This window comes from Nematostella vectensis, chromosome 3 (genome assembly GCF_932526225.1).
Source record: "Nematostella vectensis chromosome 3, jaNemVect1.1, whole genome shotgun sequence".
NCBI lineage: Eukaryota > Metazoa > Cnidaria > Anthozoa > Actiniaria > Edwardsiidae > Nematostella > Nematostella vectensis.
Genome location: NC_064036.1, coordinates 6,789,479 through 7,033,271, shown reverse-complemented (window position 1 = coordinate 7,033,271; position 243,793 = coordinate 6,789,479). Strand labels below are relative to the sequence as shown.

The window sequence follows — 243,793 nt, the reverse complement described above, 5'->3', positions numbered from 1 at the left end:
GAACAAGAACAAGAAGTTAGATGCCACTGTCGAGCCTTTGGATAACAAAGCAATTCGCCCTGATGGCCTCATCTCAGCAAGAGCCTGTCGCACTCCCAAACAGCGCAACTTCTATCTTTCCAGAGGCCACAAGGTAGCCCCTCTGCCATTATGCCCGTCGAAAACTCCATCAATGAACAGCAGTCTGGCGTGCTCAAGTCCTATCCAGACACAGAGGTTCATGGGATTCCAGTACGAAGATGAGGAAGTTCGGGATGGTCCCAATCTACCGAATGCCGTCCGAGCCCTTCCAAGTATCGCTCCTCGTTGCAGAAGTCCCAAGATCTTGGGTCCCTCAGCTGCGAAGAAGGCAAGCACCTGTGGACCAGAGTACGACATGGTCCTAGCGCCTGACGTCCAACAGGAACTTCTTCGGTGTATGGGCGACGGTGAGGATCAGCACCTCGAAGCGCGCACTCCACCCTACCCGCAACACTGGAGTATCCCGCAGGATCGACCCGTAGGACGCGCGGGACAGGGGTACAGCCTAGGGCTCTTTGATACGAGAAGTATTTCTGACATTGACCACTCGTCTTCGGAGGATGAGGCCGGTAAGTTGATTCATTTGGGGGTGTTATACGTAGGTAAAAACCCGATTTGCACTATAAACGTGAAAACAAAAGCTTCAAGGAAAATCCGAGTTTAGTTGTTCCGTTGTACCAGTTACGTAATAGAATAACTCGAGTTTCTACCGTTCTGTTGTGTGGCTCTTTTACGGGAGATTCGCATTTGAGCGGATACGCAACAGCATTCACTTGTTTCTCATCAGACGATATTAATTGCCATAAATGCATTTCTTCTCCAGTAACTTTCGTTCCTCGCCAACCAAAGGTAACGGTGATGGGTGGGCGCAGACGTTCTAAACACCACCGCACTCCTCACCCCACAGTAGAAGAGTTCACACGTCAAGTGCCTCACAAGGCGGCTCAGCAGTCCATGTTTGGAGCTCACTTTACCAAAGATAACACGACCGAGGGGGACTGGCGCAAGCGACAAAATGGACGCAATGCTTTCGACCTGAGGCGACCTAACGCTGACCGCAGAGACTGTTTTCTGGATGACGTTTACGATGGCGTGTGACTTTTTAGCGTTCAAGCTGGATGTATTTCATGAAACAAGTTGTCACTCGCGGTATTTCGCGTACAAGAACAAAACCGTCAAGCAAATTATATTAAATTTAGTATTCAATCTTGTCTGCAGTGCTGAACACTGAACAAGGAGATATAGCTCCTTACTATGGGTCCTGATTATGCATTAGTAATTAAAAGACATTCAAGACAAGACATTAGACAGACTAGATGAATTTTTTCATAAAATTTTCCCAAATTTCTCGTTACCGTTACTATGGTAACAAAAACCTCGACCGTCTGTACAAGATGCAAGGAAGATTCTCGAATCCCCTAATGCTTCACGGTTGGTAATAATTGTGAATGTTGGAAATGAACAGCTGTAATAATGACGTTTTGTCATCGCTTTTCGTATTAGCATCCATCTTGCGTCAACACGCGGCTACAGACGTGCTTGTGACGGGGCTGTCTCGCTAGCGCTTGACTCAATATTTGAGCCCCTTTGAAAAACTTGTGATTGCTTTAGAACTAAATGGATTTGACAACAGTTATAAGGTTGCACTCCCGAACATCTCAAGCTTCACGCGCTCATTCAACACAGAACAAGTGAGAAAAAGCAGTCGGATTTTCTTTAATTAAGATGGACACTACCAATAAAAAATGAAGTGGAAACGAAATAAAATTCATTTCTGTTAATTTCCGACTATTCGTACTGTACCCTGATAATCACATTGAAAACTTCAAGACAACGGATGCCACATTGGTTGTATATATATATTGTCCCGAGTGAGCTTAGCAGCAAAGCAATATCGATCTTAAGCAATATTGGGCGTGCTATTATGCATTTGCTTCGTTCCAAGCCAAATAAATTAAAAGCCTTTTAACAAACATTGGTAGGCGAGAAACCAACAACGACAACAATGTTCGACGTGAAAAATAGTTTGTTTGCTTTCAAGATTAAGAAAATGTTGATTGTTTAATAATGTATTTACTGTGGCTCAATCACACTGTGGAAACCTCGATTTGATTTAACAACAAAAACTACATTTCTTTGGAGCGACTATAAAACACCAAGGCCGCTTCACACCTCGATTTTTAAGGAACGCGTCAGTAATGCGTGCAAGCGTTAAGGTTTTACGACCTGATCCAGCTTTTAAACAAAGATAAAGCAGGCTATTCTTTAATTGCACTCGGGCTATTAATTCAATTACGTCTGTAGATGGTCGGATTGTTAACTGTACTACCTGGCATAAACCGCTGGCATCGAGAAACATCCACTTTGATAGCTCGACTCGAAATTCAAACAAAATTCTGACAAGGACAGCATTAAAAGCCATCATGGCTTAAGCGTTTTCTTTTTCATGCGCACGAAAATAGATTACCTGGGTGAACTCGTTATTAAACTAATGGGTTTAAATTCTGCCCAGGAGATGAATAGGGCGCACTGTTGCCAACTTCTTATCCGGGAATGGGAAATCTTTCACCATCCCGAGCAATTTGCATCAGAAGCAGTGCATTAATGAACAAGCACTTTTAGTTAGGCCTAAGAAAAGATAGCGGAAACCGCAAAGAAAAAGAATTTAATATAAAAGATCCCAGAGAGGGAAAAATGAAAGACAACGAAGAACCAGCGGACGCTAACACATATTTCGCTCGGCAAAGAAAGAAAATGGCTTTGCGCATCGCAAGGGCAAAGAAATCCTGGAAACTTCCCATATTGCTCGTCACTCTTCTGGTTTTCCTTGCAACATGCGCTGTGGTGTTTCAACAGCTTGAGAGCGATAACGATAAACAACTGTATGATAAATATCGCAAGAGAAAGGAGTTTTGGATGCTGAAATTTAACATGAGCGAGGATGACTTTTGCCGCTTCATGCTTGACGCGACAGTTATCAATAAGAAAGGATTTAGCGGATCTTACAGGAATTATTGGGGATTTTATCATTCCTTTTGGTTTACTATAACAGTTATAACAACTATGGGTAAGTAACCTTTATTGATTTGAAATAACATGAATAAATTTAATGCAGTATCATAAAAGCGACATGAAAAACAGATAACGGCAAAAGTAGCCGACCCCGAGTTGTTAATGAAATCAATCTTTACGTACATAACATTGGTTTAGCAAACTCGAAAAGACTTCTAAATATTCGCAAAAGATATTCATTGAAGGTAACAAGTTGCTGGATTGCGCGAATTTTTATAAACAATTTTACGAATTCTTTCGTCTGGCGATCGTTCACAAATCTGCAAATGGTCAACTTGGAAAGACGTGAATGATGTTAATATTTTATTTCTTCTCTTTAAACTTTCTCTTCCTTACAAAAGACACACCAGATATAACGCAGATCATATGATCTTTTTTCTAAACTGTGCCCACAAAATGTGATCTTTATCAATGAATAATTTTAAGTGTCGTAGGTTTTGGGTTTGTTATATATATCTCTCTTATCGCATAGCCTTTCATAATCCTTTTCAAATGTCCAACCTCATTTGGGAACGGCGGAAATTTTAATAACACCCCTCTTTTGAACTTTGCCGCCTCAAGTTTATTTCTAAATGACTTTCTCTTTATTGTAGATCTTTACTCTTAATACTCGAGAAACCGAAATCAAATGCTTCTGAGATATTAGTAACTCCAATCTTGGTATAAGCTGGACATTCTACTTTATAACCTGGACATTCTACTTTATAAGCTGGACATTCTACTTTATAAGCTGGACATTCTACTTTATAACCTGGACATTCTATTTTATAACCTGGACATTCTACTTTATAACCTGGACATTCTACTTTATAACCTGGACATTCTACTTTATAAGCTGTACATTTTTGAAAAAGATAAATACATTATTTCGAGCTAAATGCAAAAAGCTCAAAATTGCGCACTTAAGAAGAAAACTCTTAGATTGTTACAAAATATATCGTAGAATTACATACTAAGTAAATTGGTCAAGTGATTTTCATATTTTCTTTTCTTTATTTTCATTCCCTTCAGTTCTTATTAAAAAAATCCCAAACTTCCTTTTCGGGTCGCAAAATAATCTATATTTGAAGCTAGAAGTCCGACATCGTGAGAACACATCAAACCTTGAGAGGATGAGGGAAAATTATATATTTTTATTAAAAATCGAATTTATTAACACCTTGCGAAGATGTTAGTTTAATTTCTAGCGCGATCGTTTGCAAAGTGTGAAAAATATTACATGATCAACACCATTTTTACCAAAAAACTATGATATACCTCAAGTAAAAACTAGAAAGTATGGTATACATCATACCCTCTGTGATATACATCCTTATTCTCTTTGTTTTTACTCATAGTATTCATATTCTAGACTAAAATTAATATACCTCATTTTCGACCTGTTTCATTTGTTCCGGCTCTACACATTATGTCCTCTGGTTATATTTTCATGTATGCAGAACTGTGCTAAAAAAAAGATAACATTTTTATGAAAGTGTAAAGTAGACGTATTTTGGGGGAGGATTTTTTTAGCTATGAACACATAAATATAAGGCATTTTGAGGCCACAAAACTAAAACGTCGTCGTTTAAAAAAAATCCAATTGGCGATGAAAGAAATACAAATACAGGATCAATAAAAAATACTTCAAGAATATTTAAACCTTAACTGTAAAAAATAATAACGTTATGGCTAAACTTAGGATAATAACGTTATAAGCTAAATATTGGGGAAATGGACGGGAAAACAGCATAATTGTGGTAGCTTTGATGATTACAAATTGAACCCTTGCATAATATATGAGCTCCAGGCATCAATGTTAAAATTTTTTTTATAACACTAGCCTAATCATGAAAAAAGCTATTAAATACGTTTTCAGTGAAAGCCTGGTGAAGAACGTTTTTTTCTCTCCTTATCATTAACATCAAGAGACCATGGTCTGTTGTTAACATCTAATCATCAAGCGTTCATTGTCTAACAAAGTTTGTACCCTGAGAAGGCGGTACGTAACGTTTTACGACCTTCTCAGTTTAGCCCTCTTTCTCTTGGTTTATAGTGTAAATAACTTACCAAAATATAAATTAATGTGAATAATATTTTACAAAAAGCGTTATTAGTAAATACGTGTTTGACGACTATCATCTTTTGTTTTTTTTTAATGTGTTTTCAAATGTGACTATCATAAGCAAATTTTAAAACAAAATACTGGCACTAAAGCTAGTTCGATCTGCAGAATAAGATATAAAATCTTGACCAGTACGTGATGCCGACCAGGGGTGACGATGATTGTAAAATACACGTAGCTGCCTTGAGTAATTACCGAACATTGTCACATATATTAGTAATTATCAGATACTTGTCAAGCTAACGGCCGTATTTTATGACAGCTAGAAATAAAACCTTCAGGCATAACTGGCATAGCAAGGCATAACTGTTCTAGATTAAAAGTCGCTGTCCCTTCAAATGTGTCTAAAAACGGCAGTTTAAATGACAAAGTATCTTCCTTTGTCAGGGCTATGTAGGGGTGGTACAAAGTACATTATGGTTCCTTGCTACCCTCTTCTCCCAGCGATACAAAGAAAAGAGGCCTTCGTTAGCAGGAAACCTGATGTATTTTATTCTTCTTTTCTTCTTCCACTCCTACTTGTTCCTGGGAATACTTTGTGATAACATCATCAGACGTTATCGTGCCAGACTCGTGACCAGTCGCTAATCAATAAAAGAAAGAGCTTTTGAGAGGAAAATGAAGACGCGCAAGGGAAACTGAGAGGGAAGATGGGCGCGCCTTCATTTTACTCTCAAAAGCTCTTTGTTTTATTGATAAGCGACTGGGAACGAATCTGTTATTATGCCGTGAAGTTCTTCATCAAAGATTCACCAGCCTGGAATCACGCTTAAACCGTGATACCCTTAAATCGCTAAAAATGAGTTTTTATCTGGCATCAAGAGAGCATAAAATATGGGATCCATCAAGAACTTTCCTTATTTTTGTCTTAAGTCATAATTCAAAGTATGTTTTTGTTAAGGTTTTCGTCAGATGGGTTAAGGGAGTAACTAAGTCACCATTTAAATTTTTATCTTTTAAAAAAATAAACTGCAAATTTCAACTTTCCTCGCGTATTTTATTTGAATCATACATTTTTTAGGTTTTGGAACACGTAAACCACAACTTCCTTCAAATCATGTCTTTCTTCAGGTTTTTGTCAGATTGGTTAATACATCATCAGTAACAACAACAATTTCACTTGTGTTCATTAATTATTAATTGTGTCTTTCTTCAGGTTTCGGTCAAATTGTACCGGTGACATTCTGTGGGCGTTTATTCTGCATCATCTGTGCGTTATTTGGGATCCCGCTTAACGCCCTTGTCCTCAAGCTGGTCGGCGAGCGTATCTCAAACATCATCAGCACTCTTATAGTCAAGGTAGAAGCACGCTTCCTTCGCCGAACTCAGCATAGGAATACGGGAGTCAAGTGTGCTGTAATATCCTTCACTCTCATGGTAATAGTCATATGTATAGGGGGAGCGCTGGATCTCATGTTCGACGGATGGACTTTCTTCGATGGCGTCTACTTCAATTTCATCGCGCTAAGCACCATAGGATTCGGAGACTTGTTTCCGAGGACTGATAGTGCGAAGAAACTGGATCGATTAGGACTCGGAAACAACGGCAAGCGGATCTTCGCGTCTTCGCTCATGGTCGTGTACATGATCATCGGACTATCCGTGACCTCATCAGTCATTTGTTCAATACTCAAAGCCATCGAAGAGGCCTCGCAGATAAAAGTGCAGTGGACCAGACGAGGGAGACTGGTGGATGCTTTATCGCAGCGCTTAACAAGCAAAAAGCAGCTTCGCGCCAGACCGCAAGTTCCCGCTTTACCCGCGGTCGATGATAATGTACTGGCCGAGAACCCTGGGACTGCAGGCATCAACCACACTGTCACATGCTTCGAGAACTTTCTTGCGGAGGAGTCCGCTGAACAGAGTATGCGCTCTATAGACAGCTTTAATATTAGCCCACATCAAGAAGAGTCTGAAGGTGTCTCTGACACTAAGAGACGTACGCCCCACAACACTAAGCTTTAGCAAAGGCTTATGGGTAGAAAACCCTGACACTAAGAGACGTATGCCCCACAACACTAAGCTTTAGCAAAGGCTTATGGGTAGAAAACCCTGACACTAAGAGACGTACGCCCCACAACACTAAGCTTTGGCAAAGGCTTATGGGTAGAAAACCCTGACACTAAGAGACGTACGCCCCACAACACTAAGGTTTGGCAAAGGCTTATGGGTAGAAAACCCTGACACTAAAAGACGTACGCCCCACAACACTAAGCTTTTACAAAGGCTTATGGGTAGAAAACCCTGACACTAAGAGACGTACGCCCCACAACACTAAGCTTTGGCAAAGGCTTATGGGTAGAAAACCCTGACACTAAGAGACGTACGCCCCACAACACTAAGCTTTAGCAAAGGCTTATGGGTAGAAAACCCTGACACTAAGAGACGACGCCCCACAACACCAAGCTTTAGCAAAGGCTTATGGGTAGAAAACCCTGACACTAAAAGACGTACGCCTCACAACACTAAGCTTTAGCAAAGGCTTATGGGTAGAAAACCCTGACACTAAAAGACGTACGCCTCACAACACTAAGCTTTAGCAAAGGCTTATGGGTAGAAAACCCTGACACTAAGAGACGTATGCCCCACAACACTAAGCTTTAGCAAAGGCTTTTAGGTAGGACTCCCTGACACTAAGGGCACGCTTTTTACTCGTAATTCCGGAATGTGAATGATTAGAATAGAAAAAGCGTGTGTTAGTTGATCCCGCGTTCCCTTTCCGGAATGTAATGAATGCCATTCCACCCATTCTGCTACCTGTAGCAGAATGACTAGAATGCTATTCTGAACATTCTCTACCAACTATTCTCATTTCAGAATGATATGAAAAATACGTGCCCTAAGCTTTAACAAAGGCTTCAGGTGAACCTTAACTGTGCAATGCAGGCTTGGGCCTAGAAATAAATACTGGTTGGGGCAGCACGATGCAAAGACATTAAGTAAACTGCGGGTGCTGCCATGCCCCTACTTGTATTTTTCAAACAAATCAGCATAACAAAGAAAGGTCTTGGTGCTATGCAGAAAATGACAAGAACCCTCTGGATTTGAGAATTTTGCAAATTAAAACTGTTATTGTTGTATTCTAATTGTTAAGCTTTGTAAAGCTTTATCTTCCTGGCCATGGTAGGACGTGTCACACTATGAATAGATATCAACACTGAGGTTTGGTCTTCTTGTTTTGTCTCTAGAGTAAACTAATGTAACAAAGGAAACAAGGGATTTTTTGGCAACACTTATTTCCATGGTTTTGCAATTATTTTGGTGGTGCCAGTATAAGTACAGTATAAGTCAAGTTATTTGCACATGATCTTTGTTGATATATGCAAGGATTTGTAATATTGTTCTTTATTATGTCCATGGGTAAAAGTTGCAGTGTAAAACAACTCCAAGAACACTATACAGAACAAAGTACCCTATGACAGTAGAACCCAAGGGAGGAAGCAAATATGGCCCTTGCTGAGGAGTGTTAAACTGGTTGATAACACACTCAGCCGCAAACCAGTAGATAACAGGAGACGAAGATGCAATCATCCTTGTTACCACCTGCAACAGATCACAGCCACTCATCTCTATTCCACCATAATCAATGGCATGATGTAAAGCCTTGCTCATTATTCCAAAATGGCTTGTAGTCTCCATAGGTGGATTGAGAGGGCAATTAAGGGAAGACTTTAAAACTGAGGCTAGCACTGTGTTTTCTCTCCTGTTACATCTTTGTTTATTTGGTATTGTGTATTTTAATTTTGTTTATGTCAGACTGGTATTTAAGTTAGGACAGTAAACCATATTGCTTGTGTGATGAATCCAATAACTAAACTAAATTAGGTCAGAAGCTTGACCTTCTAATATTGGATAGTTTTTGTTTTTTCAAAAAAAATATTTCCTTGATCAGCCTTTTGTCTCTACTTTTAATTGTTTTGATAAAATAAATGAAATAACAAAAACTGTCTTCCATTTGTGTCTCACCTGAACATGCATAGACGTCACTCCAAAAGCTGTAAGAAATGTCAGATGTGCTATGTACACAAAAACTGCAGGGCAATAAACACCAGACTTGCCACTGCAAAACAAAAGAAAAACAAGCTCTCTTTATAGTTTGAAGTATAAAGTGCTGATGTAAAACCTAAAACTTGTTTTAAACTTTCAGTTGTATTTCCTAAACATTCATATATTTGTACGCAAATTCTTGGTCAAAGAAAATTTATTATCCTCAAATATTTTGACACATAAAGAGAGAAATCTTTATTTTAAAATGACTAGTACAGGTGTAAGTTTCAGCCCTGGGAAAGAAGTTTCTATTGCACAGGGTTTTTTCCATTAGATGGAAGTTTTCAATAATGTTCGACTTTTTTTTAGTAAAAAAAAATAGGTAGTTTAAAAAATGACATCTAAAAAACTCACCTACTGTTTGTTATGCTTCGCAACAAACCAAGAGTTTTAGCAGCTTTTGCTCCATTCTGATTTAGAATGTACATCGTTATTGATAGAACACTAAGTAGTATCATGGGGCTTGCCAGAATGAAGTTGGGAATTTGCTTCAGCTCAAAATAATTTAGAAACCCAACATTCCAGTAATGATTCTGTATATAGGAGTACGGCATCGGTAGGGACTTGTTACACCAGGGCGGTAGGTCCATAGTGGTAAAGTAGCCACTGACAGGTAAGCGGCAGTACAAACGGTAACCGTACCACTGGAATAGCATAAATGGCAAAAGGACAACAAAATTACAGATCACCAGATTAGCCATGGTTTGCATAAAAGCTCTCAGTATCTGATATACTGACTTTTTGGATTCTTTTTTAGTTAACATTTCTCCAGCTGTTGAGGTGAGAATAGAATGTGTTACAAATCCACATGAAAGGATCCCATTTGACCTTGTTGCAGTTCCTAAAGACAGCACAATTGATGATAATAGCCACTGGGATAGCCTCTTTGCCTTAACAAGGTGGTACAGCCCACAAAATAAACAACAAGCAAATAAGCTCTCTGTGTAGACGCTTGAAAAGAACACACTTGCAGGGTTGATACAGAAGAGCACTGCAGCAATATAAGCTACAACATTGTCTTTAACTACAAACAAACCGAGTTTGTAGAGATGAACTGAAGCAATGATAAATGCAGCCCAGCTTACTGTACACGACAAAAGTAACAAAACATTTGAGAATTGAACTAGGCCACCTGTGCATGGATGTACAAGGGATGTGACTGCTCTGCTTAGCATGGGATAAAGAGGGAAGAAAGCCATGTATTGCTCATACTTGTAACCTTCATCTGCAATTTTCAGGAAGTAAACGGAGTCCCATTTGTGGAATCCATTGAGAAGGATTGCTATTCCTCTATCGGCTGTGCTTTCTTCAGTAGAAAGTGGTAAAGAAGACGAAGAGTCGTAATCATCAAGAAAATGGTTAAAACAAAGCTAAAATGAAAAAGAAGCTATGAGAATCAAAATAAAACAGACACGATCATAGCTGTCAACCCAACTTGGGTAGAAATCTTGTGAACTCGAGTGAAATACAATGAATATATGAAAGAAACCCAAAAGAGCAAATGCCGTGTAATATAGAGAATGTATGAACATTCTCACAAAAAAAGGCTTGTGATGAGGTCTAAACTCCTGTGACATCCGCCTAAAAAAGCGCGTGAGTAGACAGCTTTGCACGACGTGCGATCTACTTTGTTCCACATGGAAAGGCCACAAAGAAAACACTTCCATAAAATATATTTTACAGCAAGATTTAAGTAAATGAAAAACTTCAATACCCCTTACCTGTAAAATGAAAACTGTTATTCGGGAAATTAGAGCGATTCTAGCAATTCCCCTCACGCACGAAGCGTCCGCCATATTGTTTAAATGGTTAAAACTGCTGTGTGAAATAATGCTGGCTCAATTGCCACCATCCCCACCTCTATGGGAAGCCTGTGGTTTCATCTGTCACGCGGTATTCGTTCCTTTGTCTTTTATTGTTCTCTCAATTTTTTTTTTCATAAAGCTTTTTTCGCCCTATCCCCATACAGGTGTGTACAGGGGGCCAGTGGGTAGGGGGCACCCCCACACACACACCTAACGAAAAATTAGGTAATTTCTTATTGAAGAATCGGTCACATATCAGAATTAATCGCATATGCTGACCTATGACTGTGCTACACCGCTTTCTAAATTTATTTGTTCGGTTATTAGGTACGCCGCGGCATAGGGTACGCGCATTCATGCTCTCCTGCTAGGTGTTATAGCTACATCTTTGAACATTTTTTTAATACGTCGAGGAGTCAGTCATTTTTATTGCTTCGACCTATCTCCTGCTTTTGAAACATTTTATGAGAGCATTGATTTGCGAGGCTTTCCGTTCTGGGTAATATTGCCTCGGTCGTAAGGGGTCATGGCTCATTTATAAGAAATAACTGTTTTTGTTTGTTGGTTTGTTCGTTTAGTTATCTCCATGTTTGGTTTTGGTTTTCTTTTTAGTCTTAACAATTTTAATTTTTTTTCCTCTACCCGACGATTACTCATTTTGTGAAAAATATCTACATACCATAGAAATCAGTGAAAAGAAATCAACCTGAAACTGTGAAATGCTCCCCAAAGAAAAAGAAACTGGAAATAGAAACGTATCTAAAAAGTGTAGCCTCAAACTCCACCCTATAATTTCGTGGCGTATAATACGCCATGCGAGTATAAAAACCTTGCTTTGTGTTCTCGTGGCCGTCGGGACGCCCTATATGCTATTTGTACCTTGAATTATTGGGATTACACACAATGGACTAACCACATAATTTACTATCGTGAAAGAGAGTATATAAATATTTTTCTTTGGCTTTCCCAATTATTTGTGGCTTTTTTTACCTTTTGTGAGTCTTAGATCACTACCCCTGATATATATTTCTAATTTTGCGTGGCTTTGATTGAGTTTTTCAAGTATGGTTGTGTGCTATTATTGTATCATTGAAAGCCGGCCGCAATGATAAAACGCTGATCATCAAACACCAATCATAACCAATCAATCTGATTAAGAAACTTAAACAGCCGTCAATACCCGTCGATGAACACATTGCTAGGATCCTCGGCTAAGGTTGTTCATATACGAGGTTATGACAAGTGATTACCTTACAAGAAACATTAAGGTAAATTGTGTTTAAAGGATATAGGAAAACATAGAAATTGAAAAAAAGAACCTCTAATCTAATGTGAGTTTGTAAAAGGGCAAATTTTGCCTTTAACTTTTCTGCTCGCGTCAGCTTCTTGTGCGATTCAAACTCTTCCTAATTTCGAAGCCGTGCGTATCATGTTCATTTGGGAAAACTTAGAGGATCAATCTACTATCGTAAACTACTTACCGAAGTTCTCGTTAAACTTACCTGATTTTTATTCATAATTTTTGCGCGATTCTATTTATATGAAACAGGGGACAAAAATGCTAATTCTTTACATTATTTGTTTAATCCCAAGGGGCTAAATGATGGTATGAATGATGGATTCTATCGTCGGTAACGTAAAGCGAAAGGTGACAAGCAAGCTTGACTCGGAGATTCGGTCGCGACTAAATGTCCCAGAAGGACTAAAGTCGGCGCTTCATATACCGGGAATTGGAGAGAGAAAAGGACAAACAGACCCTGATGAGATACCTGTGGTAGACGACGAGTTCCTGTCGGAGGGAAAGAGGGTGGACTTTGTACTTGTGACAGTGTTCGATTCGGATGGAGATAAGGCTAAAGAGAATGAACGAAAAAGACGTTATTTTGAACGAAGCTTACAGGAACAGGGACTTCTCATTCAACGCGTTGAGCCTACAATAAAAAAAGTAAGTATACTTTGGAGTTTATTTATGTGCGTGAAGGGGACCCATCATGGCCTCTTTCTTTGGGTGGGTTAAGGCACGAGAATCATAATTATGGCAGTCGTAGGCAGGGATGATTTTTTCTAGGGGGAATGGAGGGTGAGGGAGGGAGCTAATAAAACATTTGTTATTGTTCTCAACCAATATTGGAAAAAAATATGATATGAGATCTAAAAAAAAAATCTTACGGTTTATTTACCAAGTTCGATCGAAAATATTGCAAACAGCTTCCCCAAATCGGCCGATGTAAATATGTATTTTCCCACCCTTCGCTACTTTTGTTAGGTGATAATATGACGGCTGACAGTGACTCTTTAACAAGTCCTCCTTGTTTTCTTGTTACTATAGCAAGCATGGGCTGGATACGCGACGAAAGTCTCGTCGACCTTGTACAAAGCCTACAAGGATAGGAGTCTAAAGACAGCAGCCGTAGGCTTGACAGATGTGCTAGTCACTGCTTCCAAACCAATTGCTGGAAAGATCCTAGAAGACGCCGGAGTAAATGATATCGGTGAGGAAACATCCCAACAAGAGAAAAGCGCATCTGGTGCTGAGAGCAGCGATAGCAAACAAAAGGTAGGGGATAATCCACGGTAGAGCACAAATACGGCATAGCGTACCTGAATAAATTACTGGCTATAAGTCCGTTTGCTGCAAGCAGTAATACAATTTTTCGTTGTTTCAAGGTCTCCCTTTATCACCAAAATTAAAAATGTAGACATTTGCACAAGGTTTAACACACAAAATGCTCAATTTATGGATTTTTGTTTCTTCCGCCACCAAGACGTTTCTACCGCTTGCGATCCCTGCGGTCTTATTCATTCACTTCTGTATGCACAGGGTTCTTTTTAGCAGCCTGGGAGTTATAGTAATGTGATAGATCATTTATCATGGAGCCTTTCTATTTCTTTTCCCACTTCCTATTTTAATTCTTTATTGCATTTTACTGACAGCAGGGTTTTGCTGCCAAGATGACGTCTTCTCTCCTCAAAGCAGCGAAAGATGAAGATTTCAAGGCGTTTCAGTCAGATCTCACGGATGCTGTAGTAAATACCGCTAAGCCGGTGGCGCGTAAAGTGGCTGAACAAAGCGGACTTCCTGATAGCTTTGGTGCAGGGTTACAGCACGAGCGCCCTGCCCAAAAAGAAAAGGAAGGCTGTGAAGATGTTAAAAGTAGCGTGAAAGATGAGGTATTTAATCGATCCAGGCTGTCCTTGCAATCATATCTGCTACAAGAAGGTTAATGTTAAGCGGCAGGTCTTAGTCAGAACAATAAAAGACGCGCGTCAGTGTACCTTTGTTTCTAACTAGAACACAAACAAAAGCGTAGTATGCGCTAAGGGAGAAGAAAGAGTGAAAGCGGGCAGGTTAAGAAGCGCGCTTGACACGGTCTCCTCTCCCTCTTGACACGGTCTCCTCTCCCTCTTTCGGCTTGCTACGCAGACTGAAGGCAAACCTACTAATAAAAAAGAGTGTTCTCTTGTACCTTCATTACTGTGTGATAGTTTATAATTAATTATGTTACACTTATCTTAGCAAATACCAACCCAATAAAATTTAACTTTTTCCAGGGTATAAGTTTTGCAAGCAAGATGACGTCCTCGCTATTCAAGGCTGTAAAGGAACGCGACCTAGATGCTCTGCAAGGGGTGACAGATGCGGTAGTGACAGCGATACAGCCGATGGCAGGCAAGGTTACCGAGCAAGTTGAAGGTGCTGTAGGTGTTGATCTAAGTGCTGCCCTAGGCGTACAACCAGGACAGGATATTGGCAAGGATGGTAACTCCGGGGAAGATACGAGTGACACAGATGCAAAGGTTATAACTCATTCCGCTAGCATTTAAAGTTTATGATATTTTTTCCAATATGTGTTTTAAAAACAACAATACTATGTACTTATATTATACGTTTCAGAAAGAAGGTATTGGTTTAGGAAAGTTGTCTCTACTCAAGGCAGCAACAAAAGGTAACTTCGAAGCATTTCAGTCCGAGATTGCGGGGGCTCTCGGCAAAGCAACGGAATCTATAAAAGACCAGATGGTGAAACAGGCTGGAGACTCATTTGGAGTTAGGCCTGATCTGCTTGATCTGTCAGTCGGCAAAGGCGATGACGGAGAAGACGGCGGTTTGGATAGCACGGGTGACGAAGGCGCTGTTAAGGTAATGTACTACTGAAAAGCTTGCTCTGATAGGAAGCCATCTTACATGTCGAAGGTACTACTTTTTTTCTATTTTCTTAATTTATGCCTCTACAGAAAAAGAGATTTGCTTCAAAGATGGCGTCTACTTTATTCAAAGCTGCAAAGGAAGGCGATCTTAAAGCCATACAAACCCACCTAAGTGATGCAGTAGAAACAGTCGCCGAGCCATTAGTGGAGAAGAACGCCGACCGACTTGAAGATGCTGTTGGTGTTTTGGGATCAGAAACTGACGATGGAAAACATGATGTGATTGATGATATAACAGAAGATGGTTGTGCGAAGGTAACTATGTCAGAAGCTAATAAATGCTTCCTCTAACGTTCTTGATAGGGCTTGCCAGCATAAATACTGTTGGTAAATACAATAACAGCGCGACCATAGTAAAACTGTGAACCGTGAATATGTATGGATGTTTACGTATGCTTGTTCCAACCAATCACTCGAGAGAGATTCAAACAGTCAACTTTAAATATGTCTCAATAAGTTTCGGTTTTGAATTCTCTCGTCTGATTCGTCAGAAGACACTATTAACATCCCACACATTTTTTGGTGTTCACGGTTTTACTGGTTGCGCTGTAAAAGGGGGCTTCAATCCTTCACAGAAAAAGGGTGTTGCTTCCAAGATTGCGGGTTCATTGTTCAGGGCTGCAAAAGAGGGCGATTTCAAAGCCATACAGACCGCTCTGACGGATACAGTAGAAACAGTTGCCAAGCCATTGAAAGAAGCTATCACGGATAGCGCGTTGGACGAAAAGGAACATGCTTACCAAGACAGTCAAGATATTGAAAAGGTAGACCACCCAACACAACTCTTTAAACTACATTTCCCTTTCCCTTCGTTTCTAATACGCAACTTTCATAGGGTAAAAGTTTTGCAAGCAAGATGACGTCCTCGCTATTCAAGGCTGTTAAGGAACGCGACCTTGATGCTCTGCAGAAAGGGGTGACAGATGCGGTAGTGACTGCGGTTAAGCCGATGGCAGGCAAGGTGATCGAGCAAACTGAAGGTGCCGTTGATCTAGGTGCTACGCTGGGCCTAAAGAGTGAACTGATGGGTGCTATTGGGAGAGAAGCATCAAGGATATCGCCTTTGGAATTAAAGGGAAAAGGTGATGAAGAAGAGCCTGAAGAGATAAATAAGCAAGGTGATAGCAAGCAAGCAGTATTGGTGGATATGGGGGTCGTAGAACGTCGTCTGGAGTCTAATGGGTCAGGGGAAGATTCTCTGCAGGCAGGCGTAGGAGTGAGTGATACGAGAAATGGTGAGAGATGGGATATTGGTGGTCCTGGGACATCTAAAAGTGGTGGCTTAAGGAAAGAGAAGCTAAAGGAAGACGCGAGCGAGAGTCGTGTAAGTGAGGGTGAGGAATGGGATATTGGTGGTCCTGGGACATCTAAAAGTGGTGGCTTAAGGAAAGAGAAGCTAAAGGAAGACGCGAGCGAGAGTCGTGTAAGTGACGGTGAGGAATGGGGTAATGGCGTCGTTCCTGGGACATCTGGAAGGGGAGGGTTACGAGAGAAGACTCTGGAGGAAGACGGGAGCGAGGGTGTTGTGAGAGAGGTTGAAGGCGACGTTGGAGTTCCTGGGACATCGTCGGAGGACGCCGAGTCTGGAAGAAGTGATAATAACGTGGACTTCATTGGTGGTGACAAGAAAACCAAAAAAAGAAGAAATGGGAAAAACAAGGTTTGTGATACCTTATTTGAAAAGATATGTTCACCACTCTTAATAAAAAAATACTGAGGTCTTCGTTTTCAATCACCGAAAGTACAAACCTATGCAAAACATTTTGGCTTAAGATTCCTTATTTCGTTAAACAAATAGTGTACTATTATTAGCCTCCTCGGCAGGCAACTCATGATGAAAAGGACGGAAAGAATGGGTTACCTCTGGCGAAATTGCAGCGCTTCCGGTTTGTCACTTCCGTTTTTTTGCCACAGGAAACCCAATCCTTTTTCCCTGCTCTTTGAGATGCCTGTGGAGAAGGCTATATTTGTATAATCTTATTAATCTTACCATGATCCGTTATAACCAACTATATCTATTTGTCCACGGTTACATACGCTGATTCGAGTATTTCGCTGATTCGAGGTTATTGTTTACAGAAATTGTCGCTACTGTATACTCTTATTCACGCCCCGTGGGAGCCCCTGGCCACATGTGCCGAGAATATTATGCTCCGAGTACCTATCCATGAAGCCGAGGACCAATCGAACACTTCCGAAAACAGCTGGATACCCAATCGATTCAACTTCGCTGTCATCGATAATCCAACGGTTAGAAAAGAAAAAAGGTGCATTAACGACTTTTTCACTATCGATAAGTTTAACAAGAAGAAGTTTCTGATCAAAGACAAGGATAATTTTTTCAGCGGTGTTGACAGAAGTCGGATGGTTTTTCACATCATGCTGTCAGCGCATTTTTCCGAGCACGAGGAAGACTTCGGAATCCAACGACTTCTCCGCGAGGAAGTTTACGATGACGCTTACAATCTCCACGACGGAGATGTCAATATCTTAGCTCTTGGCGACAAACTGCCGAACAATGACCGACAGCGACTTGTCAAAGACTGGGCGTCATTTCATCGGTGGTACAAGTACCAGCCATTGGATGCAATCAAGAATTACTTCGGTTCGCGGATAGCGATGTATTTTGCGTGGTTGGGTACCTATACTATGATGCTGATAAGCGCGTCAATCGTAGGCCTGATCTGCGTTCTGATTGGTTTATTCACAACCACAGACTACCCGCCCGTCCAGGACGTGTGTAATCTTGACAATAGTGAGCTTTTCTATATGTGTCCCTTGTGTGATCGTAACTGCAGCTTCTGGACGCTTACACGGAGCTGCAAGTATGCCAAGTATTCACACGCTGTGGATTACCGAGGAACTGTGTTCTTTGCTGTTTTTATGTCTTTCTGGGCTGTGGTATTTCTGGAGGTCTGGAAGAGACATCAGGTAAGATTAACTAGCTTTTTGAAACATCATGATCTCTGCTCGATGGAATACAGGAGCACACAACTGATGTTGATTAAAGAGTTCATCTACTCGGCCACACTTCTGTTGTTGAACGACCATCTTAAAAGGTTTAAACTTCATTTCCTAGATTAAATCGAAAACATCACGAAATTCAAATTAGCCAATATGGAAATGGATGCTTTCTCTCATTTTCCATGACAACATAGCGGCTGGCAAAGCCCTTTTAAGGGGAGTCTTGCAAACGGCCAATTACTGGTCTTTTACTCACAGACATTATTTCATTAACAAACTTCTATATACTATCCTTTTCAATGGAAACGTAAATTGAAAAAAACTATAAAATTTAGTTAACCTAGCACGTTGGAACATTAGGATCTGATCCTTGTAATGTCGCGAACAACAAGACCCTGTCCTTATGATTATAGATTCCCTTGTCAAACTAAGGGATCCGCTTGCTATACAAACTCTTGTCTGGTGAGGTTATGGCGCATGCGCGTGTGCTTGAAGCGGTACATATGCAACCGACAACAAATTTGTTATACAGTTTCAAATTCTGTGCATAAAACCTAGGTTATCCTCCGCGTTCTTTTAAATAGCACTTAAGAATTTGAAACCAACACCTACCCCTCCCCCTGAAACCACCACTCACCCCTCCCCCTGAAACTACTACCCACCCCTCCCCCTATTGCCCAACCCCCCCCCCCAACTTATGGAACCACTCCGCCGCCCCTGCGAATGCTTAGCGTGTGATGATGATGAGCGTGTGGTTAGCGTGTGATGATGAGCGTGTGGTTAGCGTGTGATGATGATGAGCGTCTGGTTAGCGTGTGATAATGAGCATGAGGTTAGTGTGTGATGATATGAGCGTGTGGTTAGCGTGGGATAATGAGCGTGTGGTTAGCGTGTGATGATGAGCGTGTGGTTAGCGTGTGATGATGCGTGTGGTTAGTGTGTGATGATGAGCGTGTGGTTAGCGTGTGATGATAAGCGTGTGGTTAGCGTGTGATGATGAACGTGTGGTTAGAGTGTGTTGATATGAGCGTGTGGTTAGCGTGTGAATATAAGCGTGTGGTAAGCGTGTAATGATGAGCGTGGTTAGCGTGTGATGATGATGAGCATGTGGTTAGCGTGTGAATATAAGCGTGTGGTAAGCGTGTAATGATGAGCGTGTGGTTAGCGTGTGATGATGAGCGTGTGGTTAGCGTGTGATGATGAGCGTGTGGTTAGCGTGTGATGATGAGCGTGTGGTTAGCGTGTGATGATGAGCGTGTGGTTAGCGTGTGATGATGAGCGTGTGGTTAGCGTGTGATGATGAGCGTGTGGTTAGCGTGTGATGATGAGCGTGTGGTTAGCGTGTGATGATGAGCGTGTGGTTAGCGTGTGATGATGAGCGTGTGGTTAGCGTGTGATGATGAACGTGTGATTAGCGTGTGATGATGATGAGCGTGTGGTTAGCGTGTGATGATGAGCGTGAGGTTAGCGTGTGATGATGAGCGTGTGGTTAGCGTGTGATGATGGGCGTGTGGTTAGCGTGTGATGATGGGCGTGTGGTTAGCGTGTGATGATGAGCGTGTGGTTAGCGTGTGATGATGAGCGTGTGGTTAGCGTGTGATGATGAGCGTGTGGTTAGCGTGTGATGATGATGAGCATGTGATTAGCGTGTGAATATAAGCGTGTGGTAAGCGTGTAATGATGAGCGTGTGGTTAGCGTGTGATGATGAGCGTGTGGTTAGCGTGTGATGATGAGCGTGTGGTTAGCGTGTGATGATGAGCGTGTGGTTAGCGTGTAGATGATGATGAGCATGTGGTTAGCGTGTGAAAATAAGCGTGTGATGATGAGCGTGTGGTTAGCGTGTGATGATGAGCGTGTGGTTAGCGTGTGATGATGAGCGTGTGGTTAGCGTGTGATGATGGGCGTGTGGTTAGCGTGTGAATATAAGCGTGTGATGATAAGCGTGTGGTTAGCGTGTGATGATGAGCGTGTGGTTAGTGTGTGATGATATGAGCGTGTGGTTAGCGTGTGATGATGAGCGTGTGGTTAGCGTGTGATGATGAGCGTGTGGTTAGCGTGTGATGATGAGCGTGTGGTTAGTGTGTGATGATGAGCGTGTGGTTAGCGTGTGATGATAAGCGTGTGGTTAGCGTGTGATGATGAACGTGTGGTTAGAGTGTGATGATATGAGCGTGTGGTTAGCGTGTGAATATAAGCGTGTGGTAAGCGTGTAATGATGAGCGTGTGGTTAGCGTGTGATGATGAGCGTGTGGTTAGCGTGTGATGATGAGCGTGTGGTTAGTGTGTGATGATGAGCGTGTGGTTAGCGTGTGATGATGCGTGTGGTTAGTGTGTGATGATGAGCGTGTGGTTAGCGTGTGATGATAAGCGTGTGGTTAGCGTGTGATGATGAACGTGTGGTTAGAGTGTGATGATGAGCGTGTGGTTAGTGTGTGATGATGAGCGTGTGGTTAGCGTGTGATGATAAGCGTGTGGTTAGCGTGTGATGATGAGCGTGTGGTTAGCGTGTGATGATGCGTGTGGTTAGTGTGTGATGATGAGCGTGTGGTTAGCGTGTGATGATAAGCGTGTGGTTAGCGTGCCGTTACCGTGTATTAGACTAAAGTCTACTTAGAGATATATTCACCTCTCCAGGTGACCCTTGCATACCAGTGGGACCTGACGCACTTTGAAGACTTCGAGCCACCGCGCCCCGCGTTCATAGCTACCGCCAAAAAGCGCCGCGTCAACCCTGTGACGGGAAAGCTAGAGCCTTACGTGTCGCGGGTGGTACGCGCGGGTCGGTACACGGTCGCCGGCGTCGCCATTACTATGATGATCCTGTTGGTGTTCGTCTCAGTGTTTGGCGTCGTCGTGTATAAGACGATCGTGCTGACTGTCATGTGGGCCACCACGAGCATGTTTCTAAAGGAAAACAGTCGCATTTACACGTCGTTGACGTCTGCCGTGCTTAATTTGTTGTCGATCGAAGCACTTGGAAAGGTATATTATTAGCATGTTATTTAATATCTATTTTCGTTTGTACAAGTCAGTTGTTATTCTTCGCATTCCTCTATTTATTTACACCGTCATCATTTTCCATTATCGTATTCCTCTATTTATTCACATCATAACCATGACCATTATCATTACCCCTTCACCATCATCACCATCCTTTACTATCATCATTATCATCACTACTATTATTATCATCATCATCATCACCAGCACCACCGCCACCATCATCATCATCATCATCATCATCATCATCACCACCAGCACCGTCATTTAGTCATCTCCTCTTTTTCTCTTTTAATAAGTACTGCTTGTTTTTTGTTTTCTTTTCTTCCTTCTTCGGTTTTAATCTCTTTTCTGACCCTCTCATCGTTACTTTCCTTCCCAGCTTTATTCCAAGCTAGCGTTCGCGCTGACCGACTGGGAGAACCCGCGCACGCGCACTGAGTACCAGAATATCCTGACGGTGAAGATGTTCCTGTTCCAAGCGGTCAACATGTACTCCTCATTCTTCTACATCGCCTTCTTCAAGACCAGCCTAATCTCAGGGATACCGGGCAATTATCGCCGGATAGCGGACACTCGGATTCAGGGCTGTGACCCATCGGGTTGCCTAATGGAACTGTGCATACAACTGGCTATTTTACTAGGCGGAAAACAGTTCCATAACCAACTCAAAGAGATCCTTATACCGTAAGTTTTATAATTCGACAGTCGAAACGAAATGTGTACGAGTGGCAGAGCCATTTCAAAGTCGTCACGTGATCATCATGTATTTACTTTCCACGCGTTTAATTTTTTTTCGCAGAAAGTAAATATATGATGAGTCACGTGACATTTCAAACAATTGAAATGTAATTCCAAGAACAGCTCTATGAGGTCCTGCTAATAAAAAATGAGAATGGTGGCAATGATGATGATGATGATGGTGTTGATGATGACGACGACGACGACGATGACGATGGCGATGGCGATGGCGATGGCGATGGCGATGGCGATGGCGATGGCGATGGCGATGGCGATGGCGATGGCGATGGCGATGGCGATGGCGATGGCGATGGCGATGGCGATGGCGATGGCGATGGCGATGGCGATGGCGATGGCGATGGCGATGGCGATGGCGATGGCGATGGCGATGGCGATGGCGATGGCGATGGCGATGGCTATGGCGATGGCGATGGCGATGGCGATGGCGATGGCGATGGCGATGGCGATGGCGATGGCGATGGCGATGGCGATGGCGATGGCGATGGCGATGGCGATGGCGATGGCGATGGCGATGGCGATGGCGATGGCGATGGCGATGGCGATGGCGATGGCGATGGCGATGGCGATGGCGATGGCGATGGCGATGGCGATGGCGATGGCGATGGCGATGGCGATGGCGATGGCGATGGCGATGGCGATGGCGATGGCGATTATGTACATTCACTCCTCGCTACCACATAAATGGCATAAAGGAACTCTCTGTTTTAGCACACTAAAGCGTTTTGATCTTGTGTCCGGTTTATTATTTTTTTCTTCCTCATAATAATTATTTGGTTTGTTTCAGCACACTAAAGCGTTTATGGAATGACCGATCCCACCGCAAAATGTCAGAGCTGCTGCCAACGGAAGAAACCACCACTTCTCCTCAGTGGGAACTGGATCAACTGCTGACAGAGGAACCGGAGTTCAGAATATTTGAGGAGTACTTGGAGATGGGTAATAAGGATGGATAATAAACCCCCTGATAGAAACAGCACAGTAAATCGGGAATCGGGAATCAGAGAAAATGCATTTTTTGATACTGAAAACTACATTTTTTTAAATCAAAGGAAAAACATGATACAAACTGCCCAACAATCGCTTTAGCTGACAAATCCATGAGGCAACCGAATATTTAACTGTAATCTAATGCACTGGATGCGCTTTTCCAAAGAGTTGGCTAGTCGTTTGCCTAAAAAGAGGCATTTATCTCTTTGTTCGCTTCTCCATGTTATGATTTCAGTTCTTCAGTTTGGCTTTGTGACGATGTTCGTAGCTGCCTTTCCATTGGCTCCCCTTCTAGCCCTTCTCAACAACATCCTCGAGATACGTTCCGACGCAATAAACTTTGTGGTAAACTACCGCAGACCCACAGCAGAGCGGGCACAGAATATCGGTGCGTGGTTGGGTGTTCTGCAGTCAGTCAGCATAGTAGCTGTCGTACTCAACTCATTTGTCATTGCGTTCACGTCGGAGTTTATTCCAAGGTCTGTGCATAAGATGTGAGCGTATCATGTCATGTATTTTTATCCTTAACGTCATACTTACTTTTTATCCTTAACGTCATACTGAAACTGGACCAAGTAGGGGTGGAAAAATTGGTTGGGTTTGGTGGATAAAATACTCCCTTGTAAAAAAAAGTCATGTCTCTTCGTTTTTTTTTATCAAATCACAAAAATTAAATGTCTAAATCCTTTATACCACCCCCTCCCTTTTTGCTGGATCTTCCCCTGTTAAGAGAGAGCCACTGTTCAGCAGTACTATCGGTGGTAGTGCTTTTTCTACTCACGCCAATAAGCCTTTCGTGTCTAATCAGGCGCGTATCTAGGAAGGGTGGTGGTGGTGGATGCAGGGGGATGGGGGTGGTGTTCACAGTCAAAGAGCGCAACCCCATTTGATCTTGGATCTTGGACATTTTGATATAGCGTCAGGGCCGCAGCAGGGGGTGGGGCACGTGCCCCCCCCCCCCAATGTTTTAAAAATATATTTGGAAATAACCAGTAGTGGAGTGGCTGTGCCCCATTGTTTTCTTAATGTTCCAGTATCGTGCCCCCCTCCCAATATTTCGAGGTCTGCTAAGGCTATGGGCATTTATGCATTCGCACCCTCTCCTCCCTCTGAGCAAATCATTGGTCATGGGCTACTGATGGGTAGTCTCTCCAATCAGTACATACACGTGAAACATATATCAGTAGTCACTCAAAAGCTCATTTGATCCTCCCTCGTAATTTTACTTATGTTACAAAACAATACTAATTTCTTAATCTTCTCCCGAAAATGTACCCTGGGTACCAGAGGCTCCAAGCTTCGCGGCGAACAGTTTTGAGCAAAGCGAACGAATCGTTGTCGCGAAGCTCAGAGCCTTTGGTACCCAGGGTACAAAAATGGAGATTAAAAAAAGGACGGTTTTATGACATGGATCGGTGGTCTCAATAAAAATTATTTTGTACAATTATCAGGCAAGTTTATCGCTACGTATACAGTCCAGACGGGACTTTGAATGGCTATGTGAACAACAGCTTGGCCTACATTCATGTGGACGACCTGGAACATGATACCTTACCGTTAGACTTCTACAAAAACGTCCCATATAACAAGTCGTACTGCCGGTGAGTAAAACAGCAGATATCAGTGCCTTCATGCCCCTACAGCAGATAGGAGTGCCTACATGTCCCTATAGCAGATAGGATTGCCTACATGTCCCTATAGCAGATAGGAGTGCCTACATGTCCCTACAGCAGATAGGAGTGCCTACATGTCCCTATAGCAGATAGGAGTGCCTACATGTTCCTATAGCAAATAGGAGTGCCTTCATGTCCCTACAGCAGAAAGGAGTGCCTACATGTCCCTATAGCAGATAGAAGTGCCTTCATGTCCCTATAGCTAGCAGATAGGAGTGCCTACATGTCCCTATAGCAGATATCAGTGCCTACATGTCCCTAAAGCAGATAAAAGTGCTTGCATGTCCCTATAGCTAGCAGATAGGAGTGCCTACATGTCCCTATAGCAGATATCAGTGCCTACATGTCCCTACAGCAGATAAAAGTGCCTACATGTCCCTATAGCAGATAGGAGTGCCTTCATGTCCCTATAGCAGATAGGAGTGCCTTCATGTCCCTATAGTAGATAGGAGTGCCTTCATGTCCCTATAGTAGATAGGAGTGCCTTCATGTCCCTATAGCAGATAAGAGTGCCTACATGTCCCTATAGCAGATAGGAGTGCCTTCATGTCCCTATAGCAGATAGAAGTGCCTACATGTCCCTATAGCAGATAGAAGTGCCTTCATGTCCCTATAGCTAGCAGATAGGAGTGCCTACATGTCCCTATAGCAGATATCAGTGCCTACATGTCCCTATAGCAGATAGGAGTGCCTTCATGTCCCTACAGCAGATAGGAGTGCCTACATGTCCCTATAGCAGATAGGAGTGCCTACATGTCCCTATAGCAGTGCCTTCATGTTCCTATAGCAGATATGAGTGCCTACATGTCCTTTTAGCAGATAGGAGTGCCTACATGTCCCTATAGCAGATATCAGTGCCTACATGTCCCTATAGCAGATAGGAGTGCCTACATGTTCCTATAGCAGATAGGAGGGCCTTCGTGTCCCTACAGCAGATAAAAGTGCCTACATGTCCCTATAGCAGATAGGAGTGCCAACATGTCCCTATAGCAGATAGGAGTGCCTACATGCCCCTACAGCAGATAAAAGTGCCTACATGTCCCTATAGCAGATAGGAGTGCCTACATGTCCCTACAGCAGATAGGAGTGCCTACATGTCCCTACAGCAGATAGGAGTGCCTACATGTCCCTTTAGCAGATATAAGTGCCTACATGTCCCTACAGCAGATAGGAGTGCCTACATGTCCTTTTAGCAGATAGGAGTGCCTACATGTCCCTATAGCAGATAGGAGTGCCTTCATGTCCCTACAGCAGATAGAAGTGCCTTCATGTCCCTATAGCAGATAGGAGTGCCTACATGTCCCTATAGCAGATAGGAGTGCCTACATGTCCCTATAGCAGATATCAGTGCCTACATGTCCTTTTAGCAGATAGGAGTGCCTACATGTCCCTATAGCAGATAGGAGTGCTTTCGTGTCCTTTTAGCAGATAGGAGTGCCTACATGTCCCTATAGCAGATAAAAGTGCCTACATCCCTATAGCAGATAGGAGTGCCTACATGTCCCTATAGCAGATAGGAGTGCCTACATGTTCCTATAGCAAATAGGAGTGCCTTCATGTCCCTACAGCAGATAGGAGTGCCTACATGTCCCTATAGCAGATAGGAGTGCCTTCATGTCCCTACAGCAGATAGGAGTGCCTACATGTCCCTATAGCAGATATCAGTGCCTACATGTCCCTATAGCAGATATCAGTGCCTACATGTCCCTATAGCAGATAGGAGTGCCTACATGTCCCTATAGCAGATATCAGTGCCTACATGTCCCTATAGCAGATAGGAGTGCCTACATGTTCCTATAGCAGATAGGAGGGCCTTCATGTCCCTACAGCAGATAAAAGTGCCTACATGTCCCTATAGCAGATAGGAGTGCCTACATGTCCCTATAGCAGATAGGAGTGACTACATGTCCCTACAGCAGATAGGAGTGCCTACATGTCCCTATAGCAGATATCAGTGCCTACATGTCCCTACAGCAGATAGGAGTGCCTACATGTCCCTACAGCAGATAGGAGTGCCTACATGTCCCTACAGCAGATAAAAGTGCCTACATGTCCCTACAGCAGATATCAGTGCCTACATGTCCCTATAGCAGATATCAGTGCCTACATGTCCCTATAGCAGATAGGAATGCCTACATGTCCTTTTAGCAGATAGGAGTGCCTACATGTCCTTTTAGCAGATAGGAGTGCCTACATGTCCCTATAGCAGATAGGAGTGCCTACATGTTCCTATAGCAGATAGGAGTGCCTACATGTCCCTACAGCAGATATCAGTGCCTACATGTCCCTATAGCAGATATCAGTGCCTACATGTCCCTATAGCAGATAGGAATGCCTACATGTCCCTATAGCAGATAGGAATGCCTACATGTCCCTACAGCAGATATCAGTGCCTACATGTCCCTATAGCAGATATCAGTGCCTACATGTCCCTATAGCAGATAGGAATGCCTACATGTCCCTATAGCAGATAGGAGTGCCTACATGTCCCTACAGCAGATATCAGTGCCTACATGTCCCTATAGCAGATATCAGTGCCTACATGTCCCTATAGCAGATAGGAATGCCTACATGTCCCTATAGCAGATAGGAGTGCCTACATGTCCCTATAGCAAATAGGAGTGCTTACATGTCCCTATAGCAAATAGGAGTGCCTTCATGTCCCTACAGCAGATAGGAGTGCCTACATGTCCTTTTAGCAGATAGGAGTGCCTACATGTCCCTACAGCAGATATCAGTGCCTACATGTCCCTATAGCAGATATCAGTGCCTACATGTCCCTACAGCAGATAGGAGTGCCTTCATGTCCCTACAGCAGATAGGAGTGCCTACATGTCCTTTTAGCAGATAGGAGTGCTTACATGTCCCTATAGCAAATAGGAGTGCCTTCATGTCCCTACAGCAGATAGGAGTGCCTACATGTCCTTTTAGCAGATAGGAGTGCCTACATGTCCTTTTAGCAGATAGGAGTGCTTACATGTCCCTATAGCAGATAGGAGTGCTTACATGTCCCTATAGCAAATAGGAGTGCCTTCATGTCCCTACAGCAGATAGGAGTGCCTACATGTCCTTTTAGCAGATAGGAGTGCCTACATGTCCCTATAGCAGATAGGAGTGCCTACATGTTCCTATAGCAGATAGGAGTGCCTACATGTCCTTTTAGCAGATAGGAGTGCCTACATGTCCCTATAGCAGATAGCAGTGCCTACATGTTCCTATAGCAAATAGGAGTGCCTTCATGTCCCTACAGCAGATAGGAGTGCCTACATGTCCTTTTAGCAGATAGGAGTGCCTACATGTCCCTATAGCAGATAGGAGTGCCTACATGTTCCTATAGCAGATAGGAGTGCCTACATGTCCCTACAGCAGATATCAGTGCCTACATGTTCCTATAGCAAATAGGAGTGCCTTCATGTCCCTACAGCAGATAGGAGTGCCTACATGTCCTTTTAGCAGATAGGAGTGCCTACATGTCCCTATAGCAGATAGGAGTGCCTTCATGTCCCTACAGCAGATAAAAGTGCCTACATGTCCCTACAGCAGATAAAAGTGCCTACATGTCCCTACAGCAGATAGGAGTGCCTACATGTCCCTATAGCAGATAGGAGTGCCTATATGTCCCTATAGCAGATAGGAGTGCCTACATGTCCCTACAGCAGATAGGAGTGCCTACATGTCCCTATAGCAGATAGGAGTGCTTTCGTGTCCCTATAGCAGATAGGAGTGCCTTCATGTCCCTATAGCTAGCAGATAGAAGTGCCTTCATGTCCCTATAGCTAGCAGATAGGAGTGCCTACATGTCCCTATAGCAGATAGGATTGCCTACATGTCCTTTTAGCAGATAGGAGTGCCTACATGCCCCTACAGCAGATAAAAGTGCCTACATGTCCCTACAGCAGATAAAAGTGCTTGCATTTCCCTATAGTAGATAGGAGTGCCTTCATGTCCCTACAGCAGCTAGGAGTGACTACATGTCCCTATAGCAGATAGGAGTGCCTACATGTCCCTATAGCAGATAGGAGTGCCTACATGTCCCTATAGCAGATAGGAGTGCCTACATGTCCCTATAGCAGTGCCTTCATGTTCCTATAGCAGATATGAGTGCCTACATGTCCCTATAGCAAATAGGAGTGCTTACATGTCCCTATAGCAGATATAAGTGCCTGCATGTCCCTATAGCAGATATCAGTGCCTTCGTGTCCCTACAGCAGATAGGGATGCCTACATGTCCCTATAGCAGATATCAGCCCTCGGTCCTCACAAATCCATGCACGCTACCTCGGTCCTCACAAATGCACACGCGCTACCTCGGTCCTCACAAATTTACGCGCGCTACCTCGATCCTCACAAATCCACGCGCGCTACCTCGGTCCTCACAAATTCACGCGCGCTACCTCGGTCCTCACAAATCCACGCGCGCTACCTCGATCCTCACAAATCCACGCGCGCACCTCGGTCCTCACAAATTCACGCGCGCTACCTCGGTCCTCACAAATCCATGCGCCAGATAGAAGGTTTCTGTGACTGATGCATGACTGTTACGTGTTCATTGACTTGATCTTGCTCATAATTCTTTTCAATCAATGTAATTGGCAGGGGTGAGGGGGGCAGGCGCCATGTCTTTTCGTGTGTTCTTTCGTGTGTTCTTTCGTGTGTCCTTTCGTGTGTCCTTTCGTGTGTCCTTTCGTGTGTCCTTTCGTGTGTCCTTTCGTGTGTCCTTTCGTGTGTCCTTTCGTGTGTCCTTTCGTGTGTCCTTTCGTATTTCCTTTCGTGTTTCCTTTCGTGTTTCCTTTCGTGTTTCCTTTCGTGTGTCCTTTCGTGTTTCCTTTCGTGTTTCCTTTCGTGTGTCCTTTCGTGTGTCCTTTCGTGTTTCCTTTCGTGTTTCCTTTCGTGTGTCCTTTCGTGTGTCCTTTCGTGTGTCCTTTCGTGCTTCCTTTCGTGTGTCCTTTCGTGTTTCCTTTCGTGTTTCCTTTCGTGTGTCCTTTCGTGTGTCTTTTCGTGTTTCCTTTCGTGTGTCCTTTCGTGTGTCCTTTCGTGCTTCCTTTCGTGTGTCCTTTCGTGTGTCCTTTCGTGCTTCCTTTCGTGTGTCCTTTCGTGTGTCCTTTCGTGTTTCCTTTCGTGTTTCCTTTCGTGTGTCCTTTCGTGTTTCCTTTCGTGTGTCCTTTCGTGTGTCCTTTCGTGTTTCCTTTCGTGTGTCCTTTCGTGTGTCCTTTCGTGTGTCCTTTTGTGTGTCCTTTCGTGTGTCCTTTCGTGTGTCCTTTCGTGTGTCCTTTCGTGTGTCCTTTCGTGTTTCCTTTCGTGTTTCCTTTCGTGTGTCCTTTCGTGTGTCCTTTCGTGTGTCCTTTCGTGTGTCCTTTCGTGTGTCCTTTCGTGTTTCCTTTCGTGTTTCCTTTTGTGTGTCCTTTCGTGTATCCTTTCGTGTGTCCTTTCGTGTTTCCTTTCGTGTTTCCTTTCGTGTTTCCTTTCGTGTGTCCTTTCGTGTGTCCTTTCGTGTTTCCTTTCTTGTGTCCTTTCGTGTGTCCTTTCGTGTTTCCTTTCGTGTGTCCTTTCGTGTGTCCTTTCGTGTGTCCTTTCGTGTGTCCTTTCGTGTGTCCTTTCGTGTTTCCTTTCTTGTGTCCTTTCGTGTGTCCTTTCGTGTGTCCTTTCGTGTTTCCTTTCGTGTGTCCTTTCGTGTGTCCTTTCGTGTGTCCTTTCGTGTGTCCTTTCGTGTGTCCTTTCGTGTGTCCTTTCGTGTGTCCTTTCGTGTGTCCTTTCGTGTGTCCTTTCGTGTGTCCTTTCGTGTGTCCTTTCGTGTTTCCTTTCGTGTGTCCTTTCGTGTGTCCTTTCGTGTGTCCTTTCGTGTGTCCTGTGTAAAATTCCGGCTTTACTTTAGAGCTACCGACAGGCTACCATGTACGGACAGCATTTTTTTGTTATCGAGTTCCAAGTTTATAAATGGCTAATGCTTGTTACTTGTGCGTTTCAGGTTCAAAGAATACGTGGCTCCCTACCCTCCCTACCCCTACACAAAACAGTTCTACTACGTTCTGGCTGCTCGCCTCGCTTTCGTGTTACTTTTCAACGGCTTCGTGTTCTTGACCAGCGGTTTCATCGCATGGGTTATCCCGGATGTGCCCTATTCGATACAGACCAAAATCAAGCGAGAAGAATTCCTCGCTAGAGAGACATTGGCGCGTTCTCAAATGAATGAGGGCTCTGGTAGCACTGATCGGGGGCTCGCAAATGAGGAAGGCACATTCCTGGAACAACCACGCGTGCCAACCAGAGTAAAACCAAACTTTCATCAAAGTGGCTCATTCGCCAACCACGCGCTCAAGCTACAGATTGTGATCACATCTTCAGGAGACGCTGCTGTTGGAAGAGGCCCTGTCAGGATTGAAAGCGATGAGAGAGTGGACTGGGAAAGAGAGCCTGGGTAAAGCTAGGTAGATTATTTTTAGTTCTCTTTACAGAGGATTTTATTATAACTTGGAAAGCAAATACGGACTCTTAGTTCTTTAGTTACAGATGTCTTTGAGAAATATGAAGGAAAAGTTAACAAATTTATTGCTACTTTTGTTACCATGGGCAACTTGACTACTTGAATTTAAAATCCTTGATGAGTTATGACTACACTCGACGACTTAGCGAACACTTGACGACTTAGCGATTACTTGAAGACCTGGCGAACACTTGACGACACATGACCAGTAGGCGACCACTTAACGACATGTGACGACTATTCAAACACTTAGTGAACACTTGACGACCTAGCGAACACTTGACGACTTTGCGAACACTTGACGACCTAGCGAACACTTGACGACACATGACGAGTTAGCGACCACTTCGTCACGACATGTGACGAAGTAGCAAAAACTTAGTGAACACTTGACGACTTAGCGATTACTTGACGACCTAGCGAACACTTGACGACTTAGTGAACAGTTGACAACTTAGCGAACACTTGACGACTTATCGATTACTTGACGACCTAGCGAACACTTGACGACACACGACAAGTTAGCAACCACTTAACGACATGTGACGACTAACACTTAGTGAACACTTGACGACTTAGCGATTACTTAAAGATCTGCGAACACTTGACGACACATGACAAGTTAGCGACCACTTAACGACATGTGACGACTTAGAAAACACTTAGTGAACACTTGACGACTTAGCGAACACTTGATGACACATGACGACTTAACGACCACTCGATGACATGTGACGACTTAGCGAACACCTGTTGACACATGACGACTTGGCGAAAACTTGACGACATGTCGAGTTAGCGACCACTCGACGACATGTGACGACTTAACGAACACACGACGACGTATGCCTACCTAGCGAACATTTGACGACACATGACGACTTAACGACCACTCAACGACATGTGACGAATTAGCGAACACTTGACACATGACGAGTTAGCGACCACTTGACGACATGTGACGACTTAGCAAACACTTGATGACCTAGCGACCACTTGACGGCATGTGACGACTCAGCAAACACTTGACGACCTAGCGAACACTTGACGACACATGACTACTTAGCGACACTTGAAGACTTAGTGAAGATTGACGAGACATGACGACTTAGCGACACTTGACGGCATGTGACGACTTAGCAAACACTTGACGACATATATCGACTAAGCAGACATCTTATCATTTTTATTATTCCTGTTTGTATGGCCATTGAACACGTTTTAATTTTTAATTGGATTTAGCTTCCCTTCGCTTGCACAGAAAAGTCATTTTAATCAGCTATTATACAATGCAGTTATTCAAGCTATGTACAAAATATTCTCTTGCTTATACTTATGGTGCAAATAAATATCTATAATGTCGAATTGTTTTATTCCAATGTAACATATGAATTTCTGGGGGGGGGGGTGCGGAATCCGAAATTTTTTCCGGGGGGGAGTTAGTTTTCTGATAAAAATCTGACCACCCCTAAAAGAACAAAGATGGATTTTTTTATGCCTTTGCAGTATCTTCACGGGACTTTTATTGTTGGATTTGGCTACATACTAGAGTGTTCTAGATTATGCTTTATAGTTTTGTTTACAAATAGCACGTCTATTGAGAATCGAAAGTGGACCTTCGGCCGTTGTGGGGGGAGGGGGTGCGTTCGCACCCCCTCCCCCTGGGTACAGGCCTGAATTTTCACAAATGTTCCCTTAATTTCCATTAATGATATCATACACTAGAAGACATCCACATACTCTAGTAAACTACAGTTTTACATTCATAAACTACCACCTAGTCTACCAATAGATACTAACCAACTACCACCTAGTCTACCAATAGATACTAACCAACTACCACCTAGTCTACCAATAGATACTAACCAACTACCACCTAGTCTACCAATAGATACTAACCAACTACCACCTAGTCTACCAATAGATACTAACCAACTACCAATAGTCTACCACTAGTCATCCAATAAGCCCTCGAGGCCCTAACTCATTCTTAATCATGGCCTTTGTCTCAATGTTTCCTTACCCGTAACTCTTGGTATTAGCCAGTTGAAAACAAATTTGTAAAAAGTACACTTTTATGCCCGTGAAATTAGTGTTGACATGACACAAGAATTAAAAGGTTTTGCTTATGTCTCTGGATAAGCGGCAACATTATGGTACCCACAGTACTCTCTGGTGGAGAACCTGCCACAAATCCAAAGGTCTTAGTAACAGTTATTTATCATATTCATATCATACGGAATCATATTCCATATTCGTACTATCCAACTTGATGCATCAAATTAGATGTCAGAACAAGACCAGATAATCACAATTCTTCATCATCTTGCCTCTCGTCTAGCACTGGTGACTGATCCTCACTCGTAATCGTAGACAGTCGTGATAACCTCGTGGCCTGTGTCCGAAGTCCCATGGTCGTATTCCCGGACACAGAGCTGAGCTGTCCGTAAATTCGTCGTCCTCCTCTATGCAAATTGTCGGGCACTCTGCACATGCTTTTGAAAGCCTTGCGGAAATTATCCGAGACGATGGCATAAATGAACGGATTTGCCGATGAGTTGATCACAGTTGTGATCATGCAGATATTGTAAAGCACAAACAAGTAGTGGTAGTACACCAGGGAAGGGATGTACACCATCACAAGGCGAAAGACAGTGACCGGTAGCATGGAGAGGCCGAAGACGACCACCACGGGAGTGAGAATCCTCTTGGCACGCGTGTTGCGTTTGATGCGCGCCTCGTCGTGTCTTGTTGGTTTTCGTCCTTGCGCGGTATTGAAGGCCGTGCTTTTGCCGAGTTTACGGAAGATCATCCAGTATGTCCAGATGATGATCCCTAGAGGCGTCAGGTATGTGTATACCATGGCGATTAAGACGTACGCCTACAAGAACACCAAACTTATTCAGATGATTGAGGTGAAATGTGTCTATGGCGATCATGGCGATCGCATGAGGTCTCATATATAATGATAAAGACTTATAAAGTGTGTTTAAAAACTGGTTTTTACTTTTGAGAAAGAAAATTCATATAAATGTGACCTGCAAAGGCGGCCACGAAAAAAAACACGAAGCTTGTCCCTTACCACGCGATAAAAGAGAAAGTCGAAATACTTGCCTGGTTCATCGCGTTATAATACTCCATGGGCCACTCGTGGATACAATCCTTGATCCCCCATCCCTCCCAGTAACGGGTGACTACCAACAGGGGGAGGGATAGGACGAGGAAGGACACCACCCACGGTACTACGCAGATGTAGCGGGCGCGATTCAAAGATCGCACGTGACTGTCATTCACAATGCCGCGATACCTGCAATGTCACGCAAAACACGTCACGCTTTGGCGTCATAGCTATGGTGAAATACTTGGTTATGATGTCAGAATGAAATGTATGTTAAAGACCGATGTAGACGCTACGATTGTTGCCTACAATCATCGCATGCGACACGCTCACGCCAGCATACAACACAAGTCGTAAAGTCTAAATCAACTCTACAACTCCGCTACGACACGAGCTTACGACACATAAAAGTTGTAGGATTTTTGAAACATGTTTTAAAACTCTACGACTCTGTGTCCATATTTGGTAAAGTGACGGAAGCATTGAGGCGAATCTTCCTTTCAGGGGGAGAGACGGGGGCGATGACTGTTTTGGTTTGCAAATATGGCGGAAATCCATACAAAGAAATCGTCGGCAATCGCGTGGATCTTTGGCTAAACGTAGCCCCTCCAAGATTAAACAATATGACCCATTCTGTCAGCCATTCCTTCTCTCGGACGATTCTTCGTCTTTTTCCATTTGTTTACGGCGTAAAATTGCAGCAGCAAGTGCTGCAGTTACAACAGTGCGACGGTCCGCCTTGATTTTTCTTGCTGGTCCCAGTCCTCGACGAGTAAAAAGCGCAAAAGTCGTACGAGACGTGAGCGAAAAGTCGCGCGAAAAGTCGAGCGAAAAGTCTAAATCAGAGCAAAGTCGTGTCGCATGCGATGGTTGTAGGCAAAAATCGTAGCGTCTAAATCGGCCTTGAGGCACCCCCATCCCCCCATAATTCAGCATGATTTGCCGCACGCTTGGAGACCCTACCCTGAAGTGTAAGAGGATACCCTGAGCTTATGGGTAAGAGGGTACCCTGACCTTAGGGGTAAGAGGGTACCCTAACCTTAGGGGTAAGAGGGTACCCTAACTTTAGGGGTAAGAGGGTACCCTGACCTTAGGGGTAAGAGGGTACCCTAACCTTAGGGGTAAGAGGGTACCCTAACCTTAGGGGTAAGAGGGTACCCTAACCTTAGGGGTAAGAGGGTACCCTAACCTTAGGGGTAAGAGGGTACCATAACCTTAGGGGTAAGAGGGTACCCTAACCTTAGGGGTAAGAGGGTACCATAACCTTAGGGGTAAGAGGGTACCCTAACCTTAGGCGTAAGAAGATACCCTAACCTTATGGGTAAGAGGGTACCCTAACCTTAGGGGTAAGAGGGTACCCTAACCTTAGGGGTAAGAGGGTACCCTAACCTTAGGGGTAAGAGGGTAACCTAACCTTAGGGGTAAGAGGGTACCCTAACCTTAGGGGTAAGAGGGTAACCTGACCTTAGGGGTAAGAGGGTACCCTAACCTTAGGGGTAAGAGGGTACCCTAACCTTAAGGGTAAGAGGGTACCCTAACCTTAGGGGTAAGAGGGTACCCTAACCTTAGGGGTAAGAGGGTACCATAACCTTAGGGGTAAGAGGGTACCCTAACCTTAGGGGTAAGAGGGTACCATAACCTTAGGGGTAAGAGGGTACCCTAACCTTAGGCGTAAGAAGATACCCTAACCTTATGGGTAAGAGGGTACCCTAACCTTAGGGGTAAGAGGGTACCCTAACCTTAGGGGTAAGAGGGTACCCTAACCTTAGGGGTAAGAGGGTAACCTAACCTTAGGGGTAAGAGGGTACCCTAACCTTAGGGGTAAGAGGGTACCCTAACCTTAGGGGTAAGAGGGTAACCTAACCTTAGGGGTAAGAGGGTAACCTAACCTTAGGGGTAAGAGGGTACCCTAACCTTAGGGGTAAGAGGGTACCCTAACCTTAGGGGTAAGAGGGTACCATAACCTTAGGGGTAAGAGGGTAACCTAACCTTAGGGGTAAGAGGGTACCCTAACCTTAGGGGTAAGAGGGTACCCTAACCTTAGGGGTAAGAGGGTAACCTAACCTTAGGGGTAAGAGGGTACCCTAACCTTAGGGGTAAGAGGGTACCCTAACCTTAGGGGTAAGAGGGTACCATAACCTTAGGGGTAAGAGGGTACCCTAACCTTAGGCGTAAGAAGATACCCTAACCTTATGGGTAAGAGGGTACCCTAACCTTAGGGGTAAGAGGGTACCCTAACCTTAGGGGTAAGAGGGTACCCTAACCTTAGGGGTAAGAGGGTACCCTAACCTTATGGGTAAGAGGGTACCCTAACCTTAAGGGTAAGAGGGTACCCTAACTTTAGGGGTAAGAGGGTACCCTAACTTTAGGGGTAAGAGGGTACCCTAACCTTTGGGGTAAGAGGGTAAGAACACGAAAACAGTGACTACAATCGCAAAACAGCTTTATTTGTCGCATATTATTAACTAGAGTATCCTAACTACTTTTAAGCAGTTACATTTTAAAAAAATCCTTGTTTGTACTCTGGCGAATTCAGAAATTGATCCACAAAATAAATTTACGACATAAGGCTAGGGTCAAGGTAAAGATCTATCAAATATACGTCAGCGGTGTGCTCAATGATTTAGGTCCGAGCTGTTTTGGTGTTTACTAAAACACCCGCGTTTACGAACGCTAGAATTTTCAAGATCAGGCAGAACAGGTTGTTATAAATCGGGACACATTTAAATAAATCAGGCTCAGCCCCTGAATTGGTTCTTATTATTTTTTTATATACACTAGTATTCATATACTAGCATTCACTAGTCACGTAAAATGTGGTGTTGATTAGGGCTGGTAGCGCTAGGAAATTCACGTGACTAGTGAATATTTTGTTCAAATGTTTGTTCACAGCGCTAATAATATACATGCACATATTTCTCGATTCTGATTGGCTGAGAGCAGTGCAATTTTCATGTAACACCAGTGCAGAAAGTTGTAATACTAGTGCAATTACATTAAAGTCAAAATCCACGAATTTTTACAACTCGTCGCGAATCTAGGTACCAAGGTTGATGTTGGTTGTGTCACTCAGTGAGCTACGCACCAGGCGCACATCAGTAGAATCGCCTCGCAGCTCGGCAGGTATCATACACATCAGGCACAGATTTACATATACATCTAAAAATCTAGTCTATGTGATCACCTGTCGAGTCTGCGGTAAGCTGTACATTGGCGAGACGGAAAGGATATACTTGCGGAAAGATTCAGGGAACACCGCCACTCAGTGACAGCTAACAGGAGAACCGACTCCTCAGCTAACGAGCTCCCTGTCGCCCAGCACTTCTTGTCGCCCGAACACCAAATGTCACATATTAGATATGCTAATATCTGTGATAAAATCTGGACACTGGAACACGAAAAGTCGCAAAGAAGAGGATGCGCGCGCAATCTTTAGACAGAATATTCAAGCCACATCTAGTTTTGCTCGCGCATTTTAAATACACGCGCGTTCAATATTTTAGTTGCTTTTAAACACTGATGAAGAGGCTAGAGGCAGTAGCCTCGAAATGTCTGTATTTTTACAAAATAAATAGCGCTGTAAACAAACATTTAATCAAAATATTCACTAGTCACGTGTGTGCTTACTGTACCACGTGATCGCGATAAATGTGACTTGCGCTATTTGCGCCCCAGGGCAGGTATTGTTGTCTGAGTAGAAGAAGCAATTACTTTTTGCCCCTGAGGAAGTCGAGCATCAGTTTGACGGCCATTTCCAAGACCACAATAACCGACCATTAAAACAGCGGAAGGTTTTAGTCAAATGTTTTTTTTGGTTGTATCCTATCCTTTTTCCTTCGCTTTAATTGCTAAGTCCTAGAATAGTTCTTGCTTTATTACTCAACCCTTCAAGTACAGCCTTCGCCAGCTGAGTGTTAAACGTGACTTCAGGCATCCTTTCAGCGTCTGTTTGTTTTACTCAGCATCCGGATCATAAATTTACCAGTCTTTTTCCAACAAAACCCCAAACATGTTTTTTTCTTCTAATGAAGTGTTTCCTTTTGACAAACACCGCAAGAGAATGATAAGAAAAAAAAATCGATAATATTTTAGAAAAGATATAAATACATAATCCCTATTATAGCAATTTCATCACTATTTTAATAATTGGAATGGCCAGCATCTGAAGACATACGTTTTATTGTGTTATTTCTGTTGGTATTGCGGCTAGCGTTCACGTGTTTCTAATGGAATTAGTTTAAGTATTGGTGGTTTCGGTGCCATTTGCATGCCATGGTTGCTTATCGGCGACATTTTTCTTTGCCTTGCGGTCCACCGAGCACTGGTAATATATAATGCTGGCGCTTTGGACATTGAAAGATCGAAAACTGAGTTGAAAACTCGCCAATTTCAGGCGCGTTCTCAGGATTGGCTGAAGGGGGTAGGCAGTCATAGGTATCATATTGAAAAACGTAGTATTTGAAGATTGCTTAATAAGAAATGACCCACTTTTTGGCCGCCAGGGCGGGGGGCACCTGTGTACGCGCCTGAATTCAACAACAACCAAAAGAAGCTCGGTACAATAAAAGATAGGAAACTAGTGCATTTTTTGCTCGGATTCTCAAGACCAACGAAGTAGCGGCTAAGCTTTGCTACACCTGAAAACTGTGGTGATACTGGAGCGATTAAATTGAATACTGACGTGCGGGTCTTTTCCTCAGATAATTGTGCACCCTAAGAAGCGCCTCTCATTCCCGTCTTTAGTCGTGGATATTTCCTGATTTTGAAAGACTTCCGCCTGCAGTATCTAAAAGCCGTTTTTGAAACGAACTTCCCCTGGTGTTGGGGAAATTAACCGAATACCACAAGTATGTCGTCGAAGTCTAACTTTGCCCGCAAGGAACAATTAAATATGGTATAAGGAAGTTTATGCTAGATGATTTCCTTTCAGGCCAAATGTTTTGAAAACAGACCAATTAGACATTCTCCTCGCTTAAAAAAGTAGTAAATTTGCTTGGGAAGAATGTTATATAGAGCTGGAACCGCCTCTGGTCCAAAAAAAAGGTCATTCGGATTTTTTTTATAATGACAATTGTTTACACCCATATTTCAAAAAGGTTTGCACTGGAGAATCTATAGTTTTTCTCCGGATTTCTTTCTTATTGGTCTGAAATGCGCTGGCGATGGCAATGAGTGATAGAACACGCCAAGATGGCGGAATACAATAGAAAAATGACTAGCAATGCGCATGCGTAGTTCCTCGTCTGCGAGAGATGACTGGTAAAATGATAAAATGAGTGTAAGTGTAATTATAGGGAATTAGGTTGGGAAAACGGTACTTTTGTTTTCGGTGTACCCTTAAAAGTGTTTGAAACGCAAGTTGTTATTTCGATAAAATAAAATATTAGCACTTATTGCCTCTTAGCAACACTGTTGCGTGGGTTTATTATGCTAACATTCTAAAAACAGGTCTGTGAGTAACAAAATAAATGACAGATCCTTTTGGGAGCATTGAGTCCCATGTTTTTCTTTTTGGGTTAAAAAAATCAAAGGGTACTTTCTTTTCTTATATCTTTTTCCACGCTTTAAATGAAGCGATTCATGATGTTATTTACGTTTTCTTTCTCTCAGACGGCTTTTGAAATGAGCAGGCCTAGGTGTAAACTTACTTTTGCGTCATTAACACTGCTTTATTCTGTACCAGGCAATCTTATAGTAGCAAAAGCTCCTAAAGCGTGCCATTACGAAAATTAGAAAACAGTTCTTTATGCCTTGAGATGCCCGTAAGGGGAGCCTACATAGCTTTAGAAATAGAAGTCATAAAGCACTTTAGATAAAGCACTTTTAAAAATTATCTAAGTGCTGTGTTTTTCTATCTCTTCGTTTCTCTAATAAATTGAAGTATATCTTTTTCATGTTAATAAACCCTTTTTTTAAGCCTTGTCTAATCTGGCTTTTTTAAGTAGGTGAGAGCTTATGTGAGTATGTTATGTTTTCTTCGCGTATTTGGTTCACGTCGTGTCTGTATGCTTAATATCGGCCTAAGAGTACACTCGATATCTGGTTATGGATTCACCCTCCCTCGGGGTCTCAGCTTGATTTTTAGGCTGTTAAAATACGATGGCAATCGGCTTCGTGAGTGTGACCAGAGCTTGGGCATGAAGAGGGGCTTAGTTTTAGACATCATTACATAAATACGACCCAGAAGATCCTAGAGAAAGAATCACACCCATCTAATAATCGACGCATTGTTTATCAAAAGCCTTGTAATGGAGCTCAGGATTAAAGGAGATTATTAAGACGCTTACCTGTCAACAGCGATAATTGCCATGGACCAAGACGAAACTCCGAGAAAAACTTCTGATAAAGGGTAAATTATCTGGCAGACATGAGGACCAAGAGGCCACCGGAACAAAGTCTGCTCTTTGATAACAGCAAGAGGAAACGAAAACAGCAGAAGACCGAGATCTGCAACTGCTAGGTTGCGGATAAAAATGTTAGTAACAGATTGCATGAAAGGGCGACTTCCAACTGCTAGAATGACTGCAATGTTGCCTAAAACGCCGGAAAATGCAAGTGCGACCTCAAACACTAGTCGACCAATGCGAACCCACTCAGCTTCTTTCATGTAACTTGGGAGTTCCATTGAAAAATGCTATCTCCACAAGGTCAAATGGCTGATTCTTGACAGCAAAAGGGAATCGTGTGTTACGGCTCTCACGAGTTGGTCGCTATCTCATGCGGCGGTAATGATGAAAGCCAAATTGATCCACTGTACCAAGTATGTTGACTCATCCAATCATAAGACAGCGCGAAAGCATGCGCAGTGAACGACAATCTGTAAACTACTCCCACTACTACGTCTTGCTGTCATACAAAAACAGTCCTTTTTGTCACACTCTCGGGTATTATTTCTTGATCTTCACTCCCTACGGCAAGGCATATTTTCCGCCCTTAAAAAACTACCAAATGTTAATTTTCTTTACATAGAAAAAAACAATCCATGATAAAGCTCAAAACTTTATCTAGGTCAGGAAGTGATTTTGCTAACAATGGATGCTATCACTGTAAGAGGCGTCATCGAAGCAAGTCATCCGCTGAGACGATTCACTTGTTTACAGGCGGTCTTTACTGCGTTTACAAAAGTGAACGAGTTAATTGCATTATCAGAGTCCAATTCTGGACGAGGTGCTCATTTGTTAGTGTTATCTCACACTGTTTATCAGAAAAACAAAAAGCGAATTCCCGATATCCAAAAGAAGCCGAAGAAAGGGGCTGAAACATAGCGATATATTTGATCAGCTGAATTTCTAGAACATTTCAATTCAAGATAACAAAAAGTTAAATTATCGCTTTTACGGAAGTAAAAAATATCATTATTTGATATTAAGATCTGTCAAAATAACTAGCTTGATTGCTATAATCGAGAACTTTCTATAAAAGGTAACGCCTACAGATAGCGCGTACTAGGTTGCCACATATCTAAATACTAAATATTATCATGAAAATTAGTGAAAGTCTAAAGTTTGTTTATTCTTTTTGAGTTTGTTGTGAGAAGGCTAGGAACCGTGCGTGATTAGAGAACTCGCTTCCGAGTGTACCTCATACAAACCAACAATATGTTATGTGTGCTTTTGCCGACTCATCTAAATATTTCCAAGGCTATCATATTTACCGTTTGAATTGGTAAAAATCACCAGGCAGTAAGAAAAAAAAAATCCTAAAGATTTGTTTACTATTTCATTGAAAATACCATAAAACCTGAGAGCTTGTGGATAGTAACATTTACATTTTATAATATTATTGATAATAGTATTAATAGTCAGACAGAGTCACATCGATCGTGCTGCTTTTACGGTTAAACAGAATGTTGTCACTGATGATAAAAAAATGCTATTGCTAAGGGATGTCGCTAAATTGTCAAAGTTCAGTTGTTCTTTGTAATTTCCTTCAAGACTGGTATTTCTTGCATTTATTTATGAAGGCATTATAAGTAGCCCCTATAACTATAGTGTCTTTTAGACTACTTACTTCAATAGATGAGCAAAGTGTAAAACGTTTTTAGAACGCAAAAATAATGACCAAAGTATATTAATAAGGGCTAAGCAGTAGCGGATCTGGGTGAGGGTTTAGGGGGTTTAAACCCCCCTTTGGGCTGCCAGAAAGCCATATGTAACAAAAGAAATACCACTCTCCCCCCTTTGTCACTAAGCCACCCCCCCCTTTAGCGAAAAGCTCGATCCACCCCTGCTAAGGTTACATTTGAAGGTTGCATGACAATGTGGCACAGGGCCATCAACAGAATCAACAGAATGGGAAACACGTCTGTATGAAACATGGAGTAGCGCTACTTTTCTCGTGAGGCTTCATCCATGGAGAAATTTATGATTATACGTAGCAAGCCAGAGCACGGTTGCAATGCCGTGTCAAGTCAGTTTTTGATTTAAAAAATATTAGAACGCTAGAATAAAACGATTTCATCCCATTGGTCTTTTTTCATCAGGCTAGCTATGAAGTTTTACCGTTGGATCCGCGATAGGTGAATGATTATGATCAATGTAATGAGTTCACAACACATCGGATAACATTTGAGGCAGCCTTCTATCTAATAAACCATAAAAAGCGCGATTTTGTACTTAGATATTTTAAATGATAAGCTTCTCAACCACCACTCAAATAATCAAATAATGAGATCTTTAAAAAAAAAAAACGCGCGAAAATGCTCGGCACCGCACGCGGCGCTCACATATACCATGAACACACACACATTTCCCAGTGTACTGATTAGACTCTTTTTTTTTCTAATGTTTTGATAGGAGAGAGGCTGTATCCAGACGAACGTAAGAGCCATGTCTCGGGAATCGATACCTCAAAGCTCAGTTTGAAATATTTGTCTAGTCAATTTCCCAGATTTTTCTATACATCATTATTAGGGTTTTACATTTGGATGGAGGAAACAGTATTTATTGAGTTTGGGTGCGCAAACAAATATATAAATTGTATACATATATAATGCGAAAAGTCAGTCTTAAAGTCTAGCGTTCTTTAATAAGGAAATACCTCTTATTTGTTGCTACGTGTTTCTACTTATCTTAGCTAGATTTTTCTATCCTGATAAAGGTTTACAATGCTATGATGGCAATACTATTTCCGACCCAGAGCTAATAATCAATAATAACATTAAACGTATATTTCGTCACGATGGATTAATTAAGGGGGGGGGGGGGGGGGGTGAATAGGTTCGCGGATCGGCAGATTCGGCTACGAAATGTTCACGGATTACGGATTTTGATTTTGATTTTTTTTTTTTTAACAATTTGGGCGCGGATTTCGGATTCCGACTGCTTTGACGGTCTAATTTCGGATTTTAAATTAATTTCAATCGTTGCTATTAGTTATCTGTCAAACCATGCGGATCTAAAAATATCTGTGGATCCACGGATTTGCCCCGAAAATGTATCGGATCGGCGGATTTACATAACCCTATTCACCCCCCCCCCCCCCAATAAGACATCTGCCAAAAAGGGGAAACTGTGAAATACAACTTAATAAATTTGGTGTGGTTATAGCTCATAAAGCGCATTTGGGGTGCCCCAGAGCGCAGGGAGTATACGCATTTTTATTCTCACATAAAGTCTGGCTTATAATAATGATCGCTCTCTTGTGTAAACTCCGCCGTGCAAGCCTCGCCCTTCACACCATCTTCCAACAGCTCACACATCAGCCTTCCGGGAAACCGCCGGACAGCGTTGAATGATTTACAGTTAGGGTTGCTAAGGCAATGATGGGCACACGTCATTATATCCGGGGCTTCCACTTGTCTGATCACGTGACCGGGACATCGCCCCCCTCGAAGCTGTGCGAAGAATCCACGCAAACCTAAAATATGTAGACAACAAATAAGCGCCCTCCTTTAAATAAGCGCCCCCCTCGACCTCAAATTTTGGAATAAGCGCCTCCCTTAAAACGATCTCAACAAAAGCAGCACTTGAATGCTAGAAATCTCGTTTTTTTTTTGCTGCGCCAGAGAATTTAGATGAAAGCGACAGCGAAGACGATATTGTTATCGAAGCCCCAGTATCGATTTATAAACAATGAAAACATGCAGTCGTTTTACAGTATCGCAAATAAAATTTTATTCTCAATCGATTCATAAATGTGGACTTTAGAAGCACACTAGCATACACACATTGGCACCAGTCGGGCCAAGACGGGACGCTAGCACAGTCTATTACCCGTGCAGTTCGGCAACCATGGACAGCTGTTTCGTCCTTATTAGGACTCGTCAGCATGGTATAGCCGGTTTGCCTCAGTTAAACTTCATCGGCAAAAAAACTTCAGGGCGACTTTGACTCGAACGAAGTGCTTTAAACCACAGCTCAGATCCATGTGGGATCTAGAGCTGCGACCGGGCTAGCGTGATGCCAATTGTGCGGCTATGCCATGCTGACGAGTCCTAATAAGGACGAAACAGCTGTCCGTGGTTGCCGAACTGCACGGGTAATAGACTGTGCTAGCGTCCCGTCTTGGCCCGACTGATGCCAATGTGTGAATGCTAGTGTGCTTTTAAAGTCCACATTTATGGATTCATAAAGCTGATATTTTCCGCCGAAATCAAATAAGCGTATTACACTAAAATTACACCCCATCTCTCCCCCAAAGACCCGGGCGCTTATTCGAATCACTACGGTACTTATCTCCACCATTGTAGCGTAATCGCGATTTTTGTCATAATTATCGGCTTATTATTATATCAGATTCTAATATTCCGGAGATGCACTATGTAACACTACCTAACACACCCTTCTACCCTCTGTCTACTACACACCACTCACCACACCCTTCTACCCTTGTCATCGCTTACTTTGGCGGTCACATGTTACACTGGTGTCCACGACGTCCACATAGTTTTGTATCCCGAATGTTATCGTCGCTCGTTCCCAGGTCACTACGTGCGCTGGTGGAGCGGCCTTGGTACTGCATTCAAGGAACATGCGCCTGACTTCTAATAAAGTCAGCGGTCTATCCCAGATGTTCAAGCGCGAGATGTCGCCCTTGAAACTGCCTGACAGATTATCGCAAGTGCCACTGAATGGACTGAGTTGACCGATCACAAGGCACCCTCCACCGTTGATCACTAAACCTGCCAGGATATGGAAAGCAGACAAAACAAAAGTCGAAAACGTTTTGGACTTTCTTTCAGTCTTTCATCAGGGCGGCTACAAAAACCTTTATAAGGATAATGCGTGCATACCATATACATATTACAAGTAGCGCATACTAAACCGGCCAAGAACGCACGACCAACAATGAAAGATGAGTTCTGAACAGGATTAATGGACATTATTAAGATGCATGCTGTGTGGTGATGGCTAGCCTCATCCTCAAGCTACTCTCTGTGAGCTCCACTCATGCGGATTCAAAATGGCACACGCTCCTGAGTAGAGCAAGGGGGAATCAAACGGTGACGTCATAAAAAAGGACGCGCGGCCAAGAGTTGGCCGGGGACGAGGCTAGGTGATTGCTATGTTGACGGTGACGATGATTGTGATCATGATGACTGCACCACTAAAATGATGTGCTGATGGTGATGATGGTAGTGGTGATGGTGATGATGATGATGATTATGATGATGATGATGACGACGACGACATGTTTGTGATCATGATGACTACAAGACTAAGATGATAATCATTGTGCTAATGGTGATGATGGTAGTGGTGATGGTGATGATGATGATGATTATGATGATGATGATGACGACGACATGTTTGTGATCATGATGACTACAAGACTAAGATGATAATCATTGTGCTAATGGTGATGACGGTAGTGGTGATGGTGATTATGATGATGATTATGATGATGATGATGACGACGACATGTTTGTGATCATGATGACTACAAGACTAAGATGATAATCATTGTGCTAATGGTGATGACGGTAGTGGTGATGGTGATGATGATGATGATTATGATGATGATGATGACGACGACATGTTTGTGATCATGATGACTACAAGACTAAGATGATAATCATTGTGCTAATGGTGATGATTGTAGTGGTGATTGTGATGGTGATGATGAAATGATTGTGATTATGACTACAAGAGATGGTAATTATTTTGCTACTGATGGTGATGGTGGTGATGATGATGATGATGATAGTGATGATGATAGTGATGATAACTCTCGAAATGTGTTGATGCTGATGCTGATATTACGGTAGATGATGCTGATGATGAAATGATTGCTATTAGGACTACAACTTTTAGTATGATACTAATGATGATAGTCAATTATGCTGATGGTTATTTTAGTTATACTAAAGTTTACGATGGTTAGATTAACAACATAAATGAAGATTTGTGATAATGACTACTTAGGGTAATATAGTCATGAAGATGATGACAGAGTCATGTCGGTTTTCTAGTGATTGGTTGTGCCGTATTCGTCTTCCTACCCTCTGCCCAAGCCATAAAGATGTGAAAATTGTCTTGCTTTCCAGCCGTGAACGTCTTCAGCGAGCCGACTGCGTGATCCCAAACGAAGCAAACATCATGCCAAGCGCCATCTCCGACGTGAGCCTTAGTCACTCTGCAACAACGTGAGACTTGAACAATAAAAAAAATATTTTTGGAAATAAGATAATGGAATTTTCTTGGGTACCCTGTGCTTTGGGCTTAATACTTGTAGCACATAAGGGACGGAACATTTGATATTTTAGCAAGGCACAGACTGGCAGAATTTATCGCCACATCAGGGAAAAAATCGAGCAGCAAAACTGTCCGGGAAAATAAACGTACAAAAACATTCGTTTTTTGACACACCGATGGTCCGTTCCTAAATGCTTTACAGTAGACACTCACTTTCAAATACGGTTCAAATACGTCGATGATCTTGCGAAAAACAAAAATGTAGTAATCTATGCTGTTCTTCAAAGCAGTGAACATTCTCTCTTACAGGTGACGTAAGAGTATTTACCAGGCGCGTACCCAGGATTGTCTTAGGGGGGGTGCTTAGTCATAGTTATAATATGGAAAAGCCTATTTTTGAATTTTCGTTGATAAAAAATGACCCACTTTTTGGCCGCCAAGGGGGGGGGGGGGGGGGTGAGCGCGCACCCTGCGCACCCCCCTGTGTACGCGCGTTTGTACATACTATTGCCCAGGAATAAAGGGCTCTGCCATGCTCGTCGCATGCGGCTGGTTCTCGCAAAGTTATCCTTTTGCCCCCAGGATCTGTGTTACTGGTGAACAGCGATTACAACATACGCTTGAGAGAAAAAGACGAAAACACACGCGCATATTAAAATTTGTAGACTAACGCGTCCAAAACCGCAAAGAAAGCGCTTGACTTACAGTGTTTTCGACTGCAGAACAAAAATATATAGAGATATTTAAGAAGTCTTATCGCGCGCGCATAGTAATGTGTTTTTGAATACCCCATACATTCCCTTACATTGAGGGCAGTTCCATTCCGCTAGCGTCCTTGTACTGGAATATGCTAATAGACGCCGTTGTATTCAGCATCGTCATGAACGACTGACCCAAACTATTCTTGTAGGTAACCAGGCCTTGGACAGTAGAACTAGAGACATCTTTATTCTTTAACCACAGGCAGACCGAAAGGTCCACAAACTGTTTATCGATGGTAAGCTTGATGAAGTTAGAGGGAGATGGTGATGTGAACGCCACGTCAAAATCTGAAATAAAAGGTTCTCTGAATACCCAATGTACTGTGTCTTTTTAGTAGAAAGAGTAAAAAGTAAGAGTGAAAATGGATAGATTGAAATAGACTAGACTAGACTAGAAAAAGAAAACAAAGATGAAAAAAAGATCAGGAGTAGAAGTGAGTAAGAAAGAAAAATGAGAAATGAAAGTAAGAATTAGAGCATCAAATAGGTACCACCTTATATCGAAAGAAAGAAAAAGATCTAGAAAATGAAAAAAGAAAGAAGAAGACACTTGGAGAGTATAACAAAAAAGAAGGGAAGGTCAGGAGAGACTAAAGATAATAAATAAAAAATTCAAATAAGAATTACGAAGAAAAGTTTGAGGGAAAATGATAAATGAAAACATAATCAATAGATTGGTTAAAACAAAAGTGAATGACTTAAAAAACGAATAGCGAGATAAATATGCGTGATAGGTATTGAACTATTTAGAGCCTGTTGCACTAGTGAACTCACCTGAATCGGACAAAATAACAGAATTCACGAAAAGCAAAATTCCTACAGTGACGACTAGCAACGGTTTTGTTGAGTACGACATGCTTATAAGTCCACTCTTAGCTGGGTATGATAATGAAGTACAACTTTGTCCCCCAGGTGCCGGATTGCCTGATGTGTGATGCTGGACCTGTTCGTGTATTTGACTAATATCCCATGCTAAGTAAACTGAACATGAAGGTGTTGTAGCAGTTGTGACATTTTATTGACTATTACAATCGACCAAGTGATGTTTGAGCGAGCTTGATTACCGCTATGTCAACTCACTAGAGGGCATTAGCTAGGTGATGCTTTTGAAATGATCGAGTAATCGTATCTTCCTACTCAAGAGAGCATCCAAACGGGTAATGGCTTTGAAAACTCCTTAGAAAAATCACTCGAATCTTAAGCTTTTTGGTAGAACTTAAGATACGCTGTTATGCACAACAAACTGAGGACAAGCAAATAATGTGTCCACTACAAGCCATTCAATAAGTGTTCATTATTTTAAATTAAGTATATTTTATTTTTGTATGAAGAATATCAGGGGCGCATCTAGCATTTTGCCAAATTGGGGGGGGGGCAAAAAGTTTCGTCATTATTTTACCTTCGTAATGATTTTGGAATGAACAGACACAATGAAAACAATAAAAGAGCATTTTTAGTTTGAATAAATTGAGCGTTCACATCGAAAAAAATTGCGCGAGCATGCGAGCATTAGCCGAAAACTGCGAGCACATCGAAATTTCGGGGGACCATTCGGGGGCCCTAATAAGGGGAGAACTGGTGTGTTATGTATAAACTTATCAAGACAATTTAACTGCCCAGAGATATCTCATGTTCGGTCGAAAGGCTCCGTTTTCTCTCTTTTCAGGTTATTTTTCTGACCTTTACTTTTTTGCGTCTTTTTATATTACAAAACTGTTGGCATTGTGTGGCATTTAGTTTGTCCGGGGAAGTATATCGATTTTCAACGACAATTTGGTGTGCAAACTACACTGTTCTAGGGACCGAAATGCAACCCTAGATCCAAATCCTAGTTCCCATGCGAGTAGTTATTACTGAGTGAAAATCGCAAATAGGTTAGTGTGAAAATATATCGATGTAATTGAAAGGAACATAGTTTTCACTTCCAAGTTAGGAATTCGAGTTACCGAAGGCTTGTGTTGGTTAGAAAATGTGTCCGTTTTTTCGTTCGTTCTGAAAGTTATGTTCGAGTAATCCGGAAACCGCTTTACTTAGGCAAGCAATGCAAATTAACAGAGAACTCTAAAGCTAAATTGTCGATTGTCTTATTGTTTCTTTTGCTTGAGGGACTAATGCGTGCCCGACCCCCATCCCCCCTTCCTTACAGATTGTGTTAAAAAAACCGGTGGAGGAATTTGAAAATGCTGTCTGACAATAGAAAGAATTAGAAATGAAAAGCAAAACAAATGAATAACGAGCCATGAGAGAGATAGAAAGGGTGGGGGGAGGCAATTTCAGTCCACAGTGCGTTGTTGTCGCCAGGAAATTACATAAGCTGTCAAAATAATTTCTTCTTTAGACATGTGTGTCCCTTTGAGTAAAGACATCATCGTTCCCTGTGACAAAAGGCTTCGGATAATTTCATTAAAGAGTTTCTCTGAATGTAGGGGTGCTAAACTTTTGAACTAACTTCCCTCTACCTGCGAGTTCGCAATTCCTTAGCTTTACTCTGATTGGCTCAAATCAAGGCTTGTTTGCTATTAGATCTAATTGTTCTTTGTCAAATTCAAATTTTGGCAAAAAATTTGTTGTGTTGTTTTCCTATAAGGCAAAAGAATAACTTTTAAACACGGGAATTATTATCAAAGGTCAAAGTGCCTTCGGGACAAAATCACGAAGATATTTTTTTTTCATGCGCAATGTTTGAGTGACAGGCGATCGGTAGGGTGCCCTTTACGTCACAAACTGGTCGCTGTTATTGAATCTGTAAGAGAATTAATGGCCGCCAAGCGAAGGGGATGGCTTTAGCCACCAAATCAACCATTTTCTGGGCTTTTTGCATAGGAATATGTCTTCTAATAGAAGGTATGGACTCAAGAAGTGTATTAATTTTTGATTTAATCTTCAAGCAAAGGTGTGAAGCTTCGAAGCTTCCAACAAATAGCATCTCGGTATGTGATATCAAAATGGCGCCAGTGCGGAATGCGAGGCGACACGAAAGCTTCTCTCGATAGAAGCCCGCCTGAATGGCCTCAAACTTCGCCAATGTTACTGCCCTTTAGGAGTTAAGACACTTATAAAGGGGTTTATCGTAAGCTTAGTGGGTTGACTTGTTTCTGTTGATGTATATTGTGGGTATTACGGCGTTATATTGGCAGTGATTGAGCTAGTTCGCGAGGTTCCATGCGTTTAGGCCACTGCAAAATGGCTTACAGAAACACGAGATATGTAGGATTATCGGCGAATTTAGAGCTTTGCTCGTTCTTTTTTGCACACCATAGGCATAATGTTTACCTTTATTGCGTTGATCTTAAGTCGAGATGTTATGTGGCGGAGTGTTCTAACTTGTTTGCCAGCGCGTGGAAAGATTCGATTTGATGCGTACAAGATGAAAAACTACAATCTGGTGTTTCTGAAGTCTTCCGAAACATTCCTTCAGAGATCTAAAATAGATAGTCATACGGTTCGTTTTTGAGTCAATTCACCTTAAGGATAGGAGCTTAAGCTTTACTATAATAGTTGTCATGCGATCAACTCTTTGCATACACAATCAGCTGTTTTATTTTTCAAAGAGAGACATGGTTTCTTTGAGAAACTGCGAATAGTCTAGTCTTAAAACCCGTGATTGTGAATTTAGCAGAGTAATTCTGTTCCATATTAAGTGCACAATGCCATATACGTGTTTTATTTGTATATTTAGGGATATTTAGAATGCTAATTTTTTATTTTTGTCGCCTTGATGTCGTGAAAGTCCAATTTGTCCGACACCTTCGGCCTTGCGGGTGCTAAAGTCATATCTCTTCTAAATGGAATCTTCTTGTGTCCCAGGTCTTTGAGAATATCAAATCATGCTTTACTGGAATAAATTTACGCAATATATTCCTCTTAGCTTTTATGTATATTTACACAAGAGCAAGGACATTAATAAGACAAAGATTCATTGCAAATTTGCAATGAGTAAAGTCCTACTGAAAATAATTTTTATATTTCTTTTACAGTTTATAAATTACACCGAGATAGTATTTATGGATTTGGTTATAAAGGTGTCCTTTTCCTTGTAATTTATGATGAATGAGTTTTTATTTCTTTAAAACACTACATTTTGTACATCACACTTCAACACAATTGCCACAAAGCCTTGTTTTGTTCTCATAACAAACTTCGCTTCCTAAAAAAAGAATGGAATTCAACCGATTATCTAAAGCATAGAACATTGGGATTTGTAGTTAAAAAGTGATTATAACAAAACGTGGATTAAAATTATTTATTAAATGTTCTTTTTCAAGTCCTCACAAGGTTTAATACAATGTTGGCTTTTCCAACCTTGTAGTGCGTTTCAGAATTGTTTTCTTTTTGCGAGCCGTTTTTCATATGGTAATAAAATGCTATGAGACAAATCTACATTTTTAACTGTGGATCATAAAAATCACAAACCAAATCTTTAAAGTGTACTTTAGATTGTACAGTATTGGATTTTGATTGGCACTCGACTAAAATATACAAAAAAAGTCTCAACTATTGTTTTGTCTTGCTCTAAAAATCTAGTTTACGGTCTGAAAGCTTCAGCATTACATCAACTTTGATAGCTCTAGACTTAGCACTTGATTGGCTGTTCCCATATGTCCTTTGGGTAATATCTGAATTTTCAATCTTTTGAATTTTGACACCACAATACTTCAAATTGTGTAGTAGATCAACAACACTGTTGTGCTGAAATCAGGCGGGGATCAAAATGTAGTCAATCTTTAAGTTAAAAACATGTAAAATTGACAGTAGGCCATTTGGTATGGTACTGTAAACAAATGCCTATGGACATCTATCAATCAAAATCAAAATAAACGATCTTAATTTACCTTTTGTTTGTAATGTATTTTTGAATATTTGTCTTGAAGTTGACATACTCAATAGTGCTAACTATACCACAATTTAGCTACTCTGAGGGTATTTGAGCTGTCATTGGCATGTGCATGTACGTCCCCTGTTGTAAAGTGATTTGTCCATACCCCATGCCGAGGTATAGTCTCCCTTATGATTTCACAAGAAGAGGCTTGGAATAAACCTTTAGGTGTGATAAAGAACACACAGATCTAGCTTTTATGCAATAGTTTTTATTGCACATACTACCCTATCTTTAGTGATAGTTCTCAAATTAATTTATGTATTCTGAATATCTTTAAGGTGGCATGTGTTTTGTGATGCCTTTAGCTATAGCTGCAGGGTTACTCACCCGATCATTATTGGATACCCCCAACTAAGTACTTCGCTCTCTTGATCTCTGTTATCAGTACCACCTGTGTATATTGTTAACCTCAATCCCCTTCTTGTTTTGTTCTGTCTTGCAACAAGAATAATGAATGACTTTATTCCTATAGTATATTACATCAAAGGCACACTGCTTAAATGTTTATGCATTATCAGAATGGTTGAAATTTATATATTAATATTTGATAGAAAATAGCAAGTCTGCTCAATTTGGAATTGCATTTTATTATTGATATACCTATAAATAATTGAATACAGCATGCAATGACTTTGTTCCCAAATACAGCTGCACTGTTAATGTTTCCTACTTCTTACCTTTCATCACTCAAAGTCAAACTTTTTGATAATCATTCCTTCTTTCATAATTTAGCAAAATTCATCATAGGTGCAGATGGAAATGATCATGTTTCCTTTCATTGAAATCTCTGTTCCAGTTGAGAGGGAAGGCTCTCTCTCACAACCCCCTGGTAACAGGATGAGCTAGATGGAATGCAGCATTTTTTTGTACCTTGATAAATTATATTAAAAAGAGATGTAACTTAAAAATGTAACTATGATATGGAAGAGAAAAAATGACAATGAAAATGACACGGTCTGCAAAATGCAAGCATTTTCTATGTAAAGCTACTCTAGATAACAAGCCTTCTGTTTTTTAGGACCATAGACTGAACTTGTATGTACAGTAGTAGCCTTATCTAATTGGGGATTAACCATATTGATATCATTCTCTTTGCAGTTTCTCAAGCAATAAGATGCAAATGTAGTGAACATAGCTGTCCTGGGGACAGAATCAATGATACTTGTACCACAACAGGAAAGTGCTACAAGAAGATAGCGGAGGAAGAAGGCTATGAGCTCATCACCTATGGGTGTCTGCCGCCAGAAGAGCAGACAGATATGCAGTGCAATACACCTGCCAGTGCGCATAGGAATAAGATCTCTGTGCTTTGCTGTAACAACAGAGACCTGTGCAACTTTGAGCTTGATCCAACATTCCCTCCCCCGACATCACCAACTATAGGTAGGAGAATACAAACTGCTTTAACTGTGTCTGTGGTGCAGATGTTAGTGTAAGCTGATAATTCCCTTGTCTCCTCAAAATTTTTTTTTATAAACAGGATATTTTATCTTTCTAAGGAATTTCTTCCTATGACTTTTTTTTATTAGATTTTTGCAGATAAAAACCCAGTGACTTTGATTATTTCATTTGTTATCTTTTCTTTCAAGTAATGACCTAAAGTACTGTAATCTCCAAGAAGTTCAAAATTTACCCTCGTGGTTTCTATCTACAGATGTGCGTGCTAGAGTTGATGATGAGAGTTCTGGTTCCAAGAAGTTCTTTATTCTTTTTGTAACAGCTGGTGTGTGCACAGTGGTTCTTGTGATTGTCTTGGTCATACTTTACATAAGGTAAGATAATCAATGCTCAAAAGGTGTAGTCATAATATGATGCCTGACTCCAAACCAATCTTTCTGTATAGAAAACCAACTCCCTTTTCAGAATCTGTGACTTCTACAGAGTGTATAAAACCCTAGTTAACACTACAGATGCCTGTTTTGGAGAAATGTTTGTACAGGTGCCCATATTAGCCAGGCTTCACTTTATTAAATGACTTAAAGTCTGTAGATATCACTTGCAAAGCGAAGGATATACAAAAGTCTCATCATTTTAAAAAAGAAATTTTCTTGCATTATTTGATGCTCTAAGAATTGAATTCAGCCATTTTTTATATAGGATGGATTGAAGTTTACTACTGTATGATTCAAATGGATGTAATTCACTACTAAGACAAACATCTCATTTGAATGGAGTTCCATAGCCTAAGAAAGTATGCTTTAAGTTCCCTGCTTTAAGCAAGTCAGACCCAGGGTATTTTTCACATGGTTTGACTTCCTCATGACAGGTTCAGAGATGTGAGGAGACGACTACCCCTATCTTATGATCTGGAGAGGCGCATTAACTTTATAAGCTCTGGGGAAACCCTTAAGGATTATTTTGATCAGAGCTCCGCTAGTGGATCTGGATTGCCACTTCTGGTGAGAAAAATTGTTGCTTTGATTATTTTGATGACTTATTACATTTGCTATTTGCATGCACCCTATGTCTCGAATGCTGTATTAAGGATGCTTTTAAATTGTACTTAAAAGTTGGAGGAAATCCTTAGGAACTACAATGCTGGACAAAACTGTTGTTGTCTTTTTTGATTTTTCACTGCATAGAAGCTTCAATGATACCCACTCCTCCTGCACGTTCCACCCCTTGGCCCCAGTACAATGTTGTTCAACTTGAGCTGTCTTAGAATTTGAGCATGGTGACATCCAACATTGAAAGGGGGGAAGGGGGGTTTCAATGACATAGTCTTGGGAAGAAAGCTAGTTGACTAACGATAGATATCAAGAAATCCGCCTTTTTTAGGGACGCAACAACTAGTTTAATCCAGCATTGTAGTCAAAACTCTGTGACATTTAATTCTTAAACATGTGAAATTTAATTCTTAAAGGATTGTGAAATTAATTATGGAATTTATGTGTGTACTTTATGTATTTTATAGTTATTAACTTCTTTCCTTTTTTACCTTTATTGGATCAAGCGCATAATTAATATTTCATGACAAATTTCCAGGTTCAGCGCACTATAGCCAAGCAAGTGACTTTAGTTCAAAGTGTTGGAAAGGGTCGTTATGGAGAGGTGTGGAAGGCAAGATGGCATGGGGAGGATGTCGCAGTTAAGATCTTCCTCTCCCATTGTGAAAAATCCTGGATGCGAGAGACAGAAATATATCAAACAGTTCTTCTTCGACATGAAAGTATCTTAGGGTTTATAGCATCGGACATTATTGGAAGTGGCCAAGTCACTCAAATGTACTTAATCATGGACTACCATCCCTTGGGATCTCTTTATGACTTCTTGCGAGGGCACCAGTTGAACAAAAAGATCACTGGCAAGCTGGCGTTCTCGGCAGCAGCCGGCATTGCGCATCTGCATGCTGAGATTCTTGGTACTCAGGGGAAACCCATGATTGCACATAGAGACATTAAAAGCAAGAATATTCTTGTAAAGGAAAATCTTACGTGCTGTATAGCTGATTTTGGACTTGCTGTCAAGTATATTCCTGAGACAAAGGGTATTGATCTAAATAAGGACACTAACAGAGTGGGAACAAAGAGATACATGAGCCCTGAGGTGCTTAGCCAGACTATGGACCCTGAGAGTTTTTCAGCCTATAAGATGGCAGATATGTACTCATTTGCACTGGTCCTGTGGGAGATATCACGGAGGTGTATATCTGATGGTATGTATTGTATTTTACTGTTAATCTACCAATGAGAATGTGCTCCCATATTAACCCTTTTACCAATGGTAGAATTCAAGTTTATTAGCCATTTTGGGGGTTCTTAGAAAAAAAAATCACATATACTTGATTTAACTGCTTTTTAATGTGCCTCTAAACACTTACATGGCATTCAGAGACTAGGATTGAGCCATTTATACATCACCCATGAACCTCTGTGGGTTACGATACACTGATTCGCATGGTAATTGTGGCGGTGAAAGGATCAAATGCACTTGTTGGCTAAAACCGCTGCTTCGTTATTATTGACAGCTCAGAATAATTTGGGGATTCCACTGGGGTGAGGCAGGGCCAAAATGAGTCAAATCTTGTTTTTCATCGCTGATGACATCTTCTCTTAATGCAGAAACAGGGCTGTGTGAAGAGTATGAAGTGCCATACTTTGATGCTGTCTCCAATGACCCTACCTTTGAGGAAATGAAACGGGTGGTGGTACTCGAGAGGAGGCGGCCTAATATCCCTAACCGCTGGTTCAGGGATGAGGTAAGCTCATGGTTAGACGAGAAGAAAAGAGTTTTGGCCTATTTTTCATAGAAACCACACCGCTAAGCTTATAACTCACTGTGAACCTTACTATGATTTCACTTGACTCAAGACTTTCTTACTTCACTGCAACCCACATTGCCAAAGCTCAACTTAATTCATCTAACTTCACCCTACCAAACCTTATGTCAGCCTTAAATCTTTCAACTTATTTGACTTGCAGTACCCTAACCTCTCTTTACTTCACCTCATAGATGCTGCGAACTATGGGCAAGCTGATGGCTGAATGCTGGTCACAGCAGCCAGCTGCGAGGCTGACAGCACTGCGAGTAAAGAAGTCGCTGAGTAAGCTTGTCTCTGCCATAAATAGCCACGAAGTTATCCCTGCAGCTGCAATGTCCCCTGACTGAATGGATGGAGGTTAAAGGGATGGCTTTCACCACACTGAGCGTCAAGTCCCTAATGCCAGGGATGGAAATGAGGCCTGAGACCTTTCACGACAGTCGCAACCAGAAGACCAAAATCTGGCTTTATATAACAGTCGCAAAGTATTCATTCTGGGAAGGCTTCATGTCTGCCTGAAATCAGTTATATGATTGCAACTTGTAGCTCTGTAAAAGACTTGTACTTACCATTTTGGAGTCTGCATCTTTTCGTTGATTGTCGCTATCGCCTCACATTGACGCAGTATCAGCTGCCAAGAGACTTGTCAAGTTTCATGTGTTCGCTCTATTATAGGCGTTAAAAACACAAGGAAGGAAGCCTAAATGTTAGTTTAAAACAATGTGATAACTCCCCCAATTGTCCCTGTAATTTGAGATTTACCTTTCGTCCGACAGATACATTGTTATCATAAGATGTTCTGTTAAGTCATGACTTAAAACCTGTATTAAACGCTTTAGTCATATTATCAATGTAATTATCTGTTCATCTTGGTTTGAGGGAATCAATTGCACCTCCTGTTCTGTTAGGTACACCCCCTACTTTTTGTAATTGTGAACAGTAATTTCGAATGATCCTGATGTTTAAAGATTTCTCTTTTGTTCTCCTTAGTAGCTATTTCATAGTCGTGTAAAGTCAATTATTATTTTTCTATTTGAAATATTACCAAAAATAAACAATGCTAAAAAGTTAAAATCAAGATAGGGTTAAGAAATGGTATTATAACACTTGTAAATAGTGTACATTATACATTTATACATTATTCTGTGAAGTACTATTTTGTTCAGATTAAAGACAAACGCCTATCGATTTGTTATTTTCTACCCATGTTGAACTTGTAAGCATGGCTTGAAACCGTTTTTTTAGAAAGAAAAAAAGGAAAGAAAATATAACATACATTGTACATTTGCTTACCCTATGATGTATGAATAAATTCTTTACAAAATTTCGTCATGTTTGTTGATTCTGCCCGATTTCAATTTAAACGGACATTATCTTACATAGGTGACAATTTCCAATAAGCACAATTTGCGGGGTCAACAGCAAATTTAAACCCATCTTAACCAGATATCTAATTCCGGCAATGGTTGATCATAGCAATTTGTGCAGACCAGGTTCCAGGAAAAGATGTGATTACGGTGTAGAGATCACCAACTTCAAGGGGAGAGTACTGTACAGGACCCGAAACGATCCCAGGACCCGAAATGATCCCCAAAAGTACCCCAACTGATCCTCGGACCCGAAACGATACCGAGGAGTCCCCGAAATCAATTCCAAGGAATTGCGGTAATGGACAAAGGGAAAGCAGAAGAAATACTTGCAATTCTTGAAGCATAATAAAGGGTTAACAGCGACTCGATTTCTAAAATTCCAACACAATACTTCTATTTATTACATTGCCCGACGTTAAACCCATAAACAGAGTCCAAAACAAATACACAACTTTAAATTGCTAGTGAAAGGAATACAGCATAAACATAGCACAGCTTCGCTCAGATCAACCAAACTTTTGACCTTCCATCACACTTAACATTTTGCGGTTCCGACACATGACTCCGACACTATAAATCTCATTTCCGGTAAACATCACCCCTAAAAATTAATATTCATCTGACAACCAAACATGTATTTCACCACGAAATCCTTGTTCACACGAGCGAATATTTACCGACACATTTTAGGCAGCCGGTTTGGCCGAGAAGATGGAATGACAAAAGCACACTAAGTAATACACTCGAACAACCCTTTTACTACCGATGCAAAATATTAAGAGGATGTGAAAGCAATATTATGTGAGTTTTGAATTTCCTCATGTAGTCGTGCGTATACCCCGGCATGATCTGATATGATAGGTCTTTCATTCACCGAAAACAAACATGGCAAAAAATAACTTTAAAACATTTCGCTTTCTATGTAAAGCAGCATGTCCCATCTGCAAAGACTTTCTTTTATGGCTTGTTATGTAAAAATGACTTATCCACGCCGGGCTCCTCAAATTACTATCACAGGAATTGTTAGTTGACCCCAATTTCTGACTCAACCACTGTATTTCCCCCGCAGTCGTATATAAAAATCTTAATACTATAGTTTTAGTTAATGTAAATTTCTTTTTGATAACACAAACAAAGCTAAATGTTTCATATGTTTTTAAAACTGAAAGCCAATCCTTACACATTCCTTGAGTTGTCCATTACTGTTTTTCCTTGGGGTTCATTTCGGGGACTCTTGGGGATCGTTTCGGGTCCCGGGATCAGTTGGGGTACTTTTGGGGATCGTTTCGGGTCCTGGGATCATTTCGGGTCCTGTTCAGTACCCATCTTACCCAGAGATCTAATTCCGGCTATGATTGATCATAGAAATGTGTTCAGACCCGGTTCCAGGAAAATTCCAAATGAATACTCCGTTATACTCAAATGAACCGTTAAAACGACTATCTAATAAAATAGGTCCATTGATCAAACCAACACCAGAGAATAGCAGCTGAAATCTTGAAATGTCTACAAAAGGTGCAGAAGGCTAGTCTGCAATGAGGGCGTTTACCCGGTTGTTTTTTAGCCGCCACTTGGATTTTGCTCAAAACCCAAGATGGCGGCTACAAATCGCTTGAGGCAAGTTTTTCCTTATAAACACCCCGATAAATCGCCTGCATTGCAGGCTAGAAAAAGACACAATCATTTTGACCAAGCCCAATATCTGGTTCTGTTTTGCACAAACCTATCTATGCCATGGTTTCAGAAATAACAAAAAGTGCACTAATCTTGATCTGTGCTAACATAGGCCCCATCTCGTATCTGAATACTCGGTAGTTAGCAGAGCTTAAGTCGTTCCACCTGGAAACAAAATTAAGTGAAACTATTACGAAACTTATTTAATGATTACAACGGTGTTTAAAAAAAATCATTATTAAAAAAAAGAGGGAACCATTAAACGTAAAAAAAGTTTACCCCTCTTCACGTTTATAAGAAGTCGTCGTAGTTTACGTAAGCAAATAACATCGAACAAGGGCTGCAATCCCGGGGGGGGGGGGGGGGGGGGGGAGGGAGGGAGGGACTTCGAGAAAAACAGACGGGGGTGCTCGACAACAAAATCACCCTAAGGGATAGCACTAAGGGCGAGGTCGACAACAATTCATACCCCTAAGAGATAGCAGATTGGGTGTGGTCAAAGGAATTTTTAACCCATAGAGATAGCATTAACAAAAAATGCCCGTTTTAATTGGCTGACGGATCCTGTATTCCATGTTACCGAAAATAAAGCCGGAAGTATCAAGGCAGAATATATTTGAGAGTTTTACGATTTTATTTCGTAGTAAAGTGAACGGCTTATTTCAATCACATATGTTTACTGTAAGCCATGACGATCATGACACCCACAATGTAACGTGAACCACTATAATTTATTCATACACACAGTGAGCTTGGGGTACCTGTGATGAGCCCCCAAATCCCCAATCGAAGTTCAACATTCTCAAGTATGAGAAGTATGAAAGATTTTTTTAGCCGTTTCTAGGAGACCACAAAATCGCCCGAAATCGGCTGAACATTTTTTTGTGCTTTTTACCCAGGTTTGCTTGGTCCAAAACTTGTTTATTAATTTGTCCAGCTCTAGTCAATCCCTTACATTAGGTTGCTCAGGCTATTGAGTTGACTTAAGTTAAGACTTACGTTCAGTTCGGTTTGTGGAGTAAGTATGACCTGACGGTCCTTGGTTCGGTGCCGCAGACGTTGGTCCAAAATCCCCTACCTTGGCAAACGTAATGACGGGTTTAGTGTGCGTTTTTTTTTCAAATGCAACACACGTGACTGCCATTCCTCTCCCACTATTAGGAAGCAGTTGACGGGATAATGTTGGATTATCTCACGTGAAATGCAACACACGTGACTGCCATTCCTCTCCCACTATTGGAAAGCAGTTGACGGGATAATGTTGGATTATCTCACGTGCTCCTGAAAGGACAACACGTTGTTGTTACTTCGAGCGAATCAATGTATCGTAACCCGAAGTGGTTCATGAGTAACGCATTAATGGCTGAATCCTGGCTTCTGGACGCCGTGTGAACGACTTAACCAAGAATGCGAAAACTTTCTTAACCTGTGTTTGGTTTCATTTACGCTATTTTATTATTTATTTGATACCTATGAAGCACTTCGGGCTACGACACAGATTCTCCGAGTGCATTGAAACGCGGAGTCAGAAGGGTCCTCAAAGGACTAAATATATATTCAAATAACCCATAACCCAGTTAATTGTCGCCCTAGTGAGTACAAAGTATTCTATATTTGTTAATGAAGGGCAAGCAAATCTAAATTAAGCTTTGTTGTCGGTATTGAGTGTTTTCCGTTGTTTATGTACACTATATAATCGTAATTTTAGTAACACTATCACTAGCTACAATAAGACGTCTTCGCGCGTACTCCCTCTTCCCGTCTGCGCCAATGGTTAAGCGTTGATTCGTTATTACATTAAGCGGCGAAATTTATTTCATTTAGCGTTAGTATTACATTAATCGCTGGTACTACATTAAGCCGCGAATTTTATTAGCGTTGGTATTACATTAAGCGTTTGTATTACATTCAGTGATACAAGGACAACGATATCAAAAAAGATGCGTTCGCGCTTGGCGTTCAATTCCAAACAAGTTGCAATGAAATAAGCAAAACATAAAGGCCAGAGAAACATTACAGGACCAAGATGGGGTTAACCGACTAGCGACAAACGGCCTAAAAAGTAACCGACTACCGACAAAACATGAAAAAAAAAAAACTAGTGACTAGCGATAATTATACACAGATACAGATAACCACGGTAAAAAAAAAAAACTGCGAACACAAATATAAGATTCTTTAGAAAAATAGATAAGAGAAAAAAGGGAAAAGAGAAAAATATGCTCTTTGCCTGGGATTGAACCGGTGTTTATGCAAACTAAAAACGCAAAAAATAGAGACCATACATCCAGACGTGCGCTGAATCACCGTATGGCAGCTAAAGCTTTACGGCTAGGCTGGAGATTTCGGCTCCAGCACCGCTATCTAGCGAACTGTGTAACACACAGGTGCCGAGGCACCCGCGCATTAATAGGGAGGCAATAACCAGGTTCCTAGCCCTTAAGACCTAAGTCTTATACGGTTACGCCACACACAGCAAGCTGTGACGTAAGGTAAAAAATATCGAGGTCTTCCCGGGCGCCGTGGGTCCCTTGGGGAGCCCGTCACCATGGAAGTGGTATCCTAATGCACGTACGCATGGTCTCTGTTATTGTTCAAGACACAACATCAGCAAATAATAAAACGCGTTGTTTTTAAGCTGATGTTTTAAGATTCATTATCTCATCAAAAGTTTGCTTAGAAAATGCTATTGATCATTTTTTCAAACACTAAAATCAAAAATCATTAAGAACATTTTCAGTTTTAAAATGCTCCAAAAATTAGAACAGACCAGCCATGACTGAAAATTAGACGTTCTTATATAAAAAGGAGTGTACCTTTCGTACACGCTAAGCAGCAGATAACGAGATGAGATCCGCCAAATCTTGGCAGTGCCGTAGCAGGCCTCGAAATATTTAAGGAAACATTAATAAATATCGGGGCACAGCCACGCCCCAACTGGTCATTTCATTAATTTTTTAAAAATTATTGAGGGGGGGGGGGGGCACGTGCCCCCAGTGCTCCACCCCCTGCTACGGCCCTGGCTTGGTGAACGATAGAACTGCCATTTCTACCCTTGTGGCTGACCAACAACAAACGAAGCAATGAAATTGGACGTTTTGACTGACTGCTCCCAATGGCAAATAAACAGCGGAACGAAAAGACAACTCGTTTTTTGTTGTCATTGGCTTGATTTCAACGAGAATATTTATATCTCGCAAAAATACTTTTTAGTACTTCTCCTTGTTTTCCTAAAGAAGTAAAAACACTTGCAACATAAGCCTCTCGTCAAATAAAAATAAAAATTTTCATTTATGCACTTGGAAAACTTAACATCTTACTCATGATAAAGAAGCAGCTTCGATGATGATTTCCACCTTCTTTTTTTCCTAATTACAAGCTTCCTCTTTTTCGTATTCCGCGACACAAAGAGCATTCCTCTATAAGATGCAAACACCAACAGGCCCGTAGCTAGGATTTTGGAACTCCATCCTACCAATCACTTTTGCTGCTTTTTTAGTGCTTAGAAATTTTCCTTATCGGGAAAAACCTTGATTTGTGCACATTGTCACACTTCTAAGTTATTTTTGTATGTGTGAGCAGTCGAAAGCCAAATGTAACAAAAAAAATAATAGCCCTCCCCTTTATTATACTGAGCCCTCCCCCCTCCTTCAGCGGAAAGCTAGATCCGCCCATGGAGCCCCCTGCTCGATTTGTGAGAGACGCGTGGACGTGTATCAGACAGAGTCAGGTGCTCTTTAATGTCCAATGTTTCTGACGTAGCCGTTCGTCCTTGCGTAAGGTCCCCATCAATAATTGCATGTATGATTGTTTATACAGCTGGGCAGGGCATACATGATACAGGGGGCCGAAACCAGCTGGCCGGAACTAAAGCTGCGTAGGGGTTTACAGAGTTTTAAAGGATGGTGTTTTCAGTGTTGTTTTTGCGTGAATAATGGTGGCGAGTCAAGGGGTGACTTTGTCGAACTGGTATTCTATAAGGCCTGGGCCTACACGCATAAGGCTTGGCACGTGGATCAGCCAGCTTTTTGATGGCCTCAACTAGCTCGGTCAGATCTTGGCTTCGAGCCAATAATTCTTCTGGGAGTCCCCATAATATTTCTCAGAAGTCAAGGCTTTTCTTTTTTGCCGAGTAAGACGGCCAAGCTTGCTGATCACGCTTATTTCGACATCTTGCTAAAGGCCTTGTTAAACTGGACAAAAGTGGGCAGAGTCTTCCCGAGTTTCTTATTCCCCTTTTGACCACTATTATATCATATTTTTCCCCGAAAGCTGATAGAAATATGCGTCGGCTAAGCACTTTGTTATTTACCATAGAAAACAAAAAAAGTGTCGTTTCCGCCACACCCGATGTAAACATACGTGTACTATGGAGAGGGTCTCATCTAGTTTTCATCTACCCGACAGGACTGTGCTCGTATGCCAGTCTTTCTTCGTATACCCACAAAGGGATCGGGGCCGGGCACAGTTCTTTTTTCGTCAAAAACGCTTAGGATTTTTAAGTGCTCCACCCCAAGTACGTGATCTGTGTTTGACATTGACCCGTGTATACTTCCCTTTTCCGTTTTCTAAACTCAGACAAAAGATTAATTCTCGGAAGTGCTAACCGCGAAGAAATAGATGACGTAACGGGAAAATCACCGTCGTAACATTTCCCATGAGTCATCGCTTTTCTTCTGCCGAGTAAGACCATGACGATGTTGGGAGGGGGTAAATTTGATTTTGCTACAATTTGAAAATATCCCGAATATTGTGTAAGTGTCAAATTAAGTTGTGTCTGATTCAAGATGTGGTATTTTGCTAATTGTTAAAGTTAAAAGGTAGTATTTCATAATGATTTGTATCATTTTGACGATGGTTTAGTTATCAACATTAAACCCACCCCTCCCTACAAACACATTTCATCTTATCGGGGATGACGTCACGTTCGCCTTATAATTCCATTGAAGAGAAGCTTTCCAAATCAGCAGCGAACAAGCAAAACACTGTTAAGGTTAAGTTTGATATTTGTAGCGTTAATATGGATCCCGCACACAGAAGGACCCTCCGAACACATAGACTAGATCTTATTAAAGATCTTGAAGCCGATAAAGTCGCTTCAACGCTTTATGGAGTTGGAATTTTAGACGAAACGGACTTAGAAGATATAAAAGCTGCCAAACCATCGCAGGAAAAAGCTGAAATTCTACTGGATAAACTGCCAAAGAGGGGCCCAGATGCCTTTAGCAAGTTTTGCGATGCCTTGGAGGATATCTCACCACATCTTGCATCCTATTTGAGACCCTCTCAAACGAAAGGTAATTTTAGCAACCATGTTCCAATAAAATATGTAATCGAGATGCGATATGCAGTCTGAGGGAGAGGGGCGTTCTTAAAGTGTTCTGTCTCCCCCTGTCAACTTTATTCGTTCCTTATTTCTTACTATACTACTCTTTAACATGAACTATCTGCTATAGTCTTTTTATATTGTAAGCAAGAATTAAATATCCTCTGTCTTTATTGCTGTTTTAAAGACGATGAACAGATAATTCCATCCACAAACCTGCTCAGACCTGTTCATGCATAACGGATAAGCTTTAAGATTTTATACGTCCAACGTCTTTTTGAATTTCTGGTAATGTTGACTGATAAGCCTACGATGAAGTCCATGGCCAGAACAGTCAGTAAATTTGCTGAATACTCCTTTATTCTGTACACAGTATCACTATCAATATGCTTGTAAAATGGTAGTTAGAAAGGAAACCTAATTTAAATAAAAAAGTTCTTAATGTCTTGTCAATAAAAGTATGCATTTATCCTATTAGTTAAGATCTTAACATGTGCTAGTAGTTAGTATACCGGTCAATAGTTTACTTATAACGCACAGCATCATTGGTTTTTAGTTTGAAGTGGATATTTAGGTTGATTAGTTTTTTGATGTGTAAAATAAATGTGCGTGCAGTTGTAACAAGAAAACACAATTGCTTCAAGTTTACAGTATGTTTTAGGGGCTGGGTCCTTAATTAAAAGGGGCATTTAAGTTAGGCCAGGAATAGCGCTTTTTTGGCTTTCAGGAATACGATTTAATCCTGGTCTAATTTATGCTTACAGTATAGCAGATTTATTAGTGCTATTTCTCCTTTCAGTGATTGGCTCCTGTTATATAAAATGTTGCATTGCTGTTATTCAATAGTTTGTATGTGATTTTAGATTCTGGGAAGCTATCAGGAGATGTAGAAGATGGTGCCGCCCAGGGTCCTATTGAATCTGTTGATGGTGGGAATGCAGGTATGAATGGGGACTCACAAAAAGTTGTTGCAAGCTCACGCACACACTAATAAAAATACACCCTTTAAAATGAGCAAAAAGCCATACACCATTTGATAAGCTAAGGGTCAGAATGGGATAGAAGTGAATATATTTGTGTTCCAGTAATATTTTGCACTCTCTGTGTTGTTGTAAAATCCTGAATTTGATACTTAATTACAAAGATATGTGCATAAATAAAAATCCAGAGCTTTCATATTTACACAAAATGTTTTTTTCTGTGGTATGCAAATATGGTGGCCAGGGGGAATTCTGCATTTGCTTCATTGATTCAGTATAGACATATAATATTGTTGTGTTTGTTTGTAGAAGGCGGTGGATTGACTGTTGATGGTGGGCTGAATATATTTGGCAGCAGCTCCAAGTCATCTAGCCCTTCGGGAGACCTTCATATTTATAAGATGGACAAGACACCAAGGGGTGTAGCAGTCATTATAAACAACAAAGATTTCCTTCCTGCATCAGGCATGCATCGGTACCCTCGCAATGGCACCAATGTAGACAGAGATTCCCTGGAAAAAACTTTTAAGGCCTTGCAATTTGATGTTGAAGTTCACAACAATAAAACGACCTATGAGACTAACAGAATTATCAAGGAACTTGGTCAGAGGAGTTATTCTAACTACAATGCTATGATCTTTGCCATTCTTACCCATGGTGAGGAAGGGATACTCTACACCACTGATGGAACGATAGAGATTCGAAGCATGATGAAGGCATTCAAAGGTGACAACCTTGTTGGCAAGCCTAAAATCTTTATCTTCCAAGCCTGCCAAGGTATGTTTTCCCCTTATGGCATGTATTCAAAGTCTAGCACAATAGTTGGCTCTTCTAAATGTTTATGTGATAAGTTTGGAAATTTGAGAACTCTTTTTGGGGATTAATAGATGTATTGACAAAAAGCATCATTTTAGAAGGAATGTGAAATGGAATGTCATTAAAAGTTTGTTAAAGTTTGGCATAATGCACTGGAATCCTTTTGGTAAATTATAATGATCTAATGCAAGTTGAGCAAGATATTCCATTACTTGTTTTGCTTGTACTATTTTATACAACTCAATGCTTCAAAGAAGATATTGTGTTCTCATACAATCTATGGGTCATACATTATACCTTGCCCGAATTTACAGCCCTATGCTAACTCATAAGCTGCTGCATCAAATGATAGTAAGTAGAGAAGCTGCTGTGCTTTTTAAAATAAGGTATCTATCCTCTGTGTCCAGGACATGAGTATATGGATGGTAAAGATGCCACCGATGCCGGCCCCGAGGATGCCAATCGTGTTCAAGTCCCAGTGGAGGCAGACTTCCTGTATGCCTACTCCACCGTGCCAGGGTATTACTCATGGCGTAATTCTGTTAATGGATCATGGTTTATCCAGTCCATTTGTGAAGTGTTCAACAAGCACATGCACAACATGGATGTGCTACGGATGATGACAAGAGTGAATAGCTTAGTGTCTACCTACCAGTCTAGAACAGGTGACTACTATTCTGATAGAAAGAAACAGGTTCCTAGTATTGTATCTATGCTCAGAAAAGATCTTTTTTTCTTTCCCGAGAATGTAACCCAGAATTAGGTGACCACATAGGACAGAGAAAATAGTGCTCTAAGGAATTCCAGAAGCACTCTGTTTCTAATTTGTATGCCAAAGAAAGAGAAACAAGAAAAAACAGAAGTATTGAAGCAGACCAGAATTTAGCCAGTGTTTTCGTAACATAGGATTCAATGGTTAGCAGCAAAGGTTTTGTCGAAAATTGACTTCTTTTTATACATCTTACTGTACTGGTAGTTGGGTTTGGCAATTTCCCTAAATTTGAATGTTTTGCTACCATTCTTTTTTTCATTAGGAAGTACTGTATTATAATATAGGGTATTTTAAAACATATATCAATGTTCTATTGCTGGTGTTAATTTGCTGTAAATTGCATATTTAAAAAAAAAACCCTGTTGTTTATCATGATTAAAAAAATAATGTTTAAGACTAGAAAGGATACTATTTTACTAACCAGGAATGGAAGCTATGCTGCAATGGTTTTGAGGAAGACTGCAACATATGTATATAACCTAATTGTTAATTTTAAAAACAATTGATGTTATAACTCATCATAGCAACATAATGTATTTCTACATAAATATTGATTTCTTACATTTGCAAACATGATATTTTTTTGCACTTTATAGATAATGGCAAGTATGTGGATGTTAGAACTCACCGTAGTGATTGATTAAACTTAACAAGCAACACTAACTACTAGTTTGAGATGCAAAGACAGACAAAAAACAAATGATTGCATGAAAAAGTATGCAAACGTTTATGGATTAAGCTTAATCACTCTGTAGTTCTGTATCATTTTAAGATTTCTTGTAAAATCAACCTTAATGTTTTTTTATTTATGAAAGGATCGTAGTTCTTGTTTTAGCTTGTTATTCATTATACAAAGAAGCTATAGGATAAAACTAATGAACTAATAAACAAAACTGTATGTGAGGCTAAAACAAAATTTATTTTTTAAGTCTCAGCTGTTAGTAGAATCATTAACCATCTTTAATCTCAAACCATATAAATACCTGCAGCCTTCAACACCAAAGGGATGTGTTGTACACATGAAGGGATGAGTGGTGTGCAAGAAGGGATGGGTGTTGTGCAAGAAGGGATGTGTTGTACACACGAAGGGATGGGTATTGTGCAAGAAGGGATGTGTTGTACACATGGAGGGATGGGTGTTGTGCAAGAAGGGATGTGTTGTACACATGAAGGGATGGGTGTTGTGCAAGAAGGGATGTGTTGTACACATGAAGGGATAGGTGTTGTTCAAGAAGGGATGGGTGTTGTGCAAGAAGGGATGTGTTGTACACATGAAGGGATGGGTGTTGTGCAAGAAGGGATGTGTTGTACACATGAAGGGATAGGTGTTGTGCAAGAAGGGATGTGTTGTACACATAAAGGGATTGGTGTTGTGCAAGAAGGGATGTGTTGTACACATGAAGGGATAGGTGTTGTGCAAGAAGGGATGGGTGGTGTGCGAGAAGGGATGGGTGTTGTGCAAGAAGGGATGTGTTGTACACATGAAGGGATGGGTGTTGTGCAAGAAGGGATGTGTTGTACACATGAAGGGATAGGTGTTGTTCAAGAAGGGATGGGTGTTGTGCAAGAAGGGATGTGTTGTACACATGAAGGGATGGGTGTTGTGCAAGAAGGGATGTGTTGTACACATGAAGGGATAGGTGTTGTGCAAGAAGGGATGTGTTGTACACATGAAGGGATTGGTGTTGTGCAAGAAGGGATGTGTTGTACACATGAAGGGATATGTGTTGTGCAAGAAGGGATGGGTGGTGTGCGAGAAGGGATGGGTGTTGTGCAAGAAGGGATGTGTTGTACACATGAAGGGATGGGTGTTGTGCAAGAAGGGGTGTGTTGTACACATGGAGGGATGGGTGTTGTGCAAAAAGGGATATGTTGTACACATGAAGGGATAGGTGTTGTGCAAGAAGGGATGGGTGGTGTGCGAGAAGGGTGGTGTACAAGAAGGGATGGGTAGGGTACAAGAAGGGATGGCTGGTGTGCGAGAAGGGATGGATGGTGTGCGAGAAGGGATGGGTGGTGTGCGAGAAGGGATGGGTGTTGTGCAAGAAGGGATGTGTTGTACACACGAAGGGATGGGTATTGTGCAAGAAGGGATGTGTTGTACACATGGAGGGATGGGTGTTGTGCAAGAAGGGATGTGTTGTACACATGAAGGGATGGGTGTTGTGCAAGAAGGGATGTGTTGTACACATGAAGGGATAGGTGTTGTTCAAGAAGGGATGGGTGTTGTGCAAGAAGGGATGTGTTGTACACATGAAGGGATGGGTGTTGTGCAAGAAGGGATGTGTTGTACACATGAAGGGATAGGTGTTGTGCAAGAAGGGATGTGTTGTACACATAAAGGGATTGGTGTTGTGCAAGAAGGGATGTGTTGTACACATGAAGGGATAGGTGTTGTGCAAGAAGGGATGGGTGGTGTGCGAGAAGGGATGGGTGTTGTGCAAGAAGGGATGTGTTGTACACATGAAGGAATGGGTGTTGTGCAAGAAGGGATGTGTTGTACACATGAAGGGATAGGTGTTGTTCAAGAAGGGATGGTGTTGTGCAAGAAGGGATGTGTTGTACACATGAAGGGATGGGTGTTGTGCAAGAAGGGATGTGTTGTACACATGAAGGGATAGGTGTTGTGCAAGAAGGGATGTGTTGTACACATGAAGGGATTGGTGTTGTGCAAAAAGGGATGTGTTGTACACATGAAGGGATAGGTGTTGTGCAAGAAGGGATGGGTGGTGTGCGAGAAGGGATGGGTGTTGTGCAAGAAGGGATGTGTTGTACACATGAAGGGATGGGTGTTGTGCAAGAAGGGGTGTGTTGTACACATGAAGGGATGGGTGTTGTGCAAGAAGGGATGTGTTGTACACATGGAGGGATGGGTGTTGTGCAAAAAGGGATGTGTTGTACACATGAAGGGATAGGTGTTGTGCAAGAAGGGATGGGTGGTGTGCGAGAAGGGTGGTGTACAAGAAGGGATGGGTAGGGTACAAGAAGGGATGGCTGGTGTGCGAGAAGGGATGGATGGTGTGCGAGAAGGGATGGGTGTTGTGCGAGAAGGGATGGGTGGTGTACAAGAATGGATGTTTGGTGTAGAAGAAGGGATTGGTGTTGTGCAAGAAGGGAAAAATGGGTCATTTCTTATAAAGGAATCTTTATTTTTTTATTTAAAAATACTATGCTTTTTCCATATGATACCTGCCCAACCCCACCCCCCTCCTCAGCCATTCCTAGGTACGTGCCTGCATCTGGTAAGCGCTTACCCTTAAGGAGAGACTGTAGCTTGGCCATACAGAATAGTCCCTTGTTACGATTACCAGGGTTTTCAGACAAATAGAGGCAACTAAAAAAGAATCTAGAGACAGGAGATATTTCGCATAAAGGATAGAAGTGCAATATTCAATACACATCGGGGATGATTTTATTTTATTCAGAATTCACTGACAAAAGTTCCCGTAATCCGAAACTTGCCCAAGCTCTACACCTACCACCCTTCTCCATGCAAAAGCAGAAATATACTGAACGGGCTTCCTGTGTAAATTACCCACAACCCATTGTAAGCTCCATTTCGTACAAAATCCAAAATGGCGGGAGGAATTGAACAGGAATGCCGATGGATCAATCTATATATTTTCCCCTTTTGCTGATTTGACGACACTCAATCATGGAAATCAAACTGTAAGTCATGTCAGCTATTATACAGGTCATCTCTTTTTAGTTCGTATCAGCATACATGGTAAGCTTTCAAAAATATATCCTTTCTCTTGCGTTTTAAGGGGCATTTTAATGTTTGTAGTTGTCTATTTGAAGAATTCGTAAGCTAGCAACTTCAAAGTCAATCTGGCTAGTGTACTAATAGTAGACAGATTGACTTTGAAGTTTCTGTAAAGTTGTATAAGTAAAATCACCGTTGTCACTACGATTTTGCTGTGTTATCGCTAATTATTTGTTATGCTGGTAATTTTTATGTTGCAGGTCCAATAGAGGCCTTTGGCACATCATTACAGGACGTGTTTCCCCTCAGCATCCGGTAAGACACAATCCTATTTGTTTTAGAAATTTTCTTAAAATGCCAATAAAAGGTAGAACTTTTTCACAAACACCTGAAAAGATAAAAAAGAAAATTAACAACTGACAGAGTCACCAAACAAGTAAATGCAATTTATCAAAAGACATGTTTAGTCTACTTGCTGTCTAAATTTTGCATACTGTATGTCTATACCTAGGAAAAGGTTTAACTTTTATCAAGCCCAATGCAAAACCAATCCAAAGTCTTGTGTTGTAACTATATAATAAGAACTGTGCAACTGAAAGATCTAAAAACTAGTTGCACTGTCTAGAAATTCTGACTTTGAGCCCTTTATTGTGTGTACACATACTGTACTGTGTGTGTGATGTTGGATTCAGCACTTTTTGCCATCGTGATACAGGAATTTAAGGACACTCGTAGAATCCAGGATAGAAATGTTGTATGGGATCAAGATTAAAAAAATATGATTCAGGATTTTGGGATTTTGGTCAAAGAATATTCAGGATAATGGGATTTGAAGGGGCAATTGTTGGTTCTCATAGTGAATTATGGATGTGCTGTAGACTGCAATGAGTAGTTGTTGTTTAGTAATATGTAGTAGTAATCTGAAAGGTTTTATGTAAAGCATACACCATCTATTAACGACATTTATTTTCCACTTTTTTCTATTTGCATTTTAATTCCAATCATCATTCTTACTGTTATGCTTTTTTGAATGTAATATGTATAAAGCAACAAGTGGCTGAAGAACTAAGACAGAACAAAGACAAACTTCTCAATGGAATACTCACCTATAAGCCACACAGGTACAGTTACTACTTTATCAGGGGTCAGTTTTTGCACTTTTCTTTTTTATCAGGGGTCAGTTTTCACACTTTCTTTTTTATCAGGGGTCAGTTTTTGCACTCTCCTTTTTTATCAGGGGTCAGTTTTCGCACTTTTCTTTTTTATCAGGGGTCAGTTTTTGCACTTTTTTTTATCAGGGGTCAGTTTTCACACTTTTCTTTTTTATCAGGGGTCAGTTTTTGCACTTTTCTTTTATCAGGGGTCAGTTTTCGCACTCTCCTTTTTTATCAGGGGTCAGTTTTCACACTTTTCTTTTTTATCAGGGTCAGTTTTTGCACTTTTCTTTTATCAGGGGTCAGTTTTCGCACTCTCCTTTTTTATCAGGGGTCAGTTTTCGCACTTTTCTTTTTTTTATCAGGGGTCAGTTTTTGCACTTTCCTTTTTTATCAGGGTCAGTTTTCGCACTTTTCTTTTTTTTATCAGGGGTCAGTTTTTGCACTCTCCCTTTTTTTTATCAGGGGTCAGTTTTCGCACTTTTCTTTTTTATCAGGGGTCAGTTTTTGCACTTTTCTTTTTTATCAGGGGTCAGTTTTTGCACTTTTCTTTTTTATCAGGGGTCAGTTTTTGCACTTTTCTTTTTTATCAGGGGTCAGTTTTTGCACTCTCCTTTTTTATCAGGGGTCAGTTTTCGCACTCTCCTTTTTTATCAGGGGTCAGTTTTCGCACTTTTCTTTTTTTTATCAGGGGTCAGTTTTTGCACTTTTCTTTTATCAGGGGTCAGTTTTTGCACTTTTCTTTTTTATCAGGGGTCAGTTTTCGCACTTTTCTTTTTTTTATCAGGGGTCAGTTTTTGCACTTTCCTTTTTTATCAGGGTCAGTTTTCGCACTTTTCTTTTTTTTATCAGGGGTCAGTTTTTGCACTCTCCTTTTTTTTATCAGGGGTCAGTTTTCGCACTTTTCTTTTTTATCAGGGGTCAGTTTTTGCACCTTTCTTTTTCATCAGGGGTCAGTTTTTGCACCTTCCTTTTTCATCAGGGGTCAGTTTTCGCACTTTTCTTTTTTATCAAGGGCCAGTTTTCATACCTTCCTTTTTCTTCAGGGGTAAGTTTTCTCAGTATCCTTTTTCTTCAGGGGTCAGTTTTCGCACTTTCCTTTTTTTATCAGGGGTCAGTTTTCGCACTTTTCTTTTTTTGTCAGGGGTCAGTTTTTGCACTTTTCTTTTTTTATCAGGGGTCAGTTTTTGCACTTTTCTTTTTTTATCAGGGGTCAGTTTTTGCACCTTTCTTTTTCATCAGGGGTCAGTTTTCGCACCTTCCTTTTTCATCAGGGGTCAGTTTTCGCACCTTCCTTTTTCATCAGGGGTCAGTTTTCGCACTTTTCTTTTTCATCAGGGGTCAGTTTTCGCACCTTCCTTTTTCATCAGGGGTCAGTTTTCACACTTTTCTTTTTTTATCAGGGGTCAGTTTTTGCACTCTCCTTTTTTTTATCAGGGGTCAGTTTTCGCACTTTTCTTTTTTATCAGGGGTCAGTTTTCGCACTTTTCTTTTTTTTATCAGGGGTCAGTTTTTGCACTTTTCTTTTTTTATCAGGGGTCAGTTTTTGCACCTTTCTTTTTCATCAGGGGTCAGTTTTTGCACCTTCCTTTTTCATCAGGGGTCAGTTTTCGCACTTTTCTTTTTTATCAAGGGCCAGTTTTCATACCTTCCTTTTTCTTCAGGGGTAAGTTTTCTCAGTATCCTTTTTCTTCAGGGGTCAGTTTTCGCACTTTCCTTTTTTTATCAGGGGTCAGTTTTCGCACTTTTCTTTTTTTATCAGGGGTCAGTTTTTGCACTTTTCTTTTTTTATCAGGGGTCAGTTTTTGCACTTTTCTTTTTTTATCAGGGGTCAGTTTTTGCACCTTTCTTTTTCATCAGGGGTCAGTTTTCGCACCTTCCTTTTTCATCAGGGGTCAGTTTTCGCACCTTCCTTTTTCATCAGGGGTCAGTTTTCGCACTTTTCTTTTTCATCAGGGGTCAGTTTTTGCACCTTCCTTTTTCATCAGGGGTCAGTTTTCACACTTTTCTTTTTTTATCAGGGGTCAGTTTTTGCACCTTTCTTTTTCATCAGGGGTCAGTTTTCGCACCTTCCTTTTTCATCAGGGGTCAGTTTTCGCACCTTCCTTTTTCATCAGGGGTCAGTTTTTGCACTTTTCTTTTTTATCAAGGGCCAGTTTTCATACCTTCCTTTTTTTTCAGGGGTAAGTTTTCTTAGTATCCTTTTTCTTCAGGGGTCAGTTTTCGCACTTTCCTTTTTTTATCAGGGGTCAGTTTTCGCACTTTTCTTTTTTTATCAGGGGTCAGTTTTTGCACTTTTCTTTTTTTATCAGGGGTCAGTTTTCGCACTTTTCTTTTTTTATCAGGGGTCAGTTTTTGCACTTTTCTTTTTTATCAGGGGTCAGTTTTCGCACTTTTCTTTTTTATCAGGGGTCAGTTTTTGCACTTTTCTTTTTTATCAGGGGTCAGTTTTCGCACTTTTCTTTTTTTTATCAGGGGTCAGTTTTTGCACTTTTCTTTTTTATCAGGGGTCAGTTTTTGCACCTTTCTTTTTCATCAGGGGTCAGTTTTCGCACCTTCCTTTTTTATCAGGGGTCAGTTTTCGCACTTTTCTTTTTTATCAAGGGCCAGTTTTCATACCTTCCTTTTTCTTCAGGGGTAAGTTTTCTCAGTATCCTTTTTCATCAGGGGTCAGTTTTCGCACTTTTCTTTTTCATCAGGGGTCAGTTTTCGCACCTTCCTTTTTCATCAGGGGTCAGTTTTCGCACTTTTCTTTTTTTATCAGCGGTCAGTTTTTGCACTTTTCTTTTTTTATCAGGGGTCAGTTTTCGCACTTTTCTTTTTTTATCAGGGGTCAGTTTTTGCACTTTTCTTTTTTATCAGGGGTCAGTTTTCGCACTTTTCTTTTTTATCAGGGGTCAGTTTTTGCACTTTTCTTTTTTATCAGGGGTCAGTTTTCGCACTTTTCTTTTTTTTATCAGGGGTCAGTTTTTGCACTTTTCTTTTTTATCAGGGGTCAGTTTTTGCACCTTTCTTTTTCATCAGGGGTCAGTTTTCGCACCTTCCTTTTTTATCAGGGGTCAGTTTTCGCACTTTTCTTTTTTATCAAGGGCCAGTTTTCATACCTTCCTTTTTCTTCAAGGGTTAGTTTTCTCAGTATCCTTTTTCTTCAGGGGTCAGTTTTCGCACTTTCCTTTTTTTATCAGGGGTCAGTTTTCGCACCTTCTCTTGTCAAACTTGATTCTTTTACATTTATTTCATAGCTCAACCAGCTCCTTGGACAAGATAAAGCAATCAGAAAATGTTAAAGATTTTATTAAAAAGCTCAGTAAATTCATGGTAAGCGAGAATAAAGCTCTTCAAAACACTGTATCTTTAAAACTACTTGGTTCAATAAGCAACATCATGTTTTTTTGATGACATATTATTTGGCACACCAGGTTACATATAGGGTTTGTGTGCCTAATACTGAAATATGGTATTACTAGAAAAAATTACAGACAAGCTAAGGAGTAACCAATAGGAGGAATTTAATATGAGACATGTATTTATTTTTTCTTATCTTTCCAGGACCTTGATGTTATCCAGACATTTGAACTGTTTAGTAATTACTTACACAATGACTTCAGAGGAACACCCCAACAGCTAAAACAGAAGCTGAAAAATGATTCTCAAACAGAACACTTGATGCTAAAGGTTAGAATGTACAGGATTTTCTATCACACATAATACTGGAACATTTTTTGTGATTATGATAATATTTAGGAACCTGCTATCTGAACTAAATGGAATTTCATGTGTTCATTCATTTGGTATTTTTAGATCTTCTCTATATTATGTATTATTATTATTATTCTGTATTATGCTTGCAGATTCTTGATTATTATTTTGAGGAGCGGCTTCACATTCTGCAGTGTGTCAAGTATTTGCTTAGTTATTGGCAAGACCCAAATCATGCATTCAGGGTAAGACCTGGGTAATCTGAGCACATTGCTATCATACATTCAGGGTAAGACCTGGGTAATCTGACCACTGCTTTCATGCATTTAGGGTAAGACCTGGGTAATCTGAACACACTGCTATCATGTATTAAGGAGGGACCTGGGTAATCAGACCACACTGCTTTTATGTATTTAGGCTAACACCTGACCTGCAATGATCCTTCTGCCTTTGTTCAGCACCCTAAGTTGTTATTAGTAATCCTGCTGTAATAGTTTACTTCAGACCACCCCACATCCAGTGGTCAGCAGTTATTATTGTAACCCATGCGCCCTTGCCCTGGTTGAACCTCGCATTGCCGCCATTGCATTTTGTATTTACACCTCGTTAAAGTTATTCAAAGCCTTCAAACCTGTAGCCACAACACCTTCTATTCCACCTTTATTACTAATCCTAGTTTTCCCAAGTTTCCCATTTATTGTTAAATGACAGTGTGGATCATGCATTAAATAAACTCCCAGACCCCTTAGTACAGTGTGTCAGTGTAGAGTATGTTGGGATGCAAGCAAAGAAAGCATTTAGACAGTTAAACAAGTTTGTAAGTAGAATTTTAAAATATTGTATGTTATTATGTATATGAGTTATGAGATAATGTATATGAGTATGAGTTTTGTGAAAGTTATTGACATTTTGTAAGCATGGAATGCGCTAGTAATGGTGACTTAGAAAGATGATATGGACATTTTTTCCAAGTTGGTTAACTTTTTGGTGAGTGTGGAAGTTTTGAAACTCTCAGGATAGCCAAAGTTTACTTATCCTTGTGCTACAGCCTTGAATCTACTGTATCTAAAACACTAAAAGTTGAACTAAGTTCATAGTGTTTTAGATACAGTAGATTCAAGGCTGTTTCATTTAAAAGTCTTGAACCACAAGTGTTTGCATAACCAACTCAGTCCGTCTCCAATGTAAACTTATATTACATTGCTGAATTGTAGGAACAATTCATGGAGTGCCTAAATGGCCTGCAAGATAATAACACCCTGATAACAAAGGTATAGTGACAGATAGTAATAATAAGATACACATACAGAAGTTAAACAATGAACATCGATATGGCAAGGGACCCCCCCCCCCAAAAAAAAAATGATTCAGACTGTATTACCTGTTATCACTATATCTAAATAAACCATATTCATTGTGCACAAATATTGCTATTTCAGTATTTTTCCTGTGATTTTGATTCATAAAGGTTATGGAACAATACCGATCATGCTGTTCAGCACAAGTTCAAACAACCCAGCTTCCATCATCTCTGGTATGTTGAACTTCTATTATTAGTTATGGTGGTGGCTTGTTAACGTCAATTCGTGCACATACAAACAATGGATTTGAAATATTCTTCACTTCAAAACTATCTATCTAATCCTCACTATTTTTGTATCAAGAAAAAGGTGTTGGGTAGGCTATGTTTACTTCAATGGTCTGTAAATTATGATATATTATTTCTAATTAAATGAGCAGCAAAATGTATAAACAAAGTTGTAAAGCTAATCAAATGGCCAGTGTACTGTAAGCGTGCACTTCCAATTTACCTAAGGCTCTGTTTGACTAAAATTTGACGTAAGCAACTCAAAACCCAAAACTGGTTGCACACATGTACCTTGTAAAAATTACGAGCTTAAAAGCTCTGATAGGCCATGGTTAGGATGATGCTGGTGGTTATTTAAAAGGTACAGAATGATGGTGAATGGTATTTTGGTAGTGCCAAGTACACTTTAGTTCTTGTATGTAATTGATTCTGCTGTATGTGGGTGCACAAAATGAAGCATTTTATTTTTAAATCTTGTTTTACCAACTGATTTTTTTGTGGTTGTTTTCCTTTACTGTAGGAGAAGACAAGAAACTGCAAACTTACTCTACAGTATTTACAAGAACAGGTATTGCACATTGAATGGAGGTTTTGCAATATTGTGTTATACATTTCAGTAAATGCTAAATAACTTATCAAGGAAAAAGAATCTCCCAAGTTAACAAACTAACTGAGCATTCAATTTACAATTTCCTTTTTGCTGGACTTTCTTGCACAAAAAAATAGAATTCATCCATTTTTAATAGTGAGAAATCTAAACTTTATCTATTGTGTAGGCCAAATGGTACAGTCATATGACTATAAATTAAAATGTATTCGAAACAAGACACATATGACTCTGCGCAATTTTTAAAAATTCATTTCTTTTGGGATTGACTATATTATATACTTTCTACATTATTGTTTAAGGGAAGCCCCCAGAGTTTCATGACAACAAGTTAAAGCTATCAACAGGGCTTCTGGAATTACACGCTTGTAAGCGCGTGATTGGGCTTTTCCCGCGTCATCCGCGTAATCCACAAGTTTCCGCATAATCCCGCGTAATTTGGCTAAATTTTGAAAGACAAAACATTTAAGTGCACAGCTGATGTATTCTTTTAGGGTTCTTACCTCTATTTCTCGTAAAAAAAGACAGATATTTTTCGTAAGAGTGCGATACTGTATTTCGAACTGAATTTTGAAAACAAATAAAATGACTAGGGGTTTTTTGCTAAACTGCGGGGCCTAGGACAAATAATAAAATACCTTTTTTTTATTGTCTGGTGGCTAGGAGCCAATGAAAACTTGCCTAAGATATTTTCGCACAAAAAATAAACCTTTTCAAGTTATTTCTTGCTTTCCTTCGGTACAAAATGTAGTTTGGGCGTAACAGTTGATATTCCGTTTAATTTAGTGCGTAATTGTTGTGGTTTGAAATGCTTCTTGGTCTGAAATTGTTAAAACTGGTTTGAATTTTTAAAGAAAAATGTATTGCAAATCCCCACGTAATTTAGCGCATAACGATTGATTTTCCACGTAATTTAGCACATAATTTAGCAAAGAATCCCGCATAATTTTGAGTTTTTTTCCGTGTAATTCCAGAAGCCCTGTATCAAGTGATATTGCATGATATTTTATTTGCTTCAGATTCTTTTGCTGGAAGTGATGTTGCTTCATTATAAAGATTTTCTCCACCCTCCAGACTCTCTCCTTCAGACTGTGAAGTTCTTCCAGGTGTGTACCATTACTTCCCCTGCTAGCAGGGGTCTCTTTTCTCTGTATTTTTCCTCGCAAATGCCAGCTCAGAGAAATACAGAGAAAAAAGCCTCTGCTAGCAGAGAAACCATTACAATGTAGCTCACATGATAATGAATGGCAATAATGTAATTGGTAATGATGTTGGTCTTAACATCATAGTCATTGCTGTTGAAAGTAAAGCTGCTAAATCATTTTGAATTATTCTGGAGAGGACTAGTACATGTTACACTCCTTACTTGACATGGGAGAAAATGGCCATATCATATGCATTGCTTGTTGATTTGACTGTGTTTCCTTTCAGTCCCAAGGTTTTGGTATGAGACAAATCAATAGGCATATCTTTGATGGCAGAGCAGAAGCTTTGATCCCACAAATAAGGTGTGTCCAAGCGCTCCTCATGTTATTTGAATTCATGGGTGGAAAAAAAAACAACAGAAAAAAAAATGTATTTGTTTAGTGCAAATAAATAATGTGAGACAAAATCAATAATGTACTCATCAGTGTGAAGACCAAGAGTGTATGTCTGTGGTAAGCACCAGGGGCCGGTTGCACAAAGCCTGGATAAGTTATCCGCCAGATAGGTGCTAACCGCCGGATAAGATCCCTATCCAGTGAATAGTTATCCGGCGGATAAAATAGCGTTGCACAAAGCGTGGATAGAACGCTGGATAACTATCCGCTGAATAGCCATCATTTACCACTAAATGGCTTCCCATTTCCATGGTAAATATGCAAAGCGCGCGCTGTTTTTCCTTCAAACAAAATGGCGACCGTTGAAAAAGCTACTAAAAGTGCCAGAAAACAAACAGTTTATCGAGGCAAAGTGCATGTAAATCATTGAATGATCACAGGGGATAGTGTTTATCTTCTTCCTGTCTTTGGGAGTCACATTTCTCGAAAAAACTGACAATATAGTTTGATTCCAGTCCTGCCAAAGCTGCATGTAAGTCCGTAGTTCATTGTAAATTTACCAACAGTAAAGGTCGTCGTTTGCATGTGTTTCAACTTTCACTGCGTCTAAAATTAATCTGAATTCTACAAAAAATTTTGAAAGCAAGATGCCATTTTGTTTTTTCTTCACATTTATTCGGTGGATAAGATTTTATCAGACCCCTATCATCCGGATAACTTTAACCGCTGGATAACTTTTATTCGGGCTTTGTGCAACCTAATCACGCAACTCGGATAACTTTTATCTGCTGGATAAGGATTTAACCGGTGGATAAGAGTTATCCAGGGTTTGTGCAACCGGCCCCAAGGGCATAGCCCAGGTGGCCCAGGCCTCCCTTCTAGCAGCAACAAAAACAGTAAATGTATGAGACATCAAAATACAGGAGAGAATTGAAAGGGTCTTTTGGGCCCCCTCCTGTTAAAAATGTTAAGATTGTACCACAGGCCAGCGCCCCACAGTGGTTCTTTTGGGCCCCCAATTTAGGTTAATGATGGGATTTCTGGCTTAATGTTCTTAGAGAAGATGAGGAAATTACTGTCCTGAACACCTCTGGAATAATATCCTGAGCTAGGTTTGAACCCTGGTCCTCTTGTGACAGACGACTGAGCTATCACGCCACTCTCTAGTGAAGATATATTCATTTTGCTTTCTTCTTTGCCTTCACAGTTATCTGCAAGTGCTGGTTCTGATTGAGTCATTTGATCTTGAGGGTCTTAGGAACCATATGGATGATGGAAGGTGAGCATGCAGATTGTGCACACTAACCTCAGAGTGCGTGAAGAACCATTAATTTATAAGATATATATATATATATATTATTTTCATCTTTTAATTTCCCAGTTTTACTAAACATCATATCGTCCAAGAACCAGCAATAATTGAGGTGTGTAGATACAATACCCATGACTAATTGTCTTATTTTATGTAGTATATATTAATTGAGCATAAATGCCGTACCATTAGTACTAAAAAAAAATGTCTAGCAGCTACATAAATGGAAAGTTGTCTTTCCATTAGGATTAAATTGATCCATTTTCATGAGTTTATAAAATGCCAACCTCCAGTTTGTGACCACTTGTCCCTCCAACTATAGAGGTAAGAACTGAATATATCAGGGTTTTTCTATTGAGCATTGCTGATGACAATGAATTATTCCTCTCTTTTTTGGCTTTTTTCTTTGCAGGAGCTTGATAAAATATTTGTCACTTGGGGGGACCTTCCACAACATGGCCCTATCATGCTTGCCTGGGCTGTCTTTAGATATGTCACCATGGAAACAGACCAAGAACAGGTAGTTTGTGCAATTAAGTAAGTGCACTTGAACATTACTCACAAATAGAATCAAAAAGCCCAAACTGTCGCGATCTCGTACAATGAATAAAATACACCAAAATCTGGAAATCAACTCTGCTAAAAAAATATGGCAGAGTCGATTTCCAGATTTTGGTGTATTTTGAACATTACTCACAATACTCAAAAGACTTTCCCCCAAGAAATTGAAGACTATTGTCTTAGTGATAGTGTATTATATTAGTTTAGTAACTCATAGGCTATGAGTTACAGCTTCTGTACTATTAAAAACATATTGACTTTGGAGTAAATTTGCTTTGCAGACCAGTTGTAAAGGTACAGTAATACGAGCAGCAACTTTTATGGTCGCATTTGCAAAAAAAAGTTTGACGGCAATGTTGCGCGTTTTACCACCGGCATACAAACTTTTGTCGCAGCATTAGATAGACTTGTTCTTTTGATCAGCCATCGTTTTCCTCCATGACACTGCTGCGAGACAAGTTGGGTTGATGTAGTAATATGGGCTACACTGTACATCTTTGAGTTTTGTAAGAACCATCTTCTACTTTCTGCAGCAAACTTTCTCAACTTGCAACAAAAAACTTGCTGGGACAAAAGTAGGCGCTGGAGTGAACGAGCAAGGTCACTTACAAATTTTTTTTGCAGCAATGCTACCACAAAAGTTGTACCATTTTGTTGTTTGTATTACGGTACCTTAAGCAGTAGTCTTGGTTCTAACCAATTGAACTAAACAAATTATTGATCACCATGCCAGCGGTCATGGTACAGTCAGAGTCACTTGTGCATATAAAGTATGCATATCATGTCAAATATCCAGCAAAATGTCAAAAAGCAACATTAACGATTCATATTGGATCCTTTTTGTCATTTTCCATTTCTCCTTTAATGGTGGGTTGATGAATAACCACAGAGAGTAGACCTTACCCTGCAGAAGAATTCTAGCCATTTTAAAACATGATTTTTCTTTGAAGAATAATATCCTCTGTTGTGAATAAAAAAATAAGAGTAGGTTTTTGTTACACATTGTTCTCATCCTCTAACTGTGACCACTGCAGGCAGTACGCAGGATTGGAAGCAAGGCTCTTCAGTGTCATGTTTTTGAGTACTTGGAGAGTATGCTGACATTTGAGGCTTTTTCTGCTTCAAGTGTAAGTTCCCAATAATGAGAAGTAATGTTGTAATCATTGAATGTTATTGCTTTGAGATTAAAAAAACTCTGCAGCCAACTTTTGTGACAGCTATATGATAAATCTTTAGTGCTGCCAAAAATAAATTGAATGATGATGAAGTGCAAATAAGGTACTCTTGAACCAATTAAAATCTGTCTGAATCACTGTGAACTTCGATCCATTTAATATGATAAAAATTACTCCACTCTGTTGCTAAGAGCATAAAATTGTCAATGTATCTTCCTGATATTCAAATATAGCCACAGCAACAGTGTTACACAAGTCGGCTTGGAGTCTAAAAGGATTTCAAAATACATAAATATGTTTGTGTTGATAATTCATAAAATCTGACACTTATAGTTTATTGATCATGTCAAGCGACCTCAGTAGTAAGGGCAACCTTAAAGCAATTAACCTCATGTTATTTTTGCATCCTATGACAGTAAATTTTGTGCTTTTTCTACAGCCTGTGGCATTCATATGCAAGAGCCTTGTGTATGGGCTTATGTTCATTGTACTAGGTCTCTTCCAGGAGGACACTCTAGGTGATATTAAGGTGTGCATTGTAAAAAGTAAAGGATAGTATTGTCTATTGATTAACTCCTTCAAATATCTCTGAGATATTTTTCCATGAGTTGATTACTTTTGGAACCCTATGTACTGTATGGTTTTTTCTACTACTCAAGTGGTCCAACGTTTGGGACTTGACAGTGCATTCCCAGATTGACAAGAGTAATCAATTGTTTGTTGTTATTGTATTTTTATCCCTTATAGCTGCTTGTGTCAGTCCTCTCTCTTGCTTTGATGGAAAAGGGGCTTTGCATTGATTTCTGGGACACAGTAAGTAGATTAATTGTAATAACCTTCTGTTCTAGAACCGGCAAAGGGGTAGGCAGGTATCTGGAAAATGTGCAGGGGTTGTCATTTGTACTGTGGATTCATTTGCTGTTTCCTCCATATTTTTAATTTTTTGTCTCAAGATTTGTGGCCATGGGCTTCTGTACTTGGAGTTTTAATGAATTCTCTCTTTTTAATAGAACCTGAGTGCTGGTGCTGGTTTACTGTTAAAGTCAGCTGCCAAATGGTAAGTGATGTATTGATTGTCCCCCTTTCAAAAGCTTTAAAGGGTTTCCAAGACATTTTGAAGTGAACTTCAGCATTTCCCTGTCATTGTGATTGTAAATGTAATCATTTGTAATCATTGTTGAATGTAATTCTTGATAAATGCATCATTCCTGTCTGCATTGTAAATCCTTACGCTTTAACCATTGTTAGTGTGCAGGACATCAATTCATATAAATCACAATTTTGTGGTACACATACACTAATGTCTTTACTTTCTGGGTTTATTAGGTTTCCTCTTCAATTCTCTCCATTTCTCCAACTTCTGAAATCCTTAGCAGGTGAAGAGGAGTCTGCAGCAAAGGTGAGAGTTGGTCAGATCATTTACAATAACGAATTAATACACTTAAAGAATGTTGATCAACCACTCATTTTTACAGTTTACCGTCAATGATAACCATCACGAATATCAAAGTGGAGTCCTTGTGTCACTAATAAGGGTTGTAGCACCAATACATACCATCACGAATTATATCAAGCACATAACGGTACTCATTGGCGACCCATAGCAATCCATTGTAGACAATGGCATGTCATATCAGTACACTACCATGCTCATGGCAAGTCATGGCACACCATGGCAATGTATGGCAGATTATGGTAATACTTTGGTAAACCATGGCAAGCCATGGCAGTGTATGGCAAAACATTGCCATGGGTCGCCACACTAAACGTTTGGTGGACCATGGCAAGCCATGGCACGTCATGGCAATGTATGGCAGGTTATGGCAACACTTTGGTGGACCATGGTAAGCATGGCAATGTATGGCAAAACATTGCCATGATGTGCCAATAGGTGCCATACTCAAAGTATGGCAAGCCATGGCATTATATGGCAAAACATTGCCATGACATGCCAATAGGTGCCATACTCATAGTATGGCAAGCCATGGCATTATATGGTAAAACATTGCCATGATGTGCCATTCGTGACGGTTATCATTGGTAAACTATTTTTACTGTTTAAAAAAATAAAATTTACTATAATACTATATCTCAATATAATTAAGTCTGCCCTGAAGAAGTCTTATTAAAGATGAAAATTTGGCAGAGTCGATTTCCAGTTTTTGGTGTATTGTATTCAATATAATACTCAATATTTGAGTAAAAGCTACAGTACTCACTTGAATAAGCCAATAGGAATGGATGCTTTGGGCTATCCTTAAAATGCTATGATTAGAGTAGGAATTTTGCTAAAATTTTTGGTAGATTATTTCTAATGATTGTTTAACTAATTTCCAACGCAGTGTTGGAGGGAAATGGTGGAATTTTTTTCAAATAAATACTTCATCATTTTGTCTTCAGGGCATATTCATGGCTCATACTTGTATTTGTATGTGCTTCATATTTATTACTATGTGCTCCGGGCATTGACTATATGTTCTAGGGTGTGACAGGGTGGGCGTGACTATATGTTTCAGGGTGTGGCAGGGTGGGCGTGACTATATGTTCTAGGGTGTGACAGGGTGGGCATTGACTATATGTTCTAGGGTGTGACAGGGTGGACGTGACTATATGTTTCAGGACTTCCACCATATTTGTTGTATTTGTATCTACCTATGTGTTCAAGGGGTTCCAGTATGTGTCTTTATTGTAACTGTGATCCAGGCATTCCAGTATGTGTCTTCATTGTAACTGTGTTCCAGGCATTCCAGTAATGTGTCTTCATTGTAACTGTGATCCAGGCATTCCAGTATGTGTCTTCATTGTAATTGTGATCCAGGCATCCCAGTATGTGTCTTCATTGTAATTGTGATCCAGGCATTCCAGTATGTGTCTTCATTGTAACTGTGTTCCAGGCATTCCAGTAATGTGTCTTCATTGTAACTGTGATCCAGGCATTTCAGTATGTGTCTTCATTGTAACTGTGTTCCAGGCATTCCAGTATGTGTCTTCATTGTAACTGTGATCCAGGCATTCCAGTAATGTGTCTTCATTGTTATTGTGATCCAGGCATTCCAGTATGTGTCTTCATTGTAACTGTGTTCCAGGCATTCCAGTATGTGTCTTCATTGTAACTGTGATCCAGGCATTTCAGTATGTGTCTTCATTGTAACTGTGATCCAGGCATTCCAGTAATGTGTCTTCATTGTTATTGTGATCCAGGCATTCCAGTATGTGTCTTCATTGTAACTGTGTTCCAGGCATTCCAGTATGTGTCTTTATTGTAACTGTGATCCAGGCATTTCAGTATGTGCCTTAATTGTAATTGTGATCCAGGCATTTCAGTATGTGTCTTCATTGTAACTGTGATCCAGGCATTTCAGTATGTGTCTTCATTGTAACTGTGATCCAGGCATTCCAGTATGTGTCTTCATTGTAATTGTGATCCAGGCATCCCAGTATGTGTCTTCATTGTAATTGTGATCCAGGCATTCCAGTATGTGTCTTCATTGTAACTGTGTTCCAGGCATTCCAGTAATGTGTCTTCATTGTAACTGTGATCCAGGCATTTCAGTATGTGTCTTCATTGTAACTGTGTTCCAGGCATTCCAGTATGTGTCTTCATTGTAACTGTGATCCAGGCATTCCAGTAATGTGTCTTCATTGTTATTGTGATCCAGGCATTCCAGTATGTGTCTTCATTGTAACTGTGTTCCAGGCATTCCAGTATGTGTCTTCATTGTAACTGTGATCCAGGCATTTCAGTATGTGTCTTCATTGTAACTGTGATCCAGGCATTCCAGTAATGTGTCTTCATTGTTATTGTGATCCAGGCATTCCAGTATGTGTCTTCATTGTAACTGTGTTCCAGGCATTCCAGTATGTGTCTTTATTGTAACTGTGATCCAGGCATTTCAGTATGTGCCTTAATTGTAATTGTGATCCAGGCATTTCAGTATGTGTCTTCATTGTAACTGTGATCCAGGCATTTCAGTATGTGTCTTCATTGTAACTGTGTTCCAGGCATTCCAGTAATGTGTCTTCATTGTAACTGTGATCCAGGCATTTCAGTATGTGTCTTCATTGTAACTGTGTTCCAGGCATTCCAGTATGTGTCTTCATTGTAACTGTGATCCAGGCATTCCAGTAATGTGTCTTCATTGTAACTGTGATCCAGGCATTCCAGTATGTGTCTTCATTGTAACTGTGTTCCAGGCATTCCAGTATGTGTCTTCATTGTAATTGTGATCCAGGCATCCCAGTATGTGTCTTCATTGTAATTGTGATCCAGGCATTCCAGTAATGTGTCTTCATTGTAACTGTGATCCAGGCATTCCAGTATGTGTCTTCATTGTAACTGTGATCCAGGCATTTCAGTATGTGTCTTCATTGTAACTGTGTTCCAGGCATTCCAGTATGTGTCTTCATTGTAACTGTGATCCAGGCATTCCAGTAATGTGTCTTCATTGTTATTGTGATCCAGGCATTCCAGTATGTGTCTTCATTGTAACTGTGTTCCAGGCATTCCAGTATGTGTCTTCATTGTAACTGTGATCCAGGCATTCCAGTATGTGTCTTCATTGTAACTGTGATCCAGGCATTCCAGTATGTGTCTTCATTGTAACTGTGTTCCAGGTGTTCAAGTATGTGTCTTCATTGTAATTGTGATCCAGGCATTCCAGTAATGTGTCTTCATTGTAACTGTGATCCAGGCATTCCAGTATGTGTCTTCATTGTAACTGTGTTCCAGGCATTCCAGTATGTGTCTTCATTGTAATTGTGATCCAGGTATTCCAGTATGTGTCTTCATTGTAATTGTGATCCAGGCATCCCAGTATGTGTCTTCATTGTAATTGTGATCCAGGCATTCCAGTATGTGTCTTCATTGTAACTGTGTTCCAGGCATTCCAGTAATGTGTCTTCATTGTAACTGTGATCCAGGCATTCCAGTATGTGTCTTCATTGTAACTGTGATCCAGGCATTTCAGTATGTGTCTTCATTGTAATTGTGATCCAGGCATTTCAGTATGTGTCTTCATTGTAACTGTGTTCCAGGCATTCCAGTATGTGTCTTCATTGTAATTGTGATCCAGGCATTCCAGTATGTGTCTTCATTGTAACTGTGTTCCAGGCATTCCAGTAATGTTTCTTCATTGTTATTGTGATCCAGGCATTCCAGTAATGTTTCTTCATTGTTATTGTGATCCAGGCATTCCAGTATGTGTCTTCATTGTAACTGTGTTCCAGGCATTTCAGTATGTGTCTTCATTGTAACTGTGATCCAGGCATTCCAGTATGTGTCTTCATTGTAACTGTGATCCAGGCATTTCAGTATGTGTCTTCATTGTAATTGTGATCCAGGCATTTCAGTATGTGTCTTCATTGTAACTGTGTTCCAGGCATTTCAGTATGTGTCTTCATTGTAATTGTGATCCAGGCATTCCAGTATGTGTCTTCATTGTAACTGTGATCCAGGCATTCCAGTATGTGTCTTCATTGTAACTGTGTTCCAGGTGTTCAAGTCTGTGTCTTTATTGTCACTGTGTTCCAGGACTTCATAAAGATGGCTTTTATTTATAACTATGTGTTCTAGTCGTTTAGTCTTCTATTTGTAACTATATATTTCAGGCGTTCTAGTATGTGTTTCATTTAGACTGTGATCAGCTGTTCCAGAACATGTCTTGTATTTGTAACTATGTGTTCCAGTCATTCATTGTGTGTCTTCATTGTGGCTGTGTTCCAGGTGTTCCAGTATGTGTCTTGCTTGTCCTCCTACACGGAGCAACTCAGAGAGAATAAAATAGGTGATGTGGACTGCATAGGGGATGACCAAGTGTGGAAGATCATTACTCCCAAAGTGCTCTATAAGAATGGTAAGGAAAAGCCTGGAAATCAGTCCAACTTTCTTATTTCAAAGGCTTGACATTTATTTTGCGTATTCAATACTGAAGTTTTTTCTTATGCCAGTTGAAGTTTCTACTGTAAATTCTATTTTCCTGGATATATAAATCTTCACAATTAAATGATTTGTAGTGCCTCTTTAGCCTGATAAACTGGTCTACCCACAATCTGAATACTCACAGAGCTGGCCCCTCTTTCCCTGTTGGATACACATTGTATTTTTAGTATCATTGTACCTGTTACGTAGCTTCCTTGTTCTGACTACGAGTTTATGTTTTTGTTTTGACTCATGGTTCACCTTTTTTATTACCTTTCTAGTGTATTCAAACGAGCAGCACATTGTGATTGACAGTGGGACATTAGGCGCTCTCATACCAAATCAAGGTTGGCATGTCTCACTTGCCAGTCAATGGCATTACCATTGGTGCTTTCTTAATGCCTAACAACATGTTTGTACAGTGTAGTAAGAGCCACTGTCAGGGTATCATCGCATCAATATCCTTTTTTGTTTATGATAATCACAATACCCTTGTGGTATAGATCTTCATCTAGAATATAATTCACCAAACACTGCCATTTGATTCTGCACAGCTGAATACCAGTGCTTGGTTTACAATACAAAAATGATTCTTTGCTGTAACAACTTGACCTTTTGTTTTGCCCTCTTTGTATGATTCTTCACAGGCTCTGCTGTAGTTCAGTGGAGCCATCGCTACTCTGGCTGGAAGCTGTTTTTATTTGAGATTGATTCCTATCTGCAGTCTGTCAGCACAGGGACCAGTAAGTAGCCACACCCATGCCATACTCCACTCCCCTTTATTCTGTTCTTTATTATTGATTAGTAGTGATACAATGTGTATAGTGATAGTCATTTCTGTTTTAGGCACAGAGGGAGAGAGGGTGATCGCCACTGTCGACCTTATCAATGAGATCCTGAAGAACAACTGGTCTAAAGAAGCAGACCTGGGGCCATTTATATCCAGACTGCATCTGATTGTGCAGAGGTAACTTCTAGTGGTTAAAGGCCATTCAAGACTATGTTGACATTATAACAAACCATTTCCGCTATTAAAATGTGCTTTTATACCAGATGATACAGTAATTGCTCACATAAGCGCCTCCCCCAAATAAGCTCCTCAACTAATAAGAAAATATGAAGAAGCACTTCCCCTGAATAAAGGCCTCTGCTAAGCGTGTTGCACTTAATAGACTACAAAAGGGACTGTACATTAGGAAGTACCAAAAACTGACATACTAACAGATTATTATTGAAAGCTTGTTTTTGTTAAGTTTCTGAGGTTTGTTTTTTTACTCCTTGTAGAAATTTTTATCTATAGATGAATTAGATCCTTTATATAAAAGCCTGCGTGGGACATGAACAATTGGATCAATCTCTTTAATTCTTAAAAATACATAATAAATTCCTGTTAATCCATCTTTTCACCAGATGCAGCCCTAGTCCCAGCCCTCCACTTGGTCTGATTGCTTCCTGTTTGCGTTGCCTAGCAACTGTAGCTTCCCATGATCCCTTACAGGTAAAAGATTACACTTGATCTGTAAGCAAATACAATGTCATTTACGATGTCATTTTTCCAGGTCTGGTTTGGTCTTCAGCAAACAGGGTTCCTCCCATACTGTACATCTGCTCACACAAGTCACAACCAGTCTACCGTTGAGTAAGTCATGGGTGTAGAACGTGCTTGTAGTCATATGCAGGACATATGTGTAGTCATACAAGACATATCTAATCTTTTCCAATCTCATATTGATAGCCAAAACAATAAAAATTGGGAGGGGTTGGGGGCGCTTCCAGAAATTTGCTGAGATTTTGGATCCTCAGGTTTACAAAATTTTACCTTTTAAATCTACTACTTAAGACATAATCTTTATGTTTTTTTTTGTGTTTTTGTGTTAATATAACAAACAATGGAATATATCTTCTATTGTAATGGAGAAATGCTATAAAATTAAAAGGCTTACAGGAAGAAAGACGACTTCAGCCAGCTTTTTTATCTCTATTTTATGAAAAGTTCTGTGAACGTAAACTTGGAATTTCCCATTGTTACGGTAAACTGCCTTTTGGCTTCAACCAGACAAACTTTACCAAGATTTCAACAGATTCACAAACAAATTAATGGTCACCAATCATGAAACCTCTCCTTTAATAGTCAGAATGTGAAAAATATGGTCCCCTTAGGCATAAAAATATTAAGTAACTTACCAAGATCTCTGTCAATAGCTCCATACACAATGCCCATGGTAAGCTGGGTGCCATACTGAATGCACGTGAGCAGCCTTATATTAAGTAAAGTAACTTACCAAGATCTCTGTCAATAGCTCCATACACATTGCCCATGGTAACCTGGGTGCCATACTGAATGCACGTGAGCAGCCTTATATTAAGTAACTTACCAAGATCTCTATCAATAGCTCCATACACATTGCCCATGGTAACCTGGGTGCCGTACTGAATGCACGTGAGCAGCCTTATATTAAGTAACTTACCAAGATCTCTGTCAATAGCTCCATACACATTGCCCATGGTAACCTGGGTGCCATACTGAATGCACGTGAGCAGCCTTATATTAATAAGTAACTTACCAAGATCTCTATCAATAGCTCCATACACATTGCCCATGGTAACCTGGGTGCCATATTGAATGCACCTGAGCAGCCTTATATTAAGTAACTTACCAAGATCTCTGTCAATAGCTCCATACACATTGCCCATGGTAACCTGGGTGCCATACTGAATGCACGTGAGCAGCCTTCTGGTCACTTCCCCGTCACTGTGGCAACCCTCCACCTGTGTTTGCAGCTAGTGTGTGGTATTGGTCAGGCACACGAGGACGTAGAGCAGCCAGTGAATTTCCTGGACTTGGCTGCCTGTGTGGTGTTTGTCATTCGGGAGGTGTTCACTGGTTTCCACAAATGGCGCTTCACTGATGTGAAAGACAGAGAGGAGATTGGTATGAGATGACTTGATGAATTTCCAATGATTTACAAGGGGGAGATTTTTACAACGGAGATAAGCAGTTTGATCAAGGTCTTGTACTCAAATCCCTATCTAGTATTTTTTAGATGTCAAAAATAAACAGTATTGCAAAATAGTTTTGGAAGATCACCAAGGGTTTATAAAACTCGCTATTGAGAAAAATACAATGCAATGTCGATTCATATTTGCCAACAGTTCAATTTATGCGAGATATATTATAAACCAAACCATTGTTTCAAAGGTGAGAAATGTCTTGAGATTTTTAATGCGGTCCTTGGACTTCGCTTGGAAAAGTCGAAGAATGAGAGCAGAGATGAGATGGACTGGGACGAGGTTGAAGAGACAAGACATGTGATAAGGTATAGGAACACGTGATGGGATGTGAGGTATAGGTTCAGGGAAGCAAGAAATTCAATGCAAATATCAATTAAGCTTTGTGAATCTATTGCATGTATTGTGAATATGACTCGCAGTTAGTGACCTGTGTGTTTTGCTCTAATTTGTTTGCCTAGGTCCGCTTCAGTTCTTCCAGACGTACTTTCCCATGCGTTACTTCAGTCAAGTGCAGGGCAGCCTCTTCTCAACATCCTCTGCACTGGGGTGGATACAGTTGACCGACTCATATCACTCGGCGGGTGAGTAAAAGGCATTATTTAAATGCACTCGCAAATCGCGCTTTAATTGGTCAAGGGTCCATGTGTTACTAGAGGACACACGTATGATTGGCGTCAGCATGCACACACGCTGCCCAAAACTAGATTGTAACTTAAAAAAACATTTTTAATGTTGTATAAAACAAATACAACTCATTTTTTTCCTTGCGTCTGTACTCTAATAGATGAAAAGACGACGTCACAGCGTGTCATGAACAAAAACAGTCTGCAATGAGTTGCAGTCGGGTTGCGTGAATGTTGTTAATAAAAGCCTCTTTTTAACATTGTCAGCACTGGGGCGGACACAGTGCATACTATCATAGGGAGAAGCTTGTTATATGTGAAACTTTGGTGTAGATCACCAGACTAGGTATAACGGGGCAAGCAGGCCATTGTATTAGACGTTTTTTAATCCCACCTGGAGAAAGGTATTCAAATAATTGAAACCATGCATTACGAAACCGTTAATTGGGATCTTTACCATACCAGCAACACCTGTCTTCTTTTGCAGTTCCACGGGAAGCCATGCGCTAGCCGTCGTCCAGCTAATCAAACTAGCCTTTTCTGTGTTGAGCAAGCTTCTGAATAGGAAACACAAGGCAAGTGACCTTATCTCAATTGAATCTTCCCTCGTATACAGATAGAAACTCTAAGAAAAAAAAACCAGAGGGCTTACAAAAGTAAGACATCTCAAAACACAACTGTACATGTTGTCATAACAAATGCAACCATTGAACACATTTAACTTTTGAAGCATTGCTGGGAGGAACAACTTTCAGCATTTCTAGGCTAATCAATGTCTGTATTCTTACCCACCATGTTTGGTTTCTATTGTAAACTGAAACTGTTTGCCTCACTTTTCCTTTGTGTTGTATTCAAAAGAAATGTTTGTATTGTTTGCATGAGGTTTAATAAAAGAAACAACCCCTTTTTTTAACCGTCTCTTTTAAGAATGAAGAGATCTCCCCTTTAGAGCAAGCCCTCTCTACCCAAGTTATCCAGCAGTTGAAGGACCCCCGCAATCCCACTCCTTCCAGTCCGGGACAGAGCCAGCTTGTTACGGTCATTTCGTCGTACATCTACCATCGAATGGACAGCAAGTTACCCACACTCGCGACGCTACTGCTCAAGCGTCTTTGCCTCGTAAGTCTTGCCTTGTTAGTCTTGTTATTTCTTGCAATGACTCGTCTACACTCGCCACGCTACTGCTCAAGCGTCTTTGCCTCGTAAGTCTTGCCTTGTTAGTCTTGTCATTTCTTGCAATGCCTCGTCTACACTCGCCACGCTACTGCTTAAGCGTCTTTTTCTGGAGAGCCTTGAATAGATAGTCTCTTCATTTCTTGTAATGCCTTGTCTACACTTGCCACGTTCTTGGCAACGTGTCTGTGTTTCGTAAGCCTCGACTAGTTAGTCTCTTCATTTCTTACAATGCCTGGTCTACACTTGCCACGCTCTTGGCAACGTGTCTATGTCTTGTAAGCCTCGTCTAGTTAGTCTCTTTATTTCTTGTAATGCCTTGTCTACACTTGCCACGCTCTTGGCAACGTGTCTATGTCTTGTAAGCCTCGTCTAGTTAGTCTTTTCATTTCTTGTAATGCCTTGTCTACACTCGCCACGCTACTGCTCAAGCGTCTTTTTCTGGAGAACCTCTACTAGTTAGTCTCTTCATTTCTTACAATGCCTGGTCTACACTTGCCACGCTCTTGGCAACGTGTCTATGTCTTGTAAGCCTCGTCTAGTTAGTCTCTTCATTTCTTGTAATGCCTTGTCTACACTCGCGACGCTGCTGCTTTAAAAGAAGTTTCTGTTCCAGGTTGCTCCCATGTCAATGTACGCAAGTTTTGGGGCCGAGGCCATACCCTTGAGGGACGCCTTTGTCGCGAGACTGAAATCATCTAAAGAGGTATGGCTGATGTATCTCATCAGCAGTTGCTGCTCTGAAATATAATTTTGGTAACTCTTATGTTTTGTATCCCATTATTACCATTACTACCCGATTGTTATGATTTATTATTTTCAATTATTCAATGGCTACTGCAGGACCTAAAGTTAAAGGTGGCGATTTTGGAGTTCATTGCGACCGCAGTAGAAACACAGCCAGGACTGATCGAACTTTTCCTCGACCTTAATTCTAAAAGAAAACCGGTGAGTAAGTGATCGAGTGCTTAGCAATACTTCAAGAAGCTCATACCTATTTTCCGTTGCTGTCATTACCAGAAGCAATGTATGTTTTTTGTTGTTGCAGCAGCATCTGAGTCTTGGCGATCACAGTTGTCTGCATGCTGTATTAAACATCATCAACCCCATTAAAAAGGTACGCGCCCTTTCCTGTCTTTCTTGGTGCATGTTTTAGTGTAAACATATAAATTCCATGTACAGGTGCTAGACAAGGCACCAATAATTAAAGCTGATAAAAGCTAAAACGTGAATATTGTATAGGCTGGTGTGCACATGCCTTCCAAGCTGGTCTCGGCGGCCTTCTTGCTCCTCCATGCGCTGTGGTTCGACAGACGCGATGCCGCCCTCACCGCAATTCGTAACAGGTATATTGTATTTACTATACATTTGTTGCGATATGATGAAAATAATAATTGATTTTTTTCTCTTTTTCATTGTTGCAGTCCAAAGTTCTGGGAAAATCTGACGCATCCACTCTTCACTGACATTAACAACGAAGAGGTAAAACTTTCTTTTTCTCAAGGGAACACTGATTCAATAATTTTCCCCAGAGTGATGTATTTTAAAATTTCTTGATCAGAAATGCTATAGTAAAAGTTGGCAACCATCTAGGCAGCGCAACAGGGAACTTCCGAATTAATCAAAATAAGAGCCAGCAAGCTTGCCTGCTCAACAGGAACTAGTAGTATAGGGGAGGCTTTTCGAGAGCCTGTTTCAGCAAGCAGACTGGAGGTGTTATGATCGATTATGTGATTCCCCTGGCAGGATTCAGGGCCCCAGCTACAGACGTGTTCTTACAGCCTCCAGATCGTCGCTATGGAGTCGTACTATGTAGCTAGGTGAGTGCGTGACAGTTTCGAGTCTTGAGTTGTACTATTTAGTGAGGTGGGTTAATGACAGGCTACTGGAGACCCATATGTCTCAAGCGGATTTAAACATTTTTGCCTTTTATAAAAAAGCCTAACTATTTTTTCTGATCATTAATTTTTTTTTAAAGTGGGCAACTGGATGATAGCTTGAAGACTATTTTGAAAGACTTCATCTCTAAGCAGCGGTACCAGTACTGGTCAAAGGTTAGCTTTAATAGTCCATCCAACCTTGGGCTTAGAATGCTTTCCTACCCTACCCCAAGGTAACCGGCCTGTCATGACGACTGAACCTGCTCGGAAACTCTTAAGTTTAGCCGAGAGGTATTTTACGATGTTGTAAGGATTTAGAACTGGTTCACTAACTGCACATACTTCAGTATCATTCTTGAGATTGCTAGCCTTTTGCAGCTGAATTACAGGTACATAGTGCGCTAGATATCACTAACCTCTGCATGGCTCTCAAGGCTTTTTTTTTTCCTCCTTCTGTTAGTGCTGACTCAATATCTTTTCTCCTCCTGTTAGTTTGTCAAGCTGGCATACCCGGATGAGAGCGTTGCTAGGCGATCTCCCCGTCCACGCAGCCCCCTGGTGTCCATTGCCAATGACAACGATCATCTGAAGCTGCTACGCTCGTGGAGAACATTTCTTGTCGTCGCAGCCACCGTTGAGGTAGGGCTTTATTCATTTTTTGTCGCTTATCTCGCACTTTTAAAAATTTACTGCAATTAAAACAATTTTTTGTTATTTTTTCTTATGACTTTATTGATTATAGACCCAAATGGGCCAGCACAAACTGGAACAGATTCCATGTCGATACTAAAATTAAAACCAAATCAACCAGTGTCACATTTTAACGTTAGCCCTGGCTACGCCCCTGTTTGATTGTTCCAAATTCCATGTTTTCAAGTTTCGTTAATCAAAATTGTTATAAGCTGCTAACTAATTTCACCTCCTAAGCGTAAGTGAAAATTGCCATCATGACAAAACATTTTCCCTATCCCTTATCTGCTAATTACAGACTAGTGCATTCAGTCTGACGGACTCTAAGCTGCGATGTGAAGTACTGGAAGAAACATTATCCGCTCTCAAAAGTCAGGTGAATACAGCTGTCCCTTCCTATTGGATTGTTTTTACACATTCTATGTTCCTAACTTGTGTCCCCTACATTTTGAACTCTTGCCATGTTATTGTTGGACTGACGTGCTACAGCTCTTTTGAGCAAGCTAGGGAATGGGGATTGTTCTTTGTCAAGGAGGTTATTGTAGTTGACTTTATTTTTGTTTAAAGGTGTCCCGCCCCGTGTGTGCCGAGGTTATGACAGCAGCACATGAGCTTAGTGCCCTCTACTTGGTCTTACTTAGAACCTGGAAAAGGTATTCTCACATTACCTGGTCTTACTTAGTACCTGGAAAAGGTATTCTCACATTACCTGGTCTTACTTAGTACCTGGAAAAGGTATTCTCACATTACCTGGTCTTACTTAGAACCTGGAAAAGGTATTCTCACATTACCTGGTCTTACTTAGAACCTAAAAGGTATTCTCACATTACCTGATCTTACTTAGAACCTGGGAAAGGTATTCTCACATTACCTGGTCTTACGTAGTACCTGGAAAAGGTATGGTGCTCTGGTTAGTGTGTATGATAAGATATCCTCACATTATCTGGTGTTAACTAGAACCTGAAATAGGTATGGTGCTCATCTTAATATCTTGACAAGATTTTGGAAAGGTACACTGTGATGCTCTAGTCAATGTGTATGAGATAGTATCGTAGAATGGGGTTGGTTCATACTATCTGGATTTTCTGGAAAGGTATGGGTTTAGAGTACAAGATGCAATTAGATTTGTTACCCTTTGTAGTGCTTTAAGAAAGTTTAACAGTGCATTCGTCACCTTGGTTGATGTCCTGGAGACTGCTAACCGCAATGACACCCAACTACTGGACCACATCAGAAGCCCCGTATTCAGCTGTATCTCTATCCTCCTACAGCATGCCCGCAGCGAGAACAAGTCAGGTATAGTTATGCTACTGCAGTCTCGCTTGTGTAGCGTGTTTGCGCCTGCTCCTGCGTCGTTGTGAGAAACAACCTCAAGTTTCAAGATCCCTTGTCAGCCACACCTTGGTTTTTGTTTCATTCAACCTTGAAATAAAAATATCGAGAAAAAATTCATCTACAAACAAAGTTTTATATTTCAATTACCAAATTCAATTGACAATATTGCAATAGCTTTTCCAAACCAACCGATGGAATTGGATGCTTTCTCAACATTTTTGCCAGGTTAACAAAATGGCGGCTGACAAACTGCCTCCTCCGCGGGCGTCTCTAAACGTTAGAAACCGAGAATGAATCTAAAAACCTGGCGGGTTTCCTGTGATCGACAAATTCCTTTGTTAGGGGGGAAGGGTACAATGCCAAATACTTCCTCAGCTCCTCACGCTCGACGCATAGCCACAGGAATCCCGAGCGCCTGTGTTTCTTTTCTGCTGCTTTCTGGGCAAAGCGTACCTGCGGAGGAAGCTAACCAACCGATGGAATTGAATGCCTTCTCAACATTTTTGCCAGGTTGACAAAATGGCGACTGGCAGAGTGGCAGGCTTTCATGCTGACTGTTTCAGGAGCCTGATTATTTTCACCTTCACCTTTTGCTCTCAGACACGCTGGAAAGCAGCTACGCCATGGCGCTGTTACCACTCGCTTGTGAACCCCTTGAATATCTAAACGGACGACTTGGCAAACAAAACGACAACTCGCGAGATAGGGTGAGGCCTAGTTTATCAATCAGGGCCTGGTTCCTAGAAAGCAGGCTAGCACCAACCCAATGATACATAGTGTTATTGGGACGTTTGATTGGATAACGTTTTTTGACCCTGGGTTAGCATTTACCAGCCCCAGGAATACCAAAGGGGCTGAGGGAGCCCCAGGAATACCAAAGGGGCTGAGGGAGCCCCAGGAATACCAAAGGGGCTGAGGGAGCCCCAGGAATACCAAAGGGGCTGAGGGGAGTAAAACAGGGTCTTGTAAAGAAGCAAGAATCGCAAATTTCCTTGTGTAAATGCGTGCACTTGTTTCAGATAAGGTTGAACTAGAATCATGTCTCGTAGCCCGCTGTTTTTTATGGGAACTACATAAACATGATCTCATAAAAGCAAGAATCTTGCAGTTTTACAAACAAGGATATGCTTCTATTTACGCTTATTTGGTTATTTATTTTATACCCAAATCATAACGTGTTACGACACGCTTCTCAAAGTGCGATCATATTTGACATAGGTGTAAACGACCTTGAATTAAACTTGTCTCAAATTTGTTATTTGTTGCCATCACTACGATTGCTGGCTAGATAACCATAGCTTTGGCAGCGCACCCTCTCCTTATGTTATTGTGGTTTCAGATACGATCGAGATTCCTTGTCTTACAGGTGCTAGAGCTTTCTGTGTTCATAATCGACGAAATTCTGAACATTCTGCTATCGAACCCTGGTCAATGGTTACCGGTGCTTAGAGAGCATGCGCTGTTTGCTTCGCTTGTCACAGCCCTGGATATCTGTGTCAAGGTAACGTCACGCAATCAATGGTGACTCTCCAGAAATGTTTAACCGTCAGAGACTGGTTTAAATCAATTCCTTGGACAAACTTTCAATTCCAAATAGTATTAAGCCCCGTGCAAACAGAACCAAGCATTTCTGGCCACAACAGACAGTATTACTAGCTCCATCAATTATGGCGTTTGTATGTGCTTTGAACTAGACTAAACTTAGCGTAACCATTCCAGCAGTGATGTTGGCACGGGGCTTTAGACAGCAAACCAAAGGGTTTTAATCGCCCCTACCTTACCCAAACTGATGCAATATATTATTTGTTATTGAGATTATGATGAGGTCTTGTTTCCGCACAGACTCGAGAGAAGTTGGAGTTCGCTGAGGCAGTGTTGCACTTGTTTCTCTCCCTCTCCAGGATACCTGTGGTAAGGCTAGCTTCGATATACATCACAGACATATGCTCTGCCCACCCCTCCTCCTTGCTGGTATCCTTGCACTGAATCTTATAAGGAACCGATTATTTGACCTTGACTGTCATAACACATTGCTATATGCGTCGAGAAGTATTTTCTTCTGGTCTCAATTTGACAGAAGAAATGCTTGGAAAATAGTGCAAGCCTTGATATCAAGGTGGAAGTGATATAAAAGGCCGCCGATAACCATTTGCATTGGAGGAGTTTCTTAGGAGAGAGGAGGGGGATACCAAACGATTTGCAGATTCTTCAAGAGGAAAAGGCTTGACAGGCTGCGCTTGCCCACTGCGTCTATTCTTGGCTACGCGCCTGGTAATATCCCTGTTTTCAAGTCACTGTTGCTTTGTTGTTGCAGAGCGCTGAAGCACTGGCGATTAACAACCTCTCACAGACGTTGTGCCTTGGCATTGCTTCGCTCTTCAATGGGTTGGACTCGGATCGTACAGCAGAGGTATTTAGACCTCTCCTTAGGATTACTGATGCTGCGTGATAGCTAAGAATGATAACGTCATGTTTTTATCAAGTCCATTGCATCAATTTTAAAAGAAAAAGGCAATAAAAAGTGAGCGTCTTATCTAGGCCATCATCGGGCTAGTTCAAGGGCAAAACACATTCTTTGATGTCTTTGATAGGTATATATTAAATTGGAAGCATTTAATGTTGATTTATCAATGTGGAAATAAAATAGTCTGTCGGTAGGCGTGTGCATTTCCCTGGTCGTGATTGAACTCTTTGTTCATATTCTAGACTCAGGTGAACAGCAGACTTCCACCACAGGCACCCCAGCCAGGCACAAGGCCCGTCCAACAATCCGACTCCCCCTCACACCGCTGGACTAACGTGTGGCGGCTCAGCCTAGCTGTCATGGCCTCCATGTTAAGAACCCTTCGGTTTGGCTTCCTGAAGGAGGTGTTTGATTTCGCGGGGGTTCACCGCGAGCAGTTGGCACAAGCCATGGACCGAGTCCGAACCTCACAGTCTGCGCCCGCCCTGGCCGAGGCTGAAGAAGTAACGGAGTTGCTGCTTGAGCTGGCGCATTTCCCCAAACAGTGGAGCTTTACGTTACCAGATGTACTTGGGGTATTACAGGTAATGGAGGTTCGGGGCTTGTGTCGAATCGGTGGTGATCTAGGGGAGTGGGGGTAGGGATAAGCCTGAGGGGGGGGGGGGGGGGGCGAGGAGGATATTCCCTCTCGTTTCATTTGCGAGATAGTGCTTCTTCCACATCACTAACAAAACATGTTATAGCGACATGACGAAAAACATGACGTGACGCTTCAAATAAGCCCATTTCACATCGAATAAGGCGGAGACTTTCCCTGAGTTCTTAGAAATTTATAGCAAACAAAATATCAAGTGCGACTTTCTTTAAATTGATGCGACTTTTTGTAAAGTGTCATTGAAATTTGAGCTTTTCGTCCCTGAGCTGATACACAGGGCAATGATGATCAAAGAAAAATTATCTTAAAAAGCCAATATCTGGTTATGTGCACTTCAGCCTCACGTTATTTGTGTTTAAAAATCAGTCCGTAATACAAGGAACCTATAGCCACTGCAGAAATTGTGTCTTCTCTCTCTATCTGGAATTGCACGTTTTCCAGGTTTTTCCGTCATGACTGTTATAGCATAACTTGTGAATAGTGAATAATGTTTCACCTTATAGTACCCTGCTTGTTTCTCTTCAGTACCGTGCCGGTGTGTTATGCCAGACGTGCATCGCTCTCCTGACCCACCCAAGACTCCTGGCTCATCTACTTGAGGTAATAATAACCATTGATTGATTTAGGAGATGACTATGTTCTTCGTTTTTTACGTAAGTTGAAAATCTGGTCATTCCCAAAATAATAGGCATGATTGAAACACCTTTGAAACACCTTTCATTGAACGTTTCCTTTGTAAAAGGTACTCACGTGATTATTAAAATGTTTTCCTTTTCCAGCTAATTTATACGAGGGAACAAGATGGCAATAACCAATTTCGATGCAGTACCAACTCCAGAAACAATTTTACATAACCTTAAATAGCCAAGTATGTTTCATCTGTTTTTCATTGTGATCTGATTTCTATTCAGATGTCTTCTGGAAATCCACTTCACGAAGGCTCTCAGCCTCTCACAGACATCAGTCTGTCTCTGAGCGGATCGTTTGCGAGTAGAGGTCTGCTTCGCTCTTACTCCTATGCCGACGAGGACTCCTTTAGGAACAATCCGGTTGTCTCCAGTACTCAGAGCAAGTAAGACATTGTGTGTAATAATTGTATGTTTCCTTTTGTAATCAGAGGTATTAAGGCACTATTTGCCTTAAGTAATCAGAGCCAGTAAGTGTAATAATTATAGGTGCCCCCATTACCCAGAGCAAGTAAGGCACTATTTATTATCATTGTATTGCCTCTAGTAATCAGGGCAATCGAGAAACTACTTGTAACCATTGTTACGAGTTGTAACCCTTTGTAACCGTTGTTAAATGTTAATGCTTTATAGTTTTGTCTACAAATAGCACATCTTTTGAGAACCGAAAGTGGACTTTTGACCATTGTGTGTGTGTGTGTGTGTGTGTGTGTGTGGGAGGGGGGGGGGGGGGCTGGGGGGGTGCGCTCGGGCCTGGTGTAACTGATGCATGTGGACTCGTACTGGGTCTAGATCTATCGTCTTCCGCCATCTGTGGCTATTGCACGACAGGCTTTTCAACGCGTTTTGTTTGTGGCTAATGTATGGAAGGACAACAGACTACGAAAACTGACTATGTGGTCATTCGTTAGGCTGCTGAAGATCTTGTGTAACACCTTGGCCATGCTGAGACAGTTCACGCCTGACATCTGTGAGATACTGCTGGACGAGGTGAGAAGTCTGTGGATACCGCCTTTTCCGCTCTTATCTAGTAAAACTAGATAGCGGACACGGTGTACCTGTAATGGCCAGCATCTATAGATGGTAGCGACTATGTATTTACTCCAGGCCCATTAGTTAAAATATTTTTTAGACCTGCATATGTATGGTTTTTTGCAGGGTATGGATATTGACGAACACTTGCCTATTCTCGCACTCGTGTTCAGCTCTCCCGCCATCGACCACGAGGAACCATTATCCTTTGGTACCCTACTAGCCTGTCTGAATATGTGCCTGACGCATATGAGCCCTGTAAGTTGATTACTTCGGATATGGAACCTTTACCCTCTGGTGCCCCGCTAGCCTGTCGTGATATGTTCCTGATGCATGACTCAGCTATGCTGTTAGGGTTAGGTGTTGTTTATATATTAATGTCATGTGGCAGTGATGGCTAAAACGATATTGATGATGCTAGTAATGTGATAGTTCTTAATCGAGAGGACGCTTCGACTTTATCACTAAGCAAGAAAAAAGGTTTGCGGCCCAAAGGTGTCGTTGGTTGCTCCCTCCCACTCGGCGAGTTCATCTCGCCTATTGTTTCCTCTCCGCACTTTGTGCCGGTATAACCAGGTCGGAGCTGCGCTTTTATCCCTCATTAGGAAGCAATGGTTGAGACGGAAAAATGCACTGTTTTTCTTCATAGGGGGACGTCAGATCGCCGGCCAAGTCTCCGGTCAAAACGCTTTCTGAAACTCTGCCAAAGTAAGTCTTAAAGAAGTCCAATTACGCCACCATTTTATGCTCCCGTTCAATGGCGAGTCACATAAAGCATCCATTTCCATCTGCTAATTGAAGCGGGTATCCAAGATATTTTCAATCAAACATTGAAAATTGTTGAGTCTGAAGTTTACTTGGAAATAAACCGCTGTATTTTCAATGATAAACAATAACAAAGGAGGGGGTAACCGATGTTCTTTAAAATCTTAGGTAGCAGCACCATGTTATCTGAAGTGTGCGTTGTGTCACTCTCACTTTGGTATGGTTTTCTCCAGGAATCTTCTGATGTTTGCGATGGAGACGGCCCTAGTGCTGGCCCTGTCCCAAGCGACCCGTTACCTGCGAGATCCGTCTGTTGACCCTCGTGTCAAGCAGTTATTAAAGCGCGAGCTTGGCAGCGAACTTGTGAGTACAACGCTTACTTGAACGCTTTTAGTGCAGGTCTAGTAGAGATGCGGCCATGTTGGCTACGCGTTATAATTTGTCTAGGACTAGCGCCCTCGCGTGAAAAAATGAAACTGTAAAAGGGCAAATTTTCAGTGCCGTAGCAGGCCTCGAAATATTGGAGGGGCACAATACAGAAACATTAAAGAAATTATTTGGGGCACAGCCACGCCCCTACTGGTCATTTCCTGATATATTTTTTTTAAATAATGTGTGTGTGTGGGGGGGAGGGGGGGGGGGGTTGGTACGGGCAGTATCCCATCTTCTGCTACGGCCCTTATTAATTAGCACCGCCTCGACTTTGCGCTTCTATTTTCGCACTTGGTTCCCTGTTTTTAGGGTGGGGGTAGGGTTAGTCTTGCGTAAAATTGTGCACGTGTAAAAACACTGATTATGCTCTCGGCAGGTTTTCAGGAAGTTGTAATTTGGCTTTTATTCGCCGTCTGAAATCTTTTAACCCAATTTTTTTGTGCTTTCATCTTGTACACGCAGAGCACGTTCCTCGGAGGGTTAAACCGGTACTTCATTCGTCGAGGGTTACCACCCTCCCCCCAGACAGAACGGCCCAGCCCTGCCGCTACCGTCAAGAAAACCCCAACCAAGATCCCGGTATTCAGCGAGATCCCGGAACAACGACTCTTCAAGCTGGCTGACTTGTATGTCAAACGACTCCTGCGATAACGAAACGACTCTTAAGCAGCCCCCTACCAAGATCCCGGTATTCAGTGAGATCCCGGAACAACGACTCCTCAAGCTGGCTGACTTGTATGTCAAACGATCTTACGATGTCAAGTGACCCCGACGATAGCGGAGCAACGTATCAAACTAGCAAACGCCTCTAAAAATGTTCGGTTAGCTCACATATAGCGTAACCGGATACTTGGCATGGACAAGAAGAGAATATCAAAGCCTTTATAAAGGCAAACCCACGCAATGTACTTAATTACAAAAAAAACAACATAAAATCTATTGTTTATTACTAGAATTTTACTCGCTTTACTCTGAGCCGGAGGTGACGGCCCTCTGTCCGTGTTTTGTAAGTATTATAGTGGGACTCCAATTTTACTACATGTTTTGAGAAATAATGAATATATAGCGAATTCGAAAGCATCCCTTGCTAGTGGCTACCATTATCTATAATTGACCGATGTCTTATCTATTTCATAAGAGGGAGTGGTGTGTTTGTGTTTAATTTAAGCCCTGTGCAAACTGCGCCAGCACCGGCCAGCATTGCTCGTCCAGCAATGCTGGCGGAGTGCTGGGCCGGAGTTAGGCCGGTGTGCAAACTGCCCCAACACATGGCCAGCATGTTGGTAATAAGTTCACGCGTGACTGGCGTTTGATGCATGACGGGACCAAAGGAAACCCAAGACTCCATCATTTTACCTGTGTTTTCAAAAGGCAACCCAAGATTCCGCTGGATTTCGGTTGAATTCGGGTCTGTTTCTCCCCCTGATGTTGTAGCGGTCGTCATTTTTACGACTACAAGCAATGAATTTAATATGATAATGATACATTTCAGTCATATCGTTTTCACGACCAGCAATTTGCGATGTTTTCTTCGATTATAGATGCGGTAACGTCTATTCTTTTTGAAATGACAGCATTATTCGGACGCGAGCTATTTTTTTTCTATGAAAACGATGCAAATGAGCCAAGCATTTATGGGTTCGTGTGCAAACTGCGTAATTATGCATGCAGAAAATGCACGACTCTGTTTGGATGTTTTACTGACGTGTTGAGAGTGAGTTATCCTTGAACAGGAAAAAACCTGAGAAATATTTACCCTGCGACAACAGCAATTAGTGTCCAGAGTGAGAGAATAGCAAGCGACGATTCAGATAATAACTATCATAGCCACGGCATGTTAAAAATTGTGTATATCTGATGTGCAAACTTGGCTAAAATTATATACTATGCCGGTTCCCCTGTAAGTTGTTTAAAAAACTTCAAACAAGACGGTGTGATCAACTAAGCAAAAATAACGTATTTGTGAAGGAAATGAACTGTTTCGCAATACGGATTTAGTCTTGAGTTGACTAACTCGAAACTATTAAAGCTTTTAATCTACTCATAGGACGACTTTTATTTCCTTAATTCGTGTCTTTGAATTTTGCTTTTAACTCTGTTCTCAAGAAAGACCCTTTCATCTCTCTGATATGACCGGCCTTGATTTCAGACGTCTTTTTCCTCTCTTTTGTCTTCGCGCATATATTCCCGGTCTCCGCGTCGCCCTGTCCCTAGTGCCCAGCCCCCACCCTCCAAAACACTTTAATTAAAAACAAACGGCGAAATGAGCATGAGTAAACATGATTTATCCACCCTCATTCTGTAAAATAATGACAAGAAATGCGTTTTTTCGATAGGCCATTTGTATTATTAGACAAAAGGGTCTATGTTTATTCCTATTATATGCTCTTGGTATTATTTTGTATGCTTTGACGCTGTTGAGTTTCTCGTGTTTTATCTTGTACTATTCGAAGCATTTTAACCGATTATATTGATTTTGTATTGTAATGTTTGAATAACGCTGTGAATTTTTTCATGTTATGACTAAGATACGCGTCTTAAAATTGTTTGACAGTTGAAAATTTATCCATCCTACTTTGCTTTTCGCGAAGACGCATCTCGAGAAATATGGATCATTCCTCCATCAAACAACTTGGCCTGCTGTTGGTGCTTCTCGTCTTTATTTGCCAGAACACACTGGCCCAGCCTGGAAAGTGTTCTGTGCTGCAGTTCTGCGATCAAGCAGCAATAAACACGAAACTGAGAGACCTTGGAGGGAAGATATCCGCCCAAAAGAAAGGTAAACCAATTCTGAGAGTAAAAGAAAAAAGTTTGCAGCCCGCTGCGATCATCTGTTAAAAAGATAAAGAATATGCATTTGTTATATTCACACGGTTCCTTGAAGACGAAACGCTCGAGACAGCCCAGCGTCGGTTTTTGCGCTCGCCCCCAACCACGCAGAACCACAAGATGGCGCCCGATCACCTTCCGCGATGATAACACCGAGTACCGCCTGCAAGCAGGCTAGGCGCCCGAAAAAAGCCATACGACGATACACGCATTCTCATAAAGAAATTAATTCGCATACTGGACCTGATTTCCCGCAATCCAGAGTAAAACACATTAATTTAGCTATAACCTTAGTTTTCTTTTATAACAACCATGTCGAGACTCAAGCACAATAATCCTTTTGCTCTATTTCTTTTCCCAGAAATTGATACGCTTGCTGGAATGCTTGGGTTGTTTGGGCGAAACGTAACGACTAAACTGAACGACCTTGATGGGAAGATATCCGCACAAGAAAAAGGTAATGCGTCTCCACCCCCCCCCCCCCCTCTTCCTTCAAAAGAGCTAAAGGTCTACCGAGCAAAATACACAGCACCCCCAACGACTGCTACCTCCTCAAGCTCTTAATAAAAATCATGGGTATGGCCTGCGAAGTGATTTTATAACCTTTCTGTCTTTTGTTAACAACAATGAGTGCCCGAAAATAGTGCCTGAAAAAGAAATACATATGACTCACATATCATTGAGCATTTTAATAATTGACGACGTAAAGCAACTAGCACATTTGTTTTCTTTCCAGGGATCAACAAGCTGGTCGTAATTATGAAGTCCGTTGGAGATAACGTGATGATGATCAAGAGAAACTGTGGTAAAGCGGCGGGCAAAATCCCAATTTCGACCAATTTTATTTGTTTACGACATAATGAGCACGTGTCCTTGTGATTTCCAAATGGTTTTAACGAGTTGACAAAGAGTAAAACAAGACACTGCCATTTAGCGTGAAACAGTGTAGCCTATGCCTAGATAATAACTTCCGTATCATGGGGGAGTACGGGTTAGAATACCAAGTCATTTACTAAAATCGCCCCCTCCCTACATTCCCTACCCTTCTAGCACACCATTGCATAATGTAACCAATATTTGGTACCATTTTTTCTATCTTCAGTCAAACCAGAATGCCCCGCCAGTTGGGTGATGTTCCGGCGCTCTTGCTACAAAGTAGTCAAGACAATTGCGAACTGGACTGATGCTAGGGCTACCTGTGGTAAACTCGGCGGAGACCTGGTGAAGATCAAAGGCGAAGAGGAAAACAAATTATTGTATAACCTTTCGCGCAAGGAGGCTCCATCAGCGCCTCATATGTGGATTGGGCTAAAGCGGAACCCTAACGATAAGAAGTTCTACTGGGTTGACGGCTCAAAGCCAGGCTACACGAAGTGGATGAAGAATGAGCCGAATAACGCCTATGGCAACGAAAACTGTGGCCAACTTTACAGCGTACCGGATAATCTGCCTTACTTCCAGCAATGGAATGATTATGATTGCAGTAGAAAATGCACCTTTATTTGTGAAAAATCTGCTTTTCTGTGATTAATAAAAGAGCTTTGAAATTTGTCCCAGGCAATCACTTTTGAAGAAGCGGCGCTTTTTAAAATTTTTCATGTCCCAGGCGAGGCACTTGCCTGCTTGCAGGCGGTTTTTTACCACTGGTGACAACCCCTCGTGACAACCACTCGTGACAAAACCACCGTGACAAAACCACTCGTGACAAAACCACTCGTGACAAAACCACTCGTGACAAAACCACTCGTGACAAAACCACTCGTGACAAAACCACTGGCGACAACCATTTGTAACAACCACTCGTGACAAAACCACTGGTGACAACCACTCGTGAAAAAAACACTGGTGACAACCACTTGTAAAAACCACTCGTGACAAACACTCGTGAAAACCACAAGCGTCTTGAAAACCTTTCGTAACAATAACTTACGTTGACAAGATACAGCCAAATTTGTTGTTGCGCGACCACGGCGAATCCAAAATCCTTGTCTCGTTTGGGAATAGCGCGTAGTCAGACAAAAGCTTTGGGGGCGGTTTGTCTGGTTTTTAACGCGCTAATTTTGGGTTCTGGGAGGTCGCGCAACAACGAATTTGGCTATAAGACCAGTTTCAATTCACTGATGAGAAAAATACGTGCAATTTAACTCAACGTTTGATTATAAATTCTAAGTGTTATAGAGACATCGTTAGTGTGCTTGGTAAGATCTTTCCTCCACGATCGCAAAATTTTCCAGGAAATAATTAACAGAATACAACTCGCGACAATTAGCTTTTATTCGATAGCAATTGATCCTAATCAAACCAAACTCATACAGATGAAGGGTCTTAGTAAGATAATTACGACCTTTACGACTGGTACGACATGGAAACCCAGGCTTAACCAATGAGAAAGCGTCAGATAGCACACGGCACTAAACAGCAATAACAACGCAACGTTAAAAGCAAAGATGTAAGAGCGCAAGCTTAACGTGATGAGACGAACGATTAAGCAAATCACTCTTGTTTTATAAGAACCTTTTTTTTCTAAGAACGTCCATATTGATTTTTTAGTCTTATGTGTTTTAATGCAGTGTTAAATTGGGTTCATTTATAACAACCTTGAATATTTTTATATTCTGTATATTGTTATTCATCATTTGTGTAATTCTCCTCCTAATAATCCATTATTAGGTACTATTTTTTTTAAGCACTAAAATTCAAGAACATCGTTAAAAAACATTTTCAGCCTTAAAATGCTCCAAAAATAAGAACGGACCAGCCTCAACTGAAAATTAGACGTTCTTAAAAAGTGTACATCTTTGTCACTCGCCTTTTCTACATAGCAGGCACTATTATTATTTATAATTCCATCTTCCTGTCTTCCTCTGTAGCTTATATTAATTATGTTATATTACGTCTTTAATTTGTCAACACACTCTGAGCGCTCGTCTTTGTCGACAGCTCTACTTAAGGACCCACCCATTGAGAATGCTCGTTATGCATCCGCCAGTTACATTAATCCGGTCGCCCATCTAATTCCCTCAGACATGGATACCATTTATAAAATGTACATGGTTTAACGAAACTCCATGTACGAGTCCCTTTCTAGAAAATTGTCTCTCAATAAAACTTACTTTACTACGTTTGTTTAAAAAAAGTAGCCCGGTTCGAAAAATCTGCGTCGTCCATGCGGCGTTTATGTGACTTATGTTTCTGTGAGCATGAGAATTTTTTTTCCTCCACGATATGATATGGGCTGGAAGAACTTCATCTGAGCAGATGAATAGTCTTTTGTGTTCCTTGGGTACAGGGTCTTCACTACGTAAACAGGCCTTTGTCGTCTTGGTTTTTCAAAATGGCGGTTTCAGCTGGGCCCAGAATGACCCAGCTAAAAACATCAAAAATCTGGCTTATTATGCTTGCATTATGTATTACATCCAGCAAGACGCTAGCTAAACCTATCACCAATGGAAGGGTATTAACGCCTGGTATGGATATTAAAAGTATGATTAAAAGCAGCGAACTTTTACCGGCCGATCATGTCGAGGGCTCGAAACTCGAACGAGATGGAGACATAAACAAGGACTTCCATCACGAAGCCTTCCTCGGCAAACTCATCAAAGACGGCACGCTTACATTCGAGAATAAAATGGGCTACAAAAAGTTGATAGAGATCTTTCATCAAGTTGATTACGACAAGGATCATTTAGTCAGCAAAGACGAGCTAAGTTACTGGATTCACGAAAGAATTCTTGAGCATGTCGAAGAAGCTCGGTTAAGAAATGAAGGTTTATTCAAGTCGGCGGATTTGAACAAAGACGGATCGATTACGTGGCTGGAATACAGGACAAAGCTACTTGTGGGAGATGGGAATGCGACGGTTAGTCCTAAAGTGCTCCACGAGCAAGGTTCGTCTTATATTCTGTTTGTGTTTTGTTTATGTTATGATTTAGATCATTTTCTGTAAGGAGCACCAAACCGTGCTAGGTCTACTGAACATAGCTAAATAACATCAGCCTTTTCAGTATATTTAAGTTTATTTTATTGATTTTTAATGTTCAAGGAGATAGATGGGCTATTTTAATGTGTTACTACAGAAGCATAAATTTACTAGTCTTACAATCTAGAAACACCAGTATCTATAAAAACAACTTAAGCCTTTGCAAGCCATTTTAACTACTGTATGTATACAACTAACTTTCCTTACTCCAAAATGACCTTCAAAATCAGAGTGTCTTTGATATATGCATCTGCGTCGTTTTTACTAAAGGAAAATAATTGTATTTGCCTGAACAAAAAATTTAATAATCTGCTGTGACAACTTAGTGAGAATGTCAATATTTAAATTTGCAATTCAAGCAAATAATAAAAAAACTACTGTAATGACAATTTCTTGTAGCATTAGTATACTTCACAGAAATTTATGTAAAAATGTTTAATCTTGAAAATCTAGCTGTATCTTATACATGGTAGGATCTTATAAATGAGTAAATATCTATATTTTGCTTTGTTTGATAGCCAATAATAGGTAGATACAGTTCTGAAGCTAGAAGAAATATGTTTTTTCTTCAGGCGAGGATGGTGGACTGCCAGATGAGTATGGTCACTGGAAGAAGGCTGATGTCAATCAAGATGGTAAAATAGACGTGACAGAATTCCTGTACTTTCAGCATCCCGAGTACAACCCTGAGACCATTAAAAAGATGGCTGAAGATATGCTCGTGAATTTTGACAGGAACGGTGATAAGGTATATTTGCTTAGAAATTTCGAATTGGAAAATTGGACTTAAATATTGGTAGCAAAGATACTCATTTTTCTGGGTGAAGGGACATATCTCTTAAGGCAGTTGCTAGGGAAACTTTGAAACACTAAAAATATGCATAACTTTGTATGCACTTTCACAAATAATGTTATAAAGCTACATTTATCATTGCAGATACTTCAACAGCTAAGATAATATAATTTTTCTGATATGTCATTATGTTTATAAATCTTGAAAATTTTGATATTCAGGGGTATCTATATTTATTTAATTTTTCCACAATTATTTGAATAATAACTTAATTTTTTAAAATATTGGAAAATCTATACATAGTTTTGCAGCAGGCAACAAGATGAATATTCTCTGCCTAAAAAACTTGTGATGCCTGTTTTTCTCAAAGATTATAGACTATAATGCATGCGCAATTGAATATTGTGATAAAGTCTGGTTATTAATGCAAATGCATTTTTTTGTTTTACAGTATTTGCTGCTTTATTGCATTTTCTTGCCAGTTTCAGGCGTTTTTTTATGTAGCTAGAATATCGCATGTGCATGAATTGTCTCCCACCAACTGTTTTTTTTAACTTAGGTAGGGTATTTGTAGTTTGAACCTGTGTCAAACCTTTTTATGAAATAAAATAAGATAGAACCCCTGTCTATTTACAGTATATATTACCTTTTTAGAGATCCCCCATAGAAAAGATAATTAAGAAACAAGCTCCCTACACACAGTTGTTCTGACCTAACTAGCCAATCAGTATTTGACTTTCATACGTGAATTTTTTAGGCATTATAAGGCTAAACTTGTTTTTTTTTCTTTACACTTCTAATGTAAATTTCCTTCTACAGATCATGACAGGAGATGAGTTCTTAGCCCTCCCCCCAGGGGAAGTTGACCCAGATCAAGCAGCAGCAGAGAAGGAGTATAAAGAAGAGTAAGTTTTTTATTGATATTTCATTTCCACTTGACCACTTACTGCTACATCACAGAGTATTGATTCTGTTGAATTTTCTTGTCGTGTGATGGGCTACAACCCTCCCTCCCCCTCCTAACAAATAAAATCATTAATTTTTTTCCGATGTACAACAAAAGGACCTGTTACATTGTGATGCTCAAATTATCGATAAGATATATCAAACATACACCTATTTTAATAAAGTTTGACTATAAGAAAATGGAAAATGATGAATGCCAAACACCACTGGTTAGGGAAAACAAGTCTTGTATCTGTTAATAACATTCAGTGAGGCTAAATTAAGTTTGTAGCGAGGTCCTTGTAATGATGGAACGCATTTTTGATTATTATATATTATTATTGGCCAAACTTTGTTCCATTTTCAATTTTCTTATAGTCAAACTTTATTAAAATAGGTGTATATTAAACATTACTTATTCTGGTCAGAAAAGATTTCAATGTGGGTCGTGAGTGTGCACATACGTATTACATTTTTTAGCGATGTCAAACAATCTTCTTCGGTTCGATTCATTTGTTGTTAGTTTGCAAACAAAACAGTAAAATGATGGCAGGGTATTTTCTTCTCTTTGTTTTAGAACTTTAATTGCTGATTTGCGTCTCAGGGTTTTTGCGTTGTTTGTTTGAATTTGTGCTGAAAACGGGAGTAGCCAAAACTAAGATTTTTAGGTCCGAGAAATATGAGGGGAAAGCCTCTTTTAGCAGGATCTGTTTGCAGGGTAAAAAGAGAAAGCCTCTGTTAGCTGGTTGAAAAGAAATGGTTGTATTATCACAAATTTTCTTTTCCACAATTCCTCCCTATCAATACTAAAATACTAACAAAATTTGTTACAAAACACCTGGCCCACACTTAAACAACCAAGTTGCTCTAAGCATACAGTGCTTGATGATACATCTTTAAAAAGAATCTTTAAGATATTTTAAAAAGTCTGTGGAAACTATCACAACGCAGAGGTATTTAGATACCTCTGTTATCTTCATGTATTAAGGTTTGTGATGTGCTAGTGCCTATATACGCTTGGGGCCCTCAAAATCTCAATCGATCCTTGTTGATGCGAAGTAGCATCAGTCTTCTAGTGGGTTTCGTAACTGTAAATGCCCCCAACCAAAAGTCAGACCCCAACATCAGTCGTTGGTAGCTTGGGCTTTTTCTTGTGTCCGGCCAGTAAGAACGGGACTTCATCATCAGTCCATGTGCAAGTTGAGTGATTCAATTCATGGAATATCATGCTCCTATACTGTAGAGAACTTTGACAGGACTTTTACAGCTGGAGGACTTCAGATAAGTGAAAACATGATTTGACTTTGAGTTTACCAATTAGACCAAACGAAAGGGTGCTATTTTATACTATCAGAACTGCATTGAAAATACTTAGATACGTTTCTTTTAAAATGTTTGTTGTCTTTCTGATAAAAGCGCCAAAGCTGAAAGACAGTGCAGGTTGATGAGGAAAAACCACTTCTTGACCAATCATAGAAGTTGTGCTTTTAATAGTAAAAATAATGTCAGTGATCTTTCAATGATTTATTCCTACATGTATCTAACAAAGGTATGTTATACTCTGGTTCACATGACAGGCATTTTTAAACTCAGAACATTTGATTTAATTATAGTGTTGCTCTGGTGTGCATATTTCCTAACTAGCTAAGGGATGATTTCCGTGAAGGACTGGGAGTTGGCTTTTCTGGTTGCCCAGGACATACTCATGTCATTTTCTCCAAGCGGTGTGGTTTCTGTTAAGCCAAGTATTCCCCTAAATGCTCTTCTATACTCATAGCTTCTTGCTGTGTAGATCAAAGGGTTGATTGCAGAGCTGCTGAAGGCAAGCAGAACTGTCCAGAACCAGACCTTTGTTAATCTATCTCTCTGGCAAGGGTCCTTAACTGCTGAGAGTCGGGTAGAGAGGACAAGGCTTGGCGACCAGGTCAGGAGGAACACCCCTGTGACAAATATAGTGATAACATTGAATGAACTTTAGTTATGTCTGGATGATTTAACCAGGAGATGATGATCCCAGCTGCAAGATTTAGGCATTCTAATGTCATTCTACTCACAAGTTATGGTCAATGATAATGAATGCATAATAGTGTCACGCCATCTTACCTATGATTATGGCAACTGTCCTGTGTCACAATTATGGTGACCGGATAATGTCACGCAATCCTACCTATGATGATTGTGACTCCCATGTTATGCCATCTTACCTTTTATGACTCTCCCATGTTACGCCATCTTACCTATGATTATGCTGGCTATCTTTATTATGGAACTTTCCCGTGTCACGCTATCTTACCTATTATTATGCTGGCCATCTTTATTATGGAATTTCCCGTGTCACGCTATCTTACCTATGATTATGCTGGCCATCTTTATTATGGAACTTCCCGTGTCACGCTGTCCTACCTATGATTATGCTGGCCATCTTTATTATGGAACTTCCCGTGTCACGCTATCTTACCTATGATTATGCTGGCCATCTTTATTATGGAACTTTCCCGTGTCACGCTATCTTACCTATGCTTATGCTGGCCATCTTTATTATGGAACTTTCCGTGTCACGCTGTCCTACCTATGATTATGCTGGCCATCTTTATTATGGAACTTCTCGTGTCTCGCTGTCCTACCTATGATTATGCTGGCCATCTTTATTATGGAACTGTTCCGTGTCACGCAATCGTACCTATGATGATTGCGACTCTCCGATGTCACACCATCTTACCTCTGGTGACTCTCCCGTGTCACGCCATCTTACCTATAATGATCGCGACTGTCCATGCGGCCTTGGTGTTGCCTCGTCTTGTCACCGCTACCCGGTTCGTCTCGCGGTGAGCTTGCCCGATGCGCTTTGCCTGCTGTCGCGCAATCCGCACGATATGATAATAACAGTAGAAGATGACCACAAGCGGAAGTATTATCACCACAGTACTTCCCGTCATCCATACCGCGGGGAGGACTGCCGGGTCTGTCACTAGTGGCCTCGGGATAGGCAGCACGAACGAAGCCACCCAGATGAATGCTATGATGCCTCTACATCTACTCAGCGAGATGATTCTGTTGTACTCGAAAGGCTTGGTGATGGCCACGTACCGGTCGATGGACACCGCGCACAGGTTGAACGTCGTCGTCGTTGCTGTCTGCATGGTCATGTACGCGGAAATGATTGTCAAGGGATGCTCGTTATTGTACGCGGCGATCAAGCTTTTCGCCGCCCACAGCGGACTCACAAGTAGCCCCACCGATAGATCGGCCGCCGCCAGCGACGCCATGAAGTAGTTTGAAATACGATGGAGGTGCGGGGTGTGGTATATGGCGGCTAACACCAGGCCATTACCGATCATACACAGGATACCCGTGATGATGTAGAGCGCGGCTAGAGGGGCTCCGCAACCCTGGCAGAATGTTTCCCCCGAGCAAAAAGAGCCCATTTGAGTGCGGTTCGTCGTGTTCATAATCGTCCGTTTAAGATTTTTGAGGGAAGATATTTTCGTATTTTGTTATTGCCCGCTATTCTTATTATTAACCTGAAGGTCACTGTAATAAGTCTCTTGAGCTCGTCAGTTTATTTCCTTTTACTTGTCCACTCAAAGCTGCTCGTTTTCTAGTTCTATTACTTCTCAAGTCTTCTGAGGACGAAAAAGTATTGGTATTTCCATCTACTTCCTTCGTAGATTTTTTCTTTAGAATCCTTGTTGCCCTTGTTGATTTGTTGCTCTTTTTTTTGCGGGAGAAAACTCCTCGTATTCTTCAACTTCCTCTTCTCGTGTTATATATACAGTAGCGGGAACAAATATAGTTGGTTTCGCCTGCTTGAAAAGTAGACTCTCTTTAGTTGCGTTAGAGAACGCGCCACGGATCAGTGTAGTCGTTGTAGGAGTGTAGCCGTCGAAGACAAGCTCGCTTGAAGTTGATGAACTAGACTGCCGGCACTGATGCACTGCCCATTTTAAGTTTTTGTGGCTTTGTTTTCGCTCGCTAAGCTACCACAGTGTAAATACAAATGTACACAAGCTCTGTTTTAAAGCATCTTGATATCAATCTCGTTTCGTGTACACTTCATGTATGTCATCTCATAGGAAATTAATCCTCGTTGTTCGGTCATCTTTGTATTCAGTTCCTTTGTCAAAATCTTGAAATCGGCTTCCTGGTCAAAAGCGCCGTTATAATTCTCCTAGTAGATTACCCAGTGACCGCTTCACGAGTCTCGCAGCACCTCTCACCTTCGGGGTTACAAATATCCTTCGACTTTTTTGATTCAATATTGTTTTGGACTCCTGAAAATTTTCTTTATTTAAGCTCAAGTGGTCTTTTGTAAAATTTGAACTCGGAGAATCTTTTTTGTGTTGCTGTAAAAGTCCCGTTGCAGTAACAATTTGTTGCAAAAAATGGCTTGCTATTTGTTTTGTTAATTTGTTTAAATTCGTCAAAGGAAGATTGTTTCATTCGAATCTGGTATTTTGTTTTCTATGGGATATTACGGTCCTTTGAGTGCGAAGAAAAGTGTTGTATTTCACGCTCTCCACTAGAGACTAACAGCTGACGGCGATATATTCACCTGTTCGATGCCTAGCGACCATCAGATAGGAAACAAATATTAAACGCCCTTGCGTAAACAGTGTGCTATTTACTCAGCTCCCTATTATTGTTATAATATTGGAAAAGTCGTGTGCAGGATATTAACCAATTTCTCGCTTTTTATAAGAATTAAAGAGCAGTTTGTCCTTTTTCCAATGCCGACAAGAAATAATCATGGCACGAATATCTCCCAATTACAATTTAGAAGCAGGACGGATCTTTCTTAGACGCTCGTTCGCTATTAGATAAAAAGTGAGTTTTATTCAAAGACTGATCTCTTACGAGTTGTCGTTAGCTTATGGTATAGTATTTGTCAAGTAATTCTGTGTTATAAGGAACCTGCTTGGCTCATAGATAAGCATTCTCCACTTCTAATGTTCATTTTACCGAAAACTCGAAATGGCATTTAACAAAACCTCTTTTTCAAGGATTACTTGACTTTTTATCGTCAAATCTAATTAAAGTGCACCATCGCCGTGTTAAAAGCATTCTCAAGCTGATGTGCTTATCTAGCAATAAATAATAATAATAATAATAATAATAATAATAATAATAATAATAATAATAATAATAATAATAATAATAATAATAATAATAATAATAATAATAATAATAATAATAATAATAATTAAATAGCTCTTACAGTTCCATTTGTGTGGTTTAGTTACGTGGGTTATTTTTTCATCGTTCGTTGCCAATTTCCGATTTTGTATAGAGCTTTCTCTGGCCGTTATCTCTTGCTTCATCTACGATAGACATGATAGATTATACCAGCTTTTATTAGTTGCCTGTTTAATTTTTGTGAGTAGTGTTTACTCTTAATTACGGTAAAGCCCTTACTCGGAGTAGAACCATTTGTTTAGCAAATAATAATTGAATACGATACGTAATTTTCTCTTTCTCGTTAAGTGGTTTTAGGCGGGAGTGGTTTTGGCGTAATTATGAAAGAATATTTCAATAAAATGAATGAATAAGATAAATGAATTGAAATGGGGCTAAAAATAACTTTTTCCAGGTCTTTATGCACAGGAGGCCCAAGCACTGCGTCTAATGCGAATTCTGTCATGAGCCACAGGTAGCCCAAGCACTGCCTCTAATGCGCATATTTTCCTTCTGTCATGAGCCACAGGAAGCCCAAGCACTGCGTCTAATGCGCATATTTTCTATATTTCCTTCTATAAGCCACAGGTAGCCCAAGCTCGCTATTGTGCCTATTGATCTTACGGTAAAAATGAAAAAATAAAAAAGTGAAAAATAGAAAATAACTTTCTAAAAAGATTAATGTAGTATGGTATTGTGTTTATGTCAACATTTTGCGTGTTCTGGCTCTGGCGTTTTTTTTTTGTGTGTGTGTTTTTTGAAGCATCCCGATTCACTGTTTTAGGACGTTACACTTTTTAAAAGGGATATAATATAAGAATATAAAAAGGGGCCCGATAAGATGGACTAAATAGTTTTTTTTAGATTTAAGTTATTTTTTATATGTTGAAACAATGAGATAAGGTACTTCTCCTTGTAATCCAGTTATCAAGTTTCATTGGGCGTGTTTATTTTATTTCTTTAACTGTACTTTGTTATATTTTGTGTTTTTGTTACCATTGTTTTGCTGCGTTCTTGCTGCTGCTGCTTACTTCCGGTTAATTACATAACAGCTTTCGATGATTTTTAACGGAAAAGGCGAAAAATATTTCAAAAATGTAAAAGCGTGTTTATAAAAATTTCTTCGACCATGTGACTGTTAATTTAGAGCGGATGACCTGTTAGATAGTGCAGATTCTAATATCTTCTTTTGTCTTTTATCGCTTGAGAATTCCGTAGGCAAGACGGAAGTAAACTGGTGCTATTGCGGCTTAAAACAACTAACCAAACTACCTTTTGTTCACACACTATACTATAAATACCACCCCCATCCAATTCACTTTCTTTTGCTCCGACGAATGGCTAACGTTCGAAACTCTGTTTCACAGAGGCGTTCAACCCCGGGGAGTTCTTCTCATGTCGACCTGATACAGTAGGGATTATTGTCGTATGTTTAGGGGTCTAAATCGGACCTCAGGTAGTTTTTAGGGGTATTCGAGAAAAAAAAGGCTTTTCTCTTAGAAATGGTATTTTAAGGGCTTCTGGGGTATTTTAGGGTGGCAATTTTTGGTGTGTCGGTATTTTTACCCCTATCACTTTTACCCTGAAGAACTCCACCCCCGGGCGTTCAACATACTGTTTCAATCATGTTGATTTATACCCTACCCAAACGTTTATCTTACTTCTTTGCAGCCGCAAGCGTGAGTTCAAGCTGATGGATAAGAATGGCGACGGAGTCGTCAAGCTGGACGAGTTAGCGCTCTACCTGGACCCGCGAAACGAGCAACACGCGGCAAACGAGGCCTCTTACCTCATCAGCGTGGCGGACAAGAACAAGGACGCCAAGTTATCCGAGCTGGAAATGCTCCAGAACTACCAGCTCTTCACGGGAAGTAGTCTAGCCAACTTTGCTGGCGTCTTACACGACGAATTCTAATAATGATTTTTTTTTAAAAGGCACAAATGACATTTGTAAGATACAACAGTATATTGACACTGATCACCATATGGCAATTGAAGGGGACTTCTCGTGCCATATAGCACTATTGAAAAGTTGTTGTTCCAAGCCTAAAAAAAAACTGAAGAGGACCTTAGCAGGGCAACCCCTCCCCGCTACACCCTGGGAGGAGCAAACTCATCAGTTAGATAAGAGATGTAAAAGCTGTGACATAAGCCGGCAGGAAAGGGGCTTAGAACCATGATAACTAAATTGTGATGCCAAATGTCTGATGGAGTGGTTTCCATTAACCCGTGAAGTGAAACAAAGTGTGAATGTCATCGGGTAATAGTTAGTAAAACACAAAAGAAAACAATAGAATCAGATCACAAATAAAGTGTAATACGTAAAATCATTCTAATAAAATTCGAATAATTTTGCTTCCATTGTGTACTGAAAAAAATTAACAAAACGTCCCTCAAATAAAATAATGATAGTAATCATGTTCTCCTGAATAATTAAAATAGAATATGTCTTAGACTAATGACACCTCGTGTGTTTGTTTTGTAAGGGTATATATCATTTGCGCTGTTGGGGATGTTGGGCTGGCACTGTGGATTATGTTTGTTAACAGGGTCCTTCGTTTCATTGGTTACAGACCGCCCGAAGATATCAGATACACGTAGTGTCGGCACGAAGAGCCGACGAAAGATGCACGAAGTGTATCCCGTCGGAAAGGATTCGGGTATTATACGAACGAAGACCCTGTTGACAAACATAATCCACTTCATTATCCGAGCCCCGCAAACAAAACAAACGTGACATGACGCGTTGCATAACAAAGTGGTTTATCTTTGTGGAGTAAATGTAAAGAAACACATTCTGCCGTGCTCCCTAGGTTTAAGTCAAGACCGCACAGGGATCCACCCTTCAGGTACCATGATACATTGATTTCAGCTTTACAATGCGTGATTTGTGTGTTTTATCGGCCAAACTTCAGAATACCCGTCCACATTTTAAGGCCTCTTTCATCGGCCGCGGTCCGCAGTCCAGAACTACTCAATATAAAATATCCATTATTGCACAATTAATTTAGAATACTACTTAATATAAAATATCCATCATTGCACAATTAAATTATAATCGGATATGTTATGTTGGTTCGCGGTCCGCAGTCAAAGACTACTAATTCATCCATATTCTATAAATAGGCAAAGACGGCTTCACAGCGGACTACGGACCACGGTAGCAGTCACTTAGATTACTTAGACTTGTTATTTGATACTTCGTTCTATAAATATGCACAGACGGCTCCACAGCGGACTGCGGACCACGGTATTAACGACTTAGATTACCTAGACTTATTTATTTGATACTTCGTTCTATAAATATGCACAGACTGCTACACAGCGGACCGCGGACAACGGTAGCAGTGACTTATCACCTCCTGTAATTGTCCTATAATTGTCTTAATTTAGCAATACCGCTTATTCTGAATAAATACACATCACAAAGCAATAAGAGTTTATTGTGACATAAGACAATTATAGGAAAATTATACAGGAGGTGATCAATCGTAAAAATATTCGAGCTAGTTACTGGGATTGACTGGGACTGACTGAGAGGTTGGTAAGCCTGTGGTAAATTCCATTGCTTGTAAGTTTCGTTCTGTAAATTTGTATGATCGGAATGTGTAGGAATATGCCCATAATTAAGCTTATATACCGTAATCATCCATTTATTCCAGAATGTTTTAATCTAATAAATATTAGAAGGAATCCCTGAGGCCAGTTTAACAGTCGCTTCGTAGCCGAAGTTTACTTCAGATACACGATGAAAGGTCAAAAAATGCATACAGCCCAAACCGGATAGAGAAAGAAAATGCATACAACGATTAAAAAAAATTCCTGCACGTCTGGGAGACAAGAAAAAAATCACGTGTGAAACCTCCCCACCCCCCACTCCCCCTTAACTTTTCTAATGGCCCGTCCCTAATACAATTTGGATGATTTTAAGTTTGAGTTTTATTCAGGACCTTCCAAAACCAGGCCAGGCAGCCATTATTCAGGCGGGGCGCTGTCTCCCCTCTTTTATAGCATAGTATAAGCACAGGTAGCCCAGGCAATGGTTTCGAAGCTTGTTCGTAGCTTGGAATCGGCTGTTATTCTTAGAGGTAAAACGAGTGGATTGAAGTCGCGATTTTTTGTGAAACTACTAAGTAGGGGGAGAGAAGTCATATATTCCGTTACGAAAACCCCCCAAAATCGTATATTACACATAAATATGACAACAACAAGGCATGTTCTAAGTTTTAAGGCAATTTTATTGGCAATGTTTCACAAAAAATCGCGACTTCAATCCACTCGTTTTACCTTTAAGAATAACAGCCGATTCCAAGCTACGAACAAGCTTCAAAACCATTGCCTGGGCTACCTGTGGTATAAGGTTTCGTTTTTCTGACTAATGGTAAACTGACCCCACGTCCCGCACTGAATAAGATTGTTTTTGTTCTTTTGTTTGTTTTTGTTTTATTTATTTACTTTTAGATGAAAAGTACACTTGGTACCATCAGGTACCGACCCAAAAAAGAGGGGATACCAATATGTTAAACATTTGCACCGGGCGTGAGGTAAATTTGTGAATTTTAGCTTCTATGCATTCCTATGCATTTCTTCTATGTGGTCAACGTCCGACCCACCCCCCTCCCCCCACACTAACTCCACCCCACCCCGCGCCTCTCATAAGATGGGGGCACGAGCTACGATTTCGGGTTTTCTTGCCGAAAAAGCATCCAACGTCTACAGGTTGGCTAGGGAATCATTCACACCCCTCACCCCAATATAATATTTTTTTTGGCCAGCCAGCTTGAAAAAATTTTTTCCCCTCACGCCAAAACAAAGCCGAGCTGGAATATTACTAGCACGAGAGTCACGCAATGAGGCTAGGTCACGCCGGACCATCAACGCTATTTCTTTCTTTCTATTGGCTGAAGAGTACAATGCTCACGTGGTCGTTGAGTACAAGGTTCGACTTCTGGGCCAAATATGCTTGAGCAGACAGCGAAATGTTATAAAAGGGGTTGTCTTGAAGAAAGTGAACGACGAAATAACACATCTCTGTACTTTACTTGAACTATTATCAGGTTTGTTGCTGCTATATATAACCTAATAGCTCTCTTAGTCTATGAGAACCTTTCAAAATGTCGACGTTATCCACATTTCTTTGCCTTCAGGAGGTAGATTGTTTTTGAGCATAAAGTTATTTGTTGTCTTGCTCGAGAAGTTTGACATATTTCCTGCTCGCATGATTGATAGAGATTATTAGTAGATTATTCCCTTCTAAACGCAAAGTAAATCTACCGGTTCTACCCTCGTGGGCTGAGAGTTAGGGCCGAGGCTAGACCCATGGTTTCCTTTAACAAATACCTGCAAAACGGGTTTCAACCTTTTCGGTGCTAGACGGCCTATGGTCTAATAGACAGACTAGCTTGCCTCTGGTAGAGCCAGATAGTACACATTTTAATTTTCTCTATTTTCATGGTATTTAACTAGTAATGCTGGTGACAATTCAAGTATGTTTTGATGCAAACGATTGATTATATTATGTATTTGTATAGAAAAAGTTATTTGTTATGCAAATGAGCTGGGCTTTAGTTCAGTCATTTCCTTTGGCTTTTCTAGTCTTTACTTATTATGCCAAAGTAAGTACATTTAGTTTTTTTAGTTTCAGATTTGTTAAGATTTAAATTTTGATACTATGGTGCATATAATTGAGTGCATGCTTTATAACCTCATTTGCATGTACTTATTATCTCTCTAGACTTGATCTCTTGAGCTGTGTCGTCACCAGTCCATGATGGGGGTTGGTCAGAAAGACCCAGAAGTCTCCATGGATATTCTTAGTGAAATAGAATCACAGTCAAAATCTTCAACACCATCTGTACCCTCAACACCTCTAAGTCTCATTGAGAAAATGAACATGAAGATACAGAAAGAAGAAAAATTTTTCTCTGTGGAGTTCTTTCCTCCTCGCACTCCAAATGGTGCTGTGAATTTATTGGGAACCTTTGATCGCTTGGCCAGTGCTTGCCCATTGTTTTGTGATGTGACATGGCATCCTGCAGGTGATCCATCGGGGGACAAAGACACAAGCTCAATGACAATTGCAAGCACTGCGTTGAACTATTGTGGACTGGAGACCATGTTGCATATGACATGTGCCAATCAAACTAAGGCGTCTGTGACAAAAAATCTTCACAAGGCCAAAACTTTAGGCATCAGAAATATCCTTGCACTTCGCGGTGGTATGTATATATTTGTCACCTTTTACATTCAATATTTCAGGTCAACAATATACATTCTTTGTGCTGGCATATAGACTAATATTGCTTGTTTTTGTTGCATTGATGGGCATTGTTTTATCCCTTGCTTTCAAATAGTTTTTTTTATGTGTACATGAATTGAAACATAAATATCTCCCTCAATCTGCCTGATCAGATTGAAGTGTGGAATTTAAATGAGTAATTCCAGATTTTTTCTAAACACTTAAAGCAGTCTGAATTGTCAGGAATTGGTCTTATTAGCGAAAAATGAACAAAATTGCCTAACAATTACTCATTACTTCAAGTAATTGTAATTTGAAGAAATTTGTGTTTTTTTTTTTAATTTGTACACATAAGGTTTCAATTTTATTTCTTAGATCCTCCAGACGGTGAGGAATGGAAGGCTCTAGAAGATGGGCTGGCCTACGGTGCAGACATGGTTCGGCACATTAGGAATAATTTTGATGAAAGCTTCACCATTTGTGTAGCAGGTGCGCATTAGGAAGAATTCTCTTACCATATCACTATCACCTACGCGATTTGCAGCCCACTGATTTGCGAATGTGTCAATCCTGTCTTTTCTTGACATGAAGGAAGTAATGTTTCTAATACACTCATCAAATAAAGCAGACTATTTCTTTAATTACTTTGGTAGAAATAATAAACAAAATATCAAATGCTACTTTTTAAATTCTAATGCAACTTTTTGCATTGAAATTGAGAGTAGTCACCCCAGTATTTACAAATAGCAGAAGGATGATCAAGGAAAATCTTTGCAGTGTTCATTTCTGCCTGTTTTTAATCATTCTGGAAAGCAAGATACCATCTACAAAATTGTGGTGTCTTTTAACTGTAGCATCTCTACTCAATGTTAAATGTTTATAAAATGTGTGTGTGCTTATTGTTAATGATCTTTGTTGTTATAGATAGACTCAGTCTCTGGTTTTGTCTCCAGGTTACCCTGCAGGCCACCCTGACTGCGCCAGCTATGAGGATGACCTCAAGCACCTAAAGGAGAAGGTTGACGCTGGTGCTGACTTCATCATCACTCAACTGTTCTTTGAGAACAAAACCTTTTTTAAGTTTCTGCAGGACTGCCGAGATATTGGCATAAAAGTGCCGGTAATTCCTGGTATATTGCCCATTCAGGTATATCTTAGGAATGAGACTTTAACAATCTTTAAAACAAGTATTTTTTTTATTACCAACAGGGTTTGATTTTTGGACATACCTGCTTACTCACCTGAGAAACCTAAAATGTTCTGTGGTAAACTAGCAATTGGGAAAAAAATTCTTAGATACAGTTTTCAAAAAAAGGCTTATGTAAGTTTATTTGTATGCTTCTTATTAACTTATTTCTATTTTAACTTTGGTAGGTTAGCAAAAATGTTCAAAAGCAAACCTTGACTTGGTACATGAGCAATAGTGCTGAAGTGAGAAATTGTATGCAATAGAAATTAGATAAACTTTATTAATCCAAGAATTTAGTCTCTTTAATTTGAATTGAAAAAAATGTAATTTGATAAGAAATCTATTTGAAATTTCTATTGTGAAATTTCTTGCTTCAACATCATCTTATGATATTTGTTATCGGGGCTTTAGTTATAACTTAAGTTATATAGAAAAATATGTGTTTTCTGTCTTTTAGCACAGCTATATACAAGGTAAGACGACAGTATCTCTTCCTTTATTTCAATAGACCATTTTCACCATGTTGTGCATGGATCCAAAATGCGGGCCACAGTTGATCCAAAATGCAAGTAAAGGGGTATTTGACTCTAGCGCCAATTTGGCTATTGCTCTGACAGCATTTTCTATAGCTTTTTCTGTAAACTCCACTTCGTACGCCATTTTATATGAGCCAGTCTGTGGCATTTTGGATGCAAATGCAACATTTTGAAGACGGTCTATTGTGTTATGTTATTCATTTTGTTGTGCCATGCTTAGATTATTAAAAGGGAATTAGGGGTAATTTTATTCTAATAGTCCATCAGCAATGTCTATTGATGTAACTTGTAGATGTTACTGTTATATAAGTAAATATGCACTAGAAGAAATATGGTCAAAAAAGTTTGTAAGAGAAACAAAGGCAACTTGAGACAATTGTATCATGGACCTGATACCTTTACTATTTTCATTGGGAAACCCTGAGTTCTACTGCATACCTTTCTTTTTTCAAACTAACCTTTTGACAAAATAACACTCTAACATAAAGTAAAGTCATCAGTGCTAACAAGGCATATGTTCCAAATTGGCATTTCACTCTCATGTTTTTTGAGGATTAGTTTAAAAGCACTCCAAACATTGAGATTTAAATCTGATGACGATAAAGAGTAATTATATTTGAAGCACACGACTCTGCTTAAGTAGATTTAGATAAAGCTATCTTTAAAAAAACACCTACTTAAACATGAGGTTCCGCCATAAAAGGGAAAGCTCCTCCCACCCCCAGGCTCAAGAACAATCAGTTATCAATCAGCCGTGAAGGAGTCAACATGTCAGGACAATTTCTCTAAGCCCTAAATTCAAATTTCATATTCTAAACCTATAGTAAAATTATGCTATACCAAGCTGTGTGCGCTCTAAAATACTAGCATTTTAAACAGCATGAAAATGATTTATGCAGATGTGCTAGATTATGGATAGTGCAAAATTAAAAATTTTGCAGCGAAATCGTGAGTAGACAGAAAATCAATAGTATATCAATCTCTTAACACAACTGTCTTGTTACCAGTGAAAAAATACTTTTATTCCAACTGACTTAGGCTCGGAGATAAGCAATTTTACTGGAGACCTTTTGGGGCTAATTTGTGACTGCTAACGTGGCAGTGTTTTGATTATAATTGCAAATTTGAGCCCCGGAGTTTAAGTCATGTTGCACCCTGTTCTGTGGTTAGGGTTAGGGTCGCGGTCCGGCGCTGGCGTAACACATGGTGGGCAGACTCGTGCCGTGGTGGGTCGAGTGCATCAGCTGACGAGCCAGAGCCAGCAGGCCTAGTAGCAGTCACCTTGGATGCTTCTCCAGTGAGATGGGGGTACAGTCAGTTGCATCTAGAGCAGATACCCCACTATGAACTTGTGATATGGGCATTTCGGAGGTGCAGCAGGGGCTTTCATTGGCTACTTACTGTAAATACTGCCAACCAAATCTTGTATGGGCCTGCATGGCCTGGATTACTTTTAGAGTGACGTTGACCCAAAGATATTTTCATGAAACATTTTCTTCTGAGCAGCCATGAATGCCCCATGGCTGCCCTTGCTACTCCCCTGTATTTTCCTCGCCTTTGATTGTCTCTGGGGTCTCTGCTTTAGAATAATTGCCTGTACCAAATCTATGAAGGGATTCTTTATCATAGGTTGGCTCAGCCTTGCTTGTGCTATCCATGTTTATTATAGAAACGTTTGATTTTGAGAAAATCATTGAAAAATGTTTAAATACTGCAGGGCCAACCTTGATGGGTTTAAATGGGTACATCGTGCTCTCAAGACACCCTAAGTGGGGAAGCAAAGGATGTTTTCACATAGCTTCAGCAAGAGTTTTAAGGTTTCAATGCAAAACAACAGTCTTTAACCGAAGTGATTTGGTCACTAGTGGCTGAAAGACATTTGCAAAGCTCAAAGCTATATGGAAACACTTTGATATTTTAGGTTTAGAAGAGTAATGTTCTTATATTTGCCTTAACTCCTGTTTCAGGCTTATCAGTCCCTGCGTCATCTTGCAAAGCTGTCTAGACTAGAGGTCCCGAAGTCAATAATGGACGACCTACAAACTATTAAAGACAATGATGTTGCTATCAGAAATTATGGTGTTCAAAAAGCTATTAACATGTGCCGAGAGCTTTTAGACAGTGGTCTTGTCCCTGGACTTCATTTCTATACCCTTAACCGAGAAGTAGCTACCCGCGAGATCTTAACGGCGTTAGGCTTGTGGTGTATGGACCCTGCGGCTAGCAGGCCCCTCCCCTGGCGAGCATCTGCCAATCAGAAGAGATTCACCGAAGATGTTCGCCCCATATTTTGGGCCTCCCGACCCAAGAGTTACTTGTACAGAACATCTGACTGGGATGAGTTCCCTAATGGGCGATGGGGTAATTCATCAGCCCCCGCTTTCCGTGACTTCTCAGACCATCACTTGTTCTACCTGCGTAGTAAGGCCAAAAAGGAGCAGATGCTGAAGATGTGGGGACAGCAGCTGAATGATGTCCAAGATGTGTTTGAAGTGTTCAAATGTTACATCTCTGGAGAGAAAAATGAAAATGGAGTTAAAGTAAGTATTCTGACCAGTTAGGACACATAAAGTTATAAACTGTTTGCCAAGGAGAAACATTTAGTGTAATATCAATATGTTTTCATTTGTTCTGTTAGAATTGAGCATAGAAGCACTTGTTGCATGATGAACACTGTTGTATCTAGTTAGTTGTATCTCTATAAGCTAACTTTGAGCTGAATCGAATAATTTGGAGCTTTACCTATTTTTTTAGCATGGACTGTTTTCTTTCACCTCAATGTAAAAACAAAATACAATTCTTATAGTAAAGACGATAGTAATAATAATTTGCTTCCCACCTCTGTTTCTTTCTTCTACATTCAAGGATGCATTAAGAAAAATGGATGCTTTGGTAACTTATTCAGGATTGTTCTTTTAGGTAACCTCACTGCCTTGGAATGATGAAGAGCTAGCCTTAGAAACAAGTTTCATCAAGGAGAAACTGATTCATTTCAACTCAAATGGCATTCTTAGCATCAACAGTCAGCCCTCAGTCAATGCTGCATCGTCCACTGATCCGCTGTTGGGGTGGGGTGGTGAAGGGGGCTACATCTACCAAAAGGTATAGTAAGTGATGTCATGTCTTATCTTGAAATCTTCTCTGTGATTTAAGCACCAATAAAAAAAGTAATGGTGCTTAAACATTACCTTGCTTGATTTCAGGCTTTATATATACAATTATGCAAGATGTAGTGACCCACATGAAACCCTTTATGTCCATAATACTGACACCCTTTTCTTGTTTCGTACAGGCATACCTGGAGTTCTTTGCAAGTCCTGAGGTTGTCTACATCTTGTTGCAAGAACTGAAAAACTACCCACAAGTCAACTACCACGTTGTTAATAATCATGTAAGTATGGAAGGCAATGACCCCACTTGCTTTACATTGTTCTATTTGAGTGTCTCTAGATCATGTTTTACTGTCTCATACCTGCAGTTGCGAAATCTTGGAAAAGAGTTTTAGACTGCCATGGGAAATAGAAATCCCTAAGAGGGCATAAAATAAGCAATTTTCTGTCCCCATTTCCTTTGGTCAAACATAACCCTTAGCCAAAAGGTAGATCCACCCACCCCACCCTGATCGTGATGTAATAATAATAATAGTTTATTTCAACTACCACTATCGCAGTTGCTACTGAATTACAGTGGTATGGTCATAACACATGACAAAGTTATTTGCCATAAATATCACTGGTAACGAACTGTTACAAACTCATTAAGCCTAGATGTCATTCCTTGAAATGTATCAGATGATAAACTCAATGTTTCTATCCCCATTGTCATTTTGTTAACATAGTTCTTTTGTATGTATTTATTTCAGGACACAGTTGATATAACTAATTGTGACAGTCAGACACCAGTTGCTGTGACATGGGGTGTGTTCCCAGGCAGAGAGATTGTTCAACCCACTGTAGTGGACCCGATCAGCTTCAAGATTTGGAAGGTAAAGCAGAGATCATGGTACTGAACGGTTCTGAAAACTAGTTTTGTTTCCCTGCGAATTAGATGTCCCCTTAATTGCTAGTTTGGCATTTGATTCTTTGACCTTTGATTCTTTGACCTTTAGCATTCTAAATCGGTAGTAAATGGAAGCTAGTTCTGGAAACTAAAGTGAACTGTACATGGAGAAAAAGATGTTCAAGTTACTGTATGTGAGAGACTCTAGAACACCTCTTGCACTTGTCACACACAACATGACAAGAAAAACATGACATGACGCTTCAAATAAGCCAATTTCAAATCTAATAAAGCGGAAAATTTCTCTAAGTACTTAGTGAGTAATAGCAAACAAAATATCAAATGCTACTTTTTTTTAAATTGATGCGATTTTTCGTAAATTTGAGCTTTTCGTCCCTGAGTCATACATAGAGCAAGGATGATCAAGGAAAAAAATATCTTAAAAAGCCAAAGTCTTGCTATGTGCATCTCGGCCTCACGTTATTGGTGTTATGAAAATCAGTTCGGAATACAAGGAACTGATGGCAATTGTAAGAAATGTGTTTCTTGTTTCTCTATCTCGAATTGCGCATTTTCCAGGTTTTTCCGTCATGTCGTCACACATTCTCTTTCTTGTCTTTCTTATGTTTTGTTCTGTACAGGAAGAAATGTTAATTGTGTAGTCTCTAGAACTCAACTTTCTCCTGCATATAATTCATGTGAAAAATGCCCCAATTCCTTCATCTCAACAGGACGAAGCATTCTCCCTATGGGAGCAACAATGGTCTCGCCTATACACTGAAGACTCGAAATCTAGAGCAATCATTAACAAGATCATGAATACATACTGCTTGGTCAACCTCGTAGACAATGACTTCATCAAGGGGAACAACATCTGGGATGTGCTTGAAAGAGTTCTGAACCTTATTAAGGAGCAAGGGGCTAGTGATAATGTTGCCATGGAGACTGCAGAGGAAGATGACGTTGGTCACAATGCAGTCTAGATTCATTTAGAGGTCCTTGAGTATTCATCTTGAGGAAAACCTTTAACAACACAGACTTCTAGTTATGCAATTCTTTGTTTTTACAGTTGTCGGTGCAAACTACCCAAATACTGAACAATACAAAACTTGACTTTAGATTGTTTAACTAGGTAGTATTGAAGTGGTTCCACAAAATGTGGCCATGGAGTCAGGTGGTTGAACAAGTTATATATTTACTTAGAAGCCAGATTATTACTATTTAACTCGTAGATATTGTAATATTACCTAGAAAAGGAAAAAAGCAAGCACGAAAAAAAGTGTATAATGTCTTCACATATTTGTGAAATAGAAAAAAAGTATACCAATTTGGAAAAGCTACAGAATCCAGACAAACCATTGCATGACAAGTAGCTATTTATTAGAGCAGATTAGTGAGCTAGTGTATGTTGCATCATGGCTCGTTTTTGTATATATTTTTATTATCAATTTTGGCCTTTTTTCCAGGCCTTAAGCCAATGTTCAGCCAAATCTTTGGCATTCTGTTTATTCCTTCTGTGGATGGCAATGTACTGTAGGAGGAGCTGAGATGGCTACCTGTGATGTCACAATTTTACCAAGTGCAGTAGCATAAAAAATATTGGAGGGGCACAATACAGAAACATTAAGAAATATTTGGGGGCACAGCCACACCCCCACTGGACATTTCCTTATAATTCTTGAAGATATTAGGGGGGGGGCACGTACCCCCACCCCCTGCTACGGCCCTGCATTCACAGGAAACCCTAACAGAATACCTGTGACCAGGCTAGCCAGTGTCACTATGTGCACTGTAGAAAAACCATCTCCACATTACCAAGTGCTGCATAATGGTGTATCCTGGAATATGTTTGACCAGGGAGTTTGGTTTCACCATGATTAAAGCCTGTAACTTCTCTGAACTCTAATGTACGTTGGCTATGCTGTAACAGGATGAATTTGTTTGTTGAAATAAAAAGCTGTATATTTGAATGTTTGTTTAGTCAATTTGGCAAAGAATTATATAGAATCATTGAATCACTGACCATAGGTAATTCTGTTTGTTTTTTAGTTTTTTTTTCCTGCCATGAGACTATTGACAACTAATTATTTATATTCTGAATTTTCTCTTACCATCCTATCCATAATTAATTACTTATAATTACACTATATGTATAAACCACTTCTTATGGTATGTCACCAAGTAAAATCTAACATTGAAACCTATCCAACTATTTTCTGAACTTTTATGCTTTTACTGTCGAATCCGTTGTATCGCGACGCCGCATTTTCAAAACATCTATTTGTTTTTGTCTTTTGGGATTTTCTGTTCCGCCAGTCAAATTATTCTTAGCCTATCAGATTCTTTCCATTTCTCGCCTAGTGCAGTTGCTTGGCTTTCTGTCGCGACACTGTCTGGTTTTCGTCCAGAGGATAGCCAGGGAAGTGCACAAAGCGAGACTGATTGGCTCAGAATTATTTTACTGACGGAACAGAAAACCAAAACAAATCGTGTTTTGAAAACGCAGACGTCGCGATACAACGGATTCGACAGTAAACGAAACTCAGTCCAATAATTTTAAGACATTTTATCAAAGATATAGTTAACTGTTCTCTGTATGTCCCAACCACAATGGCCGAGGTGGAACTTGACTTCCTCCTCGTTAACTCCAGTCAGACTGCACACTTGCAATACTTTAATCAAAGCATCAACATCACTCTCGTATCTTAGCAACGCCTTCTTACACTCATCCATAGACATATCCGGGAACTCACGATGAATCATGCGCATGGCGTTGCCATAAGAACCTTCTATCATGGCCCAAACATCCACGGGTTGTGCTGGTCTCGAGGAACATGACCCGACTGTGGCGTGTTGACTAGGCACAATTCCCTGGTTCTCTAGTAGCATCGTGTTAGAATGATTGACATGTGAAGTGAAGGGTATAGGCTGACCAGGTATAATTGGGATAGTGGGAGTCTGTACGTTAGCTGGAGGTGGTTGATTCAAGATGGCTTGGCTTACAACTGGCGGGGGAGGGAGGGTGGGGAAGGGTCGGTCGTATACGGGTTGTTCAATTTCCACTATTAATTCTTTATCAGGTGATCCAGCACCAGGTAGTCTTGCACCGTGATGATTAATTCCAGGATCCCCCACTTCGTGTCCAGGGACACCTGAAGGTAACAATACTAGTCTATTGTCTTTCTGGTCTCTTGGAACTTGGTATACGTCCTCCGCATAGTTTTCATGCTCTATGGGGTTGGATTCACTTGCAAACTGCCAACATTTTGGTTCAATTTTGCTGGGGTCCACGCCAGGACATGGTTTTGCATAAAGATTTTCGGTTCTATTCCTGGACAGCTGTTCATAGTCTGCATCCCGTTCGTCAGTCTGATCGAGATTGTCAGCAAATGTCAGGGTGTTTGGTTCAAGGTGTTCAGGCAATAAAGGGCGTGGCAGGGAGGTGGAGTCATAAGGTGTCTCTCTTGATAGGATGTCTTTTCTTGGTAAAGGCGGGCTTGTCTCTAAAAACACATCTTGTTCAAGGTGACATCTGTCATTTTGTAAAGTATCTTCCTGATCAAGGGTGATGAGTGGACCTGATGGGTCATCGAAAAAGCTACTGGTTCCATTGTTCATTCTTTTAAGGTAAACAGGCTCAACGTCCTCAATAGTTTCGTAAATCGGGAGACTGGCTGCCAACGTCGGGATACCCTCACGGCTGTCGATTGTACCATCAATTGGCACAGCAATACCCGATTGAAGATCAGAGTATGGATCATTCTTCAAATTGTCCTGCAATTTCTTTGAATCGCCCTCACTTGATGTCGACTTTGTTCTTATCGACATCTTCTCGGGTAGAGAAGGAGGCTGGTCTTCCTCTTCTGTCTCTGGCCCGCCATAAATTCCTCCTGCCATGACCGTGTACTCATCATCAAACTCCTGCCCCCTCTCTTCGTCCGTCTGACAGGCCATTGCCCTGCCCTTCTCCACATTGGCCGGTCTCGGGATAGGCAGTTCAGAGTTTGCTCTTGCTCCACTTGTATACTTTTTAATATCTAGAAAGTGAAGATTCTCGTACGCAAGTATACCCGAGTCAGGGTTTTGTGTTTGTATGTTGCCATAATATGGTCTCACTACTGCTGATAAAGTGGCATTTTCCTGGTTGATATCGGCCGCCTCACTGGGAGAAATCGCAACATTAATTGATTTCTGATTCTCCTCACATGTCTCGGAAGCCTGAGTTCTTATATAATACTGGTTTTTATCGTCTTCAGCACAGTGATCCATGTACAACACAGCAGCATAGCCTTGATTTTCAAATGACTTCCCCCTATCCGTGTAATCAGCATCATCTTCTTCATCATCCATATCATCATCACGCAGCCCTTTGTATTCAGTCTCAAAATACTTCTTTTCCATTACCGGTACGCTTTGAGCTAAGCCTATCAAGGGTACAAGCGAAGGGTGGTCGGATTCCGGGTCACTGTACGACGACTCGTCGATTTGATACCGAAGTGACATCGACAGAGGCTGGGGAAGCGTTCGGTTGCGCAATGGTTGGTTTGGGTCCAATAAGGGCGAGCTCGTAGTCTTATGGACTGTCCGTCTCGGGGTCGGGACAGGTCGGCGACGCCGAGACTGAGGGGAAGCTCCGGCAGGTACGGGCCGTTCAGGGCGTGGCGTTTGGTCAGTCCTCGCGGGTACCGGGGGTGCATCTGTAGCATCGAACAAGTCACATGTCAATGAATTGACTAATGTGTTTTGAGCCTTATTTTTTGCACTGAATTTGCTTTGGGCGAGAACTAAAGATTTTTGCACAAATTGTGTCAAGTGATCGGAAACACTAAACGTGTAAAAAAAAAAAAACAGGAAAATGACAGTTTCACTTTTAAGCCGTGCTCGACAATGTAAGGTATGTTCATGCCAATAATAAATGGCGACAAGATTATTTTGCGAGCAAAAATAGCATGCACCTGTAGATTTGTTAGGGGTGCTTGAGTCAACGCTGTGTTGATCCTGGTCCCCAGGCGCTTGCGTATCCCCAATACCAGGCTCAAACGTGTCCCCGTGCATGGGCATGTAACCATTCACAGAATCTGAAATAAAACACATCACCATTATACCATATCTAAAAAAAGAGAACATTCTGTATAAACTGCACGCCATTATATTACTTACCCGCTCTTGCCACTCCTTTTGGCTCACTCCCTCGTACCGGTCCCCCAATGGGCTCCGGCCGCGGTAGGGTATGTCGAGGTGGGGAGGCGCTCTTCGGTGAGGGCAGCGTAGCAAAGACTCCCTGTGGAAGTGGCGCCGGAGCATTTAATTTCTTTGGAGATTGAGCAGCCAGCTTTCGCCTGTGGACAAATAGAATGAAATTCTAAGTGTTGGCTGTGGGCCAAGGAGTGAGTTCATATCAGATTGCGTTACTCACATCTCGTCATTCTAACGGATATTCATATCAGATTGCGTTACTCACATCTCGTTATTCTGAGGGATGTTCATATCAGATTGCGTTACTCACATCTCGTCATTCTAACGGATGTTCATATCAGATTGCGTTACTCACATCTCGTTATTCTGAGGGATGTTCATATCAGATTGCGTTACTCACATCTCGTCATTCTAACGGATGTTCATATCAGATTGCGTTACTCACATCTCGTTATTCTGAGGGATGTTCATATCAGATTGCTTTACTCACATCTCGTCATTCTAACGGATGTTCATATCAGATTGCGTAACTCACATCTCGTCATTCTGAGGGATGTTCATACAAGATTGCGTTACTCACATCCCGTCATTCTGAGGGATGTTCATATCAGATTGCGTTACTCACATCTCGTCATTCTGAGGGATGTTCATACAAGATTGCGTTACTCACATCTCGTCATTCTGAGGGATGTTCATATCATCCAGGAGCCTCGTCGTGGACCTACACGTAGGGTTGAATGGTTGGCTAATTCGTAGCTTCTGCCTTGCTTTCTTTTCCTTCGCATTCCTAACAAGAATCAAACAGATAAACATGGGAAATGGTTTCGAATAACAGTCAATCCAGACTTGAAAATTATGATAGGGATGTAGCCTAGTCCCAGGCGCTCTTGCCAGAGTTTCTAATCGGGCTCCTTGTGAATGTTTAGAGCTGTGACGTCACAGGAAACCATCTCACTCTGAGGCTAGTCCCAGAACCTCACGGTTCATCTCCAAGGACAGGAAATCCGGTGCGAACGCCTGCAACTAGGCTTATAGGGATGGGCATTTCTGCTTACTTTTGTTGAGGATGGGGAGGTGTTTCAAATGACACCCATTTTGGGTCGAAGGTTCCTACATCACCGTCTTCGTTCTGCCCTACCCACGGTATTACGTCGGACCTTATGCAACAACAAAAAAAACAGAAAAAAAATCATAAATGGGTCGCTTTCCTCTCAGCAGTTACTAGAGTATCTCTATGGCAAACAACACTTCCAGCAGTTTGTTCACTATTTCTTTTCTCTTCGATCTTTTGTCTTACTGCTGGTTACGCTTGCTTGCTTGCGTATACACAGGTGGAAACAGAACAACGTAACTCTCGGAATGCCGGCCAAAATGGCTTGAAACTTCACCCAGACCATGTCAAGAATATTTTAACGATTTTATTTCGTAGTAAAGTGAGCGGCTTATTTCAATCCGATATGTTTATTCATGACACACAAAACGTAACGTGAACCACTTTAATTTATTTATACACACAGTGAGCTTGGGGTACCTGTGGCGTACAGCGTGTTACTCGTTCCCTTTTCTCCAGTTAGGGGTAACGACTACCCTGAGTCCACCCCAAACAAGGCATTATGAGTACAAATCATATCAAGCAACCAAGGGCTGGAACTTTGTGTTGTAGCTCGAGACGATAACACCTACCTCGAAATAACGGTAACCCTGCTGTCTTTAGCGAAAGACAAGCGCCCTTGGACACTATTCCACAGGTCTTCTTTGGCAACACAAGTTAGATACTCAAACTGAGATGAATAAAGACAAAGAGACCTAAGTTAAAAATTCATAGTTCTATCTGTGACAATTAGCAAACGTTTTATTCTTGACAATTATACATAGCTTGAAAAATCAAAATTATAACTTATTTACACTTTTGCTAATCCAGCTTTTGAAAAAAAAATTTCTCCCCTTCTCCTTAAAAAAAATTCACCTTTGGGAAATAGGAAATTTTGCCGTTCAAAATAAATATGGTCGCAGCAGGCAGCGCCAGTCGTGCGCCAGTCGATACAGAAACATTAAGAAAATATTGGGGTGGGGGGCACATGCCCCCAGTGCCCCACCCCCTGCTACGAACTTGTTTTTTTTTTATTTTGTGCAACAGAAACTCCCCATCAAATCAATTTTGACTATTCACAACCTATATTGAGCAAGATTACTTTAGTGCCACGCTGAACCAAAGATATTTGTGTAGATACAAATAGACAATTAGATTCGGCACGGCAGGAGCGCAAAGTAAAAATAGAGAAATGTGGCCTAAAACTACTAAAGTTACAGTACCTTGCTAATAGAAGAGCGTATTTCGGCAAAGCCCGGCCTATCCTGTGGTTCGTGCACCCAACAATGAAGCATCAATTCGTAGAGCTCGGAGGGGCATGCTTTTGGCTGTTCAAGTTTCTTCTCCGGCTGCTGAGTGACTATTTTCATGACCTACGAAGGAATTTCAAAGCACAATACCAAGTCAGACAAAGCACCAGTTTCCATTGGCTAATTTAAGCAAGCAACTGAGATAGTCAATGACTATTACGTTTTCTGGCAATAGACCGTTTGCATATTCTTAAAAGCGGTATTGTCACCAGTTTACGTTTACGTTTAATAATATACTTCGCAAAGGCATATATGGCCATATCGTAAAGGTATAAAAAAAAATAAAATAAAAAAAATAAAACTATAGACATAACTAAAACAGATTGAATAAATAAACTAAATAGATGCCAGGAAAGTATCGATAGTGGGCTGAGTGATAGTACTAACTGGAAGGCCATTCCACATTCTTATTGCGTGTGGAAAAAAGCTTTCTTTGAAAACGTTAGTTTTGCAACTGACTAGTTTACTTTCGGAGGGCCAACGGAAACCGACAAAATACAAAGAATCTATTAGAATCCATGCTTTTTTACTGGCCATCCGCTCTAAATTATCAATCACATCCTCAAAGAAACTTCCAATAGACACACTACTTGTACAATTACAAATATTTTTTTTGCGTTTTCGTTAAAAATCACCGGAGATTGCCCCTTTAATGGTGGATGCAGTGGAATGGTGTAAAAAAATATATGACAGCATCGAAGACTAAGTACACAAACCTGCATAATTGGTATCCCATCCCATGGTCTCTTCCCAAAGGAGTACATTTCCCATAGCAACACTCCGTAACTCCATACGTCACATTTAGGGTGGACCTCCCTCCCTTTGAGAACCTCAGGAGCGCACCTGGAAAGGAATTATTTTTAAAACGTTGAGCTATCATCACAGGAAAATACAACCTTACTTCTGCACATATCATTGTTACTCCGACTCCGATAAAAACAGACGGGGGCAATTATAAGGAAAATCGATTTTAGCCCTAAGGGAGGGCACTTTGGGTGTGAAATTCTTCTGAAAATCAACAGAAATTCTTACCCCTAAGAGATAGCAAATTGGGTATGGTTGGAGGAATTTTTAGCCCTAAAAGATGGCAGAATCAGAAAAAAACATTAAATACCCCTTTAGGAATAGCAATTGGTCAAATTTGATACCCTTAGAGATGGCAAAATAAAAAAAATCCTTCAACACCCCCCAAGGGATGGCAGTTGGTCGAAATTTTATACCCTAAATGAGGTGACAATCACTCGTCTACTTTTCTGGAGAGCCCCCCCCCCCCCCCCCCCCCCCGGATTGTGGGGCACAGTGGCAAGTCCTATCTTAAAGCCAACATTCTTGGCTTGAAAGCAAGGCTAAAGTGGCGCAAACAATACACAGTATACTATTAATCTGAGCAAGCAGTGATGTCATGGTGCTTTCAGTCTGGTCTTCAACATTCTCTAATTACTCACCATGCTATGGCCATCTCCCGACCAGCTGTTATCTCTTGGCCTTGGTCTAGAGCCTTTGCTAAGCCGAAGTCACTTATTCGAACCTGCAAACAAATACACTTTCCTGTTAAAAGTTGTTTTTGTAATCATCAGATACACAGAAGTGTCCAGAGGGGGGGATGGTGTCCGAGGGGTCTGGACCCCACCCTTCTCATCTGAAAAAAAAGAATTCGACTGTGGCTTACCCACTTGTTGGTAGTTAAAAAGAGGGTTATTTTTATGTGTGTGTTTGGATAGTGTGTCTAGATGAATCTAGTGACCTATTACCAGACCTAAGGATGCCAATTTGAACTAAATTTATCCGTGGTCAGTGAATCACTACTCTGGACCCCACAATGCTTTTTTTCTGTAGAATTGTCCATGATACATTCTTGTATTTCCTGTTACTGGTTAATTATTCCTTTCAGCAACTCTTTTTCAAGGATTAATTTTTCTTTTACTACAATATTGCATTGAATGACGGTATAATTGCAGTTATAATACAGGTGAAAAGAAAATAATTTAATAACTGCAATTTTGATTTGACAAAGATACACAGAACCCACAGTCATAGATAAAACTTTAGCGTACCAACTCTGGCTCCACCACCAACACATTCCTGGCAGCCAGGTCACGGTGTACAAGATGTCTGTTGGCCAGGTACTCCATCCCATCAGCGATTTGCAGAGAAAATTTTCTCAGTCTGGTTACTTGAAGGAACTCAGGCTTGTTTGGGTTCTTGAGGATCTCACTTAAGGACCCAAACACGGCATACTCTGTCACCTGGACAAATACAAATCCAACAGATGTCTTCCTTAAGGGTTGGTTCACACTTTAGGACATAAGCAACATAAGCAACCTGTTTACTAAAATGCTTTTCACTACAAAACTTATCATATCCAAAATATACACAGAAGATATGACTGCATGTTAAGAACATTTATGTAGCTCAACCATCAACCAACCTTGATGTGTAAGTTTTTGCTCATGACTTTGGCAGGTTGGAGTTTGTTTACCAATCCTTCTTGCAAAAAGCTTTTTCCTTACCAAATTACTGTATTTGAAGCCCTTACTACCAGTTGCTTAGCTTCAAGCTTTATTAAAAGACAAGTAAAATGCAAGCAAAAATAGCTGACAGCAGCACTGTAAACAAACTCCTATAAATTCCAAAGCCTTTTTTTCGACTCAAATTTCATCATCTGGAACAGACCCTTAGGTGTTACCAGCAAGTAAAAATGTGAGGTCAAACAAAGGAGGACATAGTGTAAGCCACCACCCCCCCCCCCCCCCCCCCCCCCTTAGACACCACTTGGCCACTTGGCTATGCCTTCCCGAGCCGATATCCAGGATTGAGTAAGAAGGTTTGTTTACACTTTAGCAAACCTCATGTATGTCCTTCATTTTCTCATTTGAGCGGGCCTTCCACGGGGTTGGTTCTTTCAACCTACATCATTTGTTAAGAGTTTGATTCCCATGGGGTTCCGGTACTCATTTCTTACCAGTTTGATTCCCATGGGGGTCTTGCTATATCTTTTCTTTTGAGCTTAATTTGCATGGTGTTCAGGCAGATATTTTCTTACCAGTTTGATTCCCAAATGGGGGCCTTACTATATCTTTTCTTTTGAGCTTAATTTGCATGGTGTTCAGGCAGATATTTTCTTACCAGTTTGATTCCCAAATGGGGGCCTTACTATATCTTTTCTTTTGAGCTTAATTTGCATGGTGTTCAGGCAGATATTTTCTTACCAGTTTGATTCCCATGGGGGTCTTGCTAGTAATTAAAGCAATCCCATACAGTCTGATGATGTTCCTATGATCGAGGCTCATCATGGTGTCAGCTTCTCGCAACACATCTTCCAGGTGGTCCTCAAGGAAGTTACCCTTGATGGACTTTATGGCCACAAATTGCTATTTGGTAAAAAAAAAAGAAAACTTTAACAGGCAACCTACAAAGGGGCTGTGGGACAAGAACTAAGTACAGCAGTATACAACATTATTTTTCTTATACTTTTTTTTCGAAAAATATTTCTACATTTTTTTACCATTGTGTTTAAAATTGCAATAAAGCATCTTATACCCCTCTTTTGCTTGGTTTAATACAGTACATTTGTGAACCTAAACTAAACATACAGCAGTAGAGGTTGGGGAACAGGTTTCAGTAAAGTGTGAAACTATACTTACTGTATGACCTTGCCCATTTCATAGAATGTGAAAATCTCATAAATTCTACATCTTTTACTGCATCTATTTGTTTAATACATTTTCCAAGAGCCTCATTTACACAGAAAGCTTATCCAAATTTTGAATAAACTTGTAAAAGTATAAAATATAAACCCTCTCCATTTGGTCATATTAAATTCCTTAGGGCCACATTTGCAAAAACCCTTCCCAAATGTTGTATAACATCTAAAAACCCATATATATACCTCTCTCTTGTTTGGTCCTATCCATTTTCCCAAAGCCACATTTGCAAAGAAGCCTTCCCCAATGTCTGTGATCTCTTTCAGATCCAGTGCTCTAATGAGTTGATATGTTGTGTTCTGTGATGCATCTCTAGTTTCTACTCCCTCGTCAGGAAACTGCTCATATCCCTAAAACAGCAAAAGTTCAAACAGTTAGTTATCTAGTTACTATCAGACATATAGCTTGGGATGAACACACCAGGATTACCACTTCCCCCACCCCATAGCATTATACCAGCACCACCATACCCTTTCTTTCTTGACAATCTAATTGATCTAAATAATTGTAAACAAGCATCGGTTAATAATGCATTTTTGTATATTGTTCTTGCTTCTTGGACACCACCAATAATCAGCTTTTTTTTTTCAAACAGTTTATATTTAGCAATTTTCAGAAAAAGGAACATAAACGTAAAAGAAAAGAAGAAGAATAGGCAATAATAACTTATTTTTTCACATCATCATTTGTATAATTTTGCGCTCTAAGTGTTAAAATGACAACGTCTCCAGTAAAGCATTTAACAGATTGCTTATTATACAACATAAACAATTTGCCAGTGGAAATGAGCTAATATATTCATTGCAAAACAACGGCATCAAACTTACAAGATATTGCGTATATTGTTGCTTTCAATAACAAAAGAGAATCGAACAAAATTCTAACCAGGAAGTGAACGTACCGTGGAAACGTTTGGAATTCTCAGGAAGAGAAAATTACTTACTTCAAATAGTTTCAGAGAATATTTTAAAGAAAGCAGAAAAAAAATGTACGTTTAAATCGATAGTCAATAAGTTAGTTTTTACAGAGTTCCATCACTCACCTTCGATTTCCGTTTATTGTGCTTGTTTGGCATTGTGTTGATCACGAGTTTATACTACTTTTGCTTCTTAACGGTAGCACACATTGACTAGCTGCCACGCTAATGTAACATATAAGACCGAATAATCATTGAAACACGTAAATTTGGCGTGAAGAATTCACAAAAGTCTTTTCCTATTCAAACCTGCTACATCACCAAAGTCTGTCTGAAAATGATCCCTAAATAAGAATATCGGTCCCAGGTCCCGGGACACTTATCAATAGACATACACAGGATACCCAATTTTTATTCTGTACACCACAAAAACTGGTATTCGACTCTGCCAAATTTTCGTCTTCTTCAGGGCATATACACCAACTTCGTTCCCAGGGCCCTATCCCTTTGCTGTCATTTGGGTCGACGGGAAATGGCCCTGGGATATGGTAAGAACGAAATATCATTCATACAAGGAGTATATGTTCTGTATCACATAAACAGTTATATTAAATTAATTATTTCAACTTAAATTCAAATTTCAGAAAGATCGACATATATATAATTAACGAATAAGTAAGAACGAAAAATTATATATATATATATATTTTTTTTTACAACTAAATTTTGTAGTTAGGAGAGAAGATGTCATATATTGTTTACACTAAAATTTCATTATATAAAATAAGAACGAAATATTATACTTATATTTTGTACAGATTGGTGAAGGCGTCTTTTTACGTATTACAAAAGTTCTACTTATACATAGCTGTACATTGTCGGTTTGTGGGAGAGGAGGGATTTGTAAACAATTAAAATAAATTCCAAATACTATACCCAACGATGCGCATCCTAAATTTATAACAAACTATGACCACGCTAACCCCTCAAAACTATGCATCAGAGTCGACGTCGCTGTTCTTACAGATTAAAGGTCCTCTAGTACATTAAACTATCACCAAAATCCGCATAACATCTCATACTAATGCTTTATATTGCTAACAGCGCCCTTATTACCACTATATAATCATTTAAATTTCATTAACATCAACTATGCTTGCAACCTAACTGCCACTAACCTTATAATCTCATTTTTAATATTCATACCATTGGCTCCTACCCCACAATACCTGTATACATATCATGTGTTTGGTGTGGAGGGGAACCCATTAAATTGGGATTCCTATATCAACAACAGTGAAGTTGCCACAAGAACTTGCTAGTCAAAATCTACTGAGATGGTTATACCACAACACATAGGCAAAAAAAATATGACTAGGGACCACAAGGGTTTTGTTTTTAGTGAACACGAGTTGTTGATAAGCGCAAGCACAAACTTAGTTTTCACTACTGCCAGGTCATACCATTTGATTCAATATGCGGACATCAGCTGTTGCTGATATTATATTACTTCTTAGAAAAAGGCGTAAAAACAAACTCCCAAAACGTAAAACCAAACATTTTTGGATTAGAGAATTACTGAAGGAAAGGAAAAATCAGGGAGACTATCACAATCTCGTAAAAGAGATGAGACGGGAGGTCGGGATTTCATTGGCCAGTTTAGTCACATGACAGGAATAATCAATTTGCTATTCTTTTATCTTCCTTGTGTTTCGTTTTCACTTTACACAACCAAACGCAAGCACAAGCGCAAGCACAAGAAAAAGGAAAATTTTTGATATTTTGCGCTTGCGCTTATTGCTGCGTCCACTGGTTTCACAGCTGAATAACCATCCTCGTTCCCAGGCTCCCACCCTCCCCTACCCCCAGGGGCAAGGAGGGATTCGAGGGGAAGACCCTGGGAACGAGGATGCTGAATAACTCCCTTGCGTTTGCGCTTATGCTTGCGTCACTAGTGAAAACTAGGCTTTAGTCCAACTCCATTTGGTATAATAAGGCAGAGTACACCAGACAAGAGAAAAATAAGACAATGGAGACTGTCAAGAGAACGCGGGCAAAGATGATTTATATTAACATAAGAAAGTGTGGTGCTTTTGGGAAACATTGCTAAATTGCGCACATATTTCTACAGTAATTTTAATGAGATTGAGCTTGCGACCATTTTTCCATTGTCAAGTGTGAGATTACCACCTCAAGACACTTTAATACTTAAAACATGAAAATCAAAATAGCATCGCGATAACTGTTTTTCTTTAGCAATTTGAATGTTCACCTGTTCTCGACGCGAAGTTACAGAAACAATGGCAATCAAATAGCTACTGAAATCACTCCAGACCAAAGAGCCTCCAGCTTCACCGAATACAGAGCTAACGGAGTACGGCGACTTTATTTCTCTAAAATTGAAAATGAATGCTCGATTTTGTTTTCCCGCCATTTTGACGCTCTATTTCGTCTTGGTTACGCATCATCTCTGGGGTAAGCTCATTTTGAATTTGACACATTTTGAAATAAATATACAAAGAGTCCAGGCCCGTTAAAAAGGAAAAGCATTTAATTCCTGCTCGAACCGATACTGGGTAGTTTACTGTGTAGGCAAGGCTACTAATGGCAGTAAAAAAGAAAGTAAAAAAATGTAGAAATAAAAAAAGTGGTTTTATTTCAAAGCTGTCGGAATCGTCCTGCCGGACGCTAGAACACTTGGCACCTAAACCTGGGCATGCGTTTAAAGGACATCTGCTGACCAGCTTGACCAACTTGACCTCAGAGATCAACTGCCGCTTTCATTGCTTCATGATACACGATTGTTTCTCGTCTAACTATGGGCCGGGGGCAAATGATCAGCAGAACATGTGCGAGTTAAGTGGCAGCGACGCCGCCCAGCATCCACAAGACCTCGTTCCTAGGCAAGGCTTTATATATCAAGGATACCAGGTAAACTGGGGGAGTTGGGAGGAAGAGATAGAGATAACAAGGAGGGGGAGGGGTGGGGGATGTTGTGGTGTTAGGAATCCCCATCATCCGCAAGACCTCGTTCCTAGGCAAGGCTTTATATATCAAGGATACCAGGTAAACTGGGGAGGGGTGGGAGGAAAAGATAGAGATAAAAAGGGAGAGGAAGGGGTGGGGGATTTTGTGGTGTTAGGAATCCCAATCATCCACAAGACCTCGTTCCTAGGCCAGGCTTTATATATCAAGGATATCAGGTAAACTGGGGAGGGGTGGGAGGAAAAGATAGAGATAAAAGGGAGGGGAAGGGGTGGGGGATGTTGTGGTGTTAGGAATCCCCATCATCCGCAAGACCTCGTTCCTAGGCAAGGCTTTATATATCAAGGATACCAGGTAAACTGGGGAGGGGTGGGAGGAAAAGATAGAGATAAAAAGGGAGGGGAAGGGGTGGGGGATTTTGTGGTGTTAGGAATCCCCATCATCCGCAAGACCTCGTTCCTAGGCAAGGCTTTGTATATCAAGGATACTAGGTAAACTGGGGAGGGGTGGGAGGAAAAGATAGAGATAAAAAAGGAGGGGAAGGGGTGGGTGATTTTGTGGTGTTAGGAATCCCCATCATCCGCAAGACCTCGTTCCTAGGCAAGGCTTTGTATATCAAGGATACTAGGTAAACTGGGGAGGGGTGGGAGGAAAAGATAGAGATAAAAAAGGAGGGGAAGGGGTGGGTGATTTTGTGGTGTTAGGAATCCCCATCATCCGCAAGACCTCGTTCCTAGGCAAGGCTTTATATATCAAGGATACTAGGTAAACTGGGGAGGGGTGGGAGGAAAAGATAGAGATAAAAAGGGAGGGGAAGGGGTGGGTGATTTTGTGGTGTTAGGAATCCCCATCATCCGCAAGACCTCGTTCCTAGGCCAGGCTTTATATATCAAGGATATCAGGTAAACTGGGGGAGGTGGGAGGACAGATAGAGATGAAAAGGGAGAGGGAGGGGGACTGGTTTTGTGGGTTGTTATGAGGTTTCCCTAGTATCCTCAGGATGTCGTTTCTACCAGGCTCGTAAATAGGGTGTATGAATATTCTGTTGTTTAAACAATAGAACCCATGCTTGACAAGAGAGCCCTGGCCTCCACACCGTGCATGTCGCACTGGCTATGAGGACAGATGCTCGTCTTGCTCAAAGAAGTACACTGGACTAAACTGTACTTTGCGTGAGTACAAACTGTGGTCTGCCTGTATCTGTCTTCCTGTTAGTCCGCCCAGCCATCTATCTTGACGAGTGAAGTAAATATAATTGTTTGAAAACGAGGGTACGTTTCTCGAATTTTCGGCAATGCTGCCTTTATCAGACTGCATGGCAGTACAGGCCCGTACCCAGGGGGAGGTGGAGGGTGAAGAGGAGCACCACCTGCTAAGGCATGAAAAAATTATCCCTTTTTGTTTGTTTTGAGACTACTCCATCTATCTTGATATTCGACCAATAACTAAGAGAAATTTTCATCATTGATCATCCCCAGATAAGAATGTGAGCGTCGAAGTGTATTCCGTGGGATCAAAAGATGCCAAGTCCTTTGGCGACCTCTCCAGACTTGTAGTGGATGGTATCGACTATTGTCTGAGTGTAAGTAGTGACTTACTTATTACTTCCGCTCCGCTGGGATCACCACCTTACCGTGGTGGAGTGGTTTGTATGTCCCAATGACCTCTAGAGCTATGTCGGCGGTTGTATTTTTACTCCTGGCAGGGCCACCCATGCCGAACAGGTCGAAAGGTAGGGGCCAGACGAAGAGTGATCCCTTGGTCCTCCAGGTTGGGGGTTGGGCGTGGGGCCAACACCCCCACCCCTTAAAAAACAATTTGTTACGGAAACCACGACAACGATGACAAATCAACCATCTACCGGCCCGCGGGTGGACTTAAGCCAGGTAACCAGTGGCAATATGAACGACTCTGATGAAAGCCCCAATGGGGAAGTTAGAGTTGCGAGGAATAGTCTACTCGGGCCCAAGGCACGGATAAGAATTGGAGCATGGAATGTCCGCACCATGTATGAAACATCAAAACAGCCCAGGTATTGGAAGAAATGTGTAGGTATAATTTAGATATTCTTGGCATTAGCGAATGCCGTTGGACAGGATCTGGACGCCAACGAACATCAGATGGCTCGGTGATTTTGTACTCGGGCAACGATACCACCCACACCAACGGCGTGGCCCTGATTGTTGCTAAGAAATATGTTAACACCTTGTTAGAATGGGAGCCAATCAGTGATCGATTACTGAGAGCCCGCTTTGATTCCAAACACTGTAAACTTACTATCATCCAGTGTTATGCACCAAAAAACGAAGCTGATGACGAGGCAAAAGACGACTGGTATGATCATTTAACCCAAGTAATATCTAGGGTTCCCAGACACGACATGTTGCTTGTTATTGGGGATTTGAACGCCAAAGTAGGAACAGACAATACTAACTACGAGAGAGCTATGGGCGTGTATGGCTGTAGCACAATGAACAACAACAGCGAACTACTTGCAGATTTTTGTCTCAACAATGACCTTGTAATTGGAGGTACTATATTCCCCCACAAGAACATCCACAAACTCACTTGGAGGTCACCAGATGGAAGAACACTCAACCAGATTGACCATATCATCATTAATGGAAAATGGCGACGATCCCTTTTAAATGTTAGAGTGTATCGAGGGGCCGATGCATCGAGTGACCACAACCTAGTTGTAACATCAGTGAAACTGAAACTTCGCAAGGTAAAGAAGCAAGTCCAGCAGAGGAAACAACTTGATGCCGTCAAGCTTAAGTGTCCCAAGATTCAAAAGCAGTTTGTTCTAGAGGTAAAGAACCGCTTTCAGGCACTTGCCGACAATGCTGAAGACACCCCAGTTGAAACCAGATGGAACAAGATCAAATCTGTGTACAACGAGGCTGCAGTCGACATAATAGGCTACAAGAAGAAGAACAGCAAGCAGTGGTTATCACCTGAGACATGGAAGAAGATAGACGAACGCAAATAACTCAAGCTTAGGATGCTCAACACCAAATCAGCCAGGCTACAAGAACAGGCCCAACGCACACATGCATCCAAAGATAGAGTGAAAAGGAGTGCAAGAAAAGACAAGAGAACATTCACCGAGGAGATGGCCTCCAAGGCCGAAGATGCTGCTATGAAAGGAGAGCTGAGTACCGTTTATAAGATCACTAAACAGGTTTGCGGTAGCCACACTAACCAATCACCACCAATTAAAGCTAAGGACGGCTCTACATTGACCACCGAGCGTGAACAAGCAGCCAGATGGGTTCAGCACTTCCAAGAAGTTCTTAACCAACCTGAACCAGAGGAGCCAGCGAATCCCTTACCACCGCAAGACATTTTTAACATCGATACAGGCCCGCCTACTGCTTTAGAGGTTAGAGAAGCCATCAGAATCATGAAGAATGGCAAAGCACCCGGAATAGATTCCATCCATGCCGAGATGCTCCAAGCTGACCTTGACACCAGCACAACTGTGCTACTTGACCTCTTTAGCAAGATTTGGGACTCAAACGTCATCCCACGAGAATGGGCGAGAGGTCTCATTATTAAACTCCCAAAGAAAGGCAACCTGCAAAACTGTGACAACTGGCGTGGCATAACTCTTCTCTCCATCCCAAGCAAGATATTTTGTAAGATTCTTCTCCAGCGTATTGACTCAGCCATTGACAGCAGGCTGAGACACAGGCTGGATTCCGCAAGGGACGAGGATGTATAGATCAGATCTTCACACTGAGAAACATCATCGAGCAGTGTCTGGAATGGAATGCCCCACTGTACATCAACTTTATAGACTTTAGGAAGGCATTTGACAGTGTACACCGGGAGACTCTTTGGAAGATCTTGGAGTCGTATGGGATCCCCAACAAGATCATCACACTTATCAACCTGTTCTACAGCAACTTTGAGTGCAGTGTTATCACCAACAACACTAACACCTCAGAACCATTTCCAGTGAATTCTGGCGTTCGACAAGGATGCATCCTCTCACCCATATTATTCTTAGTGGCCATCGACTGGATAATGCGACAAACAACATCAGACAAAGACCAGAGGGATACAATGGACTCTTTTCTCCCACCTCGAAGACTTAGATTTTGCCGACGATCTGGCAGTCCTTTCTTCAAGGAGTGACCACCTGCAAGAGAAAACCGATAGATTAGAACAATTTTCCAGCCAAACTGGGCTCCACATCAATACCACCAAGACCAAAGTCATGCCGATTAATCTGAAGAATCCTTTGCCTATAACCATCCAGGGTAAAGTGCTTTAGTCGGTGGAGGAATTTACCTACTTAGGCAGCCTCATTAGCAAGGATAACGGAGACAAAAAAGACATTCTATCAAGGCTAGGTAAGGCACGTGGAACCTTTGCACGACTTAACCCCATCTGGAAGTCCAAGCAGTATAGCTTAAAGATCAAGCTACGATTGTACAACAGCAACGTGAAATCAGTTCTCCTTTATGGATCTGAGTGCTGGCGCGTTGTAAAGGCAAACATGACAAGATCAGTGCCTTCCATAATGGGTGTCTGCGGAAGATATGCCGTTTCTTTTGGCCTCGGAAAATATCCAACGAAGATCTTTACTGTAAAACGGGATCATATAACATCACCCAAGAGATAAAACGCCGCCGGCTAAAGTGGCTGGGTCATGTCCTCAGGATAGGACAGGAACGTATCCCAAAGACATCAGCCTTATGGACTCCTATCGGGAAACGTAAGCCTGGACGACCTAAAACAACTTGGCGAAGAACAATCCAGGCTGAGCTGCTAGAGATGAGATTGACTTGGGGCGAGGCACTAAAAGTTGCAAAGGACCGCCAAGAGTGGCATCACCGTGTCGCGGCCCTATTTCCCACTAGGGAAGATGGGGATAAGTAAGTAAGTAAGTACTTATTACTTTCTTGTAAATTTCTTAGTACATGGAGGTCAAAAATAAATTAAGTTTACCTATTTTGTCAATCTGACGAGCCTTTTTTTAACAATTTCAGGGAAAACGACATAACATTGCTGCGTTTTCAATAAACGGATCTCTGATAAAAAGATCGGTTTTCGATACTCACGACCAATCGCTTGCTGGAGACGAGCTCGCCGCTTTCATCAACAAACTCCCGTCTATGATACACTTGTGCTGGTAGCAGTTTATGATAACGGAAATTTCGAATATCATTCCGCTATTAATGCCTTGAAAACCCTAGGGCTAGGTCGCCATATGGGCCTACATCTTATAGGGGGTCGTGGTTTCTGATTGGCTATAAGGGTCATCCACGCCCTCCCTGGGTCAAACAGGGGTCTGCAGATGTGGGGCTAGGTCCGTCAAAAGGGGAGGCCGTGTTCCTAAGGAAGGGCTGCTTCCCACATGGAAGCCAATCAGAGAAATGGTGCAACCCATGAGACCGCATAAGCAGGGCTGACTCTAGGATTTCCAGGAAAATAAAAGCACAGGATATACTGTATTTTTTATTTATTTATTAACTTTTTTTCACAATTTCTTTTTGAGCTCAGGGGATATAAGGCAGGGCTCTCAAAATTATAAGGCAATATACATAAAATAATGTATTTTCAAAGGGTTTGGGCATGAATGTATGAAACTTGTCAAGTTAGTATCTCTTGCGAAAAGAAAGTATTTATTTTGAAACCATAGAAACTAAGTTTACATGATTAAAAAGCGGCAATCTTGGATTTTTTTTTATAAATGGCTCCCGCCTCCAGTCTTATGCTTCACCAAATGTTACAAAAATTGTACCAATTAATAGGTATTAGCAAGAGAGCGTAAGATGCTCTCTTGTTTTAGTACAAACGCCTAGTCCTTGTTTTTCGGGATTCCTGTGGATTTTTCTGTGGGCTTCCTCGAAACCCCAAGGCCCCCTTCTGTTTTTCCCGCCAAACACATACAGGAATCCCATCTCTGGCTCGGATTCACATGCGCGAACCCGAGATTCTAGAGCCAGAATGAGCGGTGCTTTGTAGCCGCCCCTGGTGATATCAAAATAAAGGAAAATGGATCGAAACGCATGCGCACTTTAAGCAAAGTTGTAATACCAAAGTGTCCCTCTCTTATCTTATGTTCTCTTGTTTTAGTACAAACGCCTAGTCCTTGGCGTTTTTCGGGATTCCTGTGGGTTTTCTGTGGGCTTCCTGTGATTAATATTTCTCGAAACCCCAAGGCCCCCTCCTGTTTTTCCTGCCAACCACATACAGGAATCCCATCTCTGGCTCGGATTCACATGCTTAAAATGGAACCCGAGATTCTAGAGCCAGAATGAACGGTGCTTTGTAGCCTCCCCTCGTGATCAAAATAAAGGAAAATGGATCGAAACGCATGCGCACTTTAGGCAAAGTTGCTTTTCCAGGTAACCCTGGCCCTTAATTTTTAAGGGCTTTTCTAGACTTAGTGTATTGTTGCGTGCACCTACTTACGTGGATCAATTAAAATTTCGTTCACAACCAGCAGACCTCAAAATATTGGGGTGGGGGGGGGGGGGGCACGATAAAAAATGGAGAAGATATTGGAGGCACAGCCACGCCATTTAGTGGCCATTTCAGTCCCGTACCCAGGATTTTTCTTTGGGGGGGGGGGGGGGGGGTGAAATCCAAAGTAGACCTTTCTGGGGGTGCAGTTTTGTCTACAAGTATAGTTTTGTCTACAAATAGCACGTCTATTGAGAATCGAAAGTGGACTTTCCGCCGTTGTGTGTGTGTGTGTGTGTGTTCGCACCCCCTGGTATGGGCCTGCATTTCATTTTTTTTTTGTGCCCCTCAGTGTCCCCAACCCCTGCAGGCGCGTACCCAGGATTGGCTCAGGGGGGGGAGTGCGCAGTCATAGGAATCATATAGAAAATGCATGGTACTCGAAGATTCTTTTGCCGCCAAGGGTGGGTGCGCGCGCACCCTGCACCCCCCTGTGTACGCGCCTGTCCTACTATTCCATTCTTCACTCGGAACTTAATAAGGGTATTTGCTTAGACGTGTAAAATCGTTTGTATATATATATATATATATATATATATATATATATATATATATATATATATATATATATATATATATATATATATATATATATATATATATATATATATATTTCCGTTCGCGGTGGCTGCGGAGAAGCCTTCGGTTATTTCATCCATACCGGCGGACGGCGTGGTTTGAAACCCTGTACCCTAAGATATTTATTTTCTGAAATTATTACACAGGTGAGAATTAAATATTCTTCTGGTCCGGTCTTAAAAAGTAATTTGTCAATTTGATAATAAGAACATTTGTGTGCCATTAGAATACAAAAATTGATAAAAAAATATCGTAACGGCCCTTGAAATACTGGGGGAGGGGGACGATACAGGGAGCACAATCACACCGAACTGGTCATTTTCTTATGAATTTACAAAAAAAAATGGGGGTAGGGGATTAAGAGCCTATCCCCGGCTCTAGGGGATTGCTCCATTCCTATCCCTCACTCCTTTTCCACACTTTATCCTATTGCGCATTGCCCGCGAATCGTTGGTCAGCGTTCACATTCATCTGTATTGTTTTCTGATTGGTCGATTCAAACAGGCGGTTTCTTTCAATATCTTACCTCTCGAATTCACGACTGAAGAAACAGCAAAATATCGCTCAATTATCAAGATTTCTATATAGTAACGCCATAAATATTCTAGTTATGAGGCCCATGTATGTAGAATATTATTTTGGCAAGTCATTTTTCGAATTTTCGGGCACTGATTACCTGTTATGGTTGGTGTTTCAGGTCTAAAACGCCTGGAAAGACCCCACGAAGGACGCCGGCGAGGAAACCGTCTGCGAACAAACTCAAAGACCCAGTTGAGGTAATATTTTTAGAAGAAAAATTGCTGTTTGAGTTAGTTATGACAGTATATCATACTTAATAAGTGTATTGTTGTCCTTCCAATGCATTATTAAGTAAAAATTTCGCCTAAACGTGCTGCGTTCGGTGTTGAGCAAGAAAACCCGCGCTTTTTTCGTACCACGTAGCCGCCATCACCACCAACGTCTCTTTGTGAATATTTATTTACTTTTGTTAAGAATTCAAGAGCTAAAATGTTCTTTGGTCTGTATAAAGAAAAAGGTTTTATGTATTCCTAGAGTCGAATTTGTCAGAACCATGCCTCACATTTCCTTGTCGTTTGTCTTACAAGGCTCGATTCGATTCTTCATTTAGAAAACTAACCAAGCCTCAAAATACCACCATATACTTACATAACTTACATCGTTTACCTTATTCTCTTACCATACCATAAGTACTCAAACACATTTCATCGAAATTTTATATGTTTATACGTGTAAATGCTAAAATTCGATCTGTCGCTTTGCTACCATTGTTGTTTATGATGATTTCTGCCTGGCTTATTTACAATTTTCCTTTCCTCAGGTTTATTGCCGAATCAAGCCTTTGGGTGAAAATGAAGAGGAATCCTGTGTCAAAATTATTGATAATGACAGCAAATTATTGCAACTCACAGCGCCAAAGGTACCGTAGATATTTAAAGCTTTTATGTAAAAACTTGGCCATTTTGTTATCCTTCTTATCATTGCCTTTAGAACAAACAAATCTGCAAGTTTTTTGACATGAAAACTATTCCGTTGCTTTTCAGTTTTCTCAGGCTTTCAAATCTGGCCATCGGATAGAGGTGAGTTATTTTGAAGGACTTAGATTTGTTCTATCATCAATTTCTGTTTTATGTATCCTGACATAAATCTCATTTGTTCTATCATCAATTTCTGTTTTATGTATCCTGACATATATCTTGATGTACAGACCCAACACACTTTCAAACATGTGTATGATGAGAATACGACTCAGAAGCATCTGTTTGACCAAGTGGCCCTACCACTAGTGGATGACGTACTGCATGGAAAGAATGGTGGGTTTACAGTAAAACAAGGGACCACCATTCCCACCCAGATTTTAAAGCAACTAGATGGTTAAGTGTAGGGACTAGTAGATACAGTGCAATCCTGTTAACTTGAACACTCAAGGGAAGCAAAATCCATTTTTCTTTGCTGGGAGTTGGATTTTCTGTATACCTGAGATTAGTAGTCCACTATAAATCCCAAATATGTCAAATTCAAGAAATACTGAGAACTGTACCCCTTCATTTAAAATTATAACATCCTCTTATCCCATATCAAGCCTGCTAAATTTGTGTGCTATTATGTAGGTCTTATCTTTGCCTATGGCATTACTGGCTCTGGTAAGACACACACCATGACCGGTACCCCAAGCGACAGTGGTCTGTTGCCAAGATGCCTTGACGTCATCTTCAACAGCATCGCAGAGTACCAGACAGACACATTTGTAAGTAAAATAAGTTTATTGATTTAACTTTATGGATAGATGCTTACATTGAACCCTGTCTCAGTTAGCACCTTGGACGAGCTTGGGTAAGTGCTGGCGGCGAACCTTTTATAACACTAGCAAACAAAGTACAGCCATTAGATGCTTTCCATATAATAAGCAAGAGAGAAGAAAGATGAGAAGGAAGGAACAAAAGAATGCCCCCCCCCTCCCTTGTCACCTTGCATTTCCTTACTTTTCCACTGATGTTCCACTCGAACTGTTTTCCATTTCTTGTTTTTCCTTGTTTAGATTTTCAAACCAGATAAGAATAATGGATGGGAAGTGCAGACAGAAGATGAGGCCAAACTTGATCGAGAGATGAAGCACAAGGAGGCTCTTCTCCAGGCTGCTGCTACACCAAGTAGAAGGTAAGGAGACTTCCATCTTGCCCCATTAATTGATAAAGTCTAGGGGATGCTGCTACACCAAGTAGAAGGTAAGGAGACTTCCATCTTGCCCCCATTAATTGATAAAGACTAGGGGATGCTGCTACACCAAGTGGAAGGTAAGGGGACTTCCATCTTGCCCGCATTAATTGATAAAGACTAGGGGATGCTGCTACACCAAGTAGAAGGTAAGGAGACTTCCATCTTGCCCCCATTAATTGATAAAGACTAGGGGATGCTGCTACACCAAGTGGAAGGTAAGGAGACTTCCATCTTGCCCCATTAATTGATAAAGACTATGGGGATGCTGCTACACTGAATGGAAGGTAAGGAGGCATACAGTACTTTTTGCTTTATTGATTGATAAAGACTAGAGAATAGCCACACCGAGCTACAGCTGCACTTGGGTCTAGTGGTGCAGAGAGTGTTTTGTTTAAACTGAAGACATTAGCACACTGACAATATTGTTAGGACAAAGTAAACTTTACTGATAACCTGTCCCTCTAATCCGTATGAAGTGTTTGTTTTTTTCATTTATGCCTTATCCCACAAGCATCAATAATCTAAGAGGTGATGCACACCCTGAGCTCTGTTAATTGGGCAAGAACTACAGCAGTAATTTGTTTGAATCTGGCTAGGAGTTTGACCTCCTAGCCTCTTTATTCAGTTTATTACTGATTAACAATACAACTCAGATAATAAACTAGTGTTGTTTCTAATGACAAATATATATTCGCAAAAGCTAATAGAAATGGCCCAGTAAAGGTGAGGGCAACCTAGACGCCATAACACACGGCCTTGAGCAAGGGGAGGTGGCGGGATTTCTGGTGACAATAATATGTTGTGGGTTTACATAAAATTTTTGCATGCAAAAATTCATTTTTTTTCTCACTCAGGAATGGCAACATATCACCAGAGTTTTCTGATGCAATCCGAATTCCAGAAGAACATAGAATTGATAATGTAAGTACTATAGGGTAAAATATGACACGGCCTTAGGCTTAGTTCAAACGTCCTATTTTCCATGAGCCGTATTCAATGCAAATACATGCAAATGAATCAAGTCGATTGTTTTAATCTTCATTTGCATGCATATGCAATGAATACGGCTCATGGATAATACAATGTTTGAACTTAGCCTACCAATTAATGCACATGAAATAATTACAATATTGTACATGTTGATACATGCTAACTGATAACACACTGAGTTATTTTGCGGACTTTCCCAGCATTAGCCCTTCGTCTTTATTTTTTACTGATGATCAGCTAACGCTCCAAACATCAGCAAAACTGCTCTGTCTTCAGACAACTTACAACATTCAACCCTGATTTATTTCCTTGTCACTATTTCACTGCAATTTCCCTGTCTTCAGTTAACATAATAATAATAATAATAATAATAATAATAATAATAATAATAATAATAATAATAATAATAATAATAATAATAATAATAATAATATATAACATAATAATAATAATAATAATAATAATAATATAATAATAACTTTATTTATAACATGCTTGCCCCGACAACTATACTAAATGCTGATTTCCACTGGGGGCGTGTGGACTACTTACAACAAATATATATATATATATAAATATAATATATTCTAATCTATATAATATCTATTATAAAAACTGAGAAAGATAAAAGAAAGAAATATAATATATTAATTAATTAATTACTGTATGAAATATTGGTGAAAGTGTGAGCATTTAATTGATTTGAAAAGGCTTTAAAAGTTTGGCAATTTCTAAAGTATTTCAGGGAGAGAGTTCCAAATTTTTGCTCCATTGTAACTGAAGGTTTTTTTCATAAATTCTGTTTTAGGGAGTGGTAGCTGAAACTAACCATTTTATGGTGTATCTAAGTTTGTATCTCTCTATTTTTTTTGTATAGATTGATGAGGACAATGGATATGCTGTCTTTGTGTCATATATTGAGATTTACAACAACTTTGTTTATGACCTTCTTGATGAATCCCCAGTTGACCCAATCTGCCCCAAGTAAGTGTGCATTTAAATTGACCCTGTGGGACAAAAATTCCACGTACACGATACGATACAGCAAATTTAACAAATGCGGGACAGCAAATCCTTTTCATTGTTCCAATGAAAATTAACACAATCTAATTGCAAGAAAAAATCAAAATAACCATATCTACAATTGATGCGTAGGTACCTTCTTAACAGTATGTCTCAGTTACTCATTGAGAAATGAAGACTGTGTGTGGCTGTGTGAAACAGTGGTTTGATTTCCCTTTCCTCCTTGCAGACCTCCAGTTTCAAAGAACTTGCGAGAGGATGGTAGTCACAACATGTATATCAGTGGAGTCACAGAGATAGAGGTCAAGACAACTGAGGAAGCTTATGGGGTATTTTTAAAAGGTACAGCACTAGTAACAATAAATTCACTAATCCGTAATTTCATTATTCTCACTAAAACAAGGTTAGAAAAAATTAAAAATTACCTGTTACCAAATACCAGTTACATTTCTAATCCCAGTTTTTGGCTGCACATGCACTCTCCACTAAAAACTTTTGTTCTTACCAAGTCAACAATAGCCAGTGTTAAGGTAAACATGTATGACTATAATGTGCTTTGTAGGGCAAAAGGGGAGAAGAGTTGCCCAGACTGTGTTAAACCAGGAGTCAAGTCGCAGTCACAGTGTTTTCGCCATCAAGGTTGTTCAGGCGCCCCTTGACCCTGATGGGGAACAAATACTGCAGGTACTGTTGTTGGTGTTCTATGTAGCAACTCTCAAAGTATAGGCTAGCAAGCTGTGTAATCATGTCATGATCAGTCACAATCAAGCCATAACAAGCTGCCATATAGCATTTGTGAAAAACACTAGATTAAGGGTGGCTCAATGAGTCCTTCAAGACTCAAAATTGCATAAACCTGTATTTTTGTTATGACTCTTTTGTACAATCTAAGTTTTATAGTGATGATATACATGCGTATCACTTTCTGAACTTTCTATTTTCTGTGCCATATTTATTATAAAGAAATAAAGAAACATTTATTAGGTTGTTCTTGATGGCTTGTAGGATTGTGATCAAGTTGCAGTGTCAACTTTGTCTCTTTGTGACTTGGCTGGGTCTGAGCGGACCAAGCGAACAAATGCGGGGGGTGATAGACTGAGGGAAGCAGGTGAGTAAAATGCCTTTTCCCAATCCTTCTCAGGTACAGTGAAAAAAAAATATCACTCCCATTAGCCTGAGTATCAGGCAATTTTACTTTTCAAAAGTTGGAGAGGAAAAATAAAAGTACGCCTGTCACAAATACTTGACGCGACGCTTGCCGCCCCTATTCAGGCCGCTGTCAAAATAGTCGGCTGTCCATTTTCCAATGACTCGTGTGGTGGCACAATCAAATGCCCAAATCAAATTATAAACAGCATATATGTAAAAACAAAACTACATTTGTGTTATATAGGGTAATAATTTTAGTAACGACGAACCCCGGTGAAGGTAACTTTATGCTAAATGATTTGAAACGCAAGGATAGTTTACGGCTCAGGAGACTTACGATTTAAGTATATGACTGCAGATCCACACAGTACTACAGGATATTAACATCACCAATTTACTAAAGGCTCTTTTGTCTAAATAGACAAACCTCTGCTTGAACACAAATGCCATTATTTGATAAGCTCACTCGATCAACAACTCGCGGGAAGTACCGCAAACAATCCCAAGCTTTTTTCGTGCTCACAGACAAATTTCTTGAATATTCGACGCCTGGCCTGTCTAACAATTTGATAGCTACACTAATGATGTCTGTAGTATCAAGCAGCTTCTATGACATCTATATTTCCAGCGCCTTGGTATAACTAGTAGATCGATTTTCGCTTCGAAAAACAATACCAATGAGAAATAAAAACACTCAATGACCTACCCGGGCAAGACATTTGAACATCAGAGTATCAGACGGAATTTTAATTTTTCCGAAGAAAATGGGGCAAGGAAAATATAACGATTTCTCTGATTCTGCAAACGCAAGGTCAAAAGCAGTCCGCCATCACTCTGAGAACGAGCAGTCGACAGGCTAGGATACTATATATATAGCTGAACCAATCAGCGCGTCCCATTCAAGTGCCCTTTGTTTTTTTTACCATTCAGGAGCTATGCCGGAATCCGACATGAGAACATGCGATCTGAACAGTACTTGTATCAGGCCCTTGTCTTGTTTCTCGCCGGCGCAGTAGAAACATAGGAGGGCCTGATATTCAAGTTACACTCCCATTAATATCCTTTGCATACTAGAATATAACTTGTTAAAACAAATTTAAAATCTTATGGGTAATTTTATGTTTATAATTATTATTATTATTATTTATTTATTTATTATTATTTTTTTTTGCGATGATCAGGAAACATCAATTCCTCTCTCATGGCTCTAAGGACTTGTATCGAGATCCTCCGGGAGAACCAGTCCAACTATGAAAATGGTGTTTCACCCAAGGTAGGATGGACCATTTCTTTCTTTGCCCTGAAATATTTTGTTCTCATCTCTACTTGTGCTTGTTCTAGATTGTCCCGTACAGAGATTCCAAATTAACACATCTGTTCAAGAACTTCTTTGATGGTGAAGGAAAGGTAGAGTACAATGAAATGAATTGTTTTTAAGAATTTTGAACATTGGGTACAATCTCAATAAGACTAATGGCATGTATTGACCATAATTCTATTTGTTTCTACTACACCTGCTGCAATTGACTGTGTCCCTATTAGGACAGAAGAAGAGGGTGGTGTGGTCCCTGAATATACTCTTTTAGTCAACATGTTATTTATTTTAGTTTTAGAAGAATATTGAAATTGTTAAGATATTCACTTGGCAAAAAATAGAAGACCGTTCAGTCATCTCTGCTTGTAGAGTTTAGCTTTATGTTAATGACCCTTTATAATCTTTTCCCTTGTCAACAGGTTCGCATGGTGGTGTGCTTGAATCAAAGTGCTGAAGAGTATGATGAAAGCATTGTGAGTAGTCCAGCATTATGCACTGTAAAGTGTGCTATTCAGTGTCTCATTGTTGATTGCCTATTGTTTAGCATGTGATGAAGTTTGCTGAACTCACACAAGAGGTGGTGGTGGCAAGACCTTCATCCATCAAGTGAGTACTCAACTCTTGGTCAAAATAGCTAATATGGACAAGTAACTGTACTTACAAAACAAACAGAATTTTAGCAAGCAACTTCAATGAATGGGCATTATACCAGGGACATTATACCAGGACAAGTCTGTAGCAATCATTTTGGTGTCTTTAAAACCAAAAGGATCAGTAACCATGTGTGGTGTCTCCATTGAGATATCTTTATGAGAAGTTGTTAGAATTGATTTTGAATTCTTGCAAAGGCACTTTCTTTTCTTGATCACTTTCTATGTCAATTTCAACTTTTCTTTGAATACCAGGTTTGAAACTGGACTAACACCTGGCAGGAGAAGAGGTAGCTACATAATAATCATTTTTTTTTCTTTTGCCTGGCTTTTGTAATGTATCATTAATTAATCACCCAGAGATTGAACAAAAATCTTTTTCCCCCTGCAGCTCATCAGATGTTCAGAGAAGCTCTTGCTAAAGTTGAAGAAACTGGTCAGTACATAAAAACAGAGGTCCTGCTTCACTTTTAAATTTTTAATATTTTTCTAGGTTAGGATTTTAGATATTAAGTTCATTTAAATATTTGCAGGTGGTGAAGTAGAAAAAGTGGCTCCCGCCAAGCCGATTCACACAATGGGACCCCCATTCCCACCTCTGCTTGTAAGTGCTGTTACTGCAGTTTGTTTTTTTAGGTGCTCATTTCATTCTTGCATATAGCCCTTGTAGGTGCTAAATGTTTGATAATTTATCTTTTTATGCAATGGAAAACACCCACACCCAAAACTATTTTTTTGTCAGTTAAGACTAATTTTTCTATTCTTTTCCTTTTCAAGCTATCATCTGCAGATGACTCTATTACGCTGGTGACACTTTTGCAGTACCTACAGGAGCGCATGCGCAGACGGCAGACCCTCGCAGATGATCTGGCAAGGAAGCGTACGTAAAACACCCTATCTCCCTTATAATTTGCTCACTCTTGAAATTATGTATACATCAATATTTCTTGTCCCATCTACAGTTTCTTAATGAGGATGGCCTTTATTTAGGTCAGTGTAAAAAAATAAGTATACTGTACTGATTATAAATCCCAATGTTATACGTTTTTCTTTCAGAGGGAATCTTCAGGGCTCAACTACAAGATTTTGAAAAAGAAAATGGAAACACGGGCAGTGTAAGTGATTATCGTGTTCCTAGTAAATAATATAAGTTTTTTTCAAAAGTCAGAAGTGTGGTCAATCAGAATATCTGTGTTTCTTGTTTGACCCCTAAAAAAGAAACTTTATGAATACTAATGAATATTGTTTTTCCTTACCAGGTTATAAATCAATTGAAATCAACAGTGGACGAAAAAGACAGGTGCGCACTATTGGCGATTTATATTTCCACTTTGACTTAGAATGTACTTTTATACAGACCTACAAAAAAATGTTGGATTTTGATTAATAATGTTAAAAAAAAATCCCCAGGGAAATCCAGAGACTGGAAAGAAGACTAAAAGCAGCATTGCATAAAGTGAGTGAGATAAAAAGCTTGCATGTCAGGCCCAGGAGGGGGGGGGGTTGGGGGGGTGGGAACGCACTTTCAGCCACAACGGCCGCAAGCATGATACAGACAGTCTACTCTATACAAATTAGGACAGACAGACAGATTTTTTTATTTGCAATTGTATACAACGTCCTTGTATAATAGGTCAACTTTTTCGGATTTCGCAACATCCCGGGTACGGGCCTGCATCTGCTCGCTGATATGGAAGAAACTACCCAGATCAGTCAAATAAGCCATTCAAGTGTTATTAATGTTGCTCTCGTCCCTAACAGAACGAGATGCTTCAGAAGACTGCAGCAATGTACGAGCAAGACAAGAAAGAGCTGCAGTACGATCTGGACGACCAAAAGAAGCGCGCTGACAAAGAAAAACAAGAGAAACTCAAGCTAAAAACGGTCAGTCACTTTTCATTCTCTGACAGCATGATACAGACAGCTACAGTAGTGGCATTTCATGGTTTATGCGTGACGGTAGCAGAAAAAGCGATTAAAATAACATATCACAAGTGATTTGCTAATGTCTAATAATTAAAGTATAATTGATAAGTCACATGGTTGATAGCTGTTCTTTACCAATTATCCTGGTATAACTAACCATGGCATAATAATCAATCTCTGTTGTTATTTACGTAAGATCCTAATGCAGTATGATATAACTAACCTTGACTTATCGGTCGGTCTCAAGGCGCTAAAAGGAGCCATAAGCCAGGAAAAGGACAAGTGGGAGAAGGAATGCGTAAGTGTTACCATCTCACCATATGACAAGTCGAGCCCAGGTCGTAGTGTTACCATCTCACCGTAAGCCAAGTCGAGCCCAGGGGCTCGTTTCTCAAAACACCCGAGAATTCTCGGGCCCGAAAACGATTTATTCCTTGAATTTGAAAAGCTGGCTAATTTCTATAACATTTATGGTATCTAAATGTGTTGAAATATAGTCAAACATCGTATTTTACCACAAACATTCATGTAAAGGATAATTCTCTTTATAGATTTATAGATTTTGATTTTTCCCGGACTTCTCGGGCCCGAAATTCACACGGCTAAAATATTAAGAAAGTTCTCGGGACCTCGCAGTCACCCGAGACTTTTCGGGTAACTTTCTGGCTTCAGCAAAACTTCGAAAATTGCCCTATTGAGCGAAATCATTTGGAATATGAACCAAGAGGAAGTTCAAACTGTTCTTAAACATGAAAGCGGTTCCCAAAAAGGAAAACATGCGAAATTTTGGGCAAAAATGCAAAATAAAATTTTCGGGCCCGAATTCTCGGGTGTTTCGAGAAACGGGCGCCAGGTCGTATTCCCTCCTGGCTTTTTGTCCATCTGCCACTCTACTAAAATCATCTACACTTTTTTTTTTTGTATTTGTATTCATAGTGGTTCATAGTGTCCCATTTAGGTGCGCTTTTATAGTGTGTGATGTTGTAGTATGCATTTTGTATGGTCTCCCTGCTTCATGTTGTCCATTATGCCGTGGACGCAACGTTTTATGTGGGAATACGTGATTCACCTTGAATAGGCCGTTTTGAGTAGTAGGGGTATTCCTGACTGTTCATCCTTTTTAATGCATATACCCGTGCTATACTTGTTCTGACATGCGTGATATGATTGCGCTTGTAGAACAAGCGCATGTATATACCTGTGCTATACTTGTTCCGAAATGCGTGATATGATCGGCATTGTAGAACAAGCGCATGTATATACCTGTGCTATACTTGTTCTGACATGCGTGATATGATCGGCGTTGTAGAACAAGCGCATGTATATACCTGTGCTATACTTGTTCTGACATGCGTGATATGATCGGCCTTGTAGAACAAGCGCATGTATATACCTGTGCTGTACTTGTTCTGACATGCGTGATATGATTGCGCTTGTAGAACAATCGCATGTATATACCTGTGCTATACTTGTTCTGACATGCGTGATATGATCGGCCTTGTAGAACAAGCGCATGTATATACCTGTGCTATGCTTAATCTGACATGCGTGATATGATCGGCCTTGTAGAACAAGCGCATGTATATACCTGTGCTATACTTGTTCTGACATGCGTGATATGATCGGCCTTGTAGAACAAGCGCGTTAAGGACAAAGAGCTTGAAATGGAGAACAAGGTGTGGCAACAAGAGGAGAAGCTCAGACAGCTCAAGGATATCGTCCAGGTACAGTTTCTACGATTGGGAGTTTACAGGCGCGCCTATTCTCATAAAGCGGTATTCATCGGATACAACCATCTTGAAATTCCAAAATTATTGTGCTCTAGGATTGGGCGTCCATAAAGGTCATTCTGAATTTTTTTCTTGGTCATTGAGATTGTTGTTGTTCCCTGTTTGTTTAAGCCGGGTCGATTACACTTTCCATTATGTGGTGCATATTCGTCATGACAAGGGTATAGAGTCTGTAGTACCCGGTTAGTTTGGCTCTGCAAAGCGTTAAATATTCACTATGGGACTCAGTAGGTCCTGTCTGGTGAACAGAAAGGTTAATGTGTCACTGGGAATAGCTTCTTTCACAACAGAACACTATGTGCGTAGTATGTGCAGTATTCGTACGCAGCCTATGTATGTTTCCTTGCACGATTATATACTCTTATAATTACTTGGTCTCTCTTTCACTCACCCCACCAAATACACATTCTACCCTGAATGACAAGTACTGTTGTTATCTGGGCTTTCCTTCACCAATATAGTTTACATCGCAGGCGTTCCCTTAGTTGCACAGATGAGAATGTATGTGTTGCTTGTTCCTAGAACATGAAGTCAGATGGACCCGTAACCCGGGCACAAGCTTCAGTGAGTGTCGTTACATTGATGTAGCTTTTTCCATACCCATCCAGACGTATATAGCTTTCTAATCACTGTGTAGCTAGTTAGTTTTACTGAGGCAAGCATCATCCTGAATAAAATTACGTAAACAATATAAATATTGGTACAAGGATTTGTCGATCATCCTAAAAAAATGTTATACTGACAACATTGTTGACCTCATCATTTTGTGTCCTCTTTACAGAACATCGCGAAAGCCGATCAGCGCCCCGCGACAAGGTCCCAAATACGCCAGCGTGCAAAATCTCCACCACCCGTCGCGCGCAAGGTACTGGGGATTCACGGGCCTCATTTGTGGATTCAATGTACTCGCATTACTTGTCAGACGCCACACAAGTTTGAGTGTTTGTGAAAACACTAGTATCAATCTTGGAAATACCATAGCACCGTAAACACCATAGCATCAATACACTACTTCTTTAATTTGCGCAATTACTTTGTGGTTGTAGTCGGTGATCATTTGTGTTGTGCATTTGACAGCCTCCTATCCGCGCTAAGCAGCATCGCCGCTCAAAGTCTTCAGACTGTTGGATTGAACATAAGCCGCCTTGCCACCTCGACACAGGTAACCTAAGCAATTCTTTTGCATAGGTTATAGACGCACGTGTATCTTGTTTACGCATTATATTCGATTCATCTAAATAAAGTGACTTTGTTTCCCTGCCCAGATACCATTCTTCAGCCCTTTATGAAGAACAAAAAGACAGTGTCTCGTCCGGATCAAAAGGACTTCAAGACAACTAACGTATGTCTAGCACAGCACATGCACTGATTAGATAATTAAATAACATACAAAGAATACCAGATAAATTAGCTGTAGATGCTGTTTTGACCTCTTGGGGGTGGCTTCTGTAGCAGTTCGACCCAGCATTTGCTAGGACCCATAAAAATGTAGGGATACTTGAGTAAACCAGTTCGTTGCTTCGTGTTCCAGGCAACAAATTACTGTCTAGTGGATCAGGAGGAAGACTCGTCAGGAGAGATCGCTACTAAAATAATCAAGGTAGAACAGTCAGTCAGTGCAGTGACGCTAGATTCACTAGTATAATGGTGTTAGGCGAAGCATACGGGACTGCTGCTATATCTGTCGTTACACACAAGAGATCGCCACCGCTGCCTGCTTGCTCGACCCAGCGGCCAATCCGCCACCTATTTGGATTTGGGGCGTAACGTGCGTGATGAGTGATGTGTATAGCTGTTCCGCTAGTCGCTTGCCGGCCATTTAGTAATTAATGTCATAGTAGTTCTATGATGTGTACCGCTGTTTCGCTAGTTATTTCTGTCACATTTATTTCGCTGGTAATGATAGTCTATGTTCTCTTGGTGCCGCTAAGGTGATGTGTGATGTTTTAGTATTTATAGTGATTACCTGTGTTTCGCTAGTCGCTTGCTGGCCATTTAGTTTTTAATGTCATAGTATTTATTTGATGTGTACCGCTGTTTCGCTAGTTATTTCTGTCACATCTATTTGGCTGTTACTAGTAACCTATGTTTTCTTGGACATGACGGAAAAACCTGGAAAACGCGCAATTCCAGATAAAAAGAGAAGACACAATTTCTTACAATGGCTATAGGTTCCTTGTATTACGGACTGATTTTCAAAACACAAATAACGTGAGGCCGAAGTGCACATAACCAGATTTTGGCTTTTTAAGATAATTTTTCCTTGATCATCATTGCCCTGTGTATCAGCTCAAGGACGAAAAGCTCAAACTTCAATGGCACTTTACAAAAAGTCCAATAAATTTTTTTTTAAAGTCGCACTTGATATTTTGTTTGCTATAAGTTACTAAGTACTCAGAGAAATTCTCCGCCTTATTCGATGTGAAATGGGCTTATTTGAAGCGTCACGTCATGTTTTTCCGTCATGTCGCTGCTAAGGTGATGTGTGATGTGTGATGTGTTTCGCTAGTCGCACGCCGGCCTTTCAGTGCCAGTATTTGTACCGATAGTCTGTGTTCTCTCGGTTCCGCTAGGGTGATGTTTACAAGACTGCGGGTGGGGGTCATAGCATCCAGTTCACCGCTATCGAGACGCTGAAGGAGAGACTGCAAGGAAATATGGACACCAGCCCGGACAGGTACGCGACAGGAGCTTTCAACTGTCATTACTCGATCCGGACAAACGCGTGGGTGCTTAATTGAGTATTGGTATTGATGGTATCGTGATTGTTCTGACAGAAAGCGCCGTGCTTCGGAGGACATTGACGATAGCGAGTCGAGCTGGACCGATACCGAGACGAGAGTAAGTCAAGAGTTGGCAAGAGAAATAACCCCTAACAAAAATCAATTAGACCTATTTTAATTTGTCTCACGGATCTTTTGAACTTAGTTTTGGGTTTTTAATAAAAAAAATCGACCTATGACCTATTCCCTTTGATTCCTTCAATGTTTATTTAAAGAAAAAAACACCATGTGAAACCCAACCAAAGAAGCACTGTCTTTCCCAGTTTAGATATTTTGACATAAAATGCAACAATCCTATCTTGCAATAAGTTTACTTTTAGTTGTAAAAAAGGGGGGGGGGGTCATTCGGCGTTGTGTTCTCATTTAATTCCGATCTCCATGCATGACTTTGGGCTATGTTCTTTTTTATTCAGGATTTTGTCCAGGCAGCACATATAACTGTCTGAGCGGGTTGCTAAGCTTTCTCGTGATACGAGCATTTCTACACCCTTCTTCTTTAGATCTATGTCGCTCGTAGCAACCTAATACCCGTGTGTGATTCGCTTTTCAGTGTACGTACGGCATCGAGGGAAAACCTGGCCAAGATCCCGCTGTTACTCATACGTTACCAAAGTAAGTTATTTCTTTGGGTTTAGATATGGAGGGATGAGTAGCGATAGGATAGGTGGGATGGCCATTGGTACAAGTGCTCTTGGACATGGATATACGCAATTCTTGGTTGTAGTTTGGTGGCATGAGTAGATAGGGGTGGTGGTAGTCATTCTGTATACATTTTATTGTCTTTATGACCAAGCAACAACAGTAGCGTTATCATAGAACCTTTAGAACCTTTATCTAATAGATAAAGGGTCATGAAACTTGGTTCTATTCAAAATGGAGAGCTAACTTAGTACTATGATAGTACTTAACCCCGTAAAGAAAGGACAGCTTCTTGGGAAAATGGACAGCGTTTTTTTTTATCGAACTTTAGCAACCGTCCCTAATACCGAGGTGTCCTTATCAAGTGGGTGGCTCCTAGAGCGGGTCTCCAATGAAAATAATTTGAGTAGCTGGCATTGTTAAATGGCACACAAAACGCACATTCTTATTTCGACCACTTGTTTCACCAGGCGCAAACGGACATGAGTTATTGCCGCGTTCCACAATGGGAGGCTCGCGGGAGTAGATCAACCTGGTGTAGATCTATTAGTGATATACTCGTGGGTGGCACCGAGATGAACGGCACATCATCTGTGATAATGAACCAATGGCCCTTGTGGACTTTGGCCTTTACTTTTTCCGGGGAAAGGAACACCATGTACAGTACCATGAGCAGGAAGATAGCCGCGTTATACTGTAAGCAATTTAATTTTAGTGACAAGATAGCTGCGAGTGTAAAATAAGGGAATGCGACAGCTATAGATAGTCAGGGTGGGACATTATGATGTTACGTTTGGTTTTCGTTAATCACGTGTTAACGTGAATATTTTTTTGTGTTATTTTTATAGCAATAGATAATGATAGCAATAGATAAGGGCTGGGAACAATAAGTGGTGGGGTTATACAACTGCTAATTACTCACCATTTTATTCTTGTAATAACGTAACAAGATCAGAACGCTAATTAAACAAATCAATTCGAAAAAAAAAGGTCTCTTTCCTCTGTGCTGAAAATAACTTTAAGATCTAAATGAACCTGAGAGACTCGCGCTCAATTATTTTTTTGCGTTTTCTTGAAAATAGAAAATAGGGATGAAAAACATTACCAAAACTTTGCAATATATCTGTAGAAGAAATGTCCGAGAAGAGTCTTGTGAGAAACGTAAACAGGCAAAGAGTTTCCGTAAAAATAATGTTTCAACAGCATTTTTCATTTAGTTTTATATAACCAATGTTTATTTTTTGCGAAAAATATTTTGGTATCGCAATTTTTGACAAATTTAGTGCAAAAATTTCCCGTAAGCAAATTCTTGTAAAAAATTACGAACATTTCAGATATGCAAAGGTGGGTAATTAGCCTTATTGGGATATTAACTGGGATAAATTTACTAACCTTTACAATCAATTAGTTAATTATTTACATCTTGCTCTCGACCCCACGGTTTCCCGCCATTTTTGCCGGTCGCTATGGTGACGGGCAGGTGCGCGAACTTTCATAATACACTGAAGCAGACACTCACGCCACGCCACCTGCTCTTATCATTGGCGTAATATCCACATTCACGACAAATGATCACGGGCGAAAAAAACTCTTTGAAGCGAAGAGTCTCAACAGGGCGTGTGCAGAAAGAAGGAAGAAAGGGATTTTCGCAAATGTCTAGAAGTTTGCTCTGTAAAAGACGGGAAAATTAAGGAAATTTGCTGCAGGAAGAAACGTGGGTTGAATATCTTGAATTACATCTTTGGAGCAAAGGTCGGAAGTGAGAGACAAGTTTTGGAAGACGGAAGATTGATGATTCAACTTTGCATTTGACAAGCAAAGTTTATAACGGAATTATCTGCAATTCCATCAATCCGGATTTGAAACTGCGCTTCGCCGTATAAATGCATTCAGTGAGATTAGGTTGGTGGAAATCTGGTGCGCACAGATGAGCGGCGGGAAGATTTGCCTGCAGGATTGCAGCATTGTGTACGATCACTGACAAGCTACTAGTCGGTTCAAGTCAAGTTCAGTCGCTTAGCTTAGCTGTAAGCAACAAGAAACATCGCAGATAATCCAGCTACCCTAGGATGTTTATTTCTCTTTTCATCATATTTTGTGAATCGGGATTCCATAATATATAGTCGATCTTAAAACAAGATCGACAAGGATCCAAGAGGGTAGCACACATCTCAAAGAAGACTAAATACGTGTAAATCACAAAATCGCAAGAGTTTACCCAAGCGATAGCAATACACCCAGCAACTTTGCGCGCAGTTTGGATAGAGAAAGTACAAGGGTCGCATTGCGTTACTTCCGGTCTAGCGGTGGTCACGTGCGAGCCCTTCATGGGTTTCTATGGGAGCAGCCCTACAGACGCTAGGCTTGGCGGAAGTAGCGAGTGAGATAGCCTGCTGTGCTGGGTCAGCGGCGTGCGGTCTACTCTGCCGGAGAAAGCAAGGCAATCAGGGTGCGCGTTCTCGGTTCTTCTACGTCCTTTTTCTCTGCGTCGGTAACTTGCTCAGTTTTATCACTCTGGTGCCGGATATGCGGTACTATATTGGAAAGATCCCGTATCTATGCGATACGGTCACCTCCCCCCGTATGTGTGACTCCTTAGTGGGGTACTCTGCGGCGTACAGGATCTACTTCGCTATGACTGTTTTCTATTTTCTACTCAGTATTCTAACGTACAATGTCAGCTCGACCAAGCAATTTCGCGCGCGGATTCACAATGGCTTCTGGTACATCAAGCTTTCTTTTTTATCGCTGTTGCTTATAGTTGCTTTCTACATACCCTTCACTAAAATGTTCGGCATGGTATGGATGTACGTCGGGCTTACTGGCGGCTTCATGTTTATACTGCTACAGATAGTTCTAGTTATTGACTTCGGGCACTCTTGGAGCGCAAGCTGGGCCGAGAAGATAGATGTGTTGAACACCAAGTGCTGGTTCTTCGCGCTGGCGTTCGCCACGGCCCTGATGTACTGTATATCACTAGGCTGTGCCTCCTTTCTCTTTATGTCGTTCACAAATCCTACCGACATGGCGCAGTGCAAAGCAAACACTTTTTATATCAGTTTTAACGTGGCGCACTGCGGGCTTGCAAGCGTTATATCTATCCTACCCCAAGTCCAACGTGAGGCGACTGGGTCAGGTCTACTCCAGTCGTCTGTAGTGACAATTTACACCATGTACTTGACGTGGAACACGCTGTCATCGCAACCCGACAGGACGTGTAATCCTCTAGGCGACGTCATCCTAGAGTACGACAAGGCCTCTGGCGTGAACGGGCAGGCAGTGTTCGGCTCCATCTTGACGTTCGCGTTGTTAACCTTCGCGTGCACAGTACGGGCAAGCACCTCACAGCTCGGTAAGCTAGGCATGTCTTTGGCCGACAACCCCGAGCACTTACGCCATAGTATCGGTCTAAATAGAAAGCGACGCAAGAAGGCGAAGCGAGATGTAGAGGCCGAGGGAGAGGAGGAAGACGAGGACATTGCGTATAGCTATAGCGTGTTCCACTTTATCCTCTTCCTGGCGTCTCTACACCTCATGATGGTCCTAACTAACTGGCACAGCCCGGATGAATCCGCCGACTTTAAAAAGCTCATCAAGAACTGGGCCGCCGTGTGGGTTCAGATGGCGTCGAGTTTCATCTGCTGTCTTGTGTTTATATGGACGCTAGTAGCGCCACTGATAAGAAAATCTTGGGGAGACTTTTTTGGGTTAGAGCCCGGGGCGCCTCGAAAACCGTCCGCTAGACGGCCAAGCGTCGCACAGCTTAAAAAAGACTTCCAAGATATCCGGGAAAAGAAGAGTAAACCATCTTTACAAGATAAGAATGCATCACCTCAGATTTTCGAATCTTCGGAACTAAAGCGGCGTGTATCCGCCATTAAAGATATTGGAATTAATCCCGATGCCTCATCGGTATCGCCTCGGAAAGTTGCAAGACAATCCGAATCTTCGACACCGAAGAAATCTATATCGCCTCTCGAGGAGGCCTCTCTAAAGACTGTAGCATCTCCAAAAAAGGATATTCAACACTCAGAGCAATCTATATCGCCTCGGAAAAATAGTCGAACTGTTCATAAAAAATCTCCATTTGTATCTCCTAGAAAAGAACTGAAATCTGCGGAAGTTACCGTACATAAAGTTCCGGAGGAAATCGCTAAAAGTGTAAAAGAAATCGATGACTTCTCGATCGATCAAGAGATTAGTCGTGCGGACGATACGGCACGAGCTGCTATCGATATTCCAATGGGCTGTAGCTCACCAATAATGGAAGAGCCGAGAATTCCTAGTAGGATTTCGGTAGCATCCGAAAGTCATTCGGGACGACTTCGGCACACCGCTATCCAAATCAATCATCCTTTCCAAAGGGCTGCGCAGCATACGGACGTAACGAGATCACATGACCCCGAGGTGGTGAAGGAAGTGCTGAGATTACAAGAGAGGATATTAAGATTCCAGGCGAAAATAGTAAAAATTCAGCACAAAATGCTGCAGCTGCAGCAAGCTGGAAATGTTGCACAATCTCCTTCCAGACACGACGACACAAAACAGGGATAGGCACTGTTTAATTCCAAGAAAGATCCATATCCATATTCCATTCCACCATTATGCGCATAGGTTCTGAAGACGGTAATTCGGGTGGGGGAGTCTTTCAAGGCGGACTCTTAATAGGTGGGTTGGATCTTCTTTGGAATCACACAATTACATTTATAAACATTTATATATTTATACCAACTTTTGATAAAAAAAACACATACACATCGCATAATATAATCTTTTTATTTTTTGTACAAAATAAAACAAAATTTATTCTATAAAGCACTTCTGATTTCCCAATATACCCAATGCATTGAATTTTTTTTACAACGATCAACCTCGAGTTTAAGGATTCCCGGTTGTTATTCTCGTGACTGGTGCAGTGGTCGGCGCAAGGACGAGGTGAAACAAGCCCGATGGGAGGGGGTTGGTGTTGTACAGCTCTGCCCATACTACCTGGCCGAATAAGACTTCCCTTTAAACATCCCATACTTCCAGAATCATTAATATTTATTACAAGAAGTGGTCCTTTTTTTAATTGCTTTAGCCTCCTTGGACCCATCACAACTGCATCGTTTCAATGCTTTACAAAGCATTTTCGTCATCAGATGTGATATCCTCTAGAGTGCATTCAGTCGCCTTACTAGCGGTTGCTGTATTATCGGGCATCTCCCCCGGACATGCCTTTCCGATCCCAGAACAATAATTACCAGTAGTATATTCTGCCGTGTTTAGTTCTCTCACAGCTAAAGGCATTTTCGTGGTCGCACCTTGTGATTTCTCGTAGCCTTCCCCATCATCCAATTGAAGCTCCTCGATTTCTCTTGACTCTTGGGCTACCTGTGGTCTGGGTTCTGCCTGGGGATGTCCTGGGGTCACGCATTTTTCGTCTGACTCGCCAACGTCATCTGGGTGCACCCAATCACTCTCCCTTGACGCCTGGTCTTCCTGCGTCCCGCCTTCATCGGTATCGCATGACGTCATTGGATGCTCTGACGTCACACCCTCCGACTCTTCCCCAGACTCGCTTCGATCACCCGCTTCGCCATCATCATAATGTTCCCCATCGCTCGCCCTGGAATCTTTGGTTTCCTGTGTCCCGCCTTGCTCGGTATTGCATGAGGTCACCGGATGCTCATTGTCGAGTTCCTCCCGCAATGCCTCTTGGGCCGCATTCCAGCGTTCAGCATACACCTTACGACCGTTCTCGGTCAGCTCCATCAGGTTCTTAAACAAATCCTGTAAAAAAATTCATTTGGTTGGTTTAATATAACCCTTTGCCCCTTGCTTCTCGTTATGCACAGAATTAAGAGCCTTGAAGACAAATAAAGCAGACATATCCCAAAAATAACCATGTAAAACATAATTTTATACGATATTCACCAAATCCAAAATGAAAAAAAAAAACACAAAAAAAAGTCACTAAAACAGCCTTATGGAAACGGATGCTTTCCGACAGCTGGTATTTTGCTAGGATGGCGGCCAAAAAGGCTCTTTCAATTATGACCTATTTCGTAAAATATCATGAGCCTCCGCACGCACTTGACTTACTAGAGAAGCCGCCTACATTCCAGAAACTGAGCTCTTGTATCATACAAGAGATCAGTCTCTACGGCTTCCGTCTACCCGAGAGTTCAAAAAACTGGACTACCCCTCGCCAAACGAAACACAAGTTTCGCTATTTGTGCCAACTTGCGTCTCGTTTGGCCATCAGCTTGCAGTGACTTGTGGCCAATTGCGTCGAATCTAAACACGTTCAAATTTTGAACGCAAGTTTGCCAAAATCGAAAACTTTCTCATTTTTTGGCGATATCATAGTATATAAAAAAACCCAGATTATTTTCCTCTATGTAGCGACACAGGTACACTTCACAGTACAGTTCTTCAAAATGATCATTCCATTCCTTACCTGTGCCCCATCGTAATTGAAAATCCCCACAGCGCTCACTGGGACCTTCTTACACACTGCTCGGCCCAAGATCTGGCGGCGAAGAGAGAATACCACAGGAATCCCATTGGTGTGCGCGAGGCTGATAATGTTGTGGAGAGCATCATCAAGTCCACCTGTAAACGACAAGCACATTATTTATTACTAATCAAGAGCGATGCTAGTCTCGCGAAGACTGATACTTTAGGAGGACGTAATGAGGGATGCTTGTTTCTTAGATATGCAGCCACAATAGAATGGCCTAGCAATGAGCGCACAGGAAAAAAAAATACCTGCTGATTTTATCTGCTCAATATTCGGCGAGAGTATGACACATTTTATTTTCTTCAGCTTCAAATGCTTCGTGACTTCCCGTAGCCCCACTACATATCTTCTTTTTGCTTTCGCCTGGTAGGAAATGAGATGTTTGAAAGTGTGAGTGATAACGGATATGCTTTCCTTCCAGCTCTTGTGCTAAGCACTATTTTGACTAGTAAATAAAGATTTGTCTGGTTGTCTCGGGCTGCTTCTCGACAGACCAAGATATGATAGGGGGTTATGTGTAAGACTTATTCCTTGGCATTCCGCTATAGTTGCCACTTAGGCACTCCTACGAATGTATTGAACATTTATTACTCCGAAAGCAGCATTGACGATAATTCACTATTGTGGTTTGACTAGGCAGTAGTATTTTGAAAGTAGAAAGCCACAGACTAATGTATTATAAAAGAGCACTGACGATGTGAACCAAGATATGACAAGGCTATGACATGTCATATCACCCTACCCCTTTTGAAACCCAAAAAGGGTCCATAATTCTTTTATAGTTGAGTACTTGTAAGAAAGTTTAAAGGTTAAGTCCATAATCAAATCCAGTCTCAATGAGTGTATAATGAGTGGTGCAGGCTGGGTATGTATTGTATGCAGATGATCAATAATAGTAATATATGATTGTGCTATACCTTTTCAGGGTCTTTGAAGTATACCCTGTCCTGAAAGCGCACTAACTCACTGAGCAGCTTGAGTGTGACTGTGTTGAGCTCCTTATCAAGAACTTGGTCACAGTAGCTGCAGATACCAAACATACAAAATTCTCAATCACTCCAGTGCCCTGGCAGACATTTATGCTATTGAGGAGGGTGTCATTTGATAAATTTTGAGGGTTCACTTGAAAAATAGGTTTGTATGGTCTTCATTTGGAGAATGGTAAAAAAGGGGGTCCGCAAAACTCGCACATGTGGGCCTCATTGACAATTAACTGGTTATCTAACAAAGTTTTTCCTGCCTGTAACAGCCAAATTTTGTAGAATAAGAAAAAAGTACATGGATGGAATGTCAGACTCACTCTCTAAATCGTCGGCTATGAAGCTTGGCCTTGACCTCTCCATCAGAGGGAGTACTCAAGCTTAGTGCATCATTAGGCTTGCCTTCAAAGAAAGTATAATTCATTTCACTGAATGAGTATTTCTATGCAATGACAACTACTGTACATATTCAAAGCCATATCTACCAACATCAATGTGGCATGGAATAGTATCTGAATTGACCAAAAAATTACAAGGAACATAAGACAATGTAAAAGCTAAGGCCTAGTGTGTAAATTAGTAACACTCTGGATAAATTCCGGTTACACCCCTGATGTAACCGTAAGAAAGAGACACTTCAGGGTATACCTTGTTCCTCCTCTTGGGTGGTACAGGTGTTAGGAGGCTCCACCTGGTCTTTTATCTCCTCATCTGCCATCTCTACATTTGAGCTGCAAATCAAAAAAAAGTCATGCATTTACCACAGAACCACACCCACTATGCCTAAATGGACACTTTACCTTTTTATAGGTTCACCCACTTTTTAATCACCTTTATCAGTCACTATAAATGATACTTTTTGGGGGGAGCGGTAACAGAATTTAGCTGGTTATTTGTTGTTGATTTGTCAGATCTCTACCTGGCAATTTCAGCACCAGAAGCATCTCCGTCATCTGTTTTCTCATGCTCTGCATTTTCTCGCTCCTTCTTTTTCTCCTCTCGCTCTTTTAGAATGATCTAATTGGGGATAACGTCCAATATGATAAGAGAATATAGCAAATCAAGGATGAGAAATTTCAAAGAAGCTCGAATGATAACTTTGACTTACTCTCTTTAAAGCACTTGGCTTTTTCTTTTTGGGAACTTCTCTTTCTTTGCCCCTCTTGATAACTGGTGCCGTAGAGTCAAGCATGTTGTGGAATACCTGGAAAAAAATGTATAATTTAGAAGTGTAACATAATTTATGACATGTGACCTAGGATCATTAGTTATTGGGCCTCTCAGCTATATTGCAAAGGAATTTTAGTTTCATTCCATATTACATTCAAGCAATTTGGTGTATCCTTCAATAATAAAGACTTCTCTTTGCACCAATATGTAAAATGCTACAAAAAACACTGACACCCTTTCATCACCCTTGAAGTGCATAGGGGGTTTGCCAAAGAAAAGCATTTAGAATCTACCTCTTGCCCTGGAGCAATGAGTGATGTAATACCAGCCATATTGTGGAATACTACATTCTTAAATGACTGCCTTTTTTTTTATCAAAAGCACAGCCAACCAATCAGAGCTAAGACAATTTTATGTCACATGCTATCATAACGAGCCCGATAGGCAGAGATGTTCACCTTCACAGGGGGACCAGGCTTGGCACTCTGGGGCACACCCTTTGACAGTCCAGCAGCAGAATTAGCAAATTGAGTTGGCAAAGTGCCAGCAACTACTGCTTTCTTTACTTGTTTCTCTTTTCTATCTTTAGTGCGCACCTCCTGAAACTAAATAAAAACATCCAAATTATCCCATTGAATAATGAATGCACTCTGAAAATTACCACAATACTGTACATTTATCAGTTAATTTTACTCATTGCCTTAATTCTGTAGGTCATTTCCCAGATAATATAGAACCTGCAGCTTTGCAAGTTGCCAGTCAGTGTTTGTTAAAAGTGGTTATCTTTCAGTTTTTTTATCATCAAATTATTTTGTGATACTTAAGCACCATTTATTTTACCAACAACGGGGGTTTTATACTCATTTTGAGTCACACGTACACACTGTGCCTTTCATTTATGAGTTGCCACTAGTTTTGGGTGTATGTCAATCATGGCATTCAAATTCTTCTTCTGATCAGTATGTTTTTGCTAAATGTAGCTCTTGTCTGACTGAAAATGGATATTACAATAGGCCAGGTCCTGTCATCATACATTACAATTTGTTTTCCTTTTTTAATTACATGTAGGCTATAATCAGTAATACCAATGCTGTGTTTTTATACAAAATAAAAGACAATTATCAAAGCATTAGAAATTATGAGCTCTGTACCTGCACGGACGAGAGAAACATCCCCAGGTCAAATTGCAATGGTTCTTTTGTCTTCTTGGTTGGCATTGGCTGCTGTTTGGTAGTACTTGATTCACCCTCTGTTTCTGTAGGTTTTTTCTTCTTTTTCCTTTTCTTTTTCTTTTTCACAGACTGGATCTCCTGCTCTGTGGAACCTTGGCTTGAAGATCTTCCAGGTTTTTCTCTTGAATCAGGCAGCTTGATGGAGAAATGTGTAAATATCAACTTCTGGAACTTATTTCTTTGTCTAAATTTTTTAAATACCTTGTAAAATAATCAATTTGAAATAATATACTCAATATTAGATTAACCATCAAAAATCTATTTACAGAATCAGCAAATTCAATTCAAATTTCCTAAAACTAAATGGGGGACTGGGTTCAACCTCAATAATTCCCTTCAACAGTCAAAAATCTAGAAATAAGTGCTTCCACCGTACAAGCTCTTCCGCTGAGTGAACGCCTCGTTTTGGAAATGAAAAATGCAGCATGCAAAGTGCAGTGGCACTTATTCCAGCAATTATGGTACAGCAAAGGTAATTTTTTCTCTTTCCAATGGGGATACAGTAATTCTGCTACAATTAGTTCATTGTCTGCCCTAACTAATTCAGTCATGAGATTGAGATGGGAAATGTGTTTTCACATTGGCAAATAATTCTGAAAGGCATATTTTACTGACTAAACTTGAACACAATGTCTCTAGGATAGTTGAGTAACATCTTTGGGTTATCAGGAACAAAATTTGTGACAGTATGGTATATGTTTTTGGCAGTGTCAGTGTAGATAGGGTTTTAGGCTTTAATAATATTCAAACAATGCATCGTAGGGGGGTGGTTGGCCCTTTATGGAAATAGTTCTTTGTATACACACCTGCCTGGGTTGAGGCTTTGTCTTTAGAGCAGCACTGTATGACAAGATAGGCATTCTGGTGCCTCCTGACAACCAATCAGACGTCAGCGTTGACTGGTTCTCACCCTGTTTAGTATTACTAAGATCTGGAAACTCCTCTTTCACAAAGACCGGTGTCTTTGGCTGAATGTCAGTTATATCAGAAAGAGACAAATTTGACTCCTTACTCAATATTTTTTTTGCATCCCTATTATTGTTTACTGTAATAGAGATTGGAACTTGTTTGGAATTTGGTTTAATATGATTTTTGTCATCCTTCACTGATGATGCAGTTCTGTCTTTCACCCATCTTTTCATGTCAACATTATCCCTTTCCTCTGTTTTATCCAAACTTTCCTTAACTCCCTTTGCATTTTCAAAGTACTGTCTATTCTTTTTTGTCTCTGAATGATCAGCATTTCTGGGATTATCTTTGCTCCCCTGGGGCCTTGCCCAAGCATCTTTTGACACAATTGGTCTATCTTTCCTTTTCAAAAATGGGGATTTCTTCCCAGCAACCTGCTTGATTATCCCTTTAGTGTCACTCTGGTCAATCAAAGGTTTGTTTAATTGTTTAGTCGCTCCTTTAGTTGATTCATCATCACCTACCTTTTCCATTATTTTTTTTACCATTTTGGATGATTGTTCACTGTTAAAAGATAAATGACCCTCATGTTTATTCTTGACTTCATCTCTTTTAGAATCCCTCTTTTTACCACTCACTACTGTCCATTCATCTTCCATGTTCCCATTAATACTCTTGACATCAGCTGTAGCGTCTGACTTATTGCCACTTGTTTTGGTTAAGTTATCTTGTGCTGCTCCCATGTCTCGTCTCCATGATCCTTCTTCCTTTGATGTTTTGGTTACATCAACCTTCTGCAACTTTTCTCCAGGATTTTTTATTTCTTTGGCTTTTTCCCTCAAGGCACTTCCTCTCCCTCTCCCTATCCCAAAATGAATTCCACTCTCAGTTTGCTTTTCCGCACTTTGCAAACCCATTCTTAATGTGTTTGAGGGTCTATTCCAAGCACTAGATTTTTGCTGTAAGTTCACAGATATTTTAGTGGTATTTTCAAATCTGCTATTAGCACCGCGATTTGATAGATTATCCCCAGCTTCCACTTTTGGCCAATCTCTCCAGTTTCTTTTAGTAGCAGGATAATGTATGGCCCCTTGTGTTTTTGCAGATACCCCCCTCCCGTCTCTGGGATATTTATCATACATCCACCTCTGCTCGCTCGATTTTGTATTTCCAGAAGAAGGACAACTAGATAAATCTTGATGAAATTTTCCATGGCTATCTCCGGTTGAAATATTGTTCTCTTTCCTATTTGCATCCTCTTTCCTGATGTGTGAAGTGTCGGGTGGTTTCTGCTTAATCTGCTCTTCAGTGGATTCCTGTTTCATTTTGGAGAGTGGCACAAACTCCTTCACGTATGGGGAAAGTGATGATTTAGGCATAGGCTGCCTGGTGGACTGCTGACGAGGCACAAAGTTGCTTGCGTTTGGCGACAGCATTATTGATTGAAGGCTGCGAATCAGGGGACATAACAAAGCATTTAAGAATACAATTACTTTATAATATCACTACGTAAACTGATCTATTTGCCGTATTTGTGCTAAAAGAAGCATTCAACGTTGTTTTGACTATAGTTCAAGCTCAGTCCGTCTGATTTCGGAAAATCAGCTCCTATTTCAAAATGCTTTAAAAAACAATGCAAAAAGCCTGATTTATCTGCTTGAGGATAAATCTAGCACATCAACCTACCTGATGGTTATATAATATTGAGAAAGTTACATCACAATAAAAGCTGATGCAGTGATAAAATACATAAACACGACATTCTCGATTTAATAATCATGGCGATGGGTACCACACAGGAACTCTGAACAAAAGAGACGAACGATTATCGACACGAGTGCTAGCGATTGTTACCCGAATGATTCCGATTTCACTTCGACAATCTAGTATTACCCACAATACAGCTCGGGCCTTGATATTCCAAAATGGCGGACGTAATGCAGAAAACGTAATTTCGGCCCTTTTTTTGAGGTATACCTCAATTTGAGTAATGTATTTAAGACAGAAAGGATAATGCAGTTTGAGGGTCTCGAGGTCCTGTATTGTGCCAGTAATCGTTCTTCATGTTTGCAAAGAGGCTGAGTTAGAGACCGAAAACTTTGGTGCCGCCAAGAATGCCAGAGCATGTTCGGGTAATAGAATGGAGTCATTTGGACAAATACAAGTTTTACGCTCTCTCTACTGCTTTTTACGGTGGGCTTGGCGTAGCTCTCTTTCCATTTGATCTTGTCAAGACCCGACTCCAAGTGCAGAAAGTTGACATCCGTTACAACGGCACCATCGATGCCTTGAGAAAAATCATCCGCCTAGAAGGATTTAGGGGACTTTACAAGGGTTTTGCAGTAAGTCAGCTATTCTTACTTACTGGCAATATCAACTCCACGAGCTATGAAGTCACCAGGGAACAGCTCTCAGGGTTCTCTGTCGCAATTAGAGGCTTTATTGCTGGTGGTTTGGCCTCGCTTATTGAGCAATCACTTGGGAACCCGGTGGAGGTTATGGCCCAAAGACTTATGGTCGAGGGAACTGGAAAAAGGAGGGCTAAAGGGGTTTATCGCCCAGTGGCTTTCCGAGTGGTGAGGAATGTGTATAAAGAACATGGGATATCAGGATTCTATCGTGGGTTTCTTGTGTCTGTTATTAATAGCAGTTTTTGGAGCGGCATCTGGTGGGCTTCCTATGGATTGTATCTGGAGATGTTTGGTCAGTATGCGCCTAGTGGTAGCCCCCATGTTGTAATCCAGGGTCTATCGGGAGCGCTGTCAGGTGTAACAGCTGCTGTACTGTGTAATCCTCTTGAGATTATGCGTGTTCGTTTACAGGTGGGTCTCATTTGTTGGTTTATTTCATTAATGGGATTGATATTTGATGGGATTACAGTTGATACAGTCTGGCTTCACCTTGCCAAGCATATAGTTGAAAAGATGCAAACAATTATAGAGTATATTGCACCAGTGTCAAACCTTTTATCTAGGTGTAAAAATTAAGTTGGGGCTATGAGTGAGACATTTTGGGTGTGTAAATGTGTGTGGGAGGGGAGTAAGGAATAAAGAAATAAAAGGCTTAAAAAGGCTTCTTAGATTTGGGAGTTAATTTGTGGTTATGTAAGGACAAGACTGAAAAGTTATCTTACAATATAAAAATTCTTTAAAATATTTAGTTGTCTTAAAGCAAAATCTCTCCTCTTCCCCTCTTCAGGGTATTAATGCCCCAAATAGCTTAATCTCAGCTGTAATGCCACACAAATACATTCTCTCTGGTCTTGATTATGATAGCTATGATTCAGCTTGACATTACAGTACAGTAGTATATTGTCATTTGAGCAGTTATCTTACATACTTCAGTCTCCTCTTGATTATTCTGCAGGTTGAAGGAGGCAAATCATTAACTCAGGCATTCAAATCCCTACTTAGGAATGAAGGCGCTTTAGCGTTGACCAAAGGCATGCTTCCCAGCGTCATCTCTGAGGTGCCAACTAGTATGGTTATGATAGTAGGGTACGAGACATTGAAGAAATTTAGCCTTAAGGAAATTGAATTTGACAGCTAACACCCAGTATGGTCATGATAAAAGGGTACAAGACATATAAGAGGCTCAGCCTAAAGGAAATTGAATTTGATAGCTAACATAGCCATGATACATGTAGTAAGCAGCAGTGTATATATGACCAAAATTTTGGCTGTAGTATTAAACATGCCAGTAGGTTATCAAGCACATTTATCACTGAATAATTAGAATCTTGCAGGTGATGCAGGCAATGTAGTTTTGTTTTATTTAACCCTAATAATGACAAACAACAACAACAATTTAGTGTCATATTGTTTAAGATTTTTTTGCCCAACATTTTTATTGGCTGAAGGATATAGTAAACAGTAATTACATTTTTTTTAAATACACACACTCTTCCAGTACTGACATGTACTGGTATTCACAAGTGGGGAAATGGGGTAAATTGCTTGATTAAAGGGGTTGTTGAAACAGTTGGCTGGACAGGATATCTTCTCTATCCAGGGTATGTACTGTAGTACACAGCTATAATATGAAGACCACATAATATTTTAATCACAGCGTATTTTGATATACTTTAATAAGAGTGGATTTGCTAATTGGCATGGGGTGGATGGGTGGGGTGGGGGGGGGGCACCCACACCCTGGGTCCATCCCTAGGTAACTTCCCTGGGCATTGTAAAACAATCCCTTTTAACAGGCTTTAAAACCTATTTACCAAATTGTTTCACAACAATATGCTCACATTCTTCTCCTATGCTTATAGCAGTGTAACTATGGTTTCTAACATAACATTTCTTTATAACAAGTTCCATCTTGGAACTCTGGGTCTATTATAATGTGCAGTTAAGTTAGTTGTAAGTGTTGATACCACTAACCTGGACCACATTGTCTGGCAGCAACACTATTTTACTTATTATTTTTCAATATCTACAATTTTGCTATTCAGTCAAAACAATGCTTAGCATTTCATGACTGTACTTTTCTGTTAAAAATCACTCATCTTTGGGTGAAATAAATGCATTGTCCTTAAATCCCACCTTCACCAAACTCTTTATTGATCCTGCACACAGGAATCCTTATGGCCCAATAGGCTTCCAGTCATTCTCAAATTTTTGGATTTCTCACTGTGTACTCCACTTTTTAACATTGGCTGATTAAATAAGACAAATGCATGTCTGTCCCTCTAAGATCTTGTCCTGGACTTTATCACTTGATGTTGACTTCTCAGCCTGTGTGGCCAGGAAAGCACAGACAAACGCACCAATGGTAGCCCCTAAGGTAGCATAGAAAGCCCAGCCAAATGAACATTCATTCATAACAAAGGGGTCAGCTTTTTGGTATCTAATGGCACAGAGCTTTTCTACTCGTCGGTTGCCCCAGCCAGCAGGATATAGTACCAGACCAATAACAAGGAACAATCCTAAAACATAACAAAATAGTAAAATCATGTCATTAAGCAATATCGAGTCAATATACACCCAATTAATGTCAGGAAATGATTGTACAGTAAAAGATAAGAGAATTTTGGTTTAAAGTACTGTGATAGACGCCATTGTGCTTTCGTTGTTGCATAGCATGAATTTTGCAATCACTTTACCGTGACTTCTATCACATGAAAAAAAAATCAGTACTTGTGACTGGCAGCTGCCGGGCCTTAATGAAATCCCTGCATTCCTGTTTAAATCAATTTCAATTATATAGGGATATACAGCAGGACAGCAGGAGCAGTTAACTTTTGCTATTTGCCCCTGCCTTCTGAATCACCATGTTGAATGTAAAATTGTGTTCAATCTTGTACCAATATAGATTGTTACAAAGAACAATCCATATGGTATAGGAGTTAGGGAGAGAAGTTTATAGTGCCAATATAGATTCTTACCTCCAATGGCTTGAATGAGCCCACCTATTTGGAACAATGACTTTCTCCCACAGCTTTGGAAACAGAATCCAATTAATGCCATAAAGACAACCACAGAAAGTATTCCGGTACCAATCATCAGAAAGACAATGGATGCTTTCCACTCATCACAGGCAATGTCCCCAAACTCATTCCCATAGTACATACATGTCAGCTTCTCCCTTCCACCAATCACAGCGGAAAACCTAATGCAATGGTTAATAATGCCTATTGAAGGTGTTCCCCGATCATCTGGTGCCAATGGTTGTGATAAGTTTGTTCGTCCAGATTCTATTGTTCCAACAAGCCACTTAGGAGTCAGTATGCCTGCAATACTTGCTAAGGGCGCAGAAATGGAAAAAAGCACCCAGAGAATGTTCCATGTGGTAACAATGATGTAGTGCTCATGAGCCATGTCAGGTCTTGTTGGAGGATTTTATTATTTATTTTCTCTCCCAAGACCTGGAGGATGAATTAAGATAATTTGTTAATACCACAGAAATAATCCATTCAGAAATAAATGGGTATACAAATGGTTGGCTTGTACCATTCTCCCTTACTCTGTGGTATTTGTGAATTAATAAGTTTGACTCAATCAGGCTTGAGTTATGTTCCGGTGTGTTTGAATTTAGCCTGAGGCATATTCATTGGAGCCATATGTAAAGTAAAGAAATTGTACTTAAGTGTAATTTAAAAAACGCGCACACATCTTTTTGCTTCCCTGGTAGTATCAGAAGCTGTGATTTATTATTCAGAGATAAGGCATTTAAACTCTACAGAAGTACATTAATTCATGTTTTATGAGAAGGATATCCAAATATTATGGTTTAGATTTCATAAGTGATAAACGATCTAATTATTTTCAACAAAGCTCGGAAGGAAATCTAACAGGAAACCCTCAAAACCACACCTAGATACAAGGGATTTTAGGTCGACGCACTGCGTCATCATACAAATATTAAAAAGAGCTTGAAAACCATAAAAGCGGTGGGCTGACGTAAAACACAACACGGAGATACAGAACTGAAGAGGATTATAAAATTCCACACAAGGTTTTATATAAAAAAATTATTTAATTCTAATTAAGTTGTTTAGGCACAAAGAACTGATTGTTGTTACATATAAGCTTTTTGATACTGGCAGCCGCTTTTTCGAGAATCCTGTACTTCTTATTCCAAAATCCTAGAAAAACGCATTCAAATGTTGTGCTGTTTTTTTATATATTTTTTTTTTCATCAAAATATTTCACGAGATTCATGAATTTATCGTCCTTGTCATGTTCTTATGTCATCAAAACAATCATGATTCTGAATGCTATTTAAACCCCGACAGTAAGATTGTTTTTCTCTTAATGAAGGATGTTTTTCTCTTGCTACCTCCTGTTGCTGTATTATTCATGCCGACGAGACAAGGACATTCAAATTCTCGGCTTGTTCTTGAAGTAGGAAATAATTGGTGTATAGTGAAATGCACCTGTTCACTCGATTATATGGAAGATCTGGAGTGCTATGTGAATTGGGCGCGTATCCATAAAAAAATAATCTAGTATTCCGCGCCAATCGATATTCATATCCCAATTTTTGTGACGCCTCTATTTGGTTTACAGCTTTTCTTGTTGATCTATGAGCCTATAACTCTAGACAATAGATAGTTGTTCAGGTCCAACACACATAAACATATTTGTATATGAAGCTCAATTTAATGAGACTTCGCTTTTCAATATACTGCCTATAAAAAAACCGCTCTCGAAAAAAATAACATAGAAATGGTGTAACGTGTGGACATTAGAGCTGGTATTTTCAAAACATAAAATAAATCCATTAAAAGGATTGACCTGTGATGTTTTCGTTCGATACGTTCTAACCCTATTGATCGAGAGTTTGGCACCGTTTGCCCATTTCATGATCGATTTCAGCGGGAAGCATGGCATAATCTGTGGCAAGCCGTGAGGGTAAAATACACCGTCGTACTTACGTATGTTTTCTCAGCAGATAAAAATAACTAAACACATCACAGGCAGAGGAGTCGAAGCTTTGATCGGGCGAATGCCACATGTAAATTATCTGTTGTGCTCAGAATGGCGGGCTATTAAAGCACTAGAAAACCCACACTGGATAAAGGGAACAGATAATGTTTGACCAATGGCTGCAGGCGTATTGTTTCTTGAGTATAACGATCTCTGCCAAACCCTGTTGAAATTGAAAACCAGAACTCTAGGGCCGAGATCCAAATCTTGTCAAAGGTCAGCGCAAACCAAGCACCGCTATTCACAAGTTTGCTTTCCAAATATTATCATTCTAGTCGCAGACGGTAATCAAACAGACGTGCATCGCTTTTCAATCTAATCTACAAAAGTGGGAGCTATTCGAGCCGACGAGCCCATTCCTGTGTGTAAAAATAGCGATACTTCTACGTTATTTCCCGCAAAATTCTAGCGCGCAAATTTCATCAGCTCTTGAAGACAGTCCTGTTCAATTGCCGAATAAAGGACGCTTGTACGCCGAGCACACCGCAAAACACGCCTAACATACACTAGTAAAATATGCGGACACTTTTACGTACTAGTAGAATAAAGGAAAGGAAATGCCTACCGTTTTATTAGGACTCCATCACAAATTTTGAGTAGACAAAACTGTACGCTCGATTTCGATGATACACTGCCCACTGCTGTTAGCTTTTGTTGCAAGTCAAACCCTCGTGAACGCCTAACAATACGCTTCGATTCCCTCTGATAGCATTTGAGTTAGCAAGGAGTAGTGTTCTTTAAACGTGGACGCGCTTCTTGAATCAAGCTTCCATACAGTAATTCCTCCCGGTACACTAAGCGCGTGCAGTCCCTTTTGAAGTGGATTTACGTTCAAACCGATTTATCGCGGATGAACCGGAAGTTGCGGTGGCTGTCGGGAAGTAGGTAGAAAGGGTAGTTGACGTTCGCTAGACGTGCGTTCTAGAAGTCACTCATCGCTAATGATACCCACCCACTCACCCGAGATAACGATCTAGAGTGACTGACACTTTGTTTATCATACAAACGATTTCTTTCAACAATTCTGCGAACTATACAAGAAATAGATGCTGAATTTATCCCTAAGCAAAACATCAATCTACTTTGAAAAGAAATTAAAACTTGCCCTGAAGGCAGGCAAACAATCCAGCAAATGTGAAAAACAGCTTGTATTTGCATAAAAACCGAGTGCGTACACTCACAAATTTTAAGGCATCAATCCAAAAAGCTTTTGAGCCTGAACAATTGCGGTGAGTCTAGCTCTCTGTGTATAAAGGGCCCAAGGACATTTTTGAGAGCGAGCCAAGTGTTAAACAGTGCTCGAAAACCACACGAGGCAGAGATAGAAACCCAGATGCTGATAGCCGCTAAGATCCAGAGGATTACTGTTTCCTAAATGACGTCATCGCTTATGGGCTTTCCACAGAGGGAGGGATAGGATAGGGGTAGTGAAGGGGGTATAGTAGCGGGTAGGTCCAACCGCAATCACTTTAGTATTAATTACGTAATGATTAATAATAATTATATAATAATAATTGTGCACCTTATAATAATAATAACAACAACAATAACAATAATAATGATAATAATAATAATAATAATAATAATAATAATAATAATAATAATAATAATAATAATAATAATAATAATAATAATAATAATAATAATAATAATAATAATAATAATAATAATAATAATAATAATAATAAACGTTCATGCACACTTTTGTAATACTGAATTATAGTGCGGACCAGAACAACTTTACAGGCATAGCTGAAACTTACTAAACCTTACAGACTGGACAGAACCCCTCGTTATGTTACGGGATCTTCTCTTCCTCTTTCCTTTAATATCTGAAAACAACGGTGAAAGATTGGCGTATCTCGTAGCGCTATGAACAGTTGATAACACGTTTTGCACTTGTCGTAAGCTTGCAATTATAGATCAGCAATAGCTTTGGATGCAAATAAAAGCAAAGTACGTGATACATTTATATGGCCACCACGGTCCAATATAAAATGATTTATAGCAGATCCTTGCGTCGACTCGAGGTCTACGAAGATCAAGGTCAACCTATATAGCATGCTGATGATAGTGCGTTTAGATGGCTTGAGCATATCAAATAATTTATTGCATGCATTATACCGCAGAAATTTAGCAGTTGCGCAAAAGTTTCTCAAAAGGGGTCGACTTTTTTACACAACTTTTAAAAGTATCGACGTTTTCAAACGACTTTGAAAAGTATCGACTTTTTCAAACGACATTTCCAAGGTATCAAATTTTTCCAGCGACTTTTACTAAGGTATCGACTTTTTCCAGCGGTTTTTACAAACAATGTCCGAATAATCTTAGTCAGTATGTAACGTGTGGAGTGAAATGAGAATTTGGAATTAAATGTTAGCAAATCGAAAAAGGAGGCTGTGGTGCCATTTTCTTATTTTTAACGGCATCTCCCACCATCACCCCCACCCACCCACTCCCCGCTACTAGCTATGACCCCGAACAAACAACGAAGAAATTTTCTCAAAAAGAAAGAAAGAAAAAATAATTACGTGTTCGCGTTTCAACAGCACACAAGCGGAGAATTCGAGTTATGCGGAGTCTTAATGACCTGAGAACAGACCAGAAAGAAACCAGACTTTGTTCTATTTTGCGGGGGTTCTATAACTCTTTCTCTTTTCTCGTCAGAATATTCGAGGAGCATCTCGTTTTATTTGCCACCCTCTCGTGACGGGATAAAGGCCGTCGCGGCGGCGCGCCGCGTGAGAACTCCGTAGGATTCCCCCGATAAGATAAACACGTCAACGCCTCAAGCCTTTGACACAAGCCTATTTAATTACGCCTCTCGAGTGGTACGCGCCATGACCTCTATTGGAGTAGGACCCTTTATCTACAGTTAAAAAGCGTGTTAACATTTTGTCCTCGTTAGAACATACAAACCTAAGAAAGAAGTGAGCTGAGATATACCAAGTATGGGAACATTTTGGGGTGGGAATTACGATTAGATAAATCCCGTCTGTTTTTCAATCTGTTGTATTGCCTCTTGTATATTTATATAATTTAACGTCATTTGATTTTTTTTTTGACAATCGAACGTTGCGCGCGATATCGTCCTGTCTTTGTTTGTGTGGTTTAATTAAGTAGTTTGTTTTTCCATGTGACCTTTCTTCCTCATTTGCTTATTGATTTAGCCTTCGTATTTTTATAATGACTCTACTGTGATTACTACTGTGAGTTATTTTACATGATCTCTTTTCATTCCTATCGAGTTGGCAAAACAACAACACGCAACCCGCGGGGGTGTAGGACAAAATAAAAGGAGCAAATCCTCACGCGCAGTGGTGGGGTGGTGGTTACTAAAAATAGCCAGATTCGGAATCGACATGGCGCGCGGGTAATACCAAAGTGTCCCTCTCTTATCTACGAAAGCCAGGTAGGGCCATCAGATTTCAGAGATAATAATTTCAGAGATGATAATTTCAGAGATGATAATTTCAGAGATGTTAACTTCAGAAATTGCCTTAAGTTACACGGTGTAACTTCCTTTATTACACGGTAGCGGACCGACCAACTGCGTCGGACATTTTTACCACCTATGATTCACAACCCACAGACTACTCCTGGACTATGTCCAGTAGTGGCAAGATGCTGAATCAAATTTCTGACAAGAACACGGTTATGTTGTTTTTACTGATCATTTTACTGAGTAACGGGGCTTTTAATTACGAAATTTACATTCAAGCAATAACGATAGAGGATATGAGATGATCACGCGGAGAAACATTAAAATTAATAGAGTTACATAAAGGTGATAAATAAAATTGATTGATTGATTGACCTTGTGTCTGTGTAAGACACTCATATCTCATTTACATAATACATGATTGTGTGGAATTATTATAGGTATGCCGCAGTATTTCGATGTCCCGTAAAAATATCAATGCGTAATATTAGCATAAGTTTAGGATGTTGTGTGATTCCACTGGAAATATCGATGCCCTCCGTGGTATTGTATGGAAACTAATTTACACACTTTTACCTTCCGTCGGTCCCCCCCCCCCCCCCCCCCCTTTGAGAATCCTGGATCCGCCCTTGGTTGATAGAATATAATACATCAAAAAAGCCAGTTAAAAAAAAGCCAGTTAAATAAAACAACAACATTATCTTGTCTCTGTATAAACGAAACAATTACATTTCTGAAACGGGATGAATATGGTCTTCATGTTATTTGAATACTCGGTCTCCTTCATCATCTGCTACATTGAATTGGTGAAACTTTTTAAGTTTCTGTGTGATTTCTGAAAATAATTCTAGAGCCTCAGCTGCGTTAGTTGGTGGGTGTAGTTTGGCTTTATGAGTTGCACCAGCTGCTCCATATTTCCGCTGTAGTCTTCACAGGATTCAGTATACATGCGCTTGCACGCTTGCACGTCTTAGTCTACATGGCGTAGATAGTTTTCTGTATTGTATAGCTCCGGCATGAAAAAGAGCACATCCAGCTTGGCCACCGATAACTTCGTGGCGCTTTTGACTTGCGTGGTATATATTATATTTTTTTAATATGAATTATGAACATAAACAAACCTAAGTAAGGAAAGAATATGGGAAAACTTGAAGAACTCCTCAGGACCAAACGTAGCTGTGGGGAATTGTTGTGTTGATCGAGGGCTGCATGCTCAGTAAGCCGGCAGAATTCTTTATCCGAAATTATAATCTCTGAAATTAGCATCTCAAGTTATCATCTCTGAAATATTTATCTTTGAAATAGTAATCTCTGAAATTATTATCTCGGAAATCTGATGGCCCTTCTCGGCTTTCGTACTTATCTTATGCTCTCTTGAGTACACCCAATACAGTAAAACGTCATTAGATGAAGTCTGGCGTTGTATTCTTATCAGCAGGACGCTCTGCGCTTATAAAAGCATGTCATGATGATAACGTTAGGCGAAAGAAGATAGGACGTAAGGGGAAGAAGCCTTAGAGAGAAACCCGTCACATCTCATCTCCCCAGCGAAGCGATTTTTTTCCTTAGAGAAACCCGTCACATCTCATCTTAGGCTAGAGTCGAGTCGCAATGGGTCGAAATGTGTTTTTATCAGTTTTGCGGAAAGATGTTTTCAAATGGTAGTGTTATTCAAAATGTTACAACTTTCTTTCTATTGAACATAGCCAAACCAAATTTGACATGAGTTATCTTACACAATTGGCGGTTGTATTTGTAAAAAAATATGTACCTAAATGTAATAAAGGCTGACATGAACGCTTTTCGAACGGACTGAACTTCGCCGTCAATTTTTCGGGTCGAAATTCTAAATATATATTTATAACTTTTGTCTCTTTCACATATTTTTCTCTAACTTTCACAGAGGCTGTATCACTACATATTGAACTGATTCTTGCAGTGGCGTCAAAAAGCTAACGCTCAATTTTGCGTCAGTCTCAAATAAGTGCAAAACATGTTGTTTACTTTTTAAGTGCTGATACGTACATTATTGCGTGTAAATACAAATGCAATTTTCAAATGTGTGCACTCTCCATACATTGAGTCGTCTTTGGTAAAAAAACCTAGAGCAATCGCATAAACATTGACGGTTCTGTGCGAAGTTTAAAATTGATAACGCCCTCTATTTATGATCTGTTGATTAACGCGCGAGCTGTGGCCGGACTTGAAGCAAACGCCAGAGGGGGGAGGGTACACAAGACAAGATTAAAAAAAATCTTGAGGGCACAGCCACGCCCCTTCAGGTCTCATTATTTTGATTAGTATATAAAACCCGGGAACCTCGCAAGAACAAGCGATTTGATTAGGCTCTTACCGAAAGTGCTCGTTAAAAAAGCCTTAAATGCTAAAAGCAGTGCTTGTTTTTTGCCAAAAAAGTGCTAAAATAATGCTATTTTTTTAAAAAAAATGCTTGTGGATTAAAAAAAAAATGCTCATTTTTTCAGACTTTTTTTAATCATATAGAACATTACATTTTCAGATTTTCGCTCACATGTTTTAACATCAAAATTTAACGATCGATGTTTTTTCCATTTAATTCCAACACACGCTTGTCATTGGGTCATCATTACCCATTTTAGAAGTTAGTCATCGCTTGTTGTACTGGGTCATCACACCTGCTTGCAGATAGTCAACTGAGGCATGCGCCTGTTGGTCGTTGAATGCGGAATTGAGAACAGAGAATACCCTTTCTGTTGCAGCCGAGGATGGCTGCACCAACAGCACTTTCTTCACTGCAGAAGCCCAGTGAGGGAGCTGTTCCTTGTGGTCGTGCCACCATTTTACCTTTCGCTCTTAAGTGTTGATTACCACATCTGCAGTGGCAGCTAAGTAAGCAGGTAGTTCAGCTTTTAGGCCGTTGATAATGCAATCATCATTGAGAAAAGGGGATGATTCGCAAGGCCTCTACTGAGTGCTGAGTTGGCTTCAGCCACTGGACGCTGACCGGACACATATACCTCGCAGCCTTGAACGCTAACACTGTGTTGTATAGTTGGACATTGAACTTTCTCAGAAACCAATCTATGGCTGGTTGAACACATGCCTTTGCCTGCTGTTCGAGGGCTGCTACGTTTTGGGCAGGATTTTCTTCAGCGATTGCTGCTGCGACTGCACGCACGTTTGGAAAGTGAGGGGCTTGGCAGGCTTGGGCAACAGCATGGAGTTTCTCATAACACGAGAACACGAGAGGGCCATCACCTTCCAAGAAATAGGTCGCTTTTACAAAGTGCTCCCCAACATCGATGGTGATGGCGAGCTCGAGCTTCAGGTTGATCACTCGCTCAGGATCGTAAAGTATTGCCTGGAGTTGAGGGAGTAACTGTGGACTAATATTAGCGGCTTCTGCTTCTATCAAGAATCCCTCAATATCTCCAAACTGCAGTAACATTTGTTTGTAGACTTCCCACTTTGACCACCATCTGGTCTCACTGTATGATCTCGGTCTTTGCCCAGTCAGATCTTTCCACAACAGCTTTGCCTTGTAACTATGGCGGAACAGGCGAAGCCACACGCTACCGAACTCTAGAAGAGTTGGAATGACAAGATGATTCCCAACATTGTCAAGCGTGTGTGAGAAACACACAACGTTCAGCAGCTTAGGAAAGATAAATGCAATCCTATCCAACGCTGCCTGGTTCACACTTGCCCCATCTCTCATGGCTGCGAGTAACGAATTGGCCTTGACACCATAATCAACTGATAGGCACTGATTAAGAACTTGTGCAAGATCATCCGCATTCACTGACTTGGAACATATATCAATTTTGACGAGACGTTGAATAATCGACCAATTCTCGTCAAGGAAACGCAGGATGACAGCAATTGCTTCTCCTTGTCGTGTACTTCCGTCAAAGATCATCGAAACATCTCTTGTCATGCCAGTCTGGCCAGGCAAAGTCAGTTCATTTTTTATCCTTTCGACTTCCTGCTTGAGAACAATTGAAATGTACTGACCAAGATGAGCACTTGCTGTGAGACGTTGGCCATTCTTCTCTAAGAGGGAGCATAGCTTATTGATTTTCCCAAGTGGGATGCCAGCCTTCAGAAACTCTTCGACCACTTCGAGTCAGTAGGCCCGTTCAGATATTGGTAGTGCTGCCTTTCTGCGTCATGTCCGCCGCTCTAAAAGCCTCCATAATAGTCTGATCCTTCAACTTACACTTCTTCAGTTTCTCTTTACCATTTCCATGTTTCTTTGAAGCCAAGTGTGTAGTTAGAATACTCTTCTTTGAAGACACTATTTCGCGGCATGCCAGACAAAACAACTTCCCGTCTTTGATTGTTAGTTCCTCTCATGGATATTGCTGAATCCGATCATGTATGCTTATGTTCTTTACATCACACTTCCCCCTAGTTTTGTTTTTTTTCCACTAATTGATGGCAGAGTACGCTCTCGAGCTATCTCTGCCTTGCTTGGCTGACTTCCAGTATTGCTAGTGAATGCGCCATCTTGGAACGAGTCACGAGGAGGACTGACGAGAAGGACCGGGTTCTAGAAGGCAACCGTTGACCTATCAAACATATTCCCCAGCCTCCTCGGCTCCTTTGACGAAAATGAATGCAAATTGCGGCTTTGGACGACATATGTGAATTCAGAGTGTGCTGATTAACGCGAAATTATATAAATAATCAGTCGATAATAAGAAAAAATGCTAGCAGTGCTTTTTGGGAAAAAAATGTAAAAAAAGTGCTCGCGAAGCCAAATAATGCCAAAAAAAGTGCTAGCACTTTCGGTAAGAGCCTCCCCCCCCCCCCCCCCCCCCCCCCGCTTCGGGCGTAGAAAGGGCCCCCGCCGAAGCGGGGTCATAGGGGTCGCTTAAAGCGTTTGCTTAAAGCGCCTCGCTTTAGGCGAGCTTAAAAGGGGTGCCTGGCCCCCCTTGTGTGTGTGTGTGTTCACACAACATGTGGGAACCTTGCAATTAGACCCTCGTCTGTACTGTAGTAAACCGAGCATTGGATTGGACCGCCACCCTACGGAGCGCGGAATAACAGTTTTTCGGCCGTAAATTCGAAGCCGCTAGCGTGGCGTTTAAACCTGAGTTTTACTCGAACACCTCGCTCCCGAACTCTTCGCGAATTTCTCGCAGCTTCTTCTTTATCTTTTCGCGCGTCTTCAGGAACTTTCTCGGGGGCCCTTTCTTGCTTTTTTTCTTACGCGATGCGAGGCCGTGTCGAGCTTAGGCTCTTACCGAAAGTGCTCGTTAAAAAAGCATTAAATGCTAAAAGCAGTGCTTGTTTTTTGCCAAAAAAGTGCTAAAATAATGCTTTTTTTTTAAATGCTTGTGGATTAAAAAAAATGCTCATTTTTTCAGACTTTTTTTTAATCATATAGAACATTACATTTTCAGATTTTCGCTCACATGTTTTAACATCAAAATTTAACGATCAATGTTTTTTCCATTTAATTCCAACACACGCTTGTCATTGGGTCATCATTACCCATTTTAGAAGTTAGTCATCGCTTGTTGTACTGGGTCATCACACCTGCTTGCAGATAGTCAACTGAGGCATGCTCCTGTTGGTCGTTGAATGCGGAATTGAGAACAGAGAATACCCTTTCTGCTGCAGCCGAGGATGGCTGCACCAACAGCACTTTCTTCACTGCAGAAGCCCAGTGAGGGAGCTGTTCCTTGTGGTCGTGCCACCATTTTACCTTTCGCTCTTAAGTGTTGATTACCACATCTGCAGTGGCAGCTAAGTAAGCAGGTAGTTCAGCTTTTAGGCCGTTGATAATGCAATCATCATTGAGAAAAGGGGATGATTCGCAAGGCCTCTACTGAGTGCTGAGTTGGCTTCAGCCACTGGACGCTGACCGGACACATATACCTCGCAGCCTTGAACGCTAACACTGTGTTGTATAGTTGGACATTGAACTTTCTCAGAAACCAATCTATGGCTGGTTGAACACATGCCTTTGCCTGCTGTTCGAGGGCTGCTACGTTTTGGGCAGGATTTTCTTCAGCGATTGCTGCTGCGACTGCACGCACGTTTGGAAAGTGAGGGGCTTGGCAGGCTTGGGCAACAGCATGGAGTTTTTCATAACACGACAACACGAGAGGGCCATCACCTTCCAAGAAATAGGTCGCTTTTACAAAGTGCTTCCCAACATCGATGGTGATGGCGAGCTCGAGCTTCAGGTTGATCACTCGCTTAGGATCGGAAAGTATTGCCTGGAGTTGAGGGAGTAACTGTGGACCAATATTAGCGGCTTCTGCTTCTATCAAGAATCCCTCAATATCTCCAAACTGCAGTAACATTTGTTTGTAGACTTCCCACTTTGACCACCATCTGGTCTCACTGCCTCTCAGTGCCTACCCACCACTGCGCGTGAGCATTTTTACTCACCCTACCCCCGCGCTTTGGCATTTACATCTTGTTGTTTGCAGCTGTTTTGTGACTTGAAACCGAAAAAAAACACCCTATTTGCACAAATACTATCGAAAATTTCATTCTAGCATCAAGGATACAGGCACTTGCGGTTTATTAAGGGGATGTAGTACTTCGAGGATTGCAAGATTTCGAAAACGTTTAAAAAAAGGGACTTCATTCAAAATCAAGAGCGGAAAACCTCGTGCTTCAAACACCGCTTCCGCTCTAACTTGCTGCTTCTTCGTGGTTTTTCAACATTCAGTATCTTCCTAATGGTCAAACGAAATCTGTAAGTTAGACATTAGATATGCTATTGATTTTTGTGAATATTCCGGTGAATTGAGAAGGAATCCAAGAAAATAATTTCATAATACTATCCTTGTAGCGAGGGAATGCATTTTTGTGATGATTAAAGCCAACAAGCTGAAGTATCTGAGCTTTTGTAATAGTAAGAAAATAAAGAAGGAGATGTTACTGTACTTCTTTGATGTCGTTATTATTATATGTTATATTGTTATGTTGTTATTATACAAGCTGGAGTCGGGATTTGAATCAAACGCGGTATCACAGCCATTTTATCGCTCGTCGGTTCTTTCTTTCTTCTTGACTACTTGACTAGTAAGTACGCAGCTGCTTTGTCTCCTATTATCTTTGTTCTACAAAGGAGTTCTTTTGTCTCTATTCTTCTCGTTCTTTGTGTCGGGGTGCGGGTATTGTCCATTTGCCCAATCAAATTGCAGCTTGTAAGAGCTGCGTACTTACCCCTTGACGACTTCGCCGCTCAGACAATCAAAACATTCAAACTATTCAGGGTTTTAGCTTTCTGTGAGTATATTTGCCAATCTTACTTACTTAAGACAGACTTTTTTTCTTCTTCCGAGTTTTTTTTCATGATCTCTTTTCATTTCTATCGAGTTGGCAAAACAACAACACGCAACCCACGGGGGAGTAGGACAAAATAAAAGGAGCAAATCCTAACGCGCTGTGGTGGGGTGGTTGCTAAAAATAGCCGGATTCGGAATCGACATGGCGGGCGGGTAATACCAAAGTGTCCCTCTCTTATCTTATGCTCTCTTGCGTTTATCCATTCTAATATAATTTATATGTGGTTCTCATATCGCTTGAGCTTTTTTATCACCTTTTTCTTTACAAATAATTGATGGAAATAAGGTGTATAACAATATGATAAATATGATAGCCGTCTAATAAGAATAAAACTGATGCTTGAATAGCACATAACGCTCCAAAAAAAATAAAACAACAATAAAAACAAAACAGACAAAATAATGATAAATACAAATTAAAATTGCAACGGATGACTAGCTTGATTTCGGGGCGAAGGGAAATATTCACCTTCTAGGAGGTGTATATTGCATTTTATCCCGATTATATCAACCAATCAAATCTAGGCTCTTACCGAAAGTGCTAGCACTTTTTTGGCATTATTTGGCTTCGCGAGCACTTTTTTTTTTTACATTTTTTCCCAAAAAGCACTGCTAGCATTTTTTCTTATTATCGACTGATTATTTATATAATTTCGCGTTAATCAGCACACTCTGACTTCACATATGTCGTCCAAAGCCGCAATTTGCATTCATTTTCGTCAAAGGAGCCGAGGAGGCTGGGGAATATGTTTGATAGGTCAGCGGTTGCCTTCTAGAACCCGGTCCTTCTCGTCAGTCCTCCTCGTGACTCGTTCCAAGATGGCGTCATTCACTAGCAATACTGGAAGTCAGCCAAGCAAGGCAGAGATAGCTCGAGAGCGTACTCTGCCATCAATTAGTGGAAAAAACAAAACTAGGGGGAAGTGTGATGTAAAGAACATAAGCATACATGATCGGATTCAGCAATATCCATGAGAGGAACTAACAATCAAAGACGGGAAGTTGTTTTGTCTGGCATGCCGCGAAATAGTGTCTTCAAAGAAGAGTATTCTAACTACACACTTGGCTTCAAAGAAACATGGAAATGGTAAAGAGAAACTGAAGAAGTGTAAGTTGAAGGATCAGACTATTATGGAGGCTTTTAGAGCGGCGGACATGACGCAGAAAGGCAGCACTACCAATATCTGAACGGGCCTACTGACTCGAAGTGGTCGAAGAGTTTCTGAAGGCTGGCATCCTACTTGGGAAAATCAATAAGCTATGCTCCCTCTTAGAGAAGAATGGCCAACGTCTCACAGCAAGTGCTCATCTTGGTCAGTACATTTCAATTGTTCTCAAGCAGGAAGTCGAAAGGATAAAAAATGAACTGACTTTGCCTGGCCAGACTGGCATGACAAGAGATGTTTCGATGATCTTTGACGGAAGTACACGACAAGGAGAAGCAATTGCTGTCATCCTGCGTTTCCTTGACGAGAATTGGTCGATTATTCAACGTCTCGTCAAAATTGATATATGTTCCAAGTCAGTGAATGCGGATGATCTTGCACAAGTTCTTAATCAGTGCCTATCAGTTGATTATGGTGTCAAGGCCAATTCGTTACTCGCAGCCATGAGAGATGGGGCAAGTGTGAACCAGGCAGCGTTGGATAGGATTGCATTTATCTTTCCTAAGCTGCTGAACGTTGTGTGTTTCTCACACACGCTTGACAATGTTGGGAATCATCTTGTCATTCCAACTCTTCTAGAGTTCGGTAGCGTGTGGCTTCGCCTGTTCCGCCATAGTTACAAGGCAAAGCTGTTGTGGAAAGATCTGACTGGGCAAAGACCGAGATCATACAGTGAGACCAGATGGTGGTCAAAGTGGGAAGTCTACAAACAAATGTTACTGCAGTTTGGAGATATTGAGGGATTCTTGATAGAAGCAGAAGCCGCTAATATTAGTCCACAGTTACTCCCTCAACTCCAGGCAATACTTTACGATCCTGAGCGAGTGATCAACCTGAAGCTCGAGCTCGCCATCACCATCGATGTTGGGGAGCACTTTGTAAAAGCGACCTATTTCTTGGAAGGTGATGGCCCTCTCGTGTTCTCGTGTTATGAGAAACTCCATGCTGTTGCCCAAGCCTGCCAAGCCCCTCACTTTCCAAACGTGCGTGCAGTCGCAGCAGCAATCGCTGAAGAAAATCCTGCCCAAAACGTAGCAGCCCTCGAACAGCAGGCAAAGGCATGTGTTCAACCAGCCATAGATTGGTTTCTGAGAAAGTTCAATGTCCAACTATACAACACAGTGTTAGCGTTCAAGGCTGCGAGGTATATGTGTCCGGTCAGCGTCCAGTGGCTGAAGCCAACTCAGCACTCAGTAGAGGCCTTGCGAATCATTCCCTTTTCTCAATGATGATTGCATTATCAACGGCCTAAAAGCTGAACTACCTGCTTACTTAGCTGCCACTGCAGATGTGGTAATCAACACTTAAGAGCGAAAGGTAAAATGGTGGCACGACCACAAGGAACAGCTCCCTCACTGGGCTTCTGCAGTGAAGAAAGTGCTGTTGGTGCAGCCATCCTCGGCTGCAGCAGAAAGGGTATTCTCTGTTCTCAATTCCGCATTCAACGACCAACAGGAGCATGCCTCAGTTGACTATCTGCAAGCAGGTGTGATGACCCAGTACAACAAGCGATGACTAACTTCTAAAATGGGTAATGATGACCCAATGACAAGCGTGTGTTGGAATTAAATGGAAAAAACATTGATCGTTAAATTTTGATGTTAAAACATGTGAGCGAAAATCTGAAAATGTAATGTTCTATATGATTAAAATAAGTCTGAAAAAATGAGCATTTTTTTTTAATCCACAAGCATTTTTTTTTTTTTAAAATAGCATTATTTTAGCACTTTTTTTGGCAAAAAACAAGCACTGCTTTTAGCATTTAATGCTTTTTTAACGAGCACTTTCGGTAAGAGCCTAGGGGGGGGGGGGGGGGGGGGCTCGGCGGGGGGTGGCGCACCTCGCAGCCCGTCCTACGCCCGAAGCGGGGCTGGGGGACTCGGCGGGGGGTGGCGCACCTCGCAGCCCGTCCTACGCCCGAAGCGGGGCTGGGGGACTCGGCGGGGGGTGGCGCACCTCGCAGCCCGTCCTACGCCCGAAGCGGGGCTGGGGGACTCGGCGGGGGGTGGCGCACCTCCCAGCCCGTTCTACACCTGAAGCGGGGCTGGGGGACTCGGCGGGGGGTGGCGCACCTCCCAGCCCGTCCTACGCCCGAAGCGGGGCTGGGGGACTCGGCGGGGGGTGGCGCACCTCCCAGCCCGTTCTACACCTGAAGCGGGGCTGGGGGGCTCGGCGGGGGGTGGCGCGCCTCCCACCCCGTTCTGCGCCTGAAGCGGGGCTGGGGGGCTCGGCGGGGCGCGGCGCGCCTCCCAGCCCGTTCTATGAAATGACCCAGTCCCCCCCAGAAAGCCCCTCTTAATATTGCGCATCGGTTGTAGAAGGGTTGTTCGAGTGTATTACTCAGTGTGCTTTTGTCATTCCATCTTCTCGGCCAAACTTGATGCCTAAAATGTGTCGGTAAATATTCGCTAGTGTGAACAAGGATTTCGTGGTGAAATACATTGTTGGTTGTCAAATGAATATTAATTTTTAGGGGTGATGTTTACCGGAAATGAGATTTATATTGTCAGAGTCATGTGTCGGAAGGTCAATAGTTTGGTTGATCTGAGGAAAGCTGTACTATGTTTATGCTGTATTCCTTTCAATAGCAATTTAAGGTTGTGTATTTGTTTTGGACTCTGTTTATGGGTTTAACGCCGGGCAATGTAATAAATAAAATTGTTGAAATTTAATATTTTTAAGTCACGTTGTTTAGAAATCGAGTCGCTGTTAACCCTTTATTATGCTTCAAGGATTGCAAGTATTTCTTCTGCTTTCCCTTTGTCCATTACCGCAATTCCTTGGGGTTGATTTCGGGGACTCCTCGGTCTCGTTTCGGGTCCGAGGATCAGTTGGGGTACTTTTAGGGATCATTTCGGGTCCTAGGATCATTTCGGGTCCTGTACAGACGCCTGCCTAAAAACGTCTGCGAGGGACTAATTTTTTTCGTGATTTCCATGATTTGGGAACCCTGTGGTTTTTCATACAAGCCTTGTATTTGAAAATTCGATCCCGTTTTTCGGGGTGTTTGCCTGCTCCGATTTTTTAGTACGTTATAGAGGGATAATTTCTGTGCGACAAACCGTTAAAAACCTTGTGTTGCAATTAGTCCGCTGTTGGCCCCTTTTTTGACGTAGATTGACTGGACTACCTGTGAAAAAAAATGTCTATTTGTGTCAACTTCGAAAAGTGTACCTTGGACACGCGAAAGATAAAGCGCTTTTAAAACTGCATAATAACTAGGGAAAATTCCCTGTCTTTTGCTTCCATGGATTGCCGTATATTTTTACTTTTTGTGTAATCTCTATAAAACATTACATCATTGGTTTCTACAGTGTATTTTGAGTCACGTGGTCAAGTGTGACCAATCAAGAAAAGCGCTGTGTTCGGGGAAGTCCCGGGACTGGGACATTCCCTACAAATGGCGGATGGACTTCACATTTGAATGTATTTGCTTTCTCGGTACAGGAAGTTGCTAAATTTATACTTAAAAGCCCCAGGATTCAGTCGAACTCAGTAGCAGAGCATCTATTCGATTCCTAGTAAGGTATGTGTTGCGATTTGCCGAAGACTAGGGGGAATTTTGGAGAGCTTTCTTGTCAACACGTGCAAAACCTATAGAGCAGCTTTCGATGTAAGTTTCGTATTCTCTGAAGAAACGTAATCTTGTTGATCGAAAGTAGCTCTATCGGTTGTTTTTTATCCTTCTTTTTTACAAATAATTGAATTATAGAAATTAGGATTTAGAGTCATGTTTAAAGCTAAAAGAAAGACGTTAAGAAGGATACATGGTTGACCGAACTCGATTTTGGAATTACACACCTACACAGTAACAAAATATCAGTTCGTGGTTTGGTGTGTGAACAAGTTATAACCTCCTAGTTAATTGCGATAGTTTCTAACTGCTTCAATAACGAATCAAGTGCCTTCACTCTTTGTAGACTTCTTCTATGCTTAAACAGTATTTATTGATTGATAAATGAGCATGAACATAACAGCATAATCGATATTGTTGTTAATTTGATTTGTAACTCATATAACCAACATATGTGATCATTTGCTTATGGCTCCAAAGCCTTAAGTTAATTTATTGTACAGTTGTACTCTTTGTTCCTAGCCACTAAAGATTTCGTGCCTAGCTATAAATAATATGCATTGATAATATTACAAATCACTACTATACCAGTGCCCTATTTGATTTGAAGATGTCTTTTACGATCTGTATTTAGTATAAGCACACTACGTCACCCTTGACTATCTTGAGACATCAATACTATTAGATGTTGTGACACTTCTGCAATCTGTTTTATCATAGTAAGAATTATCATCATCTTTTCAACACCAAGGACATTGCCACTTAGCTATCTGTATCTTACTAAGACATTGTTGATATCTGCTTTTACACACAAAGACCTTCTTGGTATGTTAAAACTTCAATTTTCTGTATTTTTTTACCAGGGAAGAATATTTTGCAGATAATGCATTATGAACAGAGATGCTTTACAGTGGTCCATCAAAACATATTGTCAGCCTCAACTACTTATAACACTCTAAGACCTCTATGAAAAGTTTATAACTTTAACATTCTATATTTTATCTACCAGGAAAGAATGTGTTCCAGATAACACAACGTTAATTCAAGAGAAAAGATCTATAATATCCTATTGGTGTATCAAGTGCAGTAATCATGACACAGTCTGAACAGCAAGTGGGTAGTGCTCTCACAGAAAGCATGTTAAATGAGATCATTCAACCTGGTTATCTACCTGATATCAGTGCTCTGCATGTCCCATTAGGCACAAATGCAGAGGAGCCTTCTTACACCGGTAAGAACTCTGAATTTTGTTGCCATATCCAAGTAGCTTTGTTGCAAAAATCATGGTTCAAATTGGCACATCAATAGGACATTAGAATGCTGACATGATCGACCATACGTTTCAGTCGTTTTGAGAGGTTTTTTTATTTTATTCAAATATGATGCCTCCAACAAAAGCTTGAGCCAAACAAGATTAATCCCTTGGGAAATTATCACTTCAATAAAAGATCTATAGTGTCACCTGGGGGGTATAAGAACGAAGAATGAGGTATAGGCGCTCTCTGATGTTGAACAACCCTGTTACATGATCACGAACATGCACAAACCAAGCATACAGTACAAGAAAACATATGGAAGAGATTCATGAATATGTATTAGGACACAAATCATTTATTGATTTATTTGAAACTTTGCTATTTTTATTTATTTCTTTTAAAATTTGTCTTTATCAATTTGCATGTTTTATGGCAATTATATCCTTAGCTCTGCAGCCCTAGAAAGTTAGTTTTATACAGACTAGTATATTTTTTACAAGTGCCAATGGGTGCTAAAATTCTTAAGTGAGTAGAGCTCTATCAAAAAAACTCGGTGAGCTTTCACAGCAAATATAGTGGGGTTTGTATGAGTCTGCATCAATACTGAAGATTTTCCTTCAGTTTTATGGTCACTTCAAGATCGAAGTGCGGTTTTGATGCAAATAGCAAATGATTCTTCGTTTACTCCATATAATCTCTTTTACTGTATGCTTGACTTGTACACGGTCATGGTCAGAAATAAGAAAACAGTAACATGTCTCTGAAGAAGTTCACCAGGTTTCCCAACCAGTCCCCTCTACTGACTATGCCTCAAAAAGTAATGGGAGGACATATTTGAAAATGTGATTGGTTCAGCATTTATAAATGAGTGATACTGTATTTGGCCCCAATAACAGTCCCTTTAGTTTAATTTATCAAAAAATATTGAAAAATTTAGTCAATAAAACCTGTGCATTGACAGGAATGTGATTATTTATTCCTTGTGTGTTTAATTCATCTTTCACAGAGCCCTACCTAGAAATTCTTGAACAGCCTAAACCGGTAAGAATCCTAGCACCAATGAAAGTAAAAGTATGGTTTCTATGTATTTGGTACAATCAGGATGAAAAATAGGACTGATATAATTGGAAATATGCTTTGAGCTGCAAAACCTAGTTTAAAATTTGGTGACACAGTGGTTTGCAGAAAGGAACAAAATACAATCTTATAATCACAATTATCATGTACTGTATGCTGACATTGATAGCTTAAATCTCAATTTTACACTTTTCTTGGCTTCAGAAATTATGTTATTATGAGCTCAGTACTATTGCTTATTAAATTCAAAATCGGTATTTTTTGATACTGACACTTTTTTAGTTTTATATCAGTTGTATTTATTATAAAAAAAACATGGAAAGAATGATTAATTGAATTAATTGTAGCGTGGTTTCCGGTTCCGATACCCATGTGAAGGGCCTTCCCATGGGGGACTCCCTGGGCAGTTTTCGACTTCTAAAAGCAAGTCATACCCGTCTGTCCAGGTAATTCTATTGTTTACCTCATATTTAACAATTGCATGATGGAAACAACTAATGCTTATCAAAATCTCTGCTCTTTTCAGGTGAACAACTACCAAGGACCATGTAGAATAGTTGTAACCTTGGTCACAAAAGATGAACCTTATATGCTACATGCACATAGTTTAACTGGGAAGAATGCTAATGAAGAAGGAGTAGTCACCGTACAAGTGGGGCCGGATCAACACATGACAGCGAGGTATGATACTATCAACTCTATCATTCTGCTCTTGCAATTTTCTATTAGATTTGATAATTAATGGACAATTCTTTTTTGACACACTTTGTCACACGCTCAATTTCAATATTAAATAAAAACAATAACAAATGACATATGGCTGAGTTGGGCTGTGAAACATATGGGTATTTGAGACAACAAATCAAGACCAACTTTTTTTACACTCTGGTAGAGCAGGCTTTTATGAGTTGGTTCTTCATTTATTATAATGTTGATTGTGATTATATTTTCAATTGATTTTCCTTTTTTTTTGATAGCATTGATTTCTGTTTTCTGTTCCAGCTTCCCAAACTTGGGAATCAAGCATGTCACTAAAAAGAATGTTGTTAAAGTACTAATGGATAGATTTATAAAGTGGCAAACTCTGCAAAATGCAACTTTCGCCAAATTGTCAGAAGGTATCAAGGATGGTGTAGACCTATCACTCTTTGGTGTCAATACAGCCATAAACTCAAACAAGCTTGGGTTTGACAAAAATGTGGCGCTCTCTGTCGCAAGTAAGCATCTGTTTATATCCTCAATATTGCTATTGTTATAGACTATGTTTGTATGCTGATGAATGTTGAGATAAACAGGCTCTTCATATGAAAGCACATGCACAACATGAGCATAGTGACCCTTAGTGTTTTATTCTGGTTTAGTGGATAGTTTTACTCTTTTACTGGCAGATGTGAGTGTTGCATTATTTTGGCCACTCCAATGGCCTGTGGTCACTTGAAAGGAGAACCATGACCTGCATATAGGGAGCCTAGGTGCCGCAGTTGGCAGAGCGTCGCTCTGGGGCCGGTTGCACAAAGCCTGGATAAGTTATCCGCCGGATAGGCGCTAACCGCCTGATAAAATCCGTATCCAGCTAATAGTTAACCGGCGGATAAAATAGCCATCATTTACCGCTAAATGGCTTCCCGTTTCCATGGTAAATATGCAAAGCGCGCACTGTTTTTCCGTTAAACAAAATGACGACCGTTGAAAAAGCTACTAAAAGTGCCAGAAAACAAACAGTTTATCGAGGCAAAGTGCATGTACATCATTGAATGATTACAGAGGATAGTGTTTAGCTTCTTCCTGTCTTTGTGAGTCACATTTCTCGACGGAACGGACAATATAGTTTGATTCCAGACCTGCCAAAGCTGCATGTAAGTTCGTAGTTCATGTAAATTTACCAACAGTAAAAATTTTACATTTGCATGTGTTTCAACTTTCACTGCGTCTAAAATTAATCTAAATTCTGACAAAAAATTTTGAAAGCAAGACGCCATTTTGTTTTTTAATCACATTTATTCGGTGGATAAGATTTTATCTGACCCCTATCATCCGGATAACTTTAACCGCTGGATAACTTTTATTTGGGCTTTGTGCAACCGAATCACGCAACTCGGATAACTTTTATCTGCTGAATAAGGATTTAACCGGTGGATTAGAGTTATCCAGGCTTTGTGCAACCGGCCCCTGTAGTGCCTGTGCCTCTCACCACTGGGTTCTGGGTTGATTCTCGGTTCGAACGTGAGTTGTACTGCAGCTGCCTGAGGTGCCTCGAAATGATCGGGGACTCCTCAGTATCGTTTCGGGTCCAAGGATCATTTGGGGGATTGTTTCGGGTCCTGGGATCGTTTCAGGTCCTAGGATCGTTTAGGGTCCTGGGATCATTTCGGGTCCTGGGATCGTTTCGGGTCCTGGGATCGTTTCGGGCCCTGGGATCGTTTCGGGCCCTGGGATCATTTCGGGCCCTGGGATCATTTCGGGCCCTGGGATCATTTCGGGTCCTGGGATCGTTTCGGGTCCTGGGATCGTTTCGGGTCCTGGGATCGTTTTGGGTCCTGGGATCGTTTTGGGTCCTGGGATCGTTTCGGGTCCTGGGATCATTTCGGGTCCTGGGATCGTTTTGGGTCCTGTACATGCCCCCCATGCCTTTAACTCGACCACATCTGAATCTGAGCACTAATAATTCAGCATCGAGCTGCAATTGTGTGATTAGCTACTTCAATTTATTTATTTGTTTGTTTGTTTGTTTTATTCTGTAAGGTCTTAGAGTGATCATTACCAAGCGATCATTATCAACCATAGTCATATTGATTTTCAGACCAAGAAGCTGCCAAAAGTAGAGAGTACGCTAAGCAACAGGCCGCTGCCATGGATCTAAGTGCTGTGAGACTCTGCTTCCAGGCATACCTACCAGACCAAGATGGCAACTTTACCAGACCTCTGAAGCCAGTGTACTCAGATGCTGTCTTGGACTCAAGTGAGTTGACATTTCACCAACAAACTAGCTGACAGAACAGGGGCCGATCCAGGATTTTTTTTAGAGGGGGATGCCATCCTGAAGGGCGGACACCAGTTGTGAGGGTGCATCTGTAACATACCTTGAGTATATTGTTTCAATCTGTATGCAAGCTCATGCTTTCCTTTAGCAACAACAACTTTACCTGAGTGAGAGCTGTTCATTTGTAAGCACAAACTTCTCCAATTTAATAGAAAGCATAATCATTGAATATGTCATAGTTCCCCAAAGCTGTTTCAACACTGTTTTAAAATTGCAATCTTAATGCAGTACCAAGAGAATATGTAGGTTGGTGATACCCAACCAAGAAGTGATCATATTGATGATTATATGGTTAACGTCCACTTAATGGATTTAAGCTACTTTTTTTCAAAGTTTCAGTCTGAAAGGGGGGGCAATAGCTCCCTAAATCCACCACTTTATGCTGATTACTTAACGGATAAGAATTGAATTCTAATAACAGTGCACATCAACATGCATAGAGGGTCGCTCACAGGTGCTCTCCCTTCTTTCATCTTCAGAAGCACCATCAGCATCTCAATTGAAAATCTGTCGCATGGACAAGAACTCGGGATGTGTAACTGGTGGTGATGAAATATACCTGCTTTGTGACAAAGTTCAGAAAGGTAAAGCTTGGCGAAAATATTAGTGCAATGAAGAATATTTGGAAGCATTTAGGATTTTTACTAAAAAAGTGTGCAATCTTCATAATAACCATCACATTCACAAAGGTTTTGTACATAATTGACCAAAAGATGTGCATAATTTGTGTGATACTAAAACTTTTGAAGGCCTGAAGTCTTGTCAATTACAGCAAAAGTGGTTTAGCAGTATATCTTATTACTTTTTCCTCACCCAACAACTCCCCTTTCTTGCTGCTTTGATTCCACACACCCCCCCAACCCACCCTCCCTTGCCCATAATAATCTGCAACTACCCTCAAAGCAATTGCAATGCAAGATAAATTAAAAAAGTGTAGTTTTACAAAAAAGACAAGACATTCTCTGTGTGATATTGGAAATATCATATTTCCTTAGATGACATTGAGATACACTTTTATGAAATGGATGATATCACTGGCAAGTACACATGGGAAGATTTAGGGAAGTTCTCTCCATGCGATGTGCACCGACAGGTAAGCCATGTCTTTCCATCTTATTTGAGGCCTGTTAACACTAGCAACTTTTATCGCGCGACACGGGCTGCAATTTTTGCGGCGATTTTTATCGCATCTAAATCGCGCGTGTAAACAGCCTTTTCCTTTTATAGCGGAACCTCGTGTTTTTAACACCATATCACCTCTGTTTTCCATTCTTTGTTGCTAAGAAAGACTTGTTCCACAGTTTGCCATAGTGTTCAAGACTCCGCCTTATTGGAACATTGCTATCGAGAGACCAGCAAATGTCCTTGTAGAGCTTCGACGTAAGAAGAATGGTGGGGAAACAAGTGAACCTGTGCAATTCACTTACCAGCCACAACTTTTTGGTAGGTGCCAGCAAGCCAGAGTATATATTGCTACCTCTATGAACTTTCCACTTTACAAAGGCAAATATTTGTCACTGTATTTTGTACCTCTTAAGCGGTTACCGGTTATTAAGTGTCCATGGCGACCATTTTAATGATCGTTATTTTAACCCCTATTAATTGTGCAACAATCTGTTTATTGAGTCAAGACAACTTGGGTGACAATTTTGCCAACAAATGGAATAAATGATGGCTGATAAATTATACATTCGTTGAAATTGCTCTTTTATTCTTATTGCTTCTTGTTATTTTCTTATAGACAAGGAGGCGATTGGTGCCAAACGCCGCAAGACAGTGCCACACTTTACCGACTTTCTTTCCGGCGGCTCATCTGGAGCTACAGGTGGAGGGGGAAGTTCAATGTCCGGATTCAACTTCCCAGCTGATTTTCTTCAGCAGGGGGTGTTCCCCACCCAAAACCCTTCAAACATGTGAAGGCTTAAATTGGCTTCCATTCAATTGGGTTTTTGTCCAAGCCAGCAAGCACACGGTATGCTCCCTGCAAAGAGCCCCTCCTACATGTAAAGGAATGTCGGCTTAGATACAAATCTGGTGTCTTCCTTTAAAAAGCGAGAGGGAATCCTTTCCTCGACAAGCTAGCGGGACAAAGGGTGTGAATGCTCCCCACGTGAAGGAATGTTTGCAAAGAGTACTAAATGGAAAAACTTAAGACATACAAGAAAGCCATGTCAGATATAAAAGGGAACATGCCACATTGTACAAAGCGGACAATATGGTGTGTGTTTTTTTAAGTACGTTTAGAGAATTATATAAACCTTAAAGGTAGTGTATTCGTATTCTCCATTTCCTTTTTGTAGTAGCAAAAAAGGCGGACTGTGAATCATAATCGTTTGCAGCCCTCATGGCTATCAAATGATACGAATACAGATTTTAAAACTATGTGTTAAGTCGATGTGCTTCTTATAACAGGTATGGAGCCTGTGCTTTTATCATGATACCTACGATGGTAGGTACGACATGCGGATCTCACAGTAAACCTTTAAAAAAAAACAAAAAAAAAAACAGGTGAACCTCTCTGAAGCGGTCACTTTGTATAATGGCCGCCAAAAGCAGGTGACCGCTAAAGAGTGCTGCTTAATAGAGGTTGGATCTAGATGTATACGGTAGGAGAAGTAAGGAAACAAGAGGGCTGGTGCTGTAAGTTGATAATTGGTTTGTGTAGTTTTAACGGAGTTTAATCATGCTCTATCAAATAGTGCAACTAATCTTATCTTGTAAATATATGTACACATATGTATAGTGATCGTTATCTAAAGCTTCTAATAAATTTGTGTTTTAACGTCTGTGTTTGATTGTCGTGAACTAAAGAGTTGCCAGTGACCCGCACTATAAAAGGGCTTAGCTCCGCACCCTTTCGGCAGAATAAAATTTAGATTTTAGACTAAGATCGCAACACGTCGTAAGATTGCGTAGGAAGTGAGGTTTTTTTTTAGTTATCGTTAATAATTTGAACTATTTTTTACTGCAAATCCCTGTTTTTTTTTGTTGGGTTATCAACTATTAGTAGCTAGGAAACCGAGGAAACGAGAAGAAAAACACTTCAAAAGTTGAGTTTGGGTTTCGCTCCTTGTTCATAAATAAGACAAACTTGACGGAACTTCGGACTGCGTGGCAATTTACAACTAAGCCTTTCGTGGTCCTGGTCCAGGCCCTTCTATAGTACGGGTCCTTGTTTAAAACAGAGCAAGAGAAATCATACATTGCCCTGGATCATGAAGGGGCCTGCACAGGAATGCGCAACCTTGCAAACCTTGAAAAACCTTTTTGGTATAGAGAAGAAAAGTATTGAAATCACTAGTTCATTCTTGGTTGTTGACATCTAATTTCATGATTTAGGAATCGTAAAAAAATTTTTGATGTTAGGGGTACACGTGTGTTATACTCGTATACCCCGAACTCACCCTTACCGCCCTTGTAGTGTTTTATTTTTAAACATTTTTCGTGTGAAAACCGAATAAAAAATTAGGCAAATAAATGCTTTTAATTGCTTTTACTACCGATGCTACTAATGCTTTGACTCAATGTAGCTTTATCCGTTTTATTGAAAACATAAAAATATATAATATTTGAAAATGTTATATTATAAATATGTATAAAATTATATAAAGTTATACTGTATATTGTCCTCTAGTGTGTCTTGTGCTATGTAGCTTGGATATATCACAGATGCCTTGCACTAAGAACAAGGAGCCTATTAGTCTTCATCCCAAGTTGAAGTATATTATATTGGTAAAATTATATTATTAATTAACCACTCTTTTTCCTATCCTACCCCGTTTCCCTGCCCCTTGCTATCTATTCCCCGTTTTAGTACTGCCATTTTATGGTCTGAGATGCCGTGTCGCCGCCAAATCCATTTTGCTCCTTGTTAACTCAACCCCAGATTCATTAGGTTCGTCGGTTGACACAATAATTCTCAGCTTGCTTGAGTCAAAACTAAATCCCGACTCCACCCGAGGCATACCCGACTCCATTCGACTCAGACTCGACTCCACACGAGTCAGCTTCCTGGTACGCGAGTGCGTACAAAACACAGCATTGCATGCACGTCTACAGAGTCGCCTCATAGGCTGCTTGAGCCTGCGATTTAGGTATCCGAATAAATATGGGTGAATCAAGCATGCGAAGTAGGAGCAGGTCACGCCACATGTGTACACCATCCTCAACCACCGGCCTGTGGAAACGGCTAGAACCAGGCCCCCAATCTGCAGCCCAAAGCACCCGAGAATTGACGCCAAGGCAATCGTAAGCACTCGGAGATTCTTCGCGATACGTCGCTCTTTTCCGGGAGCCATTCGGCGCTCTATCGACTCCTTGCTATAAAAGTTAAGCGGTAGCGGGAGAACCTTTCTTTGACTGTAGAAATGCATTCCTAACGCTCCAGTAATCCCTATAGTTAAAATAAACAGAACTCCAAGGAAGGTGAGTTGGACGGCCGCCACAGATTCGGGGTAGATGAATCCCAGCTTGCACTTGAAGTTGCCGATAGCTGCGTTCTGTGATTGGGTTATCGTAAGACCCGCAGCGTAGGCCAATGCTAAGAGCCACGCGATACCCACATAGAGAGCGCAATGACATCGAGTAAAATAAGCCTGATATCTATGCTTCAAAACCACCACTGCGTATCTATTGCCGGTGACGAGCAACACGGAGAAAAGAGTCGAAGCAGAGTACATCTCGTTAAGGAACTCCCGCGCGCTACATGCCGCAGGATTGCTCGTAGCTATCGCGACCCCCATATACAGGTCCGGGATAAGAAGCACGAAGACCACGGCTCCAAGGACTCCTGTCCATGCCATGTTCAGGACGAAGATTCCAGAAGGTACGCGAACCTTCGGCTCTCGGTAGAAGACGGCTAGGATAGCGATGTTTGCTGGGAGTGACACCAGGAGCGCCAAACTCATGATAAATACGGTAACTGCTGCAATAGTTTCTTGAAAATCTTCCATCTTATTTAACTCTAGTTAGTAAAGGTTTGAGTACGATTCTTCGGTGGCCAGTCAAGTATAGTTCCATCTAGGACAGTGTAGAGTGCGCCCTTGCACATAAAGAAGTTGCAGTTATGCAAAGCATACTTACGTGTGGAATGGAATGTCATTGATTGCATTCAAGGCAAGCATTCCAGTAATCTAATAGAACCATGAACTTTCTCGCTTTTGTTCGAAATGTATACCTCCTGGGATTTATAGCTGTTTTATTTTCTGGACGAAAAAATGGAAATAAGTTTATAAATATTTGAGCGCACGCTTTCTTTCTTTGCCGCGAATGGCTGGTTTGCATATAATCAGTACGATCGGGACCATGCCGGGACCGGTGCAGTCGCAAAGAGATCCTTTGTTCTATAAGTTGAGAAAAACAGGTTGTTTACCTTAAATCGGAAATTCCGGTACTTCTGGTTATTTTGTAAATGGTTCGTATTCCTCCAACTGGAAAATTTCCGGAAAATGTGGAGTTGCTTGAGAGGTAGCCCGCTTTCACCGGGGATACCAGAAATTCAGGAAAATCGTGTACCATTTGCAGTTTTCCTTAGAAAATTTGACCGAGGCTCCTATCGGCCCCTGGACCCCAAAAATAGAATTTCTGGGTACAGAAACAAATGGAACATAACTCACCCGGAAATTCTGGAATATAGGAAACTTTTTCTTACCATTATGGCATCCCGGATAAACTGGGATCTCATTCCGGTTAAATTTCCGATTAAATCGTAAACAACCACATACAAAGCCACTGCCTTAGCGACCGCAAAGTCTGCTGGGTCCTGGAGCATGACACCATCTAGGATCCTTCGCACATAAAATTTTTATATTATCACAGTATAGCTGAGGTTTGCTGGCATAAATATGTTTTTGGTCCGACTCAGGTTTAATTTTAGCCCGAGCTCAAAAGCTTTATACATGAGTTTTGGGAACTTATATTAATCTGGATGGAATGAGCGACTCTAGAATAAACGTGCAACATGTCCCTGCATCAACTGAAAGGGAAAATAAGCCCGGGAAAAAAATACGCGGTATGCAATACTGGTATGGTCAAGTGTTATTAGCTAACTTTATAGGCATGAGGGAATCTCTGTAGGGAATTTCCAAGGCGCGAATTCTGAATGCCCAACATAAACACATTTATTATTTTCGAGGCCAAGGGCGTACGGCGAAAGACACTCGCTCAGAGCCTCGGTCCAAGTTCCCTTGAATATGTGAGAGTTGACCCAATGAAACCAGTAAAACGCAAATAACTTATTGCCTCAGCCCACGCAGCCTGGCCTTACCTTAATAACATGATTGCAAAGGATATACAAAAAAAAGATTTATTTTCCTCACTAACAAAGCAACAATATAGTACGAGGACTAAATATACCTCATACCCATCATGCCTTTCGGACCATAGTCTCTTCCATAGCCGTCATGCCATGCGACAATATGCTCCATAGAGTCCATAACGCCTACGAGACTAGGGACACAAGAAACACTAATCGTAAGATCGCTTAGCTTTAACAGGCCACACTTTTGTCATTGTTTTCATTTGACATTGGAAAACAAATATAATGTGACGACTCCTTGAAATAACCATCTTAGTCGTCATTAACTAAATTCAATCGAAAATGTCATAATAGATTCCCAAATTCAGCTGATGGAAATGGATCCTTTCTCACACTTGGTACTTTGCTCAGGATGACAAACCTGTTGGGTCAGTCCACCTACCAGGGGGTCCGGATGACCTAACTACCCTAGTGTAAAGGCGAGGATGTTCCAAGTGCCTCCCATTTCTGGCCTTACGCTATCCCTTTCTAGCCTTTCGGCATACACAGTGTTGATACAACTCTATAAAGAACTCTCTATCCATTTTAAACTGTACTGCTTTCTCACTCCTCTAGCGTCACGTGTCGCACTTTTTCCGCTTTGTGTATTTTTAGGCGTCATCTGCTCACAACCATTTGTTACGCTATCGTACAAACCGGAAGTCATTTTCTCGAACGAAGTGTTAAGGGCTGTTCTTAGCATGCTATGTTTCTGATGGTTTGTCTCTGGTATATTAAGCGTTTTGTCTTTAGAATGCGATGTCTCAAACACGGTGCAATCTAGGGATCCGCGGCAATCGGCGAGCTTTGTGCCAATGATACCATTACTGTCCACCTTCCTACGTTTAGTTTCTACGCTCTTTAAAGTGTTGTCATAACAGCTGCTATCCTGAAAACACAATTCGCGCACGTTGGTTGCACAATTTCTCAAACGCTTTTCATTCCCAGCTGAATCAGCCGTAAATGTCATAAGTTCATGTGGGTGAGTAACAGCGTCCTTTCTTCGAAGGCGAATAGGTAAACACGAGCTTCCCATATCGTAATCAGCTTTGAAGCTGTTGATATCCCATGATGTGCTCTGGATAGTGAGAGGCCCGGCGGCGTACATATCGATGATTGCGGGCGCAGCAGGCATGTCGATCTCATCAGCATTTGAATCATCCGCAATTCGCAACCGATGCCCATCAGTTACGTTCTCCCCCTCTTCACTGTGACCTTTGTACATCTGATTAAGGTAACCCTTTCCCTGGCATAACTCTGTGTTTGGTTGCTTATACCTGGGCGTGAATATGGGCGTGGCGGCAGGCGTTTCCCATGGGTACCCCCCATAACCCTGCCCCGCCCCTTCCCAAGATCCTCTGCTGTCGGAGTTAACACGCCAGTGTCCTCTGGTCTTGAGTCTCGACACGAAGCAATCACACACGTAACACATCAACACATTGAATTCCTTTCGGATTTTAGGGTTTCGTGCCCCGTAGATATAAGGATTCGCTGCGGAACACAGGAAAGCCATCCAGTAGCTTGCCTTGCCAAGATTTAGCAAGTGCTGATTGGTTGAGAGGTCGTGATTGACAGTCAAGACGATAGCGTAAATGAAGAATGGCGACCAGCATACGAGAAACACCATAATGAGTATCATGACCGTGACAGCCACACGCTTGTGTGACAGGACTGAGTTAGAGCTTGTCACGCTAGTCATAGAGACACGGCGGGCGCTGCGGAATGACGAGTGGAAGATTTTGAAGTATGCGTACGCCATCACACTCAGGGGGACGAAGTAACCACAGATGGACACAAATACGCCGTAGATGGTCTGCGGGAGAGTTTGTGGGAACGCCACGCCACATTGAGTTGAGCCTGGAGAAGGGCAAATACGCACAATACAATGAGCTTGTATTTACAGAAGGACAAAGCCCAAATGCTTGTTAAGGACTCTAGAGATCCGACGTGTGATACTGTTGCATTTACCTATTTTGAAAATTTATCATTTTGGAAAATACAATTACTCATAGCTTACTTTATGTTTTAGCAATATAATGGAGCCGTTTTGAAGTAGTCGAAATCCTAAGATTATTATACAAATCTCTTGTAAAAACGTTCCGAAAATGTGCTCGATAACAACCCTACCGGTTGCGCGCAACAAACAAACAAAAAAAATATTCTATAACAATTCTTTAGAACAGGGAGGATAAATTGGATTTTATCATGATTCAAATTGATAACTTCTGCTATTGATGAAATGTTCATCTTATTCATTCATTTTTTCGTGTTTCCTGTATCAAAATATTCACCACACAAGTCGGAGCAAGAGTTATCAGACGCTCACACAACTAAGTACCGTGACGAGGTTCCCGAGCGTGGCCGCTTAACAGAGGGACCGCAATGTAAATCGCTTCTTACTAGGATTTAATCGTAAGCGCAATACAATACGGATCAAACACCGCAAGAGAATGAACCAGCCTTAATAGATTTAGTTGCGCTTGTGCCTCAGTGAGAAACAACCACAATAGCTGCCAGCACGTGCTCTCACCTGCTTTAAACACAAATTTCGTGATTCCTGTAAAAGGCACGGCGGCAATAACAACAGGCTGAAGCCAAGTCCAACACAGGAGTCCCACGGTGCGCCTCGTGGTCATGAGCCTGCGCAATGGCCACACTATTGCGTAATACTTCTCAACCCCAATAGCGATCAGGGACAGAAGCGAGCACTGCGTGAACACAATATTAAAGAACCCATTCAACTGACAGATGATGTCACCGAGAACCCAATGATGAAACAAGCAAGTCATGAGAGAAATCGGCATGCACAGGGTAACCACGCCTAGGTCTGCGATCGCTAGGTTTACGATAAAGGCGTTAGTGCGCGTGCGTAGACGTCGTCTTCGGTAGATTATACAGCAGACCATGATGTTTCCGAGTAGAGAGGCGGCCATGATGGCGATTAGCGAGGCAGCCATGAACACGTGTTCAAGCTCGCTGTAGCCGGAGCCGTGTGGGAGACTAGTGTTGTCAGCTTGCATGGTGGGCATTTGCTGGCGAGCCTGTAAATGGGATAGATTAGATGTCTCCGGTTGAAACCGGAGATATAGGGGTAGGGGGAGGGAGAGGGCAGGACATACTCGGAGACCAAGCGGTCTTTGTAGGGCACTGGGACATTGAGAATAAAAGGGTGTTTTCAACCACCAAAATACCGATTCAAAATAAAAACTAATATAAGTAATCTACTACCACAGGGCGTAGGGTGCGGGAACAATTACGCAGGGAACGAATATCCCGCCCTCTGGTCGTGAAGTGCTATGTATGAAGGGGCTCAAATATCGCCCCTTAGTCTAGTGAGGTAAGTTCTAACACACGACCTTTGAAAACTGCTGAAGTAGGTGCTGTTTTGAAACATGCGAGGTTTTATGCGCGAGTATACAAAATTTGGAGACTATAAGAATGTCCTCAGTGCGTGTTTTCCCATACTCACAACGGAAAATAAACCACATGGATTATCTGATGGTAGGTATGCAATATCTACAAGACGGTAATCCGGTTTTTAATGCTCACTTATGTTTGTGAGTGTCACCTTAAAGAATTCCAGAGTTTGAAAATAGCGACTTTGTATGAATTCTCTAAATATTATTATAAACACTGTTACAGCATTATATACCTAGGGTATCACAGTTCTATTCATGTGTCAAGCACAGAACTTGAATGACATATCCACTCGATGATACCCGTAATGATTGAAGGTCTATTTGCGCGGCATAGGTTCATGCTAAGACACGCAGGAGTAAGGTACATTACTGTAAGAATGTTATCTGTTTTTCTCGTATAATGGAGTTTGAATGGTTGTTTGTTGCGTCCTTAAGATCTAAAAAGCAAAGCCTGTTTTGCTTTAGCAGACACTTGAAAACAATAAGAAAGCAAGATAATGGAATTATATGTCTGTCCAAAGATTGGTACTTCGGCTCGTATTTTAGGTTCCCTTTGTAAAGAACACTACTGAGCTTACTCTCTGAAATTCTGTGTGTGCGAAGACAGGGCGAGATTTGTAGTCGTTCACCTAGCGTTTCCCACCAAGATCGCGTACAGCCCTTGGTGGTAAACGCTATTGTCTTTCTATTGTTTGTGCGCAATTGTCTGGCCCAGCGTCGAAAATACAGGTTAGTAATAAGACAAACTTACCTATATCGCCAGCTCCAAACACACAGAAAACCTTCCACGAACCGGGGGAATACCGGGCACATAATTACAACATGCTCGTCATAAGTTGTTGACCAGAAAGCACATGACAGCACGGTACACTGCGTTTGAGTGATAAGAGGATATCAGATTTCGCTCGCTCATCAAATGGGACACACGGCAATGTCACACATAAATAGGCTCACAGAAATGTGCTAATTCTACACGTTCTTTAAAATTTTATGTCACGGGAGAAGCAACAGTTAATATCTATACCTCCGTCAAGGCATTTATAGTTTTTATTCTATTGTTTTACGTGAGACAAGGGCTAATAGCACTACACAAGTGGAATGCAGGAATGCAGATTTATACTCATCCGCTAAACATCGCGTTGTTTACAGAGGAAACAGTCTTTGTCGTCTAGCCACCGCGATAGAAAATTAAGAAGCTATTTTTTAGTTAGGATCGTATGGGTCAAATGCACGCAAGACAAGAAATGGCCTGTTACCCTGTTACGAACCGAATCTTGAACACACTTATTGGGCAGGGGAACTCCCCAAAGGATAGATGATGGGGATTAATCGACCGGGGAGATGGGGAAATAGGTATACCGCATGTTGCTGCCTAGTACCCAGACGTCTCAAGTCAGCAAAAACAAGTGAAAAATATTCTAGTGAGCGCAATGATCCATGGGAAGGTTTAGCTCTGGCGCAAAGGAACAAGGGAAGGGTTAACGGGAGAAATGCTACCCCTGCACGCTTAGTCCGGTCACGCTAGTAAGCGCCTGGGTACGAGGCAGGCATTGTTGTCCTTTGCGGTTTGTTCGGGATTCCTGTGGTAGTCCTTTGGACGAGAAGGAGAGCCAGCTCAAAGAGCCCTGGGAGATTCCTGTGACGTCATAACAGTCATAGGAAACCCAATCCAATGCCCGAGTGTGCTAGTGTGAGTATCGCGTATATCACAAACCCGTACAGAGCGGCTGTGCTGCTCTGGTGCTATCCCTGAGAGATTAAAGAACGTGCAACGTGTAAATAAGTATTTTATTCAAGTTTTTTAAATTCATGTGGCTGCACTATCACAACGACCCCCGACAGTCATTCGCCCGACGTCGCTGCCGTGTCACGTGACTACAAATCCACTGGAATGGACTTTTTTTCTTACTTCGAGGTTTTCTAACGACCGTAGATTTTCTCTCTCGTTTTACGGTCACTATGGTTGACAAGCTCGATGCTCGTTTAAGTTCCTGGTGCTTGTATTCTAATGGATGACTCCCCTCTGAGTTAGGTAGCTGCATTCCACTATTAAATCCATCAATATCTACTCCATAAATTTTGTTCAAATTGCAAGGTGCACTACGGACGGTTTTGATGCGTTTTTCACCCTGTCCATTGGTACGCTGGGTCTTGCTCTCTTGGCTTACCTGCAGCTCACTTTGAAGACCACGAAAAGCGACTGATTCAGGGTTCACCCGATAGTCCACCCTGTTCCCATCTATACTGCGTACATTTGATGTCGCATCCTCGGTTGTTTGGTGTGTCGGTGATCCATGACTTTTGTGCTTCGTAGGTTTTCTCGCAGGGCAGGCAGGGTTCACGCATATGCACTTGGAAGACAGATGGAGGGATAACAGGCTCGCCATGGGTAAACTCTCATTCGCACTGATTCCCATTTCAGAAAGCGTCGCAATATTTTGGAAAACCAAGCCTTTGCATTTGTCATCGTTGGTGTACGATTCCCAGTGGATTTTGCGGTTCTTTACAGACTTTCCACATTTCAATTCATAGAGAGAATCGAGTCTACTGTCAATAGCATCGGTGTCGCCGAACCTTGCAAGCTGCTTTCTGGAGACCACGCCAATTTTCCGCGCAACAGCATACTCTTCACGCGGGCTTATAGCAGAGCTGCTGGCACGAATGACTGCGGGCGTAAAGTGCGAATCAGATAACGAGTTATCACATGATGTTTTGCTGTGAGATCCAGTCGACCTCGTGTCTCTCATACAGAAACGTGTGAGTCTCAAAAACACCGAGACAAACGTCTCTTTGACAACTGCCATAAACTGTGGGTTACGCATTCCGTAGATATAAGGGTCTAATGTGCTATTAAGAAAAGCGCACCAGTAGGCAGCTATCCCAAGATCTTTCACGGCCGTGTTCCCGACCGCCTTTGGGGATAAAGTCACGGTTATAACGTACCCGAAGTAAGGCGTCCAACACAGCAGACATACAACAAGCATGATAAAGACCGTCACCGCAATTTGCTTTTGTGCAGACGTTGGTGCGCATGCGTTGCTGGGTACGGATACACGGCTCAGGCGGTGGTTATGTCTACGCGCAGCTTTGAAGATCTCGACGTAGGCGAATCCCATGATTCCTAGCGGCACTGTGTAGCCACAAATGAAAACTAGAATTGCATGGATCATTTGGCCGGGAGTGACTGGAATTTGTACACCGCATTGAGTCATATCTGAAGAGTTTAACAGAAGTGATATATAAACCAAATAAACATTGTATGTACTTCGCGCACTATATAAGAGACAAATATACCAAGCACACATTGCGTGCACTATATAAGTGAGAAATATACCAAGTACATATTGCGTGCACTTTATAAGAGACAAATACACCAAGCACACATTGCGCGCAATATATAAGTGACAAATATACCAAGCACACATTGTGCGCACTATAAGTGACAAATATACCAAGCACACATTGTGTGCACTATATAAGTGGCAAATATACAAAGCACACATTTGCGCGTATTTTATAATTGACAAATATACCAAGTACACATTGCGCGCACTATATAATTGGCAAATATACCAGACACGCATTGTGTAAACCTCATAAGTAAAAAATAAGCCTCAGAGAATTCTAGCTCAATTTGGGGTCTGGTTGGTTTAGGATTTTTTAGTGAACTTGAAAAGCATTCAGCAAAACTTAGGGTACTTATATGCATTTCTTTTTTTTTGTGTGGACATGGTGAGAAGACTAACAGAGGAGACTCACCACAGTGCTATAAACTTACCTTTTTTGTACTTGTAGCGCGTAAAGCCAAACAGAGGAAGCGATGCAAACACAAGAGATCCCAACCACGCGGAGACAACCATGAGCTGCGCCCGCCGACGAGTCACTACCTTGTACAGCGGCTTTACAATGGCGAAGTATTTTTCCACACTAATGGCAGTGAGCGTAAAAAGCGAAGACATCGCGAACAGGATATTAACGAAGCCGTTAAACTGGCACACGGAGTCTCCAAATATCCATTTTTGACTTGAGCACGTGACCACCGAGAAAGGCATACAAAGGACGGTAACTCCTAGGTCAGCGGATGCCAGGTTTAGAATAAACAAGTTAGTACGCGTGCGCAGTGATGGCTTTCGGTACACGCTGACAAATAGCATGACGTTACCAAATATGGAAAAAACGATCATGCCAACGAGGCTCCAAGATAAGATGTGGTGCTTGAACGCGGGCTCACTGTCTTTAAATGTTTGTAGCTGGTCACGAGTTATGTTGGACATCCTTGAATCGGCTATGAAAAGGAACGTGAAAATAGAAATTAATTTGAATGACGAATTTCGTGATGGTATTTAAAGGGCTGGTTTATACCTCGCCTTCATCAATAAATATACGAGGGCCAATTTCCTATATTAAGAGGTATTCCCCCCTTATCAGTCCTAATCAAGCTTTCCCACTTACCCGACGATAAACTACTTAAATTACCTAACTCTGTTATTATGACTCTGAAATATTGGAATCGTATGGCCTGAAAATCGATCAGCCCTTAGTCTGACTATTTATCACGAGACAGGAATTGATGGAACATAATTGAAATATCAATGGTGGAAAACAAAACCTGCTTTCTTTTGGGAACTGTCCCATTATGGACTATGTAAACAAGAATTTGCGCTCCTAGCAAATATTATCTTAGAGTCACATGTTGACTACAGGATTATTTGAGATTTCAGTCTGTTATGACTGCTATCGTTGTTTTTCATGGAATTATGGGGATGAATTGAGTGATATGAAGGGTCAAGATGGCTCCCGGGGAAAAAGATGAGCTCATCCCCACTAGTTGTTGACTAGAAGTACCTCCTGCTCTTTCTATCTCAATATTTTATGTGGCTAACAACTTTCTCTCTCAATAACAAGCAAAGAAGCTTCAAAATATCCACGAAACAGGTATGTACTCGAAAGGGAAACATCTAAAACATCGTAGCATCTTTTTGCTTTCCTTCAGCTTTCTACGCGCAAAGAACACAAGGGAAGTAATCACTTGAGTCGCACTTTTGCCAATAAGTCTTGGTGTTTGAGGGAAGCAAACCTATTGCTTTTCGTCACTGTTCAAAAAAGGATCACTATTCTTGATTCAGGGAAAGTGCTTACCTGTGGTGGAGCTAGCGAGAAATTGTCAAGCTCTGTTGTTGGCCTGGAGGGTCTTGCTTTGTTGCTCTGGAATGTAAACGTCAAGAATGGACTTGACAAAGTTTACTGTTTCTCGATGGTATCTCACAAAAAGAGCCAGCTCCTTGACCTTCTTTTAGCTAGAAACTTGGGTTTCATCTTCACGTAATTACTCTAATCGGGTAGCGATGAGATTTCGAAGTGACCTTGTCGAAACCCTAGAGCTTTTTTATTTTTTACTGTGTTTATACACAATGTTTATGGTATGGTACAATTAAATCAAAAATGGCTTGATCAAATAATGCTTTTATTCGTGCCATTGTTTGGATGAACACAGGTCGGAACTAATTGTTGTCATTGTCGATGTCAAGAGTTAGTTACTATACTCATATACTATAGTTTATGAATGAGGAAAATAAGAAATGGTATGTACTTCCCTGAGGTACTTTTGAAAAGAAAATATTTTCAGATCCCTTTCATTGTAACACGCCATTCTTTTGATGACTGAATTACATAGGAGGCGAGGTGAAATTTCAAAGCTGAGCCCGAAATCTTGGATGCGTACCCTGAGGCCACCTCGTGAGTCTCGTGCAAACCGCCAAAGGGCATAAGCAAGTTGAATTGGAGACTGTGGTTCCAAAAGTACGTGATGTACGGATGTTTAAGCCTAGAGGCTGCGCACCCTATAAAGATGTCGATGAGTGGAGAAAGCTTGTCAATGATTGGAAATAAATGTATGTTTGGTAACTTTACCTACTGACCTTGATAATCACTAATATTAGAGGCTCATATTGTCCTTATATTGATAAAGCCCAAGCCAGGATTGGCTGAGGGGGGGGGGGGGGGGGGGGTGCGCAGTCATGAGCATCATATGGAAAAAGCATAGTATTTGAAGATTCCTTAAAATGAAATGACCCCCCTGTGTACGCGCCTGAAATATAAAATATAAAACAATCATGCTTCATTTTTCAGCTACAATATTTGGGCTACCTGTGTGCCTGACCCATTCCCTCTCATTCCTGTTTTGGCGGCCATTTTGATTCCATACCGTTTTTCAAAATTGTAGTTAGGAGAATTTATTTTCGTTTTTATCGTATTTCCTCGGTGTACGAGCAAAACAATGAGGCAATGTGGCGTTCAGGGTTACAAGTATCTTCAAAATTCATCAAGGTGAGAGAAAACGATAATACACTCGTGTTTGTCGACCTTTTCAACCCGGCTCTGTGATGATTCGAATAGACCGTGAGAACGGGTTCCGCGTTGGGTTCATTTAGAAACAGGTTATGTATAAGCATGGAATGTAAGGATAAAGTGGGGTGGTGGTGGTGGGGGTGATGGTTGGAGGGGGTGTGACAAATGCCATATGTCTATGTCAATCAAGCCCAGTGCAAACAGCAACAGCATAGCTCACTCGGCTAAACGCAAGATAAAGAAAATGTTTGTAAAATAATTAGAAGCACCTCCACACACTGATTGTGACAAACAATTGTATACACTCTTTTTTTTATAAGAACATCTAATATTTAGTTGAGGCTGGGCCGTTCTTATTTTTGTGATATTTTAAGGCTGAATATGTTATTAACAATGTTCTTAATTTTTCAATAAGAAGGTTGTTTCTGAGAGCACAATTTGAGTCTGCATTTTAGAACGCATCAGGACTATCAGGAATCTGCTATCTGAGCCTGGGCATGTTCTTAGCATGTTCTTAAAATTTGGTGAAATCTCAGGCTGGACATTTTTATAAAAAAGGTTCTTATAAAAACAGAGTGTAGTATAGCCACCTATGCTGTTTGCAAGAGACTTTATAATATCGCCTGTGTTCCCCCAACACAATGGGCACATGTGCTTGTCCTATCCCTTAGGATAACAAGTTTGCCCCATGAAGGATTTCTAGAAAATCTGCTATCCCTAGCCAGTGTCTTCAAGTTGGACCCAAACACTAATTCAAGTGAAACCTCCTTAAGATTTCCTGTCAAATCAATTGAAAGCTCAGCTAGACTACATAATTCAGGGCCAGGTTCAACTAATTTGCATTTCCATTGTATTTACTGGCTTGTAGAAATTAAGGTAGAAATTGGGGTTTGAAGTCCAATTGGCCCTGTTTTCTGTAGTCACTCTGAATAGTCTCATGACCCATATAAATGTTTGATAATTTTACACACATCAATTGGCCATACAAAATCGCCCCAACTTCTGAAATGAATGACAGCACCCTTCATCATTGCAGAAGTGTGCTTGATATTTGTCTTAGAAGACTGAATGAAATTCAGAAAACTGAAAATTTGTCTGGTATCCCTTAGGGTCTAAAATCTTGAGACTATGCCTTTGTGCTATCTCTCAGGGGTCAATATTGATCTTGGCCACACCAATTTTCCTATCCTTGGGATTGAAATTCATTTTCTCAATGAGCTTATATGACTTTTATGAGAGGAAGTCCCTTTTGGGCCTCAAACACTTCCACTTTTAAAAGAGCTGGCAACAGCATTTCCAAGGTGTCAAAAACTTTTTGGGCTCACATGTTCCACTGTTTCAGACAAGAAGCATTATAGGAACACTTAAGCCTCACGCAAGCTGCTTCACTGTACTTCAAACTAATTTGCTGCAAAGACAGCCCAGCCGGCAAGCAAGCCAGGCAGGTTACTATGTCTCCCAAGACTTCCCTCCAATCTATGCAACACAGCAAGTCTTAGAGGCAATTCACACATGGACACATCTGCCATGGTGGGCTACAATTATAGGGGTCACTGTTGTATTAAGGACTTGTATCACGCTACCTCTGGCCATCCGCCAGAACAAGCTGGTGGCTAAGATAGAGCTGCTGCAACCAACACTTCAGATGATGACGGAAGCTTTGAAGCACAGAGAGGCAGTGGAGTGTAAGAGGGCAGGAAAGACTGTGGAGGAGTTTGAAAAAAGGTTTAAGAAAAAGGTGAGAATCATTACAACATGTTTGTTGTAATGATTAATGACAAACAACAGGTTTTGCTCAGTGACTAAGGGGGAGGGGTATTTGTTTTTGTTACATATGGCTTTCTGGCAGCCCAAAGGGGGAAGGGGGGTTTAAACTACTGCATTGTATGTATTATATTGTAACGCAATATTACTATGTTCCTGTTATCAATCCAAGCAGATAGAGATATAGACAAACAGTCAGATGGATGGGTTTATAGACAGATGGACAGCTTGATTGATTAACTCACCTTTATTTCATTAGTTAAACAAGTTAAGTTTGGTCAGACAGACGGAGAGATGGACAGACAGATAATTCATCAATCTCCCTTTATTCTCTTTCATTTTAGCAACGGCGTATGATGTATGAACTGTACCAGGGTGAAGGATGCAACCCGATAAAAATGTTCTTGTTGCCATGGATACAGCTCCCGTTATGGATACTGATCTCCCTTTCATTAAGAAGTATGACAGGGACAAGCTATTCCCAGAGAAATTCAGGTTGCTACACTGTATATTTATTTTTATTAATCCATAAACTTATTTCTAATCATTTTAATTCTATTTGTTATATAAAATATACAATAAAAAAGAAAAAAAATATAAAGATTATTATGTATATTAAAACTTTTTTTTTCGCTTACTGAGTTACTCATGTCACAAATTTGCATAATTTTAATTTAGATTGCGTGGTCTATCTGGGTAAACCTGAAGAGCATTCCATACTAAAAAATAATAAAGCCAATGTCCCAAGATATGGACGGCTAAAGGCTTATCATCTTAAATATTGTAGACCTTAGATTTTAGAAGGGAAACTTCAACCTTGCAGTTTGAGAAATCAGTTATACACATGAAGCAATGTAAGATACAAAATAATCAACTATATGCGAGTACCAAACTTGTGCTAAACTGCGGTGAGAATTAAAATGTTTAATGTACTTGTTATAAAACGTACTTAACAAAAATTATTTCGTTACATTTATTTTTAATCTATTTTGTAAAATGCTGGACGCCTGGCAGAATAATGCTATCACTTAAATGAGTCCACCGGGAATTCGAGGGTATGATTCCAATATTGATTTGAGATGTATCAAGCATTCTTCTCTCGCTTTCCATTGTTGATTTTAGACATTTCACCGTGTCGCTCTCTTGGTTTCCAGTGTTGATTTGAGATATCTCAACCATACGTTCTGTCGGTTTCCAATATTGATTTGAGATATCTCAACCTTTCGTTCTCTCGGTTTTTATCTTGATTCCTCTCTCCTCTAGGAAGTTCGGGTTTTCATACTTGAGCCTAGCTGCTTTTAAAAGCTTCTGAATCTCTTCACTAGACATCTCTGTCTCATTAATCTTCTTCATCTGCTCCTCCAGCTCTTTATCCCTTCGCTTCTCTGATTCCGTGATCTCTTTCTCCATTCCCGCGTCCAGTAGCATTTTCACAGCTCTTGGTGACTTGCAAGGCGAGGCGTGCTTCCTCATCAACAGCGCATGCGCTGTCTGGTGGTCAGCAAGAAGGTCCTTGCCTGCTGCAAATGTGAACGAGTGTTTGTAGCGCTGTTTGCCTTCAACAGACGCCAAACCTACCCTGTCGTACTCAACCTGATTGGCCTCTGACGACTCTTTCATCCCCATGGACATCTTGAGCTTATGAATATCGTCCGAAAACTCGTACATTTTGAATTCAAGCTGCTCCACCTCCTCACAGAGCGACTGAAATTTTTTGTTGATTTCTGAGATATCCAATTCTTTAGACATATCTCTAGTTTGAGCTTTACTACCAGATCTCTCCGTTTCGCCACTTTCATCCTTTTTAGTGAGGAGTTTCTCCAAGGCATTAACATTAAGCGTGTTCTCCTCTGTACCGCTATCATCGGTGGAGCTTTCTCCCGACGCCTTGTACTCGGGGACTTCCTCGTGTTTCCTCAGCATCGCCGATGACTTCTCTTTGCTCTTGCGCTCCGTCATTGGCTCTTCCTCTGAAGCATCCTTGCATGAAGCCCTCGCTTCGTCTCCAAATTTCTTCCTTTCCGGTGATGATGCCATGAACATGAATCTTGGGTTGGGCTTCATCCAGCTGCTCGAGTCAAAGCCCTTTGTCTTCTCCTGGCTGTTATCAGGCTTGGTTGGAGTTCTAAGGCTCGTCTGGATGGCATTTCTAGAAGGTTGAGTGTTGTTATTTTGATCTGTCTTAGGCGTCGTCACATTCCAGCTCCATTTTCCTTTAGTAAGACTGCTCGATCTTTGCAAGCCGTTTCCATACTTACTAGTACTTTCTAAGGACGAAGAATCCTTCTTTGCGTACCCTTCCTCCGAGCCTCCACGTGATGTGAGTTGCGACGATGAAGACGAATGAAACGTGCTGTTCTCTGTCGTGGCCGGTGACTTTGAGTTCCACTTCCACTCTCCCTTACCTGTTCCCGTCGCTTTAGGTGACCCGTAGTTGCGAGGACTCCCTAGAAAGAAAGAATCTCTCTTCTCGGTCTCTTCTTCGGAGCTGCTTGATGATGAAGGCAGTGGGGATGATGATGATGATGGTGACGCGTTTTGTCCCGTTTTTGTCGGTGTCATAACATTCCAACTCCATTTCCCTTTGCTCAGGCCCGTGGCTTTTGGTAACCCATAGTTACGTGGACTTCCAGGAAGCGCTGAGTTTTTTTCCTCTTCATTTTCTCCCTCGGAGCTACTTGATGATGCGAGTGGCGATGATGATGAGGATGATGCGAGTGGCGATGATGATGATGGGCTTGCCAAGCGGGAAGATGCAGGGCTGCAAGGCACAGAACGCACCTTTTTCGGGCTTTTGATGTACTCATATTTGGCGAGTGTGTCCATCGTTATAGTTTCAAATGTGTACTTCTTCGCTGGACTGAGCAGTGCAGCACCGAGGTTCCCGCTACCGGCTGTTGTCTGGTAGTTTCTTGGGCTGAAAGGCTGTTCACCTGGACTTCCTGGAAGATGGTTGTCATTTGGACTACTGGACGGGATCTCAGGGTCACTTGTTGGGTTGAGTTTTTCCCGGTTGATGTGTGAGCTTCGAGCCCGGAAGTTGACGTCGCTCAAGGACCTGGTCAGAGCTGGTTTGGTTTTCTTTGGACTGGATTTGCTGAGCTTCTCGGCGATCAGTTCCGTGTAGAGACGCTTGGTCTTGTCATCAGTTTCCCACCATTTGTAGTTGGCCTTGGCAGGCGAGGATGTCATGATACTGGGGTTGGGAGCTGTGTAGATATAATATGACATGTTATGTGTTATACTGAGTTCACAGATAGGCACGTATTTGCGACTTGTTGTTAAGATTTTAACTGTGATTAGGGAGCGAGTGTAGCTTGAAGCCTCTATATTAGCCAAGAATTGTCCTTAATTTACGCGCGTACTTAAACTCGCGATTTTCGCGATTAAAAAAATATTAATATATATACTCGCGAAAAATAACTCTGATCTCGCGAAATTTAATGGATATGAACAAAATACGTATTTATGTTTTTATTAGTCCTATAACTCCTATAACAAAGTTTAAACATATGTACAAGCCTTGGTACCAGGAGCCATCATCTATCAATTTGATTTACTGAGCATCAGTACAATTCGCCTCAAGTTTTTCTTCTGCATCATCTGTGCAAAGTTCCTCCAATATGTCCTTTGTCCCGGCTCCTTGTAGTGTACGAAAGTCTTGTGTCTTCTTTCCATTATTGCCCTGTTCCCTGATGTATCTTCAATTTCACTTTATCGACTTCAAATTTGCGAAATTAAATCCCCCAATTCCCTGCGAACACATATTTCCCCAAAATCGCGACATTAAAAAAGAAAGAGGTATACAGCTCTATGTGTCAGCCTAGTATTATAAAGATCCATTCTTAGTCATCTTACTGATTAATCGTGCGTCTGTGAGGCTTTATTTGTTTATTAGTCAAGCTTTATTGCCATCCATTTATATGCAAACTATCCTAATACTACTATTAATGTATTATTGCTGTCTGTTTTAGGGGATCTACCAGTTCTATGCCCTGAGATGGCGTCAGAGGGTGCTCTATGGTTTCCCGACCTGCTTGTACCTGACCCTACCATAATGATCCCACTAGCAGTGGGGATCTGTAACCTCACCAACATCGAGGTATGGGATCAGTTCTCACTAGATCAATGTGCTTCACCAACATCGAGGTATGGGATAATTTCTCACTAGATCAATGTGCCTCACCAACATCGAGGTATGGGATCATTTCTCACTAGATCTATGTAATCCACCAATATCGAGGTATGGGATCATTTCTATCTAGATCTCTGTAATCTATCAATATCGAGGTATGGGAACCTTTTTCACTAGATCTCTGTAATCCACCAATATCGAGGTATGGGATCATTTCTCACTAGATCTCTGTGATCCACCAATATCGAGGTATGGGATCATTTCTATCTAGATCTCTGTAATCCACCAATATCGAGGTATGGGATCATTTCTCACTAGATCTCTGTAATCCACCAATATCGAGGTATGGGATCATTTCTCACTAGATCCCTGTAATCCACCATTATCGAGGTATGGGATCATTTCTATCTAGATCTCTGTAATCTATCAATATCGAGGTATGGGAACCTTTTTCACTAGATCTCTGTAATCCACCAATATCGAGGTATGGGATCATTTCTCACTAGATCTCTGTGATCCACCAATATCGAGGTATGGGATCCTTTTTTACTAGATCTCTGTGATCCACCAAATTTCGTGGAATGGGATCATTTCCAACAGATCTCTCTACTATCGACGTATTCGTGGAAATAAAACAAGCGCGCAAATGTTTCAGTTACAATGTCTGTTCATATAATAAAGAATTCAGGCCTAATAAATTTAGACCTCCTAAAACGACGATAGTCTTTAAAGTTCGCTATCTCTACAAGCCTTTACAAGCTGCCTCGCTGTTATTATACAAATGTGAACCAAAATATTTGCTGAACGCTATGTCTGCATCAAGCATTCAAACCCTTCCTTTTACTATCTAAATTATAAGTCACTAAAACATGGAAATATAAAGAAACTTAGAGCTGTTGCAGTCCTTGGACAATGTTTCTCGCATTCGCCCACCCATATGAATATCCAGTGTTAGTGAATCCAAACCTTTCAATAGCTGGGCGAGACTGTAACTGTTCATTGAAGCGGATTAATTACATTCATAACACTGTGGACAAAGTTCCTAACCTTACTCTTTAAACTGATGCCTCACACAAAGATACAAGAGGCGAATTGGTAATTGGTTATAGGCTGAATAAGCTACATTGGGTAAAATAGCTTTTCTTCTCCGTACACAATGTAACACCTTAATAACAAAAGTACCTTTATTATCATTTAAAAAAAGAATCTTACCGTTTTGCTTCTGAGTCAAGTTTCTTGATGCAGTCTCTACGTCTCCCTTTGTGCAGTTCCTTTGCTCTGTGTAGTTCTCTCGCTCTGTGTAGTTCCCTTGTGTTTCTCTCCTATGTCGAATGTAGCGTCCAGTGAGATAGGCAGACAAGCGTTCGGTTGTTTTCGTTGTTTAGGGTGCGGCATCGAGGGCTTGTCACGCTTCAGGTATCTCGTATGACCAGTTATTTAAGGGGCGTGACGAGAATGACTTGAACTCGTGAGCGTGAGATACCTTTGAAAGATGACTTCCAAATGTTCGACACATTTTTTACTATAAAAAATTCCACCCTCATGGAACCATTGTCAAAATGTTGTGATATATCTTTTGACTATGATATTTTGCGGACTGGTCTGAAGATTGCTTAACGACTTCTATGTTTATAAGGGCACTAGGGCAATGGCTGTTCTAATATTGGAAGTAAAGCGAAATATTTTGTTTCGGTCGAGGTCACTTAGTATCTGAAGGGTTTCGGTCTCAATTACGGTAGGAACGCCCAAGAAGCGTTTATGTTAACAAAAGAACCTATAAAATAAATTTAAAGTACTTCTCTTAAAGGACGATCCTTTCCAGGCCTAACATATTTACAGAGCAACATGGTTGGACCTGTATGCACGCATGAAACATTAACAGAACCTTTAAAAAGCACAATTTAAACCTCATTATAAGCTTAAGCGTAATGATTGTGCTATCCAAATGCTGTAACGAAAGCTACTAAAGTTGTGACGATTCTTTGTCAAGAACTAGCAAGATCGCCATTTTAAGCCCGTATCGTTGGTCACCTGCCTTGTGTCTGTGCGTGAGAGGGTGGGACAGTAAACATTGCGCCACGAGCTACAGGTGACTTTGCGGGTCTTCCCAAAATGCAATTCGCGCTAATCACGAGGACGTCAGTCGAAGACGGCGTGACGCGCATGACGCAGACGGGTTTCTGTTTTGCGTGAGCAAATAGATATCGATATATTTTATCAGGCTTTATGTAAACAATTATTACCGGATTTTGTCGTTTCGCGACTGCCTTGTGGGTTCTGGAAACGTTTGCATTCAGTCGACCATCTGCATCAAATAATTTTATGTTTTTACTGTCGCACCATAAGCCATTTGATTACACACAGCAAGGCAATTGATTGTTCAGCGTGGTATGATTGACGCGCTATTCCCAGACAAAAATTTTGATTTTGAATTCTCGGATGTCACGTATCTACAAATACGGCTGTAAATCTACGAAACAGGGGAATATTTTTCTCTGCTACATTTATTTCCACTCTAGTTTTTTACACAAACGTGTTTTGCTCCAGATGCATGCCCTCCGTCGCCAGCAGCCTTCGAGGTTCCAGAGAGTGATGACCAACACGCTACGACTGCTTTCCGTCTTCATGGTCATGTTCGCTTCACAAGTTCCAACGGTAACTAATATTACGACACTGTCTCCTGCTTGCCTTTTTCGAAAAGCGCCGCTATCACCACGTTAGTTTCTGGCGTTCTTATGTGTTTAGAGACGAACTTAGACAAGCTCTGACAAAACAATTCTACCTACCACAGATAACCCGACAACTCAACAATCCCGAGCAAACAGCCTTAGATAAGGGAGGGGGGGGGGGGGGGTACTTCTAAGTATGCAAACGCAGATTCTTAGTAGATCTCATAGGCGGTAGGGGATGCGCAGTTATAGGTATCATGTGTCTAATAATTAAAGATTCCGCGTTACCATTGCTGTATGGGGGATGCTGCCAAGTAGTTCACAAATGTTTTTTTGTCATATAATCAGCGTCGAAGTGCCAGAAATGCTGCCCGATACTGCCACTGTTTGCATGAGGTTTTATGCAATACAAATTGTATATTTACGCTTTCATATGGTATCTTTTCACTACAGGCGATGTCCTTATATTGGGCAGTGTCGGCTGGTTTTGGTGTCTGTCAGAATGTCTGTCTCAAGCTTCCTACTGTTCGCCGTCAACTAGGGATTCCCAAGACCCCCAGCGAAAGCAAAACCCCATTTAGAGATCTTCGGAACATAGCTCAGGCTAAAATGGATACTTTCCTTCAAAAACAAAGACAAGACCCCTGGAGAAAGGGAAAATGAAATTCCTTATGAGGGAGACATATAGTAATAAGATACCTGGGAAAGGGTAAAATGAAATTCCTTACAAGAAAGACATAGAAAGACACTGCAGTCTGGAACGGTTTTATATACTATAAGTGGGCCACTGTGGCCATGAAAGTTTGTTTCTAACTAATATAAAATTAACACAAAACCGGAAGTGTTATAGTTCACCACTCTCTTTTCTCTCCATTTCCTCCATTTCAGCTTTAGAAATAGTTCTCCCATTGCACAAGCAAGCATTCCTTTGGGCCTCCTTGTAGGCCATACATCCTAATGCAAGGGTTCCAGAATAGAACAATTCTGCTGATGTTCCACAAGCATTCATCTCCTCTTTCTTCATCTTTTTACCTAGGCCTTCAAATAGGCAAACATTATCAAGGCATGACTTGAAGTCTTCATCACACTGCGCCCTGTTGTTGTTGCACGAGTCATAGCACTTGTCGTGAACATTACAGCAATGAGTAAAGCCTGGTAAATTTGTGGTGTCCAGCTAAAATTAAAAGCACTTGAGTAAGTTCTATTGGCTACACCATGATTTTTTCTGGGCTATGGTTTACTACAATATAGAATATGTCTTATTTACATCAGCACACATCAATCTTCACAAGGGTTTCTCATTTAATTTCTATATCATGTTCCATTGAACATCTATTTTAATTCAAAGTTGTTGTATGCAAATTTTTGCGATTTCAGGTGCTTTGATGTTGTTGATAGGATTTGATTGAACAACAATTTGCATAAAATAAGATACCCTTTTGAAGCGGGTTTTTATTTCTACATGTATCCAAAATTCTATGAAAATCCAGTGTTCAATCATTCAGCAAGTTTTCCATATTTTAGCCTTTATTCAGTTTCTCAGTAATGCTCCCTTAAAGGTAATAAGGTCCCATATTAACTCTCTAATAGTTCATGACTAATAACATTTTGCACCTCAGTCAGTCTCTCTATTTGTTATCTTACAGATGTAGACAATGACCCAAATGATTTTCACCAAAAAAACTTTTTCAACATTTATTGAGGCCCAACAGAAAAAGTAACCTAAAGATTAGTGTTATACAAATTTTCTCGGTGACTTTCATGGCTTGCAACATGGCTCGTTGGCTTGTGTTGTGTCACAGCTCCAATAAATTAGTTATTTCAATTTTTAGTTGTTGCCCTCTCTTGCTCATGCAAGTACATCTATGCCATCATAATTAATACACATTAAACAATTTGGTTGAATTTTAATGAATGTGACATGCAACACATCAGATGACCGGCCTACTAATGTAATACTTTACCTGTACTCCCATAGAACCACATCCGTTACTAGAGGGTTTGTGATTAGGATTGGTTAATGGCTTGTAACCTGTAGAAAATAATCAACCCATTGGCCAATGAATTAGCAGAAAATGCAATAACTGACATCAAATGACAATAAAGCAATTAGAAATCATTAGCTTAGCATTGAGGTTGATTTTAATGGCACTGGAGGCCACATGCTGTTTGTAGGTTTTTTCCTTTTAAGTTATGGTCTGAAGCAGATGTGTTTTAGTATCAACAAATTAACAGTTAAAAAGATTTTTTGCTCTTAGAAAAAGATGATAAAGCCACCTGGGTTCTCCATTAAATCAATTTAAGCAAACACAGCTGTGACAAGTCTACTTATTTGTAAAACCCTAGTAATTACATTCTACATTGAAAACAACCTATCAATCAAAGACCAACCAATCAACGAATACCAACACGACACCCGTCGAAAAGTTCTGAAAGGCCACATGTATTTGGTAAAAGAAAGTCTGAAGTAAAAAGAACATACGTTACACGCAGACTTAACATGAAATAAAATCATCAATAACAATTTTACAATGCTGTGTAAAAGCACGGAAGGAAATCAAGTAATGCGAGCGTACCATTTGGACATTTGAATTCACATTGACTTCCACCAGAGAGTTCAGCTAGAATCTTGGCCAGATCGCCAAGTCCGCTGACATCCTGCTTGCAGAATACCAACTCCAAGATGCTGCATGCTAATATTAAGAGTAAGAACTCTACTTTGGCCATAGTTTTGTCAATCGCCTGGCGCTGTGAATCTTCGACTCTATTCGTCCGGCTTTTGTGACCTTTAACTAAAAACAGGGTCAGCGGTCTAAAAACCACAGAAAGCCCGGTCTTTGAATGCTTTGTTGTCTCGAAAATAAACTTCACTTGAATTTGTCTGTTTTACCCTTTGGCAATCATTTAGTTAGTTGTATGACACATTAATTAGTGAAAAGGGGGGCTGATGAGTATAGCAAGATTTAAAACTACTTGTAATCACATTTTTTTAATCAGAAAATTCTAGGGGGTTTCCTCCCTTGTTGCTCAGAAATTTCATCATCCCCCGAACAGCATTTGATTGGCTGTGGTGGTGTACTATTTTTCTTCCGGTTGCACCATTCTAGACAATCTTGCGATAATAACAAAATAGTAAATAAAATAAAACCCAAACAGTAGCATGAAAATCAATATTATACTACCTTCTCATCGGGTGAGCGAATGCTTTAGTTTGAAAATGGGGCATGATACAAATTTATTGCCGAGACATTTTTGCCGATTGATGAAAACAATCGATAGCTTCAGTAATCACCAGGCGAAGATCACGAACTACGAGGATAACATGGAGGAGTTTGAGCTACAAATTACCCCGACCGATGGGGCTTATAGAGGAGGTCAATTCAAATTTTCAGTTAAGACGGAAGACTACCCTAACACTCCACCGGTACCGAGATGCGTCAACAATATATACCACCCGAATATGGACTTAGATGACGGCTCTGTGTGCTTGAGTTTGCTTGACGATTGGAACGAAAGCAACGATTTGGAAGACTTGGTACAAGGACTGCTGTTTTTGTTTTATAATCCAAATCTTGAAGATCCGCTTAGTCCGTTGTTTGACTTGACTGATGATTACGAATATGGAAGTTTCGAGGAAAACGTTCGAGCTTCTCTGGAAGGAAAAACTGTCGAAGGGATTACCTTTCCAAGAGCTCTTTCGGGAGACGGGAAGGACATTGAGGGAGATTCAAAAACCCCCAAGGACATCACAACCAATGACAATGTAAACAAATGTAAAACAGAGAGTGACTTTGAAGTAGTGAACATTTACATGCCAGATATGAGTGTTACATGGGTCAGAGTAAGACCGGCTTGGATAATATAGGGTAATGGAGTTGAAAAAAAGTTATTGCAATACGCACGCATAATAGTTATATAGATTACCTAGTCACTAGATATTTTATCTGTGCACATATTTGCTTTACAAAAAAATGTATATATACATATTTTTTATCAATTCAATATTTTGATATGAAAATTACAAATTGTAAATGTAAATGATTTTATAAATAGATAGGGGTTTAGGAGGACCAAGATTTCAAAGGAGCACCACTGGGATTGTCTTATAATGAATTTCAATATACCAATCTACTAAGGAAAGTATTTAAGACTTGGTATATTACCTCTTGACCCCTATTCTCACAGTCTTTGTTATACAAATGGTGATGGGGCAGGTTTTAATATCCAAATAAGCTATTGTAAAATATTTAAAGTGCAAGATTTGCGCAGTGAATCGTCTTTTTAAAAAGGTTTGAAAATGTTTGTAAAACATTATCTGGATGTTTATTGTTAGTACTGTGGTGAAGATTTATGTTAAATATGGACATAGACCAAAGTTGATAAAATTAGAAAATACATACCATTTGAATCTTATGATAAAATGATTAAAAAATTTGCATAAATACGACATTCGTGTTACTAGTAATTGTATCAGTAATTGACAACAAGTTATGGCTCTCTTCTTTGTTATTTGGCTTGTAAAAAAACGACCGACGATGGAATTGTTTTGCTTAGTTCATTTTTTATAACTTCCATCCTAACTAATATCAATTATATCGTATTTTAATGAACAGATAAGGACAACAGATTCTTTTCACACAGTTAATTTACAGAACCCCTGAAAGCCCAAGCCTTGAAATAATAGAATTGTCATTTTGCGTCTAAATTTTACGTCGTCGTATTTTATTATTTAGGGGTTTTCCCCTTTGTGCAAAATTTCATCATCTCCCATTCATGTGATTGGCTTAAATTTACTTCCGGTTGCTCCAATATAGTTGAGCTTGCAAGGTAAAGTTACCATCTCAGCAGTAATATTGCCATGAATACCACCCAAATACTGCAAAAAAATATATAGCATTATCTATCAAACTAAGCATTAGAAGACAGAGGGATAATCCTCTAATGAAAATTTGAAAATGGGGCATGATACGAATTTATTGCCGAGACATTTTTGCCGATTGATGAAAACAATCGATAGCTTCAGTAATCACCAGGCGAAGATCACGAACTACGAGGATAACATGGAGGAGTTTGAGCTTCAAATTACCCCGACTGATGGGGCTTATAGAGGAGGACAATTCAAATTTTCAGTTAGAACTACGGACTACCCTAATGTTGCCCCTTCAATAAATTGTAAAACTAAAATCTACCACCCGAATATGGATGGATACGATGGGGTATGCATGAGTTTGCTTGACGATTGGCAAGCCAGTAATGATTTGGAAGACTTGGTTCAAGGACTGCTGTTTTTGTTTTATAACCCGAATCTTGAGGACCCTCTTAGTTCGTTGTTTGAAGAAGAATCAGAAGAGGAATACGAATATGGGAGCTTTGAGGAAAATGTTCGAGCTTCACTTGAAGGAAAAACTGTCGCAGGAGAGAATTTCCAAAGAGTTCTCTGTGAAAATGAGGACACTCAATCAAAAGAGCCGAAAAACATCAAAGACATCATAATCAAAGACAATATGAAGAAGTGTGGAAAAGAGATTGATTTTGAAGTAGTGAACATTTACATGCCAGATATGAGTGTTGCATGGCTCAGGGTAAAACCTGCCACTGGATAACATGCATTGTTGTCCCCCCCCCCCCCCCCCCCCTCCCCAAGCGGTGTAAACAAAAAAATGACTTGTTGTAGGTATAGCAGAGCTCACCTAAATGAGCATGCACATATAAGGGATACCCGCCACTAAAACCACCTTTAATGTGCAAAAAACATTGGTCCCAACTAGTCCAGTTTATGAGCATTGTACTGTATTACTCACCATGAATTGCGCTGTGTTATATATAACAATAAAATAATCAGACAATAAAAAGTCAGACAACAAAATTAAATAAAAAATGTCAAAATCATCTTCACTTTAGTAGTGGTTGTAAGGCAATTTCTCTAATTACCAAATACTCTATGGTGGAAGAATCCCATGTGACTAAACATAATGTATTTTCATACTCTCATGCCAGGGGGTGTCAGGGAATCATCAGAAATACAAGAAATCAGGAGATAATAATAATAATACATTTTATCTGTAAAGCGCTTAAACTATGGAAACATATTCTAAAGCGCTAAATAAAAAGAATCACAGGGAACTAAAAGTTACATAAAAATGAAATACTTAACTTCATAGGCTAGGCGGAACAGATACGTCTTGAGGGCCTGTTTAATAGAAGTGAATCCTCTTATCCGCCTGATGATCATAGGCAAATTGTCCCATAGTTCTGGACCAGCATGTGCGAATGCCCTGTCTCCTATGGTTTTGCATCTATACTTTGGGACTACCAGTATATTAGCAGCGTTTGATCTAAGGTTATAGGAAGAGCGACTGCAGTGGTTTAGGGAGTTCAGATAGGAGGGAGCGTTGCCATTAATGCTATGGTGAACATAAAGCAGAATCTTGAACTGAATCCTAAATTCCACAGGTAACCAGTGTAAGTGAATCAGGACGGGTGTGATCAAATGATGTGATGTGATACAAAGTAAATACATTAATTTTTTTGCCAGATGGCTCAAGGGGCATTTACCTGTATGCTTGCTTTAAAATACATAAAATGAGTGCATGGAAAGTAAAACCCATTAATTTTCTTGTTACTAAATTTTATTATTCAAGAGTACCATCTGTGATTATGTATAAGTACATTTTGCACCAGTACAGAAAACATTCTGAATCATATTGTGGGTATCATTCACAACCATGTGTAAAAGTCATTCCATCACAAACAGTATATGTTGTAAGTGAAAAGGTAAACATCTCCCGCATAAGGCAGGAGTCTCAAGACCTTGAACCCCTTCTCCCTCATGTAGATCACCAGATCTTCTGCTATTTAGCAATTTTTGTTGCATCTGAAAATTTATTCTATAGAAAATCAACATTTTGCCTATTTTGTATTAGAATAAAACAATAATTTCCCTTGTGTTGAGCAATTTATTTAACGCCCTTGTGGGATCTATAAGTGGATTTGTTCGCCGAAGCTTTCAATACGGCAAAAGCCTGTGAGGGTATTCCCGCCCCTTTCCTCACCCAAAAAGAATATACCCCACCCCCCAGGGGTTGACAGGTATGAACATGTATGTGTACCAAAGGTTGCTCAAAACTTGTTTTAAAAAAGTGTATGAAGCATTATTTGTGTAAATAGAAAACCACTGTATAGAGTGCCAACCAATAAAGGTTTAGAATACCTTCCCATACTTTCAGTTGTTTAGCTGTTGCAAACTAGTTTATTCTCAACAAATCTTAGTGGGCATTTCTGTATACCCCTTAACATTTTAGTTCCTGTGCATTGTTTTTAGTGCACGAAAAATGACAAAAGGTCTGTCAGACAGTTGTTTAAATGAAGCAACAAATACAGGGTTGTACTCTTTCTTGGGAGGGGCCCTTTACTTCAATAACCAGGATGCCTTGGGCCCCAAAGTGTAGTTGAAAGGGCATGGCAAAGAGGGTTCTTGAAATCCCCTTATTTTAGTGAACATTTAAAGAGAGCCCAGAGTTACTAGGTTCTATGCTGTATTAGAGTTAAATGTAATCTGCAAAATGGTTAGAAGCATACTGTGTTCTAGTGTCAACAGTGTTTGTATTTTTGGTAATACAACTTCCTATTCATATGCTAGCTAATTGCTAGTGCATTGTGGATTAAGTTTAGATACTATTACTTTGTTGTACGACATGGAAGCGTATTGTGCTAAGCCTGGTAAACTTTTGTTAAATTTTATTGTTATTATCATTATTTTGTTAGACTTCACCATCAAGAATAATCCAAACTTCTAATGCTATAGCTCACTAATCTTCTTTTAGAAATAACTAAATGCATTGGATACATTGTACAAAAGACATGTATATGTACATCCGCAGAATTTCCATCCCATGACATATTGTTCCCTGATGGTATGGTAGGCTCAATATTAAGCTTTATGTGTTTCTAAACTCTTAACTTTATTTTGCCTCTATAAAAGACTTCCTGTGATGGACACAAAAGTTTTCCTTTAAAAAAGATTTGCATTATTGCATTAGGATCATCACTATGTTCTCCATTTGCAGAATAGAAAAAAATTATATTCTATCCAAGTTATATAAGCACACTGCATTCATTATGTACAATGTACAATGTCATTGTAAGAAAGTTTCCATCTGTTATTGTCAAACTAGTGTGCCTTCCTCTTCCCATTTCTCTTCATCATCAGTATCGGAAAAATCATCTTCATCAACATTATTATCAATGCTAAGTCTGTCCAAGCTGGTACTATCGTCAGATCCCCGAGACCTGTTTCTACGTTCTTCAGTTGTCAAAGAGTTCTTTGATTTTTCCTTTTTTTCTCCTGTTTCTGAAAAGTAGCATTTGACCTGAAAATAAAATAAAATAACAGTGGGATGAATTGAAAAAAAATTACACAACAAACACTGACAACTCATATCTATATTTGATTGAGGCTTATAATGAGGACAAAAAGACACCAGGAGAGACTAGTCAACAAAATCTATGGAGAACAGCTAAGGGTGCTCCATGCTTGAGTTGCTGTGTTGCTGAGATTCAAGGCTAGAGCACCTTTCACAATTTTGGTGAAAAAAGTTATCATTTCCATTGCATTTCTTCATTATTTTGTCTGTGGTTGGGTAACATGTACACAAATAAAATTTTAGTATTCAAAGTGTTACTTCCACTAGGACATGGGAGATTGAGTTTTCCTCAGCAACAGACCTGGTAAACCTCCTCTATTTAACAAAAAGGTCTCATATTTGCATGTATTTGTTCTCTAATAGATGCACAGTTGATGTGAACTGTTGTTCATGATACACAATTAAAAAAATGAGATATATTTGCTTTATACAACAATTTATGTTTTCATATATTACAATCTAGTTTTCACAATTTGGAGCATGTGCGCATGCGGATGCCAGGTGTGCATGTGTTGTCTAATAGCATATGGACTCTTGACCAATCAAAGAATGTAATTTATGAGGGTTTTTGTACAAACTAGATAAGCATTGGTCATTATGTTGATAAGTGCAATCTAAAACAAAATCATTTAGTTTTATCAGAAAACATTGCTCACCTTGAAGTCTGGTGAGAAGACTTTACATTTGTTGTCTTTATGAGCCTTATCAACAAACTGCTTAGGAATAGCAAACCATCTGACGTCTGAGTTTCTGGACTCCTTAAAGGTGTGTATGGTGGGTTCGCCTTCACGGCTATCGGTCATATTAGCACCAGTGCTGATGAAGAAGGTATTAAACCAAAACTGGAACATCCTCTCCTGTGATAAATCAAAACATAAAAAATATTTTAGTTATTTTGATATCAGGATAAAATATGAAGAAGTAGTAGAACCATTATTTCTAAAACTCTCTGCAACAAGTTAGTCATCAAGCTATTTTAAACACAGTCAAAACCAAGAGAATTAACCAATTCAAGAGAAAAAGACAATTCTGCTTGAATAATCACCTTGCACAAATAAGCCCCCTGAATAAGAGGAAGAAATATAAATAAGCAGCTCCCCTGAATAAGCATCTAAACTTAGCATGTTGCACTTAAAAATGAGGAAATGTATAATGAGGAAAGTAACAACAACTGATATTTTTACCTGCCACAACATTTTATTATTGTGAGCTTTTTTTTCAATATGGTTCTGGTTTTCACTTCCTGTGTGTTCTAGGATAAAGTATACTCTAAGTAAAGTGGATATTGAAATAATCTACAATGTACAATGTTTACCTTTCTTCCAAATGTGTCCTTATGGAAAAACTCCACCTTGATGTCCCCACAAATGGGAAGGGGCTGAGAGAGCTCTAGCTTTATACTTGTATCTCCTTTTTTAGAGCTCTGAAAATTAAAAAAAAATTCAGTGAGACATGTATTGATCACACTTATGGTATTCAACGACAGGCTTCCAATCTCTAACCTCTATCAGCTTTGATGTATGAATCTTGACTTTGTACTGCCAGATTATATAAAATGGACCTAAGAAAGAGACACACAAAACAGAAACATAATATCATGATGAAATCAAATGCCAAGTGGAGATGGTATCAATTGATAGTGATGATGCAGCTGCTGCTGATGATGTTGATATCATTACAATACATCATTGTTGCTAATGCTTGTGAACAAGATGTCAGACGTTGAATGATAATAAATCAATATGGTGTGGTACATAAATCAACCATTGTTGATCAATACAATGATACTTAAGGGAGTTAAACCCACTGATTAGTCTTGCTGATTGACTTCTAGAGCATTCACTAGCTGTAATTTGTTGGAATCTTGCTTTGGTTTGTGAAGAGAAAACTGGGCCCAAACAATCCTCATCGTCACATCAGATTTACAAATGAATGCTCACAAACTCCGCCCAACAAATCGGCAAGTGTAATGACCTTAAATGTTTTTTTTCTCAGAAAACTTACAGCAATTGCCCCCTTGCATATTTGGTATAGTTATGATCTCAAACCCTCGGAGAAGGACCATTGTTGGGACATAGGTGAGACCATTCCTCAAAAGGTATCCATAGTACTCCACGTATCGCCGCTGACTGGGAATAGTGACACCTTTGGCATTGCGTGTCCGGGCATTGCCATAGTACTCCATTGCCTCTTTTGTGTCCTTAAAGTGGCCATTATGGAGTAGATATGCACATATCATGACACCAGTTCTTCCCTGATAAAAATGAAACAAAAGGAATAATACTACTTCAACAAGAATTCAATCCATAGACTGAAATGCTCTTTATTGGAATCATATGTTCCTTCTACCATGTTGCCCCTTAGAAATTTACAGCCCCTGAAGAGAGCCAGGTTTTTACACCTTTAAAAAATCCGGGACCCTGAGTTCATACTCTGATTTTCTTGCTTGAGAAGCAAAGACAATACTACAGTTCTAAGCTAGTATGCCACCAGCAATGGGACACAAGCTACAGGTAGAAAACTTACAGATAAACTAAACTAGACTAGGGTGTATCAAGAGTCATTTGCACCTAGACGTCAAGAGATCAGGAAAGCCTAACATATTTGCATTAATCGTTTTTGGGACAAATAACTTGCAGTCAGTGAAAAAATGTAAAAGAAAAAATTTAAATTAAGAGCATGAACATGCAATTTATACTCATCACCATTTCATAGCTGTCAACCCAACTTGGACAGAAAATTGAAGAATACAGTAAATATGTGAAAAAAGACCAAGAGAGTCAACGCAGGTGATTACAGAGAATGTATGAACATTGTCACAAAAATCAGGCTTGTGATAAGGCCCAAAAACTTGTGAAACCCGCCTAATGCGGGTGAGTTGACAGCTATGCCATTTTGGCTGATGTAGATAGAAAAATAAGATTTTTTGTTAATGCAAGTATACTGTGCAATACCTTTCTAAAATCATCAACCCAGATCTGAACATCTTACATATAACATAAACAAAGTTATCAATTTAATCACCTTTCCAGCTTTGCAGTGAATGATAGCTACATTCAAATTGCTTGCCTTGAGCCATTCATCGACATCATCACAGAACGGCTTGATCAACTCAAATGGTGGAGCATTGTGATCATCAAATGGGTATGTTGCAACTAAAAAGAAACAGATCTATATGACACAGATACCTGTTTTAATAATAACAGGGCAGATCAAAATAATGTGTAATTTACCTCTGTTGTGGAATCGCATGGGATCATATTGTCTCTCAGAGCAACTAAAGTGTAAAGATCGAGAAGGGGTTAGCATGTATATGTTGTGGTTGGAAATTCATTTTGGTTGGAATTTTTACCAACCAGTTGGAAATTTTTCAACTAGTTAGAAATTTTACAACCAGTTGGAAATTCTCCAACCAGTGCAAAATCTGGAAGACCTCAAATGTACAAGGCATTCTTTTTTGATAAGTATGTTGGGGTTAGGGAATGGTTGGGTAAGACTTTGTTAAAATAAACTTCAAGTATCTTTTGGTTAGGGTTAGGGTATGGTTGGGTAAGACTTTGTTAAAATAAACTTTACGTAACAAAACTGTTTAGAAGATATTTTTATTTAATTAATTGATTTGGGCGCATTTCAATGCGTCATAGATGTTGGCCTTGCAAGCAACCTCCTTCCTGTCACTTGACCATACCTTCCCGTTGGCATAGGACCATTTCTTCCGTTTTATAGTATTTTCGCCGGCAGACGACAGAACTATTGGATCATCACTAATGCGCTACTTTTTTTGCTTTAAAAATTGTTTTGCTTTTTCATACAAACCATCTTCAATGTAAAAATTGATTTCTGATTTTTTACTTTTGGTTTGGAGCTTCAATTCCGTAATCTTTTCTAGGAATAAAGCGCGGTCAACACACGGCACAACTTCCTCCGCCATGATGATGTTTCGTTCAATGACAAACTCACTGTTTTTATACCTTTTCTTTGTCGAAAATCCCATTATTTCTGAACATGAACATGAGAGTTGAATAGCATTCTTTATTCGTACAATACGCAATGGCTTTTAGTACAATGTAACTTTCCTCGTTCTAGTAATGACTTTTAGAACAATTGATATGGAGAACTAATTACTATCATATTTTCCGAGTAATGACCTTTAGCACAATCGAAATGTCTAATTAATTAAAAACATTTTCTATAGGTTCTTGTTCCAGCGGTACATTTCATAAACATCGGCTTCTTCAGAAGAGAGAATGTTACACAAAATCGAGTAATTACGATGCCACGAAGAGGACAAAAAATAATTATTCAAGAGAAATAAAAGAACACTATTATTGCTCTAATTATTGTGCAGTCTTACATGTCAGTCATTCAATACTCGCTTTCGCACCTATCTTGAGTTACGTTCGACAAAAGTGCGTAATTTTAGACTCCTCCGAAGCCGCCAGGTCCGAGTCACGCAGAGCTTTTACGTACGCAATTTTAGAATACGAAACATCTATTTAAGCCCTATACAGGTTCTGGCATGTTTTCAAACGTTGTAAATTATTGTAATGGCAGCACAGTTAGTCTTTTGTGATATTTTTTGCTTTTTATCCACAAAAGTTTGCACTACGCTCGTGAAAAGATTTGAAGTCTCTGTTTCACGTTAATACGCATGCGTGCATTTATAACAAGCGTGACGTAAGGCGCGTCATGAATATTACAATAAAGCAAGATTTAATCGCTCATCTTTCGTCACAAGCCTTAGTGGTCAAGTGGTAAGGGCTACTGACTTCGGAGCAAAAGGTTGAGGGTTCGAATCACGGTAAGGTAAGAAAAAAATGTAAATTAGACACAGGTAATTCACTTAGTAGGGTAATGAATAAATAGATAAGTAAGAGTGTAGAAAGTAGAGTGGTGGGAGAGGAGAGAGAGAGGGAGAGGAGAGCAGGTGTAGGTGAGTGGTGTGTTTTGTTCTTTTAATTCCCCCTAAAAATCCAAGCCCCTGTTTTATTAATGAGC

The 243,793-nt window shown here is 40.7% G+C and overlaps 29 protein-coding genes across 43 annotated transcripts in view; 17 read left to right on the top strand and 12 right to left on the bottom strand.

Moving 5' to 3' along the window:
* Positions 1-355: 355 nt before the first annotated feature.
* LOC116618944 lies at positions 356-1,802 on the top strand. The gene is made up of 2 exons (XM_032383165.2): positions 356-590; positions 845-1,802. Exons 1-2 carry the CDS (start codon positions 377-379, stop codon positions 1,117-1,119), a joined length of 489 nt encoding a protein of 162 aa, XP_032239056.2. The 5' UTR covers positions 356-376; the 3' UTR covers positions 1,120-1,802.
* Positions 1,803-2,015: 213 nt separating this feature from the next.
* LOC5513618 (two pore potassium channel protein sup-9) lies at positions 2,016-8,277 on the top strand. The gene is made up of 2 exons (XM_032383166.2): positions 2,016-3,088; positions 6,354-8,277. The coding sequence occupies exons 1-2, from the start codon at positions 2,716-2,718 to the stop codon at positions 7,160-7,162; spliced, it is 1,182 nt and encodes a 393-aa protein (XP_032239057.1). The 5' UTR covers positions 2,016-2,715; the 3' UTR covers positions 7,163-8,277.
* A 78-nt stretch (positions 8,278-8,355) lies between these two features.
* On the bottom strand, positions 8,356-11,048 carry LOC5513614 (GPI mannosyltransferase 2). The gene is made up of 4 exons (XM_048724995.1): positions 10,966-11,048; positions 9,599-10,614; positions 9,164-9,257; positions 8,356-8,740 (listed from the first exon to the last, which is right to left on the bottom strand). Exons 1-4 carry the CDS (start codon positions 11,038-11,040, stop codon positions 8,546-8,548), a joined length of 1,380 nt encoding a protein of 459 aa, XP_048580952.1. The 5' UTR covers positions 11,041-11,048; the 3' UTR covers positions 8,356-8,545.
* Positions 11,049-12,223: 1,175 nt separating this feature from the next.
* LOC116618940 lies at positions 12,224-32,491 on the top strand. Its single transcript, XM_048725584.1, has 16 exons — positions 12,224-12,317; positions 12,643-12,994; positions 13,379-13,606; positions 13,984-14,220; positions 14,602-14,847; positions 14,945-15,190; positions 15,286-15,513; positions 15,834-16,022; positions 16,094-16,918; positions 17,338-18,189; positions 20,858-21,205; positions 21,606-21,910; positions 22,770-22,921; positions 23,208-23,451; positions 24,424-24,573; positions 30,611-32,491. Exons 2-16 carry the CDS (start codon positions 12,662-12,664, stop codon positions 31,062-31,064), a joined length of 5,037 nt encoding a protein of 1,678 aa, XP_048581541.1. The 5' UTR covers positions 12,224-12,317; positions 12,643-12,661; the 3' UTR covers positions 31,065-32,491.
* A 229-nt stretch (positions 32,492-32,720) lies between these two features.
* On the bottom strand, positions 32,721-41,168 carry LOC5513633 (neuropeptide Y receptor type 2). Of its 3 annotated transcripts, none has more exons than XR_004296433.2 (4): positions 40,532-41,168; positions 34,241-34,433; positions 32,937-34,007; positions 32,721-32,903 (listed from the first exon to the last, which is right to left on the bottom strand). XR_004296433.2 is itself a non-coding variant. In XM_032383218.2 (3 exons), the coding sequence occupies exons 1-3, from the start codon at positions 40,867-40,869 to the stop codon at positions 33,435-33,437; spliced, it is 1,104 nt and encodes a 367-aa protein (XP_032239109.1). In that variant the 5' UTR covers positions 40,870-41,168; the 3' UTR covers positions 32,723-33,434. The 3 variants fall into 3 exon arrangements, 1 of the variants encoding a protein (XP_032239109.1); XR_004296434.2 differs by having other exon boundaries at positions 32,970-34,007; XM_032383218.2 differs by having other exon boundaries at positions 32,723-34,007.
* Positions 41,169-43,171: 2,003 nt separating this feature from the next.
* Positions 43,172-48,567, bottom strand: LOC5513615 (neuronal pentraxin-2). Its single transcript, XM_032383210.2, has 5 exons — positions 48,415-48,567; positions 47,685-47,928; positions 46,687-46,820; positions 45,088-45,366; positions 43,172-44,102 (listed from the first exon to the last, which is right to left on the bottom strand). The coding sequence occupies exons 1-5, from the start codon at positions 48,494-48,496 to the stop codon at positions 43,849-43,851; spliced, it is 993 nt and encodes a 330-aa protein (XP_032239101.1). The 5' UTR covers positions 48,497-48,567; the 3' UTR covers positions 43,172-43,848.
* A 1,719-nt stretch (positions 48,568-50,286) lies between these two features.
* LOC5513627 (bone morphogenetic protein receptor type-1B) lies at positions 50,287-58,107 on the top strand. Its single transcript, XM_001633846.3, has 7 exons — positions 50,287-50,484; positions 53,618-53,902; positions 54,174-54,291; positions 54,786-54,918; positions 55,505-56,174; positions 56,581-56,717; positions 56,972-58,107. Exons 1-7 carry the CDS (start codon positions 50,418-50,420, stop codon positions 57,125-57,127), a joined length of 1,566 nt encoding a protein of 521 aa, XP_001633896.2. The 5' UTR covers positions 50,287-50,417; the 3' UTR covers positions 57,128-58,107.
* Positions 58,108-64,724: 6,617 nt separating this feature from the next.
* Positions 64,725-68,629, top strand: LOC5513609 (caspase-3). Its single transcript, XM_001633845.3, has 4 exons — positions 64,725-65,121; positions 66,014-66,091; positions 66,440-66,907; positions 67,354-68,629. Exons 1-4 carry the CDS (start codon positions 64,740-64,742, stop codon positions 67,707-67,709), a joined length of 1,284 nt encoding a protein of 427 aa, XP_001633895.2. The 5' UTR covers positions 64,725-64,739; the 3' UTR covers positions 67,710-68,629.
* A 2,628-nt stretch (positions 68,630-71,257) lies between these two features.
* LOC5513624 (nucleoporin NUP188) lies at positions 71,258-104,680 on the top strand. Of its 2 annotated transcripts, none has more exons than XM_048724634.1 (53): positions 71,258-71,387; positions 71,685-71,739; positions 72,472-72,545; positions 75,821-75,896; positions 76,128-76,253; positions 76,430-76,522; positions 77,492-77,548; positions 77,746-77,811; positions 78,386-78,433; positions 79,492-79,578; positions 79,904-79,980; positions 81,221-81,292; positions 81,395-81,437; positions 81,738-81,845; positions 82,921-83,013; positions 83,501-83,590; positions 83,809-83,874; positions 84,072-84,118; positions 84,388-84,460; positions 88,784-88,913; positions 89,260-89,325; positions 89,626-89,721; positions 89,825-89,945; positions 90,389-90,476; positions 90,538-90,617; positions 91,654-91,910; positions 92,178-92,295; positions 92,449-92,571; positions 93,101-93,188; positions 93,541-93,732; positions 94,403-94,492; positions 94,630-94,734; positions 94,838-94,903; positions 95,029-95,132; positions 95,211-95,268; positions 95,533-95,606; positions 95,765-95,840; positions 96,159-96,305; positions 96,655-96,732; positions 96,924-97,009; positions 97,498-97,652; positions 98,292-98,398; positions 99,058-99,192; positions 99,534-99,602; positions 100,006-100,101; positions 100,398-100,739; positions 101,336-101,410; positions 101,722-101,882; positions 102,408-102,486; positions 102,655-102,786; positions 103,178-103,236; positions 103,527-103,656; positions 104,188-104,680. In XM_048724634.1, exons 1-53 carry the CDS (start codon positions 71,374-71,376, stop codon positions 104,374-104,376), a joined length of 5,337 nt encoding a protein of 1,778 aa, XP_048580591.1. In that variant the 5' UTR covers positions 71,258-71,373; the 3' UTR covers positions 104,377-104,680. The 2 variants fall into 2 exon arrangements, with proteins under 2 accessions (XP_048580591.1, XP_048580590.1); XM_048724633.1 differs by having other exon boundaries at positions 94,835-94,903.
* Positions 104,681-106,245: 1,565 nt separating this feature from the next.
* LOC5513620 (perlucin-like protein) lies at positions 106,246-108,105 on the top strand. The gene is made up of 4 exons (XM_001633843.3): positions 106,246-106,504; positions 106,916-107,011; positions 107,291-107,359; positions 107,657-108,105. Exons 1-4 carry the CDS (start codon positions 106,333-106,335, stop codon positions 108,079-108,081), a joined length of 762 nt encoding a protein of 253 aa, XP_001633893.3. The 5' UTR covers positions 106,246-106,332; the 3' UTR covers positions 108,082-108,105.
* Positions 108,106-109,867: 1,762 nt separating this feature from the next.
* On the top strand, positions 109,868-119,902 carry LOC5513610 (45 kDa calcium-binding protein). Its single transcript, XM_032383222.2, has 4 exons — positions 109,868-110,441; positions 111,106-111,281; positions 112,146-112,231; positions 119,115-119,902. Exons 1-4 carry the CDS (start codon positions 109,889-109,891, stop codon positions 119,356-119,358), a joined length of 1,059 nt encoding a protein of 352 aa, XP_032239113.1. The 5' UTR covers positions 109,868-109,888; the 3' UTR covers positions 119,359-119,902.
* On the bottom strand, positions 113,742-116,977 carry LOC116618961 (probable G-protein coupled receptor No9). Its single transcript, XM_032383223.2, has 2 exons — positions 115,024-116,977; positions 113,742-114,211 (listed from the first exon to the last, which is right to left on the bottom strand). The coding sequence occupies exons 1-2, from the start codon at positions 115,718-115,720 to the stop codon at positions 113,916-113,918; spliced, it is 993 nt and encodes a 330-aa protein (XP_032239114.1). The 5' UTR covers positions 115,721-116,977; the 3' UTR covers positions 113,742-113,915.
* A 252-nt stretch (positions 119,903-120,154) lies between the features above and the next one.
* Positions 120,155-131,375, top strand: LOC5513626 (methylenetetrahydrofolate reductase). Of its 3 annotated transcripts, none has more exons than XM_048724663.1 (9): positions 120,155-120,292; positions 123,178-123,661; positions 124,057-124,170; positions 124,635-124,828; positions 127,374-127,946; positions 128,326-128,508; positions 128,699-128,797; positions 129,269-129,391; positions 130,137-131,375. In XM_048724663.1, exons 2-9 carry the CDS (start codon positions 123,211-123,213, stop codon positions 130,386-130,388), a joined length of 1,989 nt encoding a protein of 662 aa, XP_048580620.1. In that variant the 5' UTR covers positions 120,155-120,292; positions 123,178-123,210; the 3' UTR covers positions 130,389-131,375. The 3 variants fall into 3 exon arrangements, with proteins under 3 accessions (XP_048580620.1, XP_048580619.1, XP_048580618.1); XM_048724662.1 differs by lacking the exon at positions 120,155-120,292 and adding an exon at positions 121,858-121,987; XM_048724661.1 differs by lacking the exon at positions 120,155-120,292 and adding an exon at positions 122,345-122,500.
* A 59-nt stretch (positions 131,376-131,434) lies between these two features.
* LOC5513616 lies at positions 131,435-141,980 on the bottom strand. Of its 4 annotated transcripts, none has more exons than XM_048724658.1 (14): positions 141,748-141,980; positions 140,891-141,055; positions 140,211-140,372; positions 139,056-139,247; positions 138,447-138,529; positions 137,718-137,844; positions 136,915-137,064; positions 136,285-136,382; positions 135,657-135,758; positions 135,272-135,388; positions 134,566-134,744; positions 134,361-134,483; positions 131,958-134,102; positions 131,435-131,649 (listed from the first exon to the last, which is right to left on the bottom strand). In XM_048724658.1, the coding sequence occupies exons 1-13, from the start codon at positions 141,778-141,780 to the stop codon at positions 131,962-131,964; spliced, it is 3,672 nt and encodes a 1,223-aa protein (XP_048580615.1). In that variant the 5' UTR covers positions 141,781-141,980; the 3' UTR covers positions 131,435-131,649; positions 131,958-131,961. The 4 variants fall into 4 exon arrangements, with proteins under 4 accessions (XP_048580615.1, XP_048580616.1, XP_001633859.2 ...); XM_048724659.1 differs by having other exon boundaries at positions 131,435-133,345; positions 133,376-134,102; XM_001633809.3 differs by having other exon boundaries at positions 131,435-134,102; positions 141,748-141,979.
* Positions 141,981-146,650: 4,670 nt separating this feature from the next.
* Positions 146,651-147,598, top strand: LOC5513632 (craniofacial development protein 2-like). The gene has a single exon (XM_032383127.2). The coding sequence runs from the start codon at positions 146,651-146,653 to the stop codon at positions 147,596-147,598; it is 948 nt and encodes a 315-aa protein (XP_032239018.2).
* A 4,538-nt stretch (positions 147,599-152,136) lies between these two features.
* Positions 152,137-167,655, top strand: LOC5504076 (kinesin-like protein KIF23). 3 transcript variants are annotated; one of them, XM_048724679.1, is made up of 35 exons: positions 152,137-152,286; positions 152,363-152,441; positions 153,005-153,103; positions 153,228-153,263; positions 153,392-153,497; positions 153,795-153,931; positions 154,223-154,341; positions 155,256-155,322; positions 156,269-156,375; positions 156,644-156,756; positions 156,977-157,098; positions 157,420-157,522; positions 158,745-158,836; positions 158,905-158,970; positions 159,298-159,351; positions 159,423-159,484; positions 159,784-159,818; positions 159,920-159,964; positions 160,062-160,132; positions 160,306-160,408; positions 160,585-160,643; positions 160,788-160,828; positions 160,939-160,984; positions 161,290-161,412; positions 161,702-161,752; positions 163,089-163,178; positions 163,767-163,808; positions 164,026-164,109; positions 164,322-164,406; positions 164,510-164,586; positions 164,776-164,844; positions 165,818-165,921; positions 166,022-166,085; positions 166,578-166,639; positions 167,137-167,655. In XM_048724679.1, exons 1-35 carry the CDS (start codon positions 152,276-152,278, stop codon positions 167,150-167,152), a joined length of 2,640 nt encoding a protein of 879 aa, XP_048580636.1. In that variant the 5' UTR covers positions 152,137-152,275; the 3' UTR covers positions 167,153-167,655. The 3 variants fall into 3 exon arrangements, with proteins under 3 accessions (XP_048580636.1, XP_048580637.1, XP_048580638.1); XM_048724680.1 differs by lacking the exon at positions 163,767-163,808; XM_048724681.1 differs by lacking the exon at positions 164,776-164,844.
* A 134-nt stretch (positions 167,656-167,789) lies between these two features.
* On the top strand, positions 167,790-171,237 carry LOC5504092 (probable serine incorporator). Its single transcript, XM_001624975.3, has one exon. The coding sequence runs from the start codon at positions 169,004-169,006 to the stop codon at positions 171,218-171,220; it is 2,217 nt and encodes a 738-aa protein (XP_001625025.3). The 5' UTR covers positions 167,790-169,003; the 3' UTR covers positions 171,221-171,237.
* A 547-nt stretch (positions 171,238-171,784) lies between these two features.
* Positions 171,785-179,290, bottom strand: LOC5504091. Its single transcript, XM_001624957.3, has 12 exons — positions 179,149-179,290; positions 177,360-178,911; positions 176,473-176,688; positions 175,780-175,926; positions 175,260-175,355; positions 175,071-175,168; positions 174,800-174,882; positions 174,472-174,553; positions 174,089-174,194; positions 173,420-173,534; positions 173,109-173,263; positions 171,785-172,438 (listed from the first exon to the last, which is right to left on the bottom strand). Exons 2-12 carry the CDS (start codon positions 178,896-178,898, stop codon positions 171,785-171,787), a joined length of 3,291 nt encoding a protein of 1,096 aa, XP_001625007.3. The 5' UTR covers positions 178,899-178,911; positions 179,149-179,290.
* An 87-nt stretch (positions 179,291-179,377) lies between these two features.
* LOC5504074 (solute carrier family 25 member 44) lies at positions 179,378-182,524 on the top strand. 2 transcript variants are annotated; one of them, XM_032372351.2, is made up of 2 exons: positions 179,378-180,284; positions 180,876-181,029. In XM_032372351.2, the coding sequence occupies exons 1-2, from the start codon at positions 179,577-179,579 to the stop codon at positions 180,879-180,881; spliced, it is 714 nt and encodes a 237-aa protein (XP_032228242.2). In that variant the 5' UTR covers positions 179,378-179,576; the 3' UTR covers positions 180,882-181,029. The 2 variants fall into 2 exon arrangements, with proteins under 2 accessions (XP_032228242.2, XP_001625024.2); XM_001624974.3 differs by having other exon boundaries at positions 179,380-180,284; positions 180,829-182,524.
* LOC5504073 (LHFPL tetraspan subfamily member 2a protein) lies at positions 182,082-185,763 on the bottom strand. 2 transcript variants are annotated; one of them, XM_048724678.1, is made up of 4 exons: positions 185,461-185,763; positions 184,844-185,058; positions 182,852-183,331; positions 182,082-182,392 (listed from the first exon to the last, which is right to left on the bottom strand). In XM_048724678.1, the coding sequence occupies exons 3-4, from the start codon at positions 183,282-183,284 to the stop codon at positions 182,127-182,129; spliced, it is 699 nt and encodes a 232-aa protein (XP_048580635.1). In that variant the 5' UTR covers positions 183,285-183,331; positions 184,844-185,058; positions 185,461-185,763; the 3' UTR covers positions 182,082-182,126. The 2 variants fall into 2 exon arrangements, with proteins under 2 accessions (XP_048580635.1, XP_048580634.1); XM_048724677.1 differs by lacking the exon at positions 184,844-185,058 and having other exon boundaries at positions 185,461-185,762.
* Positions 185,764-200,101: 14,338 nt separating this feature from the next.
* Positions 200,102-208,528, top strand: LOC5504072 (nuclear factor NF-kappa-B p105 subunit). 2 transcript variants are annotated; one of them, XM_048724711.1, is made up of 11 exons: positions 200,102-200,321; positions 201,379-201,600; positions 202,632-202,666; positions 203,050-203,148; positions 203,229-203,383; positions 203,705-203,919; positions 205,503-205,661; positions 206,222-206,326; positions 206,738-206,835; positions 207,044-207,185; positions 207,484-208,528. In XM_048724711.1, exons 2-11 carry the CDS (start codon positions 201,462-201,464, stop codon positions 207,657-207,659), a joined length of 1,323 nt encoding a protein of 440 aa, XP_048580668.1. In that variant the 5' UTR covers positions 200,102-200,321; positions 201,379-201,461; the 3' UTR covers positions 207,660-208,528. The 2 variants fall into 2 exon arrangements, with proteins under 2 accessions (XP_048580668.1, XP_048580669.1); XM_048724712.1 differs by having other exon boundaries at positions 200,201-200,408.
* Positions 208,529-209,207: 679 nt separating this feature from the next.
* Positions 209,208-210,813, bottom strand: LOC5504090 (melatonin receptor type 1B). Its single transcript, XM_001624955.3, has one exon. It carries the CDS (start codon positions 210,692-210,694, stop codon positions 209,567-209,569), a length of 1,128 nt encoding a protein of 375 aa, XP_001625005.2. The 5' UTR covers positions 210,695-210,813; the 3' UTR covers positions 209,208-209,566.
* Positions 210,814-212,032: 1,219 nt separating this feature from the next.
* On the bottom strand, positions 212,033-220,753 carry LOC5504089. Its single transcript, XM_048725558.1, has 5 exons — positions 220,596-220,753; positions 219,235-219,741; positions 217,283-218,670; positions 214,568-215,078; positions 212,033-213,894 (listed from the first exon to the last, which is right to left on the bottom strand). The coding sequence occupies exons 2-5, from the start codon at positions 219,728-219,730 to the stop codon at positions 212,561-212,563; spliced, it is 3,729 nt and encodes a 1,242-aa protein (XP_048581515.1). The 5' UTR covers positions 219,731-219,741; positions 220,596-220,753; the 3' UTR covers positions 212,033-212,560.
* Positions 220,211-231,207, top strand: LOC5504088 (cytochrome c oxidase assembly protein COX18, mitochondrial). 2 transcript variants are annotated; one of them, XM_032372344.2, is made up of 6 exons: positions 220,211-220,391; positions 223,147-223,542; positions 223,913-224,063; positions 227,543-227,670; positions 230,251-230,358; positions 230,826-231,207. In XM_032372344.2, the coding sequence occupies exons 1-6, from the start codon at positions 220,329-220,331 to the stop codon at positions 231,033-231,035; spliced, it is 1,056 nt and encodes a 351-aa protein (XP_032228235.1). In that variant the 5' UTR covers positions 220,211-220,328; the 3' UTR covers positions 231,036-231,207. The 2 variants fall into 2 exon arrangements, with proteins under 2 accessions (XP_032228235.1, XP_032228236.1); XM_032372345.2 differs by lacking the exon at positions 220,211-220,391 and adding an exon at positions 221,615-221,783.
* On the bottom strand, positions 224,685-229,091 carry LOC116611789 (serine-rich adhesin for platelets). Its single transcript, XM_032372343.2, has 2 exons — positions 228,916-229,091; positions 224,685-226,777 (listed from the first exon to the last, which is right to left on the bottom strand). The coding sequence occupies exon 2, from the start codon at positions 226,758-226,760 to the stop codon at positions 224,784-224,786; it is 1,977 nt and encodes a 658-aa protein (XP_032228234.2). The 5' UTR covers positions 226,761-226,777; positions 228,916-229,091; the 3' UTR covers positions 224,685-224,783.
* LOC5504070 (group XIIA secretory phospholipase A2) lies at positions 231,122-233,271 on the bottom strand. Its single transcript, XM_001624952.3, has 3 exons — positions 232,949-233,271; positions 232,337-232,404; positions 231,122-231,546 (listed from the first exon to the last, which is right to left on the bottom strand). Exons 1-3 carry the CDS (start codon positions 233,097-233,099, stop codon positions 231,217-231,219), a joined length of 549 nt encoding a protein of 182 aa, XP_001625002.2. The 5' UTR covers positions 233,100-233,271; the 3' UTR covers positions 231,122-231,216.
* A 126-nt stretch (positions 233,272-233,397) lies between these two features.
* On the top strand, positions 233,398-234,819 carry LOC5504069 (NEDD8-conjugating enzyme ubc12). The gene has a single exon (XM_032372346.2). The coding sequence runs from the start codon at positions 233,533-233,535 to the stop codon at positions 234,235-234,237; it is 705 nt and encodes a 234-aa protein (XP_032228237.2). The 5' UTR covers positions 233,398-233,532; the 3' UTR covers positions 234,238-234,819.
* Positions 234,820-235,189: 370 nt separating this feature from the next.
* On the top strand, positions 235,190-236,261 carry LOC5504068 (NEDD8-conjugating enzyme ubc12). Its single transcript, XM_001624970.3, has one exon. It carries the CDS (start codon positions 235,328-235,330, stop codon positions 235,973-235,975), a length of 648 nt encoding a protein of 215 aa, XP_001625020.3. The 5' UTR covers positions 235,190-235,327; the 3' UTR covers positions 235,976-236,261.
* Positions 236,262-237,601: 1,340 nt separating this feature from the next.
* The window catches only part of LOC5504087 (phosphatidylinositol 3,4,5-trisphosphate 3-phosphatase and dual-specificity protein phosphatase PTEN), a 9,351-nt gene continuing 3,159 nt past the window's right edge, over positions 237,602-243,793 (bottom strand). Inside the window, exons 4-10 of the mRNA XM_048724582.1 lie at positions 242,029-242,072; positions 241,820-241,950; positions 240,800-241,049; positions 240,298-240,356; positions 240,111-240,218; positions 239,452-239,652; positions 237,602-238,741 (exon numbers count right to left, since the gene is read on the bottom strand). Coding sequence (XP_048580539.1) covers positions 238,538-238,741; positions 239,452-239,652; positions 240,111-240,218; positions 240,298-240,356; positions 240,800-241,049; positions 241,820-241,950; positions 242,029-242,072 — 997 coding nt within the window. The 3' untranslated portion in view covers positions 237,602-238,537. The remainder of the gene's footprint in view (positions 238,742-239,451; positions 239,653-240,110; positions 240,219-240,297; positions 240,357-240,799; positions 241,050-241,819; positions 241,951-242,028; positions 242,073-243,793) is intronic.

Bases quoted from the DNA above. Each gene is read 5' to 3' on its own strand.
- LOC116618944 (XM_032383165.2), top strand. From the start codon at position 377: ATGGTCCTAGCGCCTGACGTCCAACAGGAACTTCTTCGGTGTATGGGC. The intron at 591-844 runs GTAAGTTGATTC...TTTCTTCTCCAG, and splicing joins GTCTTCGGAGGATGAGGCCG to TAACTTTCGTTCCTCGCCAA.
- LOC5513618 (XM_032383166.2), top strand. From the start codon at position 2,716: ATGAAAGACAACGAAGAACCAGCGGACGCTAACACATATTTCGCTCGG. The intron at 3,089-6,353 runs GTAAGTAACCTT...GTCTTTCTTCAG, and splicing joins AACAGTTATAACAACTATGG to GTTTCGGTCAAATTGTACCG.
- LOC5513614 (XM_048724995.1), bottom strand. From the start codon at position 11,040: ATGGCGGACGCTTCGTGCGTGAGGGGAATTGCTAGAATCGCTCTAATT. The intron at 10,615-10,965 runs GTAAGGGGTATT...TTTTCATTTTAG, and splicing joins TAACAGTTTTCATTTTACAG to CTTTGTTTTAACCATTTTCT. The intron at 8,741-9,163 runs GTGAGACACAAA...GATCTGTTGCAG, and splicing joins TGACGTCTATGCATGTTCAG to GTGGTAACAAGGATGATTGC.
- LOC116618940 (XM_048725584.1), top strand. From the start codon at position 12,662: ATGATGGATTCTATCGTCGGTAACGTAAAGCGAAAGGTGACAAGCAAG. The intron at 22,922-23,207 runs GTAATAAGGATG...TTATGATTTCAG, and splicing joins TGAGGAGTACTTGGAGATGG to TTCTTCAGTTTGGCTTTGTG. The intron at 24,574-30,610 runs GTGAGTAAAACA...TGTGCGTTTCAG, and splicing joins TATAACAAGTCGTACTGCCG to GTTCAAAGAATACGTGGCTC.
- LOC5513633 (XM_032383218.2), bottom strand. From the start codon at position 40,869: ATGGAACTCCCAAGTTACATGAAAGAAGCTGAGTGGGTTCGCATTGGT. The intron at 34,434-40,531 runs GTAAGCGTCTTA...GTGACATTGCAG, and splicing joins GCAATTATCGCTGTTGACAG to GTATCGCGGCATTGTGAATG. The intron at 34,008-34,240 runs GCAAGTATTTCG...GTGTTCTTGTAG, and splicing joins ATTATAACGCGATGAACCAG to GCGTACGTCTTAATCGCCAT.
- LOC5513615 (XM_032383210.2), bottom strand. From the start codon at position 48,496: ATGTCGTACTCAACAAAACCGTTGCTAGTCGTCACTGTAGGAATTTTG. The intron at 47,929-48,414 runs GTGAGTTCACTA...CTTTTATTTCAG, and splicing joins TGTTATTTTGTCCGATTCAG to ATTTTGACGTGGCGTTCACA. The intron at 46,821-47,684 runs GTAAGGGAATGT...ACGTTGTTGCAG, and splicing joins GGAATGGAACTGCCCTCAAT to AGTGACTAAGGCTCACGTCG.
- LOC5513627 (XM_001633846.3), top strand. From the start codon at position 50,418: ATGGCTTTAGCCACCAAATCAACCATTTTCTGGGCTTTTTGCATAGGA. The intron at 50,485-53,617 runs GTATGGACTCAA...TTCTCTTTGCAG, and splicing joins AATATGTCTTCTAATAGAAG to TTTCTCAAGCAATAAGATGC. The intron at 56,175-56,580 runs GTATGTATTGTA...CTCTTAATGCAG, and splicing joins ACGGAGGTGTATATCTGATG to AAACAGGGCTGTGTGAAGAG.
- LOC5513609 (XM_001633845.3), top strand. From the start codon at position 64,740: ATGACGTCACGTTCGCCTTATAATTCCATTGAAGAGAAGCTTTCCAAA. The intron at 66,092-66,439 runs GTATGAATGGGG...GTTTGTTTGTAG, and splicing joins TGTTGATGGTGGGAATGCAG to AAGGCGGTGGATTGACTGTT. The intron at 66,908-67,353 runs GTATGTTTTCCC...CTCTGTGTCCAG, and splicing joins TATCTTCCAAGCCTGCCAAG to GACATGAGTATATGGATGGT.
- LOC5513624 (XM_048724633.1), top strand. The intron at 94,735-94,834 runs GTGAGTAAGTGA...TTGTTGTTGCAG, and splicing joins TTAATTCTAAAAGAAAACCG to CAGCATCTGAGTCTTGGCGA. The intron at 95,133-95,210 runs GTATATTGTATT...TCATTGTTGCAG, and splicing joins CTCACCGCAATTCGTAACAG to TCCAAAGTTCTGGGAAAATC.
- LOC5513620 (XM_001633843.3), top strand. From the start codon at position 106,333: ATGGATCATTCCTCCATCAAACAACTTGGCCTGCTGTTGGTGCTTCTC. The intron at 106,505-106,915 runs GTAAACCAATTC...TTCTTTTCCCAG, and splicing joins GATATCCGCCCAAAAGAAAG to AAATTGATACGCTTGCTGGA. The intron at 107,012-107,290 runs GTAATGCGTCTC...TTTTCTTTCCAG, and splicing joins GATATCCGCACAAGAAAAAG to GGATCAACAAGCTGGTCGTA.
- LOC5513610 (XM_032383222.2), top strand. From the start codon at position 109,889: ATGGCGGTTTCAGCTGGGCCCAGAATGACCCAGCTAAAAACATCAAAA. The intron at 111,282-112,145 runs GTATATTTGCTT...TTCCTTCTACAG, and splicing joins TTGACAGGAACGGTGATAAG to ATCATGACAGGAGATGAGTT. The intron at 112,232-119,114 runs GTAAGTTTTTTA...ACTTCTTTGCAG, and splicing joins GAGAAGGAGTATAAAGAAGA to CCGCAAGCGTGAGTTCAAGC.
- LOC116618961 (XM_032383223.2), bottom strand. From the start codon at position 115,720: ATGAACACGACGAACCGCACTCAAATGGGCTCTTTTTGCTCGGGGGAA. The intron at 114,212-115,023 runs GTAAGATGGCGT...TATTTGTCACAG, and splicing joins GACAGTCGCGATCATTATAG to GGGTGTTCCTCCTGACCTGG.
- LOC5513626 (XM_048724663.1), top strand. From the start codon at position 123,211: ATGATGGGGGTTGGTCAGAAAGACCCAGAAGTCTCCATGGATATTCTT. The intron at 124,829-127,373 runs GTATATCTTAGG...CTCCTGTTTCAG, and splicing joins CTGGTATATTGCCCATTCAG to GCTTATCAGTCCCTGCGTCA. The intron at 129,392-130,136 runs GTAAAGCAGAGA...TCATCTCAACAG, and splicing joins TCAGCTTCAAGATTTGGAAG to GACGAAGCATTCTCCCTATG.
- LOC5513616 (XM_048724658.1), bottom strand. From the start codon at position 141,780: ATGCCAAACAAGCACAATAAACGGAAATCGAAG. The intron at 138,530-139,055 runs GTACGCTAAAGT...ATTTGTTTGCAG, and splicing joins TGGTGGTGGAGCCAGAGTTG to GTTCGAATAAGTGACTTCGG. The intron at 135,759-136,284 runs GTAGGTGTTATC...TTGTTGCATAAG, and splicing joins AGGGTTACCGTTATTTCGAG to GTCCGACGTAATACCGTGGG.
- LOC5513632 (XM_032383127.2), top strand. From the start codon at position 146,651: ATGTGTAGGTATAATTTAGATATTCTTGGCATTAGCGAATGCCGTTGG.
- LOC5504076 (XM_048724679.1), top strand. The intron at 160,409-160,584 runs GTACGTAAAACA...TTTTTCTTTCAG, and splicing joins AGATGATCTGGCAAGGAAGC to AGGGAATCTTCAGGGCTCAA. The intron at 163,179-163,766 runs GTACAGTTTCTA...GCTTGTTCCTAG, and splicing joins AGCTCAAGGATATCGTCCAG to AACATGAAGTCAGATGGACC.
- LOC5504092 (XM_001624975.3), top strand. From the start codon at position 169,004: ATGGGAGCAGCCCTACAGACGCTAGGCTTGGCGGAAGTAGCGAGTGAG.
- LOC5504091 (XM_001624957.3), bottom strand. From the start codon at position 178,898: ATGCTGTCGCCAAACGCAAGCAACTTTGTGCCTCGTCAGCAGTCCACC. The intron at 174,883-175,070 runs GTAGAGATCTGA...TTTGATTTGCAG, and splicing joins TCTGGTGCTGAAATTGCCAG to CTCAAATGTAGAGATGGCAG. The intron at 173,535-174,088 runs GTATAGCACAAT...ATTTCCTACCAG, and splicing joins ACTTCAAAGACCCTGAAAAG to GCGAAAGCAAAAAGAAGATA.
- LOC5504074 (XM_001624974.3), top strand. From the start codon at position 179,577: ATGCCAGAGCATGTTCGGGTAATAGAATGGAGTCATTTGGACAAATAC. The intron at 180,285-180,828 runs GTGGGTCTCATT...ATTATTCTGCAG, and splicing joins TTATGCGTGTTCGTTTACAG to GTTGAAGGAGGCAAATCATT.
- LOC5504073 (XM_048724678.1), bottom strand. From the start codon at position 183,284: ATGGCTCATGAGCACTACATCATTGTTACCACATGGAACATTCTCTGG. The intron at 182,393-182,851 runs GTAAGAATCTAT...GTTATGTTTTAG, and splicing joins GCTCATTCAAGCCATTGGAG to GATTGTTCCTTGTTATTGGT.
- LOC5504072 (XM_048724711.1), top strand. From the start codon at position 201,462: ATGACACAGTCTGAACAGCAAGTGGGTAGTGCTCTCACAGAAAGCATG. The intron at 201,601-202,631 runs GTAAGAACTCTG...CATCTTTCACAG, and splicing joins AGAGGAGCCTTCTTACACCG to AGCCCTACCTAGAAATTCTT. The intron at 206,327-206,737 runs GTAAAGCTTGGC...ATATTTCCTTAG, and splicing joins TTGTGACAAAGTTCAGAAAG to ATGACATTGAGATACACTTT.
- LOC5504090 (XM_001624955.3), bottom strand. From the start codon at position 210,694: ATGGAAGATTTTCAAGAAACTATTGCAGCAGTTACCGTATTTATCATG.
- LOC5504089 (XM_048725558.1), bottom strand. From the start codon at position 219,730: ATGTCCAACATAACTCGTGACCAGCTACAAACATTTAAAGACAGTGAG. The intron at 218,671-219,234 runs GTAAGTTTATAG...TAAACTCTTCAG, and splicing joins GCGCTACAAGTACAAAAAAG to ATATGACTCAATGCGGTGTA. The intron at 213,895-214,567 runs GTGAGAGCACGT...GCCCTTCTCCAG, and splicing joins GAAATTTGTGTTTAAAGCAG to GCTCAACTCAATGTGGCGTG.
- LOC5504088 (XM_032372344.2), top strand. From the start codon at position 220,329: ATGTGGCTAACAACTTTCTCTCTCAATAACAAGCAAAGAAGCTTCAAA. The intron at 220,392-223,146 runs GTATGTACTCGA...CCACTGTTTCAG, and splicing joins TCAAAATATCCACGAAACAG to ACAAGAAGCATTATAGGAAC. The intron at 230,359-230,825 runs GTAACTAATATT...TTTTCACTACAG, and splicing joins TCGCTTCACAAGTTCCAACG to GCGATGTCCTTATATTGGGC.
- LOC116611789 (XM_032372343.2), bottom strand. From the start codon at position 226,760: ATGACATCCTCGCCTGCCAAGGCCAACTACAAATGGTGGGAAACTGAT.
- LOC5504070 (XM_001624952.3), bottom strand. From the start codon at position 233,099: ATGGCCAAAGTAGAGTTCTTACTCTTAATATTAGCATGCAGCATCTTG. The intron at 232,405-232,948 runs GTACGCTCGCAT...TATTTTCTACAG, and splicing joins TGAATTCAAATGTCCAAATG to GTTACAAGCCATTAACCAAT. The intron at 231,547-232,336 runs GTAAAGTATTAC...TTTTAATTTTAG, and splicing joins GTGGTTCTATGGGAGTACAG to CTGGACACCACAAATTTACC.
- LOC5504069 (XM_032372346.2), top strand. From the start codon at position 233,533: ATGAAAATCAATATTATACTACCTTCTCATCGGGTGAGCGAATGCTTT.
- LOC5504068 (XM_001624970.3), top strand. From the start codon at position 235,328: ATGGGGCATGATACGAATTTATTGCCGAGACATTTTTGCCGATTGATG.